Consider the following 257513-nt stretch of genomic DNA (forward strand, 5'->3'; position numbering starts at 1 on the left):
ACTTAAACCGTCCAGGAAATATTAAAACATTACACATTGCACTTAAAACATGTTTTGCAAAAGAGCTTGTTGGGACCTAATAAAAGCTAAACCTTGAAATCTTTTTCTTTAACTGTAAGAGGTACTTGGAAGCGGAGCTGACTGAGTGGTGGGCTCTGCTTCCTAGAAGGTCCCCTGTGAGGGACACAGCAGCTATGATCCATAATTGGTCCTCCGGGCTAGAAGTTCCCACACCGCTGCTTTAGCATTTGGGTGTCTCCCTAACTAAATTTTCCATCTCAAGATCAGCCTGCACATTTTGGTCAGGAGGGAAATCGTATGTAGCCATTACTACTACAACATGGCCTGACCTTGCTATCCGCAGTGATTCAGCGGAGAAGTTTGTTCCCATTTCAGATTTCTCATTTGTTCCCATCTGTGTGTTGACTAATGATGAAGTACATGCATGTCTGAACCAAGCTTCCATCATGCAGAACAGAATAAGTCTCCTCCGCTCTCTGCTTGCAGCAGCAATACTGAGAAGAACAGTGTTAGAGATTCAGTAGAGCACTGTGCTGCTAGCTGGTAGACAAAGTTAATTATCTTACTTTCCCACAGGCGAATGAAAAATCCTTGGCTTGTAAACACTTTGACTATTGTCATGCTTTGCGGGTCTGGAACAGGGGAAGGCTTCATGCCCTATTACTAATCCTATGAGCCAGTCTCCATTGTTAACCACCCACGGCCACTATTAACATAAAAATGCCAAATGGCTTCAGAAGGGCTCACCATTGGCTAAAAGAGTGATGTCACCTAGCTATTAAACAAGGAATTTGCAGTGGCCGCTGAAGGAGCAGAAGGTCTTCATCTGGCATGTGGGTAGAACAGCATGCAAGGAAGGAGGGAGGCCCAGGGAAGAAAGAAACTTAAATCTTCAGTTTTAAAGTTTGCATGTATGACACACCAAAATAGTGCAAATGTTCCAGTTCCTCCTCAGGATGGATGTTTAGGAAAGCAGCTGGGGGAGAAGGGGGGGAACCCTGGCATGAAGCCGCAGGATCTGCTGTTGAAACAGTCTGGGGAGATTTGCATATTGGATTCATCTCTAGGTGCTAGCAGATTTCAGGTTGCACCAACAGTTGCTGGGACAAAGGGGCAATCATTTTAATAGAATACATATAATACAGATCCATCTCCAGCACTAAATGCAATGCAGCAGAGACAGAGGCAAAGAGAAATGATGCAATCTTTGTACTAGCAATGCTGGAGAATAGTTTTAGCAGCACCAGTGGCGTAGCAGGGGTGCAGGGGGGGGCGGGCCGCACCGGGTGCAACATCTGGGGGTTAGGGTTAGGGGCGCAAATCCACGGGTTAGGGGCGCAAATCCATGGGTTAGGGGGCGCAAATTACTTGCCTTGCCCCGGGTGCTGACAACCCACGCTACGCCACTGAGCAGCACACAAGGTCAAAGTTGGTCAAGGTGGCATGAAGATGACCATGCTTCACCTCAGCCAGCCCAGGTAGGAGTGTTTCCCAGACATCAACCACTATATGAGCAAACTGAGCATGCATGGGATGACCTAGCCAAGGTGTTGGCCCACTTGCTTTCCTATCTGCAGAATAGACCCTACTGTGGGCTGATCTAACGAAACCACCTACCTGATGTAGTACCCTTTAGTGCAGGCATGGCCAAACTTGGCCCTCCAGATGTTTTGGGACTACAACTCCGATCATCCTAGCTAACAGGACCAGTTGTCAGGGATGATGGGAACTGTAGTTCTAAAACATCTGGAGGGCCAAGTTTGGCCATGCCTGCTTTAGTGTTTCCTCAACTAGGCAAAGGGTCTAACAAGCTTCTGAACACCAGTTGCTGGAAACCACAGGAGAGGAGAGGGCATCTGGTTGGCCAGTGTGGAAACAGGACACGGGACCAGATGGACCATTGGCCTGATCCAGCAGGCTGTTCTTATGTCCTTATGCAAAGTTACTCTAGCCTAGCAAGCTGAGCCACAAGTCACAACTGTGGGTACATGGCAATGAGAAGCTCTTGACTTCAATCCAACCCTGGCCAGCAGCCCAGCCAACAAGCATTAGAGCTGTCTCCCAATGCCAAGAGTGCCAACACGTATTGCCTTCACGCTCTTAAGGGGGTGAGGAACCCCTCCTCTTTTAAGGCTTCCAGGCATCTGCTGGACCTACCTCACCCCGTTAAAGATATTTCCTAAACCTCTGGTTCCTATAGGTGTGCTTTTTCTGTTTAGGGCCTCTCCAGATGCCAACCTTGTGAGCTACAGATGTGTGGTGTTGTGTCAGCTGTTCTGGGGGGATCCTGGTGTCAATCTTATTACAACAAACTATATTCCCCTAGGTTTCAAAATGCAGCCCTGTGCCATTGAGAAAATGTAATTACCCACATGCTCAGCTTGTGGAATATTTCCCTCCCCAAAACATAGCTCAGTGGGGTGGAGAATGACTGATAGTCTGGGCTTGAAATGACCAGATCTATGGCAGCAGGGAGCCAATTTTTCCAACCAAACTATTAGCAGAGGCCCAAACCCTGCCTTCTGGAGGACGTGGCTCAGAAGGAACTTGGTGGCTCATCTGCGTCTTCTACAGTCAACCCCACTGTTGCCAAGTCCTCCCCTCACATTTGGCAGGTTAGGCTGCCAACTGTTTCTCTCTCCAAAATGCCATCACTATATAGATAATAAGGAACTCAACTTTTCTGGCTTCTGTGTAACAGGATTCCTAAAAAAACTCCTAAAGAGGAAAATTGATCATGCTTGGCACTTAATTCCTGTGCGTGTGTGACAATTCAGAATTACCCACTGGCTGACATTAAGGAGAATCTCCCCCTCTCGTCAAACCAATTCAGAACTGATCAGATGGAAACTCAGCCAAGTGTCTATTATTCATTAAAAAGCAGACTCAGATGCCCCCAACTACCTCATAAAAAAGCACCACCTTGTTTATTTGAGGCATCTCCTAGCCCTGAAATTTGAGATAAATAGCAATAGTCATGCTGCGTGAGAAAAAGGTTTAATTCTCACTGAGGTCATAAACCTGGAACCTTAGATTCACCACTCCAGATTGAGGGATGAGGCTCATACAACTGTATACACTTTCATACAAGATTAAGCAAATAAAGTGGGAAGGTGTCTCAGCAGAATCCTTCCCCCTGACTGCATCTATTCTATGTTGAAGAATGTATTTTTTTTCATATGTCAAATCATTAGCATGTAAACCCCTGTATGCAACATGGGGTGGTATAAACCAGGCATAGTTTTATCCCTTTAGGCTTAAAATTCAGCAAGAGCAACTGTTGCTGTCCCCATCCCACAAAGGCCACGACTATATTTATCACCAATGGAGCATAAGACTCTTAAACTTAGGGCCATGGGTCAAGCCCCACATTGGGCAAAAGATTTCTCATGGTCCCTTCCAACTCTACAGTTCTATGATTCTTTGATTCGGCAAAAGTATGCCTGTGAGGCAACCTTTGGTAATCTGTTACATTCCAGATGTTTTGGAATACAACTCCCATCAGCCCCCCACTGGCCAGCTGGACACCTTGATAAAACTATTGTGAAGGAAACATTCTGAGATTTGCAGCCAGCATTCCACATTGATTCACGTGCTCCTCAAAGCAAAATCTTGGGTACCTCCAGCTGCAACAGATCTGCCCTGGGAAGTCGCCCCCCCCCCCACATTTTTTGCATGGTGGCACTGCAAGAGGGTTATGTTTTAATTTAGAAATTATCATTCTGCAACCATTCTAATTGATTCTTCCCTAAATTAATATTCAGGTAACAGCAAGTTATAACAAAGGGTTATTTATTAGAGAATGTTACACTGCACAATCCTTCTGCCTCTCCACTTGATGACAGAGCTACAGGATCAAGCCTAAATAAATAATATGTACAATGTATCTAAAATAAATATATAATTTAAAATGAAATATCTTGTTAAATAGTTTTTTCTGCCCCACTCCCCACCATTTAATAGAGTTCCAAAGTTAGATTTCTTCAGCAGAGTCCAAGTCTTTCACAGTTAAATCCTCAGCAGATGTCTGAAGAATCCAACTTGCTGGTGTACTGTCTTCTTGCAAAGATGTTCTTTCCAATGATACCAAGGCAAAGTCCAACTCTTCTCCTTAGGCTGTGGCTCCACATTTCAGGAAGAAGCACTCAGTGGAGAAAAGTCTCTCTCTTGGAAAGATCTTCCTGTTTGGAGGGGATGAATTGCTTCTTCAACAAAGCAAAGATCTGACACAGTCTCTTCCACTCATACAAACTCCCTTTTGACGTTGAAATGTGTCTGGGGGGGGGAAAAGAGTTTTGTCCACCGGATTGTGGAAATAAGAGCTGCTCCAGTGCTGAATCCTGCAATGTAATGAAAGGAAGGATCACATCTAAGCTAAATATGCACCACTCACAAGACTCCAATATTGTGCCCTTCTAACTGCCCTGCCTGTGCAAACATTGCAGCTTCCCAAATGGAATGACCCCCCTCTCCTTTCCCTATGCACTGTTATGGGGGCTCTCCTGCCCCCCCCCCCGGGCCAATTTTCAGGGGAAAATTGCACCATTTGTTCCATTGCACAAATGGAAGTCTTTGTGCAAGGCTTCTTTCTGCTGATGGGGCTAGTCAGCTGGACCCCACCCTGCATGTGCAATAAAAAAAATCTACCAAGAAGGTTATTCTCCATACCCCACAGTTATGTAAGGCTGCCACCTCGAAAGAGAATAATTCCATTGAAGTCAACTGGAGCTACTCCATGAGGACTAGTGCAGAATAAGTGACTTGAGTCCTAAAATGATGCACCTTTGTGGAATTCAGTTGCCCTTTGTGACTCTCCCTACTTGCTAGCAGTGAATTCAGCATACATACATTTATTTGTGTGTCTCTGTGTGCACACTCTCTCTGGATTTGTCTTGATTAAAGAGGTTAAGCCTTTGGAAACCTATTGTCCAGCATTCACAGCTATTCCCACAACTAATGGAAGGGCCTTCTTGGGGCCAAGGACTGCAGCTATGGCCTGCAGCTTCTGAAGGGAGGTGACTGTGGCTGGAATCTTGCAGCCTCCAGAGAAGGGCAAGTGAGAGTAAAGAGTGTTGCCTTAAAGCTTTCAAGAAGGCATGTAACCCAGAGGGAGGCACCTCTGCAGGAAGAGAGGTGGAACAAGTGGCCAGGGACCGGCCACCCACTGGAGAGGGGACCACCCATACAGAAGATCAGGGGGCAAAGTCCAAGTGAAGTAATTCAGAGGCAGAAATGCACAGCACACAGAGCTTCCCTCCGGGCCTAAAGCCCCCTCGGCTGCTTCTAAAGGATGCTGTTATGACAGCACCCAGGAACACAAGCAGAAGCTCATGTATGCTGGTTTCGTTCACGATTCAGATATGCCTAATAGTCAATAATCAACTTGCTGTCCTATCAAATACTTGCTTGAAGCCTAATTAAACTGAGTTAGCCAGCTCAAATTGCCAAGGGTCATATATCTGAGGCAAAACGCGTAACAGTTTCCTGTGAGTAGGACAAAGGCAAATATACTACGGGACACACATTTGTGGCTTTAGACTGGAACACTCAGTAGATCAGTAGTGAACAATCATATTTCAAAATAGCTGGCACCATTAGTGTGGCAGCAGGTGACATGTTTGTGCCAGGGTGGAGACTAGGTTTTGGTGATAGTGGCTGGCCAATCATAGCATCACAGCACATTGCCATAGACAGCATGAAGGAGAGCTCTGGAAAGTCTGGGGGAGTAAAATGAAATAAAGTATTTGTGGGTTGGAATCCATCCTGGGGTGGGTGTGTTCCACCTCATAAGTACTGCACCAGTGGGTTGTGAGTAATAACTTGCAATAGCTTCTTCTTTCTGTAATGTGCCCTTTTTATACAAAGACTTATTGATTAGTATTCCCTATGCTGTTGTCTGAGTAATTACAAAGAGGCTTGGCTTCTCTACTCTCTAGCATAGCATCTCAGCCTCCCAGGGGTGGTTAAGAAGGAGTCACTTGTGTCAAGAGTTAACCCATAATTCAGCCCAAACAGGTGTGTCAATAGGAGGCAATGCCGTACATTATCCTTTAGTTTGCCGTGGGATAAAGAAACTTCCCTTCAGGCTAAAGAAAGGGCAGAATTTATTGAAATCTCTTCGCAGCACACTAACACACATTCTTCCCATAGCTTATGTGCTTGAGGGGTTACCTTGCAATCTCAGGACATCTCAGTGGTTGACAGTGATGCCCAGTTTAACCTTCTCTTCACTCTCTACATCATACACTCCTTGCTTGTGACACCTGGGAAAAAATAGAAAGACAGAGACCAAGATAAATTCCAGTTCTAACCCTGTACGATAATTGCACCACCCCACCGCCACTGGCTAAAAGGACCTGTTGCTGTCACCTTCCTGGTCCTGGGATCTGAGTATGAGAAATTCCATCTTGCATTTCTTGGCAGGGGACCAGTCACAAGATGTGGAATACCTTAGACTGAAATGGGACTCGCTGGCTCCCTGCCCAGGCTTCCTCAACTGTATCCTCAACAGGGCAGAAAGGCTAGGACGCCATTCACAGAATCATTGAACTGGAACGGGTTCCCAAAACTACTTAGCCCAACTAGCAGCACCAAGGCAGGATTCATTACAAATTTTGACAACAAGTCAATTGCCACAAGGGGTTAATCTGAAAGCAGGCTGCCCAGAGAACCCCGGCGACAGGGCGACAACAAATAAAGTCATGGGGAAATTGACAAAGTGGTGGATTTGGACCTCAAGCAATTCCTAGTTAAACACTGGTGGGCAGAGATCCATCAAGTCTCAGTTCTCAGCCAGTGGAATTAAAATGTAAAGGATTCATATCCCAGGAGTTGATGGGGAACTGAATAAAGCAAGGACCACAAAGCACTTTGTTTCATAAAGGACTTGGTGATCACAGACCAGGTGTGCAAACACAGAACTTGGGATTCAACAGCAGCTCTGCAGAGTCCAGAGTGGTAAGCAAGGAACCTGTTCTGCCTTTGAAGCTGTGGAGGTCTGGCCCTGTCAGCAGTTTTATACTTGCTAACTTCACATAATCCACTTCAGAATAAGACCAGAGGCCAAGTGTGAACTTTTCCCCATTTGGCATACAGAAGACAGCACTGCATCTCAGTTCCTGCATCTCTTCTCAGCCCTGCCAAGCAGCTTACCTGAGCATCAGCAACACGGCAATGATGATAAGACATAGAGATGACAGCACCACTGCTGTGACTGCCAGGATAGTTGTGTGGTTGTAACTACGGGAGGGGTTCTCCACCGGAAGACTAAGAGCGTGGCATCGCGCCCCGTGGTACCCTTCTTCGCATCTAGAGTTGCAATGAAAAGCAAACAATGTATAAGGCTTGTTCCAGACCGTAGCAATAAAATGATAGCTAGTCACATTGATATGACGGACTCCTTTCATCTAAGTTTAATGCTCAGAAGGCTATTCATACTTCAAAGTGCAACACACCTCTTTTTCCACCCCCCTCCCACTGATATAATCTGGTATTACATGGTAGAACTCATGTAATGAACATGAGTGCCTTTACTCCATCAGCTATACATGGCTAACATCGGTAAGACACATACACTGACATTAGTTTAAGTATTATTTAAGTCATTAAAGCCATTACGTTAAAAATTACTAAAGAGTTGCAGCCTCTAGAGACAATTGCACACAGTTGTCTTTCAGAATCTTTGCTGGAAATCTATTTAGGTCTCCCTGTGTTACAGACCCCAGAGGAATTTTGAGAGTGCAATATCTCAGCAAGGGCTAGAGATTTTTTCCTCCAGCTATCAAAGGCTTGGCTAAAAGAGTTTTTGCATCCATTGGGCTGTTAATCTCTACCCACATACTTAGTATTTTCACTCTCAAAGAGAAGGGGAATTGCCACAACTGACTCACACTTTCCCATTTTCCTACCCTCAACAGTAGGAATATTTTCAGTCTTCCCTGGGAACAGAGCACACTTCTTAAAGAGAGTAAGTGATAGTCTCTTGCTAATTTGTCCTGACAGTTACTCACACAATTAAAGAATGTGATGGGGCCAGCTCCCCAAATTATCTTCCCACACATTCCCACCCGCCGCCTGGATGAGTAAAACTTAAAAACACACACACACACAAACACACAAAACATAGAACCAGCTTTGCACTAAGGCCCAATCAGGAAGGAAAGAGGGTCTTTCCAAACACGCAGCTCAAATGTCTGATGCTTAGAAAGAGCTCGCTTGAAAGCAGCACATTCCACAAATCAGTGTCATCTTCAAGCTCCAATGCTCAGATTACAAGGAAGCCAAAGGGAGAATGGCATGATGAGGGATGATGCAGACCCCAGCCTCCCAATGCTCCCTGCTGCCCAGATCCAGGCACCAGCGACCTCAGCTAACCAGCCAACATGATGCAGGGCCCTATTCTGGCAGTGACGTGATGGGCCCAAAGGGGAAATGATAATAAAAGCAGCAGACAACAAAACAGCAGCCATCTGCCAAGGGAAGGGCAGAGAGTCCCACAATTGCTCTGCATGTCTGAGAGTGCAACAGGGCTGGGCAAGGCAAAACTGATTTGGAATTCGTAATACAGCATACTGTATTATGCCATCCTGTAATGTGTTTGCAAACTGTAAGGATAAGGGGCTCAGGGTCAGGGGAAACTGCTTTCCCAAGGCAAAACATTACCAATCTTGTTGTTGCCATTGGAGGTATGCACTGACAAACAAGTCGACTTGAAGAAAACCAAGCCTCCGTATGGGGAGCACAAAGCACATTCCTGGTGCTCAGTTTCCTGAAGATGCACTTAGAAGCGAGGTGCTACCCCTTGCTGGTCTGCAGGAAACTGAGGAGTAAAGCCTAAAGCTAAAGGGCAGGGGGTGCTTTAGAATGGATAATCACAGGTATTTTCATAGCTGGGAATAGTTATGTTATTTGCGGCAAGGACAAATAGCATTTTACTGTAGTCCCCTTGGTAGTAAAAACTTCCACTTTCTCCACTGCAATGAAATCAAATTATATGCATACATGGAGATTTCCCTATCTTATCTTCATAACACTCCTGTGTGCTAGGTAGGGGCAGCCACGCCTTTGCAGCTGAGAAATGAGTTGACTCCAAGACTCTCCAGACCCAATCCAGCGCCTTATTTGCTAGATCTCTATTTTGCTATCTCTGCTGTTAATTTATTTTCTCATTTCACCTTTGTTGTCCAGAGCAGAACCAGAAAGTTGCCTACACTTCTGAAATTGCCCACCCAGCTTCCTGCATAAGCCTGTATCTTTAGTGAAAAAAGGATTTGCTCAGCAAATGAAAACTCAGTCACTTGGAAGAAACTCAATCAAAACTTCTAAGCAATCACTGCACTGAGGTTGTCCACCTCTTACTAAATTTGAGCTTTCACTGTTGAACCAGGGTGCTACCGGAAGGAATCTCTAGTCTCTATTATATACAGGAAATTGCTGGAATTGTCAACCGGACCCCTTACCGGGAGGGCTTTAAAACTTTGTGGGTAACAGATATGAGTGTTATTATATCAGATGGTAAACAGAACAATATGTGGTCTTCTAAGGCATACAGAACTCTTTCTGTACACATCGGAGAATGTTCATTGAAAACTTCACATGCCAGTACAGTTGTCCTATATGACTTCAAGAAGGACACTGTTTGCTGGTGCGGATGTGGGGCACAAGGAGGGGGAATCATTTATGGTGGGAGTTACAACTTTTGCCACTTTCATTTTGTTTTTATTATGTACCTTTATCTCATATTTTAATGCTGTGAAGCACCCTGAAATATTTGAATTAAAAGCAGTATTATTATTATTATTATTATTATTATTATTATTATTATTATTATTATTATTCTGTGAACCTTTACTTTCTTTGGGGTTTTCTTTTAGGTCTCTGAGGACCAAACTCCCATTCTCCAAGACCACAATGCACCTGTACTTGACTCTTTCTTCCTTATTTAAAAAGGAAAATAACCCTGCAGCACAGCTATTGCGCTGTTCTAGGGAGCTACTGGAGAAGGATAATATGCTCCACAGTGAAAAGAAAGCCATATATATTTGTTTTGATTATCTGCAAAGACCATCCCCAGAACAGAAAAACCGTAATGAACTTACATGCAATGTGCTCTTTTTAATGCCTTGAGATATTTGCATTCTCCGTGAATACAATAGTCTTTGTATCTTCGCAGACAGGGGTCTCTCTTTCTCCCTTTGCCCTTCCTCCTTTTCTTCCCTTTCCCTTCCTTCACTGGAATCACAGGTTCTTGTGGATTGGAAAGGAAAGCAACTAGGAAAAGAAAGAAAACACCAATTTCATGTTACCATATATTAATTAGACAAACAATGCTCTACAATAGTCAATATACCCCATTCCTTTGTTCAAGAAAATAAAATTCAGCTGTGATGCCACTTAATAAACACAAGCCCCTAATTAAACTAGATCTGATCTGATCATTTGCTCTGTAGGGGTGGGTAGATTTCAGGAGTATGAAACCTACTTTATTTTCTACTATAACCTCTGAGGTCCACCAAGTGGTACAAGTCGGGTGGGGAAACAGCCAAGAACCTGGGATTAAGGAGTGGGGCACCGGTGAGCACATATTCACCTCAAGAATTAGTTTCAGATACTAAAACTGAGCTCCCACAAAAATCAACTCCTGGTTTTCAATCCAACTTCCACATTTTTAGCAGCTTGCTTTCGTTGGAGGAAATACTTTTTTGTCAATTGGAAGTCAGAAGAACTTGCCAATCTACTGCAAAACTGTGGGTCTCCCAGTCCATTCCAAATCTACCTTCTGCCTGCCTCCAGTTTACTGGGAGCCCAGCAGTCTCGACTTCCTCAGTGCTGCTGGTGCTTCTGCGCTGGAGCTCCCTTGAACTCTGGTGGCCGACTTCCTCTGCCTCAACTCCAATATCCCACCCTGCTCACCACATCCTTCCTGTTCCATTTGCAGGGTGTTCAGGGAGTCCTGCTCATACAGCAGCTGACAAGACAGGCGGTGGATGGTGCAAAACTGCAAACCAAACATCTCTTTTACTCCCAAGCTGCTTCAAGTGAGGGAAGAGCAGCCCTCCTATCTCTGTGTCACCCCACGTTTGGTGCATGGGCTTGCTGGGCCCAGGAAAGGAAGCCTGCAATGTCATTTCTGTGATTCGCCCACCCCTCTGCTGTGCCAGTGCTGTCTGAGCATGCTGAGGTCTAAGCTGCTATTTGTGCATTCCGGATAGGGCTCACAGTGCCTGAAAAGCAACTGAGATCTCACCTAGGAATAGCCCTTCCTCTTTCCCCTGCAGGCTGCAGAGGTCTCTGAGCACAAGGCTTGGTTCAAACACATACAGTACTTCCAGTGCACAAACATGCTCCTGGAAATCAAGGCAGGATGTTGCGCACACTAACATGAGCCTGTCACGCTGGCCTCTGCAAAAGGGCAGGCACAACGCATCATGCTCCTATTCCAGGCATTTTGCAGCATGGGGGCAACTAATTCTGCTGTGATTAACTGCTGGCTGACTTAGGACCACTTTCCCACTGGGCCACATGTAAGACTTTGAGGCCAGTAGCTGCTTCTCCTTTTCAACGTCCGTGCAGTTATCACCAGGTGTGTCACACAGGTAGAGGCACCTGGCAGCCGGATGCAGCTGGCGTTCCCCACCACATTCACCACTCTCTAATCAGTGAGCCATCCTTTCGAGTCATGCATATTCCTTCAGAGGGAGGGGAACCTTCCCTTTGAGTCCCTGCGAAGTGCAGAAGCAGAGGCTAGACAGACAGAGCCATAAGGCCCTTTACAATTCCCCTCGGCCCCATCAGGAGACTTCTGCTGCACTCCGAGCCCTCCTATTATTGGCAGCCCCCCGTCCTGCCCCCTCCTCCCTGAATAGCTGTGTGCTAGGAGTCAGCCTCCCTAAGGAGCAGGAAGCTCTGCACAGAGCAGCTTCGCCAAGGAACAAGCCAAACTTTTATCACCCTCTCCCAGGCATTCCAGCTAACAATACTGGGGCCTCTCAGTATCATGTGTGCAGCTCAGCTTCTCCCACACAGGGCCGCTTCACCTGCAATGTAGGTCATTGGCCACCCACCATGTACTCGAAGGCCACTGCTCTCTCCTCTTTCCAAATCTATTCTAAGTGGAAATTAGAATGATTGACAAAACCAACCCTTCCAAACTATTGCATCTGTTGCTGCCTGATAAAGCCACCTTTCCACACAGGCCTCAGGTTCTGTAGCAATATAGGCTTCATAGTGGCCAAAAGTTTGGACAGAAGCCCAGATGAAAGAAACCAGATGCAGATCTCAAGGGGTTGTTTCTGTCTCGCTGCAATTAAAAGCTCTTCGGGTCTTCATGCCCATCAACTTACAGAGCAGTTAATCCCTTGAAGGGGCATGTGGGGGCGGGGGGGGCAGAGTTAGCTGAAATGGTAGATCAGAGAAACACTGAGCGGCCCAAAAATGTTTTGAAAGTAGAAGAGATAAAGGGATTGTGACTTAACCAACTATTCAGCCCACCAAGTACCACAAAGTCCTGTCCATGCCACCTTCCAGATCCATCAGGTCCTCTGAATTTGAAGACTGATGCTGTTCACCCTACCACAAATCCCCAAAAATATATGGAATAGGGAACTGAAGAAAAGCAGCTAAGGAGGAGAATAGGAAAGTTAGAAGTGAAGGAGAAAAAAGTCAAAGGTATTCAGAAAATAAAAGTTAAAATGTAAATAGATATTTATTTATTTTTTTAAAAAAAGCAAAATATAGAGACAAGAAGGAATGAGGTGCAGCAGTGAGGAAAGGGAAGGAAGGCTGCCCACACATCCAAGGGTGCCAATCCCATCACATGGGTGAAAAGACATTAGGACTCGGCCAAGATTAAGGAGAAGAAAGACAGGACTAGTGAAAGAAAGATGAAAAGAGACTCGACAGAAGCACAGTCAGCCCTGCTGAAAGAAGATGCAACTCTGCTGGTCTTCATCAATCAACCTGGTTAGCAGCAGCAGCAGCTCAGAGCTCTTCCCATGGTTGACTCTTCTGGTGCCTCCAGATTTAGCAGAAAGCATGCAAGGAGATTCAGGACATAAATGGGCAAAGAGGAAGAACTAGAAAGCCAGCCAAACCCCCAAGATGGCACAACTTAACCTTCGTGACTAAGCTGAGCAAGGTAAGAGGAGCCGCGCTGTGTGGGTGGGAGGCAGCGAGTCATCTGTGGATCCCCACCTCCGACCAACAGCACCCACAGGCTGGAAAGTTAATACTTCCGCCTGGATCAACCCACACAAAGTAATCAACACAAGGCGTCAAATAACTAATTTTCCATGCTTTGAGACCATCACCCAGCAGTTAATCTCCTCTCACTCAGCCTTCCCTGTGACTAGAATTCTGTAGTACAGTGCAAATGCCAAAAGGCCTCTCCTGCTTTATTGTACCTAAGAATACTGTTGCTATGGAACCCCAGTGCTGGCCAATGTTTTCTAGAAGAGGAAGGACGTTTCGCCAATGGAAGGAGGAAGCATGAGGGAAATCCTGATCTTGCCAGGTTTGCAAGTCCTTGGAGAGAAACAGTTAATGAGGAAGAAATTAAGGAGTGATCTGGTAAGCTTATGACCACACCAGAGCACTTGTGAAGCTGGAGAGCATGAAATCATCATGTCTCCAGCAAAGCATGTTGTGTTTCCACACAAGAGGGTGGGAACCATCCTGTAGCAGATGAAGCAGCAACTCTGCATAGCCACACTTTCCAAATTCCACAGCAGCAGACAGAAGCCCCAGGATTTCATGGCAACTTCACCAAAGTCCCCTGACCCCACAGCTATCGGACTTTGTAATTATACTGAAGTGCAGAGGCTTTGTGGAAAGTGGTTGCACTTGATAAAAGGACAAAAAGTTGTGGGCAGAGCAGGATGCAGCTCTAAGGTCTTGTGGGCAGCTGGAATGTGTGGTTGGCTCAGAAAAGGCACTGGGGCCCTCTAGGGTAAAAGTGAGCTCAGAAAATAGAAACAAGGAACTACTAAAACATCAGCGCACTGTGACATCAAGCAAATAAGGCAGGAATTTCCGTGGGAACATTCCATCCTGGTTCCCTCCCTTGTCCTGGGGACTCACTTCTATTAGCCAGAGCTGTGCACGCAGCTCAGACTTTCATCTCTGCAGAACTTCAACGTTAGCGTGTAACAGAAATGATCAGCTCTGAAGCAAATATGAAAGATCAAGTCACCTGCTTTTAACTCTCCTACTTCTCTAGCATTTTCTACTCCTACCACACTTTATCATCCCCCCAGGAACAAATCTCAGAGACGAGAAGCTACCAATTCCAAGCACACTTAAATGGAAGTAAATTTCACTGAAGTTCAACTGAATTTTGTGCCCAATTTAATGTGTTTGTGGTGGAGGCAAAAGACAACAAAGGCAAACCTGTAACACCAGAATTAAAAGAGTGGACCTGTCTCTTGGACTATTGAGCCTGGCACCCTCCATCAGAGGGGCCTATGCTTAACCGCTCAGGATAAGCAGCAAACCATTCCTCACAAGGACGATCTGGCTACACAGCCATGCATATGTGTTTTGCAAGACAGGTAAAAAGCTGAACCGCACAATGAGGAGGGTGAAAGTTAATTTGTTGCCTGGACAGTTATAGGGTCCATAAAGCATAGAATTCTTCATGCCTCTTCTGAGGAGCCTGAGGTGTGTTTGATCCCCAAAGGTTAAAATAATCCATAAAAAGATGTCATATGGAACTACTTCAGAACATGGTCCTCTAGTCCAGACTGCCTGAGGTTCTCTACAGCTTCATGGAGCCACCAGTGATTGGACTGGACAATATATATATATAGATAGATAGATAGTTAGCACGGCAATGTGACATGAAAACAATGTCCCTTCTCTAATCTTAATCCTTCACTAGCTCCTATTTCCAGTTTTTATGGCCAAGGGGACCCCTCTGCCTCCCAAGCCACAGTAGCTCAACTCTGTAAAGTTCCCCAACTTGAGTCATCAAAATTGACTCAGGTGTGGTTAACCCTGTGCTATATGGCGGCTAGTGAATGTAAAAATGTAAACGTAAAGGACCCCTGGACAGTTGAGTCCAGTCAAAGGCGACTATGGGGTGTGGTGCTCAATGGAACACCGTGATGGAAGCCAGAGCACACAGAAACGCCCTTCTGATCGGCAAGCCCAAGAGGCTCAGTGGTTTAGACCACAGCGCCACCCGCATCCCCTGGCTAGTGAATGTAACTAAGGGCAAAGACACTCAGGACAGGCAATTGCTCTGCTTCCCCAGCACTGCGTACTGGATAAGACACTCAAAGACCTGGATCCTGCAGAGGACCCTCCAATCGCCTCCTAATATTTGCACCACTCACCCCGCCATACTGCTTCCCTCCCTTAATAGGCAGGTGGCTGAGAAACATGTATCTCTTCCCCCACAGTGCCCCTGGACTCACCTCGAGGGAGTTCACTGAAGTTGTCCCCTGCAGACGCCACACTTCCACCTCTCTCTCCTTCATGCTCCAAAGCCTCCCTGGCCGGAAGTAACTGGACGCTTGCCAGGTCCTCTCTGCCTTCCTGCTGGTAAACTTCATTCCTGAGCCCACCAAGCTCTTCCCCCTTCACCAGGATGGGCCAACCTGGAAACAAGGATCTTGGGTGAATCATCAGCCGCCAACTCCCTGCCCCGGCTTTTCATACAGTTTCATCACACAACTGCCCAAGAGCAATTAGAAAATTGGGGGGGGGGGGAGAAGCCACTTGCGCGCTCTCTCTCTATACACACACACACAGTACTGTATCAACCCCACCCCAAAGACAGGGCAAAAAAAACAACGTATGAAAGGCAGATACATTTTTCACTTCCATACAAGTGCATTAATACCTAGCAGATTCACACATGCCAGTGTGCCCAGATGTTTCGGAGGCATAACAAGCACTCTCTGCCAACACGGTGATGCCCGCGCAAAATACAAGTCTAGACAATTCAGCCACACACGACACTCCTGTCTCACTGTTATTCCCACGCATACTTCCACCCATATTTGCAGGCTGGGTTTTCAACCTCGGGAGCCATAAAAACACTCGGACTCGGCAATGCCTGAAGCTTGCAGCAGTTCAGCAGAAGTTCCCTCGAGGCGCTTTCCACCGCGGTGTTGCATTCACCGTTTTACGGGCAAAAACTCTCGGACACCCCCCGGCGGGGCTCCTGCAAGTGCATTATCCGCCTGCACCCAGCCCAGCCATGCAACGCTATCTGGGCACCATATCGGCTATCAAAACAGGCTAAATTTGGCAGCGGTGCAGCGAAGCCGGAGCAGACCGCGCCAGCGGGAGGGGATTCCGGGCGAGCATCGCTTGGGGTGGAAGGGCGACGACGAGTGCCTTTCTTTTCTGTGCGGCCGAAAACCCGACGCGCGGCTCCGGCAGAGGCAAGAGCTCGTCGGTCCCGTCGGCTAACAGGAGAGAGTCGCGCACTCGCCGCGGCCAAAGACGCGGAGCGCGCCTGCCCCAGTTCGACGGCATCCCCACGGGGCTCCCTTTCGCCCGGGGCGCCCGATTCCCTCCGCCGCCCCTTCTTACCTGCCGCCAGAAGGACGCTCCAGAGGACCAGCGCCGCCCTCATGCTGCTGCCCCTCGATCCCGACAGAAAAGCCAGAGTGCGGGGAGAAGCGGCGCTCGAGGGCAGCTGGGGCTCCCTCCGCTCGGCGCGCAGCCACTGCTCTCCGCCGCGCTCTCGCCCCGCGCCAGACTAAGCCCCGCGCCCACGTGGGACCCGCCGAAGGCGGACAGGGGGCGGGACGCCGCCACGGGAGCCTCCTCGGGACCCGCCCCGATGACGTCGACGGCACTCCCGCGGCGGGGGGTGGGGCTCCTCGCCCTGCCCGCGGGCGCGGCGACGGCAGACGGCGCTGCGCTGCCACCCCGGCCTGGGCGGGGGGTGCCGAGACAGGGAATCCCTGGCCTCGCCCCGCCACGTGGGTTTCCGAGGCCAGAGGCAGCCGCTGCTGGGGAGGAGCGGAGGTCAAACAGGCAGCCGCGAGGAAGACTCTCGCCTCCTTCGCCCTGATTTGCAGAAGAGGCTGGGGGAAAGCGGGAGACGGGCAGCCCCCAGGGCGCCCCCACCTCCGAGTGGTGCGGCTTCTGGACTCTGGACTCGGGGGGGGGGGCAGGAAAGAGCGCAGGCAAGCGAAGGGGGGAGCGGCTGCCTCCCTTGCTTGCCCTCTGTGGCCACCGCGAGGAGGATCGAGGCCCTGGCGCTTCCGCGACTAGCGGGGAAACCGCAGGCAGCCACCTCTGCCTGCTGTTTCCCGGCATAGAGGGCAGATCCACGCCGCGGGGCGAAACTAGGCTCGCTTTCACCCAGGTCAAAGACTCAGTTTGGCACACACGCACACACACCCAGGCGTATTTGCGCACGGTCTTTCCGTTTTTCGGATGCCTATTAATCGTCTTCCAAAGCAACTACTCTTCCCAATTTCAGAATGTAAAGTGAAAGACCGGTGAGCATCAAAAGAGGTTTAAAGAGGCTCTCAAGGATCCCAACTATAAACGAGTGGCAATCCAAACTATTTGATTATTTAGAATTGGCAAAAATGACACAGAAAATAAGAAATCAAAAAGACATAAAGTTTAACAAAGAATGGAATAAATTTATGACATACATGGAAACAGAGGTAAAAAATCTAAAAATTACAGTAGGTATGACGTAACACTTGTGATGTAAAGAGTTTCTTAAGGAAAAGAAACTGCAGATAAAAAATCATATAATATATTCTGAAATCGAGATGAAGGGAAGTCAATTAGTGTTGCGTGTTATTTAGTAAATGTAACCTAATTTGTTGGTATCTTATGTTAGGAGATATTTTTTTCTTTTGTTTTCTTTATTATTATTTTTCTTTTTTTATGTATTTCTTTTTTGTGTGTATGTGTGCTGTATGTTTTTTTCGTTTGTTTTAATGTCTGATGTAGCAAAACAAATTAAAATCAATAAAATAAATAAATAAATAAAAAATAAAGAGGCTCTCAAGGCAATTGTTTTAAAAATGTAGTATAAGCACTGATAACGGGGAAACACTGGCCTGCAAGCGCTCCAGTCGGAGAGCAGCCTTCACCAAAGGTGTTGTGGACTTTGAAGAAGCACAAACTCAGGGCGGAAAGGAGAAATGAGCTAAGAGGAAGGCACTTTGGCAAACCCCCACCAGGATAAAATCTCGCCCAGAAAGCTATATCTCCACTATGGAAGAACACGTGGATCAAGAAATGGCCTCCACAGTAACTTACAAGACCGTGCTCATGGAAGACAATTTATGAGCAATCACCAAAAAAGTTTTGTGTACACACACACACACACAGGCTGGGAGCCTCAATGACACCCCTTCGGAGGGGCAAAACCCCCGGCTATCCTTGGTCATCATGCTGGGTGACTTGCACTGGACTGAAACAAGGAGCATGCAGCCCTGTTCTGCCCTTGATTGATCCCATCTGGTGGGGTCGCCTTCTGGAGCATCTGGCAGGGCTTTGTGAATCAGCGCTTCAATTCCTTCCCCAGACCCGCAGGTGCTGAGAGGTGCTGCTCCACCTCAGGGCATTTGGCCTGCGCCACAAGATCCTATCTTGCTTCTCCTGCTCTGTAAGGCACACATGAAACTAATAGATGAGATCATTTGGAGGTTGGGGCTGAGGTGCCATGTGGACACAGTTATGGGAGGGCAATGGAAGTGATTCACCAGTGCCTGGAGACAATTTAGAAATGAAGGGGAGCCCCAAAAACCTGGAATTTAATCCCAACCAGGCAGACACATGGCAGCTTTCTGTGTTCCTATTCTGGCATTGACTTTTCAGGCCTTAAATGGTCTGCAACCAGGTCATGTTTAGATGAGCTTTCCCCCAAATACAGTGGTACCTTGGTTTTCGAACGTAATCCATTCCGGAAGACCGTTCGTGTTCCGAAATGTTCGAAATGACCGAGGTGCAAAGGGTGGTCTGCAAATTTAATTGAGAAACACTCAGCAGAAGCCATTTGACTTCCAAGGTGCATTTGAAAACAGAAGCATTTACTTCCTGGTTTTCAGCGTTTGAAAACCAAAACATTCGACTTCCGAGACATTCAAAAACCGAGGGACCACTGTACACCCGCCTTCCCTTGGGGCCACTGCAAATTGTTCCACTAGTGAGCACAAAGGATGGGGCACTTGCAATGATTTTTCAGATCCCATCTCTAAGCTCCTTTCATCAGAAATTGAAAGCATCCCCCCCAAGCAGGCTTCTAATAGGTGATTGAACTTTTTGCCTTTGTCTCAGTTTTCAGTTTTGCCAACTATGTATTGTGTCTTTGCTAGTTTTATTAATTTAAGTGACTGTGGGGGTTTTTAACTGCATTTTATTATTAAGTAGTTTTCAGTAAAGCTGCCGAAAAATGAGATATAAATAAATTCAGGACTTATTAGAGGAATGGGTGTAGGGATGCTCTCTTCACAGAGCTGTGCTTTGACACAGTTGTGGGGGGAGTCATCCTGCAACCATTTCCAGCCCTCATGTTCAGGATGATTGATTATGTGCCTCGGAGGTAGGGATGCAGTTGCTGCCATATAAAGAAGAAAGAGGGAGTACCAATAGCACCAGACCCTGAAGCAATGCAGCTATCTGAGTGCTCATCTTAAGTGGGGATAGGCTTCCTTGCCATGTTTATGGGGATGACTCCCTTGCACTCTCTGCTTAGAGCCTTCTCATGCCTCCTAGCTGGGTTTCTGTGCGTGATAAGACCAAGGTGATAGCCAGCTGCTAGCCAGACACTATGGATGACTTGGAGCAAGGAATGAGGAAAGAGTTTTATGCATTTCTCCAGGTCTAGGAAAAGACTACAGGGAAACATCACCCAATGACTCCCCTGTAAGAAGGTGTTTCTTAACACACTAGTGACAAGTATTGGCACATAGGTGATGAGAAGGTGGAAGAGAATCCCTGTTTAATCAACATCTGGTATCTCCCGGATTCATTTTGAGAACACATTGGCTGATTCACAATTTTTAAAAAATCAGGAAATCTCCATGTAGACAATCATGTATAACAGGTACGTCCAACAGGTAGATCATGATCTACTGGTAGATCACTGGACATCTGTGGTAGATCACTGTCTCTACCCAAAGAAGCTCAACAAGTTTGGTTCCCCTTTTTTGCCCTACATCCCCCCAAAAAGGGGCTTTCCTCATCTTTAAAAAGAGCTCAGCAACTTTGACCTGAACCTCCAAAAAGGGGGTAGGTCACTGCCAGTCTTTAACTCAGTGAGTAGATCGCAGTCTCTTGGGAGTTGGCCACCCCTGGTGTGTAACAATCGGAGATGTGTTTTTATGGCACATGCCTGGGCTGCAAAGCCACAGGCCATCCCGTCTCCATAGCATGTGCATGAACAGCAAAAGTTCTCTGCTGTCATCTGAAGGCACCTTGCTGAAGCTAAGCAGGTCTCTGGATCTGGGCGGCACCCTGGGAACCACATGTTATGCCCCCTTGGCGTCCATGATGAAAGGGTGTCAATCAAAGGAAATAAATCAGAATGCTAATATTTTCAGTGTGAGAACTCAATAGTCTCTATTTCACTTTTTCATCACCACACACCAATGAGCGTCAGTGTAGGAGAAACCTTGTATTAGCAAATTTACTGGCTCAGAGCAAGAGCCCATCTCATCCCGCAGCCGATGTCAGCAACCATTCAGGTACAACTTTGAGATGGAAACTTATGAATGAGGCCAGCATGACTGTGTCCATCTCCAGCATCTGTGAAGCAGGATCATTATACTGATCAGGGACGATGGAAGTTGTTTTCAGCGTTATTATACTGCCACAGACATTCCATGTTAATAGTCACTAGCTATGCATATGGCCCTTACTGAAAAAGGTGCAATAAACTGAGAGCAAATACCATATTTGTTCTCTTTTTCAGGCACTTCCACAGAAACCCACTAGTGGGGTGGGAGAGCTGAGGGGGAAATTTCACATCTGGCAACCAAACTCCTGCTTTGGTTTCAGATAGTACTTGGACAGACAATCTAAGAAGCCTGGGACACAAATGTTCATGGCCCTCTAGCAGCTGTGGTGGCTTGTTGGCCAGAAGTAATGTATTTAGCATTAACTCTGGAAGTGTACACACAAGCCTTCAAGCAGCCTTTTCTGTTTCACTCTCTTCCCTCTCTCAGCCAGTGTGGAAGTGAGAGCTGTTCCTATAAATCCACTGAGGCCTGCAATAATACATTGCAGCATGGAGTGCCTCTGTTCAGTAGTCTAGACAGCCACGCCTACTTTCAAGATACTCCATTGCATTTCCCTATCCCAGTTTTCCATTCCATCCCCCATGGCCCAACACTCAGCCTTCTGTGGCCTCTGATCATGTCCAAATCCCTGTGGGTCTGGTTTGGGGGGTGGGGATGCTTAGGGTTCACCTACTTCTACAAACTCCAGGGTCCCACTGAGCATGTTAATGGCTCCCTCTTGTTTCTCAGTAACCCCAGTTTGGCTACATAGCTGTCATAACTCAGCATCTGAGTTCACTCTTTGTATATACAGAGGTGAAATCCACTATTTCACCACAGCTGTGATTGAGTCAGCGCCATATCCTCTCCCCAAACAAAAGGTAGAAGCAAAGTCAGGAATCCATAGAGTTTCATACTCAGGCCTTATTTTGTGTAGGAAATGTTTAGGGTGGGGTGGAGTCTGAAAATAATTAAAAGTGTAACACGTCTTTATGAATGTCAGTGGAGCTACGGCATCAGGAGCAGACTTGGGCAATCATTCATAATATGGCACCTCCTGTGCAAGGTCAAAATTTGGGACCCCCAAATGGATCCTCTCAATTATGGATCTTCTCAGTTTTGCACCACCTTGGCTTGGCGCCTTGTGCGGGGGAACCCCAGTGCCCCAAATCCAGGGCTGACCACATGCAACTGAATGCAGGATTTAGGCTGCTTTAAGCAGGGATGGGGGTGTTAAAATAGGTTGGTGACCTTTGCTGCAACCTGAGGAATGTTTGGCATGGAGATCTTTAAGTAGTTCTCTCTCAAACAGCTCTCATTTGCTTCTCTGGATTATGATACAGGTTGGTTGTGACCTCCCACAACCTACAATAGGTGTGCAATAATACTAGCCTACATTGCAACAATAAAAATGGGCCTATAAATAGACTTTTCAGTATTTAAGAGAACCAGCTGCTCAGTTAATAATAGGAAATTCACAAGCAGTCCAACCACCACCAAGTCTAGATGACCTTGTAGACGCCCTAGCCTCACAAGGAAATGGTGAGGTGAGGTGGGTGGTGAACATGATCCCTTCTGAGCATCCTTTTCCATCATCGACTGGCTCCTTGGTATTCTGGGGCTCTTCAAGATATGTAGCAAACCAGGTGAAGGCTAGCGCAAAAGTAGTGCAAGTCTCACTGCATAATTGTGGGGGCAGAAAAGGGCTGCTGTGCCTTCTCATGACAAACCAGTCCTCTCACTGCAGTCTAATTCAGAGAAATAAAGGGGGAAAGGGGCCCACATCACCTTCATGCCAAACTGGCAGATGGCTACCTCCATCACTGGTTGTGGCTTTCTAGCCCAGCTTGGAGCATGCTCACTAGGTACTCATGGCACCTTTTCTCCAGGTGGGGGGGGGTGAGCACAAGTGTCTCAATCACTCACCAGGCTTGAGGTTTCAAGTAGGTCTACTTGAGAGTCAGCTGGTCTTCTTGGAGTGAAGGGGAATGGGGGAGATGACACAGTTCCTCATTCCATTCCTGTACTGCTGCTAGAACCTCCAGCAGCACGGCAAGTCCTCCCAGTTGGTCTTCTGCCAAAGCAGCTATTTGGGTCTTGTGTTACTGTTCTGCTCCAGCCTAAGTGTGGTGGTCTGCTGGGCAAGACTCCAGGTTCTGGTGAAGCAAAGTTCAAGAAAGCAGGTAGCACCCTGGATAGCTCCACATGAAGCTCAGGTTGGAGGGTGGTTTGAGCTCAAATGTTGCTTCATCAACAAGCAAATCCAGACAGAATGAAATAGAGCTGTAGCCCCACCTGCGTTACTATTCCACCTTTGGTGAGTGAGGGCTTTTCAGCTAAATGGGCCTAGCCTGCTTCAGCAGCTGTTAACTCCGACACCCAGGTAGACTATGGTTCTGCTGGGATTTCTGGTTTGGTGTTCTCCAAATTCAATGCAACACACCTTACTCAGGCAAGAAAGGTGCTGGATCTTTAGGGGAAATCTGGGACCAGTTGTTGTTGTTGTTGATGATGGTGGTGGTATTAATTTTATTATTTATGCCCCATCCATCTGGCTTGGTTGCCCCAGCCTTTCTGAGCGGCTTCCAACACACACATGATAAAACATGTCCCTGTTGCCACCAATGCATTGGCTCACTTTGAGCAGCATGGACGCATTGTTACCATAGTGACCTGTGATTGGCAGGCATTGCTAGTATTGTCATGGCTACTGTGGTTGTGGCTGTTGTCTTTACTCAGCCATGTGTGTTTGGAGTGGTGAGTTTCCCCACTTCTGAGCTGGGTGAGTTTAGAACTTTGTGACTGTTGCACTAGTGTAGTGGTGGCATCCCTTTCCCCTGGCATAATTTGTGGGTAGGAGTGCTCAGTGAAGTTTATGATTCCCTGCCTGCAAATATATTTTCAAAATCCGTTACTGTTCTGTAAATATTCCAGTTTCTCCCCGATGTTCATAGACAGGTTCTGCTTTAAGTGCTGAAAGAGATTAATTACCAATTCTTCAATTTCTGAAGACCATTTTTCATGTTCATTCCACAAACAATCTTCTTGTACAGTTAAATCTCTTATTCTACACAGGGGCAAATGAAAGAGGACGCCTTCACCCCTGTGTGGCTCCCCTTTATTACACACGCAGCCCAACAAAACAAGAACCTACTGACAGCATACGAATCGATGTGGCTAACTTGTCTCAACAACCTCTTCCTCCCTCACACATAAACAAATCTCACTGCAGTCAACTGAAGGCAACCAGCCATGCCCTGGGCTGCCCCCAACCTCTCTCACTGCCAATGAAAACCAAGAAATGAATAGCGAGAGAACCTACCCAAGTGACGCTGACCCAAGTGACTCTTCTCCCCCAACCTTATACTGATTGTTGTTCTTGTTGTTTAGTCGTTTAGTCATGTCCGACTATTCGTGACCCCCTGGACCAGAGCACGCCAGGCACTCCTGTCTTCCACTGCCTCCCGCAGTTTGGTCAAACTCATATACTGATACACAACATTAATTTCTCACATCAAATGTAACTGATCTGTAGAAAAGACTCTATGACCTGAAACTCAAGAATTTTTAAAATAAAAACTATTTTTAAAAAATTCCTATTCTATATATATACTGGCCATCCAGATCCAAAAATTAGAACTATTTCTTGTGTTAAATTGAAAAGGGGAAAGATTACAGAATATAATTTTGAGGCAAGCTGTGGTAGAAGTTATGGTCGCGGGAGGCAGTAGTAAGACCATAACTGAAGAAGTTTTCTCTGGACCCAGAAGATCTTAACAATTTTAGACCAGTGACAAATGTTCCCTGTCTGATACAGTTCTTGAGTAAGTGGGTGGCTGCCAGCCAGATATTTTTAGAGGAAACAGAGTTCCTGGATCCATTTCAATCAGGATTTATGTCTGGTTTTGGTATGGAAACTGCCTCGGTCACCTTGTGCAATTACCTGTGTTGGGAAAGAGACAGGGGAGTCTGACACTGTTGATTCTCCTTGATATCTGTAACTTTTGACATCAATGGTGGGGCAGCTGAGTTGGACATTGGGGTCAACACATCGCAGTGCTTCTGCTTCTACTTGGCCAGCTCCAGAAGATGGTTCTTGGGAAACATTGCTCAGTTCCATGAGTTCTGCAGTATGGAATCCAGTATGGGTGAGTTCTGTTTCCCACATTGTTTAACATCCACATGAAACCACTGAATGGGGCCATATGGCATTTTTGAGTGTGTTGTCATCAGGGTGCTGATGACACACTGCTCTAGTTCTCATTTTCCTCTTCTGCAGGTGAGACAGTGGATGTGCTGAATCAGTGCTTGGTTGCAAAACTGGATAAGGGCCAATAAACTGAAGCTCAATCTGGACAAGGTTGAGATGCTATTAGTGGGTGATTCCTCTGTCGGACAGAGTTGTGTGCAGCCTGCTCTAGAGAGCGTCCCGTCCCATATGAGAAGCAAGTTCATAGGTGACAAAATGGATATAGGAGAACCCCACCAAACTATGAACTTGCCTCTGCCTCAGTGGCATATAGTGCCTTCCAGCTGCTGGCCCAGTTATGACCCTACATGGACAGGGGTAGCTTGACTACAGTAATCTATCTCATGGTAACCTCAAGATTGGACTGTTGCAATATGCTTTATGTGGGGATGCCCTTGAAAGCTGCCCACAGAATATACCTGTTGACAGGTTGAGGGTGATTGTCTAACACCGGTTTTATTCCACTTACACTGGCTTTCTGCACACTTCAGAGCCCAATTCGAAGTGCTATTTTTGACTTTTAAAACTTTTTATGGCTCAGGACCCCAGTATCTTCAGGAATGCCTCTCTCCCTTAGATCTTCATATGGGGCCTTCTTCTGAAGGCAACTGGAGAGGGGTGATGACATGGGAGGGCCTTTCCATTTCTGGTTCCCCACCAGTGCAATGCTGTCCCCAGTGAGGCCCGCCTGTTACTTTCACTGGCAACTTTTTTGTGTTGAATACCAACTTTCCCTTTTCTCTAGCCCTTTGATGGATTGAGTTCGTTATATTTTAATTTTAGTCTGCCAAAGCTTTTCGTTACTGCTGGGAGGGAGTGTTTTGATTTACAAAAATGTTAATATTCTATATGACTTTTCTCCCTTCTTTTTAATGGTATTATGCAGTCAGGTTTTTGTTTTAAACATATGTAAGTCACTTGGAGCACTACTTAGGCAACAAGCAGCTAACCAGTCTAATAAATAGTAACACCAATAATATAATAAAGTTCATAGTCTATGCATGTAATTATTTGATCCTGTGTTCTTTTCACTTTTTCCAGCAGGATTGAAAGGAACTTCTTCTCTAAACTCTTCAGCTCCTCAACAGCTAATTTCTCAGTAAAGCTTACTGGCATAAAGCACTGTAATCATACCCCATTTTTGAGGACAGCTGAATTTCCATCATTGCAGTGCTTTTTTCTGGGGGTACTCAAGGGTACAAAATACCGGCACTTTTTTTCCTCTCTAGAAGTAAAGCATTGCCTGATTGACATAATGACTGATATTTAACACTAGCCAGCTTGATGTTTTAGGAACAGATATTAATAAAAATTTCAAAACACAACACAAAACAGCACTTGGAACAGAAACCTAAATATAAGAAAAGGCTGGAAGCCAAATTTAGGATTCAGGGAAATACCGTAGAGCCACATGATCATTTGGTCCAGCGGCGAAAGTATTTAGAGAGCAAATGAAGGACAAGATGACGATGTCTGACAAACTGCCATTCTTTCTCAACATGAATGATACATTCTCTCACAAAACACACTCACCATGCATTGCACTCCAAATGGGATTCAGCTGTTGAACAGGAAGTTATAGAAGTATAGCATAATGTGGCTTGGGCTGTGCTTTATTGTGTAGAATAGGCCTGAACATGTTTGGTTTTTTGTCAAGAGTATTTTGCATTATCAAAAGTCTCTCTATAGCTTGGCCAGAGACCACAGGCTTCAGACAGCCCCATTCTGCCACCTGGTGGTGGCTGTTAGAATTCAGCTCACATGTTAAAATCTCCTACCTTGACACAAACTGCCTCTTAAAAGAATGGGAAGGGAAACGCTGAAAAATAGTTCTCCGAAATTTAAGGGCATGCATTCTTCAAATTTGTCAGATATTATTATTATTAGTAGTAGTCGTAGTAGTAGTAGTCGTCGTACAAAAGAGGTTTAAAGACTGTCTCAAGGCAAATCTTAAAAAATGTAGTATAAACACCGACAACTGGGAAACACTGGTCTGTGAGCACTCCAGTTGGAGAACAGCCTTCACCAAAGGTGTCAAGGACTTTGAAGACACTCGAACTCAGAACGCAAGGGAGAAATGTGCTGAGAGGAAGGCACACTTGGCAAATCCACAACGTGATCAACTCCTGCCCGGAAACCAATGTCCCCACTGTGGAAAGACGTGTGGGTCCAGAATTGGCCTCCACAGTCACTTACAGACTCATTGTTAAAACCGTGTTTATGGAAGACAATCTTACTTGACTGTGAGTGATCGCCAAAGAAGAAGAGAGTAGCAGTAGTATTTAATTTTTCATAGCGCCATTCATCCAAGGATCACGGGGCTGTTTACACCACATAATAAAAGATCCTTCTTAGGTCAAGGGAAAGAGCTGCCGTCCCTGTTGGTATAAGCAATCTGGCTACATTCCCTCTTGTACCAGAGGGTCAGGCTAGGGGAAAATAAGACAGCATCACCTCCGTATGGATCTAGTGACTTAAATCAGTCAAATAACTTGGGGAATCAAAATACCACAGTCTGTGCAAATGGGAAGGAGAAGAATGGTGTTGTGGCTGCCAAAACCCAGCTCCCAACAGGGAACTTGCCCCACTGAACATTCATAGAATTGCAAAGTTGGAGTCCAGCCCCTTGTAATGCAGGAATCTCAACCAAAGACCTGGGAGAGAAAAACCATCTGTTGTCATCCCATTCTGCGATGGACATACCTTGGCATCAGCTGCCAGCCAGGTGCACAAACCTACCAGGATGAAGAGAAGGAGCTAGCCAGGAGTGCCAGTTCCATTCTTGGTTTGACTAGCTTCTGCCAAGTAAAGATACAGGACGAGGCAGGCAAGGAAGCGTTCTTATGGAAGGGGAGGGGTGGCCCCGTCTCATTTGACATATCTGCCTTCCACCACACAAACAAATCACTTTAAAATAGAACTCAAGACATTCAAACAGCATAATAATGATCTGTTGGACCAAAACAAAAAACTATTGGCATTCCCCACAGCTAAACAAGTGTGCTAAAACCACAACAGAAAGTGTAAAGGTCTGGGAAAATAAAAGGGTTGTTAATTATTATTATTATTATTATTAATAATAATAATAATAATAATAATAATAATAATAATAATAATAATACCCCACCCTCCCCGGCCAGAGCCGGGCTCAGAGCGGCTAACACCAGTAAAATTACAATAAAAACATAACAGGGGAAAAAACAACAATTTAAAATACAGGTTAAAATGTAATTTAAAATGCAGCCTCATTTTAAAAGTAGCCCATGGATCAAAACTGTAAGAGGAGGGAAAACATAAGGGTCAGACTGAGTCCAAACCAAAGGCCAGGCACAACTTTTGTCATCTTTAAGAGTTGCTTGACAAGCAGAAAAACCAACAGCGAAAGCTCTCCATCAACTCCAGGGATGTGAAGCTTATGACCCTCCATATAGTGTTGGATTCCCAACTTCCATCCACCCCAACATTTGATATGTTCAGGGAGGATAGGAACAGCATCTGGAGCACCGCAGGTTCCCTACCTGTGGCTTGGAGGAAGAGGGGAAAGGGGATATCCAGGACAAATCAAGAGAAGAACGAGCCCCGTGTTCAGGCCTGATTTTTAGGGCAGCCAGGAGTTATGTTATATCGGGACAAAAACAAATTGCTGAGATCAAAAACCAGACCAGTTTGGGGAATCCAAGTGAGAGGTCAAGAGACAATTCAGGATTGATCCTCCTGTCAAAGAAGACAATATACATCACATTAGAATCAGGCTACCCCAACATGGAAACTGCTGGGATCAGTTTCACGCTGTGTGAATTCTTCAGACATGATATAGTTATCAGCTGGCTAAGTTCACATACATTTAGTTGTATGCATTTTTGTAAACTCTAGGCAACATATACTGCTTTTCTGTAAGGAAGAACAGAATTTATATTTTGTAGATGATATATCAACCACACTGTGCCCATCCCAGTATTCTCTCACTTAAAACATGAAACCCTTTGTTGCACTTGCTGGAGACTTTCCACCTGCTTCCTTATCTCCAATTCATTGAGGTGCACCTGCTTACAGTCCAAACACCTCCTGTTTTGATGCATGCAAAATTATTTGCACTGTATACACAAAAGTGGCTTATGCTACTCCTTTGTAGAAACCTGTAGGGCTAGCCTAGGACCACTTGTTTTCTCTGCCTTTCTCTGCAGGTGTGTTGTGATTGGTGTCAAATAACAAACAGACCCAGCAATGCCTCATAGCATCCTGACAAAGCCCTGGGCAGTCCTGAAAAACATGGACACACTGGCAGAAAGGAACAAGTGGGGCAGAATTTGCAGTGACATGAAGGACTCATCTTCTTCACTAACAGTGGCAGACCTACATTTTGGGGCCTCTGAAGCTTTAACTGCCATGGGGGCCCCTTTGCAACCAGCAACAAGGTCTGGGTAGCCACTGTTATCTTCTTCAATGGGGGTGTCCCACAACAGGTCACCACACTTTTACAACATCTCTGCTACTTGCTCTCAAACTTTGGGATTGTTGAAATATATACAACAAAAAATAAAACAGTTTGAGTCATGCCACTCAAATGGGGTCTGCTAGACCAATTTTTAAAAACCAAGTTAGACAAAAATTACTTCTAGGGCCAATCCAGGATGAGGGGCCTTGAAGCTTAAGCTTCATCAGTTTCATAGTAGATCCATCCCGTTCACTAGTAAGTTGGATCATATGTGGTGCTTCTCAGTGGTTGGACTAACAAATGCTGCTTATTTGACAGGATGCTCTCCGCATTTTAAAAGGCTGTCATTTGGCCTCGCAGAAAGTGATGTCATGTCCTTTAGGAAAGAGGAGCTTTTCTTCATTCAATCATCTAATCAAATATAGCCTTTTCCATGAAGCTTTTGACTTAGCTATTTTGTCTGCAACTGAAACAAAGCCTAGCAAGTGGGGGCGTAGGAAGAGGGGTGCGGGGGTGCAGTCCGCCCCGGGTGTCATCACTGAGGGGGTGACAAAATGGCACATCGTGGGGGGTAGCACTTACTGTGGGGCCTGGCCTGCAGCGCACCCAAGCCACGCGTCTCTCCTGGGAGTGACATGGCGGCTCGAGCCCCACACTGCCCGAAACGGCAGTGGGGCTTGCGTCCACCGGGCAGACTCTGTGGGCAGCTTGCCACACTGCCCCCCTGGGCAGATTGCCACGGCACCAGGGGCGAACGAAGGCGTCGTGACACCCAGGGTGGGGCGTCACTACATAGGGCGCATGTGTGGCTTCACTACGTACGATGCATGCGCCACATGTAGCAATGCTGCACATGTGCTATACATAGAGGTTTGACACCGCCAGCGCTCCAGCACCATATGGACAGTGCCGGGATCCCTCCATCGCCACTACAGCCATGAGCAGAGGATCCTCTACATGCGGCTGTAGCAGCAACAGAGGGATTCCACCGCTGTCCGTAGGGCGCTCAAGCAGCACCAGCAGCAAACCACTATGTACAGTGCATGTGTGGTGGAGTTATGTACAGCGCATCTGTGCAACATTGCACATGTGCTGTACATAGTGGTTTGCTGCCGGCACCGGGATCCTCAGCTCGCGGCTGCAGCTGTGAATGGAGGATCCTCCACATGCGGCTGTGGCGGCACAATGGCTGCTCGCGCTGCCACGAGCCCCTGTAGGGTGCCTTCTTGTCACCCCTGCCCCAGGCATGGCACCCGGGGCACACCTTCCCCCGCCCCTGTTGCAATGCCACTGCGCGGCACCCTTGTGTGTGGATCGCCTCACCGTCCCCTTGGGCGGATTGCCCCGCCCCTGCCACTCCGGGTGCTGGAGCAGTTAGCTACACCCCTGCTAACAAGAGGCCTCTTGGGACAGCTCAATGCAAGAACAGGGCCACGCTGAGCAGCAACTTCCCTGATCTTGCAAGTGCTGAGAATCCCCTCCCTCTGGTGTCTGCACCGCTCTGCTCCCATGTTGCATGAGTACATGGTAGCTGGAAGATGATATGTCACTGCACTCATCTGTCCCATCTGGTGTCCTCAATGAGGAGGCTGTTCTACTTGGGCGAGCTTCCCTGGGTTACAAATCATGCAGAGAGCCTACAGGAGTAGAAGAGGCTCACCACTTGCTCCATGTACACACTATACCATTAAAGCACATTCAAAGCACATATCCCACCCCCAAGTAATCCTGGACACCGTGGTTTGCTAGGGGCTGCTGGGAATTGTGACTGGTTGAGGCGTAAACCACAGTGCCCAGAGTTCTTGGCGGTGAGGCGTGTGCCTTGAATGCGCTTTAAAGCTGGAAATGTGCATGCAGCCATTTCCCACCCAACTCATGGAGGCTGCAAGTGCAAAGGGCAGCAGCCTGCAACCTGGAGGACTCTGTGTGAGCTCAGGTGTGTGAGACAGAAAGGTTTTTCTTATGTGCTGAGCTCTCAATGCCTTTCAGGAAGCAGAGAGGCTGCCTCATGGCTAGGAGCCGGTGACTCAGCTCTCTTGCAACCCGTGTTGCTGGCAGGCCAAGGCGTGGCTGGTGCCCCACTCCCACCTGTTTACCCCAACAGGAAAGTAACTATTACGTTGTCTCTGAAATCAGAGATTAAGAAACAGCGTGAATAACCAGGGACAACAAGTCAAAACTGTATTATGTGTAAATAATTCTTTTCGGAATGTCAATAAAATGTACAGTTGTTTTTATTTTATTTGTCTGCAGCATTTGTATGCTGCCCAGTTCTCTCACAATAAATAAAGATGAAGAAAATTTGAATGCAAAATAAAACATAATAAAATAAAAGGCAACACAAACGTAACAAAAACAAAGGTCACCGCACCCTCAGGGTTAAAACACATCCAGCTGTGTCACCCACTTGTCCATTGCACTCCCATCCTGCAAACAGGCCTTAGCCTTTCTCTGATTCCCCACTGCAACCCCTACAATTCCCAAGGCTGCTTTGGGTGGTCACTCAGAAAGTCAAAGGACACTGAAAGAAAATATGTAAAAATCGCATTAGAAGCTAGAAAAGCAAACTAATTCTGCATAGATAGGTGTCGAGGTTTTTTAAACAAACAAACAAACACCCCTTGGAAATCCTAATGGAAACCTTCTTCAAGGGAGGCTCTTCACAGATTCACATGTATAAGTTACCAGTTTAATGATGCTTTACAACTTCATCCAAGAGTTTATACATGTTGACTATCAGTAATTTTGCTTCCTCAAGAAACTAAGGGTCAAATTAGATATGATGTCTAATGCATCTTTAATGTGTAGATTTTTAAAAAGACAATGGCTGGAGTTTTTTTGGGGGGTGTTAAAATATAATTATCAGGATTATAGTGGGGGTGCGGATTGTATTGGGAATCCTTCCAATGAAAGTAGCACCCCTCCAAGCTCTGATCTTGATAATGGACATTTTGAAGAGAGAAGATATCTGTATCATAGTATCGTAGAATTGTTGAGTTAGAAAGGACTCAAGGGGTCATCTAGTTCAACCCCCAGCAATGCAGGGATTATTTTACTGACGGCACCTCAGAACAGCGAAAGGCTTTCGAGGCTGCAGGAGTCAGCCAAATCAATAGCTTCTCTCTGTGCTGGGCCCCTTTTCACTCTCCCAGCAGCCAGTACAACTCACTGTTTACTCTGCAAGCGTTTCTGTAGAAGGTAGGCAAGGGCTTTCTCCTTCGTGGTTTGAAGTACTAATCATAAACCCTGGATCTGGTGAACAGACACTGTTTTGCAAGACACGGAAGCTGAATACCTGTTTGACGTTTCACCAGTTCTCTCTCTCTCTCTCTCTCTCTCTCTCTCTCTCTCTCTCTCTCTCGTGTGTGTGTGTGATCAGTTTATTAGCCACCGATGTTGCAATCTGTGTCACAGCAACAGAGCCCAAAATGCTCGTTTATGCCCAGCAGGAAGGACTGAATGTGTGTTGGGCTTCCTTGTATTTTCCGCAGCTGACGCAACGTCACAGGCCTGCCTGGCAAGATGTCTCCCGCTTGGGATCTGCTCCCAGTGCATTGCTCAAGACTGCTCAGGTGTTTACCTGGATGTTTACCAACACAGAAGAGGGGCTGGCCCCACATTCCTGTGCAGTTGAGCAGAGGTCATCATCAGCTCAGCGACTCCCCTGCTTCTCTTGCTTTGCTTAGAGAGAAGACTCCCAAAGTCATCAGTCAAATCCTAGGAAATAGATCACCACAAGGTCAACGTTTGACATGTTGAAATAAATTCCAACATGGGAAAATGTAGCAGACAACAAATGCCTGCAGGCCACCTTTGGGAAGTATTAGAGTGGGGGTCTCAGTATTGCTTAGTCTTGGGCAACATGGATCTTGCTCAGATGGTCACAAGGCGGGCTCCAAGAGCCTTTTAAAATGGGCATCCTCATCCTGCTCATCCTCATCCTGCTACTCTTTTACCAATAAATGTCCAGAGTGATTCACACAGAATGGGGGGGGGGGCTTTAAATACATCATATAACATATTAAAGAAAAGACTGTGCTCTCTCTGGGAAATTCAGTGGTTGTTCTTCTGTGCCACTGTGGCCAGTTCTTTTTCATGCAGGAATGGGGAACGTGTGGCCCTCCAGAGGGTGCTGGATTGCAGCTCCCATCACCCCTGACCACGGTCCAGCCTGGCTGAGACTGATGGGGCCACAGCCTCCCTGGTGCTCTTAAGGCTTATCTACACTTCTGTTTGCCCCTCTGTTGTCTCCCAGGATAGCTTGCAGTTAAGCACTGAATCGGAGGAAACAGCAACTGGGTTTTCTGCTGATTGCTGTTTGTTACTGTTTATCACGAAAGAGCAGGTTTTTCTCTCAGTGTATGGAGAGAGGCTGCCTTTTACAGAGCAGGGTGGGTGGGAGGGAGGGGGTTTATTGTGGGTAAAAAGGAGGAGTTAGAGGCCTTTCCCTCCTAGAAGGAATCCTTCTCTGACTGGTAGGTGCACTATTTATTGCTCATGCCAAAAACATGGACGACTCATTTAGCAGGTCCCATTAATCACATCATGTTGAAACAACCCTGGCCTGTTCCCGCATTCCATGCTCACGTCCAAAACCATGGCTAGATGGGGGAGGAGCGCTTCAGAGCCATACAGAAAAACAAACAAAAAAGCATCCCCAAACAAAGTCACATATATGCCTCCAGCTACAAACGCCTCAATTCACAAGCATTTCTCTTCTTTGAATCATTCATACCCATGTGCCAGATCAGGACTTTGTCTTGGATAAAACTAGAATTGCAAAGTGCTCAAGGTATTTGTGCTGAACCATTGAAAACTCAGGAGGCCAATAAACTTCCACAGTTCATATATTAATTTATTCATAGGTGGATACATTTATTCAATAGGCATAACGTGCAATGGTCATTGTTAAAGTTAACAAAAGGAGGATGTTGACTTCAAGGCAATTTGCAGGTAAATATAAACTGGGATCTTTTAGAGGTTTCCTGCTGAACTCTTTTAAAGTTGCTGATCTTTTAAAATAAGAATAAGAATCATCCATTGCCTGAATGACCATGAGAAAGGGCAGGAAGGTCACTGTCTTGGCCCTGGCGCAACTCAAGAGACACACAAAATCTATGTTTGGGAAGTCACAGGTTTCATATCCCCTTGCAGGTGCCTATATCTCCTCCACATGGGGGACTATGGAGTTGGGCTAGGTCAAGAGAGCCTTAATTTTTCTACTCCAATTTCTGCAAATCCTTCCAGCTTCCACCCCATCAAAGGTTCAGATGTGTCAGGTTTCTCCTCCTTCCCCCACCTCAACACTTTTCTTGTCTCAGATTTCTCCACTTCCCAGGATGGCCAGCCCAAGGCTTCAAATAGTACACCCTTGTAAACAAGCCCCCTTCCATGTGGGCTAGGCGGTCCCTGCGATCAGGTGGGCAGAATGGAGCTGCCCCAGTGAGTTCCAGCCGGTATCTGCAGGGCAAGAGTTTTTCTCCCTGATAATATTGTTTTGGGCGGTGCTCCCATCCACTTGCCTTTCTCTGACCTGAACCGGCTTTCAGCTCTTAAAAAGGCAGGATGTCTTGGGTCTGCTCAGTTCCTGCTCTGCTGGGCTCAAAGGCTTTGCCAAGGAGGGAAGAGGTGTGCTGAAGGTTTGCCCAGGCTCAGGATGTCCAAAGCAAGCGCCCTGGGTGCAAGCGACGGTTGTCCAGCTGAAAGGAAAGACGGCCTGACGCTGCAAGCCGAGGGGACGAGCAACAGCAATGGAGGAGAGCAGGAGCCCCCCAGCAGAACTTCTGTGGTCATCTGCCAAGCGGTTGGGAGAAGTATCTTCACCTCCAGCATCTCACCAGCAGCAGAGAGAGTGAGCCTTATGCTGAAACAGGAGGAGGAGGAGGAGGTGGAGGAGAATGAAGGCGCAAATTGCCCAGTGCTATTTATACAGCTGTCCGAGCTCTTCAGTACCCCTGAAGGACTGGAATGGAGGCAAACCGCCAGGTAGGTGGCTGCTCACTCAAGGCTGAACTTTGTGGCAGAACACGTGCTCTGCATGCAGAATGCCTCAGGTTCAGTCTGCAGGGCTTTCGGTTAAGCGGTTTTCCAGCAGGAATGGGAAAGACTTCAGCCTGCCTGAGTTCTTAGGGAGCTGCCAGATGTCAAAGTGTGCAAATTCTGGTCTAGATGGGCCAATGGCTTGGGGTAAGGAAGCTTCATACACTTGGATGCTTCAATCTGCCTGGCTGGGGGCACTTTGACTAGCTCATGGCCACCACTGGGGAAGTGATTTTTGGGGGCAGTGGGGGGGGGGGAATCTTCCTCCTCATGCTGCTCTTTTGGCAGCCGGAAGTAGGCTAGGGTCTCTCATCAAGTCATTTCTCCTGGTGAATAATCGGGTGGGGTTGTCTACCTTTCAAATGCCACAAATTCAACCTTGCCTGTTTCAAATATTAAAACCCCGATATTAAAAGTCAGCCTCTTCACTTGTGCCTAAAACAAGTTTGAGTAGAAGGCATCATTCACACTCAGGACAATGCTCAACCGTTAATCCTGGCTGCTTGGCAAATGCCAAGGTAAGATGAGGGAGGGTTTGTGGAGGCTCATAGCAGAAAACACAGAGAAAAGCTGAAATATTTGGCAGAGGCCACACCAGACACAATAATCTCGCAGGCAATGTTGCTTGCCATGTTCTCATCCTGAAGCGCGGGCAACGCATGGCAGGAGCACACTGTAGTGGGTAAAGCACAGTGGTTAACAACAGGTGAAATATCAGTTCATAAACAAATTAACTAGGCATGCCACTCCCAACGGCACCATAGCTAATGCATCTACCATCCCACCTTTTTTCTCAAAGGAGCTGAAGGTGGTATACGTGGTACTCTGCCTCCCTCATTTAACCCCCACAACAATCCTGTGAGGGAGGTTAGGCTGAGAGGCAGTGACTGGCTCCAAGGTCATCCAGTGGCCGAGTGGGGCTTGAACCTTTGCCTCCCAGGTCCTAGTCTGACACTCTAGCCACTAAGCCACACTGCCTCCCAGTGTAGCGAGGCTCTTTTCATATGTGTAAAGTGGTTTGAGCGAGCAAAAAAGTCTTGCAAATGTGCCAAGTTTTATTGTTGTCATTGAAAAGTTTGGCGTCACACACTCTCAGCAAGAAGTCTTACTGATGTTGCATGATAAAAATACTCATTTTTAAAGGAGAACACATAGCTGTGAATGGCTCCTTGAGTAGGGAATCATCACATCTTGTTTAAGTGATATTTTTACTCTTCAAAAATATTTTGCAAGCCTTTTGACATGTCCAAAAATTTGACTTTGACGACAATACGTGTGTCATTTAAGAGTGTGTGAGTGAACATAGTGGCAGAAATGTATTGTTTACAACAATATCCTGGGATTTGTCATAGAATTCTTTCTACTCATGCTCATCATATAGCCATCACATTAAAATTCATGGAATTTCATGTAAATGTTGTTGAGGGGACACTTGGGAGAGATTTCAGAAATGGTCCACTCTTGACCACATTCCTTCCTCCTCTTTCTCACTGTTCATCTCAACTGATAGTTGCAATCTGTACCTGTAGCCTCTGCCCTCTCACCTTTCTACATGGAGCAATCACAGGCTCAGGTACAGAAGTAGATCTCTGCTTTTTGAAGATTGCAAGTAGCGATCATCTGTGGGGGGAGGGGTGCTCCCCTATTTATTTATTTATGACCTTTTCTGGAAGGATGTCTTTTACATGATTAATTCCTTTACAGAATTCATTCGTGTAACTTGACTTGTAGTGTGTGGCTTGGCTTGCTTCTTTGAGTTACCCACCTGCATGTGTTGTGAGTTCTCCACCCGAGGTTCACTCATTGTCTCTGGGACTGTTTTTACTCTGAAAAATGGATAACTGTTTCCTATATGCTTAATTTCTCGACTGTGTTATGCATATATGTGTGTTGATATGTAGTGTTGGCTTGGCTCACTTTCCTGAGTTGCCTGGTGTGAGACATATATATTATTTCAAACTTTCTGATTTTGTCACAGTTGTAGCCTATACCATGTGATCTATGCGGACCCTATATAGAGACAGTAGAGGGTACAGTATTTAGCAGTATTTGGCCTATGCAATAGCTGTTCACCTTAGATGGAGGTTTATGTGGGCATTCTGCAGTATAATAATAATAATAATAATAATAATAATAATAATAATAATAGGTTGGCAACTGCATATGGGAGGGGGGAAACTGCACTCAGGGACCTTAGCGAGCTATACCTGCCTGCTTCAGCTAGTGAACTCAGCATCAGATGATATTGCAGTGAATGAGCATATGGGGCAGGATCACAGCAGCAAGTCCCTTTCTAAATGCCCTCCCCCAAGTACCTGTACGTTCTCTACACAAAGACAAGCCTTTAGCCTTGGAATACGGTAAATGTTGAGGATGGGTGGTATAAAAATGTCCGAAATAAACAGACAGTGCATAGGGTTGTATGCACACAGGACAGCCTTTCTCAGCCTAGCTAGGGTCCCGCTAGTTAGCGATGATGGGAGTTGTAATCCAACAACATCTGAGGACCCAAGGCTGAGAAAGGCTGAGGACACAGGGGCTGAGCTGTCCTAGTGAATGCATGCAAGTCAGGGAGTGCATGACCACCTTAAGCTGTTGGACAGCCAGGCAGCTTGGTTGCCCTTTGAACCCCTGATTTATCATGCGGTGCCCTGAGAGATCAGTTCATCATGTCACTCTGACCTATTTCTGGAGAACAACTTTGCTTCCTTATAAGAGCTGTCAGCACTCAGCCATTCATGGCCTCATGCGTTTGTGCTGAGGTTGTATACCAACAACAGGATTTTATTTTTATTTTATTTTTTTGCAAAATACACATCTGCACGCAAAAAATGCAATACTGTACAACATTTTGTTTATGGTGAAAAAGACTAAAAGGGATTGGACTCAGCGACAGGCATATGTCCCTGGAGAGACCATCCCAGGCTGGAGGAAAGGCTTTTATAATCTGACCCACTTCCAAAAGTGTGAAGTGGCCTCTGGGAGCAAAATGAGCATTTTGGGAGGTTTGTGTGGCCTGGTTCATTTGGGCAGGGTAACTGTGCCCAACATGGATCCAAGACAGCCGCTGCTTCCTGTGTTGCCTAGGCAACCAGAGAATGCAAGCCACCAGCTTTGCACAATATTCCTTCTTTACTGGCCAATGCCCTAGGCAAGCACCCTTTGAATACTCCTTTTGGGTGGTCAAATACAAACAGTGAAATGGCAAGGAAATCGCTAAATGAAATAGAATTAGGTTTGATAAGGTTTCACATTTCTACAAATATCTGTTTCTACGCAGATTAGAGAGTCAACTTCATGAATTTTTGGTATATTATTATTATTATTATTATTATTATTATTATTATTATTATTATTATTAACTTCATCTGTAGATCCCAGGGCAGTTCGCAACCCAAAAATAGACTGTTTCATGCCCGCCCTACTCTGAAAACATCCACTGATGTTCCACTAGACAACATGGTTTCTAAGTTGCTACACATACAGGTGCCTGGCAAAAAAGCATTATGTAAGCATTTGTGGAGCCCTTGAAAATTAAAAAAGAGACCAGTTTGCCAAAAATAATTTTGGCCGCCCTGTTATTCCCTGTTTGTAGGGAGCGCAGCCAAGATAAATCCTAAGTGATGAGTTGATAAGACTGCGGAAGGAATTGGCTTCAGTCCTAAGCAGGCTTCTGCTAGCGGGAGTTCCACTCACAGGATGCTCCTGCTAGCAGACGTGTGTGGAGAGAAGGGTGCCTTTTAGCAGTTCATCCTTCCATGTAGTCCTCTATGGCAGTGTTTCCCAACCACTGTTCCGCGGCACACTAGTGTGCCGCGAGATGTTGCCTGGTGTGCCGCGAGATGTTGCCTGGAGGGAGGCGGGCGAGTCGGGCGACGAGAGGCGGGGCGGCGGCGGCGAGGAGAGGCCGCCCAGCGCGGGGCTCTCGCCGTCTGCCTGCCTGGCTGCCTGCGAGCTCGGCGGGCAGCGCCTCCGTCCGCAGCGCCCGCCTCGCGGCTCTCATTCCCTGCCCCTGCCAAAGCTCACCCAGCCAAGCCGCGCTCTCCTTCCTGCCTCGCTTTGCTGCCTCCTCCCCCCCCACCCCGAAAGCTTGGAGGTTCCCCGGGAAGGGGGAGGGAAAAAAATTGAAACTTACACTTTCGTGCGTCCCTCCCGGCGTGACGCTGCGCGCTGACGTCACGGGGCTGTAATGGTGGTGTGCCTCGAGATTTTTTTCATCAAACAAGTGTGCCTTTGCCCAAAAAAGGTTGGGAAACACTGCTCTATGGTGCCTCTCCTACTGTTTTCAGCCACAGAGAGCTGTGGGGGGAGGGGAAATCAGTAAAAATTGCTGTCCGCCCCACACAACTTCTGCCAGCAGGGTGACATGCAATCATGGACTCTACCTGTCTCTTACCTGGAGTCTGGCTCCTGCTGAGGCCTGATAAGGAGGCCAGTAGCTGATGCACTGCAAGGTTCTCTCCAGATCAGGGTTGGATTCCCTTACATGCATATCACCAGCAAACAACCATGAGAAGAGTAAAAACCTGCTGAGGGAACAATGCTCCCGTGCTTTTTCCAAAGCGCCAATTTGGACATTCACATGTGGGCTGGCAGTGTGTGTGATTCATTCTGTTTGTTTGTTTGTTTATGTATTTATTCATTTTAAAATCAGGACCATGGAGGGTGGAAGAGTGTTTTCTTTAACCCTTTGCTCCTGCACTGTAATCCTGGCAGTGGCATCTTTCCTCATGGCAGAGACACGCTTCAAGGTGATATTTGTCAGGACCACAACCTGGGGGGAATAAGTTTCGGTTTTGATTTTTTAAAAAACCAAACTCCTCATGTCTTCATCCTGACTAGTTTTAATTATCCTAGAGATGTCATTTCTTATGTTTTCCTCCTTAAGTGCAAGAGTCAAAATCTTGTCACTTGAAAATTAAATAAGACATTCTGGTGAAGCCATGTGGTCGTGGCTTAGGAAATAGAAATTTTGCATGCACAAGGATCTCAGATGTGGCCTTCACTTTTTTCCCATTGAGGTGGATAAAGTTTGAAGAGAAAGTGGAAGATGGAGGAGAACGCTGGAGCAAGCCTCACGTGACAACTCTCTCCCTTCACAGCCTGTTTGAGCTACGGACATGTATAAAGAGAGGGGCTGTCCTGCTGGATTTGGAAGCTCGCAATTTTAAGCAAATACTTGGTATGTGGGAAGTGTGCATAGATCCCTGCGTGTTCAGAGAAACCCGCCCCTCATTAGTCAAGTACGAGCGGGGTTGCAACTCCTTTAGTGTTATTATCGCCAACTCCGGCTTGTTAATTAGTCACCGTAACATATTTTGCTTTCAGGTAAACACCACTGTCTGTTCTTTCTTCATTTCACTTCCCAGTGGCTGACATTCTGTTCCCTACCTCCACCCTCCGTTGTGTAGAAGGGAGAATTTCAGCAACTTATAAAGGGGACCACCCTAACTGATGGACTCCCTGATTATCAGAAGAGTCAATAATGGGTGGTTTGTACGGAAATCCTTCTGGACAGATTTATTTCCATGTCATTGGAAAACTGCTCTTTATTTGCATGATGGTGATTTATATTAAAGGTTCTTCAGCTTTTCTAGTAAGGCAGTTTTTTTAAAAAAAATTAAAATATAAAAAGGCTTATTCAGTAGATGCCAAAGATTCTAAATGTTTACAGCAAAGGAGAGGGGGGGAGCCCTTATTTTGAGAGGACTCACTTTGTGTTTATTTTGTGTTCAAGAAAAGGTGATTGGAACCCAAATAGAGAACCATGCCCTCAGGCCAGAGCTCTCAAAGAAGCTCATGTATGTCCTGCTCCTCAAGCCTCAGCACCACATCACCAAATCTCAGCTGAGGATGCTGGTGGAGATGGGTGTGGCCTCCTGCTCTGGTAAGTAGTCCTTGCTCTGGGTCCCATCCCTTGCTCTTTAACTCCAGGCTACAGCAAACAGGCAACCAGTGTGTAGAACACTGTTCAGGTGGTGGCACCAGAAATCCACTTACCTATAAATGAAAGATTGCCTCCTTTTATTCAACTCAGTATGACTTATTTATGATTAGGAGTACATTTAAACACTAATCCCAGAAGGAATGACTGCATAACTGGATTCAGATGTGCTGGTGGAACCATGATAGGTCTATGTTAAGGTATCAGGTGGAGAGTGGTGCTTTAATCTTCACACCTCTTTAGAAGTTATACATAATTTACTCCTTTTAAAGCAGGGGTATGGAACCTGGCAGCTTCCAGATGTTGTAGGGCTACAGATCTCTCCATCCCTGGCCACTGGGCTGGGCTGGCTGAGACCAATGGGAGTTGAAATCCAGTGTCATCTGCAGGAGCACAGGTTATTCATCCCAGGTATCAAGGCAACACCTTTTGAAGGGGTAGTGACTCACTAATATGCTCCTGTGTGTAGTCTTTCGATGGAATTGTGTTTAGAAGTGTCATGGGGCTTTCTCTATTTTGGTTTTGGTTTTTAATTTCTGTTTCAGACAAAGCTAACAGCCGCTCAGATCTGGTGGGTGAGGTCTCAGAGGTGCCCCTAAAGGAACAGGTAAATAATGTGCAGTGCATGTAGGGAGAGAGGGAAGGTTGCAAAGGCCTCAAAGGCCTCTTTACAAGGACTCTCGGGTCCTTTACAAGGACTCTTTCCTGGTGTGAAAACATCTCCACACAGGACCCCTTTTTAAATTCTGTCCAATCAGCTCCTCATAGCTTTGAAAGACCATACCTGCTTCTAGCTCTCAGCTCTGAAGTTTGGATGGGGTTTCATTCAGGGAGGGATGCCCTTTACGTTAAGGAACACGAAAGAAGCAAGTATCCTTCGGTTAGAGTTAGGGGTGGGAGATGTGGCTCTCCAGATGTCGTTGGACTCCAGCTCCCACCAGCCCCAACTTCCATGGTCAATGGTCAAGGATGGGGGCAGCTGTGAGCTGTAGTTCAGTAGCATTCAGAGGACCAGTAACACCTGATTTTCCCATCCCTGGAACCAGGGCTTTTTCCCTGGTGGAACATGCCGGAACACAGCTCCTTGCTCCCCTTTAATGAGTGAAGGCATGTGGGGACACAGTCTGAACCATCCTATAAGATAGTGTAGCCCAACATCTTGTCACGTGATTTTAGTTTCAAGATGGTGTCAATGTTGGCGTCTGAGTTGGCAACTGAAGTGAGTTCTGGCACATTTTTTCTACAAAAAAAGGATTGCTTTTTACCAGCATGAGTTTGACCAAACTGCGGGAGGCAGTGGAAGACAGGAGTGCCTGGCGTGCTCTGGTCCATGGGGTCACGAAGAGTCGGACACGACTAAACAGAAGGAGTGTTCTTCCAGTCTGTCAGTATTTTGCAGAAGGAATTCAGGGGCAAAGCAGAACTTTAGGTTTGCACAGTCTTCCTAGCACAATCCAGCCAACATTGCCATTGCCAGTGACTCTGGGACTGCAAGGGGAAAGTGAACCTCTTTGCAGTGCCCTCACTTGCCAGGGCAGGGCAGTCTTGCATTGCTGAGGCCCTTCCTAACCATGGCAGAGAGCCACTTATGTCAGGCTGCTTTAGCGCTGATTTCACTGGTTTTTGTCAGCTGAGTAAAATGTATGTTTTAAAGAAATGTTTGTTTCTTAGATTGTGTGCAATTTGGCCTAGTTGTGAGTGAAGATATACATCACTAGAATGACCTCTGATTTGGGGTATCTTCCTGGCAGTGTTCAGAATGGTTGGCTGTACCATTGAGACTGAGAAACTTCCCAGGTGATGCTTTTATTTTGGATCAAGAAATGTGCAGCAGTCACCAGCAACTTCCCTAGTTTGGGCACTCCACAAAAAAAGAGTTAATGGTTGTTGAGGTCTCCCTCTCTCCTCTGTATGGTCCACAGCACATGTTCTGTCACCTTACCGTTGCTTTCTGAGCTATGGATCGCCAACCCTAGATTTTTCTCTCACTGCAGCTTAATAATCACTTTAAGAAGAAGATTCCAGCTGGGACTGAAGTGGCCAACATTCTTGTAGGAGAAGCCAGCTTCCTGGAGAAACCTTTTGTTGCTTTTGTGCGTCTGCAGGAACCAGTGCTTCTTGGGGGCTTAGCAGAAGTTGCTTTCCCCAGCAGGTAAGAAGCAAACAGGGAGCAGGTCAGGACAGCAAAGTTTCCTCTGTACATGCTAGAGTGAAAGGGGTGTCCTGCAGTTCTTGGCATAGGAAATTATTGTAGTTGTCCGTGTTCTGATACACAACTAGATGGGTGTAGTTGTGGATTGCCATAGGTCCTCTATTTCCAGGACACATCCTCTTTTTAATTGGTAGAGTCATCATAGCAATCCATAGTTAAAAGCAGAAGTTGGCAAATGTGTCCTCTTTTTTGCTCTTCAAAATATGGCAACCCTACACTTGGGTAGCTAGCTGGGTGCTACCTCCTGAAGATATAGTGGGCAAGAGATTATCAGGTGCCATCAGCCAGCTGACCTACACCTGGATAGCTGTGTTTCAATGCACTGTTGCCCCATGGCACGGCAACACCTGAGGGGCTGAGGTGGTGGGAAACCATTTAAATTGCTTAACTGGCTTCAACAAGGCCACACTTCAGGTCATTCTGAAATATTCTCAATCTATTCAATGCTAAGGCTGTGAACAGCAGTCAATCCTGACCAGATCCCGTATTTGCCAGGCCTGTGGAAAGTACGCTCAGTGGGAAGTCATTGCTGTGCTGTTTCTTTCTCCCCATTCTTTTGAGAAATAATTTGTTCCATTTCAGTGGCCGCCATCTTGCTCCTTCCAATTACGCTCACGGCATGATGGCAGCCAGTCCCACACAACTTAGGGCAGGGATAGCCAATATGGTGCCTCCATGTGTTGTTGGACTACCACTTCCATCAACCTCAAACAGAGGCCATGCCAGCTGGGACTGATGGAAGTTGTAGTCCAGCACACTTGGAAAGCTATCTCTGGTTTAGGGAATTCTCACTTAGGCAGGATTCTATTTTTCTGTCGGTCCTTTGCCAAACCCTGAGCCAGACTACACCTGGGGGTGCTGGCAAACCAAGATCCATAGGGCTAGAGGCAAGTTAAGACAGGCTGGTTCCTGAGCGGGCTGGTAAGTTTGAAGAGAACCAGAGATGGAAGGAGCATTGACAGGTGGCCTGGTGGCCAGCTTTTCGGTCAAGCAAATAGAGGAAAGAGTTGTCCAGACTGAGGACCCCAGTCTAGAGCATCAGTCCTACAGAGACAAGCCTAACTGGTTCCTCAGGTCACCTGTTCCAGATGGCCTAATGAGTCACCGTTTTCTCACTCTGACCGCTGTATCAAACGTGTTGCAGCACAGTAGAAGATCCGCCTGAGAGCTTCCTTAGTAGTGCGAGGAATAAAGCGCCTGAGCAATTTGTGCTGAGTTTAGGATTGAGGCCTCAGCTTGCTTTGAAAGGAGGGAAATGGGCTCATCTTTGACCCCACTCCTGACATTGCTGTGACTCTGTCTAGGTTCCTCTTTATCCTCCTGGGCCCCAGAGCCAAAGTGAAGGCCTACCATGAAATCGGCAGGGCTGTGGCTACTCTCCTGACAGATGAGGTGAGTTTGGGTTCTGGGTGGGAGGTGCAAAGATCTGCTACCACTGCCATAAAATTAGGGAAGGTGCCGCACACTGCAGTTCTGGCATAGCGTGATGGTGCTAAAGACTGGAGAAGTCAACGGGTGATTAGCACCCCTAAAGTCAATCTTCTAATTGCCCAGGGAGGAACAGGTCTTGGATTGCTAGGTAAGGTTGCCACCAGTTCAAACTTTTTAATGGGCTGTCAATATTTTTCAGAACCCTATCATAATTATCATGAAATATATTATGAACATAGTTTGTCCATACTCTTTGTGAAAGGACTATTGTATGACTGAGCAAACCTCATACAGCTCTGCCTTCTGTTTCAAACTGACGTGTCTTGGAGGGGGCAACTGGCTTCTGGAAGTAGCAAAGAACAATAGCAAATCTGCTCTAAACTAATAAAAAAAACTCCCCAGAGCATTTTTAATGTAGAAAATATAATGCATATAATGTAGGAAAACTTCAAATTATTACGTAGGCTAGAAAGGAGCTGGATTATGCATTAGTGACTTATTTCCCAGCTGCAAATTTAATGATTAAAACATGTAACTTTATAGTTGTGATGATACTTTGGCCCCAGTAAGCCCCTCAATGCTCTATCATTGACACAGCAAATGGCTGAAGTGTCCATAATTTCCTCCGTTTAAGGGTGAACAGCTTTCTTGACATTTTAGATTGTGTAAGGTCATGAGTCTGTTTTGCTGCATGCAGGCAACCAAAACCACCACAAGCCCTTGCGCTTTCCCGGAATGCGTCCCCGTGATTTGTCTTTCCTGTAAGCAGGCAGAGCTGGGACTAATACCATTCCTTTCCAGCTTTTCCAGAGGGTTGCCCGGAAAGCAAGAGACGCAGAAGATCTCACTGCAGGAATTGATGAGTTTCTGGATGAACTGACTGTCCTACCCCCGGGCAAATGGGACCCAACCACTCGAATTGCCCCCCCAAAATGCTTGCCTTCACCACAGAAGAGGTATGTGCAAAGAGGAGCTAGGAACAGGAAAGAAAGTTGCTGATTCTTAGATCTCTTTAGCTAAAATTTTAATATTGTAGAGATATTTGATTATATTCGTGTACACTGCTCTGGAATCTATGTTTTGGATGAAATGTTCAAAAAAAAGAGAGAGAGATGATAAAAAATTAAGGGGGCGGCAAATTACCTCACTGTGTTTCAAGCCACTAATGTGAACATCCTCTATATCTCATTGCTGGGAAATTCTGGTCCTTGCCAGCCGCTCTGGCCCAAGGCATGCAAATGTTGCAGGCGCATTTGTGACACTGCCAGGCAACACAATCCCTGTTCCTCCAGCCATCAGGTCTTGTGTGTGTTCTGTTTTTATTTTCTTCTTTGCTGGGGGGCATCCTGGCTGCCTGTTCTGCCACACAGTTCCATTGTTTCCTATAACCAAACTACTTCAAAGCTGTATGCCAGGCATAGGCAAACTTGACCCTCCAGATGTTTTGAGACTACAGTTCCCATCATCCCTGACCACTAGTCCTGTTAGCTAGGGATGATGGGAGTTGTAGCCCCAAAACACCTGGAGGGTTGAGTTTGCCTATGCCTGCTGTATGCGCTACCTTTATGGTTTGGTTTTTTTAAAAAAAAAAGAGGTGGGATGGGGGCAAGGCACGAACCTGCAGTAATGCTGCTGCCACTACTGCTAACATGTGGGCTGCATCAATGATTCCTGCACTGCAGGGGGTGGACTAGATTTACCCTTGGGCTCCCTTCCAACTCTACAGTTCTATGATCAGATATGAGGCTGCCCATTATTTCTCTGGGTATTGTGCCATGAGGCATATGGAGGGCGTATCACTGCATCTTCCGTACAAGCTACTGGAGCCTGTCAGTGGCAGATAGGAATAGAGAGGAGAGCGGAGGATCGACGGCCCCCAGCAGAATGCTGCTTCTTTGCAAACCAGAATGCCTCTATCCTGAAAGGTGCCCCTTGCATTCTTAGGATCGCCTTGCACTTCCGCGAGTGGAATCCTCACGCGAGTGGGCACTTGTCTGCCGCGGACGAGCGTCATGCCCATGGACATCAGCACGTCAGTGAAGAGCTGAAGAGGACCGGAAGGTAAAACTCAGGGCAGGGAGGGGGACTGTAGGCAGGAGCTTCCCGCCAGGCCTCTGGAGTGAGGAGGCTCACAGGTACAGGGCTGGAGCAAGGCCAACTGTGCATCGTTGCAGCATTGGCCTGGAGTGGGAGGTGGGAAAAGGGGCAGGGGAGACCAAAATAACCACATGCAGCAAATTAGAAACCCGGGATTAAGGAAGTCTCTCCTTTTCTCCCTCCTGCAGACTATTTGGAGGGTTACTGAAGGATATCCAGAGAAAAGCCCACTGGTACTGCAGTGATTTCTATGATGCCCTCAACATCCAGTGCCTTTCAGCCATCCTGTACATCTACCTGGCCACAGTCACCAACGCCATCACCTTTGGAGGGATGCTGGGAGATGCGACAGACAACATGCAGGTCTGAGCAAGAGTCCTGCTGGCAATGCCCACATGCGCTCTGTGGTTCTCAGCACCTCTGCTCCCCCGCCTCATGTTGCCACAGCAACCTGCACAGGCACACCGGGGGGGGGGGGGAGAAGGGAATGCAGCTCTGGCACTCCTTGGTTGCTGCACAGGAGCAGGGGATCTCATGCCCACCAGCCCAACTGCAGCAGTTAGACGGGGGTTGGCCACTTAACCAACCAGAGCCATGTGCTTCTTCCTGTGATTCAGGGTGTGCTGGAGAGTTTCCTGGGAACTGCTTTTGCTGGAGCCTTTTTCTGCCTGTTTGCTGGCCAGCCGCTCACCATCCTAAGCAGCACGGGGCCTGTCCTGGTCTTTGAGCGGCTTCTTTTCTCCTTCAGCAAGTAAGTAAGACCCCTCATATCGGAAAGTGTTCGCGTTGGAAGCAAGCCGTCGGAGCTGTCCTTGCATATGACCCTGAATGACGGGGTTATTCAAGAGAGGTTGAATATATTCAAGAGAGAGGAGGGAGAGAAAGGAATAGAGAAATAAAAATTAAAAATTAAAGAAAAGAGGTTTCAAAAAAAGGATAGAAAAATAAGTTTAAGAAAATAAAGAATTTCTGATTATTCATCTGTCCACGATATAAAAACAATATTCACTTTGTCCAATCCAATATTACATCTCATAAAGCCACTTTCTATAAACAAGCATTATCTTCAGTCCTCAAATCCAGATATCATTACTTCATTTTCTTTTCATGCAAAAAGTCTACGAGAAGTTTCCAATCTTTAACAAACGTTAACAATGACTTTCCTCCGAAAGCATGTCATTTTTGCCATCCCAGCTAAGTCAGTCAGTTTTAACAGCTGTTCTTCCATTGTTGGTGATAATGGATCCTTCCTTATTTGTACATAAAAGTGTTTTGCAGCCATAATTGTATTGTAACAAAGTTCCATAGCAGGATGTTCACTGTTATTGGGAAATGTGTCAAAGCATTTACAGAGCACGGTTCAGTATGTCAAGCCCAGTAAGAAAGTCAGCCTGGCTTAACTTCCCAACATAAAAAGGATCATGCAGGAGGCCTCAACTGACCAAGTGCAAGCAGGCTATCACTGGATGAAAGCAAAGGGCTTGTCTCCTGGTGCAAAGCAGTGGCGTAGCGTGGGTTGTCAGCACCCGGGGCAAGGCAAGTAATTTGCGCCCCCTAACCCGTGGATTTGCGCCCCCTAACCCTTGAATTTACGCCCCCTAACCCTAACCCCCAGATGTTGCGGCCGGTGCGGCCAGCCCCCCCTGCACCCCCCACGCTACGCCACTGGTGCAAAGTGTCTTGACCAGGCATTGCTGCTCAGCTGCCTTCAGCTCAGCCTGACAGCTGAAGAGGCTGGTGCCTCTGGGGAGAAGAGGGGTGCATTCTACCTCCCCCCCATCCCAGTGCATGGATTCCATTGCTCATAATTTGATAATTTCAGATATTAACTGAGTGGTGTGCATGTGAGAAATAGGTGGCCTCAGACTACCATCTCTTTCTACCTTTTTGTAAGTGAGGGGAGCCGACCTGCAAGCTGGCAAGAGAAAGTGCTGAAATGTCAGTCTCCCAATAGCGGAAGACTGGCTGTAGATGTAACTCCTTAGCTGCTATGTGCCTACCTTGTTGAGACACCAGGGCAAGAAGTAGGATGTGGCATCTTGTGGTTAACTGTCTGCTCTCTTGCAAGTGAAGCAGCCCATTCAGGAATATTCTTTTGGCCCTTCCTTCCTTCCTTCCTTCCTTCCTTCCTTCCTTCCAGAGACTACAGCTTGGATTACTTAGAATTCCGCCTCTGGATCGGCCTCTGGGTGGCCTTCTTTGGCCTCATACTGGTGGCTACCGAAGCCAGTTACTTGGTGCAGTATTTCACACGCTTCACCGAAGAAGGCTTCTGTGCCCTCATCAGCTTCATTTTCATCTACGATGCAGTTAAGAAGATGCTGTCTCTGGTGGAACACTACCCAGTCAACTGGGACTACAAGATCAGTGATGTCACCTTGTACAGCTGCACCTGCCGGGTGCCAGAGAGAGGTGAGATGAGAAGCCCATGCTTGTTGCAATGGGTGCGTTGGAATAGCTGGAAACCCTGCAGGAAAGCTGTTGTCTGCCTGAATCTCTAGTCCGATTGGTCCATGATGGGTCACATCTGAGGAATTCTTCAGCTTAGGTTTTTTTCTGCCCCCCCCCCCATCTTCAGGCAACAGTGGACTTGTACAATGGTCCAAAATATGAATCAATGTTTTACATTATCATTTTATTTATTTATATCTGCCTTTTTCCCTGATAGGGACTCAAGGCAGTTTACAGTCAAAAATAAAAAGGTAAAGGTAAAGGGACCCCTGACCATTAGGTCCAGTCGTGGCCGACTCTGGGGTTGCGGCACTCATCTCGCTTTATTGGCCGAGGGAGCCGGTGTACAGCTTCCAGGTCATGTGGCCAGCATGACTAAGCCACTTCTGGCGAACCAGAGCAGAGCACGGAAATGCTGTTTACCTTCCCGCCGGAGCGGTACCTATTTATCTACTTGCACTTTGAGGTGCTTTCGAACTGCTAGGTTGGCAGGAGCAGGGACCAAGCAACAGGAGCTTACCCGTCAAATAAGAGCAGCTTAAAACATAGGAAAAGCAATAATTAAAATAAAAACCAATTAAACATTGATAAAATTAAAACTATTTATGTGTACATAAAAATATATTAAAACTATACAAGTAATTACAATAAAAACAGCAGAGCACCAGACCTTCAGTTCCCCAAAGTCTGTTGGAATAAGTCTTCACCTGCCAGCAGAAGGAATGCAAGGAGGGAGCTGGTCTGGCTTCTCTAGAGAAGGCCCTCACCTGCACACCCCCCCCCAATGTGCCTGGGAGGGTGGCAGGACCAAGAGAAGGGCATCCCCTGAAGATCTCAAAACCTGGGCAGGTTGCATGAGGAAATATAGTCTTTCAAACAGCTTGGACCTAACCATTGTTTCTTTCAGACAACTCTTCTCTTCTGAACGAGACACTGTTCCCGACCTTCAGCAGTTTGGGAGAGGTAAGAAATTGAATCGTTTTCAATGATTAGGATGTGAATGAAAGGAAACCAAGGTCCAAAGAGCCTACAGTATGTTGTGACTAATGCAACCGACCAAAGGAGGATCAAGAACTCCATGTCCCTTGGAGACCTTGAATTATTTCCTGGTGTCATAGCTGGGACAGGTGGAATGGCCAAGGGGTCATCATGCAGTAGCCGTCCTGCTCCATCTCCACTGCCAAGATCACCCTTATGTGGATTTAACGTCGTTCTTTTGAAAGCATCACAGCCTCACAAATGCTAGACCCTTCTGCAGTCCTTCTGGGTCATCTCGTAACTCCCACCCCCAAAACAAATCCCAAATAGATGCTCCTGCCCATTTTATTAGTTAATGGCGAAGTGGCCCAGAGGGCAAGTTGCAATCATGGGATGAGCCTGCTGTGGGAGGGCAGGGGAAAGGGTCGTCCTGGCTGCAGCTGCCAGTGACTGTAGCCTTGAGATGTGCAGCCAAGACACACTCTTTCCCTTACTTAACCCACCTACTCAGGCTGTCCTTTCAGCATCCTGGTGGTGAAAGGATTGGTCTGGGGAGATGCACAGCATCTCTGTATGTTCCCTGTGCTTCTCATTCAGATGTGGCCTAGGAGGAGAGGGCAAAGATGGACCTCTCTGCCACCCACCCATTCTACAAGCCCAGGGCACTTCCATGTCGGTGATGGGACGCCACACCTGGGGCAAAGGAGATCCTAGGGCACACACTGCTCTGTCCTTTGAGGGAGGGGGAGAGCCCCAGGGCTGAAGGGAAGCAGGAAGAGGGGGGACTGAAACCGGGAAAGGGGGGGTGGAGTTTGGGATTCCAAAGGGTTCATAATTACAATTTATTCTGTTGCTTTTATTTTTTCTTATCATTGTTATGTAAATTGGGAAATTCGTGGAAGGGAACCTTGGTCGGCCTTAGAAAAAATGGTTTAAGAATAAGAACTGATGTATAAGTTCGATGTTTAAGTTTGGATAAGGTAAAACTGGATTTTGTAAATGAACTAAACTAAATGAAAATAAGGTTATCAAAAATAAACTGAAGAAAGGGATGAGAAACACTGCAAAATTAATGAATGTTAGAACGATGACGGCTTAGAAGCTAGGTGGTTTATAGCAATAATGTTCAAGTTAAAAGAAAAGATAGGTTAAAACTAAATGAAATTAAGGGAGAGGACTTGCTGAATAAATATTTTGAAATTGGAATACAGAAAGGGGAGGTAGGAGGAGGTCAGCGAAGTAAGGCATAAGAAAATAAGGGACTGAAATTATACTTGTTCTTTTTTGTCTGTGTTTTGTTTGTTTTTCTTTTGTATATAATTTCTGAAACTTCAATAAATATCTATTTAAAAAAAAGGGAAGCAGGCAGAGGGCTGCCACTGCCACTCCGAATCCCAGTGACCTCCACTTGAGGTGGCTGCCTCACATTGCCTGTTGGTCTGGCCAGCCCTGTCCCTGCTCCGAATCTTTGCCTACAGGGCAGCTGGGGACCAGGGAGAGGGAAGAAAGGTAGAAAGGGATCCTGTGCATACAGACAGTGGCGTAGCGTGGGGGGTGCAGGGGGGGCCGGCCGCACCGGGCGCAACATGGGGGGGCGCTCGTACTTGCAGCTCTCTGCCCCCTGCTAAAATCCATGGGTTAGGGGGCGCAAATTACTTGCCTTGCCACGGGTGCTGACAACCCACGCTACGCCACTGCATACAGAGAGACGTCATCATGATGCTTGAAACTGGGATCAATTCCACAAAACATCCATCCTAGGCAACAGCACATCTTTCCGCCTTGCTCAGGGCTGGGATCCATTACTTTAAGTCAGGCAGTGTATACTTGCTCCTCGGTGAGATTGCTGCTTTCTTCTCCACAGCAGTCGGAGTTTGGGAACTGGTCGCTGCTGACCAAGAAAGAGTGTGTACAACTTGGAGGCCACCTAGTGGGCAACAGCTGCAACTTCGTGCCTGACATCACTTTCATGTCTTACATTCTGTTCCTGGGAACATTCCTCTGCTCTATGGCCTTAAAGAACTTCAAGTCCAGCCGCTATTTCCCCGCAGCTGTGAGTACCTCCCCTCTCTCATCCATTCCCTGGATAAAGGGGTGGGCAGGTGGTTTCAATATGTGCAATTACCAGTGGCATAGTGTGGGGGGTGCAGGGGGGCCGGCCGCACTGGGCGCAACATCTGGGGGTTAGGGTTAGGGGGCGCAAATCCACGGGTTAGGGGGCACAAATCCACGGGTTAGGGGGTGCAAATCCACGGGTTAGGGGGAACAAATTACTTGCCTTGCCCCGGGTGCTGACAACCCACGCTACGCCACTGGCAATTACTACTACACCCTCCAAGTTCTTTCATGTGCCTGGTTTCTTCTACACCAGGAAATCTCCTTACTTCCTTCAGTTGGTGCTTCCCGGTGGGTCCCAGAAGATATTGCCCAGCACTCAGTGAGAAATGAATGCCTCCATCCCTGGGCCACCGAGGCTTTGAGGGGAGGCAGGATTCCCTGCGCTTTCTGTATCTGCAGGCAGATTCTGAACATAGCAGACACCAAGGCCAACTGAATACTCAATAAGCAAAAAGCTCAGCTCTACAATCCAGGACTGTAGAGCAGTTGGTTAGAGCATAGTGCTGATGATTCCAGGGTGGCAGGTTCAATACCCATATGGAACAGCTGCATGTTCCTTCATTGCAGGGGTGGACCAGATGATCCCAGGGCAGTGGCGTAGCGTGGGGGGTGCACGGGGGGCCGGCCGCACCGGGCGCAACATCTGGGGGTTAGGGTTAGGGGGCGCAAATCCACGGGTTAGGGGGCGCAACTCCACGGGTTAGGGGGCGCAAATCCACAGGTTAGGGGGCGCAAATTACTTGCCTTGCCCCGGGTGCTGACAACCCACGCTACGCCACTGTCCCAGGGTCCCTTCCAACTCTACCATTCTATGATTCTAAACAAAATGTTTCAGTGTAAAGTCTGTTTGCTTTGCTCCCCTATCCTCCCACCCTCCCGCCAGCCATCACTTAACTTTTCTTTTTGATGTGCTTGTCCTAGTGGTCCATGGTCCAGAGTGAGGCTTGTTGGTCCCATTGACTGCATTAGATACTTTGGGGAGGCAATGAGGGGTTTTCCCCTTGACGAAGGGCAGCCCACTGTAAGGATTCCTGCTCTCGGATGAGCGTGGGTCGTGTCCCTTGGCAGCTTCTCCGTTTTATTGATCTTCTTTTTTTCTTTACAGCCATTGGGGACCCGGGGGGGAGGGGGGGAGTTGCACAATAAGTGCACAGGCATTACTTGTTTTTAGCATTTATTTTATATTTCATTCTAAGATTTGCATCCCTCATAATAGCACACAAAAAAGAAACTAAAGAAAATAACAGGCCATTGTTGAGAGGATGCAGACCTCTCTCCTCAAAGCAGAGCATGTTTGCTAGATTGCTGCTGCCATCCCTTCCCTCTCTCACCTGCACGTTCTTTGCTTAGTTCCATCTCTCTCTCTCCCTCCCTCTCTCTCTCTCTCCCTCTCTCTCTCTCTCTCTCTCTCTCTCTCTCTCTCTCTCTCCCTCCCTCTCTCTCTCTCTCTCTCTCTCTCTCTCACACACACACACACACACCTCTCTTCCAGAGTCCACCATCCTCTCACACAAACATCTACAGTTATAAAGGAAGTATAATTTCATATCTTGGTTTATAGAAAGGAACACACACTTTTTATCGGAACCTTCCTTATAAGGTGTTTCACTCCTGACTTTTCTGAATTTTATTAAAGTCCAGGGCTTCTTTGGAATGGGAACACTAACCTCAACTCTGCATACTTGTGAGTGTAAACCTTGCTCTGCAAATCTCATGGCAGTTATTTTGTTTGGTTTTTAGCTGCGGAGGCTGGTGGGCGACTTCTCCATCATCCTGGCTATCCTCATATTCTGTGGAATCGATGCAGCCCTTGGACTGGAGACCCCGAAGCTCATTGTGCCCAACAAATTCAAGGTGGGCCTGGCTTGGAGCATGCCAAAGAGCTGCTCTGTTAGGGTGCAGAATAAGTGCAAATGTTGCGTCTGGGGCCATATGTTTCTGTGGAATTTTAAAGGTGTGAGAGGATTACATAAGAAAGAAGTTTAAGTAAAGAATTTCTCTGCATGTAGCACTTTTGATCACCTTTTCCAAGATGGCAGAATGGTAAGGCAGTTCTGCAAAACAAATTCCTTAGGGAGCATTAACGTTTAACTACTTGAAATGTTTTGGATCTTTCGTATACCATCCCCATCTCGGAGTTGAGCAATTCCAGGGGTACAGCAGTTGCCCAGAGTTCTGTTTCCTTAGAATGAAGGTCAGCAGAGACTGTGATGTCTTTGGGGTGTATGGTATTATTTACACATATATACAACCTGAGAATAAGATGGAGGAGCTCACAGCATCAACACCCTTGAAGGTCTCGCTTCTTCATCTGCCACAGCTTTGGCTCCAGCACAGAGCAAGCGTGTGTCGGGTTCCAGCTTCCAGCCTCCTCTGACCCAGCTCGCTGGCTTTTGTTCTCCTCCCTACCAGCTAGGTGAGGGAGGGGGGGAAAGGACCACCCATTTGTTCTATGGCACAAAGTAACACTAGTTGTGGTGCTTAACTAGCTAGCCAAAGTCACTGCCTTAATAAAGTTTGCTCTGATGCATTCTACCCCCACAGATATAGGGCCCCAAGTTGTGGGAAGGGACTCAAGGCATCATCCAGACTGATGTCCCTGCCACCCAGCCCCCACAAACCTGAAGGCTGGGTGATAATGCCAGGTGGGGACTGTAGTTTCATACAGCCTATTCAAAATAAGAATGTCTTGCAATAGCTCTGTTTGGCATCTGCAGTCCGTCTCTGGTCCCTGAGCTCAGCAGAGGTTATTTGGGCATCATCTGTGCCTTCTTGACAGCAGGGGATAAAAAAAAAGATCCGGCAGTGCAGTGCAGTTTCTGGGTCTCTTGTAGCACCAGTACTATTCTTAAAAGGAAGTGGGAAAGGCCACGTCACTGTGTGGGTGTGAATGTCTCATGCTGCGCAATGGGCATACTTTTAATTAGTGTGTATTAACATGAATTAAGTAACACATTGTTGACTGGCTCAGTACAGAAGGCAAAAATGGCAGGAGTCAGAGAAGAACCAGTTTTCTGCACCTGGACAGGATAAAAGTAATGCAACATATTGCTAACATTGGTTAGGAGTTTGTTGTGGAAAATTTGCCCATTTATACCTCTTGGTTCCTTAGGGATTGACTGACTGACCCACCCTCTGTCCCTCTTGGAAGTGTGCCAAGAGGAGTAATAACACACAGCAATTTTGTAATTCTTATAAGCAGCCTGTGAAGAAGGTCAGCAGTACTAGCTCCATGCCACAGATGGAGAACTGAGGCTGAGAGACACGGCTTGCATAAAGTCACCTAGTGACTTAACAGCAAGGTTTGAACCAGGAACTTCCTGGCTCTCAAGTTCAACCACCAAACTATAGTGTCTGTTGGGTATAAAAGGGCACACCTCCTGTCTCTAGGCAGAACCTGGAGAAATTACACGTACCTCAGAAATTCTCCATTGCAGCAGAAGGAGAGGTAGCAGCTGTCCCTGTGTAGCACACTTGCAGTGCTGCCCATTACAGCCACACAGGGGAGGGGGAAATTATGGGACTGGGGAAGAACAGTGAGAGAAGCCATGGGATGCTCCTGGGCTTCCGCAAGCCACCTGAAACGCAGAAGTGGAGCAATGGAAGCTTTTCCTGGCATGGAAATAGAATGGGTGTGATGGCGAATGCAATACCTTCTAAACTCTGCTTTGTCTCCAGCTGCTGTTAAAGGCAAAAGGGCAGGAGCACTGAAATGAAGGAGGTGGCCTGCTGCTAAAGGGGCTCAGGATTATGACTCATGGCTTCTTGAGGCAGCTGCCCCCAAAGGGAGGGATTGCTGTGATGGGAAGGAAGGCCTCTTTCTGACTAGGGTTGGCCCAATACATTTTGGCACCTGAGGCAAGCCACGAAATGCCCAAGCAGGAAAGAAGGGGTGAGTGAAATCAGGAATAAGGGGGGAAAGATCTACAGTCGTACCTTGGAAGTTGAACGGAATCCGTTCTGGAAGTCCATTCAACTTCCAAAACTTTCTTAAGCCAAAGCACTGCTTCTGATTGGCTGCAGGAAACTCCTGCAGCAATTCAGTAGCTGCAGAAACCCCGTCAGACGTTCAGCTTCCAAAAATTGTTTGCAAACCGGAACAGTCACTTCCGGGTTCGTGATGTTCGGGAGCCAAAACGTTTGAGAACTAAGCTGTTTGGAAACCAAGGCACGACTGTATTTTGGGAACAGCGGGGGTGGGGAGGAGACGAGCAGCACTTCTTATTCACCAAGCAGCCGTCCGCCAGATCTGCGGCCCCTGTGGATCGTGCTGCCTGAGGTGGTTGCCTGGCCCTGCCTCTGACAGAACTCACCGTGTACAGGGTGAGTTCAGACAAGCGCTGCTCATTGTGGGCAGCTACACTGATACATAAATCAACAACTCCAAACTGAAGAAGTGCAGGATATCCCCACCGATAAGCCCATGAATCTCCTGTGTTTGGACTACAAATAATAGCCATACTGACTGGCAAACTGAGCATGGATTCAAATTGATTGTCTTGCCTCTCTGTGTGGCATGTTAGTTTATTAAATAAAATACACACTGATTGCACACTGATGCAATCGACTTTCAGGTACTGTAGTTTAGAAGTGCTCTGGGGAGGAAACGACAGCGTTGCAACGTCTTGCACACGTCTCAGCCAATCAGAGCTGTGCACAGCCAGCCACCTTTTAGGTTGCAATTTTTGCAGGGCAGTATCTTCTGTCTTGTTTGGTACTCTACAAATATTTCCTGCACACGGATCAATTATTCATTTATTGCTTCCAACAAATATATATGGCATAGCTTTATAGCCGAGTCTATGTTTACTCAGAAATAAGCTCCAATGATTTAAGTAGGACTTACTCCCAAGTAAGTGTAAATGGAATTGCTGTCTTAGACTCTTTAGCACAAATGCGGGGCAATGTCCTGATGTCTGAAAGATTGCTGACTCCATTCCCACTCCATCCCCACTCCCCAGGGACCCCTGGGAGGGAGAGACACATGTCTCAGGCTTCCGTTGCCTGGATTCTTTGGGGGAGCCCAGGACAGTTAGACGGGTATAAAACTAAGGTGTTCAAGGCCTGCACAGACTACAGGCATCGTAACTGAGCCAAAGCCAAGCAACCCTGCCATGGTTGTTCCCCGGCGGCACTGTGAGCAGGGAAGCAGGAGTTGGCTGGTGGATCAGGGCCAAGCTTGAGCTGCCCTGCTGCAGGCCTGGGTGTGAAGGATTACCGTAACTGAGGCTTTGTGGGGAGCAGCCCTGCCTGCCTCCCAAAGGAGGGGCGTAGGAGGGAGCTCATGGTCTCTCCTCCTAACAGGCAGCCAAGAGGCAGCTTGTGCAATGTGGGTGGAACGCCAGGGCCAAGATCGGGGGCCCCATATACTAGTATTATCCTTATCACTATTAATTCATTTACACTGAGCCCTTTTCCCTGGCAAGGACTCAAGGTGCCTTACAGATAAAATAGGAGCAGCTAAAACTCAAACATTTATAGAATTAAAGCCACACATAAATATAAAAGATTTACAATAAAAAACCCAGTGCAGCACCAGCCTTTTAATTAAAACCAGTCAGTTCCCCAAAGCCTGTTGGACTAAGGAGGTTTTCACCTGCCAGAGGAGGAAGCACAGCAAGGAGGGAGCCAGTCTGGCTTCTCCAGGGAGGGATTTCAGAGTCAGAGAAGCCACCACCAAGGAGGCTGGCTTTGCAGGTGCTTCTGCACTTGGAGTAACCGGCGCCTGACATTTCTCTGCCAGTCTTACGTTAAATGAATTGGGATTCAAGCGGGATCCCTTGGCAGGGACAAGACAGCAATGAGCCCGTTTCAGATGCAGAAGCAGAGCTTCAGATAAGTCTTCTGCCTCAACCAGCACTTGAGGCTGGGACAAATGGCCTTCATCCTGGCGGCCACCCTTAAGCCAGCGGCATCTTCTAGACTACCGGTTTCCGTACTTTTGGGTCCACTTGCCCCTTTGTTCCATAAGCTTATCCCCATAAGCTCCACCTTATAGAAAGCATTATTCGAAATACAGTAGTGGTTTACACAACCCCCTATGGAAGATAATAACAATAAAATTCAAACAGAAACAATTAATTGACATTTATTGAAAACCCAGTTAAAACTATTTAGTTTAATTAAGGCTGGATCTAGGCACATCAAAGAAGCATTTCAGTTAAACGCCTTGTAAACTTTGTGTGAGAAATCAGGTTGGCAAAAATGGAGCTCCACAGCGCCATCTGGTGTCACAGTGTGCATATCCAGCACATATAAAGCTGTTTTTCTTTGCCAATGGAGCTGAGTCCTAATTCAACAAAATGGAAGAACTTGATCCAGCAAATCCAGATGTATAATAATAATAATAATAATAATAATAATAATAATAATAATAATATCTTTATTGTCATTGCCCCCTTCGGGGACGACGAAATTACTTGACTGCTCCATAAAAACACTAATTAAACAATACAGTATAATACAGCAAGGGAGATTAGATGACTTTCTAGTTATTTACATCTCCAGACCCCCTTGCCTCTTAGCACCCACTTAGGTAATTCCACCGCCCCACAAAGGGCAAGACCACACGCTTTGGGAAACACTGCTCTAGACCCCAGTCTAGAGCAAGGCCCAATGTTTTATTTAATTCTTATTTAGAATATATGGAAGATGAATGCATTTATCAAATGGTGGTGGTGGTTTTTCTTTTTAAAAAGTCATCACAGGACCTGTAAAACACTATCAAGATGTAATGAAAACAAGCCCTCTGTAATTTAATCAGCTGGAAAGCCACCCTCTGTGAGTAGCCTTGCAGCCCTGCCTGTGTGCTCAGATGGGAGTGGAGGCACAGAGAGCTTGAGGAGGCAGCTCAACAAATCTGTGGCTGAAATTCTTGCCGCCTGCCCTTGTTCCAGGCTGGGCCCTACTCACTTTTCCCAATCAACCTTTTCTCTACAGCCTACAAACCCTGAGAGAGGCTGGGTTGTGTTTCCGTTTGGAGCAAACTCCTGGTGGATATGCTTGGCATCGTCAGTGCCTGCCATTCTGGTCATCATCCTCATCTTCATGGACCAGCAAATAACAGCTGTCATTCTCAACCGCAAGGAGTATAAGCTTCAGGTCAGTGCTGGGCTGGGGTTCTCTCAGGTATGTGCTGTGATAGATTTTTCCAAAGAAGTAAACAGCCATTGAACATCTGCTTCAAAGCAAATCTGTCCCTGTGACTCACCTCAGAGGTTGCAATGCGCCAGTTCTAGCTGCTGCAGACATCATTCTGGCCTGACGTCAGTTAAAAAAATTGGAAGAAACGGAGGAGACAGATTGAGATTTCTGTCGGCTGCCCATCTCCTAGTTCTGAGTGCTGGATGCACTGAGTGCTGGATATTTCCCTCATCCTACACCTATCAGTCACCCCACAGTCACAAGGTAGCCTGTTACAACTAACAATCTTGTAGTTTTCATGTTTTTTGGTGCATGGAAATTGCTTAACTCTTCTTTTTAAAGCAAAGGTTTGCTCCTGTAGTTTCCTTGTGAAAACGTCTGCTAAATTATATGAACCATTGGAAGTGGAGCACATGCAAAGTTTTTCCCCCCTTCTCACTATTTTAAAGGGTTCTTTCTTCCCCATTCCAGTTATTATTTCTCTTGATAACCTCCTACCTCTTTTATTGTATACTTTTATTGATGCTTCATAATACAAATTAGTATTATGAAGTATCACTCATGACTATCTGGGGCCATGCTGTGTGCTTGACTCTTCCCTCCAGGAACTGTTTATTACCACTGTAGAGCTCTTTTAGATCTTGGCATCAGAGGCTTTAACATGTTCGTCTCTCTGCTGAATTTTATTTATTTTATTAGTAATTAGAATATTCAGGCTTTGTAATGTTGGAATGTGGTTTGACTCTTATCTGGCTTAACTATACCTGAAAACATGCTACCATCTTTCATTACCCATGCTATTATTCCACCTTTAGTCCACCTTATATTTTATGTATGTTCATTCGTACTCCAGTGCCTATATGATAACTCAAATTTGCTAGTGATTTATGTAGATTTCCTCTTTTGCGTGCTTTATTCTGAAGCTAGTATTTCATGCTTGTGGAGAAGGCAATACCTTGAGGCCTTTAAAAATATCGATTTATTCTTTAAAGCCACAAAGCTTTAAAATGTTCTTTTTAAAAAATCAGAATTCTGAATTCTGTGCTGGACTCCAGATTGTGCTGAAAGTCTTGCTTATGCGAAGTCACACACAAAACTGAGAGGCCCTTCAGTTATTGGGAAGAGCCTGGCCATTGTCTTTCAAAACCTGAAGATAGGCAAATGGTCAGGTGCAAAGCCCAGGCGCAAGTTCGCAGGCCTGTTGTATCTCCCTTAGAAATGCTACCCACCCACTCCTGAAGCAGCTGATCTAACATCCTTGGGAGTGGGGGCAGAGTTCCTTCCACACCAGCATGTGTTAATAAAGCAGTGTTTCCCAACCGGTGTTCCGCAGCACACTAGTGTGCCGCGAGATGTTGCCTGGTGTGCCGCGAGATGTTGCCTGGTGTGCCGCGAGATGTTGCCTGGAGGGAGGCGGGCGAGTCCAAAAAAGGTTGGGAAACACTGATTAAGTTTCTCTTTCAAAAAGGAAACGTGGGTTAAAGCGGCGGCGACGCCCCCCACTCACTTTCCTGCTCTGGCTTCCCTAACAGTTTTCCGAGTTGCGTCACTGGATCCAGCCCCCTTTTCCACAGGTGACACGGGGCTGGAGGGAGGGAAAGAGGGCTTTACGTCGCGCACAAAGGCAGCCTCCTAGAAGCGCTCTGGGCCGGCGCCGTTTTGCCGAAGGCGCCGGAGGACCCCCACCCTCAGCTCCTTCAGAAAGGAAGCCCCGCCCCTCGGCTCCCTACGAGGCCAGCCGCTGCACGCACGCGCCGGCTCATCATCGGCTCCGTCTGTTTCCAACCCCCCTGCTCGCCTTCGCGCGAGCTCAGTCGGGTCCCTCAGCCGAAGAAGCGGAGCCTCTCTTTGCCGCCTCTTCCTTCTTCCCCGGGTCTCACTCCGGTTTGGGGCCTCCCCCGCCGCCGCCGGCCACCTCGGCCCCGCCGCCCCCTCCTCCGCCCGCTATCGCCTCCTCCCCCCCCCCACCCCCAAAGCTTGGAGGTTCCCCGGCAAGGGGGAGGGGGAAAATTGAAACTTTCACTTTTGTGCGTCCCTCCCGGCGTGACGCTGCGCGCTGACGTCACGGGGCTGTAATGGTGGTGTGCCTCGAGATTTTTTTCATCAAACAAGTGTGCCTTTGCCCAAAAAAGGTTGGGAAACACTGTAATAAAGAGACACAAGTTGTGTACACACTACCATTTATTCTGTATCCAGTGCGTTCCCACCATTGGTTTGGGAAGCTGTATAATAATAATAATAATAATAATAATAATAATAATAATAATAATAATAATAATAATATTATACCCCACCCTCACCAGCCAAGACCGGGCTCAAGGGGGCTAACACCAGGTATAAAAACAATTGATTAAAATACAACTTAAAAACAAGATTAAAATACAACATTAAAATGCAGGCTCATTTCAGTAGAAATTCAAATCAAAAACTTTTTGGGGATGAAAACATCAAATCTTCAAGGCCAACTATCCAGACTGGTCCTACGTGGGCCAGAAAAAGCCAGGGAAGTCCCCAAAGAGGAGTTCCATCACAGAAGGAGAAAGGAAAAAGGAAACAGGGGAAGGGGATCAAGTTGATTCCAAGCCAAAGGCCAGGCGGAACAATTCTGTCTTACAGGCCCTGCGGAAAGAAATCAGATCCTGCAGGGCCCTGGTCTCATGAGGCAGAGCGTTCCACCAGGCCGGGGCCAGTGTTGAGAAGGCCCTGGCTCTGGTTGAGGCTAATCTGACTTCCTTAGGGCCTGGGAGCTCTAGGGTGTTGCTATTTATGGACCTTAAGGTCCTCTGTGGGGCAGACCAGGAGAGGCGGTCCCGTAGGTACGAGGGTCCTAGGCTGTGAAGGGCTTTAAAGGTCAAAACCAGCACTACACATTACGTCAGCCACAATCCATACCAATCCTGTATCTGTCCAATATATTGTTTAATGAAATACGGCATTCTGTTGTGTCCCACCGCCCCCTCCAACCAGATTCGATCTGCATTGCAAAAAAGAACAGTCTAGCTGTGTTTCCAGGTGTGCACCACCAGTCTCACCCTTCTGTGGAGTAGAGAGCTTAGCAGCCACTCTTCCCACAGCATTCCCTGCTGGGTTAATGGGCTGCAGCTCTATCCATACTCCTCTGTGCGAGCAGAAACTGGTTCCTCTGGTTGGGTTGTCTGAGGGAGTGCCTGGCATTTCTCTGCCGTGCGGCCTCTCGCCCTTGCTGGCGTTTAGCTGGCTCAGACTTCGGCTGTGCGTGCGCCTGTGTTTTGCTTTGTTTACTGCCAGTTTCTTGACGTGGCAGAAGCTCTTCCAGAGGGAGCCAAGGGTTAGGGTTCAATGAATCAGCACACATGGTATCCCAAGCCACATGGGGCCTGAGCCAGACCCTGCACCCATCATGGCTAGACCAAATGGACAGATAGGATTAGCCTGGAAGGCCAACGAAACACTTCTCGTTCAGCTTAATTCTCTTTTCTTGGAGAAACAGCCACTAAGAAACATCCATGGAGATGTAGGAAATGCTTTTCTAAACCTCACATTATGTGCTCAGTGAGACAGTAGGTTTGTTTGCTTAAAACAAGCCATCGAGGGAGAGGGATTATGTTCAAGGGAAAGTTGCTCAAGGATAGTGCTTTAGACCAAGGTTGTAGTAGATGCCCAGCAGCTGGGGGTGGCATGAGAGGTGACAGAGCTTGCACCCCCAAGGGAAGATGGATGGCTGAGCTGGCTGCTGGTGTCTGGCCCTTAAGTCCTTTGCATTGGCAGATACAACAAAGATTCCAAAACGTATGTGTGTCCAACATACATTTTTACTGCAAGAGACAGAAAGCAGTCTTTGGCTCTTGCCATTCACTCTGTTCTCATGGTCAGGATTTCTTTGTTTATTGGTTTATTTTATTTGTCAAATTTAGCTGAGATTCCTGCATTGCAGGGGGGTGGACTAGAATCATAGAATCATAGAATCATAGAGTTGGAAGAGACCACAAGGGCCATCGAGTCCAACCCCCTGCCAAGCAGGAAACACCATCAGAGCACTCCTGACATATGGTTGTCAAGCCTCTGCTTAAAGACCTCCAAAGTAGGAGACTCCACCACACTCCTTGGCAGCAAATTCCACTGTCAAACAGCTCTTACTGTCAGGAAGTTCTTCCTAATGTTTAGGTGGAATCTTAGGTGGCTGACTAGATGACCCTTGACTCCCTTCCAACTCGACGATTCAGTGACCCATCATTCTAACAGCTGGTTGTTCAAGATGGCCAAGAGAAGAGGCTGTAATTCAGTGGTAGAAAATAAGCTTTGCATGCAGAAGATCCCAGGATCTCAATCCCTGACAGCTCCAGATAGGACTGGAATAGACCTCAGCCTAAAACCCTGTGGAGTCAGTGTAGACGCTACTGAACAAGATGAATCTGATCTGATTCCATGTATGGCAGCTCCCTGTGTTGCCTTACTATGGTAAAATATAAAAAGGGCAACCTGGCTTGTGTTATGTAATCCTATACCTGTGGCTATAGGGCAGTAAAGGTAAAGGTAAAGGGACCCCTGACCATTAGGTCCATTCGTGGCCAACTCTGGGGTTGCGGCGCTCATCTCGCTTTATTGGCTAAGGGAGCCGGCACACAGCTTCCGGGTCACGTGGCCAGCATGACTAAGCTGCTTCTGGCGAACCAGAGCAATGCATGGAAACACCATTTACCTTCGCGCTGGAGCGGTACCTATTTATCTACTTGCACTTTGACGTGCTTTCGGACTGCTAGGTTGGCAGGAGCAGGAACCGAGCAACGGGAGCTCACCCCGTCGCAGGGATTCGAACCGCCGAACTTCTGATCGGCAAGTCCTAGGCTCTGTGGTTTAACCCACAGCGCCACCTGCGTCCCATAGGACGGTACATAAAGGTAATAAAGAATAACAATAATAACACTCCAAGGTTGGCTTGAGGTTGTTAGGGAACAGCTGCAATTTCCTTCCATGGTCACCTAGACACGATCCAAGCACCTTTTAGTTTCTTATTCATTCCACAAAGTAAAGTGCCTCTAACTTGTAAAACCTGGGGTGGGGGAAGATGATGTCCAGAAAGAGACAGGAAGATTCTGCTAGTTTCCTTCCTTCCCCCCTCACCCACCCAAAGTCTAAAATGTTTCTCTGGCTACCATGCAACTTCCAAAGGTACAAGAGTCCAGCTGGCACAGAAGACTGGATATCATATTTGTCCTTATTCTCGAACCCCCTCAGTCTCTGATGCTGCTTAATAAAAGCTTTCACCTTCTTATAGTTAACGGGGCTGTTGGATAGGAATTGCACCGCCATCACATGCACATTCTTGTTCACCACAGCATCTGCAATGTCTTTGGTGAGGTTACGTGGGCAGGTATTAACTAGCAACGGCAGGATCTCTTGGTTCATTTCAGTTCTCTTGGTTCCTAATTTTTCCAGTTGTAAATTCAGTTTTCCACGTGTTGAATTAAAAAAAAGAATCCTCATTGATTTTTCTTTAAAAACACACCTATTTATGTAGTTTTGACTAATTGTTCATTTTTTGCAAGCAATTTCTCCTTAATACAATGCAGTTTTGTATGTTACTTCCACTGATATCTTCATTTTTATGCACACTTTTGCCTAATCTATGCATTTTTGTAAAAGATATTTTGGTTGGGGGGGGGAATATTGCAAAATTCAGATGTGTGAATTTGGAAGGATAGCTGTGTTTCAATTTGCATATTGTTTCAGAGAGTGTGAATTTGTTAGATTAGGATAGAAGTACAAACTGAATTGATTTGCTCCTCATCCTGACTCCTCCAACAGCTTATGATCCCTCCTGGTATGCTGAATCATGCAAGTAGCTGTCATGGAGTAAATGGATAACAAACAAAGCCCCCTTTGTGCTATAAAAGTTTTTCTAGACGGCTGACAAGACACTCAAAGCATACCTCATGTCGTTCTTAATAGCTTTGGGTGTATAGGAGCCCTATCCTGATAAGGTGCTGAGGCATGAGTGGTAGAGGACAGTTGTCGTGAATTGGACACTTTCAGACAAGGACATAGAATTCCCAGAATCCACAAGGCCACTTAGGGAGTGTGTTGGCCTCCAACTCTGTTTTGGCCCTCTCTGCTTCTCTGACTCCCAAGGCTGCTGCGAGGCATCTTATATTGCTTATCATGGGGGAAATTGTATTTGCTGCAAGAAATCAAAAGACACCTAAAATGGGAAATAAGAAGCAAGGCTTTACTGTGTATTCTTTTTTAAAAAAAAAAATATTGGTTTTTCACCTTTTATATAAACATAACATACACAAAAAGACAAAGACAAAAACATGTATAGTTTCAGAAAATCCTACTTTCTTAACCTTGTTCCTTGACTTCCCCCCACCCCCCTTCATGCATCCCAATTCCCATGATTGTGTCAGCAAATTATTGTTTCTCCTCTTAACCATCTTAATATTACCTCTTTTATAAAAAAAAATAAGTTTTTTCTAAGTTGGACTCAAATTCCCTTCCATCGATTTCCCATTTTGTCTTGTATAAAAGTCATATTAACTAAACCCGAAAGTCCTGAGTGTTTTTAAAGTTCTATTCTTCCCTCCCTCCCATCCCCGGTTTTCGTCCCTTCCCCAATACATGTCCAAAACAACAGTTCTTAGCCTGGATTCCTCACATCCGAGGCTTTCAAGTCTCTTTCAGTCCCTCTCTGCCGGTCTTGTTGGTAGTCCTTTATGTTGGTCGTCAAATCTCGAAGGAGTTCTGTCCCCATCAAACCAGGTTCACTTCCCGCAAGGGTATTTAAGAACAACTGCTGCAAAAGTTCCACAGGCCATGCATCTTCAGAGTCAGAGTGGAGGTCCCAATCATATTTCTTCTTTATTTTAAGTTCCTGTATTCCATATACTCCAGGGGCCTCCTCCTTCGTCTTTTGCATCTTTCGCAGATTTGTAGTCGATGTAATCCAAAAGTCTCCTTGCTTATACTCCACTGGTGTAAGCTTCTGGTTGGTACTTTCCATTTTTGCTTTCTCTTTTCCTTGTTTAGTCTCCTCCACTTCTTGAGATATCATTTCCGATTCAGCTGCAGATTCTTTCTCATTCAGGTCCTCAATACATTCAGCAGAGCTGCTTATTCCAGAGGTCAAGGTCATGAGTTGTTTATTCATAGCCAGACTCTGCTCTTGTAAGATTCCCACCAAATAAAACGTTCTTTCAATTTCCACTAGTAACTTTCCATCCACAGCCATTGTATTGTCACAGAATTCCCCCTAGAGGGAATCTGGCTACTTAGTAATCTTTCTCCAACAAACCTCTGACTTGTTATTGTTACTTTGTTTCCAACGATTTTAGTTCAATTGTAACTCATTTTAATCCAAAGGGATCTTAGATAACAATTTTTCAGCTTTAAACTGTCCGTTTGACAGCTTTGACAGCTGTCAAACTCCGTATTCCTCTTCCACAAGCTCAAAACACAGGACGCTCCCGGGCCCGGGAGGGGGGGTTGTATACAACAGAAAGAAAACTTTTAAAATTCCACTCTTTCACTCCAGCACAAAATTTCTTTTTGCCAAATCTTGGAAGTTAATGTCTTTTTTAACTCACCCCACAAAGGGTAGGCTCTCCAGCTTAGTTCTTCTATTGTTGCTTTAGATCGTCTGCAAAAGGGGGGGTGCGGACTTCCCTTTAACACACACCCCGGTCGTACCGAATTCACAGGTAGCTATTTTAAAGTCCCAATTCCACTTTACTCACGGGTTGTTTCTTTTCCAGCCGAATTCAGGGAAAAAAGTCAGCGCTCTTCAGCCATGGCACGCGGCTTCGCTCCACTGGAGTAGCGGTCTACTCCCAGCACCACGCCGCTCTCCGTACCCTTTCCGAAGCCTTTAAAAAGGCTCTTCGTGGGTCAGAGGGGGCGTTTAAGGTGCCCACCGAGTCACCAGGTCCGCAGGCATCCGCGCCTGCAGTTTTTGAGGGTCCCCGCGATGCCGTCGCGGCAAGACCCGTCTCCAGCGGAGCCGATTCCCTCCGGAGCTCGGAGGGAATCCGCCATTAGCTGTTCGCGCTAACCCGGAAGTCCTTTACTGTGTATTCTTCAGCCTGAGTCTCCCGATACTAACATGGCTGTCCTGTTGCAGAAAGGGGCAGGATTTCACCTGGATTTCTTCTGCGTTTCCCTGCTGATGATCTTTACCTCCATACTGGGTTTGCCCTGGTATGTGTCGGCCACAGTCATTTCTTTGGCCCACATGGACAGCCTTAAGAAGGAGAGCACCACTTGCGCTCCAGGGGAGCAGCCAAAGTTCCTTGGAATCAGGTATGGTGCATTATGCGTCTTTATTCCACAGCTGTCGCTTGAGGCTCGGGAGGCCTTGGTGGCGCAGAGTGCTTTTAATAATAATAATAATAATAAATTTTATTTATACCCTGCCCTCCCTGCCAGAGCCGGGCTCAGGGCGGCTAACACCAAATCACAGTAAAAATATAATAGGGAGGAAAGAGGAGGGGGGAGGGGAAAAAATTAAAATACAGGTTAAAATGCAGCCTCATTTTAAAGTAGCTGATAAATCAAGACCCTAAGGGGAGGGAAACATAAGGGTCAGACGGAGTCCAAACCAAAGGCCAGGCGGAACAGCTCTGTCTTACAGGGCTTGCGGAAAGATGTCAAGTCCCGCAGGGCCCTAGTCTCTTGTGACAGAGAGTTCCACTACATCGGGGCCAGGGCTGAAAAGGCCCTGGCCCTAGTTGAAATCAATCTAACCTCCTTGAGGCTTGGGACCTCTAAAGTGTTGTTATTTGTGGACCTTAAGGTCCTCCGTGGGGCATACCAGGAGAGGCGGTCCCGTAGGTACGTGGGTCCTAGGCCGTATCATTTTCCATCTGCATTGGCTGGTGGCCCAGCTACGCCCCTCACTGGACACAGATGGCCTGTCTTCTGTTGTCTATGCTCTGGCGACCTTTAGGTTAGATTACTGTAACAAGTTATATGTGGAGCTGCCTCTGAAGATGGTTGAAATATAAAGTGCTTTTCCTTGCAGGGAGCAAAGGGTGACAGGTCTGATGGTCTTCATCCTAACAGGGTTGTCTGTGTTTTTGGCACCTGTACTCAAGGTAAGAAAAGCCTTTAATTGCTTGTAAGTTGCAAGTGCTTCTCTTCTCCCTTCTCTGTTAGATACTTGCTAATAGTGGCTAATGATGGTTCTAGACATGGTTTGATTACAAAACATTAAACTTGCCTGCTGTCAAGTACTCTTACAGTTGCTGCAGACTCTAAATCGGCAAGACTGCCAAAATTGCCTGTAATATACAATTATTAGAAGTTCAGGAGTTCTGCCCTTCTTTGCATCTAATCATTCTTTTTTTTTATAAGATATTTATTAAAATTTTTAAGATATTACAGTAAAAATGAAAAAAACAAGAAAAAATACAAAATAAAAACAGTTAAAAACACCTTAATTTTCCGTTGCATATTTTTCTTACACTTATTTCCCCGAACCTCCTCATACCTCCCTTTTTTGTATTCCACTTCAATTTGTTAGTTCAGCAAATCCTTGCCATTAAGCTTTTACCCATTTATAAACCATTTTTTTCATGCCTCTTAAAGCATTGCAGCTGGAAACCACTTAATTTCTATCCAACATCATTCTAACATTCATTAATTTTACAATATTTCTGTAAAGAGTCTTTGAATTTCTTCCAATCTTCTTTCACCGACTCTTCTCCCTGGTCTCGGATTCTGCCAGTCATTTCTGCCAATTCCATGTAGTCCATCACCTTCATCTGCCATTCTTCCTGAGTGGGTAGATCTTGTGTCTTCCAATACTTTGCAATGAGTATTTTTTTTTATGTATGCTACAACAGCAGCAAGAATACTCATTGCATCTAATCATTCTTAAGGTCTCGTGGACAGGTAATGTTTTCTAGAATTCAGTCTTTGCGTAGTCATGCTTATATTTTGGATTTGATTTCCCCTCAGTTTATCCCAATGCCTGTGCTGTACGGCATCTTCCTCTACATGGGTGTGTCTGCACTCAGCAGCATTCAGGTGAGTGCAGAACAGCAGGGGAAGTATATTTGGATTGTGGGGAAGGAGGTGCTCTGACCGATTTCTAGCTCCCTCAGTAGGGCAGCTATTGAAGACTGTGCAAGATGGAAGGCGGTGTCAATGTGAGTTGCGTTTGGCCAGAACAGGGTTCCCCAAACTTCTGGGTTCACTGAGACCTTGATGAGCTATTGCAGTACAGGACCCCCCCAAAAAAAAATCTTAGGGGTGTAAATGAAATAAAGTATTTTGATTTTTACTTGTGATGCCGTTGCTTATTTTGTGACTGGAGATGAGAGAAAAAAATGGAGGGAGGGTTTGCTCCTCCTTCCACCTATAAAATAGGCTTTAAAAATGGACTTGAGAACTTCTTAACATTGCAGCCTTGTGGAGCAACAAGGAGGGGTCCTGAGGAAGGGAAGGGGTGACGGCAGCTTTTCCAAAAGCTCCTCCATGTTTCTCCAAAGGCAGCTTGTTTATATATCTTTGGGGGAGGGAAAGAGTCATGTTAGAATTGTGTTTGTTTGTGTGTGTGTGTGTGTGTGTACACATACACAGTATGTATGTATGTATGTATGTATGTATGTATGTATATGAATGTCTGCACCAATATGCAATATTTTAGTGTTAAAGGAGCATGGTCTGGGAATACGGCATTGTGGAAACATGTGGTTTCCATTGTATGGTTTTTTAAAACACATTTTATCATTAATTAGGTGATGGAGAAGCATATATGCAGTGGTTTTTTTTTAAAGGGGGAGGGGCTATAGCCCATCTGAAGCATAAGGGGCAGGGAATGACCAATGGCTTAGCCAGCATTTCATTCCCTGGAAGACAGATCTGTCATTTCTGGGAGGAAGCCGGGCTTGTGACGCAGCTGAGGGATCTGCTCTGACCTTTATTCTTGTGTTATCTTTGTCATCACATTAAAACACATAGGAATCCCCAAAAGAGTGCCTCTAATCCAGGGGCTGTAGGCAGAATAGAATAGTATAATTTACAATGATTCACATATATTATCTCAGTGATTCTTACAACAGCCTTGTAAGGGAGGCTAGTATCATCCCCATAGATCAGATATAAGGGTTTGCCTAATGATACTACTAAATATGGTTGAGTTAGGATCTGAACCAAGTGCTTCCCAGCTCATTCTTAACCAATACACTATGCCTACTTTAGTAAAACTAACATTTTCAGTGAACTGGAGTTCCCCTAAGGACTATTTGGTGCCTGCCGGAAGGTTCTCCACATCATGTCTCTTGCTTTCCTCTACTCTCAGCTCACAGACAGACTCCAGCTCTTGCTCATGCCTGCCAAACACCAGCCGGACTTCATTTACCTCCGTCATGTTCCTCTACGCCAAGTGCATCTCTTCACCTTCATCCAGGTGCTCTGCCTGGCTGTTTTGTGGATCATTAAATCGACGGCAGCTGCCATAATCTTCCCATTAATAGTAAGAGTCTTTAGGGCAGGGATGAGTTTCTTCTGGTTGCTCCACCTGTGGATTCAGTGAGAGAATTTGCCCAACTACTTTCTCTCCTGGCTTTTGCTATATATTGAACTCCTTTATTATCCACTCTAGCGCAGTGTGAATTTTACCTTCCCACTCCAGGACTTTCTAGCCCTCGATTCCTCCTGATGACACCTGACTAGAGAGAAAGTGCATTTGCCCAAAATGATCTCTTAAAAATTCTCCCTTACAAATGCTGGTTTCTGCTATTTGCCGAATATTTACCAAATATTATTTGACTGTTTTATAACCCATGTCAGTATTCTACTTCCACAGATATTTTATATTGGTATTTATAAAAGTAATATTTCATTATTGGAGCTTCAATAGGCCTTGATAGCTGTCGTATGGTGGCTACATTTGTGTTTCGCTTTTTAATCAGAAAAAAACACTTTGCTGCCACTTCGGGCACTGTCTTGGCTGCCCTTAGTAGCCCAGTGGCATTCCCTTAACATTTGGGGCAGAATGTCCATGGGAATGATGCCAAGCCAGGAGCATTCTCTACCAAATTTCAGAGAAAACAGAGCAGTCAAGTCATTGCTTCAAATCCTCACAAAAATTCTTCAACATTTTAGTGCACATTCTCCTTATAAACACATTTTGCATGGTTTTGACTTGCATACACATTTTTGCAGGCAATTTCTCCTGACACAATGCATTTTTGGGTGCTATTTTCAACAATTTGTTCATTTTTATGCACTCCTTTCCCCCATCTATGTGTTTTTGTAAACATTGTTTGGTTAGAGAACTGCATTGTGAAATTCAGAGAAGTGTGACTTTTGAAGGGTGGTTGTGTGTCAGGCCTCGTTCGCACTTTCGCTTGACCGGTGCCTCAAGAGAACCGGCCCAAGAGTTTTTCCATTTGCCCTGCTGAAAAACCTCTCTTTACTGCTGAATTGGAGCAAAGGTCAACCTGCAGAAAATTTGACTGACATTTGCCCTGATTCAGCGGTAAGGAGGAAAGCAGCACAAGTGTAGATGAACCCTCAGTCCATGTATTGATTTGGTAAATGCAAATGTCATAAATTTGGTTTTAAATGTTAAGTGAATTGCATTTCTTCACCATCCCTAGAAGGTAGCATTTTTTTAAGGCACAAAAGCGGGGGGGGGGGGAGAGAGACCTTAGCGGCTTTATATTTCAGGATAAGCCTACCTCTGCCTAAAAGTACCACGGAAAGTACCACAAACTGTTGAGCCCCAGCACCATTCTCTGTGTTGCTACCCAACCTGTTGACCAGGAATGACATCTTGGCTTTATCTTTAGTTCCTCCCTCTTCCTTTCTCCATATATCCAATCTGTTGCCAAGCCAGGCCATTTCTCACTATACAGCATTGCAAAATGTTCTCTGCCCTGTTGGCTAAACTGGTTTCTGCTCCAGTTATCTCCTGCTTTGACTAATGCAACCATCTTTGACTAATGACATTCTGCCCTCTCACTGAGATCCAAAACTCTACTGCCAGGGTAATTCCTCTCTCTCATTGCTCTGATCATGTGATTCCTTCCCTCAGATCCCTATTTCAGCTTCTAATCCTTTTCATGTCTAGCACAAACTCATTATTCTTACTTTGTTGAAGTTTTCCAACTCTACGTTTTTGCCCTCGTTTCCTGTTATCTCCCTGCTGTTGCCTTTTCTCCCCCAACACCTCATGCTCAGCCACCCAAAGGTCTCCTCTCTCTTAGGTGACCCTGCCATTCTTCCTAGATGCCCCCCATGACTTGCATTCCCCCTCAAGACACTTGAATGGTGTTGCCTTTTTTCTTCCAGTTTTTTCTCAAGCCCTGCCCCCGTACATGATGCAGCTTTTAGCAAAACCCCCTTATCCCTCATCCCCAAATAAAACTTAAATATGCATAACTGTGCCCTTTTCTCTTTCTTTCTTTCTTTCTTTCTTTCTTTCTTTCTTTCTTTCTTTCTTTTACTTTCTTTCTTTCTCTTTCTTTCTGTTATGTACTGAGTTGAATAGGATCCAAACTGCAGCAGTCTGATTGGTCCTAGAACAATAGGATCCAAATTGCAGCAGTCTGATTGGTCCTAGAACAATAGGATTCAGAATGCAGCAGTCTGATTGGTCCAAGAACAATGCAGTAGTATGATTGGTTGGCAGGAACCACCCAATCATGCTCCAGATATAAGTGAATCCACAACCTGATTGGCTTACAGTAGAATTCCAGAACTAACCAATCATGTGCAGCCCATTGTGTAAATAATGTATATAAAGCAGATACTTTGAGGGGACATCCATTCATTCCTCCTCACCACTATGAGCTGAATAAAGAGCATGAAATCACTTTGCGACTCTGAGTATATTTCTCTTTCTTTCTTTCTTTCTTTCTTTCTTTCTTTCTTTCTTTCTTTCTTTCCTCACCCCCCATTCTCTTTTTATTGTCTCTCCAATTGTCAAAATAGATATTGCATGCTCCTTGTGGGCAGGGACCTATCATGTTGCTTTGATAACTCCGCTATGTCCCACATGCATTGATAGTGCTATGTGAGTCATTAATAATCATAATAAAACTTTGTGTGGTGATGTTCTGGTCTTCTAGCTGCTGGCTCTAGTGGGTATACGGAAGGGAATGGAGTACATCTTCTCTTTACATCACCTGGCTTGGCTGGATGACATCATGCCAGAAAAGGACAGGAAGGAAGAAGAAGAAAAGCTGAAGAGGAAGCAAGATCAGGACGAGAGTGACAATGAGGATGTAAGCAAGCAGCACTAAAATTATGGGGGTAGAGGAGGTTGGGGATGGGGCTCAAGCGGCTGGAAATTACACCCCCCCCCCAATCTCAACATGCCAATATGATGGAGCAAGGAAGGAAGTAAACCAATGTAACCATCTTATGTGCCGTGAGGGGCTGATGAAACCACCGTGTGGCTGGTTCAGAACTCTTCGTGAGTACCAGTCTCTTTTTCATTATTAAGTCCATTTATAAAGAGGGTAAATACATCATCAGACCACTTCAAAGAATGGAACAAGTCAATCAAGTATGTTGATGCTTCAGTTTTGAGTAGTGTCAGGCTGCCTGACTCTGTGCTTTGGTATTGGTGGGCACAAAACTGAAGGTACCGTATTTTTCGCTTTATAGGACGCACTTTTTCCCCTCCAAAAAATGAAGGGGAAATCAGGGTGCGTCCTATGGGGCTGAAGCCTGGAGAGCGAGGGGGGTCGGTGCGAGGGGGGTCGGTGCTCTTTATTCTTCTGGATCCTTCCTTACTCAGATCCTAGTGTTGCCTCACTCTTCACCAGTAATTGTAGTCTAGGGGCCAAGTGGTACCCGTGTAATAATCCAGCCCATTTTGGCCATTCGGAGGGTTGTGCCAACTTGGGAGCAAGAAAGAGTGAGCTTTAAAGTCCACCTCCCTGGCGTTAGTCAGCAATCCACAGGAATGTTTTGAGTTTGCAGCCGAGCTTTCCTTGCAGTTTTGCCATCTAAGGCCACAAAGCTGATATTCCAGACAGGGTGCGTGGTTTTTGCAAATCATATTTCTCAGGAGAAGAGTTGGCATCTCTTTCCATGGACCTAGATTAGAAGCTTCCTGCTGGGAAAAATGTGGGGCTTGGAGTAGAAAGGTCTGGGGGTGCCAATCTGCAGGTGGACCTTGCTCTTGAGACCCACTGAGAACCTGGGTCTCCTTCACCCATTCTCTCTCCTGTCACTTCACCCTTTGGAAGTGGCTTTTCAGAGGCAGGGAAAACCAAAAACATGTTTGTGTGCTACCCTTGTCTGTCACTTTATTAACTCCTTGGCCTTTGTTCTTTTTTAGTCTGAACTTATGTACCAAGAAAAAGGACCAGAAATCAACATCTCTGTGAACTGAACAGACTGAGACTCACCAGCGGACAAGGCAAAAGATGACCATGTGTGATATGTAAGAATGGGCCTCCTTTAGGAGTTAGGGCCCACAGGAAATATTTGCCAAATCACAGAATAAATGCTAAGAGAGAAAGCTTAAGGGATAATAATAATAATAGGATGTCCCAATTTTCATTGGAGAAATGTTGGAGGGTATGAGAAATACATGTACACATGCCCAGAACAGAAAAGGCTGTGGAGGGCAAAGGGAGGAGGGATGAAAAAAACTCTTCCAAATACATTCCATCAGTCTCTGCCCAGCGCTATGGATGTAAGTGGCAGGATAGCAATAAATACCCATTACTATAAAAGAGGGAATGCATGGAAGCTAACACACCAAACATCCATACAGAGAGAACTTGGGTCTGAATTTGTGTTAGGAGGCTCACACCTGGAAGTATCTGTTTTCTTCTTCTTCTTTTTAATGGCAGCACTTCTTCACGTACATTGAGAGAAGGGCTAAATCTGCTCTCTGTACAGGTAAACCCAATGTTTAGAGGGGAGGAACTTTCCTCAAATATGTTTTTAATTGTAGCCCCTTTCCTTTGTCCTAGAGCAGGGGTGTCCAAACCAAAGGGCCGATCAAAGTTGTTGTTGACCTTTTTTTAGGATTGCAGTTGTTGAGCTTTTTTTTTAAGGATTTTACCCTAGGAGATAAACTTCCACAGGGGCCAGATTAAACTGACTGACGGGCCAAATTAGGGCCCCAAAACAGACTTTGGACATGCCTGTCCTAGAGAATGAAATGTGACCTTTTGAGAAGCAAGGCCCTTCCTTGATTTGGAGTGGGCTGCAGAACAAGAATAGCCATAATTGTGTGAGAGACAAAGACTGTCACAATGCTCTTCTCATTTGCAGACAACCCCATAAGCTGTTTCCTGTAAGCAGTCTCAGAGGAAGGAGACAGCCTGCACTTAGAAGACGAGCTCTGATACTCTGCAGAATATGGCTGATGTGTGATGGGTCTCACAGGAAGAGGAAAGCAAAGCATTTGATATAATTAAAGTATAAGGTGGGGCGGGGGGGGGATGCATAGGCAATCTTTCTGTCCATCGCTCTCACATGCATGTTGCTGTTCTGAACAGACCATATTGGAATGTTCCTTGTTCCACTTTGCTACCATGTTGTCTAGAAAGTCAGCATGTGTGAATTCACTAGGGATGGAAGGATCTCTCAGTTTCTCATTTTTCTAAGCTTAAATTTGCATTTTAAAAATCCTCAGGAAAATTCACCAGAATTTTACAGCAGTGTGAATTTCTTTTCAAACACATTTTTATGAGATTTTGACTAGTGTACACATTTTTGCAAGCAGTCCCTCCTAATCTAATGCATTTTATATGTTATTTTCACTAATACGTACATTTTTATACACAATTTCTCCTATTGTATACCTTTTGATAAACACAGTTTGTAAAATTTGGATAAGTGCGAATTCCAAAGGATAGCTGTTTCAGTTCATGTATTGTTTCAAGAAGTGTGAAATCGTTATATTTGCCTTTAAATATGAACTGGATTGCATCCTTCCCCCAATCCCCAGGCGTCAACTGATGTATTTATTTATGAAACTATTGACATTCCTGTGCAACTTACGCTTCATTTTAAAGGCTCTCTAGTTATGCTAAATAAAATATACTAAAAAGGTCTTTGCTGCTGCATTCATTTATTTATTAGGGATAAATGTTGGACCAGTTTTTATCACTTACAATAGTTTATATGCAAGCCTTCTAAGGGAGCGGTTGTCTATCTGGAGCTTTGGAGGCTGTGATCAATACGCTGAGGATGACACACCCTGCTCTCTATTTCTTCAGCTAAGCCACCAGGACTTATCTTGAAGATGGTTTGGAAGCTGCAAGTAGTTCAGAATGCTGCTGCTACTGTTTGCCTAGTCATGAGCTTATGCAAGTGAGAACGTCTAGAACCCTGGTTTCCAATATATGTACAGAGTCTCTGCACTACAGTCAGTCTTCACATGGGTTCCGTAACACCTGAAGAGGGCTAGAGGCTTTTTGTCCTTCACAAAGAGATCTACGTTTTGTCAGGATTCATGCACCAAGTGACTACAAAAGCCCCAAATCAGAATTTTTAACATAAACATCTTTATGCATTTATGGGCTAAAGGAGGTGTCACAAAACTCTGTCTCCTCAACTTTAATTTGCAGTTTCCCATTATATCCCGGTGGGTTGTTTCACAGCACCTTAAGTACTTGTCTATAATCCGATGGAAGTAGAATTAAAATGGAGCTTCCAAATATCACTCAGTATGGCAATGTATTATCCAGCAACATCTTTCTCTGTAGTCAATATTACGGTAATTTTAAAGGTTTACTCTCAAGTAAATTCCCTTTCCCAATAAGGTTTGCAGGTCCTGCCTGTTTTGTTGCTTCCTCTTGAGCACGGCTAAAGGGTTAATGATGAACTACTGTTTAATTGCCCCTTGAATGCCTTTTCTTTGAACATTCCAACTTTTTATTGAATTTTAGTGTTACCCACAGAAACATGTAGAAGCAGAAAAAGCAGGTACATAACCGAAAAAGAAAACGTAATACAGAGTTGCAGAATGAAATAAAAACAGCAAACCAGTATACCAAATTTCAATCCTACTTCACTAAATATCAGGTGGTATTTAAATACCTCAACCATGATGAAGAATGAGAAGCTGGAGGGGTATGGGGAAACCCCTTGCTGCCAACAACTGGAGATTGATAATAAAGTGGGGAATCACTTGGCCTCAGAAAGGGTTGCTAATGCTGTGAAGCTTAGTGTATCAGCAGCAGCAGCAGCAACGTAGTGTACACAAGAGGCTGCTGAATCCATCAATGGCCCATCTAGTCCAGCGTTCTGTTCTTGAAGCCGGCAAGCAAGACCTGAGCCAGTGGCACTCTCTCTACCTGGGATTCTGAGCAACTGGCCTTCAGAAGCATGCTGCCTACAACAGTAGAGGAAAAACATAAGTCTTCATGGCTACCAGCCATGAACAGCCTTGCCCTTCCTGAATTATCTAGTCCTCTAATAAAGCCATCCAGTTTGGTGGCCATCTCTGCCTCTTGGCACCACAGCCTTCTTTCTGAGGTGAGGCAACCAGAACTGTGCACAATACTCCCAAGTGGAGCCATGTCGTAAATTTGTCTAATGGCATTATGAGTTTGGGGAATATGGGGTGTCAGGGGAGGGTTAGTACCTCTGGTGGGGGACATGACATGCTTCTTCTGGGGGTGTTTTTCCACCATTGGTCCCCACACTGCACTCAGCTCTCACCTGTGAGAAGATCTCAGCAGCCACACACCAGCAACAGCTTCAACTGACTGGCTAAACCAGGTTAAGATGGGTCTCTTCCTGATGTTTAGTTGGAATCTCCTTTCTTATTATTTGAATCCATTGGTTCAGGTCCTACCCTCCAGAGCAGAAGCTTGTTTCATCTTCCATGTGACAACCCTTTAGATATTTGAAGAAGGCTATATCTCGTCTGTCTTCTCCAGGCTAAACATACTCAACTCCCTCAACTGTTCCTCATAAGGCTTGGTTTCCAAACCCTTGATCATCTTGTTGACCCTCCTCTGCACAAGTTCCAGCTTGTCAATATCCTCCTTAAATAATGCCCAGAATTGAACACAATACTCCAGGTATGATCTGGCCAAGGCAGAATAGAGCAGGAGTATGACTTCCCTTGATCTGGACACTGTCAAGGGAGTAAAGCATTCTACCCTTGAGGTTGTGATCAGTTAACTCAGTCAGAACCACTTACACTGAAAACTCCACATGACAATGACTATCAGTGCTCTACCATATTGGTAAATGGTTCATTAGGTAAAGTTGACCCTTTCTCTCCATCTTGAAGAGAAGTGATTACAATTGTCTGTAAACAGGTTCAAACTCCTTCTCCTTGACCCTTGACTTGCCTATGGCAGATTTTGTAGGTGGATGAAGCTGTTAGAATTCCTGCTCCATGATTGCAGTCATGGGATTTTTGTCTGTCACATGATGGTGTATGTTTTGACTCCACAGAGTGGTAAATGGCGGAGACAGGAAGTTTGTGTTACCGTGTTCTGTGAAGTGGGACTATTGTCCTTTGTTCTTTCTCTTTGCTGTCTGGTGCTAGAGAGAGAGGGAGCTATGTTGCAGTGCTCCGTGTGTGTTTATATGTAAATAAAGTAGATTAGCCAAAATGCTGAGTTGCTGAGGTCTGTTATGCAACTGCGAACACTCTGCGGATCCCTAAGTGTGCCGATGTCTGTTGGCATGGGTTGCTGTGATGTTCGGGCTGAAGAAAGCTAATGAAGCTTCCAAACAATTGACCAGGAGGGAGAGAACATGCCAGTTGGGCATGTGTCTCTGCCAGGGTCCTACTCGAGTGTAGGACAAGCTCCTGACAGAAGCCAGAAAGCAGACAGCTGACTAATCCCTAGGCTTATGAAACAGAATACCATGTTCTGTGCATAAGCTCCAATTGTCCCTATTTAATGATAACTATTACTAGTAAAGCACTGTCCTTATTTTGCCTTCTCTCAGGAGTTCACTGAGTTTAGTGGTATTTACTCCAAAGTAAGCATCAAGGGCTGACAACTTTAAAAAATACATTGGTGGGCCCAAGTAAGCCCTGCCCCACATAACTGAACACATGATATGGTGCCTGCACACCATTTGAATAGCAGTGCCCATCAATTTTGGGGGGCCGCTCAAATATTTTATGAGGGGGCAAAGACCCCTCAGCCACTAGGAGTTGGCTCCTATGGTAAGCATGTACCGTATTTTTCGCTCTATAACACGCACCCGACCATAACACGCACGTAGTTTTTAGAGGAGGAAAACCCGTAGGCATGCCACCCGTAGGCATTTCCTCCATAACACGCACAGACATTTCCCCTTACTTTCTAGGAGGAAAAAAGTGAGTGTTATGGTGCAAAAAATACGGTATATGGGTTGTAGCTCAGTGACAGAGCATGTGTTCTGTATGCCCACTCAATACCCAGCTTCTCCAGGTAAGGCTGAGCAAAACTTCCACTGAATATGATGGGAGAGCTGCTCTCAGTCAGTGTGCAGATAATACGGAGCTTGATGGACCTATGGTCCTGCTACTTATGTTCAAGACTGAAGCCATGACTACTTGTCCTGGGATGAAAGAGGCAAGGCAACCTCTCTGGTTTTTCTCTTTTGTTGTTGCTGCAATCTGATGCACATACTGCGAGCAGTTATGCTATTTTTTAGTGGGCGAACAGGGATCCCCCAGATTCCTTGGCGCCAGATTTCTCCCTTTAGATTGTTGGGTGCAGGGATTTAATAAGAACTTTGAGAATTAAGGTGAGCTGACAGGTTGAGCTTGTTTTTCTACCAGACAGAGCAGCAAAGGCCCTACAACAGATACATCGCAAAATAATAATAATAATAATAATAATAATAATAATAATAATAATAATAATAATAATAATATTATACCCCACCCATCTGGCTGTGCTTCCCCAGCCACTCTGGGCAGCTTCCAGCAAAATATCAAAAATAATAAAATGTCAAACATAAAAAAACCTTCCCAATACAAGGCTGCCTTCAAGAAAAGGACCCTATTGGTAACTGAGGGGGTGGTTGCCTGAGCAAAGTTGGTGTGATTTCACACAGAAAAAAGTTGTCCTTTTTTACAGAGGTTTTTGGCAAGGTGTTCTGGGAACAAGGAAGAAGAAATTAGGCAGAACTCCATTCAGGGATTCAAAGGCAGCAGCTCTTGCTTTTATTATATATCTTGTGTTCTAACTTTTTGTTCTTATGTTGTGAACCGCCCTGTGAAGGGCGATACAGTAATTTAATAAATAATAATACAAAGTTAGTAATAATAATCAGTGCTTTTTTCTGGGGGTACGTAGGGGTATGCATACCCCTAAACATTTTGTGAATCTTTGTACTTTTGTCCCTTTACTGTACAGTGGTGCCTCGCAAGATGAAAAGAATCCGTTCTGTGATTCTCTTCGTCTAGCGTTTTTTTCGTCTTGCGAAGCAAGCCCATTGATGGATTAGCGGATTAGCGCTATTAGCGGCTTTTAGCGGCTTATCGGATCAGCTGATAAGCGGCTTAGCTGCTTAGAAAAAGGGGGGGAGAGGGGGGAAAAAACCACAGGAACACGCAAGACATTTTTGTCTTGCGAAGCAAGCCCATAGGAGATTCGTTTTGCGAAGCACCTCCAAAACGGAAAACTCTTTCGTCTAGCGAGTTTTCCGTCTTGCGAGGCATTCGTCTTGCGGGGCACCACTGTATTTTCCCCAATTTGAATTATAAAATGGTGATTGTATTGAGTCAAAATGAGAGTACTCCTAAACATTTTTTTAGGAAAAAAAGCACCAATAATAATGCTGGCTGGCTGGAGCAGACTGTTACAGAGATACAGGGATGGTGCTTAGGATGCCTCTGAATCAAAAGCTATGGTGCTGGGAAGGACAAGCCCCTCTTGAGATGAAGGCTTCAGGGGTGGCACTGTGGTCTAAACCACAGAGCCTAGGGCTTCCGATCAGAAAGTCGGCGGTTCGAATCCCCGCCACGGGGTAAGCTCCCATTGCTCGGTCCCTGCTCCTGCCAACCTAGCAGTTCAAAAGCACATCAAAGTGCAAATAGATAAATAGGTTTCTCCAGAGGGAAGGTAAATGGCATTTCTGTGCGCTGCTCTGGTTCGCCACAAGCGGCTTAGTCATTCTGGCCGCATGACCCGGAAGCTGTATGCCGGCTCCCTCGGCCAGTAAAACGAGATGAGTGCTGCAACCCCAGAGTCATCCACAACTGGACCTAACGGTCAGGGGCCCCTTTACCTTTATGTGAATAAAAGACTGCAGTTTTCAGTCTCTGCTGTGCCTTGATTTTCTAATGAAAACACAACCCTGGGTGAGTGCCTGGAACCGCCTGGAATATTGCTGCCGCTCAGCAGAGTTTGGGGGGTACTGTGTAAAATTACTATACATTCTAAGGTTGTGTAAAGAAAAATGTTTATACTCTACTCCTGAAGTCAGTACAGGACCGGCTATCACAGCATACATTAGTATTTTTAAAACAGGGCCTCAGCCTGCTTGGTGTCTCCTCACTTGCCTGCCCTGCCTACAAGTTGTGCCAGATTCTTCTAAGCGGGCTATTGCTAGCACCAACAATAACTCCTTGCACACAGGAGGGAGGGAGGAAGGAAGGAAGGAAGGAAGGAAAGTTTCCCTGAGGGGAAAGTATACCATAAGGCAGTATACAAATAAATAATAAAATAATAAAAATAAACAATTGCTATCAATTACAGTATAATGAATTGACATGTTTCTTTTGATTTTATCATTTCATCTTTTTGTAAACTGCTTTGTGGTTTTTAACAATCAAGCAGTGTTTAAATTTTATGAAATAACTAAATATGGTTGGGAGGGGGTGGAGGAAGGAGGAAGGGTGCTCCTCCCACCCGTCCTGAACCACACTTTCCCCCTGTAGGGAACACGTTGGCTAAACAGATCCCTGAAGCCAGCAGGACTGGTAAGCTTCTCACTAGCTGATGAGCAGAGGGTTCAATCCTGGTCAGTCTGACTGTGTGTGTTCTCCTGCTGGGATCAGGTGCACAAAGTCAAAGCTCCTTCTTCCTACTAAACCTCCAGCACACCCACATCCCAACAGCTCTGGATCACTCTGGGAGGACCAATAATGAGTGATCTGCAGCTGTCTCCACCCAACTCTGCTGAATTGGCTCAAGATTCAGACTTTGGCTGAATTTGATGCACGGCCCTAGTAAAAAAGGAGGGTGATATAAAAGAAAAACCTCCTTCAGTTAGAGCCTCTAGATCAGATGATTCAGCCTAAAATGGGAAGAAAGCCAAGCTATGTAACTCCCTGCAACAAGGAAAGCATGGTAGCAAAAGAGCTAGCGATTTCAAAAATTGGATTAGATCTCAGTAGAGACACTGATTGCCAACTGATTATGCCAAACTCCGTCTCCATCTCATGACTCGGTGATTTTCTGCTGCTCCAAGTGGGTCCTGGAGTTTAGAAAATTTTATTGGCCCTGGGGTAGTTTCACTGTGTGTGAGTGGTGGAGAAGAGGGCTTTAGCTCAAGTGGCAAAGCGCATGCCTAAGACCCCAGGCTCATTTCATGACGTTTGGTTAAGAGCAGAGCCTCAGGGAGCATGGTTGGGAGAGGCCTTCCCAAGGACCCTGGAAAGATCTGTCAGCGGTTGGGGCTTCGTACAAGGCACCTTCTTATTGGCAAAGGCTGTAACTCAGTGGTTACAGAGGACACACTTTGTGTACAGGGGGTTCCATAATCATAGCTGTCAACATTTCCCTTTTTTTAAGGGAGATTCCCTTATTCCGAATAGGATTCCTTGCAAGAAAAGGGAAAAGTTGACAGCTATGTCCATAAACTGTCGCTGGTCAAGAGTGGTGGTGGCAGCGGCGGCTTCTGTAGCCATCCAAACGTTGTTTTGACTCCCAACCAGGACCGGCCCAAGACACTTCAGCACCTGAGGTGAACCACAACATGGCGCTCCTCCCCTCCCTGCCAGGGAAGAAGGGGTGAGCAAAGATCTAGATCAGGAACACAGGTGCGGGGTGGGGATAGAGGTCCACATTGGGACCTGCCGCCCCATGGATTCTGCCGCCAGAGGCATCGCCTCACCTTGCCTCCTGGGTGGGCCGGCCCTGCTCCCAACTCCCACCCTGCCCACTGGGCATGGTTGGCTGGGCCGGGGAGAGTCAGAGGCGCCAGAAGGACTACGGGACCCTCGTCCCTGGGGAGTCCAGGGGCGTGTGGCGGGGAGGTGGGCGCAGGATGCGGCCGCGGGAGCGACAGCGCGGGTGCTTGGGGCACCCGGCGACCTTTGTCCTGGCTTCCCCGCACTGAGGTCGAGCCCTTTGGGGCCCTCCGCCTTCGCAAGGCAAGCCGAGGGCCAGAGGAGGCTGCCCTGTTCTGCTTCTGGATCGCCTGCGGACCCGAGCGGCGCGTGAGGGGGGAACTCATACAAAATGGCAACTCGGAAGCTTTTCTGCGGGATGGAGGTTGGCTGAGAACCAGACCTCTGGTCCCCGTGACTGACGTGCGCCTCGCCCAATCACTTCCCCCGCCACGGAGTGGCCCGCGGAGCAGTGGAAGGGCAGGTGGACCGTTACAGGTTGACCTTACAATTAACATGCACACCTTGCTTCCAATCAATACGCCCTGTTTTGAGGCGGGGGAGTCTGTCCTCCCTGACGGAGACCACAACTTGAAAGGGAGGAAGGTGGGAACGAAAGGGAGGCCCGAGCCAATCGAACGCCGCCAAGAGGAGCACGACATGATTGACGGGCGCTCTGCACAATCAGGCTTAAGGGTATCTCGACTGACTGCACTTCTGTCCATTCAGATAGCAAGGTTCCAGGACAGTATTTGATTGACAGGCAAACGGCCTAGTAATACCGAGGCACTTTCAGGAAGCGAGCGTACAAGCCTAAAGGTGGTGGGCGGGCAGTCTAAACCGCCTCGACGTGTACTCTCAAAGCATCTTGGTGGTGGGAGGGTGAGGTAGCGCCTGACGAAGGCGCAGAGTGACAGGTACCGCGTCGAATGGCGCTGGGGCATTAGAAATATATGGCCAATGGGAACAGGGGAAAGGATTGGTGAGGGCATTGCGGTGGCTGCGGGTTAGGTAGGGTGTGAGAAGTTAGTGGCGCTGCTGCTGTGAGGGGACGGAGACGGCGTTTCCCCCTCCCCTCCTCCCACGGGCTTAAGCTTGGATCGGCGCGCGATGCTCACGGACGGCACGGCCGCCCCGACCCCCGCCGGCGATGAGGAGATAGACTCGGTGACGCCCCGCGCTGCCCCGGCCGCCATCGTCGAGGCCTCCACGGCCGGGCCTAACCCGCTGGGCTTGCGGGCCGTGCGCCTCTTCGGCGAGGCCGGGCCCTGTGGGCCGGCAGGGCCGGCAACAACTTCGGGGGAGGCCGGGGCCGCCGCCGCCGCCCTCGACTTTAAACTGGCGGCCGCTGTGCTGAGAAGCGGGGGCGGCGGTGGGTCCGGCAGCGACGAGGACGAGGTGTCTGAGGTGAGAGGCCGGGAGAGGTAGGCCTTCGCTCCCGCCAGGCTGGAGGAGCAGGAGGAGGGGCCGGAGGGTGCCGTCTCGAACGGAGCTCCCTCCCGCGCTTGGGTACCAGCCCCGCCCGTCAGGGTTCAGAAGCCTCCCTTGCAGGCCGGCCCCGGAATAAAGGAGGGTGGAGACCCACCCAGATGCGCGCGGCGCCCCCCACTCACGCCTGCCTGCCTCCCCCCCCACCCGGTTTTAATGTAAGCAGTGCCCCCCTTCTTTGTTCATTGTGAGATAAAACAACTAAAGCGAAGACAAAACATCGAGCATGTCCCGTCTCGCTGCGCGCCCCCCCCCCCCGCCGCCGCCGCTCCGTACCTGCTTTTGGGTCCGGATGATGGCGGAAGCGCTCTTCTGCCGCGCCGTCCTCCCTGCCCTCTCGCCCGCCCGTGGCCTGCAAGGAGTAATTTTATTATAGAAAGCGCTGATGGCTTATTAGCGTCTCCTCAAGGCTCGCTTTGAGAGATCGGTGGGAATAGTAAATCGCATTTCAAATGCTTCCATCAGTTTTTGGGGACGACAAGAGTGTTTGGTTCTCGTAGTTCTGCTGTGGTAGGTAGACTGTGGTGCTTATTCCAGGTGTGCGTTTTGCTGGCACAAATGTCTGCACTGCACCTGCACAGTAAATAAGGCAAAACTTGAGTATATTTCAAATCTCCATACAAAATTCCTAGAAGTTTAGTGAAGTAACAATGTGGTTTGCCCCATTTACACTTAAATGTGTTCCGGTAGCGATGGAGGGTTATAAGCAAATTGCTTTTCTCCTTCAGTTGCAGTATAATATCTCTGTTTTCTAACACAATAATTCATGTGAAAGAAAGTATCTTTGACTCCATCATTTACAGTAAGTTTTGAAATATTCACTTGCTACATTGCCTCTGGTGAAAAAGATTTTTTTTCATGCATCTGAAAGAAATGTGGACTTGCAGAAATGCTTTAGAAGTTAGATTGGTCAGAAAGTCCCTGTAAATATACTGTTTGTAGTATCTGGGTACTTCTGTTGTAATTTCTTGCATTGTTTACTTTTTTTCTTTGGAAAGTATCCTTTCAACCTTTTCACAACATTATTTTGTAGGGATTTACTCAATATGCTTTTAAAATAAAATATGCTTTTAAAATAGCATAAAATAAGTGATTTTACTAATAGCTGTAGCAAGTGCAGAGTGGTTCTAAAGGCACCTCTGCATAGCTTACAGGATGCTACTTGAAATTTTAAAGACCAATTTTCAATTAAAAATAGGTTTTTAGCTCTCATAATTGAAGAATTTGTGTTTGGGGGAGGGGGAAGCTTCAGATCATTTTTGCCTGGGGGCTTGGGGCATGTGGTATTTAAACACTTTGAAAAGATGAATCATGACTCCAAGAGAGTTTAGTCTAACAAGTGGGTGAAGCAAAGGGAGGGAGGATGTAATGGAGAAATTTGGTTTCTTTCATTTCAAATACAAGCTTTTCATTCCCTTACCTTCATGGCTGTCACTCAGTATTCCTCTGTTCTTTGCACATTCCCATTCTGTTTCAGCATTTCTGTCATTAGGGAACACTTGTCTTCCTCAAAAGTTCATTTTGTTGCTGTCCAAACAGCACCCATGCATGGATTAGGGAGTTTGAGGGAGTTAATTGGGCCTCACAATTGTCCTGTGTCTATTGAGGGCAAAATGAGATGCAACTATGGCAGACTTGTTTTAGACTTGGATCTGGGCAGTTGTAAACTGGGGTGCAAAACTGGCTTTTAGAGCAAAAGAGAAAAGAAGATAAGAACTAAATAGTTTTTGTGCCTGCCTTTTCCTTTCACCCTTCACCAGGCACCTTTCTACCCAACTTCCATTGTTGAAGTTTGGGTGAGGAGGAGAACTAGGGCAGCAAACCCTGGGTAGGTAAATCATGGGTGGGGGAAAGTTCAGAACCTCCATCCAACCTGTGTTCCCTATTTTGGTCTATAACCTGGACCCAGTGCTGCTTATGTGATTTGGCTCCTCTAAGCAGGTTTGCTGCCATCACATCTATTTTAGCAATGAAAGTAGAACACAATCAGCAGTCCAGCTGCTTTCCAAAGAAATTTCATCTATTACTGATAATCTTACTGAATAAGCTCTAATGAACTTTTTCCAAAGAGCCCACCATTGCTTTAATATAAGGTGTTCATTTATTCTCTAGTTTTGTACACAACTCCTTATTTTCAATTATAAATAATTGGGTGAGAAGAAACGTGTTTATAAATTGGAGTTCTCAGATTATGCTGATCAAACTAGGATAGAAGTATTTCTATAGATTTATGGCCAGAAACCCTTATCCGGTTGTGAGGTTTTGCAAGTAGAAAAACATTTTCCAGTATTTGGTAGAAGACCTAATTCTCATATAGTTCAAAAGCCCTCTATATTACATGTTATGGAGAAAAGAAATAACTAAAGCATGGTGAAGAATGGCCTGAATTGGTCATTTAAGAAGTTTTAAGAAGCAGTTTTAAGAATATGTCAGTTGTACTAAATCAAAGGGGGAGGGAATTAAGGCTTTCCCCCCTTTGCAGTCTTGTGAACAGTTGGTTTGAGAAGCAAAGAAAGGAGCAGAAATCCATTATTTGAAATGTATTTCAGAAAATTGTACTTATATGGAACAGATAAGAAACTTAAAGGGGAAGTAAATTTGTGTTGTGAGGGGGGAAATAGGTGCTATAGTTAGGGAAGATTTGACTATCATGATTATAGAACTGAAATATCTGTCTGGGGAAGGGTAGAATGTAGTGTGAGGATGGGTGGTTCTCCCTGTCAGTGGAAACCTGGATTCATAGTGTCAGGGATAGGAGGTTGCAGTGTACTATTTATGGGTGAAGAGAAACAATTCACTTACATAGGAGAACATTAATGTGTACTTGAAAATATATTTGGGGTCAATGCAGGTTCTGGCCCTGCTCCACTTGCTGCCTCCAAACTTTTCACTGGCTCCCAAAGATATCTGGGGGAAATGGGATCTTTGTATAATCTGCCAGTGAAGAGTAGAATAGGACTGCAATCTGAAACTTTTTACCTTTGAGTAAGCCCCATTGAATTCAGTGGGACTACTGAGTTGGCATGGTTAGGATTGCACAGGAATTACTGGCATATTTATACCTTAATCTAAGACTGTTAAGAAAAGAATAGATGTGTTACAGTTGTGCTGTACTTTCTTTAAATGTCCATTGTACATTTACAGTTGGAATTCTGAAGCAATACCCTTGGTCTTCGCCTATAGTCTGGCTTGTATGATCATATGAGGCTTTATAAACCCTGGTTTATGAAGCCAGGAATGAGCATCAGGGCCAAGGGCTCTTCAACTTCTGTTGTATGCCACCTCTGGTGTGAAGATCTTGACTTGCATTAAGCTGGAGCTCCTTGTTAAATCAGGAAAATAAGCCAGGATCACAGTAGTCATGCTGGTAGACTACAATATAGAGACAAGGGCAAACTGTAAAGGTATTCTAGTCTTCTGAGGCTCCCGCTTGTTAGATGCTTTGCTGCAATTGGTCTTCTCCCCATATTCATTGTTTTAAAATGTATGAGAGTTTCATTCTCTGGTGTTAGTCTGTTTAGTTCAGATGTGAATCACATTCTTACATTTCTAGCCTGATTCAGCTAACAATGCAGTGACTCTTGGCTGGCGATTCAGCTACCCTTGGATATTCATAGCTTTGGGGGTGTACTCATCCAACTTCATTTGATGAAAAAAGCCTCCAATCCTTGATTAATGGACCTAACTACTATTATTCATACCTGTATTTTAAAGGCTAGACAGCTGGAGTGCACTCAGTGCAAGGGTTGCCATTTGAAGACTTTTTGGTGGCTACAAGTGCAGAACATAGTAACATTGGTCCTTGTAGCAGGAGGTAGCTGGGAGCAGGATATGATTGGCTCTTTTGCATTCTGCGTACAATTCAAGTTGCTATGTTTGACATAAATCACTTAATGCCCCTGGGCCCTTCACATCCTTGAAAATAGTTGCAAAATACCTTTACAGCAATTTTAGGCTGGAAATAAGTTTGTAGATTTCAAAATTAATTTAGAGATTTCCCTGTATCAAGCCATATTAATCGAGCCATTGACTGATAAGACATTTCCCCTCAGTCACCAGCTAGAATAGTTTTAACTACCAAAAGCAAATTTTCAATTTTATAGATAGGCTGCTTGAAATATCGTAATGAGGTGAAGAAAAGGCATCATCATGACCCAAGAACTTACTTTACCAGCCAGTAAGGACTAACTGTGTTTGTGTTCTTGTAACAATTGATCCTTTTATATGCTACTTTAACAATGTTATTTTCCTTAAATCAAATAGCACCATGTGCCATTGAAAATAAGTTTTTTTTAAAGGCTTTTGCTGATCAAGTAGATTTTGGCCTATTTAATACACGTCTACAGCTCCAGAATTGTTGACGAAGTTGCTTCCGTCCTATATCTTGAGAATAAATTATCCTATCCTGGTGAACAAAACTTTACAGCATTTCAGCATGTTAGTTTTTTTTGAAAATTCTGAATTGAAAATGTCTTAGTGCCCAATTGGCATCTGATTTAGCATGCTTGATTTGGACTAAAATACTATAGAAATCTAATGTTTTTCAAAAAAAAACCCCAAACCATTGGAACCGAAATATTTAATTAGGGACCAGGATTCAATATTGGCCCCTAATGTAATTTAAATGTTTTATTCAAGCATATTCAAAGCTTTACTTGGAAAACATTTCTGTTGGAATAATTGTAAATATTAACACATGACAACTCATACTCACTCTTATTTATATTGTGTATATTTTAAGAAAAGAAGCAAGGCCTGTTAATGTAATTTATATAAATAAATAGTTAACATAATTGTAAATTTCCATACACTCAGAGAGCTATGCATTTATATCAGGGTGGATTTGATTTGATTTAAATCAAATCAATTTAAATCACTAGTCAGTAAGACTTGATTTAAATCATTTTTCTACAGAAAGACTCATTCTTGCTGGTATAATCTTAATATTTACAACCAGATGAAGGTTTCATTTTTGGAATAATAAATTTTCAGAGTAGTTTTTACAGTTATATAAAAAACCACTGATTTGGTTATACTATCAGAAATACAAAGACAAGTAATTATGAAATTATTGTTTATATTTGGACAACTTTTCTGCTGTACTTTATTGGAAGGAGAAAAATAATCATTTCCTTAATAACAATTTAAACAATTTATTTAACTAAAACAATAACATTATAGCATATGTATCCATGTTTGTGAACTGATGTGGTTAAACGATTTAAAAAACAAACAAACTTAGACTGAGTTTTAGCACACATGAAAAACTTAAAACAAATCTTTATTTCCTGATGAATAGCCTTTGGACTATAATGTAACTCATGGGTAGGCAAACTAAGACCCGGGGGCCAGATCCAACCCAATTGCCTTCTCAATCCGGCCTGCAGACGGTCCAAGAATCAGCGTGTTTTTACAGGAGTAGATGTGTCCTTTTATTTAAAATGCATCTCTGGGTTATTTGTGGGGCATAGGAATTCGTTCATTCCCCCTCCCCCCCAAAAAAATATAGTCCGGCCCCCCACAAGGTCTGAGGGACAGTGGACTGCCCCCCTGCTGAAAACGTTTGCTGACCCCTGATGTAACTTAAATAGAAAACTATCATGAGAAAGATTTTTCCTCCAAAAGCATTTTATCTTAAAAATCTGATTTGAATTTAAAAAATCACATTTTTTAAATTTTCTTTAAAAAATCATTGATTTTTATCCACCCTGATTTATATTAAGTATGTATGCTTTCTTGGGATAGTTGTCTGAAAAATGCTAATTACTGCGTGCCCACTTCATTATTGTATCCATTCAGCATGTCAGATTAATTTCATGAAAAGGTTTATTAAGAAATATGTATTTTTCTGAAATCCTCATCATCACTGCAGAATTTGTTGAAACAGTGATAGCTTTTTGAATCAAATTGTTATAATAGTTTCAAAGCAAAATTGTTGTCTCCCTGCTCTTGATAAAACTTCACCAAAACGTTACAGAATATTTTTCAAGTCTTTAAAACTCAGAAATTACACTTGTCCAGTGCTGAATCCTGTTAGAACTTTTGCACACATAATTATTTTATTTATTTACTCCATAAAATTTTTACCTTACTTGATTGAAAACAAACAAACTTCAAAGGGGTATACAAAAGGATAAAACAATAAAATCAAGAAATAAAACCACAACCATACTTTAAAACATACAACAGTTACAATACTCAATCTATTCTAACTTCATCTCAGTGTTACATCAACACAACTGGTTAAATATCTTAGAGAATCCTGGCTACCTTTTGCTGCCAAAGTAATGCTTAATGATATTTAGGGCCAGCAGGGCAAGGGGGGAGGTACCATTTGTTAACCAGGGGAAGCAGAGAGGTAGTGACAGTACAGCTGCACATACTTAGAATATCCTTATATTTATTTGTTGCCATGATTCATTTTGTAATTTATTTTGTATTTTAGGCATGTCTGTTCTAATACAGTGGTACCTTGGGTTACATATGCTTCAGGTTACAGACGCTTCAGGTTACAAACTCTGCTAACCCAGAAATAGTACCTTGGGTTAAGAACTTTGCTTCAGGATGAGAACAGAAATTGCGGCGCGGCGGCAGCAGGAGGCCCCTTAGCTAAAGTGGTGCTTCAGGTTAAGAACAGTTTCAGGTTAAGAACGGACCTCCGGAACGAATTAAGTACTTAACTTGTATTAGAATGAGAGGTAGACTTGCTTGCTCTATTGCAGTGTTTCCCAACCACTGTTCCGCGGCACACTAGTGTGCCGCGAGATGTTGCCTGGTGTGCCGCGAGATGTTGCCTGGAGGGAGGCGGGCGAGTCGGGTGGCGAGAGGCGGGGCGGCGGCGGCGAGGAGAGGCCGCCCAGCGCGGGGCTCTCGCCGTCTACCTGCCTGGCTGCCTGCGAGCTCGGCGGGCAGCGTCTCCGTCCGCAGCGCCCGCCTCGCGGCTCTCATTCCCTGCCCCTGCCAAAGCTCACCCAGCCAAGCCGCGCTCTCCTTCCTGCCTCGCTTTGCTGCCTCCTCCCCCCCCACCCCCAAAGCTTGGAGGTTCCCCGGCAAGGGGGAGGGGAAAAAATTGAAACTTACACTTTCGTGCGTCCCTCCCGGCGTGACGCTGCGCGCTGACGTCACGGGGCTGTAATGGTGGTGTGCCTCGAGATTTTTTTCATCAAACAAGTGTGCCTTTGCCCAAAAAAGGTTGGGAAACACTGCTCTATTGTAGAGGTTTTCAACATTTTTGTGTCCACAGCTCCTTTGACCAACCACATTCTTTCTTCAGCTCCCCTGTGGGATACAGGGGAATCACCACTTACACGTGCATTCCATTCCAGGCCACCGTGCGCATCACTGGGATGCCCCCTCCCCATCCTTACTTGGTTTTGAAGGTTGCTGAGGAGCTCTGTCTTGCTGTGTTCTAAGCCCCAACTGGCTTCACTGGAAATCATGGACACCATCAGTCATAGCCATCAATTTCCTTGGGCCGACACTGAGTAAGATTAACACTGGCTACAACCCAATATAAAAGGGTATTCTCCTACTCAGGGAAGACCCATTGGAGGTCAGTGACCCCTGAGTCAGCCATACCCATCAATTTCAGTAGGTCTCCTCTTGGATAGTAGTAGCAATTATTTCCATTGCAGTTTATTGCCCATCTATTACCCACCTATTTCAATGGGATTCCTCTTGAGCAGGACTCAACACTGCCAGCAACCCAGTAATGATTATGAGGAGGATAAAGATAGGCTTTGCCTAGCAAAGCACTACTCAAGAGCAGAATGAACTGGGCTCAGCAGGTCGAGGCTGCCCCACTAGCTACCAATGGGTCTACTGCCAAGTAGGGCTTACACTGGCTGCATCCCTGGCAGGAAGAAGTTACCTTGACGGGTTCAACCATTGCCTCACTCTTGCCACACTGGCCCCATGAACCATCTGCTTCCCTCCATCCCTGCTTGCAGGCTTCCCTCTCATCCCCCATCAGCAGCTGGAATCTAGATGTGCTAGAGAGGTACACACTTGGGCAGCACTCTTTTGAAAGTGATCGGCTTCACATAGCACGGTCATACATGAAAAAGTAAAGAAGTTCATCTCATTTGTCTGAGTAGGGAGTTTCCAGCTTTGTGTTGGAAGCCATGTGGTTTTCTTCCCCATCAAAGGAGGGACGGGGGATGGGACCACTTGCTGCATCCCTGGCCATCATTCAAGTCGCCTCAGGGTGCCATGGCACATTGGTTGAAAACCTAGGTTCTAATGAATAGGATGAGTTACCTGGCAGATTATACCAAAAACATAATGATGATGCTTTTGGTATTGATATAAAATATTTGTCACTGCCATGCCAGCCTTAACTTCATAGAATTGCATAGTTGCAAGGGACTCAAAACTACGTACACCCGGTATCCTTAAACAATAATAGTAAACTATTAGATGATTCTCTAATGTTTTAAAGAACTTAATTTGTTTACCATCTTTCCTAATGAAGAGTTCTGAAGAACTTTCAAGCTTTTCGCGCTATTTTGTGACACTTTGGTTTGCCTAATAAAGGTTTTGCATGAGTATGTTAAGGTTTATTTGTCATTTTCATGTTCCAGGTAGCAGGCCTCCTGACCGGGAAGTCCTTGTACCTTACTGTGGTCCCAGTGAAATTAGTGCAGTGTGGTTGCACTCTAGAATAGCCTTTGGGAAGGAGGGAATCAATTTAGTTAAAGGATTCTTTCCTGACATAATTCCAAATGAAACTAAAGGGTGTAGTCACATGTTACGAACTTCAAGTACAGTTGTACCTTGGTTGCTGAATGCCTTGGAACTTGTATGTTTTGGCTTCCGGATGATTGAAAACTGGAAGTGAGTGTTCCAGTTTTCAAAAGATTTTTGGAAGTCGAACATCCAGCGCAGCTTCCGATTGGCTACAGGAGCTTCCTGCAGCCAATCAGAAGCCACACTTTGGTTTCCAAACGTTTTGGAAGTTGAATGGACTTCGGAACGGATTCCGTTCGACTTCCAAGGTACGACTGTATTGTGATCTGAATATTTTGGTTGCCAACACTCCTGCAGAGATTTAGTGTATATCTTGGAAGCCCATATTGCAGTGGGTTGATGGAGAGGGCTATTCAAGTTGCCTTTTTAAAAAAAACCAACAACCTGATGTTAACCATTAAGCCTTTAGCCATGTTAAGACCAATTGGTCATCTCTACTTTCTTCAAGCCTATGCTAACTGTGTATTGACTATGAGCATAACAATATGAAAGTGTGACCCAGGTGTCTTGGATGATCTTGTTGGAAGGTCTCGACATGGAGTCTGGAAGGCAGAATTCTGTAGTCATTGTGTGTTTTAATTGAATATGAGGAAGGTGTTGCACAGTTACAGTGGTACCTCTGGATGCGATTGGGATCCGTTCTGGAGCCCCGTTCACATCCTGAGTAAAACTCAAGGTGCGCGGATCGCGTTTTGCTGCTTTTGTGCATGCGTGTGCCGTCATTTTGAGCATCTGCGCGAGCGGCAAAACCCAGAAGTAATGTGCTCTGTTACTTCTGGGTCACCACGGAGCGTAACTTGAAAACGCTCAACCTGAAGCACATCTAACCCGAGGTATGACTGTAATTGGAAGGAAAACGAACCCTTAGTCAGCTGCTACACAAAGTGATAGGGCTCAGGAGAATTCAGAAGTTTGCCACAAAATGCTTTTTGTGACAATTTGGCTGTTCCTAATAAAAATATTGCCCAACTATGGATTTTGGAGGTGTTTTTTTTAAATGGACCAACATGGTTGCTTTTTTGTGCTTCAGGGAACACCAAATCTAGTTGTTCAGAGCAGAATATGCAACCAGAGGAAGATAAGGGTCATCTTCAGGTGGCAGGAAATTAAGGCTTACATACCTTCAGCCACTATACTATACTATAGTGGTACCTCGGGTTAAGTACCGTATTTTTCGCTCTATAACACGCACCAGACCATAACACGCACGTAGTTTTTAGAGGAGGAAAACAAGAAAAAAAATATTCTAAACGAAACAGTGGATGTATGATTTTTGTGGTTCATGCTATGGCCACAGACATGTGATCTGACAGTGAGTTTGGAGTAGCCCAATGCAAAAATCCTGAGGATCCATGTGGATCCATGCTTTGTAACCACGTTTTAAGTGGGGAGGGAAGGAAAAGCACTCAACGGACAAGGAGCACGCATGGGGTGTGTGGAGAAGGATGCTGCTAATAATGCTATTTAGCGAGCTGAGTGGGGAGGAGAGAGGGACAGAGCCTGCTTGCTTTAAAGGAACCAACTGGACAGGAGCCGCTTACACTCGTGTAAGCAGCTCCTCTCCTCTCCCGCTTTGCTCCTTTAAAGAAGCAGGCTCTCTGTCCCTCTCTCCTCCCCACTCAGCGGCTCTTCTCCCACTTTCCTGTTTCAAAGCGAGCCGCGGAGGAGGGAAGGAAGGGGAACCATGGATCCTCTGCTCACGACTGCAGCAGATCCCCTCACCATCCGTAGCCATTCCCTCCATAACACGCACAGACATTTCCCCTTACTTTCTAGGAGGAAAAAAGTGAGTGTTATGGTGCAAAAAATACGGTACTTGATTTGTTCTGGAGGTCCATTCTTAACATGAAACTGTTCTTAACCTGAAGCACCACTTTAGCTAATGGTGCCTGCTGCCGTGCCGCCGGAGCACAATTTCTGTTCTCATCCTGAAGCAAAGTTCTTAATCCAAGGTACTATTTCTGGGTTAGCAGAGTCTGTAACCTGAAGCGTCTGTAACCTGAAGCGTATGTAACTTGAGGTACCACTGTATACTAATGATGTGGGTTGATGTACTAGGTCAGGGGCCCCAAACTATGAACCGCGGGCCACATCAGCCCACCAGGGTCCTGAACCCAGCCCGCCCGGCAATTGCAGAACCCGCTGCTGTCTAATGGGTCTCCCCGGATCTCAGCCAGCAGCAGCATGCTGCTGCAGCAAAGAACTCGGCCCAGACACCATAGGGCGGAGGTGCCTGCGGAGCCCAGTCCAGCTCAGGGAAGTTGACCTCCCTCTTCTCTCTTCTCCGGCTTTCTTCATTCTCAATCCTAGTTAAAAAACTCCATGTGGGGCTTGCTGGGCAAAGATCATGGTTAGATCATGGGGAAGGCGGGCAAGAAGAGGAGGAGGTGGCTTTGTTAAAATGCGCTTCTTTTGTAAATCGTCAGAGAATGCGGGTCTCAAACACGAGGTGCTTTTAAGTGGCAGTGGCTTTAATTCAAGATCTGTGGCTGGCTTTTTTTAAAAAAAGATTTTGGCTGCAAAGCAAATTGCATAGCGCAGGCATAGGCAAACTCGGCCCTCCAGATGTTTTGGGACTACAACTCCCATCATCCCTAGCTAACAGGACCAGTGGTTAGGGATGATGGGAGTTGTAGTCCCAAAACATCTGGAGGGCTGAGTTTAGCTATGCCTGGCATAGCGCTTCCAAGAGATCTCCCCTACCATCGGCTATGAATATGCTAGTTTTGTAGGGTGAGGTTTGGGAAGGTAGAAGTGTGTTGGGGTTTAGTTTTTTTTGGGGGGGGGGGAGAAAGATGTTGAGAATCCACTTTCTGAGCCAGAACTGGTGGGAAGGGGATGCGCCTTTTGGAGGGGGCTGGCGGTTGTCCAGACAGAGTGTATGGGATGTGTTGATGTGACAGGGGCTGAACTTTTTATAAGGTGGGTGTTTATGTGAAGTGGGTGGGGGTCCAGCAAAGCAGTTGTTTTGGGGGGTGAGTTCCCCTTTTTTTATTAGTAGGTTGCAAAGCACTGGAGGGAGTTGAGCGGATTCTGTGCTGGGGAGACTGCTGTAGGAGCAGCTTTGCTTATGATATTATGGTTATGTAATCCTTACAACGACCCTGTAAGGTAGGCCAGTGTTATTTCCCACCCCACCCCCCATTGCAGACAGGAGAGGTGATGGCTAAAGCCAAGAGAGAGAGAGTGGCTTGTGCAAATTCAAGCTGTCAGTGACCCCATCTTGTAGCTTAGGCTCTGCTAAGCCAGCTGCCCTGATGCAAGGTGACCTGGGAGGGGGTCAGGTTTGTGGGGTCAGATTTCACGTGGTTTGAGGAGAGAGCAGGCCCAAAGCAGGCCCCTACTTCCCATTGAAATACTTATAAGTTTATGTTGATTAAAATCATTCATTTTAAATATTGTATTGTTTTTCCTGTTTTTTGTGCACTACAAATAAAATATGTGCAGTGTGCATAGGAATTTGTTCATATTTTTTTCAAACTATAGTTCGGCCCCCAACAGTGTCAGAGGGACAGTGAACTGGCCCCTGTTTAAAAAGTTTGAGGACCCCTGTACTAGGCAAAATAACACAAATTCAATAGGACTTAATTCTGAGTAGACATACGTAGAGTTTTAGTCTTAATGAATAACTAGTTTACAGTTACATCTGCAGTGGCCAAATAAGGTTTGGAAAAGGTCTGGGAACTGTGGGTTGTATCCAGTGCTTATCCCATTGAAATTAATGACTGGTAAAGGTCCATTGGCTTTGGTGGGTCTCCTGGGAGCATTGGATACAGCCCCATGATTTCAAATTACATAAGTACCTGTCAAATAAGGGAAGATGGGAAACTTACTATGTAGAGATCAGAAATTGAATTTTTCAAATTGTTTTTGTTGGTAAAAACAAATTTGTCCTTGATTAGAATTTAGGGGAATGGAGACTTTTCTAGCCTGGGCCTTTTTAAGGTGTGTTTTTAAAAAAGCAACAGCACATGGCATCTCACGGCCAAGAATAGTGAAGTTTTTAAACTCTTGTAAGTATAAAATGTACCAGCGTATTGAGCTGCATCAGGGTGTTCTCGGCTCTATTCCTGAACATTTTTGGTATGGCTTTCTTTATTGTTCATACTGAAACTGCAAGTTTATTCATAAATTTTGGAGATCCTTCCAACTAAAATAGGCTTAAGACTCAATGTTAATTACACCAACTTTCAATTAAATTTCAGAGAAATTGATGGGGATTTCTCTTAAGTTAATCTATTTAGATTAATATGTATGAATCCATATGCAGTTTGTTTACTTTTGTATTAAATCTATATACTGCTCTATGATCTAAAGTTACAGGGCGGTTTACAGCATAAAAAATGAAACTAAAAACTAGTTGAAAATTAAATGCAGAAATCTTGGTCTATAATGGTACTTATTTACACACCTAATCCCAAATACATTTTCTACACCCAACATACTAAAAAGCAGAATCCTATTTACTGCTCCTGGTTAAACATCCTTGCTAATACTTTGAACAGAAAATCTGTGGTTGAACAGAAAACCTATGCTTGTAATGATGCACTATAAAACAGATGACGTAACCTTTTTTGCAGTGTTTGAAATTCATTGGGCGCCAGGCACATTTTGCTACTGGCACGGGTTCAATTGCGACTACATAGATATTTCTAGGTGTTAGAGGTTTTCAACCTTTTTGAGTCCATGGCTCCCTTGACCAACTACATTCTTTCTGTGGCACCCCTGTGGGACTCAGGAGCCCAGTTATGTCACCCCTTGCTTGCAGAGCTGGCAGCCTCTCTCCCTTTTTCAAACACCCTCCCTTGAGGAGTGTTCCCTCAGCCTCCTCTCCTTGGGAGTCTTCTGGGCAGCCGCTGCTGCTGTCCCTGGTCTCTGAGCTGCCCCCTACCACTCCAGAGAGAGGTGCCTCCTTACACTCCCCCACAGGGGCCTGGGAAGAGGGTGCCCCCAGCCTTAGTGGCCCAGCGGAGACTGGCCAAAGGTGAACGTGAGGCCAGCACCTTACCTTGGTTGGCAGCAGCGAGCACTGCCGGGCTGCATAGCGGAAAGGCTTCCCTTCAGCATTGAGCACTTAGCTCCCAGGCAGGCCTTGCACACAGCAAGCACAAGAAAGGTTAGTGCAGCCAGCGCCTGCCTACCTGGCCTCCCACTTGTCTCTCCATTCCAAAGAAAGGGCTGGTAGACTGGCTGGCTGGGCTCCTTGCCTGCCTGCCTGCTTGCTTGCTTACTTACTCACTCCAAGGCCACCTCAGCTCCTGGCAACCAGCACCCGCTGGCCAGCCCCAGAGGCACCATTTGCCTACAGTTTGGGGCTGCTGCAACAAATAGCTGTGCAAGCCTTTGGGAGGCAGAGATGCAAGAGGGCATTAGGGGAGGGAGGGGAGGAAAGAGGGACAGGCCAGTGTTGCCCACAGCACTGGTGACCAAACATACATGGCACCTAGGGTGCCACAGCACACTGGTTGAAAACCACTGGTTTAGATTACAGTCACCACAACAGAATGCCTATTTATAATCTAGGTTTGAGGTGCCATTTGGCGCCTAGCTTATACAGTCATACCTCGGGTTGAATACGCTTCAGGTTGAGCACTTTTGGGTTGCACTCCGCAGCAACCCGGAAGTAACGGAGCACGTTACTTCTGGGTTTCGCCTCATGCTCAGACGGTCAAAATGACGTCATGCGCGGAAGCGGTGAATTGCGACATGCGCAAACGCAGTTGTGGGTTATGTTTGCTTCAGGATGCGAACAGGGCTCCGGAACGGATCCCATTCGCATCCTTAGGTACCACTGTATATCTGAGTTTTTAACACTTTTTGGGGGGGTCACTCACCCTTGGCAAAACACGCCCCCCATCCTTTTGGGTGTGTTCAGAAGTCACCCCTCTCCTCAGCTGTTCTATGCAGATCAGCAGAGGAGAAAATAACTTGCATCCCCATTGGGAAATATGGGTGGAGAGGTTCAACTTTTTCCAAACCTATCTTGTGTTGTGTCTGTGTTACTTTATATTCCTTTTCTTGCTGCTGGAAAAAAATAATGAGAAAATTTTACTTGATCAGTATTGGGCTCCCAGACTGGAGGTTTAGCCACCCCTACTCTAAAAACATTTTTCCATAGGGTGAAATGAGTGTTTATTTGAAGATGATTTAAAAAAATAATAGTGTCATTCAAGAGATACATCTTGTTCACTGTCTTTTCCCAAATTGGCATCAAAAGCAAAAGGGGAACCATTCTTTTGCTCCCAGGTTTAATGTAATGCAACCAGGCATTTGACCTCTTATTCTGAAAATTTTACTTGTGTTACTTAAACTCATTGTGTCTACATGCTGTAGGCCTGTGGACTGCTGAGAATAATATCTAGAGGAAAATCTGCTATAGCTTCAATGATAAAACTAATCTTCTATAGACTGGTAGTTCTTCATTTGCTGAGTAAGTTTAATTATTACACTTGTTCAATATTGGATGGTGCTGGACTTGAAAATATTCATTCTGTGCTTGCTAAACTGGTAACAGATGAATTTCACTTCTACTCGGTATGTTTCTGAGCACAAGTCAAAGTGTTGGTGCTGATCTTTAAAGCCCTAAACTGCCCCAGCCCTGTATACCTGAAGGAGCATCTCCACCCCCATCATTCAGCCCCGACACTGAGGTCCAGCTCAGGGGGCCTTCTGGTGAGAAGTGAAGTTACAGGGAACAAGGCAGATGGAACACCTTCCCATCAGATGTCAAGGAGATAAATAACTAGGCAACAAATAACTATGCAACTTTTAGAAGACATCCAAAGGCAGTCCTGTATCAGGATGTTTTTAATGCTTGAGAGGTTGTTTTTATATGTGTTGGAAGCACCCAGGGTGCCTGGGGCAACCCAGCCAGATGGGTGGGGTATAAATAATAAAATTATTACTATTATTACCACAGACTCTGGAAGTTTTCAGTTTTACTTTTCAGGGAAGAAAAATAATTTAAAAGTACAACCCTAGGTATTGTTACCTGGTAGTAAAATCCACCTTGCTCTGTGGGACTTTCTCCCCAATAAGTGTGCATATGAATGCCACCTAAAATCTGCATTTCTCCAACTGGTTTTCCTGGGAAACTGTCAAGCCAAAGTAGATGATTAGTGAACTGTAGTTGGCGATTATGGTTAGAGTCTCTGAAGTAGTAGAGAGGTTTCTCTCGTCTAGGGAGAACCAAATGTTGGCAGGTTCAGCAGTTATAGGTGATCTAAATTTAGTCTGCAGTACAGTCTAAATTACTGTTTCTTGAAAATGGTTGTAAATTTGTTCAACTAATAGTGTGTGTTCTGAAATTTCATTCTCCAGTAACATTTGTTCTCGAAAATGCATGCATGTAGCTATCAAATATGTAGCTTTGACACAATGTATCCAGTTTTGTTCTGGTTTGGAATAAATGGTTAAATAAAACAGAAGTAACAGCTAACTTCTGTGTCTTGAAACAGGTTGAGTCGTTTATTTTGGACCAAGAAGATCTGGATAACCCGGTGCTTAAAACAACATCAGAGATATTTTTGTCAAGTGCCGCAGAAGGAGCAGACCTACGAACAGTAGATCCAGAAACGCAAGCAAGACTAGAAGCCTTGCTGGAAGCAGCAGGTAGTTTTCTTTTTTCATTTTTATAGTAGTTTTATTTGTGGGTAGTGGAACCACTAGTTTTGACCTTGAGGAACAGAGATTGCTGTGTACTCAGACATTAACAACTTGAAGTTGAGTTTCGGAACACAACTGAGTTACTAGAATTGAACAGTTTAAAACTTCGTTTGGGATGCCTAAAAGAGTTTAGAAGTGCTTATGCCTAATTCAAGACAGTGAGGCAATGCACTCCACAAGGTTTTACCCAGATGCTGCTGTGTAAAACTATGTTTTACTCGTACAGACTGTCTCAATTATCTGAGCTAAGTGATGCAGGAATAATGCTTCAAATCACAGTGGTGATGAGTTCAGGGATCTTGAGATAATACTGATTAATGAAAAATGGGAGTATAAACAGGCTCTCATTCAAGTTTGTATCTGAATAAGTAATTCATGCTTGGTTGTAGCAGTCAGTGAATTGAGCAGTGATAATTTGAGTTTGCAATATGCAGACAAAAAGTAAAGGTAGCCCTTTTGAAAATGCATTCCAGTAACCTTAACCAGAGCATCTAGGATGTATATCATTTGGTGCATCAACCTGTATTAATGAAAGGTGTTTCATGGTACATTGGACACAGATATAATCTAGGCTACTGATTCCCAAACATTTCCCCTATGGACCATTGGAAAATTACTGGTGGTCTTGGTGGACCAATTAATGATTTTCCTGCCTCTTGTAGCAATTTCAATGCACTGTACTAGATAGCGAATTCTTTTTAATTTTATTTCTATTCCTGTTATTTTTTATATTGCATTTTATTGTACTACATTTTACATTCCATGGAATACAAATTATAATACAATAAAATACAATATAAGAAATAAAAAATAAAGTAAAATTGAAATATGATCATTTGACTTGGACATACCACAGAGCATCTAAATGAAGTTCACAGATCACAAGTCATCCATGGATCACAGTTTGAGAACCTGATCTAAGCTGATGTCTCTAGACAAAATCATGGCAGCCATATTCTGCATCAGTTGAAGTTTCTAGGCTGCCTTTAAGGGCATATTGCAGTAATCTAACTTGAAGTGACTAGGTAACTATTAGGACCAGGCAAAGATGATTGGGGGGGTGGCATGTTCAAGGGAGGATAGCTCCCACCTCCCAATTTTTCTGTGCCCCCTGTGCCCTAACATTGGTTCTATATCCTCCTGGCAGGGGTACAGCTAGTATATTAAATCAAACTATTGGGGCACAGCTACCACATCAGCTTTCAGGAGCAGTACTGGATCTGGAAGTGCCCTGAAGCTGCACACCTGCTGCTTCAGGGAAGTGTAACCTCACTGAAAACATTCTGTACCCTGGCTCCTAAAGCATCAGTCCTAAAACGGCTGGCTCTGAATTTTGTACATCCTGGCTTCAGTAGATTTATTCATGCACATAATCAATGGAGATGGGGGAGAAATCTAGATCACTACAAAATGTTTTGTTTTTGAAAATGGCTATTTAGTTGTCAGTGTAGATCCAGTGTGGTGCATTATTGGATTAGAGAGACTGGTTAGAAGCAGTAATGTTGGATTTCTGGGGGGAAATTAATTGGAAAACTGGAGCTCTAATTGAAAGTTGTCACTTCTCAGCGTTGTTGTCCTAGCCACAAACCCATAGCCAGTTGTGTCCTAAAAGGAGGAGTCAAGGTTGCTCCACATACTAGGAATTTTACTCTTACCCTGTTACATTGTCAGGATTAAGAGGTGACTTGTCAGAAGCCTTTGCTTCTATTTCAGATTAAGCATAGTTGAGAATTAGTTCCAAATCCTAAACGGTGATTAATCAGCTGTGGATTATTGAAACAAACTTGCTTCATAAATCACGGTTTGCAGTTGGTTAGCTTCCACTAACAATAGTCAAAACTAACTGCAATTTGTCTGGGTTGAGATATCATAATAAGCTGTGGTTAGTTTAAGTTGGAAATGAAAGCTTCTAAACTCCTCACATCCATGTTAGAGGAAAGGGGAGACATGTAAGTGGCTTGTCTCTAACTCTAAACTATAGTTAGCATTATATGCAAACAGAACCATTAAGTTGTGTGTAAAAGACTTTAGAAGGAAATGATAGCCAATTTCACAATCAGTTCCCATAACTTGAAAAATAATGCTGACATAATATTTCTAACATTCTTAAAAACATAGTTTAACACTATGTTAGAAACTCAGATATATGCCTAGTTGCCATTTTGGGGCCAGACGGCTTAAAAGTTGTATTTTTTCAATATGACTTTTTGGTTCCTAAAATTCATTGTGCCAATAAAATATAACCGATAGAATTCCACAGGATGTGTTGGTAGTGTGTGAAAGCAGTCAAGATCCAAGGATCCTCAGGCATGCATCTCCAGATGGTAGAGATGTCAGATGCCATCCTGGTGCCTAGGCATCTTCACTTGGTCGCAAGTGGCCGATAGCCCAGTGCAAAATCCTTCTCGTGAATTTTGAATGCTTGTTTTAGCATGGTGTTTCGGCAAAAGGTACAATGAAGTATCTAGAACACTTCTTAAGTTTATCAGTTATTGACTGATTCATTTATATAGCCACATCCAAGATACCAAGGGTTTTGTCCTTTATATTTAAATTGGCATCTAACTTTAACTTTAGTTTTTTTAAAAATAATCTCACTAAATTTTCATTATGTCGTCTTTAAAAAATTGAAGCATCAAGTGCAGATGCCATTGACATTTTCCCATTCTGTTTGTAGTTCAGGAACATAAGAGTTGAATTTAAGGACACAAAAATAATTATCAACTCCTAAAGCTAGCTTTGTCTTTTCCATGTTCTGTTTGATCTTCCTGATATAGTAGGGTCAAAGTAGCTTCTAATTTTCTAGCATGTTTGCAGCTGACAACTTTAACTAATAGTGCATGTGGCTGAAGTTTAAAATGGTGTCTCTGCATTTTTTGTGTGGTTTTCATACTAACCTGATTGATGAACGCACATTCGCTGAAGGGATTGGTAAATTGTCCACTGCCGATGGTAAAGCCTTCGCAGATCCCGAGGTGCTCCGAAGATTGACTTCTTCTGTCAGCTGTGCATTGGATGAAGCTGCTGCTGCATTGACACGGATGAGAGCAGAGAACAATCACAATGCAGGACAAGTGGACAAGTATGTATTGAATTTCTGTTCATCTGGTTTGATTCTATCTGCATTTGACTTGAAAAGCTGAGGATTGTGGGTAAAGTGGCTCTTGGTATATCTAATAAAGCAATATAAATAGGCCTAGATCAGCTTCTGTCTTTGAGATTCAGAAATGTAAACTGAATTGTGACCACTTTGGGCTTTACCCAAAGTAATATTTCAGCCATATTAATCCCTCAAAGCGATTCAGAGGTGAGATTCTCTAATTGGGTTGGAGAGCTTCAGTAGCAAGATAAGGTAGTGTCATGAGACAAAATTGACATATTTCCACATATTAATTGATGAAGTATATTCACATATATGTTGCATCTATACAGTTTCATGCTAACTTAAAAATGGGATAGTTGTGAGTTGAGGCAATATGGAGCACAGAGGATGAGGCTTATATACTTGATAGGAAAGGAAGGAAGGAAGGTCAGGTTTTACTTCATAGAATATTAAATTTCAAATAGTTGTCCTTGGTAAAACTATACAGGGAAAACTAATTGAACATTAATACTGAAATTGCTTGCATTAGATACATTCATTGCATCAGATGAAACATGCATTTTGGAAGAATTTGACTTTAGGCCTTCAGTGGCTGGATTTTGTTTTTTTAAGTGGCAGGTAGACTTCAAATATCCTTAATTCTCATAATACAGATAAATAATCTGGGCTAAAGTCAGCATAGAGATTAATCTCTCATCATGTTTTTTTAATTCATACAGTGTTCACTTAATGACTTGGGAATTTGATAGACAATATTTTCTGTGAAATTTACTGCTTAGCCAGCAATATGGAAGGCTATATGCATCTCTTAAAGTGTTTGGCCAAAATGTTCAGAAAACCATGCTGCAATCTTAGTTCTTCCCTTTATTCAATTTTAAGATTTAAGCTTCTGAAAAAGACAAACACATAATCTGGTGCACTTATGACTCCGTCATCCTTCTTACCTATATTAGAAATTTATATAGCTGCCTTTGAAATTGTGACTTACCAGTGCTGTCCTATGAACTGCCACATAGCTATATAAAGACCAAGTGGTGTACAGTCAATTTATGGTATACTTATTTTTATATTTATAGAAGCTTTGTGTATTTTTAATTTTTGGTATTTTTTATATAAATGTACTAAACAACCTTTCAAGTTGATTACAGTAAAATACTTCAATTTTGTCAGCCAGAGTGGCAATTTAGTCCTATCTAAATCATCCTGAATGCATTCATTATAAACCTCCCAGATTCCTGGTTCAGGCATCTCTTTCCCTGTTGTGAGTTGCATGGAAGGAGTCCTTAAAGCTCACTCCCATTTTCCCAGATACAGTCACAACAAGAGAACATTGCCTAAGCAGCTTGCCAAATTATTCTTCATGTTTGTTTAATATAATTTTGTAAAGGACGCCAGCTGTCTTTAACATGAAAATTGTACTAAATAAGTTTTTAGTTAATCATAAGTTACCATTTGTGTAATTCATTTCAGCTACTTCCATGTGTGCTCATTGTATTTAAAATGTTATCTTCCAGTCGCAGTTTGGCAGAAGCATGCTCGGATGGGGATGTAAATGCTGTCCGGAAGCTGTTGGATGAAGGAAGAAGTGTAAATGAACATACAGAAGAAGGGGAAAGTCTCCTTTGCTTGGCATGTTCAGCTGGGTATTATGAGTTGGCACAAGTGAGTAAAGACTAGTGTACTAAACCATTCCTTTAAATACTAAAGGTGTGAGGCCTATAGATAAACTTACAACTTATCCAAGAATTAAAAAGTGTATTTTTAACCTGGTAACTAGAGGGTGCAGTGCAAACATGCTTTCCTTAACACAGTCATATCAGTTCTTTAATGCTAAAACTTCTCATGAACCCAGAAATAATTGATATGTTTATAAAATGGACTACTGATTTAAAAGGACAAGGCAAATGTTCTGCTCACGTATTCAGTGGCTTTTGAAGGGCTTAATCCTGCAAGGTTTAACTTTAACAAGAAAGTTGAACAAACACCACCAAACAGGTTTTTTTCTGGCTTCTTAGCATATTCCTGGGTAAAGATGAAGTTTAGTAGAACACCTTCCATTTCTGTTATTCCTTGATTCTTGAGCTATTACTCTATGATTTTTGAATGCCTTCATCTGCCCCAGCTGCAATAAAACATGTCTCTCCTGTATGGGTCTCTACAGCCACAGCAGGTGCTGTAACTCTCCAACAGTTTGTCTTCACCCCCAAAGGCACACTCTTCCATTGTCTTCCAAGACAGACAGATTCCAGCCAACTTTGAGTGTGGTGTCATTTGACCAAGAAAGGGGAATAGTAATGACTAATAGGAGGTTAACTTCTGTTTCATTTATTCAGGTACTGCTTGCAATGCATGCAAACGTTGAAGATAGAGGAAATAAAGGAGATATAACCCCACTCATGGCAGCAGCCAGTGGCGGCTATGTGGACATTGTGAAACTGCTGCTTGTTCATTGTGCTGATGTCAATGCCCAGTCTTCAACAGGTAAGTGTAAATAAGAAATGAAAAGCTACTAATAATTTGAGTGCCGATAGATTATTACTGGAAATAGATGCAAATATTTACTTAGGGATGTAGTATTATGTGTGAAAAGTAGTGCACTGTGAAATTTTTTTTAAGTGATCACTCAGATAAACCTGAATGAAGAAGTTCAAGTAGTATTAGTGTTGTTGTTTTTTAAAATATTTTTATTGGTTTTTAACATACAAAATTATAAAACATACCACACAATTTATCACAAATACATTCTTATTGGACTTCCATCAGCACCTCTGACAATCCTCCGTCTTAATCACTTCTTACGCATTTCCTAACTTAATATTGCCTTTATATTCTTAACATATCACGTCTCCTTCTCCATTCTTGCAATATTTCTAATATTATTCCTCACAGAACTTCTTGCAAACCTACAAACGTCGTCTGGTCGTCACAAATACTTTTCAAATAATTCGTAAATTTACTCCAGTCCTCGGTAAACTTCTGGTTCCGCCGGTTTCGGATCCTTCCTGTTAGTTTGTCAAGTTCCGCATAGTCCATTAATTTCATGTAGTATTAGTGTTAACATTATAATATTTTAAAACAGCGACACTGTCACGTTTAGGAGAAATTAAATACCTTGACACTAACTTTTAAGTTTTCATAAAGCATTTCTCTGTAGTAAGAAATATATTCTAAAATCATTGCTCATTGGAAATAACTATTGAAAGTACACTAATGTAAAACTGCTCAAAATGTCAATTTGTAACCAGTGTTTTCTGTTTGGTATTATGCAGATTTAAAGTCCCGTCAAACAGTAGTCATCCTTTTGCGGCACCAATTTCTTAATCTCAATGAATAAAGAGTTAAACTTGCAAAGGCAGGGGTATAAGTGACCTTGGTTTGTTTTCCCCTCTTCTCTTAGGAAATACAGCACTCACTTATGCCTGCGCTGGGGGATTTGTTGATATTGTCAAAGTGTTGTTGAAAGCAGGTGCGAATATTGAAGATCATAATGAAAATGGACATACCCCCTTAATGGAAGCAGCCAGTGCAGGTCATGTTGAGGTTGCAAGAGTACTTCTGGAATATGGTGCAGGAATAAACACTCATTCCAATGAATTCAAAGAAAGTGCTCTTACACTTGCTTGTTATAAAGGTAGGACATTTTGAAGGATTGCATTGGAAAAGCTGAGCATCCCTGTATATCCTTCTAAAGAAATCTGCTGCTTGTAGCGTTACTGTGTGTTTAATTATAACATAAAGGCACAGTATGCCCTCCACAATTCACTGTATGTAATGCCATGTAAGAGGGCAGGGCTGAGGAGGGGAGGCCATGGGCTTAACAGATTCCAAGTTTGGACCAATTCCTTGAAGAATTTCTGTACTCTGAACTTCTGAAATTGTTTTACATAGTAGAAGTTCTATTGAAACTGAGTTTACTACCTTTGAATTTTCACTCTAGAAGTTTTACAGCATTTGATTGGTTGTAGCAATATTTTATCACTAAAATAATACTAAAGCTTTTCTCATTGTGTGAGAGGCTTTCCACTTTCAACCTTCAGATTTTGGTTTTGGGAAAATCCTGAGGAAAATAAAGAGCCAAACGGTTTTTTCTCTCTCCCTCCTCTGCTAGAACTTACTAGTATTTGTTAGTACTGGATGCAGTGGCGTAGCGTGGGGGGTGCAGGGGGGCCCGGCCGCACCGGCGCAACATCTGGGGGTTAGGGTTGGGGGGTGCAAATCCACGGGTTAGGGGGCGCAAATCCACGGGTTAGGGGGCGCAAATTACTTGCCTTGCCCCGGGTGCTGACAACCCACGCTACGCCACTGACTGGATGTACTCTGTGAACCACCCTGAGATCTTAGGATGAAGGGTGGTATAGAAATCAAATAAATAAGAAAGAAAAGGTCGATTAATATGTCTAGAATTATGGTTCAGAGCTGTGAAAGCCTGCATTCTTTTACCCAGTGCCACAGGGAATGTTCAAAGCTGTATATGTTCAGAGAGAGAGAGATGATTAAAAAACCTAATTTCTGTACCAGAGCAAGTTGAACCGTACAGCCTGAAGGATCAAGCCATTTTATATATTTGCATAACAGTTTATTCTACATTTTTAGAAGTTGTTTGGTCATTGGATAAAAATTGGGGGGGGGGGAATGTCACCTGGCAATATCACTACCAGCATCTTAATTCAGAAACTACCTCAGTTTTCCAGATTTCCTGTTTTTCAAATATTAACAATGCATTCAGGGCATATTTTCCCTAAGCCTGTTGGGGAAGGAGGAGTGCTCAGTAGCGCATTTATTTATTTATTTATTGCACGCACGCATGCATGCATGCCTTCCCTAATGTCCCAGGACGGGTTACAACAAACCATACTATTCAATGCATGTAATGAAATGGCCTCTGACAAAAGCTGCCACATGCCAATATACAATGTGTTAGTACGTTAAGTTGGCTTAATGTACTAGCTTGGTGTGAAACCGTTAAGCATAGTTGGTTTGAACCATTATTAGGTCTTGTAACATGCAGATTTTTCTCTTTTATTTGAAGGTCACTTAGATATGGTTCGTTTCCTGCTTGAAGCTGGAGCTGATCAAGAGCACAAAACAGATGAGATGCACACAGCTTTAATGGAGGCTTGCATGGTAAAATAACCATTGGATTAAATGGTGTTTTGGTTGAAGAAAACTGAAGAACTTGAACACACCTAGCCTTACCTCTTTCACTACTTAAAGAAAACACATTGCAAGAATGTTTATGCAAGATCACAGCTATTCATTTATGTTCTAAAAACAGCATTCCAGTATTTTTTGTCATGGCATATAATTTTAAGTCAAACACTATTTTTCTTCAGCTTGGTAAAATTGTAAAAGCCTAGTAGTTGCAATCACAACTTAGGCTAGCAGTAAACTAACTGTAGCTTGTAATAGCCAGAAAAAGATGATAAATATAGTAACCACCTCTCTGAAGAAGAATGGTCTAATGCTGCAGTAGTCTTATGCATTATGCCATTAGCACTTGTGCTATATAAGGATGCAGTGAGTAGTCAAAGCTTTGATTGCCTACTGCCTGGTTTGAAAAATGTATAAGGACAGTTACTGCTGGGAAACTGCATAGAATTAGGTATATTCTGTATCAATGGTACACTTTATATTCTGTATATAAGAATACACTTCATGATCTGCTGTAAGACATCCTAGCAGCATTTGAATAAAAGCAACAATCATATCGCATAGTAAGTAGCAGCTGATTAAGCAGCAGCAAAGGGGCAAATATTCTAAAAGGCTCAGTGAAACAATGGTCTATTACTGTCTACCTAACAGTAGGCAGTGATGGGCATACCTCTCTAGGGAGGTTGTGCCTAACTGAGAATGAAGTGACTCAGTTCACATATAACGTTAAGCTAGGTATGGGGAACCTTTGGCCCTCCATGTTGCTGAACTACAGCTCCCATGAATTCAGAAAATAATCAACAAAATATATTGTGCTGCGGTATTCTTTCAGCTGATCCGTGCAACCATGTTGAGAATGGAGGACAATGCCAAGCTTCCCTTCCCTGTCCCCAGCAAGCTGTAGTGAACATGGAATTAAATATCTCCTCTAAATTTATGACAAACAAACTCTTGTAGATGCTCCTAGATTTGTGCATGCTCTGTCCAGCAGAATATCCTGTGACTCTTCATCCCATGCAATTAGTACAGGTGCATCTGAATATAGAAGGTGTGGAAGATTCTTGGTCAGCAGAGGAGTGGAGCATACAGGAAAGGGTTAACTCCTAGAAGGCAGTGGTCTAGGGCAAAAAAGTTCCCAATCAACCATCATGTAGTGCAGGGGTGGTCAACTTTTTTCTACCTACCGCCCACTAATGCATCTTTCTTGATGGTAAAATTTCCTTACCGCTCACCAGTGCTGAGTGGAAGGAGTTCAGCTTCTGCTGTTGAACCCCCTACCGCCCACCTAGAATCCTGAAACACCCACTAGTGGGCGGTAGGGACCAGGTTGACAACCCCTGATGTAGTGGGTTAAGGAGTTCTGCAGGCATACTTCTCTTAAATTCAGCTGGTCTTCTCCCAGCATTGCTGCACATTTGGGGGGGGGGGACGGACCCGGATGGACGACAGCCACCAAATGTGACTGTACACACCACTGCTCCACTGGAAGTTATATATGGAGCAGCCTTCGAGGTCCACACACACAGCTTAGTGAGACTCCACAAGGTGGACAAGTTTGCATCAGCTGATGTGGCCTCCAGAAGGAGGATCCTTCAGAAGTTCCTGTAACTGGAAGCTGTCATCCCACTCAGTTTCAAGGTATACTACTTCTGAACATCTCTTTTGTATGCTCCACTCCTCCACTAACTAAGAATGGAAACTTGGACGCTTTCTGGTCAGTGGAGAGTGGCACATACGGCTTGATTCAAGTTGAACCTGATTCCACTGATATCTCTTCTGTTTTACCTTCTCAGTTGGCTTCTGTATTGCGTCTTCTGTTCTTGTTTCATAGCTCTTGTTATTAGACACAGTGGGGTTCTCCTTTGGATACATTTTAGTTACTATAACCAGTCTGTGGACTAGTGGAAAGGTCTCATCTGGCTGTAGCAAAAGGAAATTTTAAAAAAAGAAAAGTTTTGACCCTGTTTTCTAGAAGATGACATTCCTGCATGTTTCACTCTGCTGATCAGAATAAGATTTCACAGTAAATTCAGTTGTTTGCAATTTAAACTGAAGAGTGAACATACATTCCTAACATAATTCAAATGATATTGAAAATTTCCTTTCTAGAATATTTGAGCTTTCTTTCTTTCTTTCTTTCTTTCTTTCTTTCTGAAATAGGATGGGCATGTGGAAGTAGCTCGTCTGTTACTGGATAGTGGTGCTCAAGTGAACATGCCTGCTGATTCCTTTGAATCTCCACTGACACTTGCTGCTTGTGGTGGCCATGTGGAGCTAGCAGCTCTGTTAATAGAAAGGGGAGCAAACCTTGAGGAAGTTAATGATGAAGGTTATACTCCATTAATGGAAGCTGCTCGGGAAGGCCACGAGGAGATGGTGGCTCTATTACTAGCTCAAGGTAGGACAACACATTTGTTGCAAATTAGAGCATTAATATTATTTTTACTAGCTTCTTTCTTGGTGGCTTCAATACTAATATTGCTAGCAGAGTAGTTCATAGTTCATAGTATCATAGAGTTGGAAGGGACCACAAGAATCATCCAGTCCAGTCCCCAAACGCCAATTGTGGTCTTGATTCTGGTGCCTCTTACATTGAGGATAATTACTAGGGCTGCTAACCTATTCAGAATTTACTAGGTCAATAAAAATATTAATTGGAGTAAAAAATGGTGTTCCCAACCAACCTGATTAATTTCTAAGCAACTTTTATTGCAGGATGTAATGTTTATTGGCTTAGGAAACCTTCATTTTGTGCTAAAGGAAAAAGCAAGAGAAGGGGTTTAAAGGAACTTGCTCAGCCAGCCAGTGTTGAAGATGTGATTAAGGAATGTTGCCCTTTATCTGTGCCAGCAGCAGTTCCACAAAGCTCATTAGGCTGCCACTTTGGGAAGAGTACAAATGTGCCTCCAGTGCTTAATGTTTGGCTGGTGCTTCTGTGTTTCTCCCACTTGTTCCTACCTCTACTGCTAATACTTTGCAGATTGGATGAGGATCTTGCACACCATAACATTGCTCTGTTGGCTACCTTCGTAAGAAGAGCCAAGTGTAGACCAACAAGCAGGTATTGCAGGGAGGCATCCTTGCTTAACTGGGTGTGGAATGTGTGAAAATGTCTTAAGTTAATGTGTTACCTGGCAGATAAGTTGAGAGAAAATTGCTCTATTGTACCTCTTTTAAAACCATTTCTTCAAGGTGTTGGGCCTTTTGTTGCCATTGTGGTAAGCCAGTGGATTTATTTATTTGATATTTGGTTTTTATATTTGTATACCATACCACACAATAATCAACCATGTCTTCTGGGCAGGTCACAAATTAAAATAAAATAAAATATGAATACATATTTTTTAGTTTACTAAAACTATCCATGCAGAAGCTGCGCTAACACAGAAATTAGCAGAAACCATATGAAGAAATGCAGGCCTATAAAATAGCACTAAAATCCAGTGAGGGGGAACCAATATCAAATGGACATGCTAATGATTTTTTTCCTAAATAATTTTTTTTGTAGGTGCTAATATAAACGCACAGACAGAAGAGACACAGGAGACAGCTCTAACTTTAGCATGCTGTGGAGGGTTTTCGGAAGTAGCTGACTTCCTCATTAAGGCAGGAGCTGACATAGAACTTGGTTGTTCTACACCTTTGATGGAAGCGGCACAGGAGGGCCACTTAGAGCTGGTGAAGTATTTACTAGCAGCAGGTATGTTTGCTATTACATTTTGGAAGAGATAAACCAGATAGTGGACCTTCAGATGTTTTTCAACTCTGACTCTAATCACTTTTGACCAGTATGGCCAATTTATTGATGCAAATGGTAATCCCTCAACACTTTCTTGCATGAGTCACATTGTAGTTTCTCTGGAGCAATGAAGAATATAGTCATAATTCTGGAACTATTGGAAATTAGTATTAATAATGTAAAAGTATTTAGTACAGTGGTGCCCCGCAAAACGAATGCCTCGCAAGACGGAAAACTCGCTAGACGAAAGAGTTTTCCGTTTTGGAGGTGCTTTGCAAAACGAATTTCCTATGGGCTTGCTTCGCAAGACGACAACGTCTTGCGAGTTCCTGCTGGTTTTTTCCCTCCCCCCCCCTTTTCTAAGCTGCTAAGCCGCTTATCAGCTGATCCGATCAGCAGATAAGCCGATAAAAGCCTCTAAAAGCTGCTAATAGCGCTAATCCGCTAATCCTTCAATGGGCTTGCTTTGCAAGACGAAAAAACCGCTAGATGAAGAGAATCACAGAACGGATTCTTTTCGTCTTGCGAGGCACCACTGTATTCAAAATGCTTATGTAGCATTCACAACATTTTTGTGGCATGTTTAATACTCTCATCAGGATGACATGCCTAAGACTTCAGCGTCCAGATTCATTTGGCTGGTTTTCCCAAGAGCATTTGTGTTCTCAGTGGCAGTCCCTGTACTCAATAGCAAAAGACTTACGAAACTGAGAAATGTTACCAAAGGAACCTGTGATATGCAGAGGGGTGACTTGCTCGGAGAGTGCTAGCCTAAAATAAATATTCTGTCACCTCACCAGTGATTTATTTTTTTAAATGGTGTTTCCAATGGAGGTATCCTGTCAGTAGCATTTGAGAAAGGAAATGTTTTATGAGCTGTTCTAGGTTGAGTGTTAATTGGGTAGATTTTTTAATACATTGTGAGTAATCTAATTCCACACTCTTCCACAGGCGCTAATGTTCATGCAACAACTGCAACAGGAGACACTGCCTTGACCTATGCCTGTGAAAATGGACACACTGATGTTGCAGATGTTCTGCTTCAAGCTGGTGCAGATTTAGTAAGTCTTGAATATTTCTCTAAAATTTTGGAATGTAATGGGAGCTTTTTATTTTCCTTGAAAATGAAGAAGAAAAGTGCCTATGCAAACTATATGGGAGAGTAGACCAAATGTTATCCAGAGGAATGAATGCAAAATAACTCATGAGTGAAAGTATAGATTAACAATTTGTCTAATACTTGGATTCTTACGTTGTGAACTGCTCTGTGATCTTCGAATGGAGGGTACTATGCAAATGTAATAAATAATAATAATACAGTGGTGCCTCGCAAGACGAAAATAATCCGTTCCGCGAGTCTCTTCGTCTAGCGGTTTTTTCGTCTTGCGAAGCAACCCTATTAGCGGCTTAGCGGATTAGCGGCTATTAAAGGCTTAGCGGATTAGCGGCTAAAAGGCTATTAGTGGCTTAGCGGCTTAGAAAGGGGGGGGGAGTGAAAAAAAATCGGAACACTCGCAAGACGTTTTCGTCTTGCGAAGCAAGCCCATAGGGAAATTTGTCTTGCGAAGCAGCTCAAAAACGGAAAACCCTTTCGTCTAGCGGGTTTTCCATCTTGCAGGGCACCACTGTAAATAATTTTGTAATTGTTCTGTTTACACCACAGTTTTTTCATCACTTTGAAGAAATAACAATTTTCAATCTTTGATTTCCTTCCAGCAATGCATGTTCCTTGTATTTCTTTTCTTTAATTGGTTCTATTTGCTGATTTATCAGGATGTGCCAATGGAACAAGATTTTATATCATTTATTTAACTGGACTAAATATGTAAAAGGGTGTTCAAAATGGAAAAGGTTGTTTGTATTCTGCATGCTTCAAGTACAACAATGGGTGAAGTGCATGACTGGTGTTTTTAGGTCAAGTTTTTGTGCACAGCTTGTACTATAGTATCAAAAATGTTTACAAATCATTGTCGTATACCACCTTTGGTCCATTTGCCAGGTAAAGCCCCTTCCTTATCCCTAATCTTCAGGTTCTGTTTGGTCCAAACAGTTTAGTGTTCTGTTTAGCTCTTGGTTAAGACTTCAGTCTTTTCGTTGCTGTTTGTGACTCTACCTAGTTTGAAGGGGGCTTTCTTTTGCCTCACTGAAAAAGCATCAGTTCTAGCTTAAGCTTGCCTGCTGATCTTGCTTTAGAATATTAGCAAATTAGTTCTTCTCTTTACTTTCCCCCACAGTATTCACTTTCTTCATAATATTTCTAAACAGGAGCATGAATCTGAAGGTGGAAGAACACCACTGATGAAGGCTGCAAGAGCGGGTCATCTATGCACTGTACAATTTCTTATTAGCAAAGGTTGGTAGTAGTAATAGTAACATTAGTAGCTGAAGGAAGGATTGCTTGACAGTTGGCTGTTAGGAAGAATGTGTTGCTTTATAGCAAACATTACCTTTTGCTATACATATAATGTTTTGTACTAAATGTATGTTTGGGAGGAGTTTCCTTTGCAATTTTATAAGAACAGTACTTGGACCGTGTTTTTGAAAGCTCAGTGCTTCATATACTTTTTCTTTTTAAAATAATCCTTTCATATCTCCATAAAGTATTACAACCCCCATGCCCGCATACTTGGGAGTATGAGATTTAGTGTATCTTGCTTGAGGTTATGCGCTTGTGGCAGAGGCAGTGTTACAGGGGTTGTCTCGTTCTTGTAGCTGAAGACTAACTGCAGCAGGTTCAGGTTAACTGTCATTTGGTATACAATGCTTAATGAAAAATGAGTTTACCAGCATTTTCTTTTAAGCGAACATGAAATATGAACGTGAACCTTTAAATATTTTGGTACCTGACTATGTCATACTTGGAGTAGGCCTATTGAAACCAATAGATTTAAATTGGCCAGCACTGGTTTCAATGAGTCTCCTCTGTTTATGACAGAGCTGTACTGTCCTTTAGAACTCAACTATTTAATTTATATTCCAAAATTAACATACAGCTAATAACAAACTGGCTTTTACTATGTGAAATGTTTTTAAACCTAAATGTAAGCAATTTCCTCTTCACTTGCAAATTATTGTTCATTTTAAAAGTAAATGATTTGGAATCTCATTCCCAACAAATGGTGTCTTTGCATTAACTTTGTTCCTTGAAATTTCCCTTTAATTACATCTCTTTGCGATAGGTGCCAATGTTAACCGAGCTACAGCTAATAATGACCACACAGTGGTGTCACTGGCATGTGCTGGGGGCCATCTTGCTGTTGTTGAGCTGCTCCTAGCTCATGGTGCAGACCCTACTCATCGTCTTAAGGTATTCCAAGTAACTCATTTTATTATTTTACAGTATATACCTTTTGTCAGTTGTATTGGCTAATGCTCCCAAAGTGTGTTAACTATAAGGTTGGTTTTGTTGTGTATGCCTAGTTAGTACAGTACTCAGATCACAAACCACTATAATCTGTCTTCTTAAAATGTGTATTCCAGGATGGCTCGACTATGCTCATTGAAGCTGCGAAGGGTGGTCACACAAATGTTGTTTCCTATTTATTGGATTACCCAAACAATGTTCTATCAGTTCCAACTGCAGATATGTCTCAGCTCACACCGCCATCTCAGGATCAGTCTCAGGTAAGCTGTAAAGCTTTTAACTATAGCAGTGGAAAATGAATGTTTACTTTTACCAGCTTGACATAAATGGTGCAAGTTTTTATATAGATATAGAATATGAATTTGATATAGAATATGAATAGTACAATTTGAGTAAAAGTCAAGTAGAGAGAAACTCCCAAGAACAATGATTCAAAATTCAGGTGTGCTACCTCTTCTATTTCTCACGCTGTTGGGTTTCTTAAAAAGCTTAACTCTTAAATTTGAGGGGAGGAAAATCCAGTTCCATACTAAAAGCTCACAAAAGCTTATTTGAACAGTACACTTAACGCTGTGCATGTACAGGGTGTGAGGAGAGTATCCTACTTGCTTTGGATTAATGTTCAGGTTACTTTAAAATCCACTGACATAAGTTTTTAATCTGAGTTGATTTTGCAGGTTCCACGTGTACCAATGCATACACTTGCCATGGTCGTACCTCCCCAGGAACCTGACAGAGCTCCTCAAGAGAATCCCCCTGCACTTTTGAGTCTCCCAAAAGGTTAGTATGCAAACATTTTTAAATTTTATTTAAACTTGTGCTAGGATTCTGAATTCATTGTGTGTCTGGGGCATGGGAAGTATTTGGGACTTGATAGTGAATGGTGCAGGTCTGTTTCTCTTTAGTCATTTTAGTATAAGATTTTGAAAACATACCAGCAGTTATCTAAAGAACTGCTTTGGCTGCATGCCTGGAGTTGTGCTATTCCAGTGATAACTTTTGATTTGAACAGCCAATGGCAACCTTAATGTCATCACATGGTACCATATCTCAAACTCCTTTTAACACTCCCTTCAAGTTTCAAAGCTCTCTGCCATGTTGCATGGAGGTTACTGTTAACAAAAGCAAGTTTTAAATGATATTCAACTAAGTTGAATTAATGACCATGACTAAGTTAAGTCTATTAATTTTGATAGGTCTATTATAAGAAAAACTCTCCTGAATACCGCTCATTAGTTACTAGTTGAATAATATATTTGGTAACATACTTTAGTAAAATACTCAAACCATGTTTAGTTATACTTGTAAGAAGTTGCCTCTAATAGATTTAGTAGATTTCTGAACTTGGCAGTAAAATTGCATCTTCACCAGTAGTAAAAAATTGTGTGACAGATTCAATAAACAGTGACCAACTGTAGTATTCATTTACACATTTCCTTAGCTGATTTTATTATTGCTGTAAATGAGGTCAAATAGGAAATTCTGTATTTTGCAGAATTTTGAAGTACAAAGAAACTCCTTGTGTACCTGTTGCAGAAAATGTCTTATCTTGGGTTAGCAAAATCTGTGATTCACCTAGCCAAACATGTTTTGTGTCAAGCAAATGCTTGATGTACGCATGCTCTCATATGTGCTTTCTCGTGCTCTCTCTCGTGCTCGTTCTCTCTCTCTCTCTCTCTCTCTCTCTCTCTCTCTCTCACACACACACACACACCACAGTCTTCATTTGTTTTCACCATGTTTGTGAAATACATGGCTAGTGGACCGTATTCAGCTTGGTGGTTCATATGCTGTACAGTTTGTTCTTTCTCATTCTGGACAGTTTGCCCAGCTGTTAAATGAAAGCAGTTGCATTAAGTGAGTGAGTCAACTTAGATTTCAAAGAACTTACAAGTTTGTATGTATAACCTTTCTGGAGACCTATGAATGTGATTAATCAAATGTTTGTAGAGTCCATTAAATAAAGCATAATACCTGGTAGAAAGTGAAGTGAGCACGGTTGTACTCAGAAGTGACAGAATTTTGCAGTGCAAAATCACTGCAGAATTGTTAATTAAAACTGATGCATCTGCATATTTATTTAGTGTAAAGAATATGGTAGGTGCTGTGCAGCACACAATGTGACGGCTTCTCTCTGAAGGTTTTAGAGTAGGGGAGCTAAGTTGTACTGAAGGCCAGAAAGATGAGAAGGTATTGGACAAGTTGGGATTTTTGGGTAAGCATTTTTAAGGGAACACTGAGATCCTCAAAATAGGTTAAACAAAACATTCTTATAACAAGTTATATATAATGCTTTTTCTAAATGCTCAAAGTGCTTCACATATAATAGGCAAACTTAAGATAGGCTGCTATATGAATTCTGCACACAGGCATCCAAATTATTTTCATGGAAAAGATTTGTATCATATAGAGCACTCCAGTAATTTACTTTATTTCACCTAGTGGATTGTGTGATTTATTCTGATTTTTCTTGTCCTGAAGAAAGACAAGGAGCTCTGCCAGGGTACTGAATTCTTGACTCCAAACACTAGAAATATTTTTGAACCGTACCTTCGCCTTCTGGGATTTTAACTCACATTAGCCACATTTTTCAAAATTTATATTTTCATCCATGAAAACTGCTTTTCATTGACAGAAAATTCCTAATTGAAGCCCTTAGTTGGCTAAAATATTTTGCATAATTTATCAAATTTATGCAGCTGAAGAAAGGTTCAGCTACCTATAAATCTTGTTGCCATGACAAGGAAATGAACTGTTCTCACTGAAGCAAGTTGCCCCCTTAGCACTCGCATGTCATTTCTCTTGATAAATGCCTGTGTCTCATTTCAGTTTGAGAACAGAGCACCAGACAAGGCTTCCTACTCTGAACTTAAAAAGGCTCCCAAGGTGGTGGGTAAAAATCCATAAAAACGGTAATCCTGAAAAAAATAAATAGATCTAATGCATCACAAAAATAATAACCTAGCAGCTTGTCCATGATCCCCTCCCAAAATAGTGTACCATGCTCATTCCCACTGTCTCCTGAAAGAGAGGCAGCGTTGCAAGTGGAGAGGAAGCTTCATTCTTTAGAAGCCACTACTAGAAAAGCTTTCTTTTAATAAATATTTTTTCTCAGTGAGGGGGTTTGTTGCTTTAGTTTGTTTATGCTATATGTTTTTACATTTTTGTATTGTAAACCTCCCTGTGATCTTCGGATGAAAGGCAGTATAGAAAATAAATATTTGTCCTTTGTGGCCACTGGGCCTAGTCTCTGTGAGGTAGTGCACACCATAGGGCAGCCAACAAAGTGGTGTATTCTGATAAAATGGAAATGGATCTCTTATCCATGTATATGCATAAACACTTGTAACTGCCAGGCCTTTAAGCCTCTTCAACTCTTTGTTAAATACAATTTTTGTAAAATTTTCTCATGATTCATGAAGTAGAGCAGAATCCACTTCTGTACTAGCGATGCTTCTCTGAGGGCCAACTGCATGTTACATGTGTTCAAGCTGGCCACTTAGCTTGAAATAAAAACAGCCCTGGGGCCCCAGTCTGGAACATATTCATCATTGGGATGGGAGCCCTGTTCCAGTCTCTGTTGAAAACTTCTACCTCCCAATTGCTACTTGCTTCTAAAGATGCTGGCTACTGCAAACAGCATGTGTTGGGGGCCATAAACTGCTAGGAGGTTTTGACAGGAAACCATAAGTGCCTGTGTTCTGGATTGGAGCATCACACTGGTTGTTTTGTAAAAATGAGTGGCCACCTTAAGCACAATTTCTAAAACCATGTGAAGAGCACAAGTGAGATCTACCAAAAAAAATTAGTATGTAGTGCTTTTGTTCAGGATGTTTTATTTCATTTACTCTGCATCCTCCTTCAAGCAGTCAGCTGGCTTTCCATGGCAACTAAGCATAGTCCTAATTGGACTTGGGTTTTTTTGGAAGGGGTCATTCCCTCCTTACATTTTTGTACTTCAGTGAACCTTGGGAGTCTTCCAGGCCTGTTGATAGCTTCCTCTTGTTCGTTGATGGTGCTATTTTGGCAACATGGGCACTGGCATTCGTGATTCAACCTAAAGGGTCATTTGAAGTTCAGAGCATTTTTAAGAGACTGCATTCAATAAGCCAGTTTTACTGAAACAGTTTGATTGAGGTTCTGACCTCAGCTGTATATAGCATGTTAGATATCAGCATATTTCAGTTATGATGAAGCAGTGGAATTTTAGCAATGATTATAACTGTCTTGTGCTATGCATTTAGAATTTTATGGTATAATACAAATTGAACAAAATTGAACATTTTGTCCCAAAATGTTATATTCTGTTATACATTAGATTAGAAAGAAGTGATCTGGAATGCATGAGATGCTATAGACATTTTTGGAAGCTCCAAATAACATCCACAGAAGCTACATCTCTTTGTGGCCTTAAAAGGGGGGGTGCACCCCACACTTTTGGACTGTTTCCCTGCTCATACTCCTGATGTCAATTCTTACCTCACCATAGCTGAGCAAACAAGTGGCTTGTTTGCCAAACGGTATCAAAGGAGGTCAGGCTTTGAACTGAGTGGTGGTGGAACCTGATGAGGATCAGCAGAACTCGTCTCAGCAGCCTCCCAGTGCCCTATTTTGTCTACAAAATTGCAGCTTCCTACCAGTATTTGAGGCATTGCACCACCACTCATGGATGTAGTTTAAAAACACTATTTAAAAAGAGACAAGTATGTCTACCAGTTAATCCCAACCCCCCCCCCCAAAATACTTTTGAAGATCTCCCAGCTTGTCTGCCTGCAAATGGGGCAACAGATTTGGGGTGGGGGAGCCTTTTGGTTCCACATTAGGTTGTTATTGCATGCAGATATTGTGTGCTTGGTGGAGGAGGCTGAGCAACCTAGTGTTAGGCATATTGGGCAAATATCTCTTGACTACAAGTACAACAGTGTAAATCTTTTTCACACATACACACACATTGTCTGTTGCCTCCCAAGTGCAGCAGTTTATTTTTCCCCATAGGAATAAATTGCAACAATTCACTTAAATGGCAGAAATCAAATATTTGCATTTGAACACTGTGGGAGGTGATTGGAGGCTAAATCTTTGCCCTACCCCTTCTGATTCCAGTGCTGGGGTGAGAAACAGCTATGTTGGAGTTCATCTTGTTTATTCTGTGGGAAACAATGGGAGCAACTTAAAACCAAACCATTCTTTTGGGTCTGGAAGGCAGGTGCATTTCTGGAAAATGTTACTGTAAATGAGTATTTTGAGATAAAAGACAGGAAACAATGTTTTTAGCATGACCTGGGTATACTGAAGCAAAAAACGTTAGTTCCCCAAGCTCAATTGTGAGTGTTTGACCTTCTAACTTAAGAGGGGAAATGCTAAGAACAGCACCATTTTGAATTTTGTACTTCTCCCTATGTGTAAATGCTTTTTGAATATTGCTTCAAATTTGTTAAAGTAATTGCTTGACTACCACAATATGACTGGAAAACAATTTTTGACTGGAAAACAATTACACAGTTCAAAGTTCAGTGTGACTCTAGGCAGTGAGCTTTATTGTTTATTATGAATAAGCAGTATTTATAATAGTTATAGAACATTGGGCCATACTTTACATTACGAAAATAGAATGCCACAAAACAAGTGCAATATATGAACAAGACTAAAAACCAACATTCGCAGAAGACTGAGAAACAATTCCATTAAGAATGGTGGTAATAGCACTACCATTCAAGACAAAATCTCATGTGTTGCTAAAAGATAAAGGCAGATTACTTTATGCTGCTTTCACTGATGTGCACATCCTAAGAAGCACATAGGTTATGGCTATAGACACGAGTGGATAAATACTACAAGCTGCACATCTTGACTACAGTGGTAGTCAGTCTGCAGTGGTTGACTTTACGGCAGCTGAGCTAAATATTATTTAGTGTTTTAAGGACACAACTGAGGCATACCAAGACTCGGAAAGCAAACCTTATGACATGATGACTTAATGAATTGTGTCTAGATGAAGAAAGTCAAGAATTCCACCTGAATGATGATTGGGAGTGCTGTATAATGCTGGCTAAGGAGTTTTCCACTGTCATTTTCCACTGTCACTGTCATTCTGAATAACTGCAGTAGAAGGCAGCACAAAGGGAAAGCCCCTATCTTAGCTTCAGAACATTTTCCATTTCTTTCTACTTCTTGCAAAATGCCCCCAAGACGATGAATTTCAGCAAATTTAAGCGTACATCTGTGATACATCTAGTACTTGAAAACCAGGAGACTGACAAAACTATAACTATTTCCCAGTATGCACTGGAGTAGGATAACATGTATTTGCCTTTAATTTATATAGCTCTAAAGCACTATAGTATTATGACAATGCCAGCTTATACAGGATTATTTGTAAGGACAGAGGATGCAATAAAGTGCACAGAGAACAGCTGCTGTATGTCCTTGAGACTTCTACAAGGTGATTAGGTTGTTCTTGAAGGATGACACTTAAGCCAAATGTTCAGTACTAAGTGTGCTGCACAGGATCTTGTCTATGGAATTTGCAAGGTGAAGAAATTAAGAACAGAAGACATTGGACTGGGTTTCACTGTGCACCAAACCACATGAGCAAACGGTATGCTGAGCTTAGCCCACAAAGAACCCACTAACTCTGCTCTGAACAGGCATTCCAAAAGGCTGAATTTTGTAGCTTTGAATAAGGCTGATCTTGCCATGTTTTTGCCCAGGGAGCTGTTTTTAGTACTCTGTGCAGTAAGGAAATTGTTGCTGGAAGACATTCATATGCAGTAGAAAGTCATCAAATAAGACAAAATGATGTAATTCTTATGTCAATACATGAAGCAGACATAAGGTTACTTCTACGTGTTATACAGAAAGTTCTGTAGAATTATATATGCAAAAGACTGAGATTTTCAGAGGTTGTGTCATTTTTACAAAATGTTGTAGAAGTACTAGATGATGTGGGTGACATCACAGAAAATGCACTGTATACCCATCAATGAAGTATTCAACAAGCAACTGAATGATTCAGCAACAGAATATCTACCCTCTCTGTCCCATTCTACCATGATTGATTTGTGGCTCAGATTTCTATTTTACCAGCCAAGTCAGGGAACTGCCTAGCAGGTGAGGGATTTTGAGGCCTTGTGTTATCAGACAGGCAAGCACTACGCCTTCATTCTAAATGGCTTCTTAGATACTGAGTCACCTCAAGTCCTGAGGGTGATATTGAAGAATCTGGAGCTGGTGGACAAGATGTGTTGGGGCATATTGGGTCCTCTGAATCTGCAGCCTCATGCTAGATGTCTTTGAGCGTGGTAGTCTTGGGAAGGTTCTTCTGTATATACTGATTCCCTTTGAACCATATATATACTGGAGCCAGCAATAAAGTTGTCAGCTTCCTTCAAGGGCCTCATCCAGTTCTGACTAGTCCTGATAGGAAGGTGATATGTATTTACTGGGTGGGACACTTCACCTTCACAGCAAATTCAGCATTTGAAAGCCTGTTGAGAGAACCGTCACCTAATTAATAATTTGGAGAAGGCAAGCTCACAGATAAAACCATATCCACTAAGAAGTTTTTGTGAAGAATATACAATGTGAAGGCAACTGACTCTGATGTAGCACAGCATGTCTTGAAAACACAAAATTGGAAATGTTGCCACCAAGAAGTGACATTCTTCATTTTCACTCAGTGTGCAGTATTGAGTCATCTGGAGAAATTCTCTTTGTGCCATTGTAGAGCTCCCAGTGCCAGCAAATACTGGTTGGAAGTGCACTTAATCAGTTATTCTGGTTGTTCAGATGTCAGTGTCATTTTCCAGTTGTTTGTTTAGAACTAATCTGTTGTTCTTTGGCACTGCCCTTCTTTGGGTTTGGGATGTAGACTGATCTTCTCCAGTCCTCTGGCCACTGCTGAGTTTTCCAAACTTGCTGGCATATTGAGGGCACAAGGAGAAGGGGACGACAGAGGACGAGATGGTTGGATAGTGTTCTCGAAGCTACCAGCATGAGGTTGACCAAACTGCGGAGGGCAGTGGAAGACAGAAGTGCCTGGCGTGCTCTGGTCCATGGGGTCACAAAGAGTCGGACACGACTAAATGACTAAACAACAACAAAAATCTGTTGTTAATGCCAAACAAAGTGTGTACCTCTGAGATGCAAATATAGCAAATCTACATTCATGTCAGTTCAACAGATACTTCGGCCTGGTTCACATGTATTGACAAACCATAGCCCAAAACTATGGTTTACCTTGAACAAGCTGGTGCACACTGGCTTAGCATTATGTGTGAATCTGTGCTTGTGGTTTGTTTCTTTCTGGACAAACCGCAAGTGGATGCAAAGGTTTTTTCCTGGCTTACTACTCATGATTTGATTGGGAGAAACAAACCATGAGCGCTGATTTGCATATGACACTAAGGCAGCTGCTCCAATAGTTTGTTTTCCAGCTCTAGAAAGGAACAAACAAAGCAGGCATAACAGAGCAGCACGCACGCACGCACAAGCTGCTCGTTTGAGCTAAGCCATTGTTTGTTTCTGATCGTGCTTTATTGTTAAATATGATTGAGGCCACTGACTACTAGAGTACATTCGTGGATGTCCAACTTGAAATGCCTGTAAGCATAAAGACTGTCAAAAGTGCAATTCCTTTTCTTAGTTGGTACCAGTATCATTTACAAATTTTACTTTTGTGTTAATTTCAACTTTTTGTTATATACTGCTTTCATTTTTTTATTTTTTTCAGTTGAGCTAAAACTATGGACAGTGTTGCATGGAATTTACAAAAATCACATTTTTTAAAAAAAATAGAAGGTCAAGAACTCAATTCAGCTTGGAAGCCATCATTTTCATAACCATTAGCCGAAATGTGTTATGTAATATAGTTTCCCAGCTTTTACCCCTTTTTCCAAGCCTCTTTTCCAGAAATCCATCTAGACTATTTACTTACACAAGAGAAAATAAAGGGATTTTGCCAGGGGATTGGAGGGAAGAGGCTGTTTTTGTCTTTTCAAGTTGTTCAGAAGTGCATGTTTGGGTACTGCTGGATTCATTCACCTAAAACTTTGTGGAGATGTGAAGTGTTTTTGTTAGCTTTACTAGCCGAAGAGCTGTGGCCCTTCCATTTAGTTCTGATTTAAACCTTTGTGTAGCTACTCATAAATTTCAATATGACATAAGACTTGAAGTAATAAATGACCGTAGCGGAGGAAGGAATTAGTCAATGGGTGCACACTATATCAGGGCTGCACTATCCCAGTTAAGCTTCCCCGTGTCTTCTGCCTTCAACTGAAGATGGTTTCAACTTTTATAAAGTCTTAAAATTGCTTCAGCCTCAAATGGCTTCCTCTCAGATGTTTCATTGTAATTGCCTCAATCTGTTAAAAAAAAAACCCTCTAAAATATTTTGTCTAGACACCACATTAGGCCAGCAAGCTCATTCTCATTGACTGTACACTTACAGAAATTCCTCTTTGTGATTTACCCAGACACAACCCACTCTTTAGAAGTCCTACAGGGTTAATTGGGGTGGGCTTTGAGTTGAAGATTACAACTTTAATTTTATGAAGTTCTGGCATATTTTTTATGTTTTTGATTTCATGATATACCTGCTCCAAGCCCTAGGGATAGGATGGGATGGAAATTAAAATCTATGAAATTTTTGGGCAGCTAGTGTACCGTAATTCTTTCTGAAAAAAAGCCATTCCAATTTTCCTTCTGATTACAAATTAAGACATGACTTTGACAACCTTTATCTTATGGATCATAGACACCATTTTCTTCTAGAACTTAAATACTTGAAGGCATATTGATAAGTTCTAGTTTTGGATTCCTGGGCCTTCAAGTTCCATGAACAACTTAAGGGACTTGAGAATTGAGCTGAATTTCCATGTTTTTATTGTTGTGAATTATATTGCCTGGAGAGTGAGGTTATGGGTGATGCTAAGCCTCGTTTATCCTGATAGCTATGAGTTGTACTGACTGCTGAAGTACATCAGCATATATATATTTTTTTAAAAAAATATTTACCTTAATATATAGCTATATTCAGCTATAGTGCAATTTATCATACTCTCAGTCTGAGTTCATGGGTAAAAGCTCATTAAATTTTGGACAGGGGAATACCAAAAACATATTTTCCTTTCTGCAAAGTTTTTGGCAATTCAGAGACATTGAGCAGCTGGCTTGGGGTTCTTTGTTGGGGTTTAGTTTAGTTTAGTTTAGGTCTTTCCCATTACGGACACTCTGCTTAAATGCATTTCAAAGCGAAATGTTCAAAAATCCATTTGGTCTAGTCTACAGGATTCATGCTTTCTGTCAGTTTCAGTGTATACTTGCAGTATACAAGTGAGCTGTGTGACCAAATGAGTGGATTCTTTACTCATTCATTAACAGTTTAGTTGGCAGAAGGCACCAACTAAGCACATGAAGAAGCAAGGGTTAAGCCGTTATCACGACAGTTTCAGACATGACTCTTGCCCTTGCAGGAGTTACAAAGGGGTTACGTTCGGAGGATCATGCCTAAAGCCAAAACCATGTGTAGTCAAAATACATTGGTTTCAATGGCGGATGGGATTGCAAAATCATTTTTCCTGGAACCCTGCTTCCCCTCACTTTCTTTTTGGCCACACGTGTAAAACTGAATGCACATAAACTATGGGCTTACTGTACTTGCACTAGAAAGGTTATACTTGTTATTGGTTTCATAGATTAATAAATTGTGTCACAGCCAGGAGATATCAAAGCAGTGTGCAATTAAGAGTAAACAATAGATTCAACCCTGCATCTAAAAGTTTTATATAACAGTAATTGTGGGAGTGGAGTGACTTCTCCTCCAAAACAAAATGATGAATGGTGCCCTATAGCATATTAGTAGCCAGTGTAGCACTCTCACCAGAAGTGGTATATGGGGTTGATGGGATACTACAGTTAACAGCCTAGCTGCTGCATTCTACACCTTTCTGGCTAAGGCCAAGGCATGTAGGTCATCCAGTCCTGAGGTTTCCAATTCCTGGACTACTGTGGCCAAGCTATCTTATTCCAGAAACTGCTATAATTGTCTTACGAAACAAAGCTGGTAAAAAGTACCTGCTGCTTCAGATGGAGTGTAAGTCTGTCCAGAACAGGTAACTGATGTATCTCCCAGACCTGGGAACCACTTTTCCACAGGGCCTCCTTTTTGCCAGGGCTTAAATTCAGTTTATTGGCCCTTATCCATCCCACTCCTGTGCCCAAACACTGGTCCAAAGCCCACATAGCCAATTATAATTCAGATGTTGCAGAGAAGAGTTGACACTGCTCCAAAGCCCATAACAACCATTTCCAGCTGCTCTATGTAGATGTTAAATATTGTTAGGGATAAAAAAAAGTGCCCTGTGGCACCTGATAACACAAATGCCAAGGCCCAAGAGACCTACTTTTTGCCAACTTGTGAATAATGGTGATATTACCTTCCTCTGAGATGGCCAAAAACATATTTCACCTTAGCCATTCAGATATTTCAAGGCACATGTTTTCTCTGACACAAGTTTTGATGCTCCTTTAGAAAACAATTATACATGAAGCTTCCTCCAGCATTGCTCTTCTGCCTCGGCTTATACCAGGTGTGATCAACATGGTGCCCTCCAGATATTGCTGTACTACAACTTCCATCTGTTTTCTGTGATGAGCACAGTATCTCGCCTCTCTGGTTTTCTCATCCTGGACTTCCTGATAACTTAAATTCCTTACTAGGCTAACCTTGTGAGAATCAATGTACCTATACCCTATAGCTTGTTGTTAGATTATATTTTTGGTATATGGTATCAATATAATATTTTTGTAGTAGTTTTGAAATATTCAAAATGTTTATTTGTATTGGATCCCAGTAGAATAATAATACTGTCAAAAATATGTGATGGGAGAGAGTAAAGGGGGAGAGTTGACATATACAAATCCCATCCTAAAGTCAAATCAGCACAGTCTTTGGTCTATGCTTTGAGCTGTGACCAAACTTGGTTCACTTTAATATTATTCTTAGAGTAATACAGATGAATTTAGGTTTTTTCTTCAAATAAAAAGTGGCATATGTTAATGTAAAAAGATTCATAATGAAGGTGAATGGTGACCAAATGCTGCTCTCTTCAGATGACTGATAGAATTAACAGTCCTGATGGGTTGAGAAAATAAAAACATAACAGTGGTACAGTTAATTACTTGGTGTGCTGGCAGCTTTAAAGTTGGCTTAATGTGTGACTTTCATACTGCAGGCGGTGTCAGTTACCTTAATCTATATCACACTGGTCCTATTAAGGCATTATAATTTAATTGTGCCTATAGGTTTGCAAGGTTTTATGCCTCAGCACAACTCCAAAGATAGGAAAGCTCAATTAATCTTGCATCAAGACAGTTCTAACTTTTTAAAGCATATTTTAAGAACTTGACATTGAAAATATATATAACTATAGAGCCCCAAACCCACGCATTAGTTCATTTTTAGCTAAATTTGTTGTAGTATAAGAGTTGCTGTGAGCATCATAAAATCTGAGTCAAAACACAGTGTTAAAAGTCGGTAGTAGTAATGCTCTGTCTTGTCAAATAAACTTGTTTGAGATTATTAGAACAGCTTGAGTGTTGCCATGTAATTTTGAAACTTCAGGGTACATAAAGGCCATCTTGAAATTGCATATTCACCCCATTAAATGTTGTATCTTTTAGTAGTTTCTTTTCTTTTTCTCCCTCTCCCTCACGCACAAACTAATATTTTTTTGGGGGGGTTAAAAAATAGTGCATTAATGTAACATTGACTTTTGACATCTGCACAGCAAAGCTCTGAGCAAAGGATGACTTGAATTTGTAGAGGTACTGATACAGGATAGCTATTTCTTTCTAGATGCCTTTTGTGATGCGTTTAAACCTTTGAACTGAACTGTTCAGAGAAACAGGGCTTTCTGCAGCAAATGCTCATTTGCTTTTAATACGTGTTCAATATTTTTGCATTGGTCCTTATTGAGGAATATAGCTGTTTGCAATTTTTACAGTATGTTCTTAAAGCACAACTCCCAGAGATAGGTAGAGCGGCATATGTGTTGGATGTTGTGTGTGTTCTGCAAGTTAAGTCTCTAGTGTTGCAGCGTATTTATAGGATTTTGCTGCTTTTGTCTGTCTGAACGTTAGTAGTCAAGACATTGGTAAATATTCTGTATTTTTTTGCAGTATAATTTTATTTATTTGATAAACAATATTTAAGGGGACACATTTGTATTTTAATATTAACATAGTTTTTTTACAACTGGAAGCTAGGGTCCATTTTAAAATTACAATTCTGTCTTGTGCTGTCTGTCCTGATATGAGGTGTAGACTTTAATCTATTTTATGCTAATGTGGTTAGTTATAAAGTTTTGGGTGGGGAAAGCGTGGGGAGGTATGGGTTAACCTCAGCATGGCATTTTTTCAAACATTTTTCGTGTGCTTAGGTACATCCAAGCAGAAGTCAACTTCCCTTCAGGTAGCAGATCAGGAGCTACTGTCACCTTTTCACCCCTACCAGCCTTTGGAATGTATAGTGGAAGAAACTGAAGGCAAGCTGAATGAACTTGGACAGAGAATTAGCGCTATTGAAAAAGCACAGCTTAAATCATTGGAGTTAATTCAAGGTGAACCTTTGAATAAAGATAAGATTGAAGAGCTCAAAAAGAACAGAGAAGAACAAGTGCAGAAGAAGAAGAAAATACTGAAGGAGCTGCAAAAGGTGGAAAGGCAATTACAGATGAAAACACAACAGCAATTTACCAAAGAATATTTGGAGACCAAAGGTCAGACAGAGTCGCCCCTTACCCATCAGCAGCAGTGCCCACACACAGGTGTCCTCCCAGAAGTGGAAGGCAATGAGGGTCTGCCTGGGGATAGCTTTTCAGAGTTATGGCAGGTTGACAGAATCCTGGCAGGTAAAGATGAGCAGCAGCACTCTCCACCATCTGCTAAGCAAACCGGGTTTGTCCCTCTCCAACCTTTGTCAACGCCACAGTGTAATTTTTCAAGTAACCTAGGCTGTAATGGGACAGATTCTTTTGAACTTCAGAAAGTATTAGGTAATCAGCAAAATGTAGGACAACAGCAGCCAATTGCAGGACATGGTCAGGGGCTGTTAGTTCAAGAACCAGACGGATTAATGGTTGCCACTCCAGCACAGACGCTAACCGACACTCTTGATGACCTGCTAGCAGGTGGGTTGAGAAATATGTTTTCTTGCATTAATGTGTGTGCTCCGTTCCCTCTGCCCTCATTCCCTCTTGCAATTTTCCCTTTGGGGAATATTTGTTTTAAATATATTTCTTTCTTAGTGCTTTTAATGTTGACATTCAAGTTATAAATTCCCAAATATTTGGGTTGCTTTATCAAAGGTTAAATATTAATATTTTGCTATATTGAAATCTTCCTATATCAATCATTTGGGCTTCCACTTCAGTAGTAGTAACTTTTTAAGGAAAACTAGTTACAAGAAACCAAATGGTGTTATGCAAATATGTCTAGTTGACACTTGCCTCTGAAGGTATCACTGGGCTCATGATTTCAACACTCATGTGAAGGTGCCATTTGTATGATCTGACACACCTCTGTAGGGATAGCGAGGAGACTTTGATGTATTAAAACACCAGCAGCTTTATTTGGAAATTAACCTACAGGCTTACTCATTCATATATAGTAATATCAGAATATCGTATGCTTGTGAAAATGAACCCTTTGAAATATGCTCTAACTACATGGCAGCGCTAGAAATACTTGCAGCAGAAAGGGGATGATAGGTCCTGCTTAGGAACAAACTTAGCTTACACTAGCTATTGTCAGCTTAGCTATCACACCATTTTAACATCTTAAATAAGAATGGTTGATTAAGACTAATAGCGTAAGATGCTAGGTAAGAAAAACCACATGTGTGGTTTATGTATAGACTGCAAGCTTTAACCTTCATTGTAGAATAATTTGTGAGGCTGAAAGTAAGAAAAGGGCTTGCCCTTGTGGAGTTTGCAATGATGTGCTGGCTCCATTTTCCTTTACTGTCTTTGGCAGAATATAGTTTTCCTTTGCGTTTGTATCCTAAACTGCTAAAACCAATGCTAAAACTCCAAAACTAAAACTGCTGTGGCCATTCCTTTTAGATGTTGAAGCTGTAGATAGCAGTGTTTATTTGAGTCTACTACAGTCTGGATGGATCTTGGTTTTGTTTTGAAACTATATTTGTTTTGTGTTATGTAATAGGAATACTCCTTTTGAATTTGAAAAAGGGAATGTGAAAGGTGCCTCACCTAACTTGTAAATTTAGTTTTTGCTTATTAAATGTTAAGTTATTCTTCTTGTGAGGAAAGTAGCCCTCTTGATGACCCTGTTAGCTCATGTTCAATAAAGTAATACTATCAGTTGTGATAAAACAAGAAAAAAGATTTCCTTTGGCTGGGTTGGGTTCAGAAATAAAATGCAGCATAACAGAATCCCTTGTAGGAGAAAGGAAAAATGTTTATGGATCTAAATGAAGTGTCTTTTACTTTTTTATTGTGCCAGCATTTTATGGATACATTTTCATAGATGATATCTCATAGAACTGGTGCTGTCTAATCTGTTGGAAGTTTGCTTGAAATGGATATCATGTAAGTGAAGTGATTTCCCATCTAACTTACCAGCAGTAACCATGTGCTCTGTGCTATTTCCCTTCAACTCTGCCAAAGTGAGGACAGGAAAAATAAATCTCATTCTGATTTGGCTTCTTGATGTCAATATGTGACTGATAAATCTGATTGAGAGAAGCAAATACTAAATAAACTTAAATTTTAATAGTGTATATATCACCAACCAGGAACTAGGAGAGTTAGAATTCAGCATTGGGGGAAATCAGAATTTTGAGTAGGCCAAAATCCACTTGAAATTGAATTGGTGTGAAGATGTTTGGAAAATGTGTAGTGAACTTACTAAATTTAATAAGGGAGCTCAGTTAAACTAATTTGCCAAAGTTGTGTACTGTTTATGATTTATGTCTTTTTGAAAGATTATGAAGCTGTTAGGTTTATTGAATATGTAGGTTTCTGAAACCTACACCAGACTTTGCAGTTCTCTGTTCCTCATTTGCTCAAGTAAAATGAATGGGAAGGTTGCATATATCATGGAAGGAGGAACAGCTGTAATTTTAGGGATTTTCTCTAGTGCCCAGATTTTAAAAACCCCCGAGAAGAACTATACTAGTGCTCATTGCAGTGTCTGAATCAGCTTAATGGGCAGATTCATATGTTAGAAGAATATGCAGATACTTATAAGTATTGCCTTGTTAACGTCATACCTGATAGTAATCAATATGCAGTCTTTGATGTGGCTGACCAGATTTTGAGTCAACTTGAGTCAAGATTGGTTAATGGTTAAACTTCATTATTTTTTTAATGGAATTGCTATTTCAAAGGAAATATATGTATCAACATTACTGGCTTCTAAACTACTAATGAGCATGTCTAGCATTTCAGTAATAGACGAAAGATGACAAAGAAAGTAGACTTGCTGATGACTTGAATTGGGAGGGACTGAAATATTTCTTTTATTTTTTTAAATCTGTCATATGCTCTTGAGGATGGGAGACGATTGCCTACAGCACCTTGTGAGAATTGGGCAAGTGGTGGTGGGAATGTTGCAGAGGAAATGAGATGTAAGAGTAACTGGTGATATAAAAGCAATGCTGGAGTGTTCATGCATGCAGTTTGAATGTAATGTTCATGTTGTGAATTGCCCTGAGACCTGCAGATACAGTGGTGCCTCGCAAGATGAAATTAATTCGTTCCGCGAGTTTTTTCGTCTAGCGAATTTTTCGTCTTGCGAAGCACGAAATCCCATAGGAATGCGTTGAAATTCAATTAATGCGTTCCTATGGTAAAAAAAAGTCCAAACAAAGCCAAATTTGGTACAACAAGAGTTTATTAAGTGCTCTTTAAAGTCACACATACTGTAAAGAGCATTTCAAAAATTGAAAGAACAATAAATTAATTTTCTAAACATGACAGAAAAACATTTAAAAATCAACAAAGTGTATAGTACATTTTCTAAGACTCTGGGGGACAACTCGAAGAAGGTTCCTCTTCCACTCTTTGCTTCTTGCTGAAGAACCCCCTCCCCAACTGTTCCCCCAGCCGCCCACCACACAGAAATTCAAATCCAGAATTTTTTAAAAAAAACAGCAGAGTGGCCCAATGGTCACAGAAAATCATAAAAATGCAGAAAAAAACCACACAAGCTTCCAGATTCTTACAAACCCAGAAAATCATAAAAATGCAGAAAAAAACACACAAGCTTCCAGATTCTTGCAAACCCCTCCCCAACACCAAGTCCTTGAATTCCAAACACCCCAACCCAAAATCCAAACCCCCCCCAAAAAAAGTTTTAAAAGTTTAAAAGAACTTTTGGAAAAGCTTCAAAAATCACCAAAAACCTCAAAAAAGGCTATCACACCGCGTTCTATGAGTTGCTCCTCGAAGTCAAGTCGCAACTGTATTAACGGTGTTAAGAAAAAGGAAACAAACTTGCAAGACGTTTTCGTTTTTCGTCTTGCGAAGCAAGCCCATAGGGAAATTCGTCTTGCGAAGCAGCTCAAAAAACGGAAAACCCTTTTGTCTAGCGAGTTTTCCGTCTTGCGAGGCATTCGTCTTGCGGGGCACCACTGTATAGAGCAGTATACAAATTTAATTTAAGAATAATAACAACAGGTACTCAGTATTTGGTACAAAAAGGAGATGAAACACTGTCTTCAGTGTAGATGTCTTCTTGTCATATATAAGCAACTATTCTCTTTTATGGAGAAGAAGATGGTGAAATATTTTCCACAGCTACTGTGGGAAGTAGGAAAATACCAAAGCCCTATAACTTTGAATTTTGTGTTAAGCACCCCTGCTCTCAAATACTCATTTATACTTTATTTCATTGATTCACTGGATTTACACTAAATTTCACATTGAGCTTTCAATTCAGATTACTATGATTTTGGGGGAAGCTGTTGAATTTCTTAACCATTGTTGGTAAAGGCCACATTTGGAGTGCATATTTGAATGTTTATTTTTTGTTGAATTTCCCCATTTAGGACAGTACTAAATATAAATCTAGGTTTGTTTCGTTTGTTTTTTAAAAATGGGAAAACTTCACCAGAATCCCCCAGTGGAAGGAGAACTAACTTTTGCCATCATAGTCGTAAAAGAAATAAAGGCAGTAGGTTGCTTACATGAGGTAAAATGCTCAGCTATTTAATTACTTTAGGACTACTACCGTCTTCCCTAAAATATATGTACGTTCCCTTGTATGCAACCAGATCTTAGTTTGTGTACACTTGGATTTCAAAATCTAAAGTGTGAAAGTCTAAGAGCCAAACATGTACGCTCCCTGTGTTCTGAGAACTTCTTGCAACAAAAACCTTGCATAACATTCCCCTCATAGTTTTTTTTTTTTTGGGGGGGGGGGGAGGAACCTGTAGTAAGTCAAAGGTGTAAATTTCAAATTTCATAAGTAAACAAAGTATCCATGTTTAAGAATAGCAAGTTCCTATTATTTAATTCAATCAACCCTAAATAGTGGTATGACATACCAAGAAATGAATTTCAAAATTTCTCCCTGGGCAGGAAGAAAATAGTTTTATTAGTACACATGTAAATGATTTAATTGCAACAAGTGTTCATACACCAGACTTCACATACTTTTTTTAAAAAAATCCTGTATGTAGGCAATTTTTCTCTCTCTGTACATTAAGTACCCATTGGCAAGAAATGGTCTTTATTTTTATATGAGCCATCACAGCATCTTGTGTGTTTGTTGAGCTGGCTAGTAGTTGCTTTTATTCATAAACGCAGTTAAGAGATGCACCTATTTCTTTTTTCAGAAGTCCTTTTCATTTATAGAACATAACTACTGGCTACCGATGGCAGCTCTTCTTCTAGCAAGACACATTGCTTTTGCCTGGGAATGAGGAATGTTGTAATCTTTCCAGATCATAAATTATACAATTATGAATGTGAAAGCAGCAACATAATTTGATTAAACATAATGTCTGGATTAAATTTTTGCCCAGTTAAATTTTCCTTACCCTTTTGTATGTATGGCACTGTAACACGTTTCTCTGTTGCTCTTCTTGGCTCTCAGGTTCTGCTTACTCAGTGAGAAGTGTCAGAGAATCATAGCATTTCTCCTTTTTTTTTGTTAAATTGGCTCATGGCTTGCTCACTCTCTTCCCAACATCATGCTTCAGGAAGACGTAGAACTGCTGGTGCCTCTTCTTACCTCTTTAAAAAGGCCATTGGTCTCTGAAGGAGGGTCCTGTACTTGCTGTGTCTGGTGGTTGATAGATCTTTATTGGCAATGAACTGTCCAGGCGGCGGGGGGTGGGTGTGTGTGTGTGAGAGAGAGAGAGAGAGAGAGAGAGGATGTTGTGATCAATGAAAGCTGCTGTGCTTATTGCTGGGAAAGAGCAGGTGCATCTAGTTGATCATTGTTGGAAGTGAAATGCCAGAGGATTGTGGGTGTGGGTGCACACATACATTTATTACTCCTCCATTGTGTGCCATACCACCCCTCTCTTGTGCCTTGCTGCGTTAGTTTCCTTCTCTGAGGTAGAAGGAGTAGGAAATCAGTATATCAGTGTCTCTTGTATTCCTGTGTCTGTCCTGCTTGCTGCATGCTCTTCTGAGAGATTGGAGAAGGGTGATCAGTTGAATTCTCTTTAATCAAGTTGTAGCTGTATATCAGATGAGTCCTCGAAATTAAGCACTGCAAAACAGTAAGTTTTAATTTCATGTCGTAACTGTATTCTTGGATAGGCAATGGTTAATTCAGTGATCTGTGGAATGTGATGCAGTCAGTTCCATGGTCTCTTAAATGCCCCCATTGTTCCTTGTTCTCCCTTGTGACTCTTTCACCAAACATTTACATGATACCACCTCTTTCCTTACAAATCCCTTCTCGGGCAATTTTTCTACAAGGTCTTTGGCCCCATCTCCTTGTTCTCATCCCTATTTGAGACACAGACTATTTAATTGTTCCATGTCACCTTTGGGGTTCTCTGCCATACTTTCAATCTGCTCCCTTATCTGTGTAAATTGTAAATTCTTTAGAGGCAGTAACCGTACCACTAGCTTGTTACCTGTAAACTGCCACTGGCTATGATCGGACTATAAATACAAGTACTGTCTTTTCTACCTAGTGCCTTCTTGTAATGTAACCTGATACTACCATATTTACTCGAATCTAACGCTCACCTTTTTTGGCCAAATTACAGTGCGAAAATTAAGGTACACATTAGATTTGATGGCACATTAGACTCGAGTAAATACGGTATGTCACTTCAGTTGGTCCATAAAGATTTGTATATTGTCTCTGCTGACATTGACCATGGGTGCAATACATACTTACATTTCAAAAGTTAAAGCACCCATTTTAAGTTGTCCACCAGAAATGAAAACATAGAAGGATCATAGAACTGTAGAGTTGGAAAGTACCCTGAGGATCATCTAGTCCAACTGCAATCTAGTCCAATCTTATATTCCAATCATTTACGCTTCAGCATTTTTCTGGGCAGATTTGAGTGAACTTAACTTCTGTAGGTATATAATGGCTAACAATGATTTGTGAAAGCACAGCTCAGGGTCGCTTTTAGTGTTTTATGTCTTTAAAAAGATAACTCTTTTTAAATGTATGTGGTATGGTGTCTTATGTGACTAAGTGTGAACTGATTTGGGAACTTGGAAGTTGAAAGCATCAATTTCAGGGATGTCACATAAATTTCAGAAACAAATTCGAAGATTCCCTGGTGTATTTAAATTATGAAGTTACCGTATTTTTCGCTCTATAAGACGCACCAGACCATAAGACGTGCCTTGTTTTTGGAGGAGGAAAACAAGAAAAAAAATATTCTGAATCTCAGAAGCCAGAACAACAAGAGGGATTGCTGCGCAGCGAAAGCAGCAAACTCTCTTGCTGTTCTGGCTTCTGGAATAGCTGTGCAGCCTGCATTCGCTCCATAAGACGCACACACATTTCCCCTTACTTTTTAGGAGGGAAAAAGTGAATCTTATAGAGCAAAAAATACGGTATATTCAGGTTCAGAGATGAGATGTCACTCATATGTCTATACAGCCCCCTCCCCCCGATTTTTACAGGGATTGCGTTCCTGGCCCTGAGCATGTCAGCGGAGTGCACAGAAGCCAACCCTCTTTCACTCCATTCTGGCCTATTCCAAAAGCAGTCAGTTGTGCATCAGTTGAACGCATGCAAAATGATCGCCACCTGTACAGTGTTGTCAGCCAATATTGACAACTTTGAACAATTAGCTGGTGAAAGTTTTATATAGTAAACTGGAAAACTCTCAGGAGCTCTTGTTTCACACTGTGCTCCTTTTTTGTACTACTTTGTCCTGCTGCTGGAATTTGTGTAGTACATGGATGAGGAACCTGTGGCCCTCCAGAGGTGGTCAGAATCCACTTCCCAGCAGCCTCAGCAAATATGACTAGTGGTCAGGGATGAAGAGAGGTGGAAGTTCAGCAACCTCTGGAGGGAGACAGGTCGTCCATCCCTGGTGTAGAAAGTTGTTGCAAGTTAGGTGGAAAATAGTAGCAAGCTTTGTGCACAATTTTTTACTCAATTTCTATAGTGTAAGCTACTGCTTTTAATACCACTCTGATCAGCCTAAGTTCAGTTGACCTCAAGGTTTAATGTGAAACCAAAACAAGTGTCCTCCCTACTTGAATGGCACTTAAAGAAAAAATTGTCATGGTATACATTGTGTACAGTCAGGTTTACTCTCAATCTTCCATCCATTTGAATACCCTTTTTTGTATTTACGTTTCATTCAATGTAAAGAAGACTGCATTGTCAGTTGTTGTTTTTAAAAATAACTGGTATGGAAATATTGAAATTTATTGCTTACATTTGTTACTTTCATGTGTTCAATTCATTTGGAATGGGTTGGATCCAGACTTGACCTCATGCAAATGGAAAGGCTTATTTTTATTTGCAGAAAGGGCCAAGATCCAGCAGAGGATTCATCTAGATCAGGGTTTCCCAAACTGGGGTTTCCAGCTGTGTTTGGACTACCAACTCCCATCGTCCCTAGCTAGCAAGACCACTAGTCAGAGTTGGACTAGATGGCTCTTACAGGTCCCTTCCAATATTACAATTCTGTTATCTCAGCTACATTGCTTGACAGTAGCTTGCTCTTGCAACAATTCACTTCTCCCAGTATGCAGCGTTCGAAATTCGCCTGGCACATTTTGCACTTGGCTATCAGCCACTTGCGCCAAGTGAAGATGCCTAGGCGCCAGGACGGTACCTGATCTCTCCAACCATCTGGAGGTGCATGCCTGGGGATTCTTGGATCCTGACTGTGCAGATAAAATATAGCAGATAGAATTATACAGGTTGTGTTGCTAGTGTCTGAAAACAGTCGGGATCCGAGAATCCCCAGGCATGCACATCCAGATGGTTGGAAACGTCAGGTACCATCAGAATGAATTTCAGGAGCCAAAAAATTGTTTCGAAAAATAGGACTTTCAAGCCATCTGGTCCAAAAATGGCAACTAGGCATTCCATTTTGGCGATTGTAACCCTTGTTAAAGGAGCCATTTGACTCCTAGCTTATATTGATTTTCTAACACTGCCAGTATGCAAGAAACTGGAAATAGTATTAACTGTGGACTAAGGTAGAGGTTTTAAAACTGTGGTCTGTGAGTTCCATTTGGGTGGCCTGTGGAAAGGCTGCAGTACAGTCAAATATATCTGTACTCAGCTACACACTTAATTTTATTGATGTGATGATAAAGGACTAAGATGCCCAGCAAGGGGTCCATGATTTGCATGGCAGCACAGAAGCACGACATGCGTCTTTTGCCACACATGAGTCAGCTGGCTCGATGGAAATGTCAGTTGCCAACACGGCACCCAGAAATCTCCATGTAGTTGCAGTTGGACTTGTTTCAGCAGCAAAATGCACCTGTCACCCAGGGAATTTCAAACACCACTCCAGAACAAGAGAATAGGGAATCAGTGAAAATTTCTTCCCCACTTTCCTCCAGCATGGTTTTCTGTGTGAATAGTGTGGATCTAACCCAGTGTGTAATGACCATTCAGCAGATGGGAATTTTAATCTTAAAGGTAATGTTTTCATAGCAGTAGTTTTTTATAAGCAGTTGACATAACAATTTTAGTACTATTTGATGGTTAAGTATTGTTTCATACATCTTACTTCCTGTAAAACAAAATAATCTGGCCTAGTTAGCTTTAAGACACAAAATGTGAATTGTGAAAGTGTCACCTGCTTATATGTAAACTTTATTCGCATTAGCCAACGGCCATAGCAACATAAAACAAGCAATATATACAAATAAAATATATACAAATAACAGGGCAGGAAGGAGAGAATTAGGAATAACTGGACAGTTCTCACAAAGAGAAAGTGAGGAATGGCCATTGCCGAATGATTTATATTAGGATTGGTGCTTTTTTAATTGTTCATAAATGACTTGGAGTTGAGGTGACCAATTTTCTAATGACACCAAATTTTTCAGTGCAGCAAAAATGAAAAGGGATTGTGAAGAGCTCCAAAAGGAGCTCTCCAAAGTGGGTGAATAGGTATTACAGTGACAAATTCTGCAAAATTGTGCAAGATGGAGTGAAAAACCATAACTCCTAATGGAATCTGAGCATTCAGTAGCTAATTTTGGTGGATAGCTCAATGAAAATGTTAACCTAATATGTGGCAGCTGGAATCCTTTAAACTAAAACATATGATAGTGTAATGTCTTTATATAAATCTATGGCACAATCACACTTTGAATACTATGTGCAGTTCTGGTCATGATCAAGGAGCTGGAGCAGCTCCTGCAAGTAAAGACTACAATACTTGAGGCTTAATTTAGAATAAAGGCAAATATAGAGAGGGGTGTAATAGTGTCAAAGTGTGCATGTTTCAGAGAAAATGTGTAGAGATTTTTTCCTATAATAGTAGGACCTTGAGTTACCCAATGCAGGTTTGCAATTAATTTTCGCTGAGCTTGCTTTACTTAGAATCAAAATTCACTGAAAATGGGTATCTGTGAGTCAGTTCTTTACATGTTGTATTTTATTATTGTGCAGCTTCAGGAGTGTAGCTGGAAAGTCAGATAGAACCATAGCTGAAGTCTGTAATACCAGCGTAGTCCATCAAGTTTGAAGGGGGCTACACATGTAAAATATGATGCCTGTCTTGATTTTGGGGGATGAGGAGAGATCTTTTCCTATGCCTGCTTCCAAATATTTTAAAGGGGTATGCTTCAGATCTTACATATGTGCCCTTCACACTCTTTAGGGGTGTGAGTGTGTATACATACACACCCACCCACTCACACCCACACACCAGAGTACAAAATTTAAAGTGAAAATCTATCCTAAGTGTTTCTGGGGTTGGGGTACAGTTTTGCATTTCCCTGTTCATTATTCAATAACAAGTTTAGTAATTAATAAGACATAATTTCTCTGGGAAAGGAGCTCTTTATGCAAGTGATGTTAAATGTTATCCTTTTTTCCAGCTGTTAATAGCAGAGTGCCTACTGGCTCCAATTCTTCACATGCTACAGAATCGCCTACACCTGAACCTTGTTCACAAACGCTGAGTGTCACTTCTCAATCTGTGCTCCCCACGTATCCTTCAGTTGACATCGATGCCCACGTGAGTAATGTAGATAAGTTACAAAGCTGTTTTTGTCATAATAGTTGTTTCTGTTATATAACAGAGTAGTAATAAGGTGTGTATGTAGTAAACCTAACATATCCTTTCTACTGTTAAGACGGAGAGTAACCACGATACTGCGCTGACTCTTGCATGTGCTGGTGGTCACGAAGAGCTCGTCTCTGTATTGATAGCACGTGGTGCCAGTATAGAACACAGAGACAAGAAGGGTAAGCTACTGAAGTGCTGCTGTTTGTTGGTATTTTTTTCAGGGCTTGATGCATGGATATTGGACATTCCATTATTTTTCATAACTTTCTAGCTCATAGAAGAAAAACTGCTTTGAAACAGTTTTGGGGGGAATTTAATGTTTGTTATATGGAACTCTGAGCATTAACTGAGAATGGAGGATATGGTTTTTTTTAGCAGAGGCTTCTTGTTAGCTTTTTGTCCCCCACCACAAGTGCTTTATCACAAACTCAAACACTGAATGTTCAGTGATTTCCATTGCCAATATTTATTGTGAATTATTGGTTTTAATACACAACTTTTCTTTCTACCTCTTTGCCTCTCATTTGAAAATGGCTTCTAATATAATAATCTCTATTAGGATTTACACCGCTAATTTTAGCTGCAACTGCTGGACATGTTGGTGTTGTAGAGATCCTTCTAGACAAGGGTGGAGATATAGAAGCACAATCTGAACGTACTAAGGACACTCCACTTTCATTAGCATGCTCTGGTGGACGCCAAGAGGTAAATGTTATAATCTATCACATTCTCTAGTCTTAAATTAGGAGAAGAGATCATGAATGTAGCAGCCTGATATGTCCCCTTGCTCCCTGAAACATATTTTTTTGGGGTATATTTTAGTTTATAAGTATACATATTGTATTGAACATGTTTAATTTTTTAATTTGTGGATTGCCAGTAGTAGAAATTTGTTTCCTACAAACATTCTTTAAAATGGCTCTTGATAGATTTGATTTTGTCAGTCTGGCAAACAAGATTCTTCAAAATCTTCTCTGGTGTGAAAAAGGCATCCAAGTTGGGTTGTCCATACTCCCCATACTGCTCAGGATGGGCAGGTATCATGCAACCTGTAACTGTAAAAGGTAAAGGACTCCTGGGTCGAATTCGTCTATGGAGTGTGGTGCTCATCTTCACTTTCAAGCCGAGGGAGCTGGTGTTTGTCTACAGGCATCTTTTCTGGGTCATGTGCCCAGCATGACTAAACCACCTCTGGTGCACGGAACACCTTGACAAGTTCCAGAGTGCATGGAAATGCCGTTTACCTGCCGCCGTGGTACCGCTTTATCTACTCATGCTGGTATGCTTTCGAACTGCTAGGTTGGCAGGAGAGTAAGCTCACCCTGTCGCACGGATTTGAACTGTTGACCTTACGATTCCACCCACATCCCACCTGTAACTGTATAAAAGATCTGAGTCCAAGAGAGATTTTACTATTCAGCCTGCTTTGCCCAGGAACAGAGCTGAATCTTCCATGTCCTTTCTCTCACTTCTGCAGCACCTTTTGTGACTTCAGTAGCTTCTACACCTTCACCAGTTTTACCTTTTCCAGTTCTTGTCACTAGTACCTTTTTGTTGCCTTCTCCAAGATCCATTTGAAAAGGAAAAAGAAAACTATGGCACTCTGTAAGAAGGAAAATTTCCTCCATGCAATCAGACAAAAAAGGGCATGTTGGGATCTGCAGGGGGAAAAGAATCAGTACTTTGCTGCTTTCAAGCCTCACAATGCAATCTAGAGGCTTTGACAAATGTTACATTTCCATTGATCACACACTTGCCACGATTTTGAAATTCTTGAAGTCCTAGAAGCCTGTTGCAGGAATGAAAGAGAGGGAAGCTAGAATAGAGAGCTCTGTTCCTGGTCAAGGCAGGAAAGTGGAGAAGAGTCTGGAGCCACACAATTTCAGGTCACATGAGTACTCCGTGTCCTGGGCAGTACAACAAGACAGCCCATTCTGGATGCCTCCACATCAAACCAGAAAGAGCCTTCATGGTAAGCGACCAGTGTTCTGTTCTGTGGATTTTTTGTATATAGAGCAGGGTTTCCCAAACTTTGGTCTCCAACTGTTGACTACAACTCCCATCATCCCTAGCTAGCAAACCAGTGGTCAGGGATGGTGGGAATTGTAGTCCCAAAACATCTGGAGACCCAACTTTGGGAAACCTTGATATAGACTATTGTAGGATTCTCAGTACTATTAGAAACGTACAAACTAGTGAAACTAATTTGGAGGAGTGCTCTGCTGCCATAATATTTCTATATTCTAATGACAATTGGCAACTGGTTCTTTGTATAGCCATTGAGGAAAAGAAAGGATTAAAAGAGAACCTTGGTTCCCTGACTTGCCATTTTGTATTCTAGCTATTTATAGATTTAACAGTTTGGCTGTTTGTGAATTCCACCCAGTGCCAGAGTATTGTTATCCCCTGATCCTGCTAATATTGTACCTTTCAGGTTGTTGACTTACTGCTGGCACGAGGAGCAAATAAAGAACACAGGAATGTGTCTGATTATACACCTCTTAGTCTTGCCGCATCTGGGGGATATGTTAATATTATTAAGATCCTGCTTAATGCTGGAGCGGAAATTAATTCAAGGTAACAGGTTGTGTTTATTGGGCTCTGTGGCATGCTGCATTTGCCACTTCTGGTTCTATCTTGGGAGGAGGAATAAAGGGGATGTCTAAGTCAACTGATCTATTTTGATCCTATTCAGTTGTATTAAACTATCATAATACGGGCTCCTGGTAACAAATGTGCAATTTTTTTGATGTCTATTTTTTATATATTAAAAGCTCACATACTTTGTTAGTAGATTTTTCCCCTCAAGTTCCTGCTAGTGTTTTTAGCATGTAAAATGGTGGTATCAACTGAGACCAGTCTGCTTTTGTCAGTTAGGTTTGTCTTCCATTTTTCTGTAAACCTGTGTCTATTCTTCCGGGGGGGGGGGGGGCTTGTTTCTGTACATTTGTCCAGGTTCTTTTGTTCTGGTGGATGTATTAATTATCTCTTCCCTCTAGGACTGGGAGTAAGCTAGGCATTTCTCCTCTGATGTTGGCGGCTATGAATGGCCATGTTCCCGCAGTGAAGCTGTTGCTTGATATGGGCTCTGATATAAATGCTCAGATTGAGACCAATCGGAATACAGCGCTCACTTTGGCCTGTTTCCAAGGCAGAGCAGAGGTGGTCAGCCTGCTTTTGGACAGAAAAGCCAATGTTGAACATAGGGCAAAGGTGAGCCTGCAGATAGCTTTCTTCTCAAATAGACTTGTGGTAAAAATGGTTTTGGCAGTAGACTTAGTTTAAAGCTTCCGGTTTTAACTATTTCAGTAATTTGAAATCAAGCCAACTTATCTTGTCCATCACTGAGTATTGGAAGGCTTTATTGCTTTTGCTTTAGTAAATGTACCATTATTCATGATACCACATCATGGCTGACATTGCCTCAAAAGCTACACCTGATGGTAAGATACCTTACAGGTTATCATACTGGTTTTCACATAGTGGGTTGCAACTATCCAAGCTAAGGTGGATTGCAGCCTAAAGTGCACCACACCACTTGTTTTGATATTAAATTAGAGTGAAGAGAAAATTGAAGCAGATATGAAACTTAGGTACTTTTGTGTGGAATAGGGAATTTTGGCAGCTGTTTTTTTCTTGCTGTTGCATAATAGATTGTAACTGTAAAGTAGAGAGGCACTCACTGTTGCAATGGCTTCTTTTTTTGCTGGTGGTCCTAGAGAGAAAAGGCAAAAGATGAACAGTGAAAAAATTGAGTGGCTCCTATATTGGAGGTGGGTGTTAAAGATGAATTCTAGATCTGAAAAGGATTAAGACTACCGGTTTACAGTAGGAGTGAGGAACCTCTGGCCTATAGACCAGAAGCCTCCTGGGGCCTCCTCATCTGCCCCACCAGCCTCTTCTTCCAGAGTCTGCCTACTCCATGTCCCAGTTTCTCCGGCCAAGCAACAAGAGAGTGATGGTGGAAGAGATAACGAGCTGTCCAAAGAGTAAAAGATTGTTATTTTTCCATGGGCAGTTTGCTGCATTGTGTGTAGGATATATTGGGTGGTTGTGGCTTTATTCTTCACACAAAGGAATGCAGCTCTCGAATTGAAAAAAGTTCCTCATTGATCGTTCCTCACTTCCTGTCAGTTGATCTTTCCTCACTTCCTGTCAATAAGGGGAGAGAAAAGAGGAAAGCGATGGGGAACCTTCTGCAATTCGAGGGCCACATTCCCATTTGGACAACCTGACAGAAGGTGCATGCCAGTAGTGGCGAAGACCCACTTCTCTTCCCTTATTGACTAAAAGTGCAGAAACCTTGAGGTAAATTGAAGATTAAAGAAATACATTAGCTTTGACTCAGTTTAGTTCCTGAACTATAGCCCTGTGGGAGCCTCTGCAGGAGGAGTCGTACAGGTGTATTGGAGAGAAGCAGGAAACAAAAGCCCAAACACTAGCCAAAGAAAATGCAAACTGCAAAGTCTTGAATATTGTGGTGAGCAGATTAATATTAACATTCTGAATATCATGCTAGTAAATAAGTGATGAGGTACTTTTGTTCAAATTGTTCAAGTGTGCAGTGTTCAAGGCAGCAAAGTTCTATACTAAAGCAAAGCATTGTATTTTGATGTAACATCAATTAAAGTGAACATTTATGCTGTACAGATGCTTCTTGAACATAATAGTCCCAAGACCTTACAGCTTTTTTTTTGACTTGTGAATCCATTGTGTGTGACTCTAGCTACCCTGAGTCATGTTGATAGGTCTTGCATTCATTGGGGTCCTTACATAGTGAAAGAGGTTGGCAACTGTTTCTAGATTATGTTTAGAACTGCTTTATATAGACTCTATTTCAAACATTCTTTTAAACAGACTGGGCTCACCCCTCTGATGGAAGCTGCTTCTGGAGGTTATGCTGAAGTTGGAAGAGTTCTTCTTGATAAAGGAGCAGATGTCAATGCTCCTCCTGTGCCTTCCTCAAGAGATACTGCTTTAACAATTGCAGCAGATAAAGGCCACTACAAGTTTTGTGAGCTCCTGATTAATCGGTATGTCATTGTTTTTACATGAATAACTATAACGACTAGAGTACCCACATACAAAAGTAGGTACCAGCAGACTCAGAAGAACCTGGTGGTTTTGCAGCACTATATAAAAAAGCCACAGGGAGGAGCAAAAACCAGTTCCTTATAAATTCAATGGCATAGAACGTTGAGACTGGCAACATTCACACATCATAGTAAACCATAGTTAATGGTTTAGCATGTGACTGCAGAAGGCTCCTGCTTCACTCCTTCCCTCTAACTAGTGGAACTTAGCATTGTAATATACTAAAGTTCTGCTCCTAACAAACCACAAAGTTAAGCCAGGCTTACCAGTCATGATTTGTTTGAATGAAACAAACTACCTGGTGTTGGACATAATGCTAAACTTGGTTTGTTGCTCCTGCTAGCTAGAGGGGCTGTGTGAAAATGTTGCAATCATCATGTTTGGAGTAAACCATTGACTTTGGCTTACTAAAGGGGTGAGGAAGCTATGACCCTGCAGATGTTAAATTCTGCAACTCCCATCATCTCTGGCCATTCTGACTGTGGTTGATGGGAGTTTAGTCCAACGACATTTGGATGTGTGCAGGTTCCCATTCTTGCGTCTACTGTAACCTACAAACTGGGCTATTTGAGTGAAGGGGGAATTACCAACTGGGTGGGAGGGGGAACAGAGTGGAGCAGCTGGGAAGGATTGTAGGAGAGAGACAGATGTTAAGAGGTGCAGAGAAACATCTCAAATGAAGTTCATTCTCCATATTACAGATTGAAAGGGCTTGTGATAGGGAGAATATAGCAGCCCTGCAGTGTATTTAACATGCTTTACTGGTTGGACTGAACCAGAGTACAAACCCTGCACTGTTATCCATTGCATTTATCTCCACATTGCAAGCTGGGTTCAGAAAGTAGCATGCAACAACCCTGTAGTATAATTCACTGTTAATATTGCCAGTCAGGGGTGGTCACTATTCTAAAACTGCCCCTTTAGACTTTCCTTTGGGCCAAGTCAAGCACTGAGTTGCATTTACAAAGACCATTGCTCTATTGATTTTCATGCAGACTGTAACTAAAAAATTTGTAACTAAAAATATTTATTTTACACATGAAGTCAGACCAGAAACTCCTGTCTTTGATGCTCACTTTTGTGTTTTCCACTTCCTCAGCCACAAGTTCACATAATATATGCACCCATGATAACACCGCAGCACTTAGTTGTGAGACCCCACTTGTAAGATAGTAAAGTCAATTCAGTCCCATGCATAAGAGGGAAGTATCAGCATGCTTGGCAAGGTTTGCAGAAATAAAAAAAGAAAAACTTGCAGAGAAAAAAGCCACTTTGCATGTTCCAATTGACATAGTCCTAACATGTTAGGAAAAGGATGGGATGATTTGAAACTCAGACCTTAAAATTTTGTTGCAGGCCCCCTTTTTGGAATTCTAAATTTCAGTTTAGTCTTTATAGCACATACCTCAAGATCATGGATGACGTTCTGAAGTTCTTAACAGCTTCCATATAACCAGTGTTTGTGAACTGAAATGTAGTTTCAATTTCTGCCTGGATTTTTTTGCCAGCTTGAATTTAATTCTAATTCCTTTCAGGGGGGCACATATTGACGTTCGCAACAAGAAAGGGAACACACCGCTCTGGCTTGCAGCTAATGGTGGCCACCTTGATGTAGTTCAACTGCTTGTGCAGGCAGGAGCTGATGTGGATGGTGCAGATAACAGAAAAATTACTCCCCTTATGTCTGCATTTCGTAAAGTAAGTTCATTGATGTTTCACAAAATTTAAATCTGAAAAAGTCAACTTGATGGTTTTTCCTATCTTTTATCTTAGAATGAATGAAATTTCTTCTTTTTCTGTTTTCCTGTTGCTGTTTGCCTTATGACGACCTTCCCCAACCTAGTGCCCACTGTGTGTTTCTGACAGCTGCCCCCAGCCATTATGACTGATGGAGGGCAGTGGTTCAAAACATTTGGAGGGCACCAGGTTGAGAAAGCTTGCATTAGGAATTGATGTGAACTGTAAAGTTTGTACTTTACATTTGAAGAAGCAATTTCGCCTGCCTAAAACAATGTTTATGTCCGCTGATTCCCAGGATATAATTGCTACCTAGTTGTACTTACTCACTTCCTCCATAGTAATTGTGGAACTGCCTCAAATTTCATGATCCTGACACTCAGAGCAGGACATACCATCAACATGTTTTGGTCTTCAGGTGGGGAATGGTCATGGCCAGACCACTTCCTGGTGAAGTTTGTTATTGTAACTGCTATTCATGCCTGCAAGAGTGGAGGACCAGTTCAGGTTGTCCGATCTAAGGCTGATGGACTCTAATAATAATAATATTGATAATAATAATTTATTATTTGTACCCCGCCCATCTGGCTGGGCCTCCCCAGCCACTCTGGGCGGCTTCCTTTTTTAAAAAAATAATATTTATTAATTTTCAACCATTTAAACACAACAAAACAGAAAGACAAAAAAAGAAAGAACAAAAAAAGAGAAACATAAAACTAACAAAGCATGACACAAACCATTTCAAACACAGAACAATTTCAATGTCTTATCTTTCATTCCCTTATTTCCACGACCTCCTCACACCTCCCTTTCTGTTTTCCACTTCTATTAATTATTTCAGCAATTCCTTTCCATCTTCCTCTGTTTTCTATCCTATCTTAGGATATTCTAGCCTTATTTTCCCTTTAATACACTATTAATCTATTTATACTTGATTCCTTATAGCATTTCTACTAAAGCCATATAACTTCATTCCAACATTTTTCTAACATTCATTATTTTTACAGTATTTCTATAAATAGTCTTAAACTTTTCCCAGTCTTCTTCCACCAGCTCTTCTCCCTGGTCTCGTATTTCTGCCAGTCGTTTCCGCCAATTCCATATAGTCCATCAACTTCATCTGCCATTCTTCCCGAATGGATAAATCTTGTGTCTTCCAGTACTTCACAATGAGTATTCTTGCTGCTATTGTTGCATACGTGAAACAAATTCTATCCTTCTTTAACACCAATTGGCCGACCATGCCCAGGAGAAAGGCCTCTGGTTTCTTCAAAAGGGTATATTTAAATACCTTTTTCATTTCGTTATGAATTATCTCCCAGAGTGTCTTAATCCTTGGGCATGTCCACCAAAGGTGAACTCTAATCCTCAAATTCGTCTGTTTTTCCTTAAGTTCAGTCACAGCGAGCGTCAACTTATGTTCATCAAATTGCCTCTTTAGGGCTGGGGCTCTCTTTCTTTCCAGTTGTATTACTTTACCTTCAGCAGCAACAGCTTTTTCCCTAACTTCCTCCACAGCTTGCCATATCAAAAGAGGTTCTTGTATCAATTTCTGGGTGGTTTCTGTATTGGTATTATCCATACTCCCTGTATTCAAGTCAACCTCAGCAATTGAAACATCCACTTTCACATTTATCGTGTCCATTTTCCTGTGAAGCTGATCCAATGAGTCATTCTGGATTAGTTGTAGTTTCCGAGTCACCTTCAAAGGTAGCCCTAGCCCCACATAGAGCGCATTGCAGTAGTCCAAGCGGAAGATAACCAGAGCATGCACCACTCTGGCGAGACAGTCCGCAGGCAGATAGGGTCTCAGCCTACGTACCAGATGGAGCTGGTACACAGCTGCCCTGGACACAGATTTGACCTGTGCCTCCATGGACAGCTGTGAGTCCAAAATGACTCCCAGGCTGCGCACCTGGTCCTTCAGGGGCACAGTTACCCCATTCAGGACCAGGGAGTCCTCCACACCTGCCCGCCTCCTGTCCCCCAAAAACAGTACTTCTGTCTTGTCAGGATTCAACCTCAATCTGTTAGCCGCCATCCATCCTCCAACCGCCTCCAGACACTCAGACACTTCACTGGTTCTGATATAAAAGAGAGGTAGAGCTGGGTATCATCCACATACTGATGAACACCCAGCCCAAACCTCCTGATGATCTCTCCCAGCGGCTGCATGTAAATGTTGAAAAGCATGGGGGAGAGGACAGAACCCTGAGGCACCCCACAAGTGAGAGCCCAGGGGTCTGAACACTCATCCCCCACCACCACTTTCTGAACACGGCCCAGGAATGGCTCTGGAGGATTTCCCAGTGGAAAAAGTAGGTGATTTTGTTGAGGTTCTTGTTTTGCTGTGGAGCAGTGAGACAAGAAGGGCTGCTGACATGATCATTCCCAAACCTGCTCTTCAGTGCTGTGGAGATCACATTGCTTGCTCATATTCCCAAGAGCTGCAGTTGATGAGATGGAAAGTGATGAAATCTTGCTTTCAAACTGGCTAAACACTCATTAGGAGACATAATCCTATTGTACTGCATCCATTGCTCCCTCAAGGAGTCAGCTAGCAGGTCCAGAGACTTGTTACCCTGGATTCGAGTGCAGATCCATGAAATCATATCTGCAAGTAGTTTGCAGTACCCTTTAAAGACAAAGTCTTCATCTTGACTTGGATGCCACTGTCCAATCACAATGTCCAGTGCTACACCTGGATCATTTTCAGTTGATGTTGCCTGATGATGTAGCCAGGACACTTACAGCAATGCCTTTGACCACATGCACTCTAGACTGTGGCTGGTCAAAGCTAGCTAGAATTTGGGGTGACTACATGGGTCCAGGATGTTATGAATGCATCACTGCATGATGGGGTGGTCCCAGCTGCTCTTAAAGTGGGGGGGTAGTGCAATTACTCCTTTAAAAACCTATCCTGGACCCACTACTGGTCAGCCATCAATGTCCCTTTTGCAGGGAAGGTGGTGGAGCAACTTCCAAGTGTTCCTGGATGTCACTGATTATCTGAATCCACTTCAGTCTGGTTTTAGGCCTGATTAGGGGCTAAATCAGCCCTGGTGGATGACCTTTATTGAGAGGGACAGGCAGATTGTGATCCTGTTACCCTGTTTCCCAGAGGCTTTTCATACTGTTGATCCTGGTATCCTCCTAGATCAGCTGTGTGGCCTGGTTATTTGAGATACTGGGCTGGATTCAGCTAATGGTCCTGCTACTGGAAGCCTATTCAAGGACTTCCACTAGGGCAAAGGGGCTGTGTCCTGCCTCCTGCTCTCCGCCCCCCCCCCCCAATGACTCAGGTGGAAGTCAGGAGAACCCCTACCAAAAAAAAACCCACCCAAAAACCACGTAGGAGGAGAAGAGAGATTGTTCTGTTGAGGAAGGTGAAATGCTTGCACTGACAGAACATTTGTAACAGTGCAACATCAAATTCCTCCTTTACAAAGGTTCCATTTCTAGCTGTGTGGTAAAGTCCTGAGAGTAACATTGGGGCACTGCTCTTCAATCTTCTGGCAGTTGTGCTGTGGGGCTCCACGGGGGTACCGTTTTGTCCTCAACTATTTAACATCTAAATATGGAAGGTGCCATTAGGAATTTTGGAGTATGGTGCTAGCACTACACTGCTTTTTTCCTCTATAACATCTGAATCGGGAGAGGCTGTTAAAGCCCTGGACCATTACTTTTAATGCAGTGGTGGTCTGGATGAGGGCAAATAAACAGCATTTGAATTCTGGAAAGACAGAGGCATTATAGGTAGGTGGTTTCAGTGTCCAGAGGATAGGACAGTTGCCTTTTTTAGACAGGGTTTCACTTCCTCTAAAGGAGGAAGTACGTAGCTTGGGGATTACTCCCGGGTAAATCGTTATCATTCCAGACCCAAGTGACCTCTGTGGCTGGCATGCCTTTTACCAGCTTTGTTGGGTATGTCTGCTACCACTATATCTGGGTCAGAATAATTTTGGCCACTGTAGTACATGCATTGTTAATCTTGACATTTGATTGATTGCTTCCAGCCCTTGGTCTGGAAGCTCCAATTAGATGGGGGGTAGATGACTGGCAGCATGTGACCTCTGATAGATATCATATCATATATCATATATATGCGCACTGGCTGCCTGTATTCTCCCTGACCAAGTTCAAGGTTAAACAAAGCCCTGAACAGCTTGGGTCCAGGATAGCTTGAGGAATCCTGATCCTTGAGCCTGATCACTGAAATCATCTAGACGCAGTGTTTCCCAACCTTGAGCCTCCAGCTGTTTTTGAACTACAATTCCCATCATCCCTGACCACTGGTCTTCCTAGCTGAGGATTTTGGGAGTTGTAGTCCAAAAACAGCTGGAGGCCCAAGGTTGGGAAATGCTGATCTAGAGGAGTGCTGTTGGTTGTTCTCCATGTTCAGAAGCCCAGCTGGCCTCAATCATAAGTCTGGTATTAATGTTGCTGGTTCTGTGCTGGAAACACTTGCTTTTGATTTTCTGTTGAAGACCTTGTTATGCTGACAGGCCTATGCAGTTGTTTAAAGTTTTAATGATTGTTTTGTACTGTTTTTAATGGTGTTTTATGTTTTAGTGTATACATATTGGTGTGTACCATTCTGATAGGAGATGATAAATGAATAAAACCTTGGTGCTGCTCTTTTTTTTTTTTCCAGGGTCACGTAAGAGTAGTGCAGTTTTTGGTAAAAGAAGTTAACCAGTTTCCTTCAGACATTGAATGCATGAGGTACATAGCAACAATAACTGACAAGGTGAGTGCCAGAAAGGCTCCCAATGTGTTCTTAAATGATGTGGTTCACCACCTGCAACTTAACAATGATTAAAATCAACAGTGGCGGTTTTTCCCCAGCAGTAGCTCCCATATTTATTTTTAATAATGCATAGATAAATTCAACAGATATTGATGCTACTGAACATGAAGCCAAATCTAATCAATATTGATAGTCTTCTTGAAAACCAAACATATACAGAGGTTGAACATAGCCTACCTTGGTTATTTTAGAGGAAAGGTGAACTATAAAAAATGGAAACAATTATGTCTTGGTTCTGTGATATGTTTATGAAACTGAGTGTTAGACCACTTGGATCTATTAACTTGCAAGCAAAGTTGCTATCTGACAATGAACAGCTAGGTGTCCCCACCCCGAATTCTTGAGTGAGGGCATTTTCCTCCGTTGTAGGTGTGGTGTGTTGGTGGGGAGGGGACGGTCTCTGTTCACCACTTAAAACAAACAGACAAAAAAACAGATTGCAAGACTTTTATAATTGAAGATCACAGCTCCCAAATAATTTAGGGGAAAGGTCTGAAAGAAAAAAAGTTCACAAAATGAGGTCAGACTAAAGGGAGGATTTTCAGCACTTGTTACATCACTCTTACAAGATCCAGTAGGTGCCCTCTCACAAAATCCTGTATAGTGGAACCACATTATACTATACAAGTATATTAGCAATGCATGTTTCATATGTAGGTAGAACAGCATTGTTCATGTACCAAATATTGAAAGTGCTTATTTTAAAAAACTTTATTCAAATAGAGATTATATCCAAAAAGCACATCCTTGATGGAAATTGCGTGGACTGTGCACAACAAATTGGAAATAAATGTATGTAGGTTGGACAAAAATGAGGTTCAGAGAGAGGGGTGGGGCTGTTGAAAACTGGTGTATTTTCACAGGCCTGCATTGGAAATGTACAAGGGAGGCATTGCATCTATTATCCAACATGCCTGCCTTCCACCAGTACCCAATAGCTGAATTTCAACAAGCACTGGATTTTTTTACAAAAATATTGTGTTCAGTTTTACTGCTTATGTCTTAACTACCATTATATAGAGATAGATACGCAGCTGCTATTGTGAAGGGCTGTACTTCACAATATGTTAGACTTTGTGAATTGGCATGGCTGAATGCTTTTGCCACTGGAAAAAAAGACCTTCCAAAATGTTAGCAAGAAGGCTAGGAGTGAATGCTTCTCTAAGATGCTAAATTTCCCCTAGTAGGAATATGTATGAGGAAACATTCGGTAGGAGGGAATAAATCTTGTCTGAAGTAGTAAAGGCTTTTCTGGTCTGTACCATATCCAACATCTGCAAATCTGGATATGCCTAAGGAAATTGATCACCTTTACTTCCATTAGTAGTTATGGTTTTGCACCTGTTATCAAGGGCAGCATAAGAAATGCTTTCTAGATTTGGAATGCCATGCTACAGTTGTATTCTAAAAGTAGGCAGGTGGACAACTGGTCAGCACAAGGCCTGCCAGTTGAAACAATAAACTCTTATAGTATTAAACTTGCAGCTTCAGTATAAATTCTGCTCTTTTTGCATTGAAAGATCAGTTAGCACATGTATGGCAAACAAATTGATAATTGCTTTAAAAGCTGTATTTTCAGAAAACTGTAGATCAGCCTAAAAGTAATCAAAAATCACTAGTTTTAATTCATTACCTACAGACATATTCTCTGGTACTCCATTTGTATATGCCAGTGAAGTAGTTCTTGGTGTCTAGCAACTTGCTGAACCTATCTTTCCTTTTCACAAACTTTCTACTGTATAGGATTTGCTGAAGAAATGTCACCAGTGTGTTGAAACAATTGTGAAGGCAAAGGACCAGCAAGCAGCTGAAGCAAATAAGAATGCAAGCATCCTGCTAAAAGAGCTAGATTTGGAAAAGGTAAGATGATAGAGTACATCCCCTTGCTTAAATACTGTTACATAAATCAAGTGAAATCCTCTCTCAGACTCATGCATGCACCTGCGTGGGATAAATGCAGCAGAGGATTAATCTGAGTCTGCTGTGGATTTTAATTTTCTGGAGTAAGCCACCATCACTCCTTCACTCAGGCTAGCAAGACTTCTAAATCAAATGGGTATACAGTGGTACCTCGCAAGACGAATGCCTCGCAAGACGGAAAACTCGCAAAACGAAAGGGTTTTTGGTTTTTTGAGTTGCTTCGCAAGACGATTTTCCCTATGGGCTTGCTTCGCAAGACGGAAAAGTCTTGCAAGTTTGTTTCCTTTTTCTTAAAACCATTAATACAGTTGCGACTTGACTTCGAGGAGCAACTCATAGAACGCGGTGTGGTAGCCTTTTTTGAGGTTTTTGAAGACACTGGTGATTTTTGAAGCTTTTCCAAAACTTATCCGACACCGTGCTTCGCAAGACGAAAAAACACGCGGAACGAATTAATTTTGTCTTGCGAGGCACCACTGTAGATTTAACAGTTGAAAATCCTAACCATCCCCATGAGCCACATTCTGGATTAGATTTGGCCTTCTTGCTACATCTTCCTGTGTAACGTAGCAAGCTAGTAGTTACTAAAGCAGTATCTTGCGGTTGGGGGGGATTCCAAAGTAAAGCTTACTTTAGTTATGGATAGTAATAACACAAAGTGGTCCACTACACTATGGTCTGGTTTGGACACCCTTTCTCAGCCTCATACATTTATAAAGCTTGAAACAAGTGTCAAGAGTCCCAGCACTCCCGCTTCACCTTGTGTGCTTGATCACCACTTTTTTTAGCTTTTAGTAAGCATATGTTTTCTTCGGGGGACTCTTGAGTTCATGTTAATTAGTCAGGATCATATTCATGTTTTATGAAGCCTAGACTTAAACATACCTTAAACTAAATGTAGTCCACTAAAAACAGGTATAAAAAATTGGTCTACAATTGCAATACAGTGGTACCTCGGGTTAAGTACTTAATTTGTTTCGGAGGTCTGTACTTAACCTGAAACTGTTCTTAACCTGAAGCACCACTTTAGCTAATGGGGCCTCCTGCTGCTGCCGTGCCGCCGGAGCACGATTTCTGTTCTCATCCTGAAGCAAAGTTCTTAACCTGAAGCACTATTTCTAGGTTAGCGGAGTCTGTAACCTGAAGCGTATGTAACCCGATGTACCACTGTATAAAAGAGCAGGACCACTGCAGATTGATTTATATTCAGTATTTGAAGGTGGCTTTCAAGGTTTCCACTCTTAAGGACAATCTAGGCATATCTGTAGACAAATCTATTACAAAACACATTTGTAGCACAGTTGACCTAAGCAACAGTGCGCTTTCCCACACAGGATGGGATCTGTGTGAACCAAGCCAGATTGGAAAAAGCACTTCTGTTTACTTTCATTTTTTTACTTTTTCGTTTTACTTTTTCATTTTACTTTCATGTTTAGGGAAGTTTTTAATATTTGATGAGGTATTGTTTTTAATATTCAGTTGGAAGCCGCCCAGAGTGGCTTGGGAAACCCAGCCTATTATTATTATTATTATTATTATTATTATTATTATTATTATTATTATTATTATTATTTTATTATTTTTATTTTATTTTATTTGCGTGGGGGGATCATTCATTATGGAGGTTTCTTGAGCCAAAAAGAAGACACTGGAGAATTTAGAATTCTTTATATAATGCATTTGCTGTAGTTATCAATGTAGATATGTTTATATTCTATATTGGTGTGTAATCAGGTATATTGTAAATTATTTTTCCACAGTCCAGAGAAGAGAGTAGAAAGCAGGCTCTTGCAGCAAAAAGAGAGAAGAGGAAGGAGAAGAGAAAGAAGAAGAAAGAAGAGCAAAAACGAAAACAGGAAGAAGATGAGGAGCACAAACCTAAGGAAACACTAGAGCTGCAAGAAGATGAAGATGAAGATGAGAATGATGATGATGGTGAGGAATTCATCACTCCTTCAACTTAGTTTTCTAAACTTGTATTTTTGGGATTTAAAACTCTTCTAAAGCACAGAGTGAAAGAAATTTTTACATGTGTTTTGGTAATAATTGGTCACTTCATTTGAGTAAGGAAATCCAGTCATGTGTGAGGGACTCTGTTAGCAGTGTACATCGTACACAAACACATTGCTTTTCCTTTCTTATTTATATGACTAGTAGAGTTGTATTTAGAATGACTCTGTAGCAAAGAAAAGGCTTAGTCCAGAAAATACATTTTGAAAAAGATGGGTTTTAAAACCCATTTAAAAATGCATAGTTTCTGTGCTTCAGTGTAACAGGCTGGGAGCTGCCACAGGAAAGGCCCCGTTTCTCATGCCTGGCAACCAAATTGACATCATAGGAAGGTACACAAACAGGGCCTCTGAGACTTATCTCAGTGCCCAGGCAAGTTTGTATGATTGCTTCATACAATTATCCTTCAGATAATTCTGTCTCAAACCATATAGGGCCTTCAAGGTTAATACAAGCACTTTGAATTGCATCCAGAAACGCACCTATAACCAGTGCATTTGGTACAGAATTGGTGTCATGTCCTCCAGTTCCCTTGCCCCTACCAGCATCCTAGCAGTGGAAACCTGCACCACTTGGAGTTTCCAGACCATCTTCAAAGGCAGCCACACAAAGAATCCATTATGGTAATGTCTTGGATGTAATTTGTGCGTGGATTACTGAGGCAAGGTCTGGTCTCTCTAGATAGGGCCATAGCTGCTGTATCAACCTAAACTGGTAAAAGGTATTCCTAGCCTAATCCCAGGATGCAAGTCAGAGTGCTTCCCTATTCAGGACTGTTAAATCATTCCATCCATGGAGAGTACCTCCATCTTGTCTGGATTAAGCCTCAGCATGTTCACCCTCATGTATGCCAGAATCGTTTTCAGACACCTGTTCAGATGTTCCACAGCTTCAGGAAGATGCAGGCAGTGCTATTTTTCTAGAAAAAGAGGTGTCCTAACTCACCATGAAAGCTTCCATTGTTCTCTTATAATGGCACTGAGTTCCGGCTGGGGGGAAAAAAACCTGGTTGTAGGTTAGACCTAGGTGTTGTCTGTATATTGGTGACACCAAAGTCCAACTCTCCATATTAAACAGCGTGTGGTCAGAATAATACCTTGAAGCACCCCACAGATCAAGGGTAAGAACTTGAAGGCCCCCAGCACCACCTTGGACTGATCCTTTAGGACGCTCTGGAGCCAACATACTTCAGTGCCTCCCATGCCCAACCTAACAAGACGGCCCCAAAGGATAATCTTTATCTTTCCTCTTCTGCCACAACCCAGTCAAACTGTAGATTTAAACTCTGCTTTGGGAAAGGATCTGTGTGTCTTACATAATGGATACTGTAGGCACTGTGTCTATTACCCATGGCCATCCAACAATAACCTGCTCTCTCAAGTATCCCTTCCTGTTTCTTCTTCACACCCGGGTTCTTCCCCCCCCCCCCCCAATAATTCTGATGACTGGAACTGACTTCAGCACCACTTATTCCTATGGCACTGGGTAAAGTAAGTCCTGGTTACAGCCCCTTCTGAATGGCTCATCTCATCTCTACCCTAACCATGTGGGAAGAAGTTCTGCAGCAACTCCGGGGTAATGCAAAAATGGGACTCAAGTTGTACTGTCACTTTTTTTACTCCCTTGTTAGTAACTCAGCCAAAGCCACCTCTTCCCTAAAGCTTTTGAAATCACCTTCGAATCTCATCCCTCTGAAATGAAGCTTTGCATGTTAATATTGTCCAATTTCAGACCATCTGAGTTCTTGCTACCCTGTAAAGTACCTTATACATTGATGCTATATAGTTCTATATGATACATACAGAAGAAATTCAACAAACAGTTCCTAGAATAGCAGGTTTCAAAAGAAGTGCTTTTTAAATTCATCCGTTGTGATTTAAACAGCTAGTAAAGCATATAATAATAATAATAATAATAATAATAATATAATAATAATAATAATAATAATAATAATAATAATAATATAATAATAATAATAATAATAATAATAATAATAATAATAATAATAATAATAATAATAATAATAATAATTTATATATATATATATATACACACACACACACACACACACACACCGCCCATCTGGCTGGGCTTCCCCAGCCACTCTGGGCGGCTTCCAAAAAAATATAAAAATACTGTGATACATCAAACATTAAAAGCTTCCATAACAGGGCTGCCTTCAGATGTCTTCTAAAAGTCTGGTAGTTGTTGTTCTCTTTGACATCTGGTGGGAGGGCGTTCCACAGGGAGGGCACCACTACCGAGAAGGCCCTCTGCCTGGTTCCCTATAACTTGGCTTCTCGCAGTGAGGGAATCACCAGAAGGCCCTCCCACCAGATTTAAAACCAGAATGCTAAAAGTCTGGTGTAACTTGCAGAAAAACTCTGCCTTTGATGTCATGGTACAAGTCACTACCATTCTGATACAGTTTTTTTTTGGGGGGGGGCACTGTTCCCATCATTAAGTTTTATTTTTTTTTAATCTGTTTTGTTTCAGTTGATCAAGAAGTTCCTTTAGAGCCTCCAAGTGCAACCACTACAACTACTATTGGAATATCTGCAACATCAACTACTTTCACAAATGCTTTTGGAAAGAAGAGGGCCAATGTGGTAACAACTCCCAGCACAAATAGAAAGAATAAGAAGAATAAAACAAAAGACACTCCTCAAAATGTGCAGATAATTTTGCCAGACCAGCATATAACTCTAGCACAGCAGAAAGCAGATAAAAATAAAATCAACGGAGAGCCAAGAGGCGGTAGTGCTGGTGGGAATAGTGATTCTGACAACTTAGACAGCACAGATTGCAATAGTGAGAGCAGCAGTGGTGGTAAAAGCCAGGAACTAAACTTCACTATGGACACACACTCTTCAGGCGAGAGACGATATGCCTCAGTACTGCTCCCTTCTCAGGAAGACAAGACTAACACCTCAGTTTCCAAAGTGCAAACCAGGTGAGTCACAAGTTGTATCTCCATTACTGAAGCTTTTAATGAGTCTTTTTCATGCTAGCTTGATGCTGAAATGTTTCTGAATGCACATGTTTTGGACCTTGGGCTTCAAGGTTGGGGGATTAGAGGCTTTAAATTACCTTATAGATCCCCACATTAGATGTTACTAAGGAGATGAGCTCTCCTTGGTAACCTCTAATTCATCCCTCCTGATCAAAAACAAAGCAAAGCAATTAAAAGCAACAGCTGCACGTTAATCCTCCAGGACAACAGTAACAGCAAATGATATCATCTAGTTTTGCCAGAATGTAACTTTGAAGACAGGGTTGGGCAGCAGGTTCTCTGACCTCGTGGTGAAGGTGGGTGTAACAGATGCTGCTTGCTCTGCACATGAGCACCTGTTCTCCTCTTAGCAGTTGTCATCCTCCTGCATCAAAGGTTTCCTGTTGGTGGGAGCAGTGACCATTAGCATGCAAGTGTGTTGCTTAGCCAAGGCTAATGGTTCCCAATTCCCCATAATCTAGAGCAGGGGTGGCTAACGTGATGCACAAGGCCATTTCCCCCTGCTGCACCCACCTGTCCCATCCATACCTGACATGACTGCAAAGGAACTATTGGGAATATTAGGGTGCACTTTATACAGTGGTACCTCAGGTTACATACACTTCAGGTTACATATGCTTCAGGTTACAGACTCCGTTAACCCAGAAATAGTGCTTCAGGGTAAGAACTTTGCTTCAGGATGAGAACAGAAATCGTGCTCTGGCGGCAGCAGGAGGCCCCATTAGCTAAAGTGGTGCTTCAGGTTAAGAACAGTTTCAGGATAAGAACGGACCCCCGGAATGAATTAAGTACTTAACTCGAGGTACCACTGTATTGTCCCTGTGCAAGCAAGGCTTGCATTCAGAACCTTCTAAAATTTAGCACCGAATGCAAGGCCCACTGGAATTTACTGCTTGATAAGGAACAGTGCAAGTAGATAAATAGGGACTGCTTACTGGCGGGAAGGTAAACAGCATTTCCGTGTGCTGCGCTGGCTCGCCAGATGCAGCTTTGTCACGCTGGCCACGTGACCCGGAAGTGTCTCCGGACAGCGCTGGCCCCCGGCCTCTTAAGTGAGATGGGCGCACAACCCTAGAGTCTGTCAAGACTGGCCCGTACGGGCAGGGGTACCTTTACCTTTGAGGAACAGTGGGAAGCTCCCTTTAATGCTCCTGGTGATTCCTTTGCAGTTGTGGGTGTGCCTGCCCCCACAGTTGATGTCGTGTGTGGGCAAGTGGGTGTGGTTAGACAGAAACAGCCCTGTGGGCCTAAAAGTTTCCCATGCTTGTTTTAGAGAGATCCTGTGAATACATGTTGGCTACAGGCCTACGCTTCATGATTAGCTAGTTCCGTATTCTTTAAAAGATTCATACCTTACATTTATTATAAATAGTACAAAGTACCTAAGAACATCACTATTAAAATAACAAAACATCAAGTTTTTACAAGATCTAAGCAGAGTGATGGGTGGAGTATAAGTTGTTGTTGTTGTTATTATATAGCATAAAAAGATAAAACAAATCTTTAAAAGCAACAACAGAAGATGAAACAATTACAACTGACATATCTAAGTAGCTCAAAATCAGCCAGCTACTAAAACCAGATGTTATAGTCCAAAGTCAAGTCTTCTTTTTTAAACAAAAATATTTGGCATTCACTATAGTTTCAAGTGGCAGGAGCATGACAAACTTGCTGAGCACCAGGGCCTTGGTACAGCTATGGAGAAGGTCCTTTTCATGGTCACAGCCAGATGGATTTCAGTTATAGTTGCAATATATACCAGTTTTGGTCTGCCCAGGCACACACAGGTTCTGCCTCTGTACTATTCAAACCTCCTAGAACTAAACCTAGATACTTCTGGTGTAAAAGATCTGCTCTTTGACTATAGTGCTTGTGGCCTATGGGGTGAATTCCACATTTTTCTGTTCAGTTATCTTTTCAGCCACCATTTTATCATTAGGGAGAATTTCTTCTTTGTCTTTCATCCAAGTGCCATCTTCAGAATTTTCTGATTGAGTCTCTTCACATACCATGTAACATGAACTGGCCCAATACCCAAGTACCAGGTGGTTTTTGAGTACATTCTAGTCACAACCTTTGCATGGTGCTCCATATGTATTGTTCTACCTGGCCCCAGTTGTCAACTTAAGCTGAGTGAACACTTCAGATGTGGGCTATCCTTACCCTTGTTCATACGAAGATACCTGCATCCACTATCTCAATAACTAGCTTACCAATCTCCTATGTTTGTGCCCCCACAAAAAAACCCACAAAGCTGAGGTTGCTTACCTGAAATTGATGTTTCCCACATAGCTATCTGTGCATCCACACAGTTGGTCTTCCTTGTTGCAGGTAGCTGTATAACTATGATTCTTAAGTGCCAAGCAGGAAGTTGTGGTACATTTACACTACACTTGGGCAAATTGTTTGTGCCAAAATTTAGTTTTAAATTCAAAAAGTTCTGAACAATGTTGTGCACAGGTTCATAACCTTTAAGCGTATCTGCATAATTACCACTCATAAGAACACTAGATTCAGGTAAGCAGGCTGTTCAACAGTCCCCCATCCCCTTTGCACATAATTAATGCAGCTGTTGCCACATAACAATTTACGCTGCCATTAAGTGTTATCAAAAGTTATTAATCTTTTATCAAAATAAGTGCCCCCCTACATAGTCATTAGCGCTGATCTGTTGATAGAGCTTCCTGTATTAGGAACAAATGTTCTATATTCTGTGCTCACCTGAACTCATCTGGAAATAGGATTATGCTGCCTGAGTACTTGGAGGGCCTTATTGATAACAATTTGTATCATTGACTTACATGGAATTCAGTAATTGGAATTGAGGTTTAAATCGTTTGGTGGCAGGCAATCTATAATCAAACTTCTCTTTGTTTTTAGACTTGAAGGTGAAGCTAATCCAAACTCCTTAACAACAAGTTATAAATCTGTGTCCCTGCCTCTGACGTCTCCGAACATAAAGTTGAATCTGACTAGTCCAAAAAGAGGGCAAAAAAGAGAAGAAGGCTGGAAAGAAGTAGTGAGAAGGTAAGTTGTTTTCATGCAGTTTCATGAATGGCATCTGACCACTTTGAGCATGATTGGTAATTTGGTCAGTTTTGAATTGGGGGTGAAGGTTTGACAGTATACGAATGGTAGTGGATACACGTGTCAGATTTTTTTTTTTAAAAGCACTTGGCATTTGCTAACGTTAACATACATTATAAGTCTTAAATGCTGTGGAGTTGAGCAAACATTAGGGTCACATGCTCTCTCCTATCACACAAACTTAAGTGTTCAGTAGCATCACATAAGTAGCACATACTCATGGATCCTAGTTCACAGTGAAGGTTCTGCGAGGAGTTGAGCCTGAGGTTTGTGTATGCCCTCTATTATGTAAAGCTGAGATGCTGGGTATGTGGGAAGCAGACTGTCAATTCTCTTGTCAGAGCCCTGTTGTTGTTGTTGTTGTTGTTAAGTTAGTAAGGCTCGAGGATGCAGACAAGGTGCTTGGATTAGTCAGGGCAACCACTTAGGCTCTGGACCCTCATGGCTGATAAAAAACTAGCAGTGAGGAGACAGCTGGCTGGGTCAGGCAGGTGATTCATGCCTTCTTACGAGAGGGGTTGGTCCCTGCCTGCTTGAAGGAGACAGTGGTAAAACTACTCCCGTTCTTGGGCAAGGTTCTAGAGTGGATGTTCATGCACCAGATTCAGGCGCTCTTTCTTAACCTCTTAGCAACTTTCAGTACCATCAGTTTCTGGAGCAGTTGTCTGCGTTGAGGGTAGGTGGTACCACTTTGCAGTGGTTCCAGCCCTACTTGGATTGTGGTTCTCAGAGGGTAATGCTTGGGGAGTGCTCTGCAGCCCTGTGGAACTGTCAATGTGGAGTTCCTCAGGGCTCAATTTTATCCCCTCTGCTGTTTACATGAAACTGCTGTGTGGAGTCATTTGGAGTTTTGGAGTACGTTGTCAGCAATATGCTGATGACACAGCTCTACTTCACCTTAGCATCTGCAGGTGAGGCAGTGGGTGTGCTGGACCGTTTTCTTGCCTCAGTAATGGACCAGATGAGAGCCAACAAGCTGAAGCTCAGTCCAGATAAGACTAAGGCACTGGTCTGGATGGATGGGAGGTTGCCTGCTCTTGATGGGGTTATGCTGCCTCTGAAGGAGCAGGTGAGCAGCTTGGGGGACTCCTGGATCCTTTGCTGTCGCTTGAGCCTCAGGTGGCCTCCGTGGTGCTGGTTGCCTTCCATCCGCTTCGGCTGGTGGCCCAGCTGCGCCCCTGCCTGGACAGGGATAGCCTAACTTCTGTTGTCTGTGCTCTGGAAACCTCTAGGTTGGAATACTGAAATGCCTTATACGTAGGGCTGCCTCTGAAGACAGTTCAGAAACTTCAGCTGGTGCAGAATTTGGCAGCCAGGTTGCTTACAGGTGCAAGACAGTTTGAGCATATACTGATCCTGGCCGGACTACACTGGCTGCCAATTAACTTCCAGACCCAATTCAGAGTGCTGGTTTTGCCCTATAAAGCCTTTAACAGCTCAGGACTGCAATACCTCAAGGACCAACACCTCATATGAACCAACCCGGAGCCTGCAATCGTCATCTGAGCCCTTCTTTGTGTGCCTCCTCCATGAGAAGTCTAGAGGGTGGCAACACAAGAACGGGCCTTTTCCGCAGTGGCTCCCCATTTGTAGAAGGCTCTCCCCATTATATATCTTTAGGCACCAGGCAAAAACATTCCTCTTCAACCAGGCCCTTGGCTGATTGATATTCTACACATAGCTGTCAACGTTTCCCTTTTTAAAAAAAGGGAAATTCCCTTATTCCGAATAGGGTTCCTCGCAAGAAAAGGAAAAAGTTGATAGCTATGATTCTACCGTTTTTTAAATGTGTTTGTGAGAGGAGGGGTTTTTGTTTTAACTACTTATTTTGTTCTTCTATCTTGTGAACTGCCTTGAGATGAAGGGCAGTATATAAATTTAATAAATTATTATTAATTAAATTTCTGTACTACCCTTCAGCCGAGGAGCACAGGCCTATTTGCAATATAAAAAGTACACTCAATAGATGCAAACAATACAGAGCTTTTAGAAGCCATGTGAACTGCTTTTCAGTACAGGAAACTTTGACATTTTAAATCTGAGCCGGTAATATGAAACTATATACTTTTCCATTTGTAACAGTTCTGATGTAACTTTTTTCTTGGCTGCTGATGCATTTGTAAACATATTAACAATAGTGAATTTTGTAGAAATATGTATGCTTCCAAAGCCTTCCCTCTCTGTCAAGAAACTATTTTAAAAAGAGATATTTTGCTATCCTAACAGAGCTATAGATTCTGCCCTGTCTGGAGCACAGTGATTCTAATGAAGTACTTAATCCTGTTGAAATGGGGAGGACAATAAGCCATTAATTGCTCAACTGATTTCAATAGGCCTTAAATGGGCTGCCATCTAAATTATGCACAATTTCAGGTTCCATTTTTAGTCTTGACTAATCTAGGGTATAATTAGAACATGTTTTGGAAGTGCCTACAATAGTTCCATATGTGTAGAGCTGAGTAGATCTGGGACCTGCTAATATCTGGCTTGGAGATCCCTTGGGTTTCCATAGAGATCGATAATATATATGTAACAAATAAAACAGGGAGAACGAGAGAACTCGTTCTCGTTTTCTTGTCTGGACCTGAGCTTGAAAATGTATGACTTGGATCTCTTTTCATCTCTTGCCTAGAAAACTAATGAAAATTGTATTTTCTATCCTTGACAGGCAAGTAGGCAGAGTTTTAAAGGACCCTTCCCCTAGCAACACTCTGCAGTCAACGCCAATTGAACAGTTTCAGCTGCAGAGAGGTGGACGCTGTCTTTCAGGAGCAAAAAGGTACTTTGGTGGCATTCAAAAGTTCTGCATTGGAATTGAAGAGGATTTATGAATAGGCTGTAGATGAGGCTGTGGGTGGAATCAATGATGGTTTAGAACTTCAGGGAGTATGGATTACAGGGGTTTATGTATCACTTTCGGAACTGAGCTGAAGAGAGGAAGAAAATAGAATCCATGTGAGGAAGTGCTGGGGAAAGGGCTTTTAAACTTCCAATGCTGCTGGAATTGTTGGAGGGAATGTCATTTTTTAAAATAACTAAAGGAAAAGATAGTGAGTCAACAGGTACAAGATATATAATAACAGGGATTTTTTTTAAAAAAACACCAGAAACCTTTCCATGCCTTTCAGCACACATGGAGCTTCTTCATTAGTGTTTTCAGAGCTGTAGAGTAAAATATGTGGTATATCTCCAGTTCTAAAGCATGCATAGCAGTTAAAAGGCATAGTAACCATTCAGTTTGTCAGTAATACTCATATTCTCAAGGGAGGCTTTTTAAAAGTTTGTCAGTTAATGTGTGAATTACAGTAGCATTATCTTAAGAGCTATTACCCTAAGTTAAACAAAAATTCACATGCCCAGAACACACATCTAACAAGGCCCAGAATATCCGCAAGAATATCACTTAACTATCCTGAGATGCCTGTCTAGTTGTCAAAATGACATACTATAATATTTGGTTAAAGGTAAAGGACTCCTGGACAGTTAAGTCCAGTCAGAGGCGACTATGGGGTGCAGCTCTCATCTCGCTTTTCAGGCCAAGTATATAATAATACTACCTAAATCTCTTAAACTTAAAAGCAGGAAGCCCTCAAAACATTTATAATTTTTGTCATTTAGGTCAAAAAAGCTCTCTGTCCCAGCATCCGTTGTTTCTCGAATAATGGGAAGAGGTGGGTGCAACATCACAGCAATCCAGGATGTCACTGGTGCTCATATTGATGTGGACAAACAAAAAGATAAAAATGGAGAGAGAATGATCACAATAAGGTAGAGTGCCTAAAATCTAATGTTTAAAGCTCATGTTTTTCAAATGGATTTAAGTTGTACTGAACTGAGGCTTGTGTTCTAAAGATGATCCTGCCTTCTCTATTTCAGGGGTGGAACAGAATCAACAAGATATGCAGTACAACTTATTAATGCCCTTATTCAAGATCCTGCCAAGGAACTGGAAGATTTAATTCCTAAAACTCACATAAGAACACCTGCTTCCAGCACCAAGTCAGTCCATACAAATTTTTCATCTGGCGTCAGTACTGCTTCAGCATCAAACAAAAACTCATTTCCCCTTGGAGCTCCATCTCTTGTCACCTCTCAGTCATCAACGCTGTCTACCTTCCAGTCTGCTAACAAATTAAGCAAGAATGTCCCTGCAAACGTGCGCTCTTCTTTTCCAGTCTCTCTTCCCTTAGCTTATTCCCACCCTCACTTTGCCATATTGGCTGCCCAAACTATGCAACAAATTCGTCACCCTCGCTTACCGATGGCCCAATTTGGAGGAACATTTTCAACCTCTCCAAACACCTGGGGACCATTCCCAGTGAGGCCAGTTAACCCAGGCAGCACAAATAGCTCTCCAAAGCATAACAGTTCAAGTCGCGTAGTTAACCAGAACGGCAATATTTTGCAGCCTGAATCCACGGGTTTAGCTCCCACTTGTCCTGGTACTGTCTCTTCAGTAGTTGCATCCTCCCAGCCACTCTGTGTTACAAGTAACCGGACTCCATCATCGGTCAGGAAACAGTTGTTCGCTTGCGTTCCTAAAACAAGTACCATGACGACAGCGATCTCAACTGTGACAACTACATGTAGCACACTGCCTTCAGCTTCTCCTGCACCTGAAAACACGGGGCATGTTCCCACTACATTTCTGCCCGCTAGTGTTCCACAGGCACAGCAGTCTGCACTTAAAACAGATGCTGTTTCTTCTGCCCCAGTACCCAAAGAAAAGGCATCAACACCAGAACAATCTGTTGGAAACGCATGTGTGCCATCATCGGTTGCTGCTAGCAGCAATATCTCATCTGGCAGCACTTCAGGAGTCATAGAAACGTGCACATCTAGCAGTCCTGCACCTCCAAACAATGCGCAAGATGAAACACTGCCGACCAATATGTCTGACTTAAGTCCTCCCATATCTATGCCTTTCTCTTCCAGTTCAGAACCTACTCCATTAAGCTTAGCGTCGCCTAGATCGGTTGCTACGGATAATCAGGACAATGGTACCTTACCTCAGTTAGCTGTACCAGCACCCCGTGTCTCTCACAGAATGCAACCTAGAAATTCATTTTATTCAATGGTACCAAATGCAAACATACATCAGGAACCTCAGTCCATTTTCGTTACAAATGCAGTACCTTTGACACCTTCGCAAGGGCCACCGCCCACAGTTCAGCTGTCATCGCCCATGAACGTTATGAACGGTTCTCAGATGCATCTTAACCCAGCAAACAAATCCTTGCCTCCTACATTTGGCCCAGCAACACTCTTCAATCACTTTAGCAGTCTTTTTGATAGCAACCAGGTGCCAGCTAACCAGGGATGGGGAGACTGCCCACTGTCCACACGAGGAGCAGCAGACCAACCTTACACTGTCCAGTCTACGTTTTTGGGTAACTCTGTGATGGGGCACATGGAAAATGTGCATCCTGATAACTCCAAGGCTCCAGGGTTCCGGCCTCCTTCCCAGAGAGTTTCAACTAGTCCTGTAGGTAAGTTGCTATGTTCTGCATGGAAAGGAATATAATTCTTCATGGCCACTTGATAGCAATTGAAAAACTTCCCCAAACTTTAAAATTGTTTCTGTGATCCTGAACCAGAGGAATACTGAAAACAAGAATTGTGTTGGGTCTTTGATTATTTTTACCTAGTTGATACTTTCTTCATAATGTGACTTAATATAACCAAGAGATGAGGGAATTGGTGTGACTCTGTAGAATGAACGTTGGCACACAATATTGGTTCAGGTAACTCCTGTGAAATGATGGGGGAAACAGAACATCCTAAAGAAAAATTCTGGCCCATATAGATGATGGGGACTTTTTGTTTAATCCTTCGCATACCCGCATACCAGTCCCTCCCCTTTCCTGTTTCTGTCTTCCTCTAAGACAAGATAATGTGATTCATTGATAAGTTAGCCTTTTTCTTTACTCCATAACAAAATGGAACCAAAAGTTGCATTTTAGGAAAATGTTTCTCAGCATTCCACCTATTAACGCTTTGCTCTGCTTTTTTTATTTTTGAACTCTTGTTAGAACCATAATGAGATAAAAATAAGTTGCATAATTAAATAGGAAGTGGAAGGATGGCCATTCCCTCTGTTGCTGATTGGTGGTGTTGACCAGTTTTAATTGCAGTCAATACAAGCCACACTCTTTGATTATGTTATGCTTGCACTAAGGTTTTGCATTGTGCTTTATACTTAGCAGATGATATTTCCTCTTCAGTCAGCTCTGATATTTCTCAGATTCTCAAACTTGAATTCCAATAGGGTTCAGTTTAAAAAAAAAACCCATTCTGAATCTTTGCTGATGCGATTTACAGATATTTATCTTTGACACATTGATGTAATAACCAATTGCTGAGCATAGGCAGCATTTCTAAGCCTCAGTCCTGATAGTACTAACCTTTACAGAGACCATAATTGGTAAAATAAGATTAAGAAGGATTTTACTCAACTTGCTGCTGTTCATAGTTTAAACCAAGTTCTGCATCACATGGGCACTATATCCTTGTGACCTGTTTATGTGAATGCCATTGTGAGAAAATTATGTGTGTACTAATGGACATAAAGGAGACTTGTGGGATGTTAATTTAGAAGCCTTTCAACCATCCACTATGTGGTGGCATTTAAAGAACAAGCAAACCAGAATAGTGACCCTCAGTTATCCCACAGTCATTCTGGGGATGAAGTGAGGCCCTGTAAGAGCTCTTAAAATACACCACGCAGTAGATGCAACAAACCACATAGAGAGAGGTAAAGTGGAAAAGCACCTATATTCAGCCATCTGGGGAGGCGTTCTCGCTAGTTTAGAACCTAAATACGCAAGCAAAATAGCTTAATCAACCATGAGAAAATGGTCTTGAGCAGCAGACTATCCCATTATTGGCTTTTGCTGCAAAAGAGGAGCAAAATATTTTCACTGAGTCTACAGAAGGGATGGGGAACCTGTTCCAGATGTACGGTATTTGAATTTATCTCAGCAAATGTGGCCAGTGGGCAGAGATTATGGGAACTGTAGTCCCAACAACATCAAGTTAACCAATCCTGGTCTGCTTCATCTAAAAATGTGGTTTTGAATTGAATTCTACGCTGGTTGTGTTTTCTTCCCTGAAGTTTTGAAAAATGTTTAATGCCTCCAGTAAGAGTGATAGTTTAATGTTGTGAAATGCTCACATCAAGCCAGGTTGGTATTAGTTTGACTCAGTCTGAAAATATTTGCACTGCAAAACTATACAGGTAACTGCCATTTTGAGATTACTTTATATACTGGGAATTTGACCAGTTTGGCAATAACAAATAATTTCCCCTATCTTGGCTTAACTATTTATGCCAACTCAACTATGCACAGAACATCTATAAATGTTCTCCTTAATTTTAGGTAGGATTGTGAAAAGCAGTTCATGCTAGAAGCAAGTAATATTTAAAACACAGGATGTAATTAATTATTATATGGGCAGGCTAGAAAAATCCCAAATGTAACCCAGCCCTATTTAATGATAGAAATCAAGATAAATGAGAATCTGTTTATCCTACAAACCTCATCAGATTATGATGGGAGGGTTTCTGTAATTCATAGAATAACTGGGTAACAAGTAGGGTCTTTGGAGTTATTTTCTCAGACATAATCATATTAATTGTAGACTTACCTTCTCTAGATCCATCCAGCAGCTCCTCAAACTCCTCTTCAGCGCCTATGGCTGGTTTTTCAGCAAACATTCAAGGAGCACGGGTTTATCTTCAAGGGCCAGCACCTGTTGGGACCCCCAGCTTTAACAGACAGCATTTTTCACCACACCCTTGGACAAGTGCTACAAATTCATGTAGGAGTTTTGGGGGTCTGTCTAATTCAACTCTTCAGTCTGTTGGTATTGACCTTTTTGCTGGCTGTATGATTCTAACACATAAATTTGTTTTCAGCATTAATTAAAGAAATTGAGGCAATTTTAAAAGATGAAATTACTGAACTGCTTAAAAGGGGCCAAATTAGACATAACATGCAGTCACATGAAGGTTCCCCTTCCTTTTCAGAGAGTTTGAGTAGAAGAATAGATGCAGTGGGGGTTGCTTGACTTTTCCCATCTGGCTTTCCCTACACACAAATCTGTCACAATTACTTTTCTCTCTGTTGGAAGGAAGATAAAGATACCCTCCCCATTTCATTGTTTACCCACTCAAATTTGCAGCTCCCTATGACCACTGCTGGTCTTAAAAACAATTTAAAGGAAACATGCATGCAGTTGCACATTTGCTTTAGTTTAGACCCAATACTTTTAAACTGCCTCTATCTATCTATCCATCTATCTATCTATCTGATCCCAGACAAATTAAGAATATCTGAATGTAAATACGTGATGCTTAAGTCATGTTATAGATTCAGCTAGAGAGTTGGTCTATATAGGATGCTTGCTGAATGAGATCAGCTCTTGATAATTTGGTTTGTTCAGCAGTGATTTGGAGGAGGCTGCAGTTATACACCACAAGGAAGCTGCTGGCTGGCGGCCTTTGGGTTATTTCTCCCCTTATCTCTCTCTTTAGTGGCTTATTTATCCTAGACATTGGTGTATGGAGATGGGAAAATCAGTTGAGTGCTTGTTAACAGGCCACTACACAGTCCAGTCTGTTTCATAGATCAGTCATGGAGAAAACGTTCCCTATAGTTATTTTTAAGCTTAGTAAATAAACTAGAGAGCCATTGGCTCCTATGTCAGTCAGGGACAAAGAACAATAAACCTGGCAGATAGCTCTGAAGTATAAAAGTTTAAAGAGCCTAGATAACTTAGGCAGGGTGACCCAGCTTTTTGTTGAGGCTGATGATGGGAGACATTTGGGGAAGGGAGGGAGACCCTTTTGGCCGACAAGTCAGATCTTAATCTCCTTGCAGTCCATGGGCCACCTTTGGCAGGTGAGCAATCCCAGCCACCTGTCAGAATTGTCCAATAAGAAGTGGTCTGCTTTGCCAATGCATTCCCTGAAGCATGTTCTCAAACAGCTCCTTGATGGATGTACAGTTTTGAAGACATGAGCTAATAATAAACAATATCATGAAGCACCACGTTATAACCTAATTTAAGATGCATTAAAATTCAAAACACAGTTTTCATCTATTTCAAAATACTGATACTATACCCAAAAAAAAATGTTTTTAGTATTTAAATCCCACTGATTTCAGTAGAAGTGTACTTTTGCTGAAGCATTGAGAATGTCATCTCTAGTGGAAACATCCTAGAGCAGCAGTTAATGTAACTCAGCATTTCATGTGTGATAAAGCAAGAGAACTGTTTTTTCATCAGGTGAATCTCCTATTCCATCAGTTTCCTCGGGATCATCCTCGCCCCTTTCAGCTGCTTCTGCACCTTCTTCTCTGGGTCAGCCAAAATCAGGGAGCACAGCACAAGATCGAAAGGTGCCACCGCCTATTGGAACAGAAAGACTTGCTAGGATTCGTCAAGGAGGTTCTGTCACACCTACCCCCTTGGGAACCAACTTTGCAGCTCCTGTTGGACACAGTGGTATCTGGTCATTTGGTGTTAACAATGTTTCAGGTGAGTATCTCAAAGGAAATGATTGTAAGAGTTAAAGAAAACAGTAATTTGCAAATACAGGATAAGGGTTCCTAGCCGTATTATATCAAGCTCTTGAGCTTTTAACTAAATAAATCCTAAAGAGTCCATTGTTTAGACAGAAATTATTTAAACATCTTTAGTATTCCTGCACATTGTGCTTTTCCTACTTTATGCAAGAGTGGAAATCTTCCATGCAGGAATTTAATAATGCCAGTAGTAGCCCTGAATAGAAGAGTGTTTCTGACAATAGCCAGGAAGGTGGCTAAAGAAGTGGAGCTGCAGGAAAATAAGTCTATACAGGGATACAGAACTGTTGCATGGCAGAAAGTTCAGAGAAAGGGGAGTGGGAAAAGTGGCTGATAGTGAGCCTTGTGTGAAAGGAATGAAGACACATGAGTAGAGAGAGCTCCAAAGCGAATCTTCAAGTCAGTGCAATGCTTCCCATGGAGTCAGTGTAGGAAACTGGAAAGGGGTGATCGGTATGGAGGAGACACAATGGTTTAGAAGAGGCATTCAGAGCAATTGAAGATAGCAGTTAACAGGAAGGAAGATCTTTCGATAAGTAATTTTCAGTAAATTGGATACGGAAGACCATTGAAAGGGCGTATAGAGGCTAGATGAGAACCTGGAGATACCAAAACGGGAGTGGTGCCAGGGTGTGACAACTTCTAGGATATGGGAAGAAAGGGGAGGGAGACGTGCCTTTGATGTGCAGTGATCAGACCCCAAATAAGGGAGGTACTGGCAAAAAGGGAACCCTATGATAGCAGCTGGAGTTTTAATTCCTGATTTTTTTACTGCAGCATTTTCTATTTCAGAAGAGGCAAGTCCTTTTGAATTTCAAATAGTAGTTTGTATCTTGGGGAGTAGGTATTGCTGCAGTGAATCAGTAAGTGAAGTTTCAGCTACTACCAAGTAGTTCTGTTGTGCAGATATGTCCTGCTAGCACCATGTTTGGCTTGAGACATTGGCGGGACACTTAAGAGAAGTGACTGAAAGTACAAGAGGATGTTGGTGAGGAGGGAAAGGGACAACTTACCCTTAAATGGCAGAGCAATTGTTTTGCATGGAGGTAGTCCCAGGTTGAATCCCTGGAATTCCCAATTAGAAGGATGACACAGAACTATCTACTGCTAGTCACAGTTAATACTTGGGCTAGATGGGAAAACATTTTGTTATGATAAAGCAGTTTCTCATGTTCCTAAACCTCAGGCCACAGGAATCTCAGGAGGGTGGCAGATAAACTTTGTTAAAGGACACAGTCATTAATCTTGGAGAATGAGGACTGAGAACTAGTCCTTGGATTTGCCATGGAAAGGTCACTGCCCTTGAAGAGCAGTGTGTATAGAGTTGGGTTGGCTCTTCCTGCAGCAGGAAGGAGCTTTTCTAACTTTTGGGTAATATGAGAGATAAAATTTGATTAATACGAGAGATTTTTCTGATCCCTAAACAAGTGCTTCGTTATCTTTCTAGAAGGCATGTCAGGTTGGTCTCAGCCTGTCATGGGAAATCATCCAGTGCATCAGCAGCTGTCGGACCCTGGCACCTTTTCCCAACATCAGCCGATGGAGAGAGATGACTCTGGAATAGTGGCGCCCTCAAATATTTTCCAGCAGCCTATGCCGAACAGCTTTGTAGATTTCTCTAAAGTACGCTTTCAAAAGTTTCTCTCTCTCACTTGCACACAGTCATACAATGAACAGACCTACACACAGTTGCTTCAAATCAAACTAAATCATACAGCTGTAGAGCATTCTTAGAATTTGTATTCTCAATGGAAGCTGTTTATGAACATTGGGGGCTTCTCAGCTTCCAGTCCTTCCAGAATAGCATCACTTCTGTTTGTCTGGGGTGTCTTAATAGGCAATTTGTGCTAATTGCGGATAACATTCTGCATTGCTTGCAGTTTTGTGTATTAATATGTATTGTTGTGTATCTTCTTGTTCCACTTGCCAACCTTGCCTACCTGCCAAACCCCTTCTCCCCCCACACACACTTGGCCATTCCCTCATTCCTTTACACCTCACTCACCCCTTGCCTGTCTCCTTACAGCTCGCCCCAAGTCCCACCCCCTTTTAAAGGAGGGGAGAGATGCTTCAATTTTCTCTGAAGTGTCTTCCTTCTGTTAAACTTTGGTGCAGCTGTGTTTAGCAAAGAGAGGGAGGTGCTTCACAGAGCAATTTGCTTGCACAGCTGCCTATCTGCTGTTCTGTTGTCACACTGGAGTTGGTGTGCCCGGCTATTGGCAGCCATGCAAACTGCCAGGTGGCAACAGCCTTACATTTTGATGTTTATAGGAAAGAAGAGCCTGTTACACAGTAATATAGTTGCTCTTGAGTATCCAGGATTGTATATGTACTGTGGAGAGGAAAACTTTCCAAACTACTGGTTTACGGGTGGAATTCAACATGGTGCTCTTCCAATCATTCTGTTTGCACAAGCATCCCATCTTGCCTGACTGAACAGACCTCCCAACACTGTTCAGGAGGTTTTTCCTGACCCCCTCAAGCCAGTTGGGAAGCCCCACCTCCTATGCAGAAGTCCTTGTGCAGGGTTTCTGTTGGTGGGGGCTGTTAGGTGAATCCCACCCTATTTGTTTATAAGTTGTCCTGGAACTGTAGAGGGTTAAAAGAACCTTAATAACAGCCATGTTATAATTATACCAAAATTAGCACAAAACCCCAAATGGAAAACCAGCAGAATCAAATACAATATATAGCATATAACTATAGGTAAAGGTAAAGGGATCCCTGACCATTAGGTCCAGTCATGGCTGACTCTGGGGTTGTGGCGTTCATCTTACTTTATTGGGCGAGGGAGCTGGCGTACAGCTTCCAGGTCATGTGGCCAGCATGACTAAGCCGCTTCTGGCGAACCAGAGCAGCGCACGGAAACGCCGTTTACCTTCCTGCCAGAGCGGTACCTATTTATCTACTTGCACCTTGACATGCTTTGAAACTGCTAGGTTGGCAGGAGCTGGGACTGAGCAAAGGGAGCTCACCCTGTTGCGGGGATTCAAACCACCAACCTTCTAATCTGCAAGTCCTAGGCTCCCAGCATATAACCATAGCAGCCATTAAATATGTTTTGTACATTAAAGCATCAACCACATTGCAGAGACTTAAAGTCTTGTAGAACAGAAAAATATTAACATGGAATTGAAAAGATGACACAGGACAGGCTTCACTGGGAAGAACATTCTAGAATTGGAGTCCACCCAACAGAAATGGCTCTCATGTCTACTCTGAGCTGTAGTTGAGTGTGTACTGATGGGCATTCTGGAGCCCACAGGCACAGTGTTGGTGATCCCTACCTTACAGTACAGTAGGTAAATGTGCTGTTAGGCATGAAGGTCTGTTAGGTCCAATGTCCCAATTTACATAATATCTTGTGGGCAGGACCAGATTTATTATGATAGAAGAGGGATTTAATTGGCAAGGAAAGCAGTATAAACATTAATTTGGATGGGAAAATTTGGGAACTGCTCTGGCTTTGGTTCGCTAGAATGTTCACAAATTTTCAACAATATGCTGGTATCAAATAAATGAATCTTACCTCGTTAGGCAGCTTCTAAAAGAGGCAGATAGGTGCTAAAATGTGCTTTTATATTATATGATGAATGTAAAAATATAATGTAGGGTTGACAAAGATACATTATTCTAATTTAGAACATGATTTGGTTAGTCTATGCTCAGGAGCCTCTTAGAGGTGGTGTAGAATTCTTGCAGATAATATCTGCATAACAGTAGCATTGTACTCATTAGTTACTACAAATAAAATTGCTACTGATCTGTAAACCTGTTTCTCTGCTACCATTTTCTGTAAATTGCCCTGTCTCTCCTTAGGGCCTTCCAATTTCCATGTATGGAGGCACTATTATACCGTCTCATCCTCAGCTAGCTGATGGACCAGGTGGGCCTCTCTTCAATGGACTTCATACTCCAGATCCAGCATGGAATCCCATGATAAAGGTTGTCCAAAATTCAACAGAATGTACCGATGCTCAGCAGGTGCAGTAATTAATGCTTTTTTGTACTGTTAAATTTTCAAACATCTGCCTTAAATAATATAATTGAATTTTTGTAAGAGTACAAGGAGTGTCTTCATTCTTCCATCCTAATGTTACATTTTCCTTAAGTGTGTGATTCTGCTCGAAATGGAGTCTTGGTGGGATAGCTGATCATTAAATCTGGGTGTTGGGGCCAAGCTTTAGTCAGCTAGAACTTGGTTTTTTGCACCACTTGATTCTGTATGTCTTTGTATAGTGGTGTTGGAGCCATACTCTGAAATTAACTATTTTGTGATGTTTTTCCTCCTGTAGATTTGGCCTGGCACCTGGGCACCTCACATTGGAAACATGCACCTCAAATACGTCAACTGATTTAGGAGGGCCTACCTTTTTCTTTCCTTTTCTTTTTTTTAAGCCTTGTTTGGAGAAACATATGACCTTGGAAGAACTTGGGAATTTTTTTAATGTGCCTAACTAAGCAATTTTTCTGCGGGCTATAACAAGAGAAACTTGTTTGCCCATTGTGTAAGAACAAAATGAGTTACCTATTCAACTGATTCTGTTCTCCAGTTAGTTTAGCCATTTTGAACTCAAAATCGGATGAACCTAGTGCTTTTGGCTAAACACTACTGAATGCTACTTGTATGCAGCAGAGAACTAGATGAGTACATGATTTCAACCTTTTAGGGTGATAAATACATGTATAATTGTTTACATACTTAAAAGGAAAAACGTTGAGTAAATTTCATGTCGTATAGTGGCTCTACTTTATGTAGCCTGTATTAATGTGAAATATTTACCTGAATATTCAATAAAAAGATGAACATTATAAGTTTTGTGTAATGATCTTAATGAAATACCAGTTGCAAGATTGTACCGTTGGATTGGTACTGTCAGTACTTAATTTTAAGATCATTAATAGATTCCCAGCACTTTTAGAAAATTGTTGTACTATATACAACACTGTTTCCAGTACTATTATCTGTTCTGGTATTTGATAGAAAGTCAGAGAAATCTAGAATATGGTTGAATCACTGGACGGCCATGGTAGCTGACTCCTCAGCACTGTAGCCAAGGGTAGCTTTATTCAGTGGACACAGTCTACCAGGTTGTGTTAAAGTAGGCACTCAGAAATCTAACACACATGCAAATATATATTTATACTTAAAAATATTTTTAATAAAGATAACAGTATCACAAGCAGAACAAACCAACCTAAGAATCATCAGCAGGTGTTAAGAGTACATATAGCAACACATCAAGCTACTTCACTTAAGTAACAGATTCATATTTAAGTACACATTCCATACCAACCTAAGGTATCTACACCCAACATATACCTCAGAACTAAAATTAAATTATCTTTAAACATGGAAAATTCTTCTCTGATTTCAACTCTCAAAAATGGACTTGCAGAGTTACGAGATGCTATGCCAAAGCCATGTTTCTTCCTTGGGAAGTAGGTGACTTTACTGTGCTGGTGCCCTAAGTCATATTTCATAGTGATGCTCTAAAACTGGCTGCTTTAATATGAAACCTCAGCATCAGTTAATTAACTTGTCACACAGCTTGTCATATTTCTGGATTTGGAAGAGCTTGCCATGCAGAAGCAGAAATACTAAGTTGTGTTTGGCTGGAGTGCACAGAAGAAAGCTAATTTGTTTCTAACACAACGAGGCTTGCCAGCAGGCCACGCACTCATCTCCTTCACAATGTGGCCCAGTAGTGAAACTAGTTGCTGACTAGGGGAAAAGCAGCTCATCACCTAAATAGTGCAAGGCTGCAGATGATACACTGGTGCACTTAGTCTTTTGGTAACCAATGATGAGTATGATGCAGGACTCTGTGTATAATAATCAAATTTATTGTGGGCAGATACAATCAGTAAGTTCTCCAAATGCTCAGGATGTAGAGAAGAATTGGGAATCTGTAATTCTATGTAGCAGTTCAATTGCCAAGCTCACCCAGTGAGCTTAATACTTGAAAGGTGTTTTGAACTAAGATCTTCCTGTTCAGATCCTACCCCCTAGAGCAGGGTCTGCAACCTTTAAGACAAAAAGAGCCACTTGGACTGAAGAAAAAAAAACGGAGCTGCAAAACCATTGCGACATTTAAAACAGTGGAGAGTGTCGGGGCACACAATGCGCCTCCTCCCCTCGCTAGTATCCGCCCCAGAGCTGCGGCAAAGGTGTAAAAGAGCCACATGCGGCTCCGGAGCGAGCACCTTTTTTGGCCTGGCAGGCCATATATATGTAACTTCCCTACCCCATGGCCAACTTTAACAGATGGGCAGAGCCAACCACCTGCCAAAGTTAACCCACAGGAAATACACACGCTAAGCAGTCAGCTGATGGACAGGTAGACATGGTTCAATGGGGTTTTTGTTAATCCAAATACTGCAATATGTAAAGTGAATTGAGAATAGATCTCAACTGCCAAATCTGGTCACCTTATGATATCAAAGTTCCAAGATACATCAGTAGCTTTTTGCACATTGTTCCAGCCTGCCTGAACACACAAAATTCCCAGGTGAAGAGTCTTACTATTTTGCAGGGTTTGAATGTTACATTCAACAGGTGTAAATTTTGAGGAAGAGATGTTTATCTGTCCTTTACAAGTGCAAAACACATAAGAAAATAGTAGTTTAGGGTTTTTTTAAATCTCCACTGCACCCAAATTCCTGGGTTGTAAGCAAGTCTGGCTTCCTTCATTTCTGGTACACACGACTAGGAATGTAGCCTGTACAAACTCAGCTGGGAGTGTACCCTATGGAACGTATGTTATTAGGACAACTAGCCTCTTGTGGCAGCAAGAGCAGCACATTTCCTCCCTCTGTGAGAGTTTTGTTAAAGAGTGATTAAATGGAGGACATGGATGTTTATAACCAGCCTTAGGAGCAAGATTTTGACATACACTTCTCATTTTCAGTGCTGTACCATGTGCATTTGTTAGTGTCTGTTTGGTTGCATCATTCTGATAGCCCGTCCAAGTTGTGTTTGTCTAGCAGCTTGTCTAGCAGCACCTGGGGGTGGTGGAGGGAATTCCACTACAATGCTGTTAGTGAATCTTTATGGTATCAAGAAAAAAAAACAATCCTTAAAGCTAACAGTGAAAAAATTGTTTGGTACAAATTGCAAAATGACCTTAATCAAGGGCTTTCACCTCAGTCTTTTATAACCAACATTCCACTGCTAATGGATAAATCTCTACACCATACATAATTTTATAAAACACTATCCTATGCTACAAACATAGCCTTTCTTAGTAGGAAAGGTACTCCAGGTCCCCATTCATTTTTATTACCCTACGATACTATGTGATGGGCTTGTCAGAATTGTGCAAAGTATTCCAAGTGTGTCTGCACTGCAGCTACATATTAGGACATTACAGTACTGACAGTTGTATTTTAGTCCTCCTTCCTTATAATCAAAGCTACCACATATATCCAACATTAGCCAGAAGTTTGACTAATTTTGGATGTTACCAAGTATCTCTCGAGTGGGGAGAATATTTTTTTATTCATGAAAGAAGATAGAATACAGAAAAGAAAAATACAGCTAATATCCTTTGAATACATTAGGACAATTCACAAATTACAAATCATATCCATAAATTATTGAAGTCAGAAGGATTCTACAGCACCAGAGTATCAATCAGAGTTCACAACTATATCTCTGCATCTCGGTATTTAGAGATCTTCTGAAGAAAAACTTTTAATATATTGTGGTGCTGGTAACAAGTTCTAGACGTTGGTGTATTGTACTAGGATCATGTGGCTGTTGCATGAAGAAGAAAATCTTCCAAACGGGGCGGGGGGGGGGAGTTATTTAAGTGTCTGCTTAAACCAAGCTGATAATTCAGTTTCTCTGATATGGCCATACTTGGTCATATATTTTTCTTTGCTTACACCTAGATAGTTTCAATACCTTGATACTAGCATTCTTGCAGTTGTAAGTATCTTATTTGTAAGTATCTTTCCATTGGTTTGGGGGCCATCCGCAAAGAGCCAAGGTGGGGATTGGCTATGAGATTTGTTTTGTGATCAGATTTCTGCAAACACAACTTCCCAAAATTCTGCTTCCCAACACTCCTGCCAGATGAGCATATGTTTGCCTTTTACTTTCTTGTATCTCCAGCATCACAGAGAGATTGTTGCTGTTGTAAGATAGAGCTGCAGGTGTGCAGTACCATCACAAGGCCATTTTTAACAGGGCCTCTTGGGTGTGGGCTGAGATCAAGGGAATGGAGACTGAAAACCAAATGTTTCCCTAATCTGAGGTGTCTATTGTGCTAACTTTTCCCAGCACCCTTGGAACACCTGAGTCTAGCCCAGCCAATAGCCTATAATGTATGAATTTGGGAAACATGCCGTGGCATTGGTATTGTGGGTAAAAATCATTTGCTCAAAGTACCTTTTTTACTGCAGCATCATATGTTGTTGGCCTTTCTTGAGTAGACCTAGCAGTCACACTAATTTCAGTGGGCCTACTCTGAGTAAAATCTATTTGACTAGTACCCAAAGATGGTTTTAAAACCATTAAAATTGAAAATAATCATGCTAATAGATTAAAACTAAATACCAGTACACAAACAAGAGCCAATCAAATCTAATGCTGTCAAAAGCTAAAGCATTTTTAAGTGGTACCTAAAACTTATCTTTGGGAAGGACCATAGCTCAATAGTAGAACATACGTCCTGCATGCAGAAGGTCCATGTTTTGCCTCCAGCACTTCTACATAAGGCTGAGAAATCTGTTTGAACCCTGGAGAACTCCTGACTGTTAGTATAGAGTACATTGAGAAACTACAGGTGGTGGTCTAAAGTTTGAGACCCACCGAAGAAAAAATCCCTTCTGTGGCCACCCACCTTTCCTGTAGGGTCTTTTAATATATGGGTATGGTCGCATTTTTATTCGACATAAAGTATAAGTCCTTATATTTAAAACAAACTACACTAGGATTCTAGCAGTTTATTATTTTTTATGCACAATTTTGACCAAGCTCCCCAGCTTTCTCCTCCCAGCCCTGAGGCAGATTAGAGCTAGTGAAGGAGCCCAAGGTCACCCAGTGAGCTTCATGGCTAGTCCAGTGCTCCATGTTTGCCCTACACTGACTTGCAATTTGACTCCTTTGGACACTATATTTGTAGAGCAAATTGCCTCTAGTAGGTAAGAAACCAAGGCAGGGGAGCTGAATCTAAAACATTGGGAAGTAAATCACTGAATACAATTGCTATTGTTTTTCAGTGTTGGTGTTGCAGTGTTGGGAAGTGGTTCTTGGAACACTTGAGAGAAGAGGAGCAAAATCATAGGGCAACCCTTGGTCACAACTCCATGGGTTAGTCTGGAGCTAAACAATGAGTCTGGGTTCAGACAACACACTAAGCCAAACTATGGTTTAGCTCAGCATGGCAGAAGAGAAAAGTGGCTGCTGTCTCTTCTCATACTAAGCCATGGTTTGGTTTAGCATAATGTGTGAATCATGCCAACATGTAGACTGTTGGCAATGTCCAGTACAGCCTAGATGGAGGATGACACCTTGCTTCTGAGGTGTCGTTGGCTTCTAGCTGCTGTTATGCTTGTGTACAGCAAGACATTTAAGAGGCCTATTTGCAGCCAACAGCTGGAAGCTGGGAACTCGTCTAATATGTGTATTATACAAGTTAAGATACAAGACTTGTTTCTAAGAATTAGCAAAATTAAGGTAACAACATAAGCTTTAACTTATAGATGCTGTCACTGAGCTGTCGTAGCTCAGTTGGTAGAGCGTGAAATGCTTAATATCAGGGTTCTGGGTTTGAGCCCCATGTGAGATAAAGGGGAAATAAAGTGTAATGTTACCTTGAAACTGTGTACACAGTATTCCAATTTAAAAAAAAAACACAAAAACTTATAGATGCTGTCAGCCGATCAGAAGGATCATTGCTGAATAACAGTAACTCCCCACCCAAAGGTTAATGGAATGTTACTATTGAATTACTATAGTAACGTTCAATAGTTGCCACAATGGAAAAAATTACTTCCAGAATTAAACTGCATTGTTTAAGACTGAAAGAAGCAGGATGCACAGCAACTGTTGTCATCATATTCTCCACGCTGCCCCAAGAGCATGTGGAAAGAACGTCACAGTGGGAACTGGTTGAATGGAAGCCAGTAGAGGGGTTACAGTAAAAAAAATTATAGCACAATATCCTCTCTACAATGAAGACATTGCAGTAAAAAATGGTTCCTTTAAAATAAAATAGAAATAGCATCTATCCCAGGGGTCAGCAAGCTTTTTCAGCAGGGGGCCGATCCGCTGTCCCTCAGTCCTTGTGGGGGGCCAGACTATATTTTCTTTGGGGGGGGGAACAAATTCCTGTGCCCCACAAATAACCCAGAGATGCATTTTAAATAAAAGGACACATTCTACTCAAGTAAAAACATGCTGATTCCCGGACCGTTTGTGGGCCCGATTTAGAAGGCAATTGGGCCAGATCCGGCCCCCAGACCTTAGTTTGCCCACCCATGATCTATCCCTCATTTTGGTTGAATTGCTGAGGACAGATATGCAATTGCTGGGAAACATGAGACCTCACGTTTGTACAGCATACATTTTCCTAGAAAGATTTGAATGAAAAATACAAGGTACATGCAACCCAATCTGTGTGTGGAGGGGGGTGCGTTTCAGGTCATTGTGTCCAGTGGAGGAGCATGCACAAGCCCATGCCTCCCCATTCCACCCCCTTTTCCAGCCACTTCTGGGTTGCCGCAATGCGCATGCCTGCAGTCACACATAAATCGGTCATTGCCTGTAGATGAAGACCAGGAACCTTATCCAAGCTGAAATGAACTCCAGAGCAGCAGTAGCTGTAAGTGCAAACTCTTAGTTTCAGTACCACATGTATCAGTCTGGACTTTCATTGTACACTTGCATTACAATTGCATCACCAAGTCACTTCCTTCCATTTGTACCAAGTCCAGAAAGGTCTGGCTATTTTTAACCACAGTCACCAATTTCAAATAGCTGCACAGAATTCTCCAGCTTACTTGAGAGATTCTCCTTAAGCTTTGAGCTTTGGTCAGATTGGCAAAAATTAACTTGAGTAGGTCACCAATGCTCAGGAGATAAAACACCTTCCTCTGCTGCTTAGGAAATCAGTCCCCTGCGGGCCCAGTCTTATACTGCCAACTCCTTGGACTTGGCCAAATCTTACTGGCATTCTGGTTCCAAAGAGGTTTCAACTTTTTGCTCGTAATCTTCTGTGGCCAGATCTTCTGTATGCAAGTTTCTTGTTTCTGCAATGAGCCTTTTCACTCCTACCATCCACTGGCTCACTTCAGTGACATGGTCCACAATTAGTGAGCGATGGATCTCATCAGCTGCATCCCAGTGCCGCTTCTTGAGCTCTGAAAGTAAAAAAAAGCATCTCAGAACTGCAAAAGGTAATGAAAAAGTAGCCCAATTCAACTGCTTCCCCTGACCCTAGCTCCTAAGTCACTAAAGAATTAAGGAATGCAGATGTTTGTGGCTCCACAGGCCACACACATGGACTGCATGCTAATCCTACTGCAGCAGTAGTTCTGCTATAGGAATTATTTAAGGTGGCCAGAGGCTGTAAGATAAGAGTTTACAATGAGGAATGTTGCCGCAGAGCATTGAACCTTGTCCTTGCTGCTTACCTTGTGTCAGAATCTTCATTCCCTTTCTCACTGGGGCAGAGAGTTTCCCTTGTACCCACATCTGCTGCAGGATTCCTAAGCGCTTGCTGATGTCATCACAAACCTGTTTCTGAAAAAAGCAATTCTTATTAGGAAGCACATCTCGCAAAGGTTATGTTTATAACTACTCACCACAGTCTCCTTGGTCCTCTAAAAGGGAATGGCAAAACCCTCATTAGCTTTGAGCTCACAAAAAAGCAAAGCTGTTTGCCTGCCTTCATTTTCATCCTACCAGTTTTATAATTTCACTCTAATCTCTGCTAAAGCAATAGCTATACCTAAGATTTGTCACTGCAGACATTGTGCCAAACCATAGTTCAATATGGTGTCCTAGTTAAGCCATCTATTTTCAGAGTCTGGCACGGTCTCTAGCTCACTGTGGATACCATCTTTTCAACACTGCCTGACACATTAATCAAGTCCTCATTGCAAGAAGTCCACAACAACAGAGCTCCAATTTTAAATAATATCTAGACCTGTTGGAATTCCAGCTACAGAAAGTCAAAACCATTCCATGTTAGATGCTACACTTAGATGTGATCCACAGTAATGCACGAGATATAAGCCTCACTCCATATATTTCTAATGATCAGCACCTCAGTTTTTTAGGTTTTTGGCTTACACGCACATACAGGTGGCTGGAAAACTGCAAGCATCTTGCCATCTCATCCTCTTACTTCCCTTATCCCCAGAATGTCTCCATTATCTGGGGATCATTTTGCCTGCGTTTTTGTTTGCTATGTCTTACGGGTTTTTTGTGGGGGGGGTTGCTTGCTATCTTTCTCTCTCTTCTTTTTCTTCTTTCTGTAGTTACTGGGAGTGTTGTGCCGTTGGTTTATTGGAAGATGTTTTGTCTGGGGTTTTTGCTACCTAGTTGTTGGGTATGCTTGAGGCATGAGTTGTGGGGGAAGGTGGCCAGCTTTTTTTTTAAAAAAAGTGCTTTGTTTTGAGGTGTATATAGGTGTTTTTTATTGTTTCATGAGGTTCAGAGCATTGCCAGTTTTTTCTTCTGTGAAATGGTGCACATTACACCTTCTTAGATTTCCAAATGTGCCCCCACACCCTCCGCTCTAGCTGATCAACTAATCACTTCAGTACAACGAAGCAGACCACAACTGCTCATACCGAGGCAAAAGAACTTTCTTCCCTCCAAAGTAAAATGGGGAAATCCTGAAAAGGCAGCAAGTCTACTTACTGGTACAGATCCCCTGCAATTGGCCAGAGCCTCATTCAAGGGGGCAAGAACATCTTCCACATGGCAATCCTCTCCAGCCTCAGTGATGGGTTGGTTTGTGGCATCTACCCTCACAGAGCGGCCTGGCAATCCAGGAGGAGGCAAGCCCACCGGTGGCGGTGGAAGAGCTGACGATGCTGCTGAGCAGGTAGCACTTTCTGGACCAGGTGCTAAAAATACAAGTCAGGAGAAAGACACAATCAAGCATACAACCAGTGTATAGTACATAGAGAAAATTGAATTCTGGGTCTCAGAATCAGGCAAGCAAAGCAAAGCCACACCCCTTAGATAGAAACCAAGACTTTTATGTCATTTGCCCAGTACTGTGGAACGCTCTGTCAACAGAGGTTCAGCAGACACCTTCTGTTTCAACTTTTAAACGTCTGATGAAAACTTCTCTATTCCATCAGGCTTATGCAGGGAATTAAGAACACAACTTTCCACAATAGTTGGCTGATTTCAACTTTGTATATTTTTTGTTGTATGTTTTTATGTACAATTGTTGTACACAGCTTTGATTTTTTTTAAGAATAGCAGTATTTGTGTAAGTAAATAAATAAATTTGATTCAGTTATGTAGTTCCCACCCTCAGAATTTCTGCACGCACTTCCTTTAGAACACACATCACACAAAAACCCAACCTCCTGATCAAAACCAAATAGCTCTCAGAGGATGACCAGTTTTTCTGAAGAATATCTATTGATCCCTTTAAAAATTGGGCTGGATGAAGCACTTTCATGTTGAGAGTTTCACAGAATATTTTTAAATAGATATATCTGATGGGAAACCACTAGCAGAAAGAGTGCAATTCTGAGGTGGGTCCAGGAATTGCATCAGTAATCCTTAAGCAGGTCACAACTTTCTCCAAGAAGAAAGGGGTGGGGCCTCCAGTCTGGGAATGGAGCTGTGAGGGACGTCCTTCTGATCGCTCCGACTAAATACTTGGAAAGCAGCTCTGTGCTGCCAAAAGATTAATGTCAAATGGTAAATGAACTTTCTACTATCTCTTTACTACTTAAGATAAATCACCATGTCTACCAACAAGAGAGCTGCTGAAAGAAAAAAAGCGGCAGAAACAAACGCTGAAAAAAATATGGCTGATGCAAAAAAAAAAAAAGCTGATTCAAAGGCTACTGAGCATTAACAGGCAGACGCAAACACAGCTACTTTACAAAATATCCTGGCCCAGCTTCAAACCCTAAACCATATACAAGACCAGCTGAGAACTCTAACAAAAGACTTTAATGAGTTCTGGGTACAATTGGCGAACTGTGAAGGCAGACTGGACTCGTTTGAGAAATTTTCACAGGACTCTCACAGCACTCTTCATTGTGGGAACCCATAGTCACACTTGTGATATTCTTTGAGAAAAATTCCTGTGTGATTCTTGCTGTGTGCCTGTCAATCTCCGGAACGGACTTTTATTTCTGTTTTACGTTATGATCTTCAAATCCATCTTGGAATTAGGAAATGCTACAAGTTATTGATAAGCATGGCCTTCCTTTGGACATTCTGAGTTTGGACATCTCGCCACATGAAATCTCATATTTTAAAGCATGATTTTTGTGCTGATTGCACTTCTGCTTGTCTGTCCAAATTTGCCCTTGGTATGCCAAACTACCGATTTAGACTCCTATATAACCAGCATCACAAATATCAAACAGAGAAAAGCCTTTACAGCTCTGCAGTTCCAGCCTATGCGTTCTGCCATAGTTGAAGGACACTATTGCTGGATCGCTTATGAAGAGAGTTTGCCCACATGGAGGAAATCTGCCTGAAGACTTACCCCACTAGACTGGTTGCCCAGTCTATGAGGATTAAGAGCAGCTTTGTTCAACAAGTTAAATCTCACAGTTGGGAGATTGGCTGGGTATTTGAATAACATTTTATTAGAATACAAATAAAAAACAGCCAGCTTTGCCTTTAGAGTGGCAATTTTAGGGAGACGTTTGTGGAGGTGACAAGTTGAGGTCTTCAGGGGAACAAGCTCTTATCCTCACCTAATGTCTGGTTTTAATAATTAAGCTAACTGTTTAATGTATTTCATTCTGTTTTATGTATTTTGCCCTTTGTAATAGCTTCAGCTCTTTGCATGTTTCTTATGGGTACATATTATTATTTTTTAAACTAATAATGCAAGCAAGACTCCTGAGCAGCCCTTCTACAGGAGGCCCTGGGGCTTGGAGTGAAGTTGGCTACGGGAGGCAGCGGGAGGGAGAGAGAGGAAGGAAGGAAGAGCCTCTGGAGGTGGGCTCTGCGTTCCCGGCAGGTGTGGGGAACTTGACCCATCTCGGCACAGGAAGAGATGGACAGTCCCAGAGGCTCCTCCAGGGGCCACATTAAGACAGCCGCTTGCAGGGGCTGTTGGCTGGCTTGTTTACAAATTCCATGAAATAAATAAGTGAATGACTGAATAAGTGAACGTATCGTGGCGGAGAGAAGGATTATGGTAAAGATAGGATTATGGTAAAGATATGGTCAATTAATATGGGAAATATCATAAAGATAGGATTATGGTAAAGATATGGTCAATTAATATGGGAAATATCATCATGACAGCAGCACTGATTTACAAATAGCATCAAAAAAGAGTTACATGGCCTGCAGGTATGGAGAGAGCTAATCCGCCAGCGAAGCAGATTTGGGTGGGAACCCTGATTTTATAGTCCCGAGTTTTGTTTTGTATTTACGCTTTCCCTGTTAACAAAGGAAAAGGAAAAGGAAGAAAGCATCTCCGCGTCTCCTCACCTGGCCCGGGAGGAGGAAGAGGAGCGGGCGGCGGCGGTGCTGCTCCCGGAGCCGCTGCCGGGCGTCGCGTCAGGATCCCCCGCTTGCCGCCGCCGCCGCCGCCTCCTGCCCCGGAAGCCTGAAGCTGCTGCAGGCCGTACGAGAACTGAGGCGGGTCGTTCCAGCCGCGCTCCCGGTTCCCTGGAAAGGAAAGCGAGACGTCAAGGCCAGCCCTCCGCCGGCAGCCCGCCCGCTCTCCCGCCCGCCCCTCCGGCGCCCCTCCGGCGGCCCCTCACCCGGCTTGACGTAGAGCTCCGCCATGGCCTCCCCCTCAGCCGCTTCCCGGCGCGTGACGTGGCGGGCCGGATCCGGAGGGGAAGGGCAAAGGAGGCCAGGCCCGCATGCGCCGAGGAGGAGGAGGAGGCGGCGGCCCTCGGTCCGGGCCCGGGCGGCGCTTCGCGGGTGGACTCTGGCCCAAGGAGGCCGGCCGCGAGGGCGTGGGGTTGGCCGGCCTCGCCCGCCCCGCGCCCTTCTCCTGCGGCCGAGTGCCAGCCAGGGGGGCTTGCTCAGAACAATTTAATGGGTTAAATTGAAAAAATTCAAGGTTAGACCGTTAAGATAAATTATAGAATAAAAATTGAGAAAGATGGGAAGAACCTGCTGAAATAGTGAATTGAACTAGAATACAAAAAAAGGGAGGTGTGAGGAGGTCGATGAAACAAGGAAAGGAAAGGTAAAGATATGGAATACTGGATGTGTGTTTTAGTTTCTTTTTTGTCTGTATTTTTTGCTGTATTGTATGGTTTTTATATGTTTTATATGTTTTGTTATTGTTTTTTTCTTCTTCTTTTTTCTGTAATTTTTAAACTTTTAATAAATATCATTTTTTTAAAAAAAACAGAACGTGAGCCGCCGAGGTAAAGGTTGCTGCGTAACTCAAAGGTAATACTTAGAAAAATGAATGTGAATATGAATATACACATTTAATTAAAATAATATTAACAACTCGGTGGGTTCCCGCCCTTGCTGTGCAGAAAAGCAGCGCCTTTTTAATAACCACGTTAACAACAACAACAATAAATTTATAAAAGAAAGACAAGAAATGATTTTGGGCAGAGAAAAGAAAGGCCTTTCTCAGGCAGCGCTGGGTCGGAACTGCGGAACTCGCTCCCTCCGGAGGCAGCAGCGCAGACCAACTCGGGCGGCTTTAAACCGGGATCAGAGCAGTTCGCGGAGGAGGAGGGATTTTTTATTATTTCGGTCACAGACCAGTTCCAGCCACATACAATATCAAGGAAGTCCTAAACCACGATAGGGATACATTGGGATTTGCAATTGGGTATAACAGAGACAATGCAGGTATAGCAACAGTTAAAAAACATAGAACTGCTTCCAAGTACCAATTGCTGGAAACCGCAGGAGGGGAGAGTTGTCGCTTGCCGGCTTCCCATGACTGGCCCTGGCCCTCATCAGCTGTAGGCCAAAGAAGGGCCTCCGTTTATGATCGCAGGGTCCAGGTCAGTTCATAGGGAGGAAGCAGGCCTTGAGGTACTGTGATCCGGAGCCATTTAAGACTTTATAGGTCAAAACCAGCACATTGAATTGGGCCCAGAAACTAATTGGCAGCTAGTGTAGTTGGGCCAGGATCAGTGTAATATGCTTAAACCTTCTTGTCCTGGTGAGCAAATGTTGCACCAGCTGGAGTTTCTGAACCATCTTCCAAGACAGCCTCCTTATAACACATTGCCGTAACCTAACCTAGAGGGAACCAGAACATAGATGGCAAAAGTATTCATCTTTGGTTTGCACTTTTTGGCAATCACTCATGCATGATTAAATAAAAAAAATCCTTCCAGTAGCACCTTAAAGACCAACTAAGTTAGTTCTTGGTATGAGCTTTCGTGTGCATGCACACTTCTTCAGATACACTGAAACAGAAGTTGCCAGACCCTTCTATATAGTGAGAAGGTGGGAAGGGGTATTACTCAGAAGGGTGGTGGGAATGGGAGATTGGCAGATAGCTGAGATGAGCCTGTTGACGACTCTTAACGACTGTAATAGGTCTTACAGGAAAAAGCAAGGGGTGAGAAGGTGAGAAATGGCTTAGTCATGTATAATGAGATAAGAATCCAATGTCTTTGTTCAGACCAGGTCTCTCCATGGTTTTAAGTTTGGTAATGAGTTGCAATTCAGCAATTCATGCATGATTAGTTCTGCATTTGATTAGCTTCATCTTGGAGCCTCCTGGCAATCATACCAGCAGGCCACGTAACTCTTTTTTATGCTATTTGTCAATCAATGCTGCTGTCATTATGATATTTCCCATATTAAGTGACCTTGCTATCTTTACCATAATCCTCCTTATGTGTTGTAGCTAGAGACAGGCATTGCATCTCAGTCACTGTGTGGATTATATGACATTTGTTTGCCTGCCTGTTTATATGATATAATAAAACAAAAAATTGTATTGTATTTCCTACACATACTCCACTTGGCTAATAACCCTGATGATGGCTCTATTCTTTCTCCATGATTGATGGAAGTGACGCTTCTGAATGCCAGTTGCTTGAAACCACAGGAAAGTCGAGTGCTGTTATGCTCAGGTCTTTTGGGCTTCCCGCAGGCCTCTGGTTGGCCACTGGGAGAATAGGTTCCTGGACTAGATGGGCCACTGACCGGATCCAGCAGGCTCTCCTTATAGTTCCCCCACAGCATTGCACATGCATTGTTAATACAGTGGTACCTCTGGGTGCGGACGGGATCCATTCCGGAGCCCCGTTCGCATCATGAGCAGAAAGCAACCCAGTCTGTGCATCTGCGTGTGAACGGGTCACGATTCGCCGTGTCTGCGCATGCGTGTGACATCATTCTGAGTGCCTGTGCATGCGCGAGTGACAAAACCCAGAAGTAACCCGTTCCGTTACTTCCGGGTCGCCGCGGGACGCAACCTGAAAAGAATCGATCTGAAGCAAACGTGTGACTGTACAGAGTTTTTGTTTTATTGCATGCCAGTCTCTGCACTGCCAGGGTCTAATGGTCTGTTGCGTCTTTGCCTTTTTGTTTCATAAAAGTGCACAGCCCAAGGCCCAGTATTTCCATAAGCCCTTTGGGTTAAGTCATTTTAACAGCTTTGTCTAAAATTAATCCAGCATGAATTACTATATTTTCCATGTACAGTGTTTGAGTTCAATCACACAAGATTCCTGTCCTTAAGCGTACCGCAAAGGTACAATCCTGAATTTCTCATAAGTTGTTTTAGTTGGGCCTTGATCCCTTTCATAGACATTCCCTCTGTATGGAGGCATTTATCTTTGGGCTTTAATAGGCCTTTGGTAGTTTTTCTCCTAAAGGACTATTCTCTGCAGATATCCCTACTCTTTGGACCAAGGCATATTAGAAAATGAGCAGCTGTACAGATGGCAGACCACTCACCTCACACTGTTCCTGCTAATATCCATTCACTCCTTCCATTTATTCCACTTCTCTGCTGCCATTCATGGTAGGTAACAAACCACAGGAGGCAGGAACTATTCAATCTAGGCTTACTTGCTGCCTATCCCCCTTTCTGCCTACTTATATCATAGAAAAGGACTCAGCTCCTCATTCAGAACTTGGCATTTTCCACTTCCAATTTAGCCTTGAAGTGAGCATGGCCACAGAGTTGGCATTGGACAATGACACCAAAGAGAAGTCATTCATTTCCCACCCATATCAGCAGTTCATTCTAGCACCAATAAAATTACCTGGAAACAGAGACCAAAGATAAAACAGCTCTAGATTTCTTCCATATTAGTAGTTTATTTGCACAAATGATCAGATATAAAGTATCACTGAGGTAGACTTGAGTCTATCTTAATCTGGGGCTAGTTATAAATAAGATAAAGTTGATGGGTTACCTTATCTCCCAAACAGAAAAGAAAGGAACGTGTTTGGAGATTTACCCTTTCATCGCACCAGCCTCACTCCCCATTTCCGGACACAGATCAAATGAGACTCAGCAGTCACTTTTGCCAATGTTGGTGCAATAAGCTCTCAATATTTATAGGCTTTTTCTTTTTTTAAAAAAAATGGGGGGGAGAGAATCCACAGGCAGCTTTATATTCTTCTTACAAGTGTGAATCGCTTGTGTCTGTCAGAGTTGCTAGCCAGCATTGGGTCCTACAGTGATGGCCTGGTCAATTCATTGTTCCCAATCCAAGTGCCTGACTAGGCATGCTGGTGTTATTAGGACAGTAATGAGTGCTGATGACTCTCTCACTCACATACCAGACATTTTGCTAGTGAGCACTGGAGCTAAGTGCACCCTTTGATTATTCTAGGCTTCATTATGGTCACTGGCTTGTTTCAAAAGAATAGTTGCTACAGCACGTACAGAAGTTAAAGGATTAGCCCAGACGTTGCCAAAGAAACACAGGCCTGTTGCAGGCTATACTGTGAAGAGATAATAGTGTGGTGGCATCGATGGAACAGTGTATGGGAAGTAGCCAACATGGCACTGTGTGAAGAACATCCAATTGCACAATAAAACATGGACCCCCCGTCCTCCCCCTGTGTGCCCCCTAAACTGTTATGGAGCAGATTTAGGTAGGGAGGGGGGTTGAGAGAGTCCTTATGTCTCAGTATGCCGATTCAAAAAGAAGAGACTATTTGTCACTTTTCAAGGGAAATGTGTATCTGTACTGACATCTGAAAAAACCCAGAGGCTCACAAGCATCTATTTGCTGCCGCAAATTAACACGAGTGGCTGTGCCATGGCCTGCCTAGGGTTGCAGTCAGGTTTCGTATGCCAAGCATTCATGCTACAAGCTGGGGAAGGAAGAGTGGCGATACTCACAGCTTTTACTGCAAAAAACCAAGTGGAGCTACTGCTTCAAGCTGGCACGCCTGCTCTGCCCTGTTCCATAACCCACCTGGGCAAGCAGGAGCAGCGTTTTAAGCCTGTGTGATGCGTTGGATGCTGCCCACTCCACATGCCAGGGAACGTTATCGCTAAGCTTTGTTTATTCTTCCCCCTGAAAACAACATTGCCCCCTTCTCATAGCATCTACATGGCAAAGGACTAGCAAAACTATGCATAACATGTCTAGAATCAGCCACAGACCTCTCTCAGGGGCCAGATTTGCTTGGATCTGTTGGCTCTTAGATTCAATGAAAGAGTCAACAGACAAAAGTACGCTATTTACATTCTGAACCTGGATATCAACGGAAGGCCACTGTTAAGTATCACGAGGGGCCCACCATCCCTGTCTCACACCATATATTTTGGGCTAAGGGGTGTGTAGTATGGAATGTTTTTGGCGAAATGCTTCGAAGAATGAGAATAAACCCCTCTTGCGTGTAGTGGCCGCGCTGCCATTTTTCTGCAGGGAGTGCCCTGTGACAGGAAAGGAACAGACTGGCGAGTCCACCGACACTGTCCTTTTCATCTTCAGGATGGAGCGTGAGCCAATCTTTGGTCTCATTCGCGATGTAGAAGCCACTAAGCACTTTTGATACTGGACCTACCAAAAAAACAATAAGCAAATCATGGTGGATTTACAAAGGGCAGAGCTTACCAAAACCTGGTGGTTGCTGAATCTAGTTATTTCCTGACACAAATTCTTTCAGTCTATGATATAGGCTTATAAAGCTTGGAGCAGCACATTTATAAGTGGGGGGCGGGGAGAGAGAGAGAGAGCTCCAACAGCATCATCAATGCTTACAATGCACATATGAGAACCTTTGATGCAGGATCCCAGCTTCAGATGCTTTGAAACTGCTGAGGGCAGAGATCAAACACTAGGGTTTCTAACTGATGGGGTGGAAGTGGGGTGAGATTGGTCCACCCTGAAGCTCAAAGTGGGCAGTGTTGGTTAAGAGGCCTTGCAAAGGGTGCAGCCCCCTTGCAGAAGCTGAACAGAGCGTTGCCAGTGTTTGGAAGGGAACCTTACGTATGGCGCCTGGGATCCTTTGCTGGAAAAAAAGGTGGGATGTAAATGTAGCCAATAAATAAAAGGACATGAACTACTGAGGAAGCCTTGCTTAAATGTCTTGGCATTTACCATGCATGCGGCCTGCACCGCTTCTGAGATGGTGCCGGCATCTGGCTCACACCAAAAAGCTGTGCACTGGAAACATTGCTGGCCCATGTCCGTAATGAGTGCGAAGGTGTGGGCGTCTTTCCCAATCCCAATAAAAGTCACATAGCGGACCTGACATTCCCACAGGCAAGAGCCGTCCTCGTCCTCAGCCTCAAGAAAGAACACAAAAGAGATTAGACTTAAGGATGCGTCCAGGCCACCATTCTTCCTGCACTTCAGTTTTATCCTAGGGACTAATATTTATATGTCCTAGGCCAAATATTGAACCTGTGTGCACATTCTAATAAACCTGATGCAGTGGCCTTGGTATACAAATTTAATACATAATCATAGCATAGGCTTCCAACATTGTAAAGCATGCTAAATGAAAACAATAAGAAAAAAGGTGGATTTCACTGTTCTACTGCAGCTTGCCTGATGAAATTATCTCCCCTCTCCTCCCCCCACCCATGCCCTGTTCTTGGAGTTCTTCTGACCCCTCGGAGCCAGTTGGGGGGTGGGGAGAGGAAGTCCCTGTTGCACAAGCGGAGGTCCTTGAGCAGGGCTCTTGATTATCTTTCTGTAATCCTTACAGCAATGAGATCCAGAGGGAACCACAAACTGTGGTTGGCCCAAGCTTCCCCGGACCCCAACCCCCAGAACAGGCAGTTCTCCGCAAGCCGTGGGAGCCCAGCGCGGGCTCCCACCACTTGCGGAGGGCTGCGTGAAGCCTGGAGAGTCCGAGAGTGATGGCGAAGTTGCGCGCAGCTTTGCCATCACTCCGGGAGCTTGCCAGGCTGTGGGGATAGCTTCCTGAAGCCTGGAGAGTGAGAGGGGTCGGTACGCACCGACCGCTCTCACTCTCCAGGCTTCAGTGAAAGCCTGCATTCGCCCCATAGGACGCACACACATTTCCCCTTCATTTTTGGAGGGGAAAAAGTGCGTCCTACAGGGCAAAAAATACAGTAATATCATTTTTGCTGTCTTCTGTACCAATTCAGTCCATCCAAAGAAAGGTCTTAACTATATATATTTAAAAAAGGATATGGGCTGCAGCAGTTTTCTACAATAGACTTTTCTGTCCCCCTGATGTTACCCTCCACTGCTTCCTTTCTTAATTCCTTCTTCACCCTTTGGCACTCTTGGTGTGCAGTAGAAGGTTGATTTTTTAAAAAGACATGTAAAGGGGTGTGCAGAGTGAAGAATACTCAAGTGAACCAAGGAAGATGTCAGTCAGTGCACATGCAAGATCTCAATGGAGACCCCAGCAATGCCTCCTAATGATTTATGACTACCGCTAAAATGTATATCTTAAGTGGCAGCATTATTCTGGTATTCTGCTTTGAGACTGTGCCTAACAATTAGAACTGCCACCAGCACATAATTCTTATAGACAATTTGTTTTATTTTGTGAGAGCCTATGAACAGAATGTATCGGTATTTTCTCTGACTGCACCAATGTTTATTCAAACAAATTTCTTGTAGTTCTGCCTTCAGTTTCAGAAATATGTATTTCTGACTAAAACGGGTTTGTGCAGGCAGCAATTTTTTTAAAAAAGATCAATAAAAGGAAAGATGTTTTGTAACTGTCTCAGCCTCATTCCACAGAAACTTGTGATTAGTTCTCATTGAAATCAATAGAACAAACCAGCTACAAGTCATTTTCTCTGGACTTGATTCAGAGTGTTATTGTGTTTGCCATCTGTTCTCTGAAAAATGAAATCACTGGGAACAAAAAGGCTATTGAGGGGTTTGCATGCCCACTAGTGAACTATTTTCCAAATTTGTATTTAATAAATTAAATCAAACTATGCACATAATCCAGTCCCATTGATTTCAGTGGAAAAGATCAATGAAACTGTTCAACTCTTTGATTGAAATCAATTGGACTTGTATGATCCAGCCAAAACGAAGCACTTTAAGGTTCCATTGATTTTGGTGGGAGAATTAAGCAGTGGCATCAATCTCTTTCACTGAAATAAATGGGATCTGAAAGTGCTTAGCTTTGTCTAGATCACACGATTGCCATGGAAAATGGCTAGGTAAAGGTAAAGGTACCCCTACCCGAAGACCAGTCGTGTCCGACTCTAGGGTTGTGCGCTCATCTCACTTAAGAGGCCGGGAGCCAGCGCTGTCCGGAGACACTTCCGGGTCACGTGGCCAGTGTGACGAAGCTGCTCTGGCGAGCTGGCACCAGCGCAGCACACGGAAACGCCGTTTACCTTCCCGCTATAAAGCGGTACTTATTTATCTACTTGCACTTAGGGGTGCTTTCGAACTGCTAGGTGGGCAGGAGCTGGGACCGAACGATGGGAGCTCACCCCGCCACGGGGATTCGAACCGCCAACCATACGATTGGCAAGTCCTAGGCACTGCGGTTTTACCCACAGCGCCACCCGCGTCCCTGGAAAATGGCTAGCGTACAGCAAAATACTGAGGCTGCACTCATAAACGCAATGTTTGCTCTGCTGCCCTCCCTGCATTGGAGGAGAAACATCTGCAGGAGGAAGCCTGCGCTGCTCATGGAGGATCCCTAAACCATCAAGCTGATGATGATCAAATGCTTCCAGGACAGAGCAGGGCAGAGTTTGGGGTCACACGCATAGCATAGATTGTGTAGCCTTGAACATCTGGAGAGAGCTCATAGATGAACTAGGGCATTGGAAATTAGGTATAAAATCATTGGATTTCTACTTGGCATATGTAGAGCTAAGATGTCCTGACTACATGTGGCAAACCCCTGATTATGGCATTCAGCGACTGGCTTTACACTAAAGTCCAACGGTCCTCTTGTCTTTCTGGTCTAGCTCCTTTTCCAGTTGCTCAGCCTCTGGGGCAGGCAGGATGCCAGATAGGATGGCTACTGTCAGTCACTTGGTAAGAGGAGAAAGCTGCCAGGGTGGCCAGTATCACAAGGAGCCTTACCTCAGCTTGGTCTGCTTGCATCACTGAGTCTGAAACACTGACAACAGATGGAGTCCACTGGTCACGGCCACGGCTGCCCACCAGGTCTTCGATGGCAGTATTTAGCACATCCATCCCTGAAGTGGTGAGGCAAGAAATAAATGGGTGATCCAAGGGAAAGTGAGAATGCTGATCAGCCAGAGAACAGGGTTCTCTCAAGACTTCCACCATAACTGGGGCACAGTGAAGGGCCTCTTCTTCAGATTTTAGGGGTTGACAGACTTGATAAGGGAGGAGGTCCCCATAAGCAATAACTTCACCCACTGAACACACCAGAGATAGGTAGCAGAATTCAAAGAGCACAGCTACTTACCCATGGCCTTGGACACTGGTGAGGTGCCAATATACAAAGCTTCATATTTCCGGACAGACTCTCCCACGGCATCCAGAATGTCAACTGCCCGAAGCAAAAGGAGGAATTCAGTGTCACACTGAAACAAATGCTTCATCAGCACAAACATTCCTGTTTGCCTGATGGGACAATCTCTCCTCTTCCCAGACACAGTTCTGAGGGTTCTCTCAACCTTCTCCCAGCCAACTGGCAGGGTGGCAGGGTGGGTGGGGAGTCCTATTAGCCAAATCCAGCACTTTATTTCAAGTAAGAAACAGGGATGCTTCTTTAGACCAAAGATGGGAATAATTACTTCAATTCTGTCAGAGCACGGAACTGATAAAGTGCTGACAGGTGCCCCAGAAAGGGACTCATGAGATTTGTAACTTCTGTTACCTTGTAGAGAGACGTCATCTGGAGTGACAGGTTCAAAGGTAACAGATCGGCTGAGGCTGCTACTTGCCACGGCTCGCTCAGCCATGATCTGTAATACAGAGAAAGGTCATGAAAAGTTGGGACCACCTGCTGGAACTTCCCACCTAAACTTGGGTAGTAGTGGTGGCAAAGCTCAGGGAGAAGACCCTCCTAGATGGTAACCCAGGAGAAAGTATAGAAAGAACATTCCCAGTCTTCAATGACATGGCTAGAAGTTGCAATTCAAGTGGGAATCCCATTAGCTTTCTGAATGTTTACTCAGAAGTAGGTTCCCCTTCTTTCAGTAGGACTTACTGCCAAGTAAGCATGCACAGAATTGCCACTCTCCTTAGCTGTGCCCCTCCACCAACAAGGACTGCTAGACTCCTAGAAATCTGACAAGATTCATTTAATACAGAGGTCCTATGAATGCATGGTTCAGAGGAATTTCTTCCAGCCCCCAGCCAACCAGGATGAAATTCCATCTGCCCCCTCCTTGCAAAATGAGAGCAGCCTGGTGCAGGGGACTGGTGCTGCACTTCAGGGGTTGGGACAATCTTCCTTCCTTGTGTGTGCATGTGTGTATGTAGGGAAAGAACCATGCCAGAATCAGCAGGGATACCTTGGAGCACATTTCATGCAGGGCCTTGGCAATGGCCTTGGCAGGCACATTGCAGTGGAAGACGTGGCACTTCAGCATACACGTGTCCTTGTCACTGGCCACGAAAGCAAAATCCCTGCAAGGAGAGGAGAGCCCAGTAAGCAAGGGCAGGGCTCCAGGCACTGGTCCTTGCTGCAGAAGGAAGAAGGGGCCTTACCTGTCCCTTGGGTCAAGCACAGCATGTAGGGAAAGAGAGAAAAAACTGGTTAATGCAGAATCCCTCAAGAAGCAACCCTCTTCATGGTCTGTGTGCTATCAGCTGTAATAGTTTCTGGCAAGAAGAGCAAAGGTTTCTTTGTAGTGAGCAGAAGGACCTCGTGGCAAGGCGAGGACAGCAAGATGGACACAGAGAGCGAGAGAGACCACCATTTCAAGATTCTCCCTCCTACGGGGCCTGTGGCTCAGTTTGGTGCAATGCTAAAAGACTGAGGAGTCGTCCTTCATATTAATTTCCAGCAGCAGAAAATGCCCTCTCCTCTCCACCCCCAGAGCAAAGGTTCCCTCACCTGCCATGGTTGCATCCCACACCCCAGACACGGATGTTGATGATGGGTTGGGAGTGGATGAGGCTCTGGTCCAAAGGATCCACTAAACTCATTGTGTCCTTCTTCAGGATCATCACCATGTTTTGGCCCTGTAAAGGGAAGACTAGAGGACTGTGACTGAGATACAGTGCAGGGGTAGGAAAAAACTTCCACTTGCCTCTTGCAACTAGAGCGATAATGATGTCCCTTTCCTAGGGAAAACAGGGACTGGCATGTTTATCCACCCAGCAGTGCATAAGAACACCTGTATGTAATGTCATGGACTGAATGGGTGCATTTTTGGCAAATATGTACAAGGAAGAGGAATGGGGACACCCAGCAGCTCATGCCTGCGTCCCTGCCAAAGGTGGAAAGGATGCAAAGCAGTGCCTAGACCCAGGAAATCAATTGCTCCATTGAAGGGTGACAACTTGAATAAAATATGGAGGGGGCAGACAGAGGTGGAGCTAGTTGCTTCAGTGCCCAGAGTGGCACACATGCTGTGCACCTGGGGGCGGAGCTAGCCGCAGGAGCGGGGCAGGCGTCCCAGGGGGGCGGGGCAGTGATGTCAAACCCCCCCCATGGATGTCACCCGGGGTGGACCACACCTACCACACCCCCTTCCTCTGCCAGTGGGGGCAGGTAAACCCCGTCTCACATAATTGATCACAAGATGTGGTACCAGCACACCATTGGAATGGCAATGCCCGTCCAATCGGAGTTGCCCCCTATGGCTGCATTCAGCACAAGGGCTGCTGGAAGTCTACGTGGGAGAACACATTTGAGTAGATCTCTCCCTGGGCCTCCCGCACTCACCTCGCCCCACCTGTCCGCAGGGTCCCAGTCGTCACACTTGTTCTGGGAGAGCTGCTGGATGCAGTTATTCACGGCAATGCTGCTTTTGCCAGGAGCCAAGTCCTCCTCGGGGATTTCTACCCAGCCCAACGAGCGCACAACAAAGCACTGGCAAGAGAGGGGCAGAGGGGTTACCGTGAGGCGTGTCTCCAGCCTTCCTAGCTCACCATTGGCTATGCAGCCCAGGCCATTGGCAACTTTTTGTGAACATTTCAGCTCATGTGAACTGGAGCAGCCCCTCCCTCCCTGACTGTACCTCAAATCTAGCCATCATGAACACTTCTGGAGAGCATCAACTGATACCATCACTGCCAAATTCATTGTGCCCTTCTTTACCACATTGTATGTCACAAAGGAGTCCTCGTGCCTGTCCTTATTCGTAGGATGTCCCACCAGATTAGGGATGGGGAACTTTTTTCAGCTTGAGGGCTGCAATCTTTTGGAGGAGGGCATGGCTCACATGCCAGAGGCAAAAGTGGGTGGAGCAAGAGGGACTGGACTAGATGACCCTTGGGGTCCCTTCCAACTCTACAATTCTATTATTCTAAGAAATGTGGTTTTCACCTTTGCACAATAGATGAGTTCCTACTCACGCCCCTCTCTGCCCTCCACCTAGACAATCAGTAAGCATTATCAGTGTTCAGTGACACATCCCAGGCAGGCAGGAACATTCAAGGAGGGTGCAGGGCCAGTGAGGGTCTGGGGAAAGAGGCCTGGAGGGTCACACTCAGCCCCTGGGCCTCTGAGGTCCGTCCCCCACTCCTTGTGCTGCATGGAGAAGGACTAGAGGTATAGAAAGTGAGGCTTTCCTAGCTTCTTTTCCCTCATCAAATTGTAGCTTGTTAAGGATTCATAGCTCAGATTGGTGTGTCGGTGAACTAGTCTTTAATTGCCTTACTCCAAATCTCTAATTATTTACCCATCTAGGAAAGACACTTCCCCTCATTTCCATACTTCCCAAGTGCCCCAGGACATCCTGTTTCTTTACGGAAGATCATGGTGGCCATTTTGGGTGCTGCACTCTTGCGCTGTGCTCTTGCCCTGAACAAAAACCACTTTTTAAGGGCCGTGCAACACCCAGGAGCGCATCCCAGAAGACCCGCATCCTGGTTTTGGCTCCAAAAAAGTTGGACGGCATGCCTTCAGGTGAGAGAAGGAAACAGCAAACCAACTCTGTGTAATTGTATGTGAACTCTCAAAATGAAAGAAATCACAGGGGATACCACAGGGAGATGTTGTCAAGGATAAACCTACCTAAAAGGGTATGGGTGGGAAAGGCCATTATCTCCTGCCCACATCAGAGACAAGTTCTTCTGCAGATAATATCTGACTGGAACTGGTAGAAGTTCCGAATCCTGAAAATTTGCTTTTAGAAAGTTCTTCCCTCTCCCGCTTTCTAAAGCATTCTTTAATTACTATTTTGCTATAAATTGGACTTGCAGTGCTGTGTGATTTAAGAGTTGTTGAATTCTGATTAGGTATTAGGTATCTCTGGATTGAATAACTTATTCTTCTGAGGCAGGGTACTTCATACATGTTTATAGTGATCTGACAACAGGGATGGGTGGCACAGTTAGTCATCTGTCTTCACCAAGCAGTTCATAATTAAAATTACAACTTATCCAACTAAAACAATAGATTCCAAAAATACTTGAGCTGTGTTTAAGTTCTGGGGAAGGAGCTTGTAATTTTTAAAAATAATTTTAAGAGAGGTATCATTCAGTTTTTTAAAAACACATAGGTTAATCAGTTAAAAATAGTTCAGTTACTTGATAAACTATTTTATCAAGGAAAGGGGCCACAGGGTTCAAGGATAGTTGAGGGAACATCACAAAGGACATGGATAAGACCACTCAACATGCATAGATTACTCATTTATACCATCTAGCCAATCTTTCACATGAATGAAAGGGTAGTTAAAACATATTGAGTGATACTGGGAATGCACTGTAAAATGCCAAGGGAATATTCAAAGCAGTTGCTATGATTTTCAGAGCAGTACCGGAAGGTGACACATGCCAGCTTCTCCAAAATAAGAGAGAGACTCTCAGGTTCCAATGAAGAGCCTGATATATTGTGTTGTGAACTGCCCTAAGATATATGGTCAAAATAAAAAAATTCCTTCCAGTAGCACCTTAAAGACCAACTAAGTTAGTTCTTGGTATGAGCTTTCGTGTGCATGCACACTTCTTCAGATACCTGAAGAAGTGTGGTATCTGAAGAAGTGTGCATGCACACGAAAGCTCATACCAAGAACTAACTTAGTTGGTCTTTAAGGTGCTACTGGAAGGAATTTTTTTATTTTGACTATGGCAGACCAACACGGCTACCTATCTACTAAGATATATGGGTATAGGGCAGTATACAAATTTAATAAACAAACAAACAAAGCTCACAGAGGGGTAAATTTTCTGCAGCAGCCTCCAAGGAAGGGCCTTACCTATTCTGAATCTGGACCCCTTGGCTCAAAGAAAGGGGCTTCCTCAATCAGCCAGGTTTCGGAGCTACGTACCCCCTGTGTCCCCCACCTCACCTGACTGTACCTTGGAGCCAAGCTCTGGGTTGCCCTGGTGATGCTCCTCCCCATGCCAGCTCACTGATGTCCTGTAACAGGTAGACAAGCATAGCAGTGACATGGAGGTTCTCAGTCGTGGCATAACTCTAGCGAGCGTCTGTTCATCCCCAGAGTGGCAGCTGTGGATCTCATCGTTCTCTCAACTCTCCAACACATCATTAAGTTTAATTCACTTACATTAAGTTTAATTCAATGGTACAAGCCTCTATTGGTCCTAACCAAAGGCTTGTCAGCTCTAACCCTATTGATGTACTTTGCAGGGACTAGGCACCTCCAGCCTGTACTTTGCAATCCCAGTCCTTTCCCATTTTGGTGGAACCATCTGAGTAGGATGGAGATTGGAGCAGAGGATCAGTATTTCTTTATGACTCAAAAGTTAGACCAAAGACTTGTGGGATGGAAACAAACCTGCTTGCTTCTGCATCTGCACAGAGCTGAGCTACCTGTGAGGTCACCAGAAGAGACCATGAACAGGCCCTAGAGGTCTCTTTCACTTTTACTCAGATTCGATGCGCTCTAGTGTTTGGATGAAGTGCCCCTGCCCCCAGGAGACAACCCTACCTTCTGGGCAGCGATGCCATCGGACTTGGGATAGGTCTCTCCCTTGGCAGACGTCTTACTGTTGCAACCTGAAGGTCCTGAATGAGGACAGAAAAGAAGGTTGTGAAAGTGAAGAAAATGTGGCACTGTTGTTTTATTAACATTGAGGCTCAGCTAAGCAGCTAAAGTGTGTATGTAGAACTTCAGTCTATGGTTGCAAGCAGTTGAGCCATGAAACATTTGTAAGGATTTTTTATATATAAAAAAGAAAGGAAAATCCCAGGAGGAGGGGGAGGGGGAATTGGCCAGCTTAAGCCACTATAGTACTCTGGAGGGATGTACACCTTGATATTAAAAAGCTCTTATTCCCACACTTCTAATGAAGTACTGAGTCCTTTAGCACTATTTAGACAGCACAAGAAGATTTCAGAAAGGTGTGAAAGAAAAAAAAATGTCATCTGCAAGCCCCAAGCAGCACTACAAGGACTTCTGTTTTGGGCTGGCTGGAGCTGTGAAGACGAGAACTTCTGAAAGGAGCTGAGGACATATTTTGTTGTACTCTCCATTTGTTTTCTTCTAAAAAAGCAAATTCCATCATGATTTTCAAAACAGATGCATTGAGCCAAGTCCTAATGGAAAGCAGTTTGGTACCCCAATAGACAATGTTACTTTACTGCATGAATAAAAAAAGATCATTATGGCAAATCAATAGATTTTAGCATTGATTACATCTATTTTATCCTAGGCATTCACAGTACCTTACTGGATAGCTTCTGCTGACTAATGCTACAATCCTAAACATACCTGGAAGACCCACTGAAATCAATCCAAGTAAACAAATTTAAGCTTTTTAAGACATTGCATTTTACAGCAGAAGCGCCACGGAAAATGCAGCTGTAATCTCCCTCTCTCCACAGCTGTTCACCCAGTCAAGTGACTCAGTTGACCCCACCAGTTCATGCCCTCTGGGTGTTATCAGTCTTTGGTGTCAGCTTTGAAAGCCAGAAGTCCCTGTTGCCCAGTAAGAACAAGAAGATCACGCAGAAGCATGCAAACCTACAAATGGTGGCAGGTGGGACTGACAGTCCACAGTTACTACTCTGTTAAATTTTACCACACAAGGCTCTGTATATGTGTCACCACGAGACACAGGCGAGTGCATTTATGGGTATATGTAAAGAAAAACAGCAGCCCTAGAGAGAAGAAGGGTTGGGCTGCTGGCATTACTTTTCACATGGGTCCCATCAATCATACACAAAAAGGCTTTGGAATCCTGATACCGTTTCTGGCAATGCAGCTTCCCCAGTGTGCGCTAAACCAGAGGGGCAAGATGGGTGTTGCCACTGGGTGGTGCCCGTGGGCACATGCCAGTAGTAGGTCCCAGAGGAGTCGTGGATTTTCCTCCATCCTGGGGGAAGATCAAGATCTGCCTCCAGATTCTGGTCGTTCCATAGGTTGTCTAAAGAGAGAAAAGACTTCAGATGAGGAAAAGGGCAAGTTTCATTTCAAAGGATGGTGACAACAGCTTCTACAGAAAGGTAGAAAAAAGATACATCAAAATGCCACTCTCTCTAATTTAAGACACATCATTTCTGAATATTCCAGCTGAAAAATCTAATGTGGAATAACAACAGAGGACAGGTGCATGAAGATATACATTTACATGCTTCCATCTATTCTTACAAACCACAGAATATTTATGAGCCCCTTGTCCAGTCCTTGCTGGGCAGTCCAGTGGAAAATTTCAGTCAGTATTTACTCCTATATTTGCAAGGGTTAAACTTAAAGCCTTCTTCTCCCTAGCTGGTTAAAAAAGAGTTAACAAAAGTCAAGGATGTAGTAACATTACACAGTGGGGTGTTCAGCATTGAACAGAAGACTCAACACTGTAAAGATGTGAAATCAATACCCACAACCCCCACGGCCATCACACAGATACCAGAAGCAGAGCACATAGTAAAACTATGGAATTTGTTCCCAGAAACAGTGGTGATGGCCACCAACTTGGACACTTTTAAAAGGGATCTGACAAATGCATGCAGGATAAAGCTATCAGTGGCTACTAACCATGATGGCTATGCACAATCTTCAGTATCAGAAGCAGTATGCAAAATTTCTGGAAATCCTAAAAAGCACGGTTTTAATGAGGAGAGAGATGGAGCCCAGTTTCCCTCACTCTCTACTTTCCTGGAGAATGAATGTACAGGCACCAGAATGTGAAACCTGCTGTTTCCCTGCAGGACTTCCAGGAGCAGAGCTATGACCGTAACTGTATCTGCCCCAGCGCACACAGCTAAAAATACCCAAAGGTCAGTGTGCCCCTTCTGCTTTATTATCCTGTTGATTCTCCCAGTATGGAGGGGACAGAAGGTGAATAATCCATCACTTGCCATTCAGTTACATACTGCAGGCACTGCTGTCTCTTGCCTGCCAAACTGCATTCTATTTAATCAGGTCTCGCCATCCTTTAGAGTGGCTCAACCAGCTGCCAGAAGTAGCAGCACAGAGGTTGACACTTCCCGCCTGCAGAGATCAGAGCAGAGAAGCACCAACCAAGCTGCTTTCTGACATTCACACATTTCCTGACTGCCAGTTGTCTCCCAGGAAACAGCACCCAAGAGCCTGACCTGCGCTGATGGACAGCCATGACGCGCAGACCATCTGAAATTATTCTCCAGAGCAGCCTTCTTCAGGTAGCAAGCCGTTTACACACAGCATCGCACCTTGCAGGCTGGGCTATTTTCTCCCTGCCACACAAAGCTATTTCTGTGCCAAACTTTGTAGCAAGATGCTAGATGTGAGCAGACTGATATGCTGAGGCTGTTGCTATGGGGAATAAGATAAAACAGCCTCCAAGTAGCAGTTGGTTTGGGTGCCTCTGGCAGGACTATATGTGGCTGACTGTTCACACCATTCTGGAAAGGGTAGCCAGAGCAAAATGCAGACATTCCTAGTGACTAATCAGTATGCACAAGCACAGCAAGAACTTAACTGTTAGAGTCAATAGACAAATTCTCCTGACTGCCACTGGATTCATCAAACTGGCTCCCAATTCACTAGTTGAAAATGAAAATTAAAGCTTGTTGACTTCACCTTAATGATGCCCCCATTCAGGCAATTTCCTGAACTTGTGCGGGCTCAAAGTGGGGACAAGAAGGGCTGCACATGAAAGTCCCAGCCACTTGCATTCGGTTAAATGTGCTTAGAGACCTTATCACTGTCAGGATCCTTGTCTTATCAGGGTTTTTCTTCACAATGAGGATTTGAAGCATGTTCCCATGAATGCACTTAGAAACCCTGTGCAGATGTCTAAAAGGAAGCCTGTGTGCCCAGGGGCTGTTAGAATGGGGCTTAAGCATGCTCATCTCTGCCCATACCCACTTTGAGGCTACAAGTGTTCAGGTGAACACACAAACAGGTCTTATGTGTATTCTCGCCTGGGGAAGCAGACTTAAATCCAAACCATAGCAAAATTGTTGGTCTTTCAGGTTTAGAGACTGTGTCTCTAAAAGTTTTTCTGAAAATCCTGGAAATTGATAGTGGATCTGGCAAGTTTTCCTGAAAAAGAATGCTCCAGTTTTCCATTTCCTCCAAATAGTGCCCTGCCCTGAAATTCATACTCAGCATAGCTCAGGCAGTGAGCTGACATCTTAATTCAACCAAAGCTGAGTTCTAGTTTTAATCATTTACCTCTGCCATCTGCTCTTGTTTTCAGAAGTACCCACTTTGGAAAAATTGGTGATATCCACATTTTGCAAAGAGAAATGGAGTGTCTTCCATTTGCCTGGCTCTCTTTTCCTTCAAAATCCAAGGAATGTGGGAGGCAAGTTTCTCTGTTCACCAGCCTGGCAGGGAGTTAGACCAACAGCTAATTTTGCTGTAAGACCACCTGCATAAAGGAATGCGGTGGGAATGAAGCCCCAACCCTCCACTGTCCAACTCAGCCTATTTGTATCCAAATGCCACAAATGGCACTCCATCCTTTTCCCACTTTCATCATCTAGCATCACAAGTGAGTCAGATTTGGCAAAGAAACTGTCAGCTGCTGACTTCCAAATGCAAGGACATAACAAAGGATTAGCATCTAACCAAGTCCACCACTAACTTGCCCTCTGTAGAGAAGCAGTTGGTCAGTAATGGTGCAATCTGAAGATCAGCAAGAATAAAAAGGAAAGATCACTGAAGAATAATACATGTTTTTCAAGGCAGCATTATTCTTTACGAAGCAAAACAATAAACAAACATCAGTGAGGTAGCCGTAGGCTTAATTTTCTCTGTTGTGGGGTTTGGGAACTGGAATGGAGATGCTATTCATACTAAACAGCAAGTTAATAAGAAAGATGATGTAGATTGGCAGGGTAGGGGAGAGATTTACAGGTTCTTTCCCATAGCCCTCTATGTGCATAGGCCTACACACCAGGCTGTGTGTTGACTTGCCCAAAATTACACGAAAGAAATAGCCCCTAATTCTGTGTGCACTCCAACTATTAGGATATGACAGCAACTAGGAACACTCAACACTACCCAGAATTAGAGCTTCTAATAACAGCTTTCATTAAACCACAGCATTCACCTCAAGGCCCCTTCATAATCAAAGTGTGTTGACTGAGTTATGAGACGTGAAAGAGGACAAAATACCTACACCTTGGATAGTTATGCAGAAATGGGACTTGGAGCAGGCATAGCTTGTCCCATATGCTGCACCTTCTAAAACTCCCACTTCTACACAACTATTAAAGAACACTGTCTGCTTTTACATCTGGCCACGCTAATTGCCAAATGGTCAGTGGGAAAAGGGTTAAACATATCCTCCCTATCACTTCAGCTCTGAGCAAATTCATACTGCAATAGAGTAAGAAGAAAAGAAGTTAGATAATTTGTGCATCTCACCATAGTATTTTGTTTGATAGGCTTTTGTATGATGGCTTCTTATAAGATCTGTGCTGCTAAGGACCCTTTGTACAGTAGAATTGCCTCTTCTACTGTCCCTTTACTAAAATGGTTGCACAGGGGGGAAAATAACATCTTAACCTTCCTCCTCCCTACCTTGGCAAACCAATAAATTGTTACGCTTGTGCCAAGCTCTGAGAATTTAATCAAGGAAATGCAGCTTTCACAGATGGGATTGATTTGGCTAGAACAGTGATGTCCACAACTCAGCCCGTTCCTCCCAATTTTCAGGCCTTGGGGATGGAATATTTGGGATGAGGGATGGTAGTAACTTTCCTTCATTTTTATTTGCAAAGAAATGGAAGCATTTCCCCTCCTGGAACAAGGCAGCAGATGGGCTCAAAAAAGCTGGGAAATTGTGTGGGAGTGATTTTCTTAGCAAGTACCGTACTTATCTTTAGCAAAATCCTGCTCTCTTTGCATATCTTACAGGTTCAGAGCAAAATTTTGGCTTTGAGAGTGAATCTTGAGAATCTCCAAATAACACAGCTCTTCTCAAACAAACCCAGCTACATTTTAAGTGACAATTGGCAGGTGGTAACCAAGGAGAGGGTGTGGTGCCATGCCTATTAAATGCTCTCGACACAGAGGTACACTGGCACCAAGTTTCTTGTCTTGCCAGCACCAGGCAAATATGCTTGTATTTGCCCAGGTTTGGAATGTCAATATGGCATCTATGGATGCAATGGCAGTTATGAGGACCTCCCCTGGCACATGTGTGCTCACTACCCCTTTTATTATGAGTACATACAGCTGGAGGAGGTGGTGGGAAAAGCAAAATGCAAAGCTCTATGTGCTTTTTAAGGCTCAGGCTCACAACAAAATGACCAAGAGGTAAGAAAGAAAGTGGGTATCAGAGAGGAAGGAGAATGATCTGGGTGACTGAGAGAAGGAAAACATAGTAATGAAGGGGAAGGTGAGGCGATAGTAGGATGCCACATGAATCCAGGTGGAAGAAAGACCTGGAGAAAGAGACACAGACAGACAACAGACAGACAGACAGACAGAACGGAGGGGCAGAGACAGGAGAAACATGCACACATGTACACCCATGTCAGACCAGGGAACACCCATCCTCTTGAAACTTCAGGTTTTTTCACAGGCTTACCAGCAGCACCACATCACAGATCACATCTGTTCCTATTGACTGAACCATTGATCTGAGGCATATATCCCTATGGGAACTCCAAAAGGGAACTCCTCAAAACCACCATCAAACCATAGTTCGCCCCTGTATCCACATATATTTGTTGATTGTTTTGTCACCCTCTGCAAAACTCATGAAGATCCATGCCTAGATAAATGTTTTTTGTGATGCCTAGATAAATGTTTTTTGTGATGCTGGCAAGCACTGGATCTGTTATTTTTACTGTGTAGTATACCACAATGAACTTTATCTTGGTGGTGTGTAGTATACCACAATGAACTTTATCTTGGTGGTTTATTTTGGAGAACACTATGTAAAACTATTGAAATTGAAGCGGATCTGTTGTTTATTTTATCTTAAGCTTTCATTGTAAGAAACAAATAAAACATCAAAACAACCATGTTGATATATTAGAGGTCCTGTAGCATAGACTGCACAGGTTTGGTTAATGATATTACACCCAAGTGTATGGCTTCCTACCCTTGAAGCATGCAGGCAACTTCATAACTACATTTCTCCCCCCCCCCCCCTCATGGCCCCAGAGCTGCTGAGCCATGACAGCAGCATTGGAAGGAAAGGAGGAGGGAGGGAGGGAGAGAGGGAGGCAGCCAGCCAGCCAAGGCTGGTGAGGGCCCAGGTCAGCAAGCTGATGTTTGATGAGTTCTAAAGGGTGAGCAGATGATGAGTTAGGCTTTCATGAGTAAGGAGAGGGAGTTTTGAGTAAGGAGAGGGTGGCTTTGGCAAGGCATAAAGGAAGAGTATTGGTGGCTTTGGTGAGGGGTAAAGGGAGATAATGTGTGGATTTGGTGGGGGTGGGGGTAGGCAGGGTTGGTGAGTGAAACAAGGAAGAACATAAGAAGGCCCTACTAGGTCAGGACAATGGGTTATCTTGTCCGGCATCATGTTCTCACAGTGGCCAAGTGGATGCCTATGGTGCAGAACTTGCTAGGGTTCCCTGGAGACTTTCTTGCAGTTCAGAGTGCCTGAAGTAAGAGCTCTCCTGTCAATATGAGAGCAACGGGGAGTGAGTGTAATTCAGAAGGTGGTTATCCCTGGACTATTAGATTGAGATCCTAAGCATATCTCGTGGGAATGAATTCCACTGAACTTGAAAGGACGTGCTTCCATACAGTTGTATTTAGACTGGGTACAACCCTCTGACGATGCCAGTCATCGCAGGCTTACCTTTCTGTTCTACACACTATAAGAAACTGATGAAATATGGCACAATTTATCCTCTGCGTGTGTGTTGTACTCCTACTCCTGTGAAGTTGGGGGACTCAAGGGGGATTTCAGAACTCGAGGCGACTTTCCCTAGGGTACAGCGGGCTTCTCCTTTCAGCACTATGGAAAGCTCCCCGGAGGCTGCTGCCCCCGCCCCCAAATGCAAAGCTAGAGAGCGGGACAACAGGCGGCGCTGAGCCTCTGCCCCACGGCGTCGAGAAAAGCACTTGCAGGCGCCTCCGGCGAAGTGCAAGGGGTCGCCATAACCCTTTCCGCGACAGCAAGTTTCCCACTCCCTCCTTTTCTCCCCAAGCGACAAACAGCCCGAGTGGTTTGGAGTACATAGCGGGGACCTGGGGAGGGGGCGCGCACACTCGCTGCTTCAGCCGAGCCACTGGGTAACCCCTCACCCAACTCCCCGGGAGCAGAACTTGGTCGAAGAGCCCGAAGTCCCAAGCCGGGGCGGGAGCACGAGGCAATGCTCCCCGCACGGGGCTGGGGGGGGGGGGAGTCCGGGCGCCCCTTCCAAAACAGCCGCGCAGGCGAAGGGAAGAGGCGCGCGCCCGCGCGATCACGCCCGCCTCCGTCATGGAGACGCCCGCCTGGCTCTTCGGAGGGGGCTCCACTTGGGGCTGCGCCCCCAGCACCCCCGGGTGGGCGCCGCGACCATCTTCCCCCACCCCAGCCGGCGCCCCTTGCTCTTACCGTCGCAGTTGACCAGGATGATGGCCAGCATATAGTCCTTGCCCAGCATGGCTTCGCTCGGTCGGGCGGCGAGCAGCCCCGAGCGCGGAGGACGACGGCGGCAGCGGCAGCAGCAGCAGGAGCGCTGTGCCAGAGGCCGACCCCAGAATGCGGGGCGGGCGGAGCGAAGAGCGCGGACTGGGCAGATCCGGGAGGAGAGAGATGCTGACGAGGGAGGGCGATCCAAAGCCGTGACGCAAGAGGCATCGTGCAACACCGAGGCCCACGGGCTCCAGTGGGACTTGGCTTCCCAAATTGAGCGTGCACAGAATGGCAGCCCAAGGTGGGAGGAAGTGTCTGCTGATCTTACTTCCGAGTAAACAGGCTGGGGGGAAAAAGAGCCTTCCTGGATCAGGCCAAGGACCCATCTCGTCCAACATCCTGCTCTCAGACTGGTGGACCACATGCCCCTGATAAGCCCACCAAAAGGACCAGAGCTTTCCACACCTGCGATTCCCAGCAACTGGTATTCTGAGGCACACTGCCTCAAGCACTGGAGCCAGAACACAGCCACAAACACTCCATACATTTCTCCAGCCCTCTTTTAACGCAATCCAAGTGGGCGGCCATTACAGCCTCTTGAGGTAGCTAATTATTTAGCCTGCTCTGAATGTTCCAATATTTAGCTTAATTGGAGAACCCCACTGTTCTAGCATTATGAAACTCCTTTCACACTTCCTCTCACCTTGCATAATCTTATACACCTCTTAACACGTTCCCCTTATTACACATAAACAAAACAGCCCAAAATATTGTAACCTGCTCTAACCCCTTGATCATTTTGCTTGCCTTTTCTGCCTCCTTTCCAGCTCCACAATGTCCTCTTTGCAGTGAGGTGGCCAGAAGTGCGCACAGTACTGTATTACAGTACAAGTGTAGTCTCACATCATGTATAATGACACTTTGTATAATGACATTATGATACCGGTAGTCTTATTTTCAATCGCTTTCCCAATGACTCCTATCATGGAATTTACCCTTTTCACAGTTGTCACACATCTTCATCCAGCTATCCACTATGATGATGCTTCTGTGCCTTGAAACACAGCCACCCTCTGTGGGTTGGGCAACCAAGTCAGAACTTGGGAGGGACACCAGAAGTTGCCTTATAGCAGCTCAGCTCCACATTGTCTACTACACTGACTGGCAGTGGCTCGGGGGTTTTTTGGACATGGGTCTTTTCCAGTCCTGCCTGGAGATGCTAGTAGTTGAAAGAGATGGAGGGGATTCCAATGGTATTCTAGTCCAACCCCTTGCAATGCATGAATCTAAAGTATAAATGACAGATGACCATCCAATCCCTGCCTAAAAAAACTCCAAGGAAGGAGAGTCCACCACCTTCTGAGGAAGTCCGTTCCATTTCATGCAACCAAAGTAATGGGCTGTAATCCAACAAAGTGTAAACCTTAATAAATTTGTCCAGACTTTAAGGTGCCACAAAGCGCTTCGTTGCTATTTTTTGCCCCAAGAGACTAATCCAACTACCCCTCTGGTTGACTGACACTCATCTGTCTTGGGAGACAATGGAAGTGTGCGCCTTTTGTGCTGTAGTCAAACCTTTGGAAAATTACAGTCTGTGCTGTGGCTGTAGAGACCGAAACCGGACATGTTTTGTTGCAGCTAGGGCAAATGAAGGTCTCCAGTTGTGGTGATCCTTGGGGATCCTGCCGTTTTACATTCTAGGAACATAACCAAGCCAGTGTGGATGTCACTGAGACAGGAGTGCGAACATTCTGGGAATACGGGCTTGGGAGAATACATATTTATCTGTCCTGCCATGTGAATCCCAAAATCTGCCTGACACAGGCTTTGAGGAGTCTCTCTTGGAGGGTGCAAGTTGCCCACATCTCACTTCCATAAAGCAGCATGCTCAAAACACAAGCCTGAAAAACACAGGCCTGGTAGACCTTCCTCTTGGTATCGGTCAATAGCATCACATTCTCCCATACTCTTTTGGAGAGGCGAGCCATAGCCATAGTTGCCTTGCCAATATGCTTGAAATTGTATAGCTTAAGTCATGGTCCTGGCTGGTAGCCAGATTCTGCGCCCAGATTTGTAGGCACAGGTCATCCTCTAGAATAAAATAGCTCATTAGGGAAATGTTGAAGTCGCCCTTTGGGGCGCCTCAGGGTCAATTTTTTATGGTAGCCCAAATCTCAGTTGTATGGGTGTATGTATATATCTCAATTTTAACTCATGAGCTAATGCCGCAATCTGCTCCGATTGTATATTTTATCTTTATGAATGCTGTTTTTATTGTGTTATGTTACATGAGCTGGTCTTGGACCGTAGTAAATTATCTCATGGCCAATCCTTTAGTCTCTGTGGTGCCACAAGACTGGTCATTTCGTGGTTTGTTTGTATGTCTGTGTGTTATGCTGTGGCAGCAATAACTCTTCCAGCTACGATGCAACTGCGCTAGGCTGCTACCTGATGTTTAGTTTCCTATTTATTTACTGATTTGTTTATTTTTTTCAACGGCAAGCCCCGCATCCCCCTCAGTCACGGAGGCAGCAGCTCAGACCGTGTGAGAGGAGGACAAGGGGGCCTGGCAGCGGCAGCGCCATCAGGTCCCTGGGACCTTTAAGGGGTCGCGACAACCAAGATGGCGGCTCCCGCTGCCGCTCCGTCCCGCGCCTATTTCTGAGCCGAAAAACAAAACTTAACGAGCGCCCCGCTCGGCGAGGGCGACGCAAAACTGACGTCAGGAGCACGTGCCGACGCTGCGGCAGGAGAACGCCGTCGGTAGGCAGCTAAACTGAATCCATAGACACAAGAATCTGTAGAGTAAACCTCCTCGCTGGTTTGATAGGGATCTTCCGGATCAGCCTTGGGAAGCCGCAGAAATCGAAGCAGTTCTTCTTCTTCTCACTTAGACGTTGCTTCCTGTGGAAATGGTTGCTATTATGACTTCTTAAATTTGTATACCGCAAAATTCATAACAAAACAAACACATACATAAAAAGCCATGGAATGTGAACCTGGCTGAGGAGAAGCGTTTCCGCCTGGCGCCTAAAGGCTGGCAATGGAGGCGCCGGGCGACACGTGTAACGTGTGAATCCCCGTCCCCAGCCTCTCTTCCTTTCCCTTGAGTCCCGGCTAGCAGGGGGCTGGACTAAGTGACCCTCACGGGCCCTTCCTCCTCTACCTTTCTACTGGGGGCGGGGGGAGCAGGGGCTCCTCGGAGAGAGGAGCCGGGGGAAGCGGAGAAGGCCGGTCCGGAAAGCAGGGCGGAGCCGCGAGGAAGATGGCGGACGACAAGGTACCGGCCTCGTCCTCTCGGGGTGGCGGGAGGAAGGCGCTCGCGGCCTCCTTGGCTTCTCGGGGGTGGCGGGGCCTGCAAGTGCGGGGGGGGGGAGGGAGCCTTTGCGGCCCCGTTTACTCGGGAGTCGTCGTGCCTGAGGGGACGCGGGGCAGCTTCGGGGCGGAAGCCAGAACGTGACTCTCCTTAGGATGCGGCCTCTTTCAGGAAGCCCTGCTAGCTCCCCCTTTTTAACACCCGCACTTTGAGCTTCTGCTTACCCATGTTTTCCTGGTACTTCTGTGGAGTTTATTTTTTTGGGGGGGGGTTTGTAGCTTTCTTGATGATCTTTGGCTTTTCTTTTCTTTTTTGTAAACCTCCTCTTTGGAACTTTCTTGCTTTTTTAAACTGCCTCTTCGGCCTAGTTTGGGTGCTAAGGTAGGACAGAGACGTATCAAGTGAGGGAAAACGAAAACACGAAACTGCTTGTGTGAACAGGGGCACTTGCTTGTATAAGACGGGACTTGAAGTGGGTTCTGTCGGGAGGAAGGGTGGAGTATAAATGGAATGAATAAATAAAATAAATAAGTAAATGTTGACATTTTCAGTTTTGGTAAGGAACTAAAATAACTCCCCCCCCCAATTATTATTTTTTTTAATCCAGAAAATTCTAGCTGTATAAAAATGAAATCGAAATGCATGTCTTTTGTTAACCTATCCAGACTAAAATACTGAGCTATCCATATGCAGCCTATAATTGTTCATGGCAGCAAAGTATAAAAAGACTAGACAGATGATTTTTTTCATTGATTTATAACACAAGTTAATATTTGAAAATTAATCCACTGATCAAGTCCATTTCCCACACCCAAAAAGCATCATACTAAATTGCTTTATACTATTGTATAGAACTCATTGTGGATAGAAGCACCTGGGATAGAAGTTGGAGAGTAAAAACTACCTAAAGCAATGTTTCCCAACCACTGTTCCGCGGCAAACTAGTGTGCCGCGAGATGTTGCCTGGAGGGAGGCGGGCGAGTCGGGCGGCGAGAGGCGGGGCGGCGGCGGCAAGGAGAGGCCGCCCAGCGCGGGGCTCTCGCCGTCTGCCTGCCTGGCTGCCTGCGAGCTCGGCGGGCAGCGCCTCCGTCCGCAGCGCCCGCCTCGCGGCTCTCATTCCCTGCCCCTGCCAAAGCTCACCCAGCCAAGCCGCGCTCTCCTTCCTGCCTCGCTTTGCTGCCTCCTCGCCCCCCCCACCCCCAAAGCTTGGAGGTTCCCCGGCAAGGGGGAGGGGAAAAAATTGAAACTTACACTTTCGTGCGTCCCTCCCGGCGTGACACTGCACTCTGACGTCACGGGGCTGTAATGGTGGTGTGCCTCGAGATTTTTTTCATCAAACAAGTGTGCCTTTGCCCAAAAAAGGTTGGGAAACACTGACCTAAAGTGCCCCCTCTGATGTGGTGGCAGTGATAGCCAGAAACAGAATACTGGTCTTGTATTAGACATCCCATTAGAATTTCTAGACTGTGCCTTTCCTCTTAGATATTTGCTTTCTATAACAAAGATACTAAAATGCATGTGTGCATGCAGTTTGGAATATGTCATTTATGTTTCCAATGTATAGGACTCTCTGCCAAAGCTGAAAGATCTTGCTTTTTTGAAGGATCAATTGGAAAGCTTGAAACGAAGAGTCGAAAATGAGGTACAGGCTGGAGTAGGACAGGTAAAAGTGGGGCTGTTTAATACTGATTTCTCCAAGTCTGTCACCGTATTTGTCTCTCAAAAGTCATTAATAATGTGCTTGATATGTCTGGCCCAGTAACTCAGGCATAGGCAAACTCTAGCTCTCCATATGTTTGGGACTACAATTTCCATCATCGCTAGCTAACAGGACCAATGATCAGGGATGATGGAAATTGTAGCCCCAAACATCTGGAGGGCCGGAATTCGCCTATGCCTGCAGTAACTTATTAGAGTACAATGTACCGTATTTTTTGCCCTATAGGACGCACTTTTTCCCCTCCAAAAATGAAGGGGAAATGTGTGTGCGTCCTATGGGGTGAATGCAGGCTTTCGCTGAAGCCTGGAGAGCGAGAGGAGTCAGTGCACACCGACCCCTCTCGCTCTCCAGGCTTCAGGAAGCTATCCGCAAGCCTGCGGAGCCTGGTGGGAACTCCCGCGGGCTCCGAAGGCTTGGGGATAGCTGCCCTAAGCCCGGGGTGCGCAGCGGGCTACAGCGCTGCGCTCCCCGGGCTTCGGATAGCAGCAAGTTCCGGGAGCGATGGCGAGGTTGAGCGCAACCTCACCATCATTCCCGGACCCGTTCTGGGGGCTGGGGTCGGGGGAAGCTCGGGCTTCCTCCAGCCCCCAAGCTTGGGGGGGGGAATAATTTTTTTTCTTTATTCCCCCCCCCCAAAAAAGTGCGCCCTATAGGGCGAAAAATACGGTAATTATACCTGTAAGGGACTGTAGTTTATTTTCAGTGTGTTACATCTGGAAAATACTGAGACTGCTTGCTCCTTTGATTATAAATACTACATCAGCCTTGAATTGTAACCCAGCATATTAGGAAAAATGGATGAACCATGAGAACACATCCCAGTCTGCATTTTAGTTGTGTTCAGATGGCTGTTTCAATTGCCCATTTATGTTTTTGTTTTTTGTTTTTTACAGGAAGTCTCTCTGCTGGCATCCCCATTTCTCAAAGGGTTTCTTGCTGGCTATGTTGTAGCCAAACTCCGATCGTCAGCAGTCCTTGGATTTTTAGTGGGGACTTGTACTGGTGTTTATGCTGCTCAAACCTATGCAGTTCCTGATGTGGAAAAGACAGTCAAAGACTATTTCAGTTCATTCAGGAAAGGACCAGACTAGAATATAGAATCTCATGTCGCAATACACTCCAGAAAACCCCTCTTATATTAGGCTTTCTAAACAATGTAAACTCAATTTAGGTCAGAAATGACTCCTGCTCCCCTTTCACCAGTCATATCAATCGGAAGTGTTTTTATATTGGATTAGATGAAATTTCAGCAGGTCTGATTATAAGTATTCTCAGACATTCAATCATGAAAAGTCTTGGTGGCTGCTTCAGCCATCCTGGGATTAGATGGTTTCTGACTATCAACTCGGACAGCTGCATTTCTCACATGATGGAATTCTCATTCTGATGGAACATAGAGCAACTGCTGGGTCATCATGCCTGCCAGCTTTAAACTGGAACCCACCCCATGTCCTTTCATGTACCCAGAAAATGTGGCTTGAGTGGTTCACATTGTCCAAACTTTTTCTTAATCATGCATACATATTATACTGACATGTGAATCTCATCACAAATGTGTCATATTGCTCTGATTCATTGGATACTTCTGCCTTTCCATGAGCATGACATTTTTTTTAAAAAAACACCCTATATTAACTTCATTTTTCTCCTCCTATAAAAGTTAGAGGTTGATGTTTCCCTTGCCTCCACACTTCAGAGAAATGTTTTTTGACAACGCTTGTACTGGTGATAGCCGGGTCAGCCCAGCTGCTGCTGTCGTACTTGGGAAAATCCGATGGGGGCTGATGCTGATCTTGTCTGTTTTTATCTATGGCTCCCATGCACCACTCCTGACTCTCAGTAAAGAAAATGGCCAGATCCCATTCAGTGCCTCCTCTGTGGTGGTTTTGATTGAGTTAACCAAGTTGATGCTCTCACTAGTCTTCCTGATGATCTGGGGCTGCGGACAACAAAAACTATCTGTGTCATGGCATCATGCTGCTCCCTTTGCTCTTTCGGCATTGCTCTATGCAGCCAACAACAACTTAGTAGTTCATTTGCAGCTGTTCATGGATCCTAGTACCTTCCAAGTGCTCAGCAACTTGAAAATTGGAAGCACCGCCCTCCTATTCAGCATGTTCTTGCACCAAAGACTGACTGCCCGCAAGTGGCTAGCTCTTTCCTTGTTGATTGCTGCTGGAGCCTTTTATACATATGGAGGCCTGCAGGACCCACAGCACATGCCGTCTTCTGACATGCAGTTGCACATCACCCCCATTGGCTTAGTGCTGATCTTTCTATATTGCCTGATCTCTGGCCTTTCAGCAGTCTACACTGAAGTTGTCTTGAAGACCCAGGATCTGCCTCTTAACCTCCAAAATGCATTTCTCTACTTTTTTGGTGTTCTGCTGAACATAATCATCCATCTGTCAAGCAGCTCAGGGGCTGGGTTCCTGGAGGGTTTCTCATTTTGGGTTCTGTTAATTATTGTGAGTCAAGCCTTGAATGGCTTGATAATGTCTGTGGTCATGAAGCACAGTAGTAACATCACTAGACTCTTTGTGATCTCCTCCTCTATTATGGTTAATGCTTTGCTCTCTGTCCTCCTATTTGGTCTTCATCTAACCACCTTTTTTTTCCTTTCTGTTTTGCTGATTAGCTTCGCTGTTTACTTTTATTATGGAATCAAATAGCTTCCTTGCCTCTGTATCTTTAGAGAAATTTATATGGAAAGAATTTGCTGCTTATATATTTTACATTGAAAAGAGTATAATAGACTGCACAAGTACTTTACACCTCCCTTGTGAATGGCTTAATAGCTATTGTTTCATACTTCTCCCTGAGCTCAGAAAAAGTATTTGTTGTTTGGCTGAGCTGCAGCTTAAACCTAGTATGCTAATCTTGTCATTAGCCAGCAAGCATAGTTTGAGGAAGCAAATTGTTAGCTAAAATCCCACTTTCATGTCATTTTGAATAGGCATTGGTGGAAAAGAGAAGAGTTGTATGTATTCTGTATATAGCTGGTTTCATTATGCTTCCTTTTTTTGGTTACAGCTCAGTAGGATCTGCCACTCCTGATATCAAACAGGAAACCGGACTCCAATATATCACTCCTCTACTCCTTCCCACTGTAATGTCTACCTAGTGTCTAGATTCATGAGTTCTCAAAAGGAAAGAATGCATTATTATTTCTTAATGAGCAAAAGCAGTCTCCCAGGCTCCCATTTCTACACTTGTGGAAAGGGAAGCTCTATATCTTTCTTTTCTTTTTTAACTAACCCTTTCATTGTTACTAATCTGGAAGAGTGTAGTATGAACAGCTATTTATTTTGCACAGGGAAGTGTTTTGCTTTTGATGTTCTTGGCAGAGGTTCTGCTTCAACCCAGTGATTACAAATGACAAGTGCCTTTTGCAAGTTAATGCCCTTCTGTGTTTGTCTGCTCCTGAAAGAGTCCATTGCTACCAGATAGTTTGTGATGAGTTGTGAATGTTTTGTAAAAACCCTCCAAAATAAATGGAGCACAGTTTCCTGTTACATTTCTCTGGATGTTTTCCAAACAGGACTCATTTCTCCCTTTCAGTATTGAATCTGAATGTGTAGACCTGCCTCAATATACAGCCAGAGGTTCCAGCCATGTAAACACACATGCTTAACTTTTCCAGGTGATGTTCTAATAATCTGTATTCTGCTGAATTCAGCTGCTGGTAATTGGGAACACTATGCAGTGCTTCACCATTTCCTTATTGAAGCAACTATAATCCACCTCATCCAACACTAAAGTGTTCAGGTAGCTTCTGACAACATTCACATTTCCCCACACCCTAATATTTCTGCCTGTAACATGTACTTGGCATATATATATATATATATATATATATATATATATATATATATATATGCTTTCGTAGATTTTCACGGGTACAGGAATGTAGGTTTTGGTGTCTTCGGGTGTCTTCCCGTGTAAGAGTTGGGGTGTCTAGGCGACGTTTCGACGAGGTCTCACTCGTCATCTTCAGGCTGGTGCTTTCGGCTTCTTGTTACTAGAACAGAGCAGGATCTCAGTGTTTGAGTTCCTATAAATACTGTTGAGGGGGTGTGGTGTATAGCCTCCAACGTTCTGGGCAGAGAGGAAGTTCCTAGGTTAATGTGCCTTTTCTTCTTTTGTTCATTAATTACTTGAGGGATATCTTGAGTGATTACTTGAGTGATATTCTGGGTACCACTTAGGAGGGTCATTAGGTGTGGATTAGTTGCTAAAGCTTTCGTGTCTTGACCTCTTGACCTTGTAAAGAGTTTTTCTGAGAAGATGGCTGTACTGCACTTAGTTGTGCTCTGGCTTGGCTTCGTGTATAGGGGCGAGCTGTGGTTTTGTGCCCTGTGCCAGCCAGATCTGTGTAGGGATTGCAGGGGGGTGCAGCATCCGGAGGTGTCACTATGGTTTGGCTACTGGATGGTGTCTGTAATTTATCTGTGGAGAGGGTCTGGGTTTGGGTCTGGTGTGGTTGATTGGAGATGGCGTTCTGTGTGCCTCTGGTTCTGGTGTCGGTTTTTGTGGGGAGGGCTAATTTCCAGATGTCTGGCAGGCGGGACGTGTCGTCACGCTTCTTCATGTTGTGAGGGTGTTTCTCTATCTCGATGGCTTCCATGATTATTCTCTTGTGGTGATGTTCCATGTTAAAGAGCAATTTGGAATCTGCAAAATTAATTTCGTGTCCTGTTTCTTTCATGTGTTGGTAAAGAGAGGAAGTTTTTTCTTCTTTTTTGACGGCATTCTTGTGTTCTGCGATACGTGCATATATATATGCAGGTTTTGGTGTCTTCGGGTGTCTTCCCGTGTAAGAGTTGGGGTGTCTAGGCGACGTTTCGACGAGGTCTCACTCGTCATCTTCAGGCTGGTGCTTTCGGCTTCTTGTTACTAGAACAGAGCAGGGTCTCAGTGTTTGAGTTCCTATAAATACTGTTGAGGGGGTGTGGTGTATAGCCTCCAACGTTCTGGGCAGAGAGGAAGTTCCCAGGTTAATGTGCCTTTTCTTCTTTTGTTCATTAATTACTTGAGGGATATCTTGAGTGATTACTTGAGTGATATTCTGAGTACCACTTAGGAGGGTCATTAGGTGTGGATTAGTTGCTAAAGCTTTCGTGTCTTGACCTCTTGAGCTTGTACTGCACTTAGCCATCTTCTCAGAAAAACTCTTCACAAGCTCAAGAGGTCAAGACTCAAGTAATCACTCAAGATATCCCTCAAGTAATTAATGAACAAAAGAAGAAAAGGCACATTAACCTGGGAACTTCCTCTCTGCCCAGAACGTTGGAGGCTATACACCACACCCCCTCAACAGTATTTATAGGAACTCAAACACTGAGACCCTGCTCTGTTCTAGTAACAAGAAGCCGAAAGCACCAGCCTGAAGATGACGAGTGAGACCTCGTCGAAACGTCGCCTAGACACCCCAACTCTTACACGGGAAGACACCCGAAGACACCAAAACCTGCATTCCTGTACCCGTGAAAATCTACGAAAGTATATATATATATATATATATATATATATATATATATATATATATAATTTGCTACCAGCACAGATGTTCAGAAATGTACTGTGCGCCTCTTTCTTTGTTTTATCTTCAGTATTACTGATAAACTTAACAAACTGGGTTGATCACTCTACCTCTCATGCACCTTCTGTGCCAATGTCTGGAACAGGTGTGGTGGGGTAACAGCTCTAAATGAGAGCTAGGGTTACATAGGGTTTTTTATTACCATTTGTTTTGCTTTTTTGCAATTTCTCTGTGTGTTTATCTGTGGTGCTGCCGCATTTATTCTAGCTCATGATTTTGATAACATTTTGATAGCTCAGTGATTGGATGGGATTGTATCTGGATTGTTATACACTCAGGTTCAACTAGTATCAATTCAATGCAGCAAAAATGTCTAGTTTGAAATAAAATTAAAATTTAGTTTACAGGGTTGTGTGTTTGTGTGATCTCTTATTGTTTGCTTGTTGCAAAGGAAACTATTTAAAATGCTGGAACATAAAGACAACTTTGAATTTGACATGGAATAGAATTGAGCACCTTCATGTGGAGATAACAGAGAAAGCTTAAGCACACAACTCTTCCAGAACAGTTTCTGTGTGCAGGATCCAAAATAATTTACCACCTCCTTCAAGGTTCAACGAAAGTTTCAAAGTGGGAGCACAGTACTTATCTGATGTTTGGGAGAAGGTAGTTTCACTAGCCAGGCAAAGAGCAAAAGAACTGATCTGTTCCACTGGGCAAGCCTGCCTCTTCCAAATGCAACTTCGGGTTCCTCTTCCAGAGAAAATTATTTCAACAGATGTTTTACTATTTTGATTATGGTATCTTATGTTTTCCTTAGGGGACTGTTTTATTTAACACAGTTGAAATAATTGAGTGAAAGATGCATATGCTTAGCACACATTCCCATATTCAGTTACAGTGGTACCTCAGTTTACAAACAGTCCTATTTACGAACTATACGGTTTAAGAACTCTGCAAAACTGGAAGTAGTGTTCCAGTTTGCGAACTTTACCTCAGTCTACGAACGGAAACCAAATGGTGGAAGGGCACCGGCGGCGGGAGGCCTCATTAGGGAAAGCGTGCCTTGGTTTAAGAACCAATTTGGTTTAAGAATGGACTTCAGGAACAGATGAAGATCATAAACCAAGGTACCACTGTATTTACATCTCCAGTGGACAAAGGATCTTGAGTAGAAGAAGACTCCTGTGGCTTTATTTTTAAACAGTATTATCTAACTTACTGCTTGAAGAAAGTAGCATAGTGACTATGCAGTGGTGTCCAAACTTTTTTTAAAGAGGGCCAGATTTGATGAAGTGAAGGGCCGTTGACCTTTATTTAGGGTTGAAGTTGTTGAGGTTTTTTAGGATTTTACCCCAGGAAATAAACTGCCACAGGGGCTGGATTAGGCCCCCAAAATAGACTTTGGGCATGCCTTATCTAATGGAAATAGACACAAAAACAATTAAATATAAGCAATTGAGAATATCTGAATTGAATAGGCTAGTCGAGGAGACCTCAGAGAAGATTGGCTTACAGTATTTACTATGGGTTCCATAGTAAATATTTGCTTGCTAATATGGGACAGGTGTAAACAAATATTTTTTCCAGTAATGTCATGTATATTACCAATACTTTATGGTGAGAGATTTAAGTTAGACACTTTGTGAACTTACACATTTGGAGGGAAAAACAGCTGTACTTCCCTTAACTCCAAATAAGATCATATTTACTCAAATGTAGCGCGGGTGGCGCTGTGGGTTAAACCACAGAGCCTAGGGCTTGCCGATCAGAAGGTCAGCGGTTCAAATCCCTGTGATGGGGTGAGCTCCCTTTGCTCAGTCCCTGCTCCTGCCAACCTAGCAGTTCGAAAGCACGTCAAAGTGCAAGTAGATAAATAGGTATTGGTCTGGCGGGAAGGTAAACGGCGTTTCCGTGTGCTGCTCTGGTTCGCCAGAAGTGGCTTAGTCATGCTGGCCACATGACCCAGAAGCTGTACGCCGGCTCCCTTGGCCAGTAATGCGAGATGAGCGCCTCAACCCCAGAGTTGTCCGCGACTGGACCTAATGGTCAGAGGTCCCTTTACCTTTTTAATGCTCCATTAAATCTAATGCGCACCTCAATTTTCAAAACCTTGAAACCAAATTTTTTTTGCTGGAGAATGTAAATGCACCATCGAATCTAATGCACACCCTAATTTTCGCCATGTAATTTGGCCAAAAAAGGTGCATTCAAGTAAATACAGTAATCTGAGCATGTGGTAGAGAAAATATAGCTACCGTAACTGTACACACACCCTTCCAGTAGGGTAATAGTTTCAGATGAGAAGAGGTAGTATTATATTGTGGGCTCCAGCCATTCAGGACAAAGTATTGCTCAATGCATGGTGTGTAGAAGTGCATTGTAGCATTAAACTTACTCGAGAATGACTTACTCAGTTCTGATAGGGAACCAGTCTTCCATACTACCTTGGTGGTCAACACCAACCCATGAAGACCAGATAGAATACTAAACCCCAAGCCCAAGGGGCAGACCTTTTGAAGCCCACCATCCCAGAACAGCAGCGCCCTGTGTTCTTTCCCACATCACAGCCCAAATCTACCAAACCAATGCACAGAAATAGAAAATGCAAAAGACTATATGATTTTGAAACTGGCAAGCTGTCCAAGAGCCACCTTCCCATCGTACACTGCAGGTTGTTAGCCAGGCCACTGAGGCCATTTCCATCCCCAAATCAGATCAGATTGAGAGGGATTCAAGCACGCTTCACGCAAGCCACAAATAGAAGGGTATGCCAATGGTCTATTCATATATCCAACCCGTGTTTGCTCAAAACTGAATGTTACTCAGTTTTAATCTGTTCCAATGAAACAGGTTTCCTGTCTTAGTTGAGATTCCATTATTATTATTATTATTATTATTATTATTATTATTATTATTATTATTATTATTATTATTTCTACCCCGCCCATCTGGGTGGCTCCCAACTGAATGTTAAAAACACAATACAGCATCAAACATTAAAAACTTCCCTAAACAGGGCTGCCTTCAGATGTCTTCTGAAAGTCAGATAGTTGTTTATTTCCTTGACATCTGATGGGAGGGCATTCCACAGGGTGGGCACCACTACTGAGAAGGCCCTCTGCCTGGTATTGAACCAGCTGGATGTGGATAATCTCTGTTCCTGTCATAGAATGCCATTCTGCCTTCTCAAATTTACTTTGGAGAGAGATCATTCTTCAGTTTCAACCATTGCTTTCTTTACATTTCAGTATGTGAGTGACATAAGGTACTGGCCACAAGGAAGCAAATGGGGATGGAACATTAAGGTACTTACTAAATGTTTGCCTAGGCTGGGGAAGTATCATCCGTGAGACAAAATTTCAGGTAACTTTGTGTAAGCAATACCTTAGTTGTGAAAGCTAATGTGTCAAAAGCACATAAAAATGAAATTACAAAGCACAAATACAAGCTCTTAGGATGGGGACGTTCTCTCGTGGCTCTGTGTAAGGGTCTGGAAGTCAGTCTGGGTAGCTTTCTCCATGTAGCCCAGTTGCTTCTGAGCTTGTAGTTGCTGGTTCTGAGTGGAAAGGAGAACAGCATCCTGAAGGGACTCCTGCAGCAGCTTTCGATATCTCTGTTCAAGGACATCTATATGCTCTTCAGCATGTTTCCTATAAGCCTGGAATACCTGTAGAAGAAGTTCAACAAGCCTTTTAGTAGATGAAAGAGAGAGGTCAAGGCATGAAAAGGCATGAACTCTCCCATTCTCTTACACATTCAACAGGAAATAGCCTGGCCTGACAACTGAAGCTGTGCTCTCTTCCTCTACTGCTGCCCTGCAGAGCAAGTATATATAGAGAGAGATGTCCCAGTGATTCAATAAATAAAGGAATTGCAGGGTTTTTATTGTAACATAGACTTTTCTTGCTCCAGCTCCAAAAAAAGAAAAATCAATTGGGCTCTTTAGGAGGTTATACCACTGGAATCACGTGTTTTAGTCCTTCAGGCAAGCTGCTAAGCTGTCAGCTATATTGATATTTATTTCAAACTTCTAATGTTGCAGAGGGTTGCTGTTTCTCTCACGCAATCAAGTGAAGCCCTTATCTGATGCTGCCACTAGAGGTCTGTCACTCCTAAAGATTCCCTGAATCTAAAGGTTCCCACTGTGCCTCCAAACAATGAAACAGAAGAGCTAGTTCTGAGATTAAACCTGCCATCTCAAAGGGGCCACCAAACAATGGCTGGTTTGAAACTCAGAAGGATCCTTCCCCAGGATTAGTTTGAACTGACAGCTCTCTTGACCTGCAGGATGTGGTGTTTTTGTGTTTCAGTTTCTCGCTGGCATTCTTGGTACAGCTCCTCCAGATCCCTTTCTGCTTCCGCCTGTTCTCTTTGCAATGCCTCCATGCGCAAAATCAGCAAAGACTTTTCTTTCTGCCAGAGCATGGCTCCTTGCTGGCCTGGAGGAAGCTGCCATTTGAGAAGAGAAAGAACCTTTCAGATGAGTTGTTGTGAGACTGCAGACTATGGGACAGATACAACAGAGGTTTGGAATTTGTTTAGTTACGATGTTAATTGCTGGTACTGGTTCCAGCATTGGGTGATTGGCGGGAAAGCCCTTGTCTCATCTGCCCTCCCTCACTGTATGTTTCTCTCCCACACACAGTATGCTTCCTCAAGGAGCTGATAAGTTGGTCTCCTGCCACCACAGACAGGAACTATTCACCTCTTGACTTGCCAGCTCCTTTTCCATTCTCAAAAGTTCCTGCTGTATCAGGAGATAGCGTTGCTCTTGAAGAACCTGCCACCGGGTTTTTGCTTGAGAGAACCTCCCCTTTGTGTCTTGGTGCTGCTCACCAACCAGGCTCTGAAAAAGAGCAGCGCAGGAAGACAGTCCAAAGTACTGCAATAAGTGCTCACAAAGCAAATCTTCTCCAATCTCTCATTTTCTCAGAGCAATATTGTTCATACAGCTCAATCTCTTTGCAAGAGTGCATTGAGTTACATAAAGTATACACATGAAATATTTGTGGTCTGGGGCTGTTTCTGCTCCCTCCTGTGCCTTTAAGAATTATGCAAAACATTATCAGGCAAAGCTTTTCCTGCTACAGGATGGGGAAAAAACAGAAAGCCAGGGCCCTTGTTTCTAAGGTCCAGTTTTTACGTGCATAGAGCCATGTGGTTGCTACTTAAAAACGCAAACAGCTGGAGGCTGTCTATGACGCTGTGGCCATGTTCATGTCCCTGGTACAAACCATTGAATGGGGTGGGGTGGGGTTGAATGGATGTCCTGGAAATCACCATGCATGCCTTGTGTGGCTGCCTCTGTTCATATTACATTTCAATTACCGTAGCATGCAACTACTTGTAGTTAAAAGTAGTTCACACAAGTGTTTAGGAGAGAAGCTCTTGAAGTGTTCATATACTTTCAGCATTCTATGGGCAATTGTTAAAATAGTCCACATTGAGAGGGCATATTCCATGATGGAGGTGTGAGCTACTGTAGACTCATGATCCCCTGTTACATTCACAAGCAATTCAAGTGCATTGCACTTGAAAAATCTCACTGCTGCTGGTGAAACCAAATCTTCCCAGTCTTCTGAGGACTTGGATTCAGGCACAGACCACAATCTGAGACTCCCACATGTCACTTACAGGGCTAGATGATTCGGTTGCCTTGCTCAAGTCTCTGGCTCTGTGCATTGCAGCAGTGAAAGGTTTGTCTTCCGTGGGACTTTGAAGTACACCAACCTGCTCAAGCTGGATCTTTGGGATGCTGCCACCTCCTGTCAGAAACAAGTCTTGTATGAAAGAAAGCTAGTAGCAAGGAGGACAACATTTAGACACAAGGAAGGGGATGTCTTGCTGTGTATGGTGAAATAAAATGTACCAATTCCTGCCCCCCCGCCATATAAAGATACCTGATGTATATTAGTACGTCTTGCCGTACAGCGTGTTGTTTATATACACAGGTCTTTATACTGTAAAACCATCTCTCTCTCCATATTTCTTTTCCACACTTCATGTTTTCCCTTGATTGCTTCCTGTAGGAGCTGAAAGGGCAATACCAAAGGGGATTGTCTTTTGGGCAGGGCCCCATGAGTGGAGATTGTAGCCAGAGATGGTCCATGGGGGGGAATGGGGGGTGATGAGAGCCAGGTAGACCTGGGTGAGTCAGGTGTGGTGGATATCAGGCTGTGATCTCAACTGCAGTTGTATTAGCATTCAGTTCATTATCTCCTAATACTTGCTTCTTATATACAGTACTCTGCAGCAGAACTGGTAGCATTGTGAATTATTAGTTCTTCGCATTTTGTGTGATTGCTTTCCTGAATCTGGGAGGTGTTGTGGTGACCTGTTAGTTGTTCTTGGATCCACCATTGTTAACAAAGATCCCATGTGGCCGGGGTGGCTAAGCCTACTTTGCTGCAGCTGTTCCACCAGTTACAGCCTCTCTGGGACACTATATTCCATGCTCCAGTAGCCTACAGGCTGCTGGCAGGCTACTGTCAGTTGCAATGTGCTCTCTGTGGGGCTGCCATTGATGATGGTTTGAAGGCCACGATTAGTGCAGAGTGCAGCAGCCAGGATGGTGTCTGACATGGCAGAAAGGACTCATAGTACATGTATCCTGAAAATTGTGCCAATTCAAGGTGCTTATTTTAATGTATAAATCCCTAAATAACGTTGATCCCAAACTTCTGAAGGAGCGCCTCCCCCAATATGTGCCAGCTTGGGTATTGAAATCAATGGCGAAAGCTTTGGCAGTGCTGCCACCTTTAGAGGCTCAGGGTGGTGATGGCTCATGGCAGGGTCTTATCTGTGGCACCCCCAAACTGTGAAACTCCTTTCTCACAGAAGTGTGCCTGGCACTTTACACGTTTTGGCAGATAACTTAAGTTGCAACTGTTCATCCTGGCCTTTGGATGGTGGTAGTTTATCTATTTCATGCCTTTATTGTTGTTCTGTGGTTTAAAGATCACTCACCGTTTCATTTATCCTACAAATCAATGAGTTATCTATATATTTATCAAGCTGTTTCACCTCCAGATAGGTACAGAGTAATTCCGGCCTTGAATTGTTTTCAAACCTGATGTTTCTTTGTCCTGCCATGTATCATCTTGGCTTTGCTGATTCCCAAGTTCACCCCCATCATCCATATCTGATGTAATTTTACCCTGAAGTGGGACACAGTCAAGTGATTCAAAATACAGAGTGGCGAAGATACTGGTATCTTAACAGAATTCTCTCTACCTTGAACCCCCTTCACACAGAGACTGAAAGAGACTGGAGAGGACATTTTTGGGCCTAGCAGGTCCCTTGGTTTCCTCAATTAGGACTGGGGGTTGGCAGACACCCACTCCCTCTCAAACACGCATACATGCACTTTCATGTAACGCTGCTTATTTTTGTTATTCCTAAAATAATAAACAAGATGCAATAAGATTCTTTTCCAAATGAAAGGGCCAGTGCACTTCAAAAGCTAATTGCATAAAGACTAAACCATATGAGGGTAATCTTACAGTTTTTGGGTTCCTGGCAGTTCCACTGTGAACTTCTACACTGGGCTTCCTGCTACACTGTATACTATGATAAGACATTTATTCCCCTAAGGTTACAGGGTGGGTCTGATAAGCTGAAATACCTGAGAAGTACTTACTGTGCCTTCAGGAGAAGTATCCTTTGCTTCATATGCTGAGGCCTCTTTCTTTTTCTTCCACCGTTGGCTTTTCAGAACCTTAAAAACAGTCGAACCCAATTCCTCAGCCTCAAAATAGTTTACAGCTATTGTGGACACGCTTCTTGGAGCCCTCCGCCCTGCCCTGCTGTAATAGCCAAACAGTTGGCAAGCAAAACCATGCAAGTGGTTACCATCTCCACTAGTTTCTATGGCCATTCAGAAGGACTCAATGAATTTGAATGGCAGCTGTGGCTTCCGAGATCTTCTGGATCCGAGATCTTCAGGCGCTTCTCCTTGCTTTTCTGGCAGCGGGGGCGGAGGGGAGGCATGCCCATGGGGGTGCCCCTTGGATTCTGCCACCCGAGGCTGCTGACTCATGGATGGGCTGGCCCTGAGTTGGCACAATGTGAGTTTTAAAGTGCAGTTCATTTCTCCCCTGCCAGCATCCTTCGCATAGGGACACATGCGTGTGTGTGTGTGTGTGCGCGCACACACACACACACACACACACACACACACACACACACGGACAGGCTCAAACCAACCCCTACCCTATCTGAAATTTCTTGCAACATGGAGAAACAGAAATGTTGTTGTGAATCGCCCTATGGATGAATGATGGTAGATAAATTTAATCAATAATAATAATAAATGTTCGGGGCAGCCCATTGTACTTTACATTTTTGCCACATTCTGCCAGGTGACAGAAATCAACACAAAGCAACAGGTGCACCAGGATTTTCTTACCAGTTTACTCAATTGTGGAACATATTCAACCTACTGATTAGTCTAAGCCAGTGGTTATGCTATTCCTCGACTAGGGGTGGAGAAAGCTCCAGCCTCCAAGCCAATCTGCGCACGAAGCCAAATCAAGCAGCCCTGGGTTTCTGCAGGCATCAGCTCTAAAAGGGACTTCTCCCTCATGCAGCTGATGTTTGCAAAATGCAGACTTTCTTCTCCCCGTCAGCTGATGGGAACGAGAGAAAGAAGGGTTTGCCAGCCCTATGCTTAGAGCTTTGGAAAGTACCTCAACCTACACAAATGCACATCTACCACAACTGTGTACCCTAAGATTGTGAGATAACCCCTTGATTTTTTAAAACCAGAGAAGGGATATCCCTTCAAAAGCACTTCATGGAATGCATCATAAGATTCCTTGTCCACTACCAGGCCAGTAAAATGTAGCATCTGAATCACTATAACAGCTAAATTAAAAACCTGGAGCACAGGGGCAGCTGGGGACAAAACATCACAGGGAGTTCTGCCTCCATTCCCCACTGTTGAGCTTCCCAGAAGTACTTGACTGGCCTCTTTGGAAACAGAACTGACCTGATCCAGGATGCCAAATCATATGTTCTGATCTGATTTAAAGAAATATAATTTACTGTAAAACCACTTTTCATGCAGATTTTTTTAAATGTCTGAATTTTCATTTTTTCCCCATGACAGTCATACCTTGGTTGTCAAACGGAATCTGTTCCGGAAATCCATTCGACTTCCGAAAACATTCAACAACCCAGGTGCGGCTTCTGATTGGCTGCAGGAGCTTCCTGCACTTAATCGGAGCCACGTTCAGGTTCCAAAGAACATTCGCAAACCAGAATACTCACTTCCAGGTTTGCGGCATTTGAGAGCCAAAACGTTCAAGTTGCAAGGTCTTCGGGATCCAAGGTACGACTGTACTGATTTTCGGGGGGGGGGGGACAGTGCAATTAAGGGGGGGAACCCCCCACATAGGTTAGATAATTAAAATGTAAGAGACTGGCCAATGATTAGCATTTTCAAAATTAACTTGTTTTCAAATTGCTAAACATTTTTCAAAATCTTTTATATATCTATTTATAAGAAGAAAATAATAATGCTTTTGAATTATGGTGCTGGAGGAGACTCTTGAGAGTCCCATGGACTGCAAGAAGATCAAACCTCTCCATTCTGAAGGAAATCAGCCCTGAGCGCTCACTAGAAGGACAGATCGTGAAGCTGAGGCTCCAATACTTTGGCCACCTCATGAGAAGAGAAGACTCCCTGGAAAAGACCCTGATGTTGGGAAAGATGGAGGGCACAAGGAGAAGGGGACGACAGAGAATGAGATGGTTGGATGGTGTTCTTGAAGCTACCAGCATGAGTTTGATCAAACTGCGGGAGGCAGTGGAGGACAGAAGTGCCTGGCGTGCTCTGGTCCATGGGGTCACGAAGAGTCGGACACGACTAAACGACTAAACAACAACACCAACAAGAAGAAAATAATAATAATATTACAGTTTCATTTTAATTTAGCTTCGTGAGATGAATTCAATGTTAGGGATAACTAGGAAACAGACTGAGACTAAAACTGAGTTTCAGTATTGCAATGACCACAGACAAACCTACAGTGCAGCTGCAATTGGAATATGGCATATAAATGGAGTTGTCCCATCTCTAAAAGGATGTTGTAAACTTGGAAAAGTGAAGGAAAGAGCAGCCAAAATTATCAAGGAGGACTGGAGCACCTTGCCTACAATGAAAGGCTAATGTGTTCAAGGTTTTATAATATAGGGGGGAATTCTAAGGGACAGGGGCTGACACACACTTGCGTTTTATCAGTTATGCATGGTGTAGAGAAAGTGAACATAAGTTTTTCTCATTATAATAAAATTTGGAATCCACCCATGAAACTAATTGGTGCCTAATTAATTTATGGAACTTGCGGCCACAAGATGTGCTTATATAGCAAATAAACTTGGTTTTAGAATACAATGTGACGTGTTCACAGCTGTCAAGTCCTGTATCAACTATTAGTCATAATGGCCATGTGAAACTCTCACACATGGGGGCAGTATCCCAGGGAATACCAGTTGCGAGGCGGCAATAACAGGAGAGGGCTCCTCTTTCTGACACCCCTGGAGGCATCCGGCTGGTCCCTTTATGAGGCAGGATGCCCTGTTGGTCTGATCCAGCAGAGCTCTATGGGTGGCTGTGTTCTACTTATTTAGGCTTTAATTCAGATAACTGTCCATTAAATGCAGATCATTCTTGTGAGTGCCTGAGAGATTCTACAGTTAACTGCCCAGTCTTCTGCGAGTCCAGAATATTGTGCTTCAAACATGGCCTTTCCACTCTGGCTGCATGAGATTTCTGGCAAATACTTCATTATGCAGAGTTCATACCAACTAGAGTGGTACCTTGGTTTGCAACCGTTTTGGATTACAACCATTTTGGATTACAAGCACGTCAAACCCTGAAGTGTGTGTCCCTGTTTTTCGGATTACAACCTCTCTCTTTTGGGATTACAACCAATATTTTTTTTGGAGGCCCCATTGGCAAAAGCACGCTTTGGGTTACAACCTGTTTTGGTTTACAACCGGACCTCCGGAATGGACCAAGGTATCGCTGTATGCTGATGCTGATGCTGATGCTGATGCTGATGCTGCGCAGTTACCTGTATCTCCTTGATCACCCTCTCCAATTGGCTGAGGATGCTCTCCTGCTCCACCCGACTCCTGAAGGACAGCTGGGCTCTCAGCTCTCCTATCACCTCTCTTCGTTTCTGAGCCTCATGAGTGGGATCCCAATGGACTGGTGCCACTTTCTTTGTCACCGTCCTCACTTGTTCAGTCAGTGAGATGGCAGACCGTATCTCTTCTCCAGAAGCATCTGGGAAAAACCCCCACAAAACTCTCAGCCAGACTTTGTAACATCTGGGTTTCTTGGTTCGCCTCTTGAGTAGTAGTCACCACTTGAGGCAAACATCATTCTCTTTTAAAACTCTGATAAAGACACACTGGGGGCTTATCCACACATATTTTGCCTTGCTCATTCCAAGTACAGGTCCATGCTTAAAAGCTCTATGTCCAAGTGTTCATTTGGTTGTGTGTGTGTTTTTCTCCAGAGCTTTCCCTGCAAAAACCTGCTCTTTAGCGCTCAGACATCAATTCAGGTTTTCCATTATTGCTGTTTGCTCCAACTGAGCTTTAAAAAGCGGGTTTTTGCAGAGGAAGCTCCAGAGCAAAAAAGAAATGCAAAAGGGCAATCAGACCCAGTGCTTTAAAATGTGGACTGTTCCTAGACAGAGCAGAGGAAAGGTAAGTGGGGTAAGCCCTGAGTTAGCACAGCTAACTTTAGTACTTTAGTAGTATTCTGCAAAGATTTTGTTTCCAGATTAAACAGGTGCCACTCAGTTTCCAGCAGGGGCTACTGAGACTAACTGCCTTTCCTGCTAATAAAATAAACCAGATCTTCCCCTAAAGCAATATACTTGTGCTGGATCCGAACCAACACGAGAAGGATAACTATCCTACAGCCACAAGTTTAAAACTTGTTTTATTTTGATATGTTTTAATTTTATGTTCATGTTGTATTTTTATATTTCATGGCGGTAGTTTTTGTTTTATAAAGCTATTGCAGTACAGTTTTAAAACTCTTTTACACAGACCGTTATTGGCGTGAGATTTGCAGTGTTTTATTCTCGTGCAAGTGGCAGCAGAGTGCATTAGAAACCACCTGCTGGGCTGCGTTTATTCAGCTGGCTATGAAGATTAGCTGTATACACTTGCTGCAGCCACTTCCCACTTGGTTTGCGCTGTTTCCTTCATGCTTTCAACAGGCAAAGAAATCTTATCATTGGCCTAAAAAATATCTAGCTAGCATTTTTCACTGCTCATTAGTTAAAGGATAAATATTAAAACCCTACACAACAGTCCCAGTTTGGTGATTTTGAATTCTCAAAGTGCGCCTTTTCAAGGAGGAGCAAACAGATTCTAGCTTGTTTATGGTATTTTAAATTCTGTAGTGCAGAAGCAGGCTGGTTTTATATTCAAGCTGCAACCTATGTTAAGAATTCATCTGCCCTATATGTTTTATGAAGAAACAAATCCAAGCTATGTACTTGCTAATATTTTGGCCTTAGAGTGGTTGAGTAAATGTTGGGGCTATGTATTTGTGGCAATGTTTTTTCTTACCAATTCCACTGAAAAACAACCACTGCTGCTTATAAGACAGAGTGGAAAAAATGCATTGCATAACCATGTTTCACATTGGTTGAAACAGTCACTTCCCGTGAGTTTTTAAAATGTTAGGGCTTTTAAGACAGATGTTTCTCCAGTTCCCTTTTGCAGTGAAGAGACAGAATCAGCTCAGCACACCAGAATAAAAGAAACAAGGAACAAAAAATTACCTTACTTATTTAAAGCACAATATTTTTTGAATAATGCAAACCACCTAGAGAATGAATTGTTAATGGGGAGTATGAAAATGCTGTAAATTGATAATAAATTGATATTACTCATGGTAGTGTAGTTTGGTAAAGTGATAAGAACCTTAGTTCCCTGTCACAGAACTGCAATCCTCAGGGTCCCAAGATTAATATTAAACTGTTTTAAGCCTGTGGTATGGAAATGCCCAGAAGCAGAGTATCCTTTCCCCATCTAATGGATGGAAACATTGTCTACTTCAGGCACAAGAGCCTTTTTCAGGTCTTTGGAGAAAAACCAACAAGCCTCACAATCAGATCATGGAACATGTATTTACAGTGGTACCTCGGGTTACATACGCTTCAGGTTACATACGCTTCAGGTTACGGACTCCACTAACCCAGAAATAGTGCTTCAGGTTAAGAACTTTGCTTCAGGATGAGAACAGAAATCATGCTCCGGCGGCACAGCAGCAGCAGGAGGCCCCATTAGCTAAAGTGGTGCTTCAGGTTAAGAACAGTTTTAGGTTAAGAACAGACCTCTGGAACGAATTAAGTTCTTAACCCGAGGTACCACTGTACTTGAGAAGGGAACAGTGCTTGACAAGCTACAGCAAAAACAACCTTCCTTCAAAATCATACAAAAGAAAAGATACGTGTAATTGTGGTACCTGGCAGGGTGAGGCACAACAGCAGGAAGGTGAGGGCATTTTCTTCCAACAAATGCTTCAGCATCCAGCAGAGGAACTCTGTGTCAGCAGGAAGAGCCGCAGCAGATGAAGCTCGGAAAAGAGGCAAAAAACTGTACAGAAAAGGAGCAGCAAGGAACAGATCACCCAGCAGGCAGAGAATAAGCACATTTCTTAAAGCAGAATTAATTTGGCTGAGTCCTGAGCGGTGAAGGTGACTGTGCCCCAGTATCAAAGATTTAGGGGCTACACGTTCCCAGAAAAGGAGGCCTTGTGCTTCCTGCGCATTCTCTGATAATCTGCTTGACCTCTACTCAGGCCCACCCCATACTCACGGATCAGCAGGGTGTTGCTCATTTCCTCCAGAAAACTCAAAGATCTTGAGGGCAGCACGCTGAAGCCCCTGACCACCCTCTGCTTTTGTCTCCATGGTGATGGTGAAGAGGTTGCCACATCTCAGGGGGAAGGTAGGAAAGAGAAGGTTAGGATGGTCTGGGTAGATAAGTCAGAATTGCCATCTCTAAGCTCCCACTACTAGTCTCTGGCCATTGTCATTTACGTTTTACATAAAGCTGTTGTCCTAATTGTGCAACTCAGTTTCACTGTTAATGCTCCACTGTGTAATTTCCAGTGCAGTCTTCACCTCTGCTTCTGCAATGTTCTGGAATGGCAGTGAGGGAAAGGATAATGGAAGGCCTTCTTCTAACTTGCATCAGGAATCCTGATGGAGCAAACAGCACTGAGCTATATGGACCAATGTATGACTTGGGCTGTGTCCAGACCAGGGTGTTAATGCATACATGGGTTGCCGTTTCCATGTGCACATATGTGCACCTTTGCCCACACATGAGTGCACTCAAGTATATACTTCCAAAATCTACCTTGATGCTTCCTGGACGGTGCTTGATGCAAGGTTTTTGTGTGGTTTTGTGTTGCCTCCTCCCCTCAATTAGTATTTCCCCATCCACTGTAAGTTCCTGGAAGCTGAGGTCTGGCATGCATGCAAGTATAAGGACTGCAACCAACACTGCAGCTCTGCTGCTGCAAGGGACTTCTGTGTCTGCAATGGAACTTCCTTTCCTGTCACTTCCAGCACGCTCTGGACCCTCAGTATCAGCTCTGGAGGGTTGCAGAACCTTCCACAGCAGATTTTGAGGGCACACTGGGGGCAGGGTAAGAGTGGGAAGAGGAAACAGAAGTCCTCTTGCACCAGTGGAGTTCTGCTAGCACAGCATTTAATACAACCCCTTTTTTACATTTCACAACCCCTTTTTTACATTTCCTTGCGCGCACAAGCATATATGATTTGCACAAAAGAGCAGTTTAAAAAATGTATGTGGGTCGCTGCTAGCCAGGGAACTTGAGTTTCTTTGTGGGTATCCAGGCATGCATTTGCAGCTACGAACACACACCTTTTAAAAGAAAAATAATGAAATACAAGTTTTTAATATATACCAGATTTGCACAAAAGAGCAGTCAATGAATGAATGAATGAATGAATGTGTGTGCCTCTCTAAGCCAGGCAAAGATTTGGAGTCACTTGGACAAAAGGCTGCCACTTCCTTTCCTGCCTTCCTTTCTCACCTGCAAGGGCAATTGTTATTTTTAATACAGCTGTGCTATTTTTGGAGATTGATTCTCTTAAGTTTAATTTGGTTTTATCAGTGTGGTTTTACTGTTACATTTTTGTTCTCTTTTATATGTACAGCCCCCTAGACAAATTATTTTATGCGGTGTCTCATAAACAAGCCAGCAAGCAGATAGAGTTAGTGGCATGATAGGCAGTGGATCAACAAACTGCCTGATGGTGCCACTCCTTGACCCTGAGCCGGCTCTGCTGTCGGGTGAAGCAAAGGTCTCTGCCAGATATTGATGTGCCTCATCCTACACTGCTTCCCTAAGCAACATCCCTCATCCAGACAGACTGGTATACTCTGGAACTCCTTGGCATACCAGGACTGCTACAGCTTCAGCTACTGATTACCTCCCAGATCAGATTTTTTCTTTTAATAGTGCAGTGCATGACTGTTTTCCAAGGCCAGGTGCAGAAGGCAGTGGGATGGTGGCAGCAGGGGGGCACTAGTGTGTGAGTATCTGTGCTCCTCACCTCCAACCTAGTGATTCCCTTGCCCTTCTCCCTCACAGTCCTAGCAAGCGATAGCACCCCACCTCTTGCCCTATGACTGAATTAGTAAGATCCGAACCCTGGAAATGCAAGGTCCCAAATGTGCAGAGAAGAGACAACTGTGGATGGACAGGTGTCTGTTAAACTTCAGGTTGAATGTATATATGTTAAAGGGGCAGCTCACTGCTGGGATGCTGCTGTGTACATTCTAAAAACACGTGAAACGGCTGTGGCATTCCTGTAAAACCTGGGGGATGAAGTGCCAGCTGCAGAATCGGTTCCTAGCAGGCATTGTGCAAGTTTTTAGCTCTTTCCTTCCTCAAACTGAAAGGACTGGCAGGGAAGTATTCTTGTGTCATCATGAGTAAAAATAGCCTTGGGGTTCAGCAAGAAATGATGGTGCTTTAAAAAGCAAATCTTTGATCGTAAGTCACAGAAGCCAAAGGCCTAGTGCAGGGGACGCCAATGTGGTGCCCTCCCAATGTTCTGGGCTACAGCTGCCATCCTAATTGGCCATGCTGACTGGGTCTGGTGGAAGTTCTCATTCAAATGATCTGCAGGGCACCAAGTTGGCCACCCCTGGCCCAGGAAGAACCAGGAAAAAGTGTGTGGGCTGACTCAGTCTCAACTGAGCTTAGCTCCTGATGCTAAACTGCACATCCATGATGCAAGCAGCTTATGAGCTGCACATATGTGAGCAAGGCCAAAGTCAGGCCAGTACACTTCTAAATGGCACTCAAGTGGCACAGATTGCAGGAGGAGAATATTCTGCCTCTCGAGTGGAGATCTCCAAGATGGGTTCAGGAAGGTGCATCAGAGAGAATGTCAGAATCTTGAGCAGCGTTAGCTGTGTGTGCTGCTCTCTTCCCCTCAAAAGAGCACTTTCTTTTCTGCTGCCCTTACATGGCTGCTTTGTGCTGCTTCTGGAAAGATTTCTGCAAATAACTTTGGTGCAATGACATCCCCTGCAAGTAGCAATGAGTGGCAGCTTGTGAATTGGCCACAACTACTTCAGTCGCTTCTTCTACCATCCTAAAGAGAGAAGGAGAGAGTTGATAGTGTGAGGCATCTTAATTAGGCTGCCGTAGAAATAATAAGGAGGGTGGTCAGAGGTTCCTCAGAAACGCAGGGCTCATCCAGAATTTACGCCACCCTTTCCAGGCATAGGTCCAAGCTTTACAGCTCCATGGTCAAGCATGATGTTGTTTTTTTACCCTGGCACTTTTCCTGGGAAAACCCGATTGCTGTTTGCTCCAATTCAGTGGTAAAACACAGATTTTCCTAGGGAAAGTGCCAGGACAAGAAAACCAACAACATATTCACATTCCTTATGCCTTAGATAAACAGTAGTCTGTCTGAATGAAATTTCTTGTGCATACCATCCAGTCAGATCCCTCCCCAGCCATTCATAGAATCACAGAATTGTAGGGTTGGAAGGGATGCCAAGGGTCATCTAGTCCAGCCCTCTGCAAGGCAGGAATCTCAGCTAAAGCACCCATGACAGACAGGCATCCAACCTCTGCTTAAAATCCTCTAAGGAAGGAGAGTCCACCACCTCCCAAGGGAGTCCATTCCGCTGTTGAACAGCCCTGTCATATTCTGTTCCACTGGGTGAAATTCTCCCTGATCTCTGAGATTCTTCTCTGTTTTCTGTGCTAATGTTTTCTTTCCTCCTCAACAAAGACCAATCCAACACCATAGCCTTGGAATTGGATGCTTACAGCCCCAGCGGAGGGAGGTCCATCACCTGCAGGACTTGACTTCTGGGGCTGAGGAGGTCTTGAGCCTTTCCATCTGTGTAGATCTGAAATGGGATGGATGTGAGTAAAGTATCAATACAGCTGTGACTGGGATGAACCCTGGAAAATGGCAATGGCAAACCCGAAAGGGCAAAAACTATTATAGTCACATCAGTCAAAACGAAAATACAGCTTCCATGGCTTGCAGAACAAACAGATACTTGGGACAGTGGTCCATGGGCCATAGCAATGAGGACACAGGCAACTTACAAGAACGTTTTTATGGAAGAGCATTGAGTGCATAAAGCTGGTGCCACCCTATGCAAGGTATGCTCACCTGGACAAAGGTGATGGTTTGGAGGTACTGAGTACTATTTTTGGCAGGGCTAGTTTCTTGCAAGACAGATTCTATTACCTGAAGACAAATGGGAGAGAGAAAGAAAGAAAAATGCAACTCAACAGAGTTTATGCCTTGCATACACAAGTGGCTGCTTACAACTGATGCTTTTTGCATCCTTTTGGAACTGTTGTTCAGTACTTTATTTGCTCACCTATTACAAAGCAGCCCAATGGTGTCATTATCAGCCCACAATGCAATCAGGTGTTTTCTGAGCTGCCCTCCCTTTTAATCATAGAATCATAGAGTTGGAAGAGACCACAAGGGCCATCGAGTCCAACCCCCTGCCAAGCAGGAAACACCATCAGAGCACTCCTGACATATGGTTGTCAAGCCTCTGCTTAAAGACCTCCAAAGTAGGAGACTCCACCACACTCCTTGGCAGCAAATTCCACTGTCAAACAGCTCTTACTGTCAGGAAGTTCTTCCTAATGTTTAGGTGGAATCTTCTTTCTTGTAGTTTGAATCCATTGCTCCGTGTCCGCTTCTCTGGAGCAGCAGAAAACAACCTTTCTCCCTCCTCCATGTGACATCCTTTTATATATTTGAACATGGCTATCATATCACCCCTTAACCTCCTCTTCTCCAGGCTAAACATGCCCAGCTCCCTTAGCCGTTCCTCATAAGGCATCGTTTCCAGGCCTTTGACCATTTTGGTTGCCCTCCTCTGGACACGTTCCAGTTTGTCAGTGTCCTTCTTGAATTGTGGTGCCCAGAACTGGACACAGTACTCCAGGTGAGGTCTGACCAGAGCAGAATACAGTGGCACTATTACTTCCCTTGATCTAGATGCTATACTCCTATTGATGCAGCCCAGAATTGCATTGGCTTTTTAGCTGCCGCGTCACACTGTTGGCTCATGTCAAGTTTGTGGTCAACCAAGACTCCTAGATCCTTTTCACATGTACTGCTCTCAAGCCAGGTGTCACCCATCTTGTATTTGTGCCTCTCATTTTTTTTGCCCAAGTGCAATACTTTACATTTCTCCCTGTTAAAATTCATCTTGTTTGTTTTGGCCCAGTTCTCTAATCTGTCAAGGTCGTTTTGAAGTGTGATCCTGTCCTCTGGGGTGTTAGCCACCCCTCCCAGTTTGGTGTCATCTGCAAATTTGATCAGGATTCTCTTGAGTCCATCATCCAAGTCGTTGATAAAGATGTTGAATAAGACCGGGCCCAAGACAGAACCCTGTGGCACCCCACTAGTCACTCTTCTCCAGGATGAAGAGGAACCATTGATGAGCACCCTTTGGGTTCGGTCAGTCAGCCAGTTACAAATCCACTGAGTGGTAGCATAGTCAAGACCACATTTTACCAGCTTCTTTACAAGAATATCATGGGGCACCTTGTCAAATGCCTTACTGAAATCAAGGTAGGCTATATCCACTGCGTTCCCTTCATCTACCAGGCTTGTAATTCTGTCAAAAAACGAGATCAGGTTAGTCTGACATGACTTATTTTTCAGAAATCCATGCTGACTATTGGTGATCACAGCATTCCTTTCTAGGTGCTCACAGACTGTTTGCTTAATGATCTGCTCCAGAATCTTTCCTGGTATTGATGTCAGACTGACTGGGCGGTAATTATTTGGGTCCTCTCTTTCCCCCTTTTTGAAAATAGGGACAACATTTGCCCTCCTCCAGTCTGCCGGGACTTCGCCTGTTCTCCAGGAATTCTCAAAGATGACTGCCAGTGGTTCTGAGATCACATCTGCCAGTTCTTTTAATACTCTTGGATGCAGTTCATTTGTAGCTGATTTGTGGTGAGTTTCTCAGTGTGCAATGGAATTGAAGCCTTTCACGTGTAGACTGGCAAAGTGCTATTGGGCCAGTGGGGGGTTTGGGCTGGGGATGAGGCACAGATAGGGGACAGTCCTGAGGGCCACATGGAGAACACTGGAGGGCCACATTCAGCCCCCAAGCCTGAGGTTCCCCACCCCAATGTTATGGGGAATGAACTGCATGTAATCTCTCATGGCTGATCATCGAAGAATGGATGCTTTTGAATTATGGTGCTGGAGGAGACTCTTGAGAGTCCCATGGACTGCAAGAAGATCAAACCAATCCATTCTGAAGGAAATCAGCCCTGAGTGCTCACTGGAAGGACATATCCTGAAGCTGAGGCTCCTGTACTTTGGCCACCTCATGAGAAGAGAAGGACTCCCTGGAAAAGACCCTGATGTTGGGAAAGATGGAGGGCACAAGGAGAAGGGGGCGACAGAGGACGAGATGGTTGGAAAGTGTTCTTGAAGCTACCAGCATGAGTTTGACCAAACTGCAGGAGGCAGTGGAAGACAGGAGTGCCTGGCGTGCTCTGGTCCATGGGGTCACGAAGAGTCGGACACGACTAAATGACTAAACAACAACAACAAAGCTCTCTTAGGTAGCATCCTTCTTTCTAAGAGTCAGGTGCCATCTACAGTATCATCCTCCCCTGTTCATAATTTCATTCCATAATGACTACATATTACAGTATAGAAGTCTCCCTCACCTTCTGGACAAAGGTTTGAATCTGTGTCTGGGTTCGGTCGTGATGGGCTTCACAAACCAGCAGGGACACACTGTAGCCCGAAGGCACCATGTCCAGCAGAGGTTGCAGCTGCTCCAGGAAGAGCTTGTCCTGGAGTGAAGGACAAAAATGATAATCTGCATGCCCAGCATTAGTGCATATCAACCCAGATAAGGCCTTGGGTTAGGTACCAGGGCTCCAGACACTTGACAAAATGAAGCCCTCTTTACTGGTTTATTCCCCGAATACAACCTACTGTATAGCATGAACCGCTTTTCTTTTTTACAAATTAAATGTTGAAATATTTAGTGAAAACATTCTTTCCCAAATTCATTTTGGAACTTGTTTGCAACAAATTATGCTGCTAATGCTAACACATTTGTTGTTTCCACATGGAAGAAAAGCTCAGTAGCTTAGCTTGGAAAAAAGCCCAGGGAATGCATAATGGAAATTTATAAAATTATGCATGGTGGAGATAAAGTCCCTCTGCCGTGATACTAGAACTCAGGACCAGCTAGTGATAATAACTGGCAGAAAGGACAAACAAAATAAGGTATTTCTTCACACAGTGCAAAATTAATTTATAGACTTCACTGCCACAACAGCTGCCCTAGATTGTGGTGGTGGGGCTTGAACCTCTCAAAATATCCTAAGAACTAGCTCTCATTTGTGAAATCAAAGCTGTCATGTCAGAAATCAAAATTGGTGCACCAGGTGTTCCACCCTAGCTCAGCACATCATCAAATTATATATTGCAAGGGCTGCACAGAACAATATCCTGGGTATGTTGTACCTGCCCAGTGTCCAGACTGAAGACTCCATCAATGGTGAAGCATCCTTCCTGGAAAGAGACAGGAGTGCTCAATTAGTGCTTGAAGATTTGAGGTCTCTCTCAAATCCTTCCAGTAATTTCCCCATCTTTCTTTGTCGTCAGTGTCTGGTTCACGGGATAATACAGACAAGGCAGATGTGGCATTTTCCCACACAGGACCATGGGCAAATCACTGTGAGAAAGCTGGCTAGTGTATCTTGCGCCTAGGAAGAAGCTGTGCACAGATCTCCCACAGCCAACTGAAGGCTGGCTAGCCTAGAACTAGTTGGACCTATCCACTCAGAGGAGCTGTCTGTAGCCTAAAAGGGCCACTGCCTTATTCTGGAGCCATTGACTCTTATGACATTGAGGTGATGGAGACTGCCCTGAGAGTGAGTCTTCTGAATCTGATAAGGCAATGCCTCATGGCCTGGAAGAACTCAGGGGCTGGCAGCATTCCAAGAGGTGTCTGCCTCTGTGCTTGAATGTGGTTAGGGCTAGGGAACACAACAGCATCATTCCTGACCATTGGCCGTGCTGGCTGGGGGCGATGGGAGCTGGAGTACAACAATATCTGGAGGGTACCCCTGCTCTGGGAGCTTTCTCACCTGCACTCCTTTGTCTGCCTTACTAATGAATATCAGACGGTTAGAATCTTTGTTCACCACCAGGAAGCTGTCTTGTTTCAATGAGCCTGGAAGGAACAACAAGCAAGAGAACTAATTAGAAATACAGCCACCTTATTCTTTAGCATCATATGGGCACAGGGAGAGACTTTATTAATTATCATTTCTGAATAATAATGTCATTAATTAAAGGCTCTCCACCCTTATGGGAAGAAAAATCTGGGATGGGGCAATTCACAAAGAGATCAAGTGGAAATGACTCCTAAGTATCCCAGCCAGAATCAATACAAAGCAGTAACATGGGCAGAACCTGAAAGCAATGCAGGTTTTTTTAAAGTGGCCTTTGCTGAATGAAACCTTTGTTGGTAAAGTCTACATGATTTCCATAAGACAACATGTGCAGCGCATGCTGCCTTTGGCTTTAATCTCAGGAGAGATTAAGAGCAAGGGAAGGCTCACTCACACTTTGCCCTGTGCTTTCTAAGTACAGGCTTATACTTTAAAGCTGCATGTCTGAATGCTTCTTTCCCTGGGGAACCCCTCTCTTTAACGGTGAATCAGAAGAAACAGCAAACTGGATTTTCCACAGATTGCCATTTGTTCTGATTCAGTGGTAGAGAGCGGATTTTCATAGGGAACGTTCTGGAGCAGCAAAAAGAAAAAGGAAAAAAAAAAAAGGAGCTCAGACACAGAGCTTTGAATCGCAGACCTGCTCCTAGAAACATACCACAAAAGAAAGTCTGGAGGAGTCTGGAGTTTAACTTGACCAAAACAAAAACAAAAAACTAGAATGGAATCCCATCTCACAGTAGGTGAACCGTTCACACGTCTTCTGGCCACCCCTGCAACCAAGCTCATTCCAGGTGTGTTGCTGTCTTTCCTTCCTCTGGATTTACTCCTTTGAACTTAAGTATGTTAAAGTCTTCAGAGAGGCTTTAGCGCAGGCCAGAGGGAAAATTTTGTCTTTGGTTTCATCCAGAGTATCACATTATGAATGAAAATTGAGTCCTGTTAACCACAGTGCTGAGTAGAACATCACCCATATGCAATTTTTTTTTGTCAAAGAAAGGGCAAGGAGATTCATGTTATATATTTTTGTACCCCATAACTTATTATCTCCATGTTAAAATGATTCCATCAGACTCCTTACTTATAGGATTAATTATAGAATAATATAATTGTAAAGTTTGAAGGGACCCAAAGAGTCATTCAGTCCAACCTTCCTCTGCTGTCTGCCATGGTTTGGCTGGACACAGAAGAGTGGTGGGAGGCACCAGCTGGGGAACCCCCAGGGGATGAAGGCTCAGAGTCCAGGGAGTGGTGGTGGGACAATGATGAGTGGTCAGAGGGATCAGACTGGGAGGAAGAGGTGTCAGAAGCTGAAGAGGCGACAGGGCCTAGTAAGCAGGAAGAGGCTATGGCAGAGAACAGTCCAGACTCAGAGGCAGAGGCAGAAGGGGAGGCTGGAGATGAGGGGGGCCAAGAGGAAGCGATGAGTCAGGCTGGTGAGGAAGCCAGGCTTTCCCCCTCCTGCTGCTTCCCCCCCCCCACCTCAGGCAGGCAAGACAATGGAGCCTCAGATAGGGAAGGAACTGGGGGAGGAAGAGACTTAGGGAGCTGTGTGAAGGCGGGAACTTCAGTCCCCACAACTGCCTCATGGGGCAAGGTCTACTGGGGAGAGTTGCTGTGCCGTCTAGGCCTGATCTCCTGAGCTGTCTGGTTTCTTGAATAAAGAGTTAGCTTCACTGAAGCCGTGTAAATTATTCTTGACCTGCTCCTGACACCTGACACCTTCCAGCTTGTCAATGCCCTTCTTAAACTGTGGTGCCCAGAAATGGACACAGTACTCTGACCAAGACAACAAACTCTGACCAAGACAACAGAGTAGAGCAGTACTCTTACTTCCCTTGACCTGTACCCCATAACTTCTGTTAATGCAGTCTAGAATTGCATTAACTTTTTTTTTTTTTTTTTTTTTGCTGCTGCTGCATCACACTGTTGACTCATGTTAAGCTTGTGGCCTACTATTGTCGTGCAGTTTGATAAAGTGGAAGTTGTGGCAGAAAAAAACTATTTTAAAGGAAATTCTGAATATGCCCAGTGCTTTTTTTTCTGGAGAGACGCAGGGGTAAGCATACCACTGAACATTTTGTGAATCTAAATTTGGCCTCATTGAGGGGCAGTATTTCAATATGAGTAGGCAAATGAGAGTACCCCTAAACTTTTTTAAGGGGAAAAAAGCACTGCGTATGCCTAGCATATAGCATGTGATAGGGTTAGCTGTGGAACTGCTGAATCAAGATTTATGCAGCTGATTTAGGAACACCCATATCCCCCTTAGCATCTTGCAAGAATCCTGAAGCCTCAGCACACGTAGTCCATCTCTCAGCCCCAAAGGCTCCCTGGAATCTCTGAGAGGCACAACCTTTTCTGTAAAGGTCTCTGAATGATGCTGGGTCCTTTAGGTGACATCATGAAGCCAAGGGGTTTACGGCCAATGACAGAGTGTTTCAGCTAGATTTTCTAATCAGAATAAAAATTGACAGGATTGAGAAGTGAAGTACAACAGTACCTAGTAAATACTCGCTAAAGACATTCTTGGATCAAGAAGGCAACAGACATTTATTCCCACACCACATATGGAAATAGAGGAGAAGACAGCCCACAATGGTAAGCAGGCAGCATTGACCTGAAAGCAGGAAGGGGTTGTCAAAGTGGAAGACAATCTTTACTATTACAAAAAGGTGCCATCAATAAAAATGGGACAAGGAAAATTAGCTTTTGCCAACTCCTGCTAGTCCCTCATTGCTCACATCTGTACATGTCACTCCTCAAGACTATTTTTATTCTTGCTAAGAAGACGTCGTTCCTCATTGTAGGCTGCAGAGAAGGTTCCTGTTTCCCCTAAATGTTATTGTTGCTTATATGTAATTAGTCAATATGAAAAAGGAATAGTGTAGAATAGGATACAGCAAAGTTTTTGGGTGCTATGCAGTCATCCCCCAAAGAAAGCGGGTTCCCATTCTCCAGCTGTTGAGTACTATACCTGGTATCTGTCGAATTCCCACAGCTGCTTGAACACGCACTTCCTGTTCAGCCTGTAAGGAAACACAGCAGAGACAGCTCACTTTGGGGTGCCAGTGAGAGTCAGTCCTTGGGAATCTGGAGAGACAAGTACAAGCAGGCAGCCAGGTCCCAAATTCTGGTGGACATCAATATCAACATATAGAACTCAAGCAGAAGATGGAAGCCTTGAGCAGGGTGCAGTGGAGACAGAACAGTTCTCAGCTCCCTAGAAAGAGTGTTCTCTACAACGCCCTGGCATGTTGACTAGCTCATGCAAGGCTCCCCTCTGCAGTACCCACCTGCCCAGCATCCATGGCTGACTGTATCGCGCTCTTATTCCCCTAATGCTTTCCCCATGGGAGCTGTGAAAAGCAGATAGCATTACCAGAGTGATAGGGTTACCGTTAATGTTTAATCCTTCTGTCTGTGGCCCAGGCATTTCCTGGCAGCTGTCCTTGAAGCACTAGAAAGGGCAGATTGGGATCTAGCAGTGGCAGCAAGAATGGGACAGGCAGGCTAAGGGAGAGAATTAACTGGCCCTGCGGTAACATTGGCTGGGGCTTCTGGGTGTGAAGAGTTAGGCAGCAAACAGCCGTTGCTCTTCTGCTTTAACCTGCAAGTGGAATAGCTTCTCTGCTTCCAGACTCCTGGAATGTTATTTCAACATTCTGTAGCCAGGAACGCAACCCCCGTTTCCCCAACCCCAAAAGTTGGAGGGGCAATTTATTTTGGGATGATGCTCCCTACTCCCTTGATATAGCCCAGAACATGATTGTTCCCCATTCTGGAATTTGGGGGAGGGGAGAGAGAAAAGAAGCAGACATGAAAGCAATGCTGTTTGGAAAGTGAAAGGTGGCCCTAGAACAGAGAGACGAACCCCATAGAGATGGGAACTGCTTGCACATTCTATATAGGCTGTGGTTGGCCATAAACCCTACCATAGCTGTCAACTTTTCCCTTTTTTTAAGGGAAATCCTATTCGGAATAAGGTAATTTCCCTTCAAAAAACGGAAACGTTGACAGCTATGAACCCTACTGAGTAGCAGAACTTAGTCCACATCATGACTCAGTTATTGTGCAATGTTGCCCCAGAAAAACAGTAGCGTACATTACACCATTTCCACTGAGATTCATTGAGAGCCTGGGAAGAAGGGCAGGAAAAAGGGACAGGGTGGTCAAATCAAACTTACCTGATGGTTGAAATGGGAATCAAAGGCCCGCTCTGAATCACTCTGGGTGGGTGAAGACCCCAGGAGGCCTTCCTAGGGTTAGGAGGAGACCAGCAATGCCTCCTATTTGTCAAGAGTCTGCTGTGGAGGAGGCATGGGGGACACTGCTGAGGAGTCTGCTGAGGAGGGGGCAGAGCTTGTGAGCCACAAGGAGGGGGCCACCGCTGCCGACAGTGATGCATTCCTTGGAGGCCAGATCTGCTGCCCCTGGAGATCCTGCCGCCTGAGGCAGTTGCCTCCTGGGCCCTGACCAAGACCTATATCCCACCCCTCCATTATCATTCAGGTGACATGGAACATAATGGGGGCATACACCACTCTGGCCTCATGTGGCACTCAGAGCGTGCATGGTGAATCTTTGGCAATGGCAACTATGGCAAAAGGGCACTTTGCAGAAGAAAGCAGCATGGTGTAGAAGCAATTTTCACTGCTTCCTAACTGTTGGCTCCGAGCCCTACCTAATTACAGTGCTACCTCGGGTTAAGAACTTAATTCATTCTGGAGGTCCGTTCTTAACCCAAAACTGTTCTTAAACTGAAGCACCACTTTAGCTAATGGGGCCTCCTGCTGCCACCGCGCCGCCGGAGCACGATTTCTGTTCTCATCCTGAAGCAAAGTTCTTAACCTGAGGTACTATTTCTGGGTTAGTGGAGTCTGTAACCTGAAGCGTCTGTAACCTGAAGTGTATGTAACCCGAGGTACCATTGTAAGCCTTCTGAAGCTCAGCCCCTGAGCCTCAGACAATGAAGTCTGTCACAGCAGAAAGGGAGCAGCATCTGAACTAGCTAGAGTGGCTTTTTAAAAAGATCTAAAGCCACACCTTCTAGCTGACTTCCAACATAGAATCATTGTCCCATTTCCTCTTTATTTTATAATTTTCATTTTATTAGATATAGCTTCTCAAGTCTACAAAGAGTATTACCTTTCAAGATAACATGGGATAGCTAATACAATTTTATAATGACATCTTATTTTCAGCAGTCCAAGGAAGGAGGGACTGGGAAGGAAAGTATATTAATCCAAGGCCCATCCAAGGTTTCTTTCTAGGGTCATACAACCTGCTAAACTGTTTATAATAGATTTATTAGTTTTCTAGTAGGCTGACTGTACCTGTATACCTCCCTCTCCCCCATGTGAGAAAAAGATTCTGAAGACCAAACTGGACATATAGGTGGCTGGGTCTCTTATGGTTTTTAAACATGGCAAATGCAGCCATGGGAGATTCAGATCACAGTGGCACTGGAGAAGGAGAGGAGCATATGGTAATTGCCTCTCGCTGTTTTCCACATCCATGGATGACCCCCTTAGAGCAGGCTCAGTGGGATGTATGCAGTGTATGGGATCATTATATACCGTATTTTTCGCCCTATAGGACGTACTTTTTCCCCTCCAAAAATGAAGGGGAAATCTGGGTGCGTCCTATGGGGCGAATGCAGGCTTTCGCTGAAGCTTGGAGAGCGAGAGGGGTCGGTGCGCACTGACCCCTCTCGCTCTCCAGGCTTCAGGAAGACATCAGCAGCCTAGGCAGCCCTGCGGGAGTTCCCGCAGGGCTGTCTAGGCTGCGGATAGCAGCCTGCTTCCCGGAGCACCGGGCGTGCTGAAAGCAGAGCGCCCGGCGCTTCGGGAACACATCCACAGCCTAGGCAGCCCTGCAGGAGGTCCCGCAGGGATGTCTAAGCTGCGGATAGCAGCCTGACTTCCCGGAGCGCCGGGCGCCCTGAAAGCAGAGCGCCCGGCGCTTCGGGAACACGTCCGCAGCGTGGGGAGCCCTGCGGGAGGCCCCCGCAGGGCTCCCCACACTGCGGATAGCAGCCTGCTGCCCGGCGGGCAGGGCACCCTGAAGCAGAGCGCCCCTCGCGCCGGGCAGACATGGGCCAGCCCCACAAGCTCGGGGGACAGCAGGGAGGCGCAGCGCCGCCATCCCGCTGTTCCTCGACCTTTATTTCCCTTTATTTCCCCCCAAAAAAACTAGGTGCGTCCTATGGGGCGGAGGGTCCTATGGGACGAAAAATACGGTATCTCTCTCTCTCTTAAAAATGGCATCTGTAAGCAGCTGGAGATCAAATGTACACTCTACCTTTTTGTTGTTGCTTTATAACAATTGCAAATATTTATGAGTTTTTAGTACAGGGGGTTATTTTAAAAAGATGTTGGGAGACTGTGGTTAATTTTTAATAAAAATAACGTGTGTTTCAGCTGGTAGAGGAAAAGTTACAGTCAAAGCAGCATGCAGTATTCTAACTGAAGCATACTCTTGCTCCCCCTCTTTATTTTATTTTTTTACAAATTCTGCACTCATACCATTTGTACAGTAATATTCAATACCCAACCCCAAATTCTAATTTTCTAGTTTATTTATTTATTGAGGTTTTTATATACCACCTGTTATGCAGGCATTTTTATTGCATTTATATCCCAGCTTTTCCTCCAGTAAGCTCATGGTTCTCCCCCACCTCATTTAATCCCCTGCAACAACCCTGTGAGGTGGGCTAGGCTGAGTGATAATGACTGGCCCAAGCTCACCTAGTGCACTTCATTGAGAGTGGGGATTTGAACCCTGGTCTCCCACGTCTGACCACTACACCACACAGGCAGTGTATAGTAGTGTCATAAAATACAGTACAAAATGTACTAATATGATTAAAATCTAGCCCAGTCAAGTAGCTTACACTTAATTATGCCACAATCAATTTGTGATCTGCTTGTTAGTTCCCTGACGAGTTCCAACAGTTCAGAATTGCTGAAAGAAAATGTCCGGAAATTGTAGCACTGAACAGAAAAACAAGGTGAAGGCATATCAACAAGTTGAATACTGAGCCACGAGTGACCAGAGCCTTGCACTGCAGTGATGAAAAATGTGCATTTTTTACCAGGGAGCCCTGGTAATTGAGAGGGGAATGGCATGTATAATCCTGAGGCCAATCAGGCAGCAATGATGGTTTTGCTGCTAAGTCCTGGATATCCCTGGAACAAGAACAATTGTAGAGATTGTGGCCAGCTTTCAAGCTCTGCAGACGCAGGAGATGGTTTCTGGGAAGCTGTGAGATCTGGTTTTGATCAAGACTGAGGACTTGCAAACTAGGAAGCCTGTCAAGTGAAGGAACAGTTTGCAGCCTGTTTTTGGACAGGTAGAGCTCTTTCAAGGCAGGGAGTGAGAAGTCAAGGGTAAAAATGTTATTGGCACTCAGGTCTAATATCTCAATGTTGGGTGGCAGAGAACTGCCTATTTGCTCTAACCCTGTACTGGACAAATTAAAAATTTGAAGCGAATGTGGCCACGTGCAGGAGGAGGAAAAGTCTCGGGGCTGAAAGTTATTCTGACTTAGGTCTAAGTGAGTGAGCATCTTGAGATGGCCAAGAGTCTTGCACACAGTCTCAAAAGAGGTCAGATTGTTGTGGTGGAGTTTTAAGATTTGGAGTTGCGGAAAAACCCCTTCGCAGAATGTTGACTTCATGGTTTGGTCCTGGAAACTGTTTCCCGAAACATCCAGTAAATGCAACGATGTGAACATCTTGCTAATTTCGCACGGGACAGATGTGACTTGTGACTCTGTAACTGTCAGATTCTGCAGGGTCTCCAGCCACCTTCTCAGGCGGGACATGTTCAGTCTGTCATCCAGGGGGGCAGCCGTCACTTTGTGAAAGCGCAAGGAAGAAACCTTCAGGTCCCAACCTGGGAGGCTCCAGTGAGCGGCTCTAAGGAAAGTACAGTTTACAAATTCAAGTTCTGAGACCTGAGAGTAGGAAAGAAATTCCAGGGACCCTGGCACGAGAACCTCTGGCACAATGAGGTCTGTAAATATGAGCTTGCGAACTAGCAGGGCCTCCAGAATGTCAATTATCTGTGGGTTTGGCTTGATTCCAGAAGAACCTGCAAATTGTTCCAGATTTCCTCCTCGAAGCTCATATGTGGTGGCTGGAAGGCACTGAATGAAGTTATTTGCCTCTAGTGAACAAACACAGTGACGTTGGGACTCTGTAAAGTTACAGTTGGCTTTTGCTTTGGGGAGTTCCAGTCCCAGGAGAAGGGAGAACACAAAGGCCTGAATTCTGAGCATGATGCAAACCCTGAAAAGAGAAAAGCCACAGTTGTTGTTGTTTTTTTAAAAAAATTGTTAAAGATTTTATTGGTTTACAAAAGCACATGCCAGAAAAGTCACAGTTAAATCACAACATTATTTCCTAAAGTGTCAGCAACCATCTGTATGCTGCAGGATTTGACAGATCGCATGGGAAGTCAGTGGGAACAACGTACTCCAAGTAATGCCACACCACCTCTGAGGTTTTGTCTATTTTCCCATCCTGGATTCCTTTGCTAGTGGGGATGGGAGAGGTAGCACGGCACCCGAGACCCTCAAGTGCCTCTTCCCTCTAGAAACTATATATATATATATATATAATATAATTTTTATTGATACACAAGAAAAAAGAAAAAACACAAATACCGAGTTACACACAGTAATAACCACAGACACATAATTTTCTTAACAAACAATAAAACATATATTGGTCTTAACACTAAAGACCCAACCTCCCGTCTATTCCATATTTTGATTTCATATTACTTATTGCCAATACACACTTTTATGTATCATAATTAAACCTTTTCTTAACATATCTAATTTCTTATATCTGCCTTGCAACTATTACTGAAGTTCCTTGAATGCTGCTACAGAATTTAAACAACTATATTTATTTTTCAAATATTCTTTGAAAACCTCCCATTTTGAAACAAATTCCTGTTTTGATTTATTCTTAATTTTTCTGATAGACCGTCTAATTCAGCATATTCTGTCAGCTTTCGGATCCAATCTTGTACAGAGGGGATTTCATTACTCTTCCATTTTGCCACAATCAGAACTCTTGCTGCCGCCGTCGCATATAAAAAGATGCCCTTCCTTCCCTCTAGAAACTATAATGGAGACACAGCGCAGGTTTGGCCTTGTGATGCTACTCGCCACTATGCCAGTTTCCACTCCTCTCTCAGACCCATCTGCATTTCCAGCCGAAACATAGACCTCACAGGCTCACACCATGTGAAATAGTGGTGTGTGCAAAAACTTCCCTCACATAGAAAACTAGCAGCCCAGGGAGAAGCTAGAGCACTTTGTCCTGATAGACAAGTTTTCTATGTACAATGATTATTTGATTTTATTTTTTGCATGGAAAGGCATTCAGTCTCATGAAGTGCCACCTGCAGTCAGAAATGGGACACTTGCCTCAGTAAGAGGGTAGGCAAGGAAATTGCTGCTCACTACTTAACAAAACAAACAGAAGATGGGTTTTGTTGTTTGTGAGCAATGAGGAGATGGAGAGGATCTTTTCCCTGGATACTTTTAATTAAAGAGAGAGGGGACACAGCCCTGTCCGTCTTACTTCAAATAACACATAGCCAAGGAAACACTCCTAACAAGCCTATTGTTGAGAGAAATGTGACACAAATGACACAAACTTGCTCTTGGTTTATGGTTGCATTCAGTGATGTGGGACACAAAATTTTCCAGGGCTTAATTTTTCTGCAGAAAAGTTTACATTTCATAAGTTCTTTAATAACAATGGGTGCCAATTGCAACTAAATATTAGGCAAGCTTGACACTATCAAAGTTCATAGCTTTGTTTACTAAATACAGTACAAGTAAAAATAAACATGCTAAATGAAATCACTCAGATAATTACTATATGCAAATCACCCTATTTGCATGTACAGTTTTTCCTGGAAGACCCACACCACTGACTACGTATAGTTCATCCTTAGAAAATAATAAGGTTCGTGTCCGTTTTTGTTTTTTGTTTTCATTCTGCCAGTTATAGTGCTCTCCTGGAACTGAAATCTATTTAAATATTGCTATGTTCAGAAGCAGGTCACAAAGCTAAAATAGAACTGGAAAGTAGTGTAGCGTATGAGATGGCATTTCTTTACCAGCAAGGTATTTCAGAATCACAAAATGCTTTTGCATACTTAGCTGGAAGAAAGCTACCACTGAACACGGTGGGTGGGTGGCAGGGCTTACTTCTGAAAATATGCGGATAATACGTACAGGATTGTGCTGTACATGTGCCAGAACGGCCCTCTAGTGCTTAAGAGGAGAAAAATGGCATTTCAACAACAAAGCTAAAAATCACCTACCAACTGCTCTGGAAGTTGAGAGTCGTTTCTGCCACAGATCTCCTTCTGCTCCTTTCCACACACAACACGTTCTCTTAGTAACTGTCCCGTTGTGTTCAGTAGCAGCAAAGGGTCAGAGATTACTCAGTTTTAATTTTCCAGCTGAGTTCTTCCTCCCAACCTGCTTCTAGTTATTTTAGCAGAATTTCACAAGCCTTTTGAGGAACTTCCAACACAGGAAGATTACATAACAAAGAGCTCCAAATTGGGAAATAGTGAGATGGAAAGTGATCTCAGCTTTCAAGTTCATTTCCGAAAAGTAACAAGCAGAAGGCATTATTGTCAAAAGTAGTCCAGCAGCTACATCTGTTTTACTAATTCCACATATCCATTCTGCACACACTTCCTGAAAGTCAGGCTAGCTCCCGGGCAGAGGATGGTATTTGTTAGTATTCCAGCCACCACCTTGCAGAAAAACAAGATAAGTAGACCAGACTACACAACCCCACACTGGCTCCTATTCAGAGCAGACAGCATGTGGTTAATGTGGTATAAAAAGCAAACAGTGAAGTCGTATTCCTGAGTGCTGCTTTGTACTGGATTTTGGGCTGTCCTGTGCTAATTTTTATATTGGCGGTGCAGTACTGATAATGTTCTGATAGTGCTTTTAAGCTTATTTTTGTTTGCATTTTTACCAATTTGTATGCTTTGTATATAAAACTCAAGCAAATTCATGAGGATCTATGTAAATAATAGTAGATCTGGTTTTTTACCAAGGCCCACAAAGGTTAGTACGGTAAATGTATTTCAGTAACATGGAGGGGATGCCAAAATACAAGGAGGCACTTGTAGCATACAAATTGTGAGTGACTATACATGCAATGAATATGCATTTTCTGTTATATTGATGGCAACCAGTTCCATCATGTTCCCTTCATAGATAAGGAGGGAGCGGGGAATGGACAGACTTGAATTTCCAGTTTCAACAGACCTGGGTTTTTTTAATCTTCTGGGGTGGGGAAGTGAGATGTCCACATAAATCAATTAATTTTAGGCTGGCATGACCACAAAGAAACTAAAAGAAACAACCAAGGATGTGTTCTTTCTCACTTATGTCTTCATGCGTGTTAAAAAAATTAAATTTTTTTTTTTTACCATTTAATCTGCATTGTCCAAGAAGGTATTTTGCTCCCTGAGGGGAAGGAAAAATGTTGTCCTAGTAGACACAGCTACTAAATTTCACATCAACACTGGCAAAAAGGTCAGCACACTTGAAGGCAGCAGGCTTGCTCAGGGGTCACTGGTCAGGCAATGTGGCACCCAGTTCTCTCCCCCTCAGACACCTCACAACTGTACATTGCCCAGCATCTGTGCCTGAGGCAGCCGCTTCACTCTGCCTACTATCAAGGCTGGCCCTGCAGTAGAGCACAAGGCTTCTGCATGCAGTTGGCTGCTGGATTTGGCCTGAAGTTGTTAGCCAATCATGGGGACGCAGGTGGTGCTGTGGGTTAAACCACAGAGCCTAGGGCTTGCCCATCAGAAGGTCGGCAGTTCGAATCCCTGCGATGGGGTGAGCTCCCATTGCTCGGTCCCTGCTCCTGCCAACCTAGCAGTTTGAAAGCACATCAAAGTGCAAGTAGATAAATAGGTACCGCTCCGGCGGGAAGGTAAACGGCGTTTCCGTGCGCTGCTCTGGTTCGCCAGAAGCGGCTTAGTCATGCTGGCCACATGACCTGGAAGCTGTACGCCGGCTCCCTCGGCCAGTAAAGCAAGATGAGCGCCGCAACCCCAGAGTCGGTCACTACTGGACCTAATGGTCAGGGGTCCCTTTACCTTTACTGTTAGCCAATCAGGTTCTTGATCACCAAATATATACTGATTTTGCCAGCTTTCATCATGTCATGGTTGATGTACCTGATTGTCCTAAAAAGGGATTTTATACAGCCAGTGACCACTGGTATTTTTTGTTACAGATGCAAGAGAAGACAGACGCAAAATACCTTTGTGATGCTTTATTCATCTTATGATCAATACAACTCTTATAAAGTAATACTTCAATACACACTCATTATTCTAATAATCAACCCTATGAATTGGTTGATCAGGCCAATCAGCTGGTAAGAATCACACTAAACCAGCAGTTGCTGTGGTTAGATAAGGTGGGGTCCCTTTTCAAATGTATACTGTCTATGTGTATATTCTAATGGTGAACACTGGACTTTGTATATGACTTTTCTCAAAATTCCTTGCTTAGAACGGTGCAGATCCATGAGCTGCTCTGGGGTGGATAAGTCCTCAGCCTTCTAATTCTACTTACTATCAGCAGTCAAAATGTTATGCTTCAGTTAACCTAAGCTATTTTAGCCATTTCATCACCGAAATTCCCCTCTTCTATGCTAATAGAATTCTCTATTCCTTAACTTATCAATATTTCTTTCATATATTAAAGTTCTTTCCCATAGCTGGCATGATAACCAAGCATGATTTATTTAGAGGTCCCATCAAAGAGCATTATTTCTGTACTTCTTTATTTCAACGTCGTCCCCACCCCAACCAAAGCATTAATAGGAGTAGATTGACGCCTTTGCTGCAACCTGTGGGATGCTTTCTTTGGGGGAGTTTTGTCTGTAACTCAAACCACCTCTCCCACCCTAAAAATATTTAACTTGTAGCATTAACTTTAGGCTTCACTTCAGGGCTATCATAAGCTACCCTCACAATATATCCTTTCTTGCCACAGGGCTACTGAAGTTCACAAAAAGGGAAAGGAAAAGAAACTTACGTTGCTTCATGGGCGTAGTCAGGATTTTTTTGGGGGGTGCAGAACCGACATAGTTGGTCAGTTAGTAAAGTATTTCTATTGTTTTACTTGATCGCGGGGGAGGGCAGTGACGTGTACAGTGGTACCTCGGGTTAAGTACTTAATTCGTTCCGGAGGTCCGTTCTTAACCTGAAACTGTTCTTAACCTGAGGTACCACTTTAGCTAATGGGGCCTCCTGCTGCCGCCGCGCCGCCAGAGCACGATTTCTGTTCTCATCCTGAAGCAAAGTTCTTAACCCGAGGTACTATTTCTGGGTTAGCGGAGTCTGTAACCTGATGCGTATGTAACCTGAGGTACCACTGTATTGCAGGGTTGTGGCAAACCGCCCTCTCAGCCTGAGTTAG

General features: G+C 43.8%; 9 protein-coding genes and 1 long non-coding RNA gene across 21 annotated transcripts; 5 read left to right on the top strand and 5 right to left on the bottom strand.

The window, feature by feature from the left end:
• Window positions 1-3796: 3796 nt before the first annotated feature.
• HBEGF (heparin binding EGF like growth factor) lies at window positions 3797-16729 on the bottom strand. Its single transcript, XM_081204163.1, has 6 exons — window positions 16561-16729; window positions 15435-15617; window positions 10119-10290; window positions 7174-7329; window positions 6193-6284; window positions 3797-4361 (listed from the first exon to the last, which is right to left on the bottom strand). The coding sequence occupies exons 1-5, from the start codon at window positions 16601-16603 to the stop codon at window positions 6212-6214; spliced, it is 627 nt and encodes a 208-aa protein (XP_081060289.1). The 5' UTR covers window positions 16604-16729; the 3' UTR covers window positions 3797-4361; window positions 6193-6211.
• A 17619-nt stretch (window positions 16730-34348) lies between these two features.
• Window positions 34349-76826, top strand: SLC4A9 (solute carrier family 4 member 9). Of its 2 annotated transcripts, none has more exons than XM_081206216.1 (22): window positions 34349-35392; window positions 40468-40628; window positions 41184-41333; window positions 41936-41997; window positions 43385-43542; window positions 44907-44994; window positions 45835-45989; window positions 46978-47094; window positions 47319-47493; window positions 47748-47881; window positions 49271-49542; window positions 50489-50544; window positions 52424-52612; window positions 54418-54531; window positions 59617-59778; window positions 67916-68094; window positions 68816-68888; window positions 69754-69822; window positions 71099-71272; window positions 73875-74030; window positions 75095-75199; window positions 76042-76826. In XM_081206216.1, the coding sequence occupies exons 1-21, from the start codon at window positions 35064-35066 to the stop codon at window positions 75146-75148; spliced, it is 3027 nt and encodes a 1008-aa protein (XP_081062342.1). In that variant the 5' UTR covers window positions 34349-35063; the 3' UTR covers window positions 75149-75199; window positions 76042-76826. The 2 variants fall into 2 exon arrangements, with proteins under 2 accessions (XP_081062342.1, XP_081062343.1); XM_081206217.1 differs by having other exon boundaries at window positions 52427-52612.
• A 7972-nt stretch (window positions 76827-84798) lies between these two features.
• Window positions 84799-177849, top strand: LOC308593654 (ankyrin repeat and KH domain-containing protein 1-like). 10 transcript variants are annotated; one of them, XM_081206110.1, is made up of 35 exons: window positions 84800-85198; window positions 101485-101638; window positions 104618-104774; window positions 106310-106457; window positions 107129-107276; window positions 108193-108426; window positions 109825-109919; window positions 112107-112344; window positions 113455-113646; window positions 114637-114746; window positions 115951-116038; window positions 116865-116992; window positions 117166-117309; window positions 117727-117829; window positions 130489-131238; window positions 141583-141722; window positions 141841-141952; window positions 142333-142478; window positions 144208-144350; window positions 144773-144986; window positions 146631-146806; window positions 148403-148565; window positions 153259-153354; window positions 155158-155274; window positions 157095-157269; window positions 159841-160297; window positions 163238-163384; window positions 166113-166223; window positions 167063-167212; window positions 167321-168933; window positions 171101-171310; window positions 172736-172987; window positions 174482-174657; window positions 176854-177018; window positions 177330-177849. In XM_081206110.1, exons 1-35 carry the CDS (start codon window positions 84902-84904, stop codon window positions 177387-177389), a joined length of 7809 nt encoding a protein of 2602 aa, XP_081062236.1. In that variant the 5' UTR covers window positions 84800-84901; the 3' UTR covers window positions 177390-177849. The 10 variants fall into 10 exon arrangements, with proteins under 10 accessions (XP_081062245.1, XP_081062236.1, XP_081062238.1 ...); XM_081206112.1 differs by having other exon boundaries at window positions 174485-174657; XM_081206113.1 differs by having other exon boundaries at window positions 172757-172987.
• On the top strand, window positions 133377-141565 carry LOC308594039. Its single transcript, XR_014011256.1, has 3 exons — window positions 133377-133800; window positions 134713-137855; window positions 138122-141565. It is a non-coding gene; the product is annotated as an uncharacterized lncRNA (long non-coding RNA).
• Window positions 177850-180516: 2667 nt separating the features above from the next.
• On the bottom strand, window positions 180517-189122 carry SRA1 (steroid receptor RNA activator 1). Its single transcript, XM_081206734.1, has 5 exons — window positions 188974-189122; window positions 188699-188878; window positions 185912-186120; window positions 184678-184786; window positions 180517-184404 (listed from the first exon to the last, which is right to left on the bottom strand). Exons 1-5 carry the CDS (start codon window positions 188996-188998, stop codon window positions 184208-184210), a joined length of 720 nt encoding a protein of 239 aa, XP_081062860.1. The 5' UTR covers window positions 188999-189122; the 3' UTR covers window positions 180517-184207.
• A 3329-nt stretch (window positions 189123-192451) lies between these two features.
• APBB3 (amyloid beta precursor protein binding family B member 3) lies at window positions 192452-212329 on the bottom strand. Its single transcript, XM_081206368.1, has 12 exons — window positions 211627-212329; window positions 204881-205059; window positions 203622-203698; window positions 203029-203089; window positions 200447-200593; window positions 199613-199740; window positions 199068-199182; window positions 198428-198515; window positions 198014-198097; window positions 197662-197777; window positions 194719-194907; window positions 192452-194178 (listed from the first exon to the last, which is right to left on the bottom strand). The coding sequence occupies exons 1-12, from the start codon at window positions 212192-212194 to the stop codon at window positions 193945-193947; spliced, it is 1986 nt and encodes a 661-aa protein (XP_081062494.1). The 5' UTR covers window positions 212195-212329; the 3' UTR covers window positions 192452-193944.
• Window positions 212330-214860: 2531 nt separating this feature from the next.
• LOC308593912 (SLC35A4 upstream microprotein) lies at window positions 214861-218333 on the top strand. 2 transcript variants are annotated; one of them, XM_081206713.1, is made up of 3 exons: window positions 214861-214927; window positions 216528-216626; window positions 217577-218333. In XM_081206713.1, the coding sequence occupies exons 1-3, from the start codon at window positions 214913-214915 to the stop codon at window positions 217772-217774; spliced, it is 312 nt and encodes a 103-aa protein (XP_081062839.1). In that variant the 5' UTR covers window positions 214861-214912; the 3' UTR covers window positions 217775-218333. The 2 variants fall into 2 exon arrangements, with proteins under 2 accessions (XP_081062839.1, XP_081062840.1); XM_081206714.1 differs by having other exon boundaries at window positions 214899-214927; window positions 216567-216626.
• Window positions 218334-218353: 20 nt separating this feature from the next.
• Window positions 218354-220474, top strand: SLC35A4 (solute carrier family 35 member A4; the record flags this gene model as incomplete). The annotated part of the gene is made up of 1 exon (XM_081206569.1): window positions 218354-220474. One exon carries the CDS (start codon window positions 218354-218356, stop codon window positions 219353-219355), a length of 1002 nt encoding a protein of 333 aa, XP_081062695.1. The 3' UTR covers window positions 219356-220474.
• A 4268-nt stretch (window positions 220475-224742) lies between these two features.
• On the bottom strand, window positions 224743-249374 carry LOC308593602 (uncharacterized protein; the record flags this gene model as incomplete). The annotated part of the gene is made up of 18 exons (XM_081206056.1): window positions 224743-225895; window positions 226510-226677; window positions 226934-227074; window positions 227863-227993; window positions 229298-229385; window positions 229868-229945; window positions 233307-233521; window positions 235727-235857; window positions 236080-236199; window positions 238773-238901; window positions 239591-239673; window positions 239946-240023; window positions 242492-242620; window positions 243303-243350; window positions 243929-244014; window positions 246993-247044; window positions 248203-248274; window positions 249360-249374. 18 exons carry the CDS (start codon window positions 249372-249374, stop codon window positions 225680-225682), a joined length of 1980 nt encoding a protein of 659 aa, XP_081062182.1. The 3' UTR covers window positions 224743-225679.
• Window positions 249375-250476: 1102 nt separating this feature from the next.
• Window positions 250477-254593, bottom strand: CD14 (CD14 molecule). Its single transcript, XM_081204202.1, has 2 exons — window positions 254369-254593; window positions 250477-252309 (listed from the first exon to the last, which is right to left on the bottom strand). Exon 2 carries the CDS (start codon window positions 252297-252299, stop codon window positions 250947-250949), a length of 1353 nt encoding a protein of 450 aa, XP_081060328.1. The 5' UTR covers window positions 252300-252309; window positions 254369-254593; the 3' UTR covers window positions 250477-250946.
• Between the last annotated feature and the right edge of the window lie 2920 nt (window positions 254594-257513).

The sequence above is a fragment of the Podarcis bocagei genome, assembly GCF_964188305.1.
Source record: "Podarcis bocagei genome assembly, chromosome: 8".
Taxonomy (NCBI): Eukaryota; Metazoa; Chordata; class Lepidosauria; order Squamata; family Lacertidae; genus Podarcis; species Podarcis bocagei.

Bases quoted from the DNA above. Each gene is read 5' to 3' on its own strand.
- CD14 (XM_081204202.1), bottom strand. From the start codon at position 252,299: ATGCTCAGAATTCAGGCCTTTGTGTTCTCCCTTCTCCTGGGACTGGAA.
- SRA1 (XM_081206734.1), bottom strand. From the start codon at position 188,998: ATGGCGGAGCTCTACGTCAAGCCGG. The intron at 184,787-185,911 runs GTAAGTAGACTT...TGCTTTTTTCAG, and splicing joins ATTGCAGGGGATCTGTACCA to AAACAGGTTTGTGATGACAT. The intron at 184,405-184,677 runs GTAAGCAGCAAG...TTTTACTTTCAG, and splicing joins AATGAAGATTCTGACACAAG to AGCTCAAGAAGCGGCACTGG.
- LOC308593912 (XM_081206713.1), top strand. The intron at 216,627-217,576 runs GTAAAAGTGGGG...TGTTTTTTACAG, and splicing joins TACAGGCTGGAGTAGGACAG to GAAGTCTCTCTGCTGGCATC.
- LOC308593654 (XM_081206110.1), top strand. From the start codon at position 84,902: ATGCTCACGGACGGCACGGCCGCCCCGACCCCCGCCGGCGATGAGGAG. The intron at 141,723-141,840 runs GTGAGTAATGTA...TCTACTGTTAAG, and splicing joins CAGTTGACATCGATGCCCAC to ACGGAGAGTAACCACGATAC. The intron at 144,987-146,630 runs GTGAGCCTGCAG...TCTTTTAAACAG, and splicing joins ATGTTGAACATAGGGCAAAG to ACTGGGCTCACCCCTCTGAT.
- APBB3 (XM_081206368.1), bottom strand. From the start codon at position 212,194: ATGTATGGAGTGTTTGTGGCTGTGTTCTGGCTCCAGTGCTTGAGGCAG. The intron at 199,183-199,612 runs GTGAGGGAACCT...CTCTCCTTGCAG, and splicing joins GTGGGATGCAACCATGGCAG to GGATTTTGCTTTCGTGGCCA. The intron at 198,516-199,067 runs GTATCCCTGCTG...TCTGTATTACAG, and splicing joins TGCATGAAATGTGCTCCAAG to ATCATGGCTGAGCGAGCCGT.
- SLC4A9 (XM_081206216.1), top strand. From the start codon at position 35,064: ATGTCCAAAGCAAGCGCCCTGGGTGCAAGCGACGGTTGTCCAGCTGAA. The intron at 49,543-50,488 runs GTGAGATGAGAA...TGTTTCTTTCAG, and splicing joins CTGCCGGGTGCCAGAGAGAG to ACAACTCTTCTCTTCTGAAC. The intron at 68,095-68,815 runs GTATGGTGCATT...TTTTCCTTGCAG, and splicing joins CCAAAGTTCCTTGGAATCAG to GGAGCAAAGGGTGACAGGTC.
- HBEGF (XM_081204163.1), bottom strand. From the start codon at position 16,603: ATGAGGGCGGCGCTGGTCCTCTGGAGCGTCCTTCTGGCGGCAG. The intron at 10,291-15,434 runs GTGAGTCCAGGG...TTCTTTTCCTAG, and splicing joins CTTCAGTGAACTCCCTCGAG to TTGCTTTCCTTTCCAATCCA. The intron at 7,330-10,118 runs GTAAGTTCATTA...TTGCAACTCTAG, and splicing joins TTAAAAAGAGCACATTGCAT to ATGCGAAGAAGGGTACCACG.